The sequence below is a fragment of the Castor canadensis genome, chromosome 4 (assembly GCF_047511655.1).
Source record: "Castor canadensis chromosome 4, mCasCan1.hap1v2, whole genome shotgun sequence".
Lineage (NCBI taxonomy): Eukaryota > Metazoa > Chordata > Mammalia > Rodentia > Castoridae > Castor > Castor canadensis.
The window spans coordinates 181,342,171-181,630,528 of NC_133389.1; the positions used below are offsets into that span (position 1 = coordinate 181,342,171).

Consider the following 288,358-nt stretch of genomic DNA (forward strand, 5'->3'; position numbering starts at 1 on the left):
TCGCTTCCCCAAAGTCCATCACGGGCAGGGCCCTTACTGGCCATAACTCTCCTTGGCTGCATCCCACACGCCAGGAACCTTAAACACACTGTTTTAGGGGATTATGGAGGCACCAAGTGCAGCCACGCAGAAGAGTTGACTGATGGGACAGAACTGTCACTTAATCAGAGTCTCAAATTCCCCATTGGAAGAGTGTTCTTGGGTGTTGCAGCCAGGCAGTGGTAAAATTGACCCCACAGGCCAGGTCCATGAAGAGCACGGGTCTGGCCTTGCTCGTGTACTTGCATGACACCTGGAACTCTGCCGAGCAGCTCACTGGTGCACCTGCAGCTCCCAGCAGGGTGCCTGGCACTTAGAAGTTCATTTGGAACTAGAGGGCAAGGCCTGGAGAGGGACTCAAAGAACTGCTCACCGGCAGCTGTGGGCTCTAAGGAAATGGAATTGGTGGAGGACCGGCAGCAGCAAATGAATGATCCTGAGGGTGGAGATTTGGGGTACTGTGGGTTGCATATTTGGACCAGGGTCCCTTTGGTTTCCCAAATCTCACTACCAAGGTAGCTGCCAGCCTGGTTTCAAGCCCACAACCTTTCCTTGTTTCCTGTACTTTTGTTGGTGCCATCCCGGCCTCCCTGAAAATAAAATCTTGAGACTTTTCAGGGATGCTAGATATCACTTATTTCAGTGGTTTGAGTCCCAGAGTGTCATTAGTGGCTAAAAATAGCATCACTCTTTTGCAATAGCCTTGTGATGACCCTCCACAACACTTCCTCAATAACAAACTGGGACATGGGCAAGGCAGAGGCTGAGAGTGGATTCCTTAGCACCAGGGGTTTTTAAACTTGCTGCTTCTGAGCCCTGACAGTCTTGGATATTCTGTAAGGAACACTGCTGTCAGGCAATGGTTTGGGACCCTCGATTTCCTCATTCCTAAGTGCAGGCTGGCTGTGGAGCCACCCAAGAGCTCTAATTCCACTTTAATCAGATCCAGTCCATAGAACACTCCCTTACCGAGGGTTAATGACACTAATTACTGCGTCCTCTTCACTTAGAACATGCTCAAAGGAGCTAATTGCCACATAATGGTCCAGGATGAGCTCAGGTCCTAGTGGAACACCAGGGAAGAGAGTCCCCTTCTTCCCACCCATCCCTGTGCCCCGCACCCATGCGATCACCTTGTTCATTTTCTTACAGTGGAGCTTCCTGTCTTCTGGCTCCACATGACCTTGATGGAAAGCAGGAGTTTTAGCTGCATTCCCTTCCAGGGCATTTGGTTATAGATGGGGTCCCCTGACAGGTCCACCAAGTTTGGGTAACTGCTCTGTGGGTGACAATGGAACAGACACTTCCCACAGGATGTAGTGACAGGCCTCTCCTATGTACACCTTCTGAAAAATAAACCCACATGAAAAATGCACAGGTAACTTGGTCCAGAAATTTGTCTTCTAGGGGTCTATCCCATAGAATACTTTTGTACATCCGTATGAAGGATATACAAGGGTGTCACAGCATTGGTGGAATAGCAAAAGGATGAAAAATAATCTAAATGTCTGCACAAGAGTGGACTGCATAAATAAGTTACGTCATATTCATCGAGTGGGGGGCTGTGGAGGGAATAAAGAAGGAGTCCAATCTGCTATGAAACTATGCTTAAGATATATTAAGCAACAAGAACAGTGTACATAGTATGTTACTATTTGTGTAAATAATGCAGTGTGTGTGTGTGTGTGTGTGTGTGTGTGCGCATGTGTGTGTATGGCTATGGGCTGTCAGGCTCTTGCGGAGTTGCAGTGGGGATCAAGGGGTCCAGTTCAGTGGGCGACTCACAGCAGTACACACCTGCCAGCAGCAGTTTCATGGGAGGTGACAAAGTCATGGTCCTTGGTTGCAAGGACAATTCTCTCTAAGGTTTCAGCAAGACTTAGGGCTCACGTTGAACTAGAGCGCAAGCCCAGCGTTGGGAAGGCAGAAAGTCATTGTGGATAACAGTCAGAGTGAGTGTGGGTAAGAGTCAGAGTGGGAAACAGGGTATGCTGAGAGGAGACAAAGGCCGTCCTTACCAAGACTCAAGTCATACCAAAGCTTTTGTTGAGTCAAGATCAAGTTCAATGGTTTTTAAGTTATTTACTTCACCCTCACAGTCCTCATCTCTTATGGTGCGGATGAACATCAGATCCTAGAGGTTCAGAGTTCTCTTCTTGGGGCATAAGCAAGTGTCTGTTCCCGAGGATGTGGATCAGGAGGTGGGTGAGACCTTGTGTCTGAGGTTGGGGTTGGAGAGTCCACCTGTCTCTTGAGTCTGTGGTAGAGGGAGTTCAGGTCAAGAGTCTATAGAGACTGGGGTTCCCTTGGTGACAGAAGGCAGTCCAAGGAAGGCCCCACAAAGCAGCAGCTCATCAGGAGGACAGACTCAGGAGGAGTGCAGACCACCACCCCTTATCCCCAGGTTCTGCTTGCGTAGATCCAACCCACTGCACATCAAAAATATTTGGAAAAAAAAACTCATCAGAATTGAACACTTACAGACTCATCACTTTCTGTAGATTATGGTAAGGTCTATCAGTTATTCACAGAGCACTTTCATTGTATCAGATGTTTTAAGTAATGTGGAGGCGATTTAAAGCACATGGAGAATGTGTATAGGTTATATGCAAATGCGATTTTACATACGAGAGTTAAGCATCCTTGGATTTCAGTTTCCTTTGGGCTCCTGGAACCAATGCTCCAGGGATTTTGAGGGGCACTGTGCTTTCTGAGCACAGAGCATGTCCAAGGTGCACAGGCCACCCACCATCTCTGTCTGCTGATTGTGTCAGCCTTATGTACAAGCACGGGCTGGGAGATGTGCTGGCAGCCAGAGTACACCTGGAGACCGCTGGTCTTCTTGGGTCTGTGACCCAAGCTGCTGGATCCTGGCAAAACTTGGAGATCTGGCCTGGCCTGTGGGTGGGAAACTTTCTGACTATGGTGTACCCCAAACTGTCACATGGGGTATCCTTAGCATTCAAATTAACTCATCCATCTCTTACATCTCCTTCCTCTGTATTCGTCCCATAGTTTAGAAGCGGTTACTTGCACTTTTCTACCAAATAATCCTTCACGTTCTTACAAAGTTTAAATTTCACTTTGACCCCTTACTTTTTTATCCTTAGATGTTTTTCTTATTCACTATCTTATATTTCTTCTTTTGGGCTTTCTCTTCTCTGCATCTAACCCATTTTTACGTTATGTTTTTCATCCAGTCCTTAGCCTGCCAGTGTCTGAGGCCTTCCAGAGGGCACTAGACCAGCCAAACACCTCTGCCCGGTGCTCCAGACATCAGTGGTGGGACTCTGGACTTCCCGGGCCTCAGCTTCAAAATTAGGAAGTTGAGAGTTCATTGTTAAGACGTTGTTTAGCTCCAGCGACCAAATTACTGAGTCAGTTCAAGGACAAAGCTTTGTTCCAGTAAATAACATACATTAATAGAGCAAAGAATTAATTTCTTAAAATAGGTATATGATACTATGCAGTGTTATGACTTAAGAAACAGCGAGTGTACTGAAGATAAACATTTATGGCTTACTAGTTGTCAAATGAAAATATTCTTTATCATATTTTAAACTCGAAGCTAGCGTACTGATGAGTGTCCGACCTAAAAAGAATGCAGGGTGTGTGAAAAGTGAATTTCAGTTACAGATAAGCCTTAAAAAGACTAAGAAACAATGACAAGCAGTAGAAGCAATTGCTGGGGACACCAAACCAGGTGACCAGCCCAACAAAGTCTAACTGAGTGTTCGCAGTGTTTGGTGAGCATGTTTGTGGCACAGGGTTTTGGCTGCTCGATTACTAAGCTGCTTCTTGGTGCTTCTTCAGGTGGGTGGGGGGGAGGTCTCTTCCCTGGAAAGCTGGGTGTCACCATCCCAAAGAGGCTCCAGGGAAAGTCATTAATTCTTCTTCTTCTGCCTTTTCCCTTTCTTTTTCCCTTTAGCCTTGTCCTTTTCTTTGCCACCAATTGTTAAGGCCAAGGCTCGCCTTTTCCCCAGAGGAGTTTTGGCATACCAGTTCTGAAATAGAAGCAATGTTCAGGAAAAGATAAGGCGACCTGAACTCACGAAATTCTCTTAAAACTAAAGATAAGCCTGCTAAGAAGGAAGTGTCTGGCGGCCATCGTACTTTGGGCATTTAATGTATGGATACAAAGTCTGTATTCCTGCATGATTTGAAACTCTTACCTAAGGAGTTTGCAGATTCAGACAATCACAGAGTAAATTTAACCAACAAGCCCTCCCAATAAGTCATCTGTTTCCCTGGCACATTCCTGTGTCCTGAGGATGTATGTTTTTATGGAAATGTAAATGGCCCCTGGTTCAGGGGTGGCCGCTAGGAGCTCGACTTGTGGCCATGTGTGACCACGGGAGGCCATTCTCACACTCTGAGGGAGACTGTGCAAAATGTGGCAGAAGTAATGGAGTCAAGACATCAAAAAGCACTTAGTGATGGAAACTGGCCCTACTGATGGCACTGTGTTTGAGATCCTGAAAAACAGTTGTCTTATAAACTTTAGAGGTATAATAGTACATGAAGTGGTTATATCACACCTATGTATCAGCTCTCCTGTCAGTGGACTTGCAGGTCATTTCCAATGTTTAGTTCACAGTTTAGACACACCTCTTTGTGGGCACACGAGGGAACTTCTCTCAGGCACAGGCGGGAAAATAGAAATCCTAGGGTTACAAATACTGGTATGTTCAATTCAACTTAACATTGCCAAATTGCTCTCTGAAGTAATGTGAGTGGCGAAGTCTTAGTCACTTAACTGAAAGTGTCTGTTTCCTCCTATGTTTTGGATGCTAATTTAGGTGGAAATAAATATTAGGTAGCTGGTTCTTTTCCCTCAGTACTTTGCAGGTATAATCTCACCATCTTCTGGCATCTGTTTCTGTCAAACAGATATCTGATTGTCCAGCTGCTGTCTCTTTGTTGGTAATCTGTCTGTTAGCTTTTAAGCCCAGTGTGTTGGGTTCTTAAATTCCCAACAAGGGACCCGGGTATGGATTTATTTTTATTTGACTGACTGGCTTCTTAGAGTTTATTGTTAACCTGGTAGCTCATGTCTTTAATTCAGGAAGATTCTCAGCATATATTTCTTCCTGTAACTGTCCTTCTGATATTTCTTACATTCCCTTCTTCTAGAACTTCTGTTAGTTGAATGTCAAGGTCTTTCATGCATCTTAATTTTACCTTTATGGGTTTTATTTTATTTTATTTATTTTATTTTATTATTCATATGTGCATACAAGGCTTGGGTCATTTCTTCCCCCTGCCCCCACCCCCTCCCTTACCACCCACTCCGCCCCCCCCCCGCCCTCAATACCCAGCAGAAACTATTTTCCCCTTATTTCTAATTTTGTTGTAGAGACAGTATAAGCCATAATAGGAAGGAACAAGGGTATTTGCTGGTTGAGATAAGGATAGCTATACAGGGAGTTGACTCACATTAATTTCCTGTGCGTGTGTTACCTTCTAGGTTAATTCTTTTTGTTCTCACCTTTTCTCTAGTTCCTGGTCCCCTTTTCCTATTGGCCTCAGTTGCTTTAAAGTATCTGCTTTAGTTTCTCTGCGTTAAGGGCAACAAATGCTGGCTAATTTTTTAGGTGTCTTACCTATCCTCACCCCTCCCTTGTGTGCTAAAGCTTTTATCATGTGCTCAAAGTCCAGTCCCCTTGTTGTGTTTGCCCTTGATCTAATGTCCACATATGAGGGAGAACATACGATTTTTGGTCTTTTGGGCCAGGCTAACCTCACTCAGAATGTTGTTCTCCAATTCCATCCATTTACCAGCGAATGATAACATTTCGTTCTTCTTCATGGCTGCACAAAATTCCATTGTGTATAGATACCACATTTTCTTAATCCATTCGTCAGTGCTGGGGCATCTTGGCTGTTTCCATAACTTGGCTATTGTGAATACTGCCGCAATAAACAGGGGTGTGCAGGTGCCTCTGGAGTAACCTGTGTCACAGTCTTTTGGGTATATCCCCAAGAGTGGTATTGCTGGATCAAATGGTAGATCAATGTTTAGCTTTTTAAGTAGCCTCCAAATTTTTTTCCAGAGTGGTTGTACTAGTCTACATTCCCACCAACAGTGTAAGAGGGTTCCTTTTTCCCCGCATCCTCGCCAACACCTGTTGTTTGTGGTGTTGCTGATGATGGTTATTCTAACAGGTGAGGTGGAATCTTAGCGTGGTTTTAATTTGCATTTCCTTTATTGCTAGAGATGGTGAGCATTTTTTCATGTGCTTTTTGGCCATTTGAATTTCTTCTTTTGAGAAAGTTCTGTTTAGTTCACTTGCCCATTTCTTTATTGGTTCATTAGTTTTGGGAGAATTTAGTTTTTTAAGTTCCCTGTATATTCTGGTTATCAGTCCTTTGTCTGATGTGTAGCTGGCAAATATTTTCTCCCACTCTGTGGATGTTCTCTTCAGTTTAGAGACCATTTCTTTTGATGAACAGAAGCTTTTTAGTTTTATGAGGTCCCATTTATCTATGCTATCTCTTAGTTGCTGTGCTGCTGGGGTTTCGTTGAGAACGTTCTTACCTATACCTACTAACTCCAGAGTATTTCCTACTCTTTCCTGTATCAACTTTAGAGTTTGGGGTCTGATATTAAGATCCTTGATCCATTTTGAGTTAATATTGGTATAGGGTGATATACATGGATCTAGTTTCAGTTTTTTGCAGACTGCTAACCAGTTTTCCCAGCAGTTTTTGTTGAAGAGGCTGCTATTTCTCCATCGTATATTTTTAGTGCCTTTGTCAAAGACAAGTTGGTTATAGTTGTGTGGCTTCATATCTGGGTCCTTTATTCTGTTCCACTGGTCTTCATGTCTGTTTTTGTGCCAGTACCATGCTGTTTTTATCGTTATTGCTTTGTAATATAGTTTGAAGTCAGGTATTGTGACACCTCCTGCATTGTTCTTTTGACTGAGTATTGCCTTGGCTATTCGTGGCCTCTTGTGTTTCCATATAAATTTTAGGGTAGATTTTTCAATCTCTTTAATGAATGTCATTGGAATTTTGATGGGAATTGCATTAAACATGTAGATTACTTTTGGAAATATAGACATTTTTACTATGTTGATTCCACCAATCCATGAGCATGGGAGATCTCTACACTTTCTATAGTCTTCCTCAATCTCTTTCTTCAGAAGTTTATAGTTTTCCTTGTAGAGGTCTTTCACATCTTTTGTTAGGTTTACACCTAGGTATTTGATTGGTTTGGAGGCTATTGTAAATGGAATTGTTTTCATACATTCTTTTTCAGTTTGCTCATTGTTAGTGTATAGAAATGCTAATGATTTTTCTATGTTGATTTTATATCCTGCTACCTTGCTATAGCTATTGATGATGTCTAGAAGCTTCTGAGTAGAGTTTTTTGGGTCTTTAAGGTATAGGATCATGTCTTCTGCAAATAGGGATATTTTGACAGTTTCTTTACCTATTTGTATTCCTTTTATTCCTTCTTCTTGCCTAATTGCTCTGGCTAGGAATTCCAGTACTATGTTGAATAGGAGTGGAGATAGTGGGCATCCTTGTCTGGTTCCTGGTTTTAGAGGGAATGGTTTCAGTTTTTCTCTGTTAAGTATAATGCTGGCTGTAGGTTTGTCATATATAGCTTTTATAATGTTGAGGTACTTTCCTTCTATTCCTAGTTTTCTTAGAGCTTTTATCATGAAATGATGTTGGATCTTATCAAAGGCTTTTTCTGCATCTATTGAGATGATCAAGTGGTTTTTGTCTTTGCTTCTGTTAATGTGGTTTATTACGTTTATTGATTTTCGTATGTTGAACCACCCCTGCATCCCTGGGATGAAGCCTACTTGGTCGTGGTGAATAATCTTTTTGATGTGTTGTAGAATTCGGTTTGCTATTATTTTCTTGAGGATTTTTGCATCAGTGTTCATTAAGGAGATTGGCCTATAGTTCTCCTTTTTGGAGGTGTCTTTGCCTGGTTTTGGGATAAGTGTAATACTGGCTTCATAAAATGTGTTTGGCAGTTTTCCTTCCCTTTCTATTTCGTGGAACAGTTTAAGGAGGGTTGGTATCAGTTCTTCTTTAAAGGTCTGATAGAATTCAGCAGAGAATCCATCAGGTCCTGGACTTTTCTTCTTGGGGAGACTCTTGATTGCTGCTTCAATTTCATTTTGTGTTATAGATCTATTCAGGTGATTAATTTCCTCTTGGTTCAGTTTTGGATGATCATATTTATCTAGAAATCTGTCTATTTCTTCAATATTTTCAAATTTATTTGAATATAGGTTCTTGAAGTAGTCTCTGATGATTTCCTGGACTTCCATGGTGTTTGTTGTTATCTCCCCTTTTGCATTCCTAATTCTACTAATTTGGGTTTTTTCTCTCCTCATTTTAGTCAGGTTTGCCAGGGGTCTATTGATCTTGTTTATTTTTTCAAAGAACCAACTTTTTGTTTCATTAATTCTTTGTATGGTTTTTTTGGTTTCTATTTCGTTGATTTCAGCTCTTATTTTTATTATTTCTCTCCTTCTATTTGTTTTGGGATTTGCTTGTTCTTGTTTTTCTAGGAGTTTGAGATGTATCATTAGGTCATTGATTTGGGATCTTTCAATCTTTTTAATATATGCACTCATGGCTATAAAGTTTCCTTTCAGGACTGCCTTAGCTGTGTCCCATAGGTTCCTGTAGGTTGTGTTTTCATTTTCACTGACTTCCAGGAACTTTTTAATTTCCTGTTTTATTTCATCAATGATCCATTCTTCATTAAGTAATGAGTTATTTAGTTTCCAGCTGTTTGCATGTTTTTTGTCTTTACTTTTGTTGTTGAGTTCTACTTTTACTGCATTGTGATCAGAGAATATGCACAGTATAATTTCTATTTTCTTATATTTGCTGAGACTTGCTTTGTGCCCTAGGATATTATCTATTTTGGAGAAGGTTCCATGGGCTGCTGAGAAGAATGTACATTGTGTAGAAGTTGGATGAAATGTTCTGTAGACATCAACTAGGTCCATTTGATCTATTGCATATTTTAGATCTTGGATTTCTTTATTAAGTTTTTGTTTGGATGACCTATCTATTGATGATAATGGGGTGTTAAAGTCTCCCACAACCACCACTGTGTGGGCGTTTATATATGCTTTTAGGTCTTTCAGGGTATGCTTGATGAAATTGGGTGCGTTGGCATTGGGTGCATACGGGTTGATAATTATTATTTCCTTTTGGTCTATTTCCCCTTTTATTAGTATGGGATGTCCTTCTTTATCTTGTTTGATCAATGTAGGTTTGAAGTCTACTTTGTCAGAGATAAGTATTGCTACTCCTGCCTGTTTTCGGGGGCCATTGGCTTGGTAAATCTTCTTCCAGCCTTTCATCCTTAGCCTATGCTTATTTCTGTCGGTGAGATGGGTCTCCTGTAAGCAACAAGTTGTTGGATCTTCCTTTTTAATCCATTTCATCAAGTGAATTAAGTCTGTTAACATTAAGCATTAGTACTGATATGTATGTGGTGATTCCTGTCACTTAGTTGTCTTAGTTGTTGGAAGGTTTGATTGTGTGTACCTAAGTTGATGTTACTCTCTACTTTCTTGCTTTTTCTTTTCCTGTGGTTTGGTGCTGCCTGTCTTTTCATGGTTAAGTTGGGTTTCACTTTCTGTGTGCAGAATCCCTTGAAGAATCCTTTGTAGTGGTGGCTTTGTGGTCACATATTGTTTTAGTTTCTGCTTATCATGGAAGACTTATTGCTCCATCTATTTTGAATGATAGTTTTGCTGGGTAGAGTATCCTGGGGTTGAAGTTATTTTCATTCAGTGCCCGGAAGATCTCACCCCAAGCTCTTCTTGCTTTTAATGTTTCTGTTGAGAAGTCTGCTGTGATTTTTGATGGGTTTACCTTTGTATGTTACTTGATTTTTCTCTCTTACAGCCTTCAGTATTCTTTCCCTAGTTTCTGAACTTGTTGTTTTAATGATGATATGCCGTGGGGTAGTTCTATTTTGATCTGGTCTGTTTGGTGTTCTGGAGGCCTCTTGCATCTGTATGGGAATATCTTTCTCTAGATTTGGGAAATTTTCCATTATTATTTTGTTGAATATATTATGCATTCCCTTTGCTTGCAACTCTTCTCCTTGTTCAATGCCCATGATTCTCAAGTTTGGTCTTTTGAGGGAGTCGGTGAGTTCTTGCATTTTCTTTTCACAGGTCTTGAGTTGTTTAATTAATAGTTCTTCGGTTTTTCCTTTAATTACCATTTCATCTTCAGGTTCTGAGATTCTGTCTTCTGTTTGTTCTATTCTGCTGGATTGGCCTTCCATTTTGTTTTGCAGTTCTGTTTCGTTCTTTTTTCTGAGGTTTTCCATATCCTGGGTGGTTTCTTCTTAAATGTTGTCTATTTTTGTCCTGAGTTCATTTATCTGTTTATTCATCGTGTTCTCTCTTTCACTTTGGTGTTTATACAGTGCTTCTATGGTTTCCTTTATTTCTTCTTTTGCTTTTTCAAATTCTCTATTTTTGTTGTCTTGGAATTTCTTGAGTGTGTCCTGTACATTTTGGTTAACCCTATCCAGTATCATCTCTATAAAATTCTCATTGAGTACCTGTAGTATGTCTTCTTTTAAATTATTCTTGTGGGCTTCATTGGGTTCTTTGGCATAGTTTATCTTCATTTTTTTGGAGTCTGGATCTGAGTACCTATTTTCTTCATTCCCCTCTGGTTCCTGTACTACTTTTTGCTCTGGGGAAACTGGTTTCCCTGTTTTTTCTGTCTTCCCGTCATTGTCTTTGGTGTTGTTACTGTCCCTGTACTGTGTGCAGTTAAGTATTTTCTAGCTTGTAATAATAACAATGGTAATATTTAGAATGGAAGGGTGAGCTGAGATGGGAAAGCAAGAAGTTAAAGAAATGGGAAAAACAAATACACAGACTGGAAGGAGAAAACAGAACAAGGTATCAGACAAGAAGGTTTCAAAAGTATAAACAGGGAGCTTTAGTGTACTAATCGACAGTAAGCTGAACAGACATTAGAGGGACAGAGAGAGGATTGAAAATCAAAAATAAAAAAATAAAGATAAGAATAAAAATAAAAAATAAGTAAATGAAAGAAGAATCTATATATAAAAATGTATCAAAATAAAATGAAAAAATAGAAAATTTAAAAAAAACAAAAAACCAAAAAACCTCCAAGTTCAAATGCAATGAAGTTTCAGTCTTAATAATTTGGGTGTCTGTCTCAGTCTCCAATCCTGGAGATGGTGCCTCAGATGTTGTTCTGTAGTTGTCTCATCAAAGGAGACGCATAAAGTAGAACAAAACTACACACACACACACACACACACAAAAAAACCCACCAAGTGTCCCAAGTTCAAATGCAATGCAGTTTCAGTAAGTTTTTCAGCTTGCAGGTGTAATTCGGTTGTTCTCTCATCAAAGGTAGGGAGACAGAGAAAAAAAAAGAGTCTGGAGACAGTTCTGAGAATGGTATCTACAGCTGTGGCTTGCCTGCCTGCTGCTCTCAGCCTGCTGTTGCTGGAGGTGTTATTTATGCAGATCTCAGGGGTGAGCTTAGCACTCACCTGGCCCTGCAGGCTTTGTTTGCTCAGAGTTCTCCTGTGCACCAGCCTCTGCTACAAGCTTTCCCCTTTCTAAGCACTGGGGAAGGTGACACTGCACCTGTGTTCTCAGGCCTGCGTGTTTATTTACAGTTCATGTGGGAGGTGGGTCTTCCCCCCTCTCCTGTGCAGTTTTCCTCCCACTGCCACTTTCACAAGCTTTCCTGCTCCTGATTACTGGGCGATGCTGCTGCTCCTGCCAGCTGCCATGTTTGTTTACAGTTCACGTGGGAAGTGGGTCTTCCCTCCTCTTCTGTGGAGTTTTTCTCCCTCCACCACTCTCACAAGCTTCCCTGCTCCTGGTTGCTGGGTGCGCGCCCCCACTCCCGCCAGAGGCTCTCCGGCCTGCCCGGCTTGTTTATTTACAGTCCCGGGAAGGATTCCCTTCCCCTAATCTTCGGCGCTCAGTGTGCCCCACCCTCTTTTCCGCGTGTCTTTATTGCTCTTGTTGCTTATTACTCAGTTTCTCTTTTTTCCCTGGGTGGGGGTTGGTCTTTCCAGGGGCTATGCTGCCCGGGCTCAAGCTTGTCTGTGGGAGTACTGCGGTACTGCGAAGCTCACCTGGTCCGCGTCTTCCCAAGCCTTCTGGGTGCTGGTGACTGGTGGCCCGGGGACCCTCCTGGTTTCTCTGTTTAGCATGAAGTGGAGATTCTCTGCCCCGGCTGGAGGTGTGGAGGGGTCAAAGTTATGCCTCGTCTCAGTGATTATGCCTGCAAAGTGTGTCTCCAGTGTCTCTCCAAGATTTCACTATAGGAGGCTTGCTTTCTGCTTCCTCCCTCTAGCCGCCATCTTGGAATCCCTCTATCTTTATGGGTTTTAATAGTTTTGTTTTCCGTTACTGTTTTCTGTGGGGGAGTGCCCCAAGGCTACCTTCCAGTCCACTAATTTCTTCTTTGACCATGTCTAGTCTAGAGTTTGTATCTCTCTTATTTTTTGCCATTTAATGTTAACTACTATATTTTCATTTATAAGCTTTCTTTTTGCGGTTTTGAAATAATTATCTCTTCTTATTTAATGTCTGTGGTCTGTGTGTCTTTGTTTAAAAACTTCATGTATGATTGTAGTGGAAGTCATGCTTTCACTTATTTTCTTGAATACCTTAACGACTCCCTTTTAAACATTTTGTCAGATTGTATTTAACACTAAATTTCCTAGGATGTGTTAAAATTCTGATTTTCAAGTTTGCTTTTGAGTGGGAAGCTTTGTTTTGTCTGTCTCTCTCATTGTCTGCCCCCTAGCACTTCTGTGTTTGCTTCTGAAGGTCTTCTAATCCCAAACACAGAGCCAGGTCTTCCAGATGTTCTCAAGTTAATGCTCTTTGCTGATGTGGAGGAGACAGGCAGAGAGCCAGGCATTGGAGCGACAGCACAGTGATCTTCCTTTCCATGACTCTAAACCTCTTTGTTTTTGTTCTTTATTTTTCTCTGTGATGCATTCTAGACAATTTCCTTTGCTACCCTTTCCTGTTCTTTCATTTTCCCTTTAGTTGTGTCTAGAGCACGGACATCTCACTCATCAAGTTCTTAATTGTAATGACTATATGTATGTATTTTTTACTATCAGAAGTTTTTTTTTGCTTTTTCACCCCCATGACATTTGTGGTCTTCAGTAACTTAAACATGCTTGATACGCAGTCTCTCTCAGAATGTTCTTGATAGTGCTAACTGCCTTGTGTTAGGGGTGTCTCCACGGGGCAGGTCACTCCCTTGTGGGTTATAATTTATCTCATTATGAGTTTGTCTCTAGCAAGGGAAGCACTTCCTGTAGGATTGGATGTTCCTTGACTTGGATAAGTTCCCATATAGAGTGTTTTTACATTTGCTTTTGATGTGACTTCAGGGGTTTTAATGACACAATATTATTTTCTGGAGAATGTTAACATGGGATTCTGGCACCAGGGACATAATGCAGAATTGGAGCCTTAGCATGCAGGCGTGGGGCATGGGCTTTGCCTTCGCTCCCCTCTGGGGCCCTAAGAAGGTCATAAGTTCTGTGATGCTACCTCTCAAGTGTCTCAAGTTTATGCAGATTCTGCATTCTGTCTTCCCTGGGCCTAAGGTTTCCCTCAATGTTTGGATCTTATGCTCCCCTGGGCCATATTAGCTCATATGGCTGTTCCCATCCTAGAGATTACCTTTGTTTCTGGCACCTGGAGGCTCCCTCTTCCTCTCTTAGCCTTGGCTCTATTTTTAATGTAAGGCAAGGTGGCTAAAGTCTTAAAATGATAAGCTCTTAAATTAGAAAGACACAGCACAGAATCTAGCTAATAAAATTTGGCTTTGGAGCAAGCTATGAATTTTAGCTTTGCTACTTTTCAGTGTGTATATTTTTCCTTTTTATTGCTGTGGTGGCAAATGTCTCAAACTTAGTGGCCTAAAATCACTCATTTCTTATGTTAGAGTTCTGTAGGTCAGAGAGCTGAAATGGACCTCACTGCTGGGGTGTCTGCAGGACCATGTCTCTTCCTGATCCTAGGTGAGGATCTGTCCTCTTGTTTTTGTAGCTTCCAGAGACCACTTGCTTTTTTGGCCTACAGTTTCTTGTCCATCTACAGGCCAGCAGTGCCAGGCTACTTGGAGTACCAATGAGTCTTTTTCCAGTTGCACCCTCTCTTGTTCTTTCTTCTGATTCTCTCTTCAGGCTAGCTGTCTAGCAAACTTAGTCCACTTCTGCCATGTAAGGTAACATATTTATAGGTTCTAGGGATTGGGAAATGGACATCTTTTGGGAGGTGGGGGACATTATTCTGCCTATTACACTTCTCCATAGTTTAGGCTCCTTACTTGCAAAATAGGGGGTTGTGATGTCTAAATCATGATTGCATCATCATTATCATTGAGTATTTTCTCCCTCATATCAGTGGAATAGAGTAGAATGGGTTTGGGGAATCTGTAAAATCTTAGTGTGATACCTTGTCAGAAAAACAATTAAGTAAAATGTCTCAGGATAAATGGGCCCATTATAAGTAACTTCAGCAGTGGTGTCACATTATTCAGAGTGTGACTGTGTCATTCCATCTATCCACCTGCTAAATAAATGTGTCATTGACAAATGTATTGAACATCTACTTGGGGTTAGACTCTGTGCCTTGTACTATAACTGAAGCAGAAATAGGTTGGGGGAACAGAATTAATAGTGGGAAAACGATTAATTTTTTTTTTAAAAGTGATGAGTGATGAAATCCACCAAGAATGGATTCTAGAAGCATAGGTGTTCCCACCCCAGGTCATGAAATGGTAATATTTCCTTTTTTTTGAGCAGTATAGTCAGCCCCCAAACACCTGTCATGGAGCAAAAACTCCTAGAGATCCCTTCAGAAAATAAAAATACTCAACTTTAAGCTTTAACACCCTAAATTCGACTCCTCAAAATAAGGAGGAAAAGCAATATTCTAGAAAAGAGAAAAAAATGAGAATTTCAGATAAAATATATCCTCAAAGACAATAAATATTTTCAATTAATACAACAAAATTTAAACACTTAAATTCAGCAGAATACTAATTTAGACAGTGAAATAGCAGAATATTATTTCAAGTGCTTGGTAAACCTGGGGATGGAAGTGAATTTTTTTTTTTTCAGTTTTGCTACAGCTGGAGTCAGAATGGGCCAAACCTGGCCCGTTGTTTTATGGGAACCCAGCCACGCCCACTTTTGTACTTTTGTGCCATGAGGTTGAATAGCTGTTGAAAGCTAAAGCATTTACTATGTGAACCTTTACAGAAAAACTGGTTAAGCCTGGTGCTAGACCATTACTTCTGGGATTTCTCAACTTTCCCAGAAGCATGGGGCAAGCCGGGAAGGAAGCAGAGACTTTAGGCTTGGTGAAAGAGTGGTACACCATAGAGGGGAAATTTCCCAATGTAAAGCAGGCTAAGAGAGGTGAGTCTTGAATGAGAATTTCAATCCTCCTGTTGGTGACTGTGCAGCCAATACATCCTGGTGACCATCAATTGCATGGGAATAATTCTCCCTCGACTTCCTAGTTGGCCAAGGGAACTACCTCAGGCAGAGAAAGGGCACACTTTGTATTCATTCTGATCCAATGGAGAGCAAGTAGGGCTTGAGGAATGCCCACTGGCCAAGGCATCAGGGATGGGGTTTCACCTTTGATTGTGCCTTGGGTCAATTACATGAATGGACAAAGGTTATGACTCTCATCATCTTCTACAAAAGAGGGAGTTGGAAGAGAGATCTCCAAGTTTCATAGAGACCTACAACATTTTGGTCAGGATGTACCCCCAAATTGATAAACCAAATTCTGCCGAGCTCCCTTGTGGTCTCCTGTTGCAAGTACATTGAAAACTGAAACTAAAGTGCCCCATGGCAAAAAATGGGACAAAGCAGCATTAGTTTGAACTTACTATTAAGTGATAGTAATGCTACCTAATTCTGCAATTTGGTTGTTAATCTATAAGGTCCTGGGCCATGACCTTATAACATTTGTAAGACATATGTTTTATTACTGAGACTTAAAAGATTTTGCAATAAAAATTGCCTATTTTCCAAATTTCATTGTATGTGACAGTTCAGATTCGTGAAACCCAGGGAACTAGAGGGAGGAGGTCACATGCCAAGGGTTCGCTGCTAGGATTTGGCCATTAAGGTGTTCTGCTTACCTTAAAGCTCTCTTCTTCCTCTTTGTACACTGGATTCATGCTGGCTATTGCTGCAATAAACTCCACTGCAGTGAGAGGTTTATGAGCCTGCTGCCGGATTCTGCGGTCTGTAAGTACTTCTTTGACCACCTCAACTATATGTCCTTGGGTGAAACCATCAGTGACCTTTGCTAGGCAACTGATGTTCAGGGTGTCTGTCAAGATTCCTCCATTGTGCCGAATGATCTGTTTCCACAAAACTGTTGCATCCAAGATGGTGGAAAAGACAGAGAACAAGGGTTACTGCAGAGAAAACAGTGTTAGCCTAGCTCTCCATGCAATACAGCGTCTTATCAAGAAAGAAACAGATAAGAAGTTGCTCCAATTTATTTGTGAGTCAAATGACCTGGAGGCCAAAACACTGAATGCTTTCTCCTGGAGACTCTTCCACCATAAGACACATACATTGAGAGCCCTAGGTCTGTAGATCCTCATGTCCTGACAAAGAAAAATGAAACCAGTACAGTTTGAATGTGGTACTTCTAAAGATGTTTTAACAGTTTCAAAGCTGGAAATTCACATAGGGTGTGTGTGGGATCTCTGCATTTTTCCAACCAGTTTGGATAAATGAGAATTTAACTTATATCTTTTTTTAGTTATAAAGTTCATTTTCATATTATTTTTATGAATGGAATTAGAATTTGGATTCTAATTTCCATTAGTTAGTGCCAGGTTCTGCATAACACTAGATGTTGCCATAACAGAGCAAATAGCCCTTTCTCTCCCCTCTTCCCACCACTGTAAATGCACGTTGGCTGTTAGAAACCCATCAGATAGGTGCCTGGGTTAGTGGACACTAGAATACACAGGGATGTTGTAAAAATTAATTATGAAATAATCCTTTTCATTTTATTTCATTTTTGAGGCAGAGTTTCCTTTTGTAGTCTAGGCTGGCCTTCAACTGGTGATCCTCCTGACGCAGCCTCCTGAGTGCTGAGATGACCAGTGTGTGCCACCGTGTCTAGTGTAAAATGATTCTTAATGCTTAACTTTAGAGATAGAATGGACTCCTGCACAATATTTAAAAAATATTATGCCTGGAGAGCTTTGTCCCTCCTGTTCAGAGAGCTGTTGGGAAGATGGTGCCGTTTCCAAATGATGATGGCTGAAGGGTGCTTGCTGAGCTGTCAGTCTGAGCACTGAGGTCTGGCTCTGTGCTACGATGATCTGGCCAGACATTTCCGAAGCATTTAGACTGCCTTTAAGGATATTGAAACTAAAAAATACGACCATTACTATGTGATCTAAGCATTGTCAGGTCTGGTCAGGGGTCAGCTCTGGGTCTGTTGATGACTTCACCCCCAAATCCATGGATAAGATGAAAAGGTCCACTTACCACTGTGAAGTGGACCTGTGAACCATGACACAGAGTGATGCCATTGGACCACAAGCTATCCCAGCTTGGACCTCCACTGTCCTCTCCAAGGGCATGCTTGGACCTTGGGTGAGCTGAGTTGCTGTTCAAGGGCACTGATTACCAGGGGCTGGGCCTGTGTCTCCAAGCTATGGAGACCTGAAGTGAGACCAACTAGAGACTGCCACAATGGCCCAAAGTACCTTCTAACTCCCTGACCCTCCTCTGCTACTTCCTTGGTAAGTAAGTTTGAGCCCAAATTAGTCTTGTCTGTAAACAGGAGTAGAAAGATTTGCTTCCTGGTGCTATCGGGAGAAGTGAGCACAGCAGTGTGTAAAGCAGTTGGTAGATCACTGTGCCAGCACGTGATGGGTGGTTCTTCCCAGAAGCCCTGTTATTGCTGCTACTACAATGGTTCTATTAGGTATTGCATCTTGCAATGAAGTTCCTAGCCCTTATTAAAACTCCAATTAGGAAAGATACCACAAAATAAGCTACAGAATACCTCAAAGCATGTTTGTGTAAAGACAGCTTCTAGCAGGCAAGGAGAATCCTTATGTAAGAATAACTGCAACAGAGTTAGAAATCAGGAAGTAAACCCAGATAAAAATGTCAAAAATCAACAGCAACTGGACAGAACCATCGCTTGAGAACTGATATGGCTTCCATTCCAACTTGTAGCATCTACAGAAAGGACCCACAAGTCTCAGTGGTGACCTGGAAGCAGAGAAGGAAACATGTTTTGTGGGAGAGCCGTAGGGCGTCCCCAAAACTGGAGACTCCAAAGATACTTGAGATAGGGACTCAGAGTGGCTTCAGTCTTGGTGCCCATGGACGAATCCTGTCTGTGGTAGAGGACCAGGCAAGGTCCTCCTTTCCCCCAATAGGCTGCCATTGTCACAGCCCTGGAAGCTCTCTGGCCAGGAGCAGCCTCTGTGTACCTAAAGATGCGTTCATCAGTAATGGAGTACAGCCACTGATGAATGTGTCTGTGCAAACACATACCCACCATTTACAATGTATGATGCTTGGCATTTGTGTAGAGTTTGGGTCAAGATTCCTTAAAACACTTAAATCATTGGTTACTTTCCAAAGATCACCACTTCTTAGCTGAGGTGCCTAAGAGTAGTGAGAGGCAGTCAGAGCTGTGGGGGACTTGGCCACTTCCCATGGTCACCTTATGACCCAGAGAATGGGCAGTCTTTGTCATGGATGATGAAAATCTCTTATTAGTTTGAAGAGAATTGCACCTGTGACTTTCAGAAAACCACTCACGCATGGGCTCTTGACACTCGATTAACCGTGGGGTCTTCACTGTGGTCTAGTGTGGAGTGAGGCTCATAGTGGCAGGCTCAGTTGGCACAGGAGCCCCTCCGGGAGCCCTGTGACTAGCTGCTGGTGAGGCCTAGGAGCACAGGTACAGATGAACTCACAGGGACATACATGTACCACAGTCCTGTGGGCAAGGACACTGTTAGGACTCCAGAGTGCTCAGGACAGAGAAGGGCCCTGGGCGCAGGGCTGCAGTTCATTTCCTCTTTTGGATGTGATGGGCTTCCCACTTCTTCAGACCAGTCTACATTCTCTTTCCCTTCTTGAGACTGGAAAGAGTCTGGTCTTTGGTTTCACTGCTTTGTCACCCCCAGTTGGTTCGATCCTGGTGGGTGCTCCACAGGAACTGGTACCTTAACATTCATTTTATTTGGGATTTCACAAAAGCAGAGAAGGGAAATAACAAGAATTGTGTGAGCTCTGACCCTCCCTAGCTTGAATTCTAGACAAATGTGAAAACGAAAACTGGACTCATCCCATCAGACACCCGGACCGTTGGGGCCTGTGATGAATTGGGTAATTAACCAGACAGACTCCAGGGAAGAGAGGCCAGAGGAGGGAAGCATTAGGACTGTGGAGAGGAGGCTTCTGGGGACCAGACAAAGCATTAATCAACCTGGGGGGATTTTCTTTGCAGAGAGGCCTGATTTGAGGGATAGGACGGAGGGAGACACTGAGTTATGTTTGGTGTATCTTAGGTCTGCGTGTCCGCAGGCTGGGCCCCCTGGCCTCTCAGTGCCAACACCCCCCAGCCCAGCCTGGAGACATTTGACAAGTGGGATTGTGAATGTGTCCACACACCTCTGGAGCTCCTCTGCTGGTAGACAGATGGCTGAGCACCGGCCCAGCCATGGATCTACAGCCCCTGGCTGACAGTCTAGACGAGACCACTTCTGATCACAGCTACGGCAGGGGCAGTCTTTCTTTAAGACAGATGCCCAGCCACCGTGGCTATGAAAGCTTCAAGGTGACTGCTGGGGAGGCTGGATAGCATTTATGATGTCAGCAATAATGGCAGCCTGAACAGATTACCACCCGGAAAGAAAGATGTGAGAAGCAGGCGGCTTAGTGAATGGGGCCCTGGCCCATGAGAGGAGTTTTCTGCAGGTTCCTCATCTGCCTGCAGGGGAAGGGACACCTGCTCTTCCCTCTCCAGTGAGACGCAGGGAGGAGGCTCGGAAGGAATCTACAGTGTGGCCTGAGTCCTTAGAGATGCCAGGCATTTGACAAAAGAGCACAATTGCCCATGCTGGACATCAATTCTGGCTGTACAGATGCAGCGTCTGGGGACCAGACAAGCATTAATCAATGTGGGGGTTAAAGGGCTTATAGCTTGTCAAACAACAGAAACCGTTCAGTCCAGAGTCAAGAGCATCTCTAGCTGCTTAAACCTAAAGGTACCTACCTGGCAGTATGAGAATAACTTAGGGTACATGAAATTAAGGAAGGAAAAGAGAAAAAGGATGGAAGGAGAGAGCGAAAAAGAAAGAAGAGAGAGCCGGGAATGCAGCACCCTTAGTGCTGGCCACAGGGACCTGGCTGCTGCTCCCCATCCCTGCCCTCTCTCCTCACTGCTCCCCATCTCTGCCCTCTCTCCTCACTGCTCCCCATCCCTGCCCTCTCTCCTCACTGCTCCCCATCCCTGCCCTCTCTCCTCACTGCTCCCCATCCCTGCCCTCTCTCCTCACTGCTCCCCATCCCTGCCCTCTCTCCTCACTGCTCCCCATCTCTGCCCTCTCTCCTCACTGCTCCCCATCCCTGCCCTCTCTCCTCACTGCTCCCCATCCCTGCCCTCTCTCCTCACTGCTCTCCATCCCTGCCCTCTCTCCTCACTGCTCCCCATCCCTGCTCTCTCTCCCACTGCTCCCCATTCTTGCACTGTCTCCCCACTGCTCCCCATCCCTGCTCTCTCTCCCTGTTGCTCCCCATCCCTGCACTGGCTGGCACTCTGGCCTCCCTGAGTTGGGAGGGGCCATGGTACTCATTCTGGCCAAGGTGGTATGGGCAGAAGTGTTAACCCTCTTAGATCTTGTCCCTAAAGTCTCCTGTGACATCCCCCAAACTGCCTTCCCTCTGTTTGTCCTATGCTGCTGGCTTCAAGGACCCAGTGTGGGTTTGTGTAGCTCTATATGATGGAGAAGCCCTGGATGGATGGAGACACAATGGAGCCCAAAGTCCTCCTTTGCTTTGAATATGACATTGACTTATGAAGCCAGGAGCACAATTTATCAAGATAGAATAAGCACATGTTGCAAACAGAGTGGGTAATAAGCTAGCAGTTTATAATGCATCGAGAGTACAAGGTTGTTCTTTTAGCAAGTAGAATTGACCAGGAACTCAGGACAGCAACATAGGACAATCTACCCCTTGGTAGGCTGGTAGAACCTGGAGGAGGATTGGTAGAATCCATTTCTGACCTAGTCACGTGTACTGCCACCATTAATACTAACCACTACTACCAGGTCCCAGAAACCCTCCTTATCACTAACGCCACTGTGACTACCATTGTCTCTATTGTCACCATGCAACAGTCACCACCACCATTGCCACCAACCTTTCCATTGTCACCCCATACTGCCACCATCACTTCTCTCACCCTCCTGTGTGACTGTCATCATCTCCATTAGCAGCATGTTGTCACCACATCTTCACCACCATCTCCACACCCGGTCCCTCACCACTTCTACCAACACTGCGGTGGGTGAGCCTGTGGTGCTGACCATGGTCCTGCAGAAGCCAAACCTGTGGGATCCTTACTCTTGTGTCTTCAGCAGTCCTGGAGTTTGGCTGGTCTCATGTCTTCTTGACAGAGAGTGTGGTGACATAGACACTGTAATTTCTCAGGCTGGGTCATAAGAATCTTTTCAGCGATTGCTGAACCTCTTGAAATATGTGCTGTTAGACACTCCCTCTCAGATCACGGTATGTGCAACACTGCGTGGAGTGGTCAGGTATGGGTTATCTGGTCTGCAGCCTGGCTTGGCTCACCCTGATTGTCAGTATCACTGCAGACAAAGGCATGAACCACCATGGACACCCAGCCTTGTCCAGTCCTCAGGCAACTGGAGCCCCAGCTGACCTCTGCCTCTAGCCCCACGCAACACATCAAAGACCACACCCTGGCTAAACCACTCAACTCAGATCCACAAGAGAAAATGAGCATGGTTTTAAGCCAATGGGAAGTTTTGATGCAGCCAGGAATAGCAGAAACAATGACTTGAATTACCTGCAGCTCCCCTCAGCCATTGGCCACCCTCTTGTTACTTCTCCTCAGCCTCCACTACTGTCTCTTCTTCCTCCACCTCCACTACTGTCCAAACACCCAGGGCCTCCTGGGGAGTGGGAGTCCTGCTAACTATCTTCTATGAGTGCTACTCAGTTCTGTGAAGTGAGCAGTTCTCCTGCTCCACAGATGAGAACATGGAGGCTCACGGTGTCAACTTGCTGTAAAGAAGTAGTGCTCTATGGAAAGCTGCCAGCTGCCCCGTCCCTTGGTACAAGACAGTAATCCTCATCTACCTGACAAAAGAAAAATCAGGGCTGGTTGCAGAGGCTCACTCCTATAATCTCAGCTACAGAAGAGGTAGAGGTAGCAGGATTGAAGTTTTAAGCCAACCTGGGCAAAAATGTTAGTGAGACCCTATCTTAACAAAACAAGCTAGATGACACAGTTCCTGCCTATCTTCTCAGCTATGCAGGAAGCCATAGGTAGGCTGGTCTGAGGGTGGCTTGAGCCAAAATCGTGAGACCCTATCTGAAAATAACTAAAGCAAAAAAGGGCTGAGGTGTGGCTCAACCAGTAGAGTGCTTGTCTAGCAAGCACAAGATCCTGAGTTCAATTCCCAGTACTGCTAATATAATAAAACAAAACACACAAACTAACAAGTCCTCAGTACCCACAGGGCTTGTGTTACTGCCAGGGATAAAAATCAGAACCCTATCTGATTCTATGCCAATAGAACCATAATATACCCTTCGCTCTTAGGTTCCAACAGTCACCATTCAGGGACCAGTGTCTGCCTGGGTCCAGATGTACAACCTCTGCAACACCCAGGCTCCAGCCAGACCACCTGCTGCTCAGCGGGCTGCGTGGCCACTGCCCTTGTGCCTCACGCCTGCAAGCAGACCCCGTGGCCTGGCAGGATACTTGCCATATCTGGACGCGTAGTCTGGCCTGGGAACCAAAACGATCTTTTGGTAAGCTCTGCAAAAGGACTGCAGCTCAGCATCGAAGGGACGCTGGGTCGTCCCCACCACCAGAATCCTGTCCTCTGGCTTCAGGAGCTTCAGGAGTTTTGGGAGCTGTTTTTTCAAGCGTTTAGGTTCGTTCTGAGAAGAGGGAGGGGAAAAATTAGCTGCACATAGAAGGAAGAATGAAAACCCCAAGCAATCGCAGTCTTAGAAGTAGAGTGGCACACCGTGGCAGGCACTGGGAAGGTGATTTCAAGGCTCTGATAAACACAACTTCTCAACTTGTCCCAGGATGACCCTTGGAATGCATTTCCCAGCCCGGTGATTTTTAATTGCTGGCATTTCCTGTCCTTGGCCTGTGGTATTTAGGTTTGGAACCTGCGAAGGGAGGAAGGAAAGAAGGAAGGAAGCACCTGACCGAGCACTCAAGCACCTTGGACCTCAGAAAGGGAACCAGCATCCGACTTTCAAGTGGAAAGCTGTGATGCCCGATAACTCACCTTCCTGAAGCACCTTCCACCTGCACCCACACTCCACCTCCTGCCCTAGCGCCACCCCAATCTTTCTTCTTCCCAGAGTACCTCCCCATCAGGCCATTCTGTATAACAGCCTTTGGAACATGGTCTGGGGCTAACAGAGAATCATTTGCTGAAAGTGACAGGGCTGAAACCAAGTACACAGTTGTATCGCTGCCCAGGTCCACGCAGGGCCTTGGCCTGGGCTCCCTCTCTCTCCTCTCTTGGAAGTTAAGTATCCAGGCTTTGGAGCCAGCCTCTGCCATTTCTAGCTCTGTGGCTGGTGGCGAGGTGTTGCACCCACCTGGACCTCACTCGCCTCATCTGTAAAGTGGGGATGATGACAGTACTTTAGAGTTTCACATGAAACCTAGTCCCTAGAATGTGTTCATTCAGGGTCAGTCCTCCCTCTTGTCTCCTACAAAAGGCTCCCAGATCTGTTCATTTTAAACATAGATGGAGCTACAGTGATAAAGTATGGCACAAATCCTTATCCTCTTGGAACTGACACTGCATCGGGGAGGCAAAAAATAGGTCCATAGATGAATAGGTGATGATAGGCCAGGGGTAAGTGCTGTGAAGAGAGAAAGGAGGGAAAAGGGGAGAGAGCTGGGAGGGAGGGGCTGATGGAGCAAAAGGGACAGTGTGCTGAGGAGAAACAGGCAGGAGAGGGCGCCACGGGCTGGGAGAGAGAGTTCCAGGCAGAGAACAGTAAGTGCAAAGACCCTCAAGTTAGAAATGTACTGAGAAGGTTCTAGGAGCACCAGAAGGGCCCAAGACAGAGTGAGTAGCAGGAGATGAGGGCAGAGAGGTTTGCGAGGCCAGAGCACCAGGGGCCGGCCTCTGGGTTAGAGTGAGAAGTTTGCTTTTTCTGTGGAGTGAGGCAGGAGCCCACTACAGAAGTTTCTCTTGTTTTATTACAACAGGCATCTCTGGTGCTTCCTTTTGCTTCAGAGCTTCATGGAAGGAGTCAGCAACCTCACATTCAGGCTCCACTTCTAATTCTGCACACTGGATACTTTGCCAGAATCCCCTGTTGTTCAGACTGGCCCTACATTTTTTTCTAAGAGAGTTTTAGTTTCAGCTCTTACTTGTAGATCTTCAATGCATTACGAGTTTGACTTTTGTATACAGCATGAGGTAGGGGTCCGACTTCATTCTTTTGTAGGTGGTTATCCAGTTGTCCTGGCACCACTGGTTGAGAAGATGATTTCTGCACTGAATTGTTTTGGCACCTTTGTTAAAAATCAACTGCCTATAAATGTAAACACTTACTTCTGGACCCTTGGTTCTACCATTGGTTTGTGCCTCTCCTTCTGCCAGCACCACATTGTCTTGATGGTTGCAATGCTGTTGTAAGTTGGGAAATAAAATTGAGAAATGTTGGAGACCTCCTTCTAACTCATTAAGATCGTCTTGGCTGGTTCCCTTGAGTTTCCATATGAAGTCTGAGGGTCAGCCTATCAGTCTTGCAAATAGGCCAGCTGGAATATTTATGGAGATGGTGTTGAATCTGTGGATTGATTTGGGAATGACTGTCATTGTAGCAGTTTAAGTTTTGCAAGCCAAGAACACGAACTGCCTTTTCATTTATTTAGGTCTTTGAAATTTCTAACCAAAGTATTTTAAGTTTTCAGAGAAATCTTGCACTTTTATGACAAAGAACTAGATGAGAGAAGTTTGTGTGGCATGGTGAAGGTGTGGGTTGAAAAACTCCAGGGGGAAACAAACCTTGTGGGATGACTGGGATGGTGGGGAGCACTGAGGGTTGTCCAAAGGTTAGTGGCAGTAGGACAAGTCTGAGGGTCCTGGTGTGGCTGAGGACAGATTCCCAGGGTGTAGAGGCACCTGCAAGATCTGAGCCGATTTTCAGCAGCCCAGTTGTTATGGTAATAGTGACTCCAGCTGTCCTTTTTTAGGAAGGAGACAATATTGCTACTTGTGTGTCTTGAAATAGCAGGGACACCGAAATTAATTAGCTTATTTGGATGACAAATGTTGACCCTGGTTTGCATCCAGAGTGACATCCTCGCTTTGGGTGAGGTGCAGTCCCATTGGTAGTGGTGGAAAGAAAAAGTGTGTTCATTCAGCCACTAGTCTCCCTGCATTTGGGCCACCATGGCTCCCGTTCAGATCGGTCCCTTCTGCCGGAGACCTGCAGGCTCATTTATCACTCCAGGAAACGTCCCTTGATCACCTGGCAACCTCCACAACAGCCGCCCTCACCGCTGGGCCTGCCAGCCCCTCACAACTGTATTACTGTGGGCAGTTTCAAATTAGTGACTGGCATCCACACAGCAATTTCAATTTGCTTGGCTGCAGTTAGCGGTGGCAGCCCCAACAAAGCGAGCAATTCCCTGGTGATGTCAGGGAAGGCGCGGGCTAGATGAAGTAACAAAGGTAATGGTGTGGAAAATGCAAGAGTAGGCTGTCTTCCTCATTCTTTACTGCTTTGACTCAGACACAGCCACTGACCGGTCGCGTTCTAGTGGCACCTAGGAGGAGAGGATGGCTTCTTTCCTGGGGGGAGTGGGGAGGGGAGCGGCACTGTCCAGGCTTTTTACGGGGCAGGGCTGTGTTTGCAAGAGTCACAGGGGTGTGGCACTCAGGGTTGGACCACCCTGAAGTTCTAGAAGGGAAGATATGGAGGAACTGGAGGGGTCAGAAGAATGGGGGATTCCTCTAGGACAAAAGAGTCAAGAGAGGTTTAGAATGGACCCGTGTGTTGACAGGTGGGGACCCATCCCTCACAGGGTTGCCCTGTGGCAGAAGGGGAACCAGGGTGGGTACTCAGTGTCTGTCAACCTGTGAGTGTATCCACACGGGGCAAAAGGCATGGCCTCTGCAGCACACAGCCCCGTTCCTGAATCCTGCTCGACCCCCTTACCAGCTGGGCACCTTCTCTAAGCCTCCACCTCTTCTGTAAAACACAAAACTGTGCTTCCCTCCCAGGGCCACTGGAAGTCGCCCTGACTGGCGCATTGTGCCTCCTCTTCCTGCCCACAGCAGCCCTAGGGGTCAGGACTCCTGCTCTGTGCCTCTGGAGTGTTACTTCCTGATGTGGGCTCCACTTGGGAGCCTTCAGGCCATCGCCATCACCTCATTGCTTATACTGGAGTGAGTTTCACGCATGCATCTTACCATGGAGAGGCCTTAACCAAAGGTAGAGACATGGGACATGTGTCAGTCACTGTGGGTGAGATTCCTTTAGGGGTTTTTGCAGAATCCCTCATCTGCACACACTCTCTGTGTCGTGGCTTGGGGTGGGGGACGCCCTGCCTCCTGGTTTCTTTGCACATGGATATGCTTCTCTGTGTCTTCATACTTGAAGAATTGGGGGAGCCTTTGGGACAGTGGCTGGGGCGGGTGGGAGAAAGGAGTCCCAGGTGGCCAAGCGATGCAGTGAGGAGCTGGTGAGGATTCTGCCTGGGGTCCTGCTGATGTGGCTTCTGGTCTCTTCTTCAGAAATCAGGTGTCTCTGTGACTGCCCAAGGCCTGGAGGCTGAGGACCTTGGGAAGACTCAGAAGTCTCCAAGGCTGAGAGGCTGGGAAGGAGGGAGGAGTGGGCCCTGGAGTAACAGGAAGGCAGCAGGAACTCCGTGGCCCTGCTCTAGGGTGTGTCCAATGTTGCCATCTCCATGGTGTAGGCTGTGTTGAAGCTAAGCATGCCTGGTTCTTCCTGGCTCCACTGTGTCCTGCTGGGGCTGGCCCAGGCTTCTGGGAGGAAGTGTCTAAGCCCAGGATGGAACAGGCCCCTGGGCCTTGTGGGTGTTAGGGACCTCAGGAAACTTTCTGCTGTATTCCACAGACGGTTCTGGGGCTTGTCCTAGGGTGTGACCTGTGGTCTTCAGGGTAGCAAACTGCCCCGGTAGTCAATGGATCTTCTAATGCAGAAGTGAACAGAGCAATGTCCAATTTGTCCACAAGGCCTGGGCTCCAGGGACCTTCATCTCCTGCAGGAGTGGATCCTGCCTTGGGTGGTGTTTTGGGTAGGAAAGAGAAGAACTCTGTGTCTGCACAAGAAGGTCTATGCAGGGAAGGGTCTGGAGATGGGGTTCTGTCTTCACTGCCACTGGCTCCCATCCTCTACCATTCCCTCCTCTCACGCTGACTTCTTGCATGTGAGGTGTCTATAGACCCACATCTCAGTCCCTGCTGACAGCTGCCCCGCCCCTGCCCCGCCCATGTCCTCTGGCTCTTTTATTAATGAATGTTCCACGTTCCTCTGATTGGCCTGGGCTCAGGTATAGGTGAGCAGTGGGCTGTAACTGCTGACAGAGACATCTCAGGGAGCTGTCGGGCGAGGAAGTTAGAGATTCAGAGGCTGCTCTGGCTGGAAACGTTGAACATGGTGGCTAAAGGTGTGGGGGCTTGGGCTGGGGGTGTGGCTCAAGTGGTAGAGCACCTGCCTACGACACACGCACAAGGCCCTGAGTTCAAACCCCAGTACTGCTAAAGAAGTAGAGGCTCCAAGTGGTTAAAGTTACTTGCTCAAGGACACACTGCCAGCTAAAGTGAAAGGCAGAGCAGGCCTGGAATCCAAGTCCCCTGAGGTCCAGGACAGTGTCTGCCTACCACCTGCCTATCAGTGAACCACACTCCTGATGACTTCAGCTGTGTGACTCTTGGACTAAGAACATCCCCACACTGCTCTTCCACCATCGACTTTTCAAAGATGAGGACTTTTTTCTTCTTCTTCAGTGTAGCAGCATGGCCAGCAGAGGGAGCTAACCACCGGATTCCCGGATTAAATAATAAATGAGTCCTCCTAAGAGTTTCCGAAATGACAGGCCAATCAAGGCTCATTTGGAGAAGAAAAGACTGAGCCTCCATCCTTTATCCGAATCATCTCTACCTGCTAACAAATGATGTATAATACATAAGGCTCAAAAGTGATTAAAATCCTTATGAATTTCATCAGAAACTCACAGTTAACCACTATTTGCTTTGGTGCAAATTGATGTGGGATAGCAATCGTGTGTATCTGCAATTCTTTTTTTAACGTGTGGGAAATTTGCTGGTGATTTGCGGGGGGAAGTACGGGGGAGGGGGCCATTGAAAGGAGAGAAAAGAAGGAAGGAAGCAATTGGAACGGGGCTCTTGGCAATGCTGTGGACGGCCTTTGTTCGTGAATCTCAGGCCTTGTGCTATTTATTATTATGAACAATAGGAAGTCCTAATAATAAGTCCTATGTGTGCCATTGACTGTAACTGAGCGGGGTTCTCTAAATTGTTTCTTTCCTCTGAATCATATGTTTGGGTTAAAAAAATCTCCCTACCCGCCTTCCTCCCTATTTTCTTCCTTTTTTTTTTCTCTCTAAATTATGTCTCATAAAATCAAACCCCTGGATTCTTTCAAACACAGACAAGCACTTAGGGCAGAGAGAGACCACTGCAGGAGATTCGAAAGCCCCCACGGCGCCTTTTTCCTTGAAAAGGCAGATTTCCTTGAAAGGTGGAGGGGCTCCCTTGTGCGAGGCCCCGTGGAGGAAGGAAGAGGTCAGAGGATGAAATGAAGTGACGAGGAGAGGAGTCCTCACCAGCTTTTCCGCGTGGGGAACTCTTCTGTAGAAGGTTTTCTCTGTGTCTTCGATCCACACCACCGAGGGCTGAAGCTGCTGAGCCACCTGCACAGGACAAAGGGCTGCCATGGAGGTGAATGTATCTCCCCCACCTCTCCAGGGGGATATTGCTCTCTCTGCCAACAGCAGGACTCCGTGGCTTCCTGGGACATCCCCAAGGATGGTAGGGCCACAAGAGAGTACCTGCAGTCATGGACTGTACAGCTCAGAACCTGCTCAGGGTGGGACAGGGCGGCGGCCTCCCCTCTGCCCCTTGGGCCTGATGGACACACATTCCCTCTCTAGGTCCCTGAGTACTTTGTTCTGAAATAAACCAATAGTTTTCTGCTGAAAATGAATGGGAGTCTGGCCACAGTTTTAATCACAGCCTACTGGCTGTTCCCAGGTTTATTCACATTTGCTTACTAGGAGAAAACCCGGTTTTAGCACAGGGCTCCCATGATGCTATTTGTTCGTCTCTGTTCGGCTGGGCTTTTGTGGTCGAGGCTGTCCCTGGAAGGTGGCTCTCAGCCTCTCCAGGGTGAGCAGGGCTTCATGACAGAGTTGGGACAGGACTGAATGTGGCCAGTGAGTAATTGCTACACACCTAACAATCTCTTCAAAGCACCCCCGTGATAGCAAAGTTCAGGTATTTTTGCAACAATTTGTGCTTTGTGTGAAATTGTGACAGATAAAAGCTGTTTCAGCCACAGTGAACACAGTGTTATGTACTCCTATTTATGTATTTCTTAAAACATCGTTAAGGCAGAGGTCTGATTTTAAACCAAGACAGTCATTCGAGGGATGAGAAATCACCAGGGCCCCGGCGGCCATGTCTGCCTCTGGCATTATATTCCAAGTGGCAAGTCATGCAACTTCAAAGCAAAAGTGGACAGTGACTGAGCTTGATCCTGTGCAGCCAGCACCTGGGCTGGGTGAATCCACAGTGCCCATCACACTACGACATTCGGAGAGAAAACTCTGGTAGCCAAGCGCCACTGAGGAAGGGTTAGGTCTTTAGTTTAAGAATTCAGGTTCACAAAATTGAATACCAGATGCCTCCGTGTGTGGAGCGAGGAGTTAGCGATGGAGCACGTGTGCGCCGGTCATCGGAAGCATGTGTCCTACACACTGGAGCCGGCATGTGCCTGGCACTGCCTCCTCCCTGGGGGCTTCATGTAACTTGTCACCCTCAGCTCGAACCCACAGAATGTGTGTCACTAAGATCCTCCTGTTTACTGTTGGGGACGTCAAGCTCGAAGGTGTGAAGTGATGGGCTCAGTCACACAGCTGCAAACTCGGAAGCAGGATGAGAGGCCACATCAATGGTTCTCTTGTTTACTGTTTACCAAGGACAGTAACCCCAGAGAGGCTCAGGTGATCGATGAAGACCCATTCCCCTCTCTGCTGACCCCAGAAGCCTGGCTCTCCTTCATGGGACATTGCTTCTACTCACACAGAGCACTACCAGCCTGTCCACCCCAGGACCTGCTGAGTTTGGGGCACTCTGCATTTGTGAACGCTTTATTTTGGGGTGGCCACATGGACTTTATGGCTGGCACCAGAGTCCAAATAGATATTTTCTCTTTCCTGAAAAAGATGATCACAAATTCAATCAGACTGTGGCAGTAACGGATTAAAGCAGCTTGTGTTGTGCCTGCCCCTGCTCTGCAGTTCCAAGCATGTGTTGTTGCCAGTGCTACCTGGCACTGTCTCCTCTGACTGGGTGCTGTTTATTATGGTTTTCTAGTTGGAGGTGGAGCAGCAGGTTCAAAGTCTCAGATCAGCTAGCTGATGGCCGATCAACACCATGCTAGGCCACCTGCCCTGGGAGCTGGCATCGATAAGGTGGTGTTCGTTGCAACTCGTGCTTGGAACTTGGAGAAAAGAGACCACTGGATGTGTAGGACAGCAGCAGGCAAGTGAGGGGGTAGAGGACCGCTAGATAAAAATGTGGCTTCCTGCCTGGTGCCGGTGGCTGCACCTGTAATCCTAGCTACTCAGGAGGCAGAGATCACGAGGATTGTGGTTTGAATCCAGCCCAAGAAAATAGTTCCACGAGACCTTATCTCGAAAAATCCTTCACAAAAATAGGACTGGTGGAGTGGCTGAAGGTGAAGACCATGAGTTCAAGCCCCAGTACCAAAAAAAAAAAAATGAGATGTCCTTCTCTCCCTGAGAGCTCAGTGGTTCTTGTTAGTATCATGGGGGAAGGGGTGGTGGTGGTGGCAGTAGTTCTGGAACACAGTGTCCCTGTACCTTATCTCCATGGTGTAACTAGGGTGCTGTCCATCATCAACTTCTCAGCTCCCCCTGATGCTGAAGTGCTGCCCTGGCAAGATGCCCAGTCTCAACTGCAGCTTTCTGCTCTGCTTGCTCACACATGCCTAGCTTGGTCCCTATGGTCCTGGGTTCTCTGCATCTCCAATGCCACTCTTGAGGCTTCTATGTGCTGACATCGCTAAAACCACACCCAGAACTCCTGGCCACACCCTCCCCAGGGTTGCATCCCAACCTGTGCCTGCCTTCTAGAAGCTCCTGGATTCAACCCAGGCCAAAGCTGAATTCCCTTTCTCCATCCGGGAGTCCTGCCTCCTGCTGTTCCCTGTGGGACCCTCTACCCAAGCCACAGAGGTGGGTGTGCGCCCTTGCCTCACCCACCAATTGGGTCCATCCACCTTCCTTCTAATTCAGTCATGCTGCAGTCACTGGGAGCTGACAAAGTGCCACAGGATAGGCTCCAAACAGCCATCGCTGTTTTAAGTCAAAAGCCTCTTTACTTCTGGCCCCCAAAGTAAATAGGACCGTGGACTGCTATGTGTGAAAGGTACTAAGCTTTTTAGGAAAAAAGATAATTTATGATACCAAAGGCAAAGTCTTGTTCTTTTCACCCCTCTTGAAGTATTTTCACAAGGACCATCTCTTATCCCGGGCTACATTGTGCACTTGCTGAGCAGTGGGTCACATTTCACTTGGCAAGCAGGTTTTCCCGTGGTTTCTTTCTGCGTGTCTCTGTTCTCTCCATCCCAATTCTATTAACAGGAATTGGAGTGTCTGGTACTTTAATATTGCCTTTTTCATGAAGCAAGCTGCACTTGGACTTGAAAAACAAGAGGCTTAGGCACTTGGGATCATCCTGAGACCAGTAGTCTTATTTCCGCTCCTGATTTAGAGTTTCAAACACCTGGCTGCACCATTCTGTGGAGTGTGGAAGGAATGCTGTTCCTTTAACTTGCCTGCTTCTTCAGACCTTGTGGGGGAATTCCATACTTCCTGCATTTTTTAACCCACACTGTGAAGGAATTCCCTTCCTGGGCCACACACCTGTGTAGGGGGACTTTGGGGTGCTATGGATCGGAAGTGCTCAAGTTTTATAAAATGAAACAGAAACAGTTTTTGATGTTGACAGCAGTACAACTAAGGCTCATTGGCAGAGACCCTGAAGATCCATGACACTGCCTGTAGGCCTCACTGGCTATGTACCACAAGCCGTGCCAGGCACGAACCAGAGCCCCTCGCTCTAAACCAATGTGGTCACGGAGGCAGAGCCAATGGCGGGGTGAATCAGGTGCTGATCAGCACCAGAGACGTGTATGCCCGATCCCCCTGGTCCCAAACCTGTGTGGTTAAGCAATGCCACCCTGAAGCACTGGCATGGGACATAAGATGTCCCTTCTGAAGCACCCTGACCCTTTTTGTTGGTGGCACTGGGGTTTGAGCTCAGGGCCTCACACTTGCTAAGTGGGTGCTCTTATGGCTTGAGCCACTTCACCAGCCCTTTTTTCTTGTGATGGATTTTTTTTGAGATAGGGTCTTCAGAACAAATTACCTGGAGCTGGCTTCAAACCCTGATCCTCCTGATCTCTGTCTCCTGAGTAGCTAGGATTACAGGCATGAGCCACTGGTGCCTGTGTCCTCTACTGTGTTTTATCCCAGCAGGAAAACTATGAAAACCATCCCTGTCATCTCCTCCAGAGTGAGACCCTCTGAGTTTCCTGCCCTTCCTCTGGGGAAGCTGAGTGGTGGTGGTCACAAGACCGCAGGAGACCGTGCTCAGCTTTGGAAGTGAGAAGACAGGCATGGACAAGTGAGCAGTTGAGGAAGGACCAAGGAGCAAGGCTGCTTTCCTTGTAGAATGAAGACTCACAGGGGTGCTGGCTGTCTTCTAAGAGTTACTTGGCTCCTGAGGAAGGAATGGTCTTACCACATGTGGCCTGAAGCGTGGCATGGAGGTCACTTTCTTCCTTCAGAAACCATGGACAGAGGAGCTTTGAGCTATTGCCCCTGTGCTGCGTGCCAGGACAATAATGACCAACAACACAGGCCCCCACCTCAATGAGCTAGGACAGTACAGGAGGGCAAATGTGAGGCTGATAAGGTTTGCTTGTATCCTATAAGGTGTGGAGAGCCCAGGATGACTTTTGTAAGAATTTGAATCCTATCTACAGTACAGAAAGGTCCCTCTGGTGATCATGTGAGGCCCAGTGAGGTGAAATGCATGGGGAGTGGGCATTGAGAGGGGTGAGGCTGAAGGCCAAGGGTAGCTGGAGGCTTCTGGAGGGGAGGAGGTGACAGCCAGGGTAGCCAGGTGGCAGAGAGGACTGGGGATGGAATGGATGTGAGGGATGCTTAGAAGTGGCCAGAATCATGAGAACTGGATGTGGGCTGGGGGTGGGAGGTTCCTCCATGCTGGGAACCTGGAGCATAAGGGGATAGTGAGTTCAAAAACGGGACCAGCCAGATGAAGGAGGAAATGATGAGGTCAGTTAGGACCACCACTACCTTGAGGGCAGCTGGGCAGGCAGGGATGACTGACAAGTCTAGGAGAGAGGTGGGGAGGAAGGGTGCAGAAGCCTGGAGAGTACCTGGAAGGACTCCAGAGTCACAGGGGGACAGTGGGGTGAGGCCAGACGAAGGCTAGGGGAGCCTTGGGGACTCTGAAGGAAATCTGCTGGTGGAGGAGGAAGATGATTGGCTGGGAGGGGAGAGCAAAGGAGCATGGGAGAGAGAGGCATCTCAGAACCAAGAAAAGATGAAGGTGCAGGATGGGAGCAAGTGGTGGGCAGTGCCCACAGGGGGCTTGGTAACAAGGAGGTCACTGATGGCCTTGGCAGGGGTGGACTGAGGTGTCACTCTCTCAGAAAGACAGGCAGATATGAGCTAAGGGCAGGAGAGCTTCAGGGCTGCTCCAAACTCTGGGCTGAATGTGGGAGGAGGAGTTGGGTGGGAGAGGCTGGTCTTTGGGGCACAGGGACTGGGGGGGTGAGGGCATGAGGAAGGGCTGCTGCTGAGGGGCAGTGCCGTTGACACAAGAGAGGTACGCAGAAGAAGACAGTGTCCACAGGTAGAACTTTCCGTGCAGATTGGCTAACACCTTCTTTCCTCCTTCCACCTTGTGTCAGTCCTCAAAGGTCTCCTGTCTTTACAGATCCTGTTCACACAATAGTTAGAGAAACAGGAAACACGAAGCACCGTAGTTCATGACTCTAATCTGATTTTGAACGTTTTGATGGTTTCTGACTTTTTACTGGACCTAATAGTGCTTCAATGGTCCTCTGGGGTCCCAGGACGCCTGCTGGGGGTGGGGGGAGGCCCTTCCGGGCACAAGGGCCTGTGTGTTCTGCATGGCTTTATATACATCCTCCCTGTGGAGGCTCTGCCTGTCCACACCCTCTCCAGCAATAAGTGAGTGGGTCTGGTTTTCCCTACTCTATGAGTATGAACAACAAAAAATTCTGCCAATTTGGTAATGAAAAATGGCACCCTTTGCTCTTTTAATTTTCATTTAGCTATGAAGAGGCTTCATTTAAATTACTCACAGATAGTTGAAGGTCATGGACAATTAAATGCAATTCATTCATAATTGAACTTTGCAGAAGTTACGTTGGCCAGTTCAGGGCCATTACCAGCAGAGGGCTCTTCAGTCCCATCAAATATCACTATCAGTTTTAATTCAGTGTCAATTGTGGAATAAGGTGGACTTCCACTTAGGAGTGCTTTTTCACATCCTGGGAAGCTCAAAACAAAACAAAACCCAACAACAAAAACAACTAAGGCTCCGTGGATGTCATCTTACATGTCCTCCGAGGGGTACCGTGCAGCATTCACCATCAGCATAGATCAGGGCGAAGTGACAGGGCAGTTAGAACCTGCTTGTGTTTGGGCACATGAGTAACTGACATCACCCCTTGTACTTGTAAGGATTCTGTCTCATAGGGACCTACTTTGCTTGCCATAGAGAACTGTAAGAAAAAACTCAGCTACTGTTTTTTGAATGTTGTGCCTCAGTCTATCAAACTGGATAGGACCATTCACTCAATCGTCCACTTAGTTGTTCACTTACTCACTCACTTGTTCACTCAATCATTCACTCCCTCAACTCATTCATTTATTCTCTCACCCACTCATTCACTCTTTACTCTATCCATGTTGACAGAGCAGCTGCCCCTGTCTGTGGCAGGAGGCAAAGGACATGCAGGAGGTGGAGACTGGCCTCTGCCTGGAGGTGTGTAGCCTCCTGGGTGTGAACTGGTAGGGTGCTGTCATGCTGGGGAGGATTTGAAGGGTGTGGCTTATTAGGGGAGAGTCACAGTATTGTGCTCTAGTTGCTTGATGTCTATTTAAATAATTAATATGTCAAGATGTTTTGTTCTGCATTCTCACTGGTTTAAAAATTTTATCACAAATTTCTATTTCCTTGTAATACCTTTTATGTAGTCATGGAAGTTGTTTCAGGTTCTTGCTGGAGGTTAGCTTAATTAATTAATTTAAAAACCATAAATAACAATCAACAGAAGGACAGACGTGTACTAGAGCCAGGAGCCTGGCTGGATGGAAAGGAAGGTAAACTGAGGCAGAGTTGAGGAACAGAGGGGAACTGGGATACAGGGAATCATGGGAAAGACTCGGCAAAGTCATCTGACAGGCAACATGTTGGGGGCATGTCAGCTGCAGCAGAAGGAACACGCTGATGCTATTACTGACTACTCAGGCTGTACTGATGGGGTGGTGTTAGGATGGACAGGCGTCGGCTTACATGACTGCTGGAAGTCCCTTCTCCTTCCAGCCTGCTCCCTACCTCACCAGGGCTGAGGAATTCAGGCTACTTTGCACCTATGCCAGCAGGGCCAGCTTGGGGAAACCCGGGTACCACTTGGGTGCAAAGCTTTGCTCCCACTCCCCAGGGCACAGTGAGTCACGTTTAAGGCCCCCATCCTCCCTCCAAGGCTGCTAGGTTGGATAAAATTCCTCAATACCTGTGATATTCAGTCTGGCCAGGTGTCTTCTGGAACAAGACCTCAGTAACTTTAATTCTCTGTGCACAGTGATTTCCAGCCCAGACACAGTGTGTTCTCACACAACTAGTGACTGCGGCGTGGGCACCCACAGCCCAATGCCCTTCCTCCCTTGGGGCCTGGGGGTCCTCAGAGGGTAATTAGAGCTAGAACATGCATGGAAAAGCCTCCCCATTTCCTTCCTCCTAGAGACCTCTTCCCATAGTAGCTGGAGACGTAGCTGCAACCTGGCTATGTGGCCCTCTGAGTCAAGGGGCCTTTTTCTTTCTTTCATTTTCTCTCTTCTCTCTCCTCCTTCCCTCCCTTCCTCCCTCCTTTTTTCTTTCTTTCTAGGCAAATGTATACAGATTTTGAGAAGACTTCCCTATGTGACAATATCTGAATTCCTGAATCCTCCCAGACTCTCTCCCATTGCTCTCTGCTTTGACCCAGTCTTCCCGGGACTAAATGCCTGATCAGTGGAAGCTAAGCCAGGTCTTGTTGGTCACTCTGGGGCCTGCACCCCACAGCCTACAGGTCTGATGGAGAGTGGCCTCTTGTTCATACTGCTCCTGATTCATAGCACACTGACATGGTGGATGTTGATGGTAGTCAGGCTGAGTGTGTGTGAGAAGGATTATATGTGAACTGTATCCATCCTGCTTACTTTTTCCCTAAACCCAAAGCTACTCTAAAAAATAAAGCTCATGTTAAGAAAAAAGGTTTGGGTGCCTACCTGCACTGCTTCCCTCGATCTGAAACGGCCTTGGTCTTACAGTGGAAGGTGACCTTGGTCTTCTCACAGCAGACCCATCAGGACTTATGGTCACTGTCATGACCACCTCTGGTTCCCACCCAAGGCTGGACCAAAGCATTGACTCCTTCCCCCTGGTCCCCTCATCTCTGTTTTTGGGTTAGGTGAATGCTTTTGCATTATCACTCCTGAACGTCACCTTGCAAGGGTGGCACTCACATTACGTCTCTGTGTTGTTTTATGAAATCATACACAAGTAGCAGCAATGTGCTTGAGTTATCAACCAGGAGTACAGTCTCAATGAGCTGTAGGCCATAACTGCCCATGTTTCCCTCCTGACTGTGCAGGAACCGTGTACAAGAGCACACCTGGGTAGGGTCCCCTGTGTGCTGTGGACAGTCAGGCTGCAAAGCCAATAAGGAGTCTAGTACTGGTGGCACTGGACACCAGGAACATTGCCTAGACCTGACCCTGGCTAAGCAGCCACGTTAGCTCTTTTCTCTTAGGTCTTTGTGCCAATGCTATTCGGTGGTGGCCCGATCACTGTACAGAAGGAAGAAGAAAAGGGTCAAAGGCCACTAGGAAGAGAGAGTGTCTCTCCTAAGACCTAGGTGCAGGCTGATGAGCTCTCTGGTTCCTTCTTTTCTAAGAGGCAACTCTCTAAGGAGAGGCCTGGAGGGTCAGGGCCATTCTTGTGGGAAGAAGGAATGTTCGAGAAGGGGATTCAGGAAGGGGGCAGGGCAGAATCCTGCAGGAGCATCCACAGAGGACTCAACAGCTGAACTGTTACCAGCTGACACTCAGGAACCCCAAAACGTCAGAGCATAGAAGCCTCTCCCCAACCCCGCCCAGGGGCCAGCTGAGGCTTTGGAGTCAAACTTAGGCTTAAATCCAGATTTTGGCTCTCTAGTTCTCTAGTTTTGGTCAAATTCAGCATCCTAAGCCTCAGTATTCTTACCTGTAAAATGGGGATGTTAATTCCTACCCCACTAGGGTTTTGGCACAAGTAGTGGGGAAAGCGTGTGTAGTATTCCTTCACTCCTGGTAGAGGCCCACGAAAGCCTTGCCAGCTCCTCTGCTCCTCTACTTGCTACTGTGAAAACTCAAGGAGGCTGGGACTGGCTGAGTCATGGGATAACAGCCCACTTTGCAACTTCTTTTGTTGCAAAATAAAATATTAAATACTTGTCACATGTGAAATCTTTCTTTTTTTTGGGGGAACAGGGTGATTTAATGCTGAACTTGATTAAGGTGATTAAGGAAGGGACAGCACAGTGGGGAGCCCTCATGAGTGCAGGACCCACCACTTGTCCAGGGGACCAGGGTTAAGGAAATATCTGACTGCATAGCTCATCAGCCATGAGCTGCTTCTCAGCGACCACGTCTTCAAATTCATCTGCATTAGACTTGAAAAAGGCCTCCTTCTTTGAGATGGGATCTGCTGGTGGCCAGGGAACTTGAACCTAGCCCTGTATAGGGCCTCAGTTACATGTTCCTTATTCTGCAGCTTGGTGCAGATGGACATGATTACCTAGCCAATGGGAACCCTGGCCAGTGAGCCCTGGGGCTTCCCAAAGGCACCCCATATACCTGTCTGGAGCCTAGATGGGGACAGCATGATATCAAAGCCATGCATACACTGGAAACTTGTCCCTACAGTCCTTCAGGGCAACCCGCAAGAGCAACAGGCTGCATACACTCCAGAGGAGGCTGCTCCAAATAGTTCTTAACTGATTAGACAAGTATTTTTCTAATATTTCCAGGCTATATCTCTTCTCTTCTACATATAGCTTTAGTTGTACAGAGAATTTGAAATAACAGTTGATTTCTGTACACTAAACAGATTTCTTAAAGGAAACACTCCCCTTACTGTTATCCTACTGGAGTTATGTGTTATGTGTAAAATGCAGGAAGCCTCCATAAACTAATGATAACAAAATCGACTTGAATTTATGTTTGTGAAGCAAATTAGTGACTCATTTTCTCAGTGTGTTTTCCCAGGGTGCTGTGGGAAAAGCAAATGTCACCAGCCAGAGGTAAAACCATGAACTGTTTCCCAATGGCTGCATCTCCACTCTCTAGAGATAAATTCAGTGATAGGAATTCTTTATAAGAAGATGTGATGAGTAACCAGGTCCAGCAAATTCTACAGACCTGACTGTGCTGCATTTGAGTCATAGCCTGCACGCTACGGTGCACACATTCCGGATTCCTGTCCTTGACTCATGGCACAATACCCTGCTTTCCTTTGGTTAATTAAAAGCAAATACCTCTTTGCAAGCTCTGTCAGTCGCGCTGGGGGCACGGTGACCTCACTGCACATCATTTTTAATTGAATGACTCCCACTCTGGAGACCTCTGGGTCTTTCACTAATCAGCAATCTACACAGTAAAGGTGAAGTTTAATGAGGTACGTGTCATGTGCTCTGACATGAAGCAGCCCACGTGGGTAAATGTGTTGTTCCATATTTTAACACTGTGACATCCTCATTTTGTGGCTCACATCATGCAGGTTTGTGATAATTCTCGTAAGTGCAGCAATAGCTTCTCTGATATCAAGACAGAGGCTCTGAGTGGCAGGATCAGGGTCTCCTGGAGGGAGAACATAATGATAGTGTCCTTGGCACCACCCTAGATTCACACCAGGAACTGCCAAGTCATGTGGGGAATGGGAGAAGAGGAAATTAGTGTGGCCCTATTTCAGGCAGAGGTTGTGCAATGGAGTTATGAAAGCTGGGGGTTCTGGAGCTGTGGGGGCATCATACAGCAGCATTGCAACCCAGGAAAATGTCTTGAGCCTGGTTCTCTTATCAGTAAAGTGGGAATAGCCCAGTGCCTTCTTCATAAGGTCAGCATGGTTGAGCGAGTGCGTACATAGTGCCATATAACATTATCTGGGATATGTGGAGGCTTGCAAAATGCTCATGCTTTATATTTATGTGCTTCTGTCGGTTATTTGACAGAATTTGGTGTTCAGAATGAACAAATCTAGGTGTTCTTTTGGACACAAGGGTGGATTTATTTTACTTTTCCTCTGAAGACCTTAGTGCATAACTTGGTGTCTAAGCACAGAGAGGCCATGAGTCAGGCTACCTGGCTTCAAATTCCAGCTTACTCTCAAATCCAAGAAGCTACAGCTGGAAGAGGTATAGCTCAAAAACTTAGAGAACTGAACACATCCTCAGTGACTGCCAAGAGGAGCTTGGGAAGCAGGCTTTCTTCCTATGGCAGCCCTGAAGTAAAGACCATGTCCCAGGACTAAGGTACAATCAAAACAGACCCACATTAACCAAGTGGGAATTCAAGTTGACCAGCTAGTAACTTAACTTACTGGTGATCCAGTAGTGAAATTAGCAGATAAGGACCAGAAGGCAATATTAAGTTTAAGGGCTTAAAGGAAAAAATGTTCACAGTGAATGAACAAATGGAGAATGGCAGCAGAGGAATGAAAATCAATTAATAATAAGCAAATGCAAATTCTAGGAGTAAAAAAATTCACAAAATGGAGTCAATAGCAAATTGGAAATGGTAGAAGAAAGGGGAGGTAAACCTGAACAGAGATAAACAGAAATTATACAGTGTGAGAACTAGAGATACCATAACCTCAGTGACTTGTGGGACAGTGTTCAGCAGTCAGTTATGGACATATGCCTTGGAAGGGGAGGACAGAGAGAATGGGGTAAAACCAATATCTGAGGAAATAATGGCTCAAATCCCCCAAATTTGTTTAACACCTATTTATGGATTCAATGAGTCAATAAGCCACAAACAGAATACAACAGACAAACAAACAAGAATGCCCAGGCACATCATAGTCAAACTGATGGAAACCAAAAAGAGAGATAAACATATAACCATTCAGAGAATAATGACACATTACACATAAAGATAAATAATTCAAATGCTTGGTAACTTTTCATCAGAAACAATGAGGTCAGAAACAATAAAATAGTATCTTTAAAGTGTTAAAAGAAGGACATGTCTACCCAGAATTCTGTACCAGACAAACTGTCTTTTAAAAATAGAGACAACGTAAAGACATTTTAAGATAAATGGATGAAAGCTAAGAAAATGTGCTGTCAGTAAACCTGCACATAAAGAAATGCTGAAGGAGCCCTTTGTTTGAAAGGAAATGAAACCAGGTAGACATGCAGATTCACAGAAAGGAAGAGAAAGCACTGAAAAGGTTAACATGTGGATACACGTAAAAAAGCATTCTTCTCTCTTAATTTTTGAAAATGAATAAATGACTGATGTAAAAATACAAGGTTCTATTGTGGTGTTGACAGCGCTCCTAGGTAACATGTGTGACTATTAAAAGGAGAGGGGATAAGAAGTGAATTTTATTGTTGCAAGGTTCTCACATTTGGTGTAAAATGGTACTACACTGACTCTACATGAACTGTGACAAGAATGAACAATGTAACTCTTAGAAACTAAGAAAATCTAAGAAAGCAAACAAGAGGTGTTGCTGAAATGACAATGGGGGAATTTACACAATACTTAAAAAAACTAAATTAACTCGGAAGAAAGCATGAAAAGAGAAAGAGAATAAAAGAAATGAGACACCTGGAAATAAATAGCAGAATGGTATCATGATCATAAGGATGAGTGAGTGCCCCAGGTAAATGGTGTAGACTGCCAGACTGAAAGAGAATGAAAACCCAACGGCATGCTGTCCACAAGAAACACACTTTAACTACAAGACACACACTGAAGATGCACCATAGGCCGTAAGCATGAGAAAGCTTACGTGGCTATACTAATATAAATCCAGGTAGACTTCAAGGCAAAGGTCATTTCTAGGGACAAAAAGGGACATTCGGGAAGATGTGCCAATCCCAAATGTGGATAATGGGAATGTATCTCATAGTCATGCTTCAATGTGTAAGAGGCAGTGACATCAGTAAGAAAGTGAAAAGGCAAACCACAGGATGGGAGAAAACATGGCAACACAGATGTCTCACAAAGACTTGTATCCAGACCATGTAAAGAACTCTTTCAAATAAGAAACCCAACAATCCTATGGAAAGGAGGCAAATAATCTGAAAGACACTTCAAGAGGGGCTATACAAGGGTAAATGCTGATTCCATTCTGTAGGGTTCCTTATGACAAGCAGGGGAGGAAAGCAGAGTGGGACGTCCTTGGTTGTTGCAGTCACAGGGACAAAGGAGCTAAGGGGAGAAATTTCCGCTGCTGCACTTGCACGTTTTTGGTGTACAGCATTAGCATGCTAGCAGGAAGGAATCATTCCCATCAGCGTGCCATCCCTGCAAGCAGCTTCCTTCTCACCATCTCCCTGCTTTAGAGCCATTAGAGAGTAGACTCAACCCAATGTCCAGCTTCAAGTATAGGACAGTGTTTGCAATCACACTGGTTTTTGATAAAGTCAAAGCGGTGTTCTAGCAATGAAAAGTGAATTAGCCAGCCGAAGAATAACACTGAGGTCTTCAAATCAAATAAAAATGACATCTTACAAAGTATTCTTTTTTCTGTCTGTATTGGGGTTTGAACTCAGGACCTTACTCTTACAAGGCAGGTACTCTATCACTTGAGCCACACCCCTAGTCCTCTTTTGCTTTAGTTATTTTCAGGCAGGGTCTTGAGTTTTTTGCCCAGGGCTGGCCCCAGACTGTGATCTCCGCATAGCTGGGATCATAGGTGTGTACCATCACACCCTGCTTACTGATTGAGATGGAGATCTTACTAGCTTCATGTCTGGGCATGAGCCATCTTGCCCTGGCATTTAAAGTCTTAATGCTAAATACAAACTAGCCTGTGTCAAAGTTCTTTAAAACCCATTGATTTAGGCGATGATAAAACGGATACTAGGCAGGTTAAGAGCTTAGCTAAGATCACAGGGCTGGACAGTGGATCTGATCCTCCAGAACACTGTCTCTGACACTGACAGAGCCTTGTGTATTTACACTCCCATGTGTGTCTTAGCTTCCCACAGGCTCCTTCACACACCTGTGGGAATAGCTGATGCTCAGAGAGTACCCTACCTTGGCACCCCACGCTGTGTGAGGAAGGATAGCACAGATGCAAGCACTGATGCCAACTATGACAGCAGGTGTGCTGAAGAAAGAGACTATGAATTTGGTCTTCAATAAGATGTGCAAGAATGTCAGGAAGGACTATGGTGGCACAAGTCGGGAGGTCTGGGTGGCACAGTGAGGTGTTTATACAAGAAAAAGAAGAAGAAGAAGGAGAAGAAGGAGAAGAAGGAGAAGGAGAAGGAGAAGGAGGAGGAGGAGAAGAAGAAGAAGAAGGAAGAAGAAGAAGAAGAAGAAGAAGAAGAAGAAGAAGAAGAAGAAGAAGAAGAAGAAGAAGAAGAAGAAGAAGAAGAAGAAGAAGAAGTTGTTTTAATTGCAGGAGGCTCAGCCAGATGTGCTACTGAATTAATTTTCAGGAGGGTGCAGTGGGAAGTTCAAGAGAGATAAGCTTGTTGGCCTAAAAAAGCCACCTGCGGGATTTGAAGGCACACTTTGAAACAGGGAGGAGAATTGGAAAGTGAGCAAGGTGCAGAGTACCTTGAGGACTGCCTGCAGCATCATCTGGAGGCCCCTCTTGCCTGGGTACTTCCCAGCGATGTTTGCTGCTGACAGGTTGAAGAGGTTGGCTCCCGTTTCCGTGCAGATGGCATGCACCAGCATCTTCTTGCCCACCCCGGCCGGCCCAGCCAGCAGCAGCGATTTCACCTGCGGGGCATTCTTGTGCACCACCGCAGACCCTGGAAAAGGCAGAGGAGGAAGCTCTCAATCCTGCCAAGAAAGCCAGTGACTCTTACGCTAGGATCCCGCAGGCTGTGACTGTGCGGGGAGACCCCTGATGGGTGGGAAGCACCTCTGATTTGTATGTCAGGGCTCCTGGGGTCTCTGTGCTCCCCAATACCATCTTTCCTCCCACTCTCCCCTGTACTGCCCCAAATTTGTAATTCTGAAGAACACTCCTGTAATATTTTGCCTCTAGCTTTTGTTGCTGTGTTGTTTTTTGAGGGGTTTCTCTGCTAGTCAGCTGCACTAAGTTCTCTGAAAGCTGGGGAAGGAATGTGGAGACACAGCAATGAGGCTGGCTGAGAAGGGGTTATTTCTCTGGAATCTTCTTTCCTTGCATTTAGCTTGAGTCTTCTGAGATAAAGAGGTAAGACCAAGGTCCAGGGGGCAGAAAGCCTGGACTTCTTTCTCCAGAACCCTGGACTTCTTTCTCCAGAACCCTGGTTCCTGGTTGTCATGAGCAACCAAGAGTCTGGCACTTGGAATTAAGTGACCGAATTATTAGTCACTCAGAGGCCTGGCCTTGGGGCCTCAACCACCCAGTCCATCTCCTTAGCTGGGTATTGTCCACCACAGAGGACACAGGCAGAGTTCAAATTGGGCACTAAGTAATTACGTATAATTATAAAGTGAATGGAATTCAATCCTGGACGGTGTGGTGATTAAACATTTGCTATTTTGTTAGTTTGCTTTCAGCCCAACTTCTGGGCTCTTTTGGCTCAACTATTACTATGTCAATATAATTATTATCGTACTTTTCTTTTTTTAGTAAAATTGAAAAGGTACAGGAAATTATGTGACAGATGGAAACATAATTTTCACAGCTATTCACATAAAACAGGTTTGAGCAAGCTCTCTTCAGAGTGACATTCAATAAGGCTGCTTTGTTTGTGGTTAGTGAAGGGCAGAGCAATATAGTAAGATGAAGGAGGTACTGTTTCCAGTGGTAAGAGAAAGATGGCACCTGTTCCTTGTCCATTCAATACCTGGAGAAGCAAGGTTGCTCTGGGTGTGGCCCTGGCTGGGGGCTTTGTGTGCAAGTGGCATAGGCTGGGGTTCAAAGGTGGGAAAGTCTCAGGATTTGCTCTGCTCTTGCTTGGTCAAGGGTTCTTGGCCAGGAGTGGAGCTGAGCCCTGAGCAGATGTACCTACAATGGGAGGCAAGTGGCACTCGGATCCAGGAGACCCACAGAGGTCAGAGAAGCAGCTAGGCCCATCTGAGGCGATCTGGCTGGACTCAGGGAGAAGGGGACCTCTGTGCTGGCCCCTGGAGAATGGGAGTGAAGAGGTGTTTGAGAAGGTTCCAGTGTGGGCCACAATGACGCAGTGCGCTAGTCCTGGGGGAGCGCTGGGCAATTCTGATTGGTGAGGTGGCAGGGAACAGACAGAAAGGAGACAGGAGAGAGGGTAGTACCAGTTGTCACATTCCCTGAAAGGTGATGGGGAATTGCAAGCTTGCCAGGAGTGCAGGTAGAGGCCAGGGGCTGGAAGAAGGGCTGGGAAAGAACTGAAGGAGGAGAGAACGGGGTTGAGAATGGAACCTGGGGGCATGGCAGCAGGAGACCCAGGAGAAGGTGTGCCAGACACACAGGGATATCCCCTTCTGGAGGAGGAGTCACCCAGATGGCTCGGAGGTGGAGGGTGGTCCAAGGAAGGCCTCTGTACCTTGGGCCTAGTTAACCCAGGGAGGCTGAAGGCTACAGGAAGGCCTAGGAGTCAGCCAGACTCCCTGGCCTCGCTGTCTGCAGCTCTTCCTGCTTCTGTCGTAGGGGGAGTCAAAGGACACAGGACACTTCCAGCTTTTAGCATAAGCCCTTTCCAACTTTTAGAAGTCCTTAGTCTAGTTTCTCCTCTTCCTCCCTCTCAACATCTTGAAGATACTAATTCATCTGTGAGAGCTGCAAGGCTTTGCTGGGGAGGGGGACCACGGGCGTGAGTCTCCTTGTGACGATGATGCTGTTTCTCCTCCGGGCCTTTTCTCTCTCATCTTCTGGACCTGATCAGATGCATTCTGCGATTTTCTCTTACCTTCCGAGGTAAGACCTGGTTCTGAGAGCCCAGGATGGGACTGCATTTCCTGCCCAAGTGTGCAAAGAGGCCAATGTGGTCCTCTGCCAATGGTCGGGTTTGTTAATCTGGTCAGTGGCCACCACTGAGGACCCCTGAATAACCAGAGTAAAAAAAGTCACACCCCTTTTTGGAACAGAATATCATCTTACAGGTGTCATGATGATGAGAGCTGTCAGGTCCCCAGGCTGGTCTGGCTTGAGCTGGAGATAGCACATACGTGGAATTTAATTGGCACCCCTGAAGGCTAAGCTGTGTTCGAAGTTCACCTGCCCAACTTCTTTATGCATTCCAGACACATGACACAAACTTCTCATGAGAACAAGCACCCAGCTGGCTCTGTAGCCAGGAGGGCTCAGCAGCCATTGGGGACAGACACCAGAGTCCTCAATGACAGGGAGGGCCCAGGTGGAAGCTCTCAGAGCCAGCCAGAAACTTCCTTGGACCGGAAAGTTGAGAATGTGACAGACACCACTCCCTTGTGTATTAAGAGTTCCCTGTAAAACGCTAGCTCTGGGTACTTTCTGCCTTCCATTATGCCGTGATGAGGTGTGAGGTCTGATGTGTTTATTTTATTCGCAGGGATCCCGTGAATGTTCCATATTTATTTTGTTGTCCCTAAATGTGAGCTGCTTATTTAGATTACATGAAATATAATATGATTCTTAAACACTTATGTTGCCCCAAGTTCCATTGCTACTTCTGATGGCCAGTGGGTCTGTATTCTTAAGTCAAAGTGGAGCAGAGTTGTAAGTGCTCCGAGGACTCCCATCTCATTTCAGATCAACACACCAGTGATCTCTACCAGCTGTGCAGCGCTGGCTGGAGGGCTGCCCTGCCCTGGGGGCTCCAGTCATGGTCATGTGGGCTCTGATGCCTGGTCTGAGGTCTTTCCTTCTTTGTTCAGCAGAGAAGCCATGATTGAGCTTCATTTAGTGATGACAGTGGATTTCAGGGGACACTGGAAGAGCCTCAAAGTGAGCCTTGGGACCTATGAAAGATGCTTTTACCTGCTGTGGACAGGCCACCTCTGTTCAGAACCCACTTAGAGAAGCCAGTGTGTGAAAGGCATGGGGTGCCCTAGTTCTTACTCTCAGTTGATTAATTTTAGTTTGGGTGCTGGCTTTGGGCACTGTCTCTCCAGGTGATCTCCTGTAAGTCCTCCACCCATACCCAAGGAGGGCACAGAGTGCTCTCCCAGAGGTGCCTTCTATGCTGGGGATGCACTGTAGGAGTGAGACGAGGCTTGCTCAGGGTTCCTTGTAGGAAAAGTTAAATTGGAAAGCCCTTTGGGTGACAAACAGAAAGTGCTGTCAAAGCCAGCGGGTGGTGCCACCCTGCTTGTGGAAAAGGTACACCAGTCCTTACCCAAAGGCAGGATTCCGTACAGAGTGATGAGCTGTCTGACATCCAGGAGGGAAGGCATGGGTTCTATGGCTACCTGACGGAGGGTGGTCCCCAGGTAGCTGTACTCACCTGGGGAAGAATGAAACTGAGGATGAGTGAACAGGAAGCTGTGCCAGTGTGAGTGGCAAAATGGTCACAGAATATAAATTAACCATTTCAAAGCAACTATAATCGGATTTTGGAGAACGCATCTTTTCTCAAACATTTCAAGGAAACCACCTGGGCATGAGAGTGTGGTGTACTAGCTGTGGTAAATTACAAATTATGGGGACTATTATGCTAACCTAATATTAAAAAAAATAACATTTCACATATTTGGGTTATGTGAAATGAGATAGCTAAGTTTTGCAATGAGAGGCATAAAAAGACAGCTAAGTTATTGTGGGTTTGCTTTATTTATATCCTAAGAGATTACAGACATATATATCATTTGCACAAACTCCACAAATAAATTATTGAAGACTCATATGGAACTTGCATTACAGCATTATAAATCTGAATCTGAAGTGGAGTCAAGTGAAAGGAAAGGTATGAGTCTAATTTAGGATAAACAGAAACATCTCCTTTTGAGGGTAATATTCATTTACCTTTTCATCATTCGTAAAGGGTTACCACAGGAATAATGTAGAAATAAATCTCCACAGGTTTAATTAGAAGATATCAAAGGGCTTAATTGTAACTAGCCATAAATCCAAAGTGTTATTTTCTAACTAATTTAGATAAGGTCACCAAGAAAATTAGTTTGGCTGTCACCGTTTGTCATGAGGATGGACTTTTATACGCTTGTATGATTCTCATGATTTGTATCTGATTCTGGAGTAGAAACAGGCATTGAATGAATCACAGTCTTGCTTTTTTCCTGTAGCAAGTACTGATCTCACAGAGCTTCTTCATATTGTGCACGTGTGACAAACACGATATGCACATTCACGTGTATATGAAACACTGAGGTTACAAAAGCTTATAGCATTTTCAAATGCTAGGAAAATTAGAGTTAAAATTCAGAGAACAGTCCCTGTCTTCTTGTGGAGGGCAGCCTTCCAAATCTCCAGCATTAAAAAAAAAAAAGTCCTTGCAAGGACAATGACATTGGTTGGGGGCATGAGTGATAATGAAGGTTTGCATTACAGCTTCAGATACCCATGCTTTTTAATGAGTAGGTAATAAATACCAGCGTGGTTAATCTAGCCTCCACCAGAACAGAAAGAGACCCTGTAGCAATGGTTCACTCCAGCCCTTATTGCCAGTAATGTGACATTGGAGGAAATGTGAAAGTGACCTCAATTTTCCTGTTTATATAAATCCATATTGATATCCAGACAGACCATATTTTCTAGAACCTAACAGATTTTATTTAAACAAATCATATTAAATTGAATTAGTGGGTGTTGGTTCTGATATAAGGATCCAACTAGCCTGGGCTATTTGTCAAGTTACCAGGCTCAGTCTGAAAGCTCATCACTGTGGCCCAGTCTGGAGCCATAATCCCTCTCATCCAATCATTCATAGTTCAGAAAGTTCTGGATTTCCTGCACAGACAGACACCAGATCTTCCATAAGGGAGGGGAGAAGAAAACAGCAGGAAGAGTATTTGAGAGGGAGGCATGAAAAAGTGTTAAGGAACACACAGCAGTGGAAAGAAAAGGAACAGGAGTGTGTCCTGGGTTGAACTGTCTCCTTACGAGCTGTATGTTGAAATCTTTATCCCCAGTGTCTCAGCATGTGACTTTATTTGGAAATAGGATCATTGCAGATGTATTAAGATGAGATCACTGGTGTGGGTCCTCAATCCAATAGGATTTTCCTTCTTAAAAAAGGGACATTGCACACAGAGAAAGACATGCACAAGGCAGCGCACCATGTATGGAGGAAGGCAGAGAGGGGGTGAAGCTTCTGTCTACCCAGGAACACAGACTGCCAGCAACCACGAGGAGCAGGGGAGGGGCCTGGAGCAGCTTCTCCTCCCAGCCTCAGAAGAAACCCAACCATCCACACCTTGATCTTGGATTTCTGGCTTCCAGAACCTTGAGATAATCAATTTCTGTTGCCTAAGCTGCTGGGTTTTTTTGTTTGCTACAGCAGGCCTACCTCACTGATACAGAGTGAGCAATTGAGGAGAATCAGAACAGAAGGGAGGATTGAGAAGCAATGAGAAAGAAAAAGAATCTGTGAAATAAAAATGGAATCAGCTTGTTCTCTTTCCATTCTACCCAACACAGCATTAAGAGAAGAATGAAGAGAGGAGCAATCTATTAAAAACTGCTAGCTTCTTAAAGAACCTCTCCAAAGACTTGAGCAAGAGAGAGAGAACAGCCCACCCACTGCTCTGTGAAGGCAGATGGGCTCCCTGGTCAGGGGGCCTGCCATAGGTGCATCCAGGATGGTTGCCCCCCCCCATCTCCCACCATGCACAGTGAGGACTGCACATGGTGCTATCTTCTACTAACAAGATTGATGACCCAGGGCTACAGGGTTCAAGTCCAGATGGGTTGCACAAAGTTTCCTGGCACAGGCTCCCCAGCTTCCAGAGACAGCATAAGTGTCTCAGCAACTCAGTAGAGAGATTACTTTAGGTGAACTTTCTGTTGTGACAGCTCTGCCAAGATTGTGCATGTGCACAGGCTGGCACATTCCAAAGCTTCTGACATTTTTCTATGCGTACATACAACTGTGGTTTCTGGGATTGGAGTTTTGGGAGCTTAAAGCTTGGTAAGCACAAGTTGAAAGTGGCAGATACAAACTGGGCTTGGGTCCATTTTCGAACCATTACAGCAGGTACTGAGCCCTAGGTATGCAGGATCACTAATGGGGACACCGATTCATGCTTGTTCTCCTGGGCTTCCCTTCAAGCAGGTAGGCAGCCCACTCTGCTCTGTGCTGCTGTGATGTGGACAGGAGGGAGGCACACAGAGGTGCCCACAGCCCTTCTTCATGGCCTCACCTGAGCTCACGAAGTCTGGGTGACAATACCAGCAGGGTGACAGTAGGAGCTACAGCTGATGGCTGGGCCAAGGATGCTCTGAAGCAACTCATTCAGCATGCACAGCCCTTGAATGAGCCAGTTGCTCTCATTACCCTATCCTAGAGTAGTGGAAACTAAGGCACTGAAAGATTCGGAGAAAAACAGGCATCCTGGAGGGAGGGTGAAGTGGGGGAGGGGAGACTCTTCTAGCTTAATCAGTGTCCTGGGAACTGGAGACCTTGCTGATTTCGAGGGGTGATGAGGGGAATCCTAAGGAGGACTGTGTTTGAATAACTCTGGCACTTTTGGGGTCGCAAAGCCAATTTGATACAACTTATTTCTTGCATACCTGAGATTGGAACAGAAGTCTGTTATGGGGCACAGGACCAGGGCATGGAGCTGGGTGACTGTGGAGGAGTAGGGCAAGGAGCAGGGTGGGTGGGAGGGGAGGTGAGGGCTGGGACTGGGGTGGGATTTGACATCCTAAGCTCTGCACCATAGGCTTAGCATCTTCTGGCCCCATTTTCCTTCTCTTCAAGGCCACCTGCTCTGATGTGACACAGATGATGTTGAGTGGTGTTAAGAGGAGCAGGGGACTGCAAATCATAAGACTAGGGTCCTCTCCGTGCTGAGCCAGTGAGGCTGGATCTGCATGGTGTGTGTTTGGCCTGCTGGACCGTCCAGGGTGTGGAGCCCGCTCTGTGACTGAGGCCCCTGTTCTTTCTCATCTGGAGGGAGGTTGGGGGACAAAGGCCACACCACCTGCTCTCTTGTCTTCCCAGAGGGAAAATAGGGGTCTGAGTACACAGCCTTTGCAGGATGTGGTTGACTGAGGCTCACCCTGGCCACATCTCTGTGCAAAAGTATTAGGGAAACCAAGAAAATAAAATCAAAATCAGGGAAGGTGAGGGCCAGGCAGCCTGCTACGTCCTCCATGCTATGTCCTCCTGTCATCTTGGCTGAGTGTTGAGAAGGAGCCCTTCCCAGCGGGCGGAGTGTTTAAGACCCCCCAGCACCTTCTTGATCCCAGAACTATGCACTGTCTGGCAGGTGAAGGACAACTATAGGCCCAGTGTGGACTGTTCCAAAATCAGAAATGGGTCAGGGGAGTCAGTGATCAATAATCAAAGGACTGACTAGATTTCCACACCCCCTTCCAGCTGTCTGGATGGAAGACAAGGAAACAGGCAGGGCCTTGGAGAAGATTCTGGGGTCAAAAGCAAGCAAATCAAGACAAACTCCCCAAACAAATAACAGTTGGGCAAGGCTTGTCCTGTGAACATAGGCTTCCCTCTCCCATGGGGGATGGACTTGCAAATTGGCACCTGGGGCTGGAGATCCATGAGACTTGGGCTCAGCCCTGTTGGAAGACAGCAGGATGTGCCTTACTCATGGCGGGGACACACTTGGTGTCTAGTTTGAGGCCTTTTGTGACTTTTGCAAGCACTCAGCGGCATGGGCTGGATTAATGGAGCATTAACATGGTGACGTCCTGATTCTACTGGTTAACTGAAGTGACTTTAGAAAGAAGGACATCACTCATCTACAATTCGGTGACCTGGTGGTAAGGCTCATGCAGGACTTACAGGGCAAATGCTTGATTCTTTTTATTTACTAGTTTTTAAGATAATAAACTGATTTCCAGCTATCCTCTGAAGATGATCAATGAGTTTTATGTCATCGTGAACTTGTGAGGAAAGGCCTTTTAATGCATTCCAACTCATTACTTTTGTTATTCTTAATGTAGCTCAGAATCCCATCTTGGGCCAGAGACTCTGTTCAGTGTCTCTCCTGGTCATCTCTGACAGCTTCACTGTCAACTAACAAGAGAACGTGGTTCAGGATCTTCAAAATGTTTCCTCTCCCTGTCAGAAACTAACCATCTCTACAAGGACCACTGGTTTCTTGAGTGGGAATTGAGGCTTGAAGACCATAATCTGAAAGCCAAGGATTCTCATGGTAAATGGGGGTGTGTGTGTGTGTGTTCATTCTCTGTAGGAATCTTGCACACCCTAGTGACAGTCACCTCACAAAGTTCCTGAAAAATTAACCATCAGTTCTAGTGAGTTACTATCAGAGTACCCTCTGAGAAAATGCCTCACAAGTTGCAACTGGAATTTCCAGTTCAAACTTGGGATCCAAGTTCTTGCTTTCTCTGTGTTACCTGTCTGCTCCCTTTCTTCCCTACTGCAACTCTTCGTCTTCAAGGACTCAGGGGAGGAAAGCTCTTCATCATTCCTTACTTGCTTTCTCTCACGTTACACCAGCCTCTCGAAGACTAAACCAGTACCACTTGGGATAATTGCAAATGGCTAAGCTCTTTGTATCAGTTCTTCCTCCCACGTCTTCTCTGGATGCACTGTCAGAGCAGACCACCATTACGCACTCACTTAGCCTCAGGTTGCAGCTGAGCACACACCCAGTGGCTTGACTGGGTCAAGGGCTCTCCAGCCGTTTCTGCTATTGGTAGCTTATTTCTGGTAGTTTCTTTGGGATGGGCTCATGGGTTCTTCTTCATGTAAGAAGTCAATAGTTCGAGTTCTTGCTTGTTTGTACGTTGGTGTCCTGTATGTTTGAGAATAAATTTGTCTGGGTACAAAATCCTCAGATCTTACATAATTTCCTTGAGTATCTTAAACATGGTACTCTACTGACTTCTGGTATAAAATGTTGCTATTGAAAAGTGTGATGGTAATTTAATTTTATTTCTTTTGTAAGTCATATGGTCTTTTTGCATTAGTGAGCAGAATGGGAAAGATAAAAATAAAACAAAAAGAACAACAACAAAAAAGGTATTTTTTAGACTGCCTTGGGTGTTGGTACTCTGAGGGGCAGTGAGATCTTTCATGTGTGTGCCTTTAGTGTCTTTTTAAAGAAAGTCTCATGAATTATGGTTCTGAGTGCTTTTTCTCTTCTTTTGCTTTGGTTTTCTTCTTCAGGGACTCATACTGTCTGTATGTTGGATCCTCGTTGTCTGGCTTCAACATTTTATATTTTCCTTGGGTCCTTTTAATCTTTCTTCATTTCTAGCTGCCTTTTTACTTCTCTTGAAACACTATTTGTTGTTTTTATTCACGCTGTATTTCTTATAATTTAGCTTTTTCTAAGCTGTCTTTCCCTTTATTCATAATATTTCTTGAGTTTTGTCACTTCAATTTCATGTGGCCTTTGACTTTGAACTTTTCCATTGCTCAAGTTACATGAGTCAATGGTCTACACTTCTAGAAGAAGGTGTGGTTTAGGATTGCTTTCCTGATTCCACAGTTTCCTCTTCTGTTGTTTTCATGGTGGTTTGTTTCTGAGAGGTTCTGGCTCTGTTCCTCCTCCTCCCATTTTTTTGTAGTTGTTCTTTCTGTTTTATCTTTATCTTTTCCATTCTGCTTATTATGTAGCTCAGGCTGGCTTCAAATTCTTGATTCTTCTGCCCCACCTCTGGAGTAATCATCCTTTGATTGGAGGAAAATGGAGGCTTCTTACTCTAACAGGGCAAATTGGCCAATGTAAACAGTAGAAAGAATAACAAAGGGACAGATTCTAAGACATTGGATGAAAGTACAAATGGAATCCATGTGTCTACACTGATGCCACCACAACTTGAAATGGCTCCAAACTTCCTAGCAGAAGAATGCTATTTGTTCAGTGTGGAAAGAGTGTTGGGAAGAAGAAATCCCATTTTACCTCCACTATAGTGATAAGGGATGCAGGTGAAAACAACAAATGGACGCCAAATGCTTGCAAGACAGGCTGCGGGGAACCAAGTCTCCAGAGCCCCAAGTGTCATCCATAGATTATTTGACAGTTATAATGGGAAAGAAGGAGCTTTCAGTGGAGAAATCTGGGAACAGCACCTTTGCTACATGATTCAACTTAACATCACCAGATGGAACAAAATGGCCCATGTTCCCCAGTGGGCAGCAACAAGAGGAACACACTATTGCCTGTAGTTTTCCTATTAAAAATGTTTACCCTGAATCAGATAATGAGGAAACCATCAGAGAAATTCAGCTATGGGAAAGTCTGTAAAGCAGCTCATATTCTCCAAAAATGGCAATGGTGGGAAAGTTGAAAAAGGCTGGGAACCTATTTTAGACTCAAAGAATCAGAGGAGCATAAAGACACTCAGTCGTGCCTGTGCCTGATGGGATTTTGGGTTGAGAAAGATCTACAGTGATGAGTGACCTCTGGGGAAACTGAACATCAGATATATATTAGGTAGCAGTGTTTGTGTTAATGTTAGATTTTCTGAGTGTGATTGTCCCCTTGTGGTTATGTAGGACAATGTCCTTGTTCACTGGAGATATTTTCTTCCTGAGAAGCAGACAAAATACCTACAAGTAGGGTGGCAGAATTGTGAGGAATTTTTAGCTGTGTGGTTTTGGATCATAATATTGATTTTAAAGAAATCAACAGAAAAACATTGGTTGAAGACTCTGACCACAACTGTCACTCCTCCGTCCTCCCAAATACTCTGTCCCTACTGGAAAGGTCTCCTGGGAGGAATCCCTCCTGGAGGGGTTGTGTATTGTGGAGGGCTAGGGCCTGCCCCTTAGGGGCCCCTTTCCTATAGGAAGGTAGGACCACTTCATTTCCTAAGTCAGGTTTATGCCAGGAAGCATGGGCCAAGGAATCCTGCTAGCAGGGGAGAGAACTGGACCCATTTTCCTAAGGACCTATTAGTTCACAGCATCCTCTTAGACTATTCAAATCCTTTCAATTTGACACATTCATCAGCAGCCACCATTGGCCAGACTTTGGTTTGGACAAAGACCCAAGTGAAAACTATTTCCAGCTGTCAGACTTCAGAACCCATGGGGCACCACAGACACATGCACGCATTGCTCTCTGTGTACTTTACCAATGTAATCAGACAGGTTGACTTTCTGAGCCTGCACGATTAGGCCTTCTTCCACCAGCTCCTTGTACAGAGACTCGATGGTCCTGGGGACAAAGCAGAATGTCTGTGCCACCAGCACACATGTGGAAACAGCTGTATTTCTGCTAATCAGCACGTATGCAAGGATCTAAAGGCACATCTACTTCTGAGAATGTTTGCATATATGCAAATCATTGGATATTGAAATGTTTCTAGAACTTGGAGAAAAATTAGACTTCCTGAAAACAGTATGTTCACTCAACCATGTATATGTTGGATGTTTCCTGTTAATAAGAATTATATTTTTGGGTGTCTGAGACCAGCAATGACTCCATCAGTTTTCATGATGGCACAAATACGAATTAGAAATTATCCAATACTAGTAACGCAATGGACCTGTAATTACACATTCGGTTAGCATCTGCAAGCCATAGAGGATTAATCCTTTGTGAAATTTATGGTTCCCTTTAACTCAATAGTATAATGGCTTAAAAGAAATATGTTCAAGGAACAAAGGCTTATCCTGCAGATAATTCTTACATAGAAGACAAAACATCTAAAGCTCTGAGTGTATCATTTTTAAGGAGGGAGTAAATTTTTCTGCATTGTTTACACATATCAAAAATTTTCTCAAAGAGGGATTTGGGCATATAGCCAGCACACTGGTAATTTATATCAACTAAAGAAAAATGGAAAAAGTTTCTCACTCAGTGTATACAGTGCCCAGCGATAGTAACTGGCATTTGGCTTACAGGAGTTCCGATTGGTTGAGTTCAAATATTCTTCAGTACACTCCTTTGAGATGTTTTGTCTTTCTTTTTCTTTATTTTTCCATCTTACCTTGTCTTTCTGTAGGCTAGGGATTGGAAAGTAGGTGCAGTTAAATAGTTTTTCGACTGCTGAGCCATTTGAGTGAAGGTAATTAAAGACACCCAAGAATGTCAGTCAGACTCAAGTCGAATACCACAGGAATGGATGCTAACCCCATGCTCCCTCTTTGGTCACCTGCAATTCCATTCCATCAAGCACATTTAAAGCAATATGTCCCACTGAAAATTAAGATAAGTTTAACTGTAGTGGGATTTGGGAGGACAGTGTCTGACCTATGTGAAAGGCAGTACCAACTGTAGTGTTTTAATTTGAACACTTATTTAATGCAAAACATTTAACCTAGGCATAAGATATCAATAAAAATTGAAGATGATCCTCTAAAATAACCAAAATATGTTAGAAAGCACAAACCTGTATTTGGATTTTTTTCCCCTGTGAAATGAACTTTTGTTATGGAATAAAACATCCCCAGCTCTAAATCCACCTTAAAATTATTCTAGAAATGCTGGTGTTTGTGTTATGTTACTCTGATGAGGGAAGCAGAAGTTGTCTTACAGTTTTGTGGCAGAGCTAACTCGAGTCTAGACACACAGGGTCTTAATATCAGATTAAAAAACCTTTCAGGAGTGAGATGCGGCTATGTCTGCCTCTCTGGCCTCTGACCATTGCACTAGAGAACTGCTTCCTGCTCGCTTATGACAGCTCAACTGCGAGGAAGCATGTCAGGAGTTCATCCAGTGTCCAGCAGTCATGACCCAGGAGCCACACGTGTGTGCTCTGTACTGTCACCAGCATTTTATTCAGGAAAGTGATACTTTAAATGCAAGACATTTAAATTTAAAGTGATACTTTAAATTTAAGACAATGTGAATGAATGTATTTTCACTTAGTTGATTCCACTTAGCCTATTTTTTTTTTTTTGGCAGTACTGGGGTTTGAACTCAGGGCTTTGCTTGCTAGGTAGGGGTTTTTACCACCCCAGACCTTTTATGCTTTAGTTGTTTTTCTAATATGGTCTTTCTTTGGCTGGGACCCGGGACCCTGATATTCCTACATATGCCTTCCATGTAGCTGGGATGACAGATGTGTGCCACCACACCTGGCTTGTTAGTTGAGATGTGTGGGGTCTCAATAACTTTTTGCCCAGGACAGCCTTAAGCTACAATCCTCCCAAGTAGCTGGGATTATAGGCATGTGTCACCACGCCCTGCTCTCGATTTGCAATTACTTCACTGTTTGGGGACAAATGTAAAAACAAGGGAGGAAAGAGGCCTTTAAAAGCTACCTGTGACACTATGTGGGATGGGACTAGGATGTTCTCTGCAGCCAGGGGCTGCTCCCAGAGCGCATCAATGCTCATGCTTGTCTAGCATCTGTCTATAAGGGCACTGGAGTCTTGAGATGCAGCCCAGGTCCACCTTAGGCAGCAGGCAGCCATGGCGTCTGACCCTGACCTCTTGTCCAAACAATAGAATCTCAAACACAGGATCCCTGTGGCCCTCCTGCTCACCCTGACAGGTATCCTGTGTGATCCAAGGCTTTGCCCTTCTGCTATTCTTCCAGGGTTACCAGGCATGTGCCAGCTCCGGGGTGCTTTGGCCTCATTGGAGGTGCCACAGATGGGGCCTCTAGAGCTCTGCCTCCTCTCCCCACCAGAGGTCAAGGTGGGCGTCCTCTCCCAGGGATCTCTCTCAAGCAGAGTTTGGGAAGAGTAGCACTTGGGCCCAATGGAGGACTGGGAGCATCCCAAACAGAGAAGAAGTCACATGTGTTACTGGTGAGCAAACCCCACGGCAAGAAAGGGGTTATGCTCAAAATGGCATTTATTAGGGCTTTAAATTAAATTCTTTTATTGGGGGAGGGAGAATGATGGAGGGGGTGAATTCAACTGTGATATATTGTAAGAACTTTTGTAAATGTCACAGAGTACTCCCAGTACAACTATAATAAAAAAATTCCTTTCTAATGTCTGAAAACCCCTGTACTATTTATTTTCAACATTACAGCACTCAGGGCCATTTGAGCTAAAAAGAATGGGGTATTTAAAGCCACCTGCTAGGATTGAAGTTGGGCCAATGAACTCGAGGAATAGAAATGTCCCTTTAAAAACTCCAACTCACCCTCCACACACACTTCATCAACAGCAGGAGGGAGTGCAGAGAGCAGCCAGGGGCCTGAGGGAAGTGAGCCTCTGCTCTGCCTGGAAGGACCCTGGCCTTTGTCCTGAAGTTTCATTGGGATGTTATTTTCCAAACAATTATTTTCTGATGGCACTGGGGTTTGAACTCAGGGCCTCATGCTTGCTAGGTAGGCGCTCTTACTGCTTGAGCCACTCCACTAAGCCTGAATAATTTTTAATGAATACTTCCCTGAATGAATTTTAAAACAAAAAAGTTGTAGGGATGCAGATGTGAGGGCCCACATGTTGGGCTCTGGCCTGTCCTCTGGCCATAAACCCATGTAGGGTTTATTTGCACAGGGCTGCGGAGTGGCCAAGCACTGGTCCACGTGGGTGCCACCACTCTGTCAAGGATGGAGGGGTCCCAAGTGGTATAGCAGAGATGGGTGTCTTGCCTAAGCCCTGGCAAGGATTTGAGCTGCTGTTTGGGGTTTCCTGTTGTCCTCTGTCTTCTCTGCTCTCTGCCCACCATGCGCCTCACAACAGAGCAAGGCAGTTCCTTACCTGTCAGCTAACAGGTCTTTTTCCTTCTTCCCCATTTTTCCTCTTTTGCCTTGCTTTCTTTTCACTTGCTGAGAGAAATGGAAATAAGCAACAATTTAGTAAAAGCATGCGAGCGAATTAGCACTGAGAATTAGCATAGTGAAGTGTGTTTCAGGGAGTGAGCACTGAAAAGCTGCTTGTGCTGCATTGGACATGGCTGCAATGGTTTCATGAGCAGAAGGACTGGCCTGGAAATCCCAGCTGCTTCCGTGTGAGTGGTGGGGTCTCCACTGTGGGTCCTGGACAGGGCCACACTCCAGACAGGCCCTGGGCATCCTGGGTCTTTTTCTGGGCTCTAGCACAGGTGAAAGTACCAGGCACACAAGGAGAAAATCAACGTTGTGCTTGTCCTTGGTACCTGCCCTGGACTGGTGTTTGTGCCCTCTTCCCATATTCACACGTGGACGACTCACCCCTGAAGTGATGGTGTTAGGAGGTGAGGCCTTCGGAAGGATGGAGCCTCATGGATGGGATTAGTGCCTTATAAAGAGAATGAGGGGACTTCATCCTTTATACCATGTAAAAACGCAGAGGAGAGGGACCATCTCCAAAGCAGACAGCAGCCCTCACTAGACACTGAGTCTGCAGACACATTGATCTTGGACCTCTAAGCTTCCATCCAATGTAATAAATTTCTACTGGTTATAAATTTCCATCTAAGCACTTTGCTATAACACCACAAATGGAATAAGGCAGTCCCCACCACCTCTCCCTTATTCACTGCCCCTGCTTGTAAATGGACCCATACCACAGAACATTGGGTCTGGCTTCTTCCAAACAACCGTATAATTGCAAGATTCATTTATACCTTGCACACAGCTATGCGTCATTCATGATTTTCAGTTATTTAAAGACTATTTTTTTCTTTTGACATACTTGTAGATTCATGGACAGTTTAAAAAAATAATATATAGGGTTCCTGTGTACTTTGCAGGTTTCAATAGAAAATATTGCAAACAATAGAGCAGAACTGTCTTACAAGATCGCAGCTAGGACACTGATGTGGACGCTGTCAAATGCAGAATAACACATCAGTACAAGGTGCCTTCATGGTCCCTCATGGTGCCTTCACAGCCACCATCTTCTCTTCTAAGACCCCCATCCTTAGCCCTCAGAAATCACTCATCTGTTTTCCATCTCTCTAATTCTGTCCTTTCAAGATGGTGATCTAAATGATAAAAGAATGTGTGACCCTTTGGATTGTCTTTTCTCTGTCATTCAGTGTTCAGAAATTCACCCATGGGGTATAGCAATGGTTCTGTGCTGTTTCCAGTTTGAGTTATTTCAAATTATGTAGGTGGTTATAAACGTGTGTGTGTGTGTGAAGGGGAGAAGATAATGAGAGAGAGAGAGAGAGAGAGAGAGAGAGAGATATTTGGCCTTGAGGTATTGCCCTATCCCCCTCTCTGCTGGAGAGTGGCTCTAAATTACAGCCTTGGCCTGATGAAGCTGCAGGGGAGGTGGTCTTGGGTGTTTACATCATGTCTTTATGAGATTTTCTTTATTCTGGTGAACAGTCTGAGGCCTGACTGTTTAATCTTTCACCACATGTCTCTCTTAATGGGAACTTGTGTACACTGGCAGCTGACCTTGTGGCTCCTGTCTGATCTGGGTCCATTTTGTTCCTCCAACACCACTACCCTCTAGGAGAAGAGAGTTAGATTTGGGTGTGTTGGTCAGGGGTGTTGGTCAGGTAAGACACCAGGGAGACAGCTCAACAAAACACATGAAATAACAGGAGCAGGTCTATGACACAGATCCCAGACAGGAGGCAGCACCAGCCCTGGCAGCACCAATGGGAAGGGGGAGCTGTCTGGGACACATGTGTCAACCAGGAAGTAGAAGACGGAGGGCTTCACTATGGCAGGGTTTACCTTAGCAGTCCTCTGGGGGAGTTCTAGTTGGAAGGCTCAGTTTCATGGAGTCATGCAGTGGCTAAAAGTTTATCTCTGTGACATATTTGCACAGTCCATGTGGAGCGGAGAGGTCAGTGGGCTGAAACGGGAAAGTACCCAGCTGTCCCACAGGGAGGTGGTCATCAGGTGACTGTGTATGGCAGATACCTGCCCAGATCACTGTGAGGAGCTGAGAGGAGGTGGGGGTTGGCGACTGTGTCACAGTGACAGAGCCCTGCAGATGCTGAGGCAGAATGAGGTTCTAAGAACTCACTACCACCAACTAAGTCTTCATTTCAGAGGCGAGGGCACATGAGGGCAATGGCTGGGTTGTATGCAAGTTGCATACTCTGTCACTCAGAGTGGCTGTGCCATTTTACACCTATGTCAACATTGTGCAGGAGCTGTCACCATAGTCAGCTACCCTTGCACCCATCACCAATCACGGTGGCTCCAATGCCACAATGCCCTCATGGTCCTGATGCTTGTTAGAGTTGGATTTCTGAGCTGTGTTCTGGAAGCTGGCTCTTTGTCAGATAGGTGGTTCCTAGATATTTCCTCCCAGTCTAGTCCGGAGCTGGTCTTTTTTATCCTCTTAGCTGAGTCTTTCAGCAAAGTTTTTTAATTTTGATGAAGTCCAATATTTCGTTTTAAAAATTGTGCTCTGGTATTAATTCTAGGAACTCCTTGTATAGTCTTAGATCTCAAAATTTTCCCTAAAAGTTTTATAGTTTTACATTTAAGTCTGTAGAGTTGATTTTGTGTAATGTGTGAGATTCAGGTCAATGTTCTTGGTTTTTGTTTTTTTTGTTTTTTGGCTGATGTCCAATTGTTCCATCATCATTTATTCAAAAAGGTATGTTTCCTCTCTTGAGAGCTGCTTTTGCACTTTGTGTGGGCCTGCTTCTGGGTTTTTCTTCCTATACTATCTATCTATCTATCTATCTATCTATCTATCTATCTATCTATCATCTATCATCTATCTATCTATCATCTGTCTATCTATCTACTTACTGAGAGCACATAAGTCTTGATTACTGTAGCTATGCTGTGTTCAGGTAAATTCCTTCTAATTTTGTGGGTGTGTTTATCATGAAATAATGTTGAATTCTGTCAAATACTTTTTCTGAGTCTCTTGAAGTGATATAGAACACCAGCACAACCCATCATAGCAGGGAAGCTGTGGACTTTGCTTCTGTGCTAGTAGCATGGTTTATCACGTTGGTCAATTTCATGGGTTTGAACCATCCTTGCATTGCAGTAATCTTTCACGTGCTGTCAAATTCAGTTTGTTAATACTTCGTTGAGAATATTTACATATAGGGATATTGGCATATAGTTTTCTTTTATTGTGGTGTCTTTTTAATTTTAACTAAAAAAATTTTGGCAGTACAGTAAGCCTGTCTTATTCTCAGATTTATCACACATGATTTTGACTAACATGGTAAAAAAAAATTCCCATGTGCACATTGCAAAGCTCAATTGATGTGGAGAAGCTCTCAGCTAGACCCATGTTACTGTCAGCTGGGCTTTTTTTTATTCATTTATTCACATGTGCATACATTGTTTGGGTCATTTCTCCCCCTGCCCCCTGCTCCCCCCTCTCCTCCCCACCCCCCCTCTCTTCCAGGCAGAACCTGTTCTGCCCTTATCTCTAATTGTGTTGAAGAGAAGACATAAGCAATAATAAGAAAGACAAAGCGTTTTTGCTAGTTGAGTTAAGGGTAGTTGTACAGAGAGATTCCTAGCATTGCTTCCATGTACAAATTTGTAACATCCCAAGCTGATTCCTCTCTAACTGACCTTTTCACTAGTTCCTGATCCCCTTCTCATATTGACCTCTGTTGCTTTAAGGTTTCTGTATTAGTTTCTCTGCAGTGGGGATATCAAATACTTTCATGTTTTGTTTCTTACCTATCCCCATACCTCCCATATGTGCTCTCCCCTTGTCATGTGACCCAAGTCCAACCACATTGCTGCATTTGCCCTAGATCTAAATCCACATATGAGGGAGAACACATGATTTTTGATTTTCTGAGCCTGGCTAACCTTGCTCAGAATGATATTCTCTAGTTCCATCCATTTACTTGAGAATGACAAGATTTTATTCTTCTTCATGGCTGAGTAAAACTCCATTGTGTATAAGTACCACATTTTCTTAATCCATTTATCAGTAGTGGGGCATCTTGGCTGTTTCCATAACTTGGCTATTGTGAATAGTGCCGCAATAAACATGGGTGTGCAGGTGCCTCTGGAGTAACCTGTGTCACAGTCTTTTGGGTATATCCCCAGGAGTGGTATTGCTGGATCATATGGTAGATCTATGTTTAGATTTTTAAGAAGCCTCCAAATTTTTTTCCAGAGTGGTTGCACAAGCTTGCATTCCCACCAGCAGTGTACCAGAGTTCCTTTTTCCCCACATCCTTGCCAACACCTGTTGTTAGTGGTGTTTTTGATGATGGCTATTTTAACAGGGGTGAGGTGGAATCTTAGTGTGGTTTTGATTTGGATTTCCTTTATGGCCAGACATGGTGAGCATTTTTTCATGTGTTTTTTGACCATTTGAATTTCTTCTTTTGAGAAAGTTCTGTTTAGTTCAGTTGCCCATTTCTTTATTGGTTCATTGATTTGGGGAGAGTTTAGTTTTTTAAGTTCCCTGTATATTCAGGTTATCAGTTCTTTGTCTGATGTGTAGCTGGCAAATATTTTCTCCCACTCTGTGGGTGTTCTCTTCAGTTTAGAGACCATTCCTTTTGTTGTGCAGAAGCTTTTTAGTTTAATGAAGTCCCATTTGTCCATTCTTTCCCTTAGTTGCTGGACTGCTGGGGTTCTATTGAGGAAGTCCTTGCTTATACCTATTAGTTCCAGAGTGTTTCCTGTACTAACTTCAGAGTTTCGGGTTTGATATTAAGGTCCTTGACCCATTTTGAGTTGATACTAGTACAGGGTGATAGACATGGATCTAGTTTCAGTTTTTTGCAGACAGAAAACCACTTTTCCCAACAACATTTGTTGAAGAGGCTATCTTTTCTCCATTATATATTTTTAGTGCCTTTGTCAAAAATAAGGTGGGCATAGTTGTGTGGCTTCATATCTGGGTCCTCTGTTCTGGTCACTGGTCTTCATGTCTGTTTTTGTGCCAGTACCATGCTGTTTTTATTGTTATTGCTTTGTAATATAGTTTAAAGTCAGGTATTGTGATACCTCCTGCATTGTTCTTTTGACTGAGTATTGCCTTGGCTATTTGCAGTTTCTTGTGCTTCTAAATGAATATTAGGGTAGATTTTTCAATCTCTGTGATGAATGTCATTGGGATTTTGATGGGAATTGCATTAAACATGTAGATTGCTTTTGGTACTATAGCCATTTTTACTATGTTGATTCTACCAATCCATGAGCATGGGAGATCTCTCCACCTTGTGTAGTCTTCCTTGATCTCTTTCTTCAGGGGTTTGTAGTTCTCCTTGTAGAGGTCATTCATATCCTTTGTTAAGTTTACTCCTAGGTATTTGATTTTTTTGGAGGCTATTGTAAATGGAATTGTTTCCATATGTTCTTTCTCAGTTTGATCGTTATTGGTGTATGGAAAAGCTAACGATTTTTGTAAGTTGATTTTGTATCCTGCCACCTTGCCGTAGCTATTTATGGTGTCAAGGAGTTTTTGGGTAGAGTTTTTTGGGTCTTTAAGGTACAGAATTATATCATCTGCAAATAGGGATATTTTCACACTTTAATTACCTATTTGTATTCCTTTTATTTCTTCTTCTTGCCTAATTGCTCTGGGCAAGAATTCCAGTACTATGTTGAATAGGAGTGGGGATAGTGGGCACCCTTATCTCATTGCTGATTTTAGGGGAAATGGTTTCAGTTTTTCACTGTTAAGTATGATATTGGCTGCAGGTTTGTCATATATAGCCTTTACAATGTTGAGGTACTTTCCTTCTATTCCTAGTTTTCTTAGAGCTTTTATCATGAAATGGTGTTGGATCTTATCAAAGGCTTTTTCTGCATCTATTGAGATGATCAAGTGGTTTTTGTCTTTGCTTCTGTTAATGTGGTTTATTACATTTATTGATTTTTGTATGTTGAACCACCCCTGAATTCCTGGGATGAAGCCTACTTGGTCGTGGTGAATGATCTTTTTGATGTGTTGTTGAATTCGGTTTGCCATTATTTTATTGAGGATTTTTGCATCAATGTTCATTAAGGAGATTGGCCTATAGTTCTCCTTTTTGGAGGTGTCTTTGCCTGGTTTTGGGATAAGTGTAATACTGGCTTCATAAAATGAGTTAGACAGTTTTCCTTCCCTTTCTATTTCGTGAAACAGTTTAAGGAGGGTTGGTATCAGTTCTTCTTTAAAGGTCTGAAAGAATTCAGCAGAGAATCCATCAGGTCCTGGACTTTTCTTTTTGGGGAGACTCTGCTGCTTCAATTTCATTTTGTGTTATAGATCTATTCAGGTGATTAATGTTCTCTTGGTTCAATTTTGGATGTTCATAAGTATCTAGAAATCTGTCCATTTCTTCAAGGTTTTCAAATTTATTAGAATATAGGTTCTCAAAGTAGTTTCTGGTGATTTCCTGGATTTCCATGGTGTTTGTTGTTATCTCCCCTTTTGCATTTCTGATTTTACTGATTTGGGTTTTTTTCTCTCCTCATTTTAGTCAGGTTTGCCAGGGGTCTATCAATCTTATTTATGTTTTCAAAGAACCAACTTTTTGTTTCATTGATTCCTTGTATGTTTTTTTGTTTGTTTCTATTTCATTGATTTCAGCCCTTATTTTTATTTCTCTCTTTCTGCTTGTTTTGGGATTTGCTTGTTCTTGTTTTTCTAGGAGTTTGAGATGTAGCATGAAGTCATTGATTTGAGATCTTTCTGTCCTTTTAATATATGCACTCATGATTATAAACTTTCCTCTCAGGATTGCCTTTGTTGTGTACCATAAGTTCAAGTGGGTTGTGTTTTCATTTTCAGTAACTTCCAGGAACCTTTTAATTTCCTCTTTTATTTCATCAATGACCAATTGATCATTGAGCAATGTGTTGTTCAGCTTCCAACTGTTTGCATGTTTTTTACCATTGTTTTTGTTGTTGAATTCTAGTTTTAATGCATTGTGATCAAACAGAATGCCTGGGATTATTTCCATTTTCTTATATTTGCTGAGGCTTGCTTTGTGCCCTAAGATATGATCAATTTTGGAGAAGGTTTCATGGGCTGCTGAGAAGAATGTATATTGTGCAGCAGTTGGATGAAATATTCTGTAGACATTGTCTAGGTCCATTTGATCTATGGTGTGATTTAGATCTAGAATTTCTTTCTTGATTTTTTGTTTGGATGACCTATCTGTTGGTGACAGGGGGTTATTAAAGTCTTCTACTACCACTGTGTTGGAGTATATATATGTTTTTAGGTCCTTCAGAATACGTTTGATGAACTTGCGTGCATATGGGTTGATAATTGTTATTTCCTTTTGGTGTATTTGCCCTTTTATTAGTATGGAATGTCCTTCTTTATCTCCTTTGATCAATGGAGGTTTGAAGTCTACTTTGTGTGAGATAAGTATTGCTACTCCTGCCTGTTTTCAGGGGCCATTGGCTTGGTAAATCTTCCAGCCTTTCACTCTAAGCCAGTGCTTGTTTCTGTTGATGAGATGGGTTTTCTGTAAGCAACAGATTGTTGGATCTTTCTATTTAATCCAGTTTGCCAAACCGTGTCTTTTTATGGGGGAATTAAGTCCGTTAACATTCAGTGTTAGTACTGATAGGTATGTGGTGATTCCTGTCATTTAGTTGTCTTTGTGTTTAAGGGTTTGATTGTGTGCAGATGAATCAAAGTTACTCTCTACTTTCTTGCCTTTTCTTCTCCTGTAGTTTGGTACTGCCTGTCCTTTCATGGTTTTATTTGCTTTCATTTTCTGTGTGCAGGATTCCTTGCAGAATCTTTTGTAGTGGTGGCTTTGTGGTCACATATTGTTTTAGTTTCTGCTTGTCATGGAAGACTTTTATTGCTCCATCTATTTTGAATGATAGTTTTGCTGGGTAGAGTATCCTAGGGTTGAAGTTATTTTCATTCAGTGTCCGGAATACCTCACTTGCTTTTAAGGTTTCCATTGAGAAATCTGCTGTGATTTTGATGGGTTTACCTTTGTATGTTATTTGATTTTTCTCTCTTACAGCCTTCAATATTCTTTCTCTATTCTCTGTGCTTGTTGTTTAAATGATAATATGTCATGGGGTAGTTCTATTTTGGTCAAGTCTGTTTGGTGTCCTGGAGGCTTCCTGTACCTGAATGGGTATTGTTTTCTCTAGATTTGGGAAATTTTCTGTTATTATTTTGTTGAATATATTAAGAATTCCTTTTGCTCACTTCTTCTTCTTCAATACCCATGATTCTCAGGTTTGGTCTTTTGATGGAGTCAGTGAGCTCTTGCATATTCCTTTCACAGGTCTTGAGTTGCTTGAGTAATAGTTCTTCAGTTTTTCCTTTAATTTCCATTTCATCTTCAAGTATTGAGATTCTGTCTTCTGCTTGTTCTAGTCTGCTGGAGTGGCCTTCCATTGTGCTTTGTATTTCTGTTTCACTTTTTTTCTGAGGTTTTCCATATTGTGGGTCACTTCCTCTTTAATACTGTCAATTTTTGTCCTTAATTCATTTATCTCTCTATTTATGGAGTTCTCTGTTTCACTTTGGTATTTATTTAGGGCTCCTATGAATTCACTTATTTGTTTTTGTGTTTTCTCATATTCTTTATTTTTGTTGTCTTGGAATTTCTTGAGTGCCTCCTGTACATTTTGGTTGACCTTGTCTAGTAACATCTTCATGAAATTCTCAGCGATTTCTTGCAGGATTTCTTCTTTCAGGGTGTTCTTTTGAGCTTCTTTGGGTTCCTTGGGACAGTCTATCTTTGTTTTGTTGGGGTCTGGAACTGGGTATCTGCTTTCTTCATTTCCCTCTGAATCCTGTACTAATTTATTTTTGAGCGGGAATGGTTTCTGTCCCTTTTTCATCTTTCCATCATTCCACTTGGTGTTGTTTCTGTCCTGTTCTGTTGGTCTGTGTCTTCCAAGCAGGTTTGGAGCTGGCACCTGGCAGCACGGAAGACTTCCTGTTTTCTCAATGTAACGTGGTGTGGAGAAGCTTTGTATGGGCTGGGTGTTTGGGGTGTTGGAGTTTTGATTCTTCTTTGTGGTTTTTTTCTACCAAGCATGGCTCCAGCATCTCAGCAAGATTTTTGATTTATGGAGCTCACGCTGTCTGCTTCCTCCCTCTAGTTGCCATCTTGGATCCTGTCAGTTGGATTTAAACTCTATGCATCCTTAGTATTTGCATTTTTTCCTCATGGTGGTCTCCTTGAAACCATTTACTTGTGTTTGCAGTAATGGGGTTTGAACTGAGGGTATCACACTTGTTAGACAAGGGCATGTGCCCAGCCCTTTTTGCTTTTAGCTTGTTTTTAGATAGGGTCTTTCACTTTTGCCCTGAGCTGGCTTCAGACCATAATTCTCCCACCTATGCCTTCTGCGTAGCTAGATCACAGACATGCACCACCATGCCTGGTTTGTTTATTGAGGTACAGTCTCACTAACTTTTTTGCCTGGGTTGGTCTTGAATCCTGACACTCTTATCTCTGCCCCCTGAATATCTGGGATTGCAGGTATACCACCACATGTCACCTTACTGTGGTGTCTTCATCCAGCATTGGCTTCAAGGTGATGCTGGCCTCATAAAAATTTGAAAGTGTTCCCTATTCTATTTTTTGGAAGAGTTGGAGGATGGGTATCAATCCTTCTTTATATATTTGGTAGAATTCACCTAGAAACCATCTGGTCTGGAATTTTATTTTTTGGAAGGTTCTTGATTTGCACTTTAATCTCCCTATTTGTTATTGACTGTTTAGTCTTTCTATTTTTCCTGAGGCTGTACTGTGACATCCTGAGACACTTATTTACTTGACAAGTAACAATATGCAGAGAGTCTAGGTTTAGCAAATTAATTCCTTAGATAACATACATTGAGGACTTACTATGTGCCAGAAAGGGAGGAGCAAAGATGACCTGTTTTCAGCAGAAAGCAGCTGCTAATGCTAATGTGACTGCACCAGAAAATATGACACCTAGCTGCGATAAAGTACCTGGAAGATGTGGTGCACAGCATCACGTGCACACAGAGGAACAAAACACACTCTGGGCTTCCAAAAGACTTCCCTGAGGGAGGGGATTTGGGCTGACACCTGTGGAATGAGTGGGAGTTACCTGAGCTTGGACTTGGGGTAGGGGAGAATGGTGTGGGCAAAGGTCCTCCTGCCCTTGGGGTAGGAGGGATCAGCGTATCTGAGGGACAGTGAGGCAGGCTGTGTGGATAGGATGAGGGGCAAGGAAGGAACCTTGGAGAGAGGGCAGCAGTCAGATGCAGCTGGACCTTAGGCCTGGCTGAAGACAGTTATCTTTACTCCTGGGGATTGAAGAGTTTAAATAAGAGTGAGAAAATCAGATTTGCATTTGGGCAGGACCACTCTGGATACTGGGTAAGCCAGGACCAAGCCACCTTGTCTGGAAAATGCTGGACCAAAGGCTGTCCTCTGATTCCTTTGTGCCTTCTTTCCAAATCCCTGTAGCTAAGGGTCTTCCCACAAAAGGAACTCAAGGAAGTCAACTAAGTTTCAGCCTGTGGAATTAAATATTTTGCTTTTTACATCTTGCAAGTTTATCCTCATGTCCCTTGGACTGGAGTTAAGACTGCACAGAACTCTGTAGCTGCACAATTGCCAGCACTGTCTTGGGGCTTCCCAGCACCCATGGTGATACAGCATGAGCCACCACAATGCAGGAACGCGAGGGTGGCCGGGGAGGAGGTGAGGAAGGCTGCTGTGATATTGGGTGGGCTGACAATGAGTTTCTTGGTGAAGAGGAGCACACAGCAGCCCTCTGTTTCCCTTTCCCATTTTGTCCAGCATAATTTCATGTTCAGTCATGGAAGCATGTGGAGAGTGGATTATGAGAAGCCTATGAGAACTGGACACAGGCAAGGTGAGATGCAGCTCAGCTGCTTTTCCTAAGATGTTTCTCTGTAGGCCGAGATTGGCACAGCCCTGGCCACAGAGGAAAATGCAGCACAGCTGCTTCTCCTAAGTTATTCATGTTCAGAGAAGCAGGAACGCAGGTTCCTCCTGTTACAATGTCACGCTCCTCCCCAAGAAACATGCTCCCCTCCCTGTTTGCCACTTGATATAAAAGATTTCCTGAAGGAGGACACCAGGGTTTTTGCTTTTTTGGCTTTTGGCTTTTTGATGGGGAAGGCTTTTGGCTTTTGGTTTTTTGATGTGGGAGGCTTTGGAAGGGAAAAGAATTGCTGAAGGGAAAAGGATTGCTGAAGGGGGAAAATGAATTGCTGAAGGGAAAGTACTGGAGAGAGATTGCTGAAGGGAAAAGAGAATTGCTAAAGCTAAGCTAAAGAAAAGCTAAAGAGAACATGGGACAGTGCAAGTCTGGGGGCAAAGACTTTAAGAGAGATTATGATAAAGAAACACTAAGAGAAAACATGGGACAGAGCGAGTCTAAGGAAAGAGACTTTAAAGAATAGTGAAGCAAGGTTTTAAGAAAAGACTTTAGAAGCAAGGTTTTAAAGAAGTGTAAAGGAGTAAGGCCTTAAAGAATAAAGACAGAGAAAAGAAGCAACAAGGCTGCTGTGCATCTCCATCCGAGTGCCCAACACACCTGGCCCCAACTTTCTGCATGTCTGTCTGTCTGTCCTTTGTCCTTTCTGCATCTTCTGTCACCGCCCAGTTAGCCCCAGTTAGGTTCGGTAGTAACAAGAGGGAGAGAAAAAAGCTCGCTCCAGAAGCATCCCATTTTTCACAGATAAAGACGCTGTGCGTGGAAGAAGCTTACCAGGTCACAGAACAGGGCTATGGGCAAATCCAGGTGCCTTCAGAGTTAACGGTAAACTCAATGCAAAACAGACCAGGATCGTCAACCTAAGACCATGTGGTCCTTGATTGAGCTAGGAGACTAGATGCCAGTGTGGCTGGTTGTGTGACAGACCTAAGCAAGATGTAGCAGGAAGAATGCCAGCCTGGAAGCACAGGTTGCCTTTGGCAGCCCAGTGCCACCTGGAAGAGGAAGTCTTGGCCATGACCTTTGGGTATCCTGGTCTAGTGGCAGGGCTGTCACAGGGGTGAAGATGGAGGCAGGAAGCTGAGGAAATGAAGTCTGGATGCTTTCATCCAACCAGCTGCTCTAAGTCACCAAGAGATGGACCGGTAGCAATTCAAAGTCAATCCACCTGATCCCCCATTCACAAAAACCTGCTCATTAGCTCTGGCCTTCCCTATGGGTCTATCCACATGGGGACAGGGGACAGGGGAGGTTGGGGCATGTGTTCTGGCCTCTCTGATGGTCTCATCCTATCCATGGGCTCAGGTGATGGGGGCTGGGATGCTCACTCTCGGATACTTGGGCTTATCTCACTTGTGAGCCCACAACCCTGAGCACTAAATGGCAGTCAATGAATTCACCTTCCCTGTGAGGTGTCCTGGGCACAGCCCGCTAGTGTCGGTAGGTACCTCTCCTTGACGGGCTGCTGTCCATTACTGGATCTGCCACCTACCCCCACCCCACCCCACCATGTTTGTTTACGCACCTTCTTCCCTCTCTTTCCTCCTTTGACCGGAAGTTCCTTTTCTTTGTTCACAGCAAGTTTTAAGTTTTTTAGTTCCTGTCTCATCAGCTCATCAACCTAGGCACAAATACAAAACACATAATTTTTAGGTAACTTTGTGTGTCTTGTATCTTCTCTGTGAAATGTAAATATTGCTTAAATTCTGGGGTAGGGAGAAGGTGGGAGGATAAAGGAGGGGGTGAGTTCAAAGTACACTGTCTGCATCTGTGGAATTACCACAATGAAACCCCTTGTACTACCAATGTATGCTAGTTAAAAAAGTAAAATAAAAAAATTCTGGGCTAGGCCAACAATAGGACGTTGTAAGAATGCACTGTCACTGCAGTAAGTGGCTGATTCTAACTACAAGATAAATGGAGCCGTACCTGAACCCTTATCTCTGACTCTAGTTCTTTCCGTTTCTCCTGTTTGATCATTTCTGGATCATAGTCCTGAGGGAAATTCCAAGATTCATCTCTGTTCATCCACGTGTCTGTACTCCAGAGGGGTAAAGGAAAAGAAAATGAAAAAAGTTCACTACGCAGGTTAACGAAAACAGTTACTATAACATCAACACAAGGCCAATCTTCTATCTAGTTACAAAGAATAAACATTTGAAAAAAATAAGACTGGCGGAATTCATAGATGTGCTGGTATCTTATCTTTAAAAAAAGGCAGAAAACAGCTAAGGCGAAAATATCAAGTAAAAATGCCTGATGCAAATGTGACAATAGTCATGCCAAAGAAGAATGTTACTGGTGGGATTATGCAATTATAGGTCCTATTTTTGTGTATGTTTTATGTTGCTTTTATTATTCACTTGATTCACTAAAATGTCAGTGATTTTGTTGCCTGTCAGCCCCAGCAGTAATTTATCCTTATTACAAAGTAGGCCACCCTAAGCACACAGCATCTGTTACTTCCCCTCAGTCAACAGCTATGTTATAAAAGTACTTTTTAGATTTTGCCTTCTCCTGCTGGCTAGAAGTTTGGACTTAGACAAATGTCACCCTGGAGAAAACCAGGATAATTTTGTATCACTCGAATAAGTTGAAACAGGGCTCATTTCTCATGGGGGAACCCCAAATGTATGACGAGGTGCCAGACAAGTGGGTCACTGATAATGAGCTTGCTAGTTTGAGAAATGAGATCTCGACCTGGAATTTATGTTCAGATGTGAAGGAAACTTACTGGAGCTCCCACCAAATAGGGCTGTGATGACCTTCAACTTGGGAAGGCACCTAGGGCCATGGAGACACAGGCAGAGGTCCCCTACCTCTGTGGGACAATGACTACAACTTGGAAAGACAGAAGAGTCTGCAGGGTCTCCAGGGTCGCGGTGGTCTGGGTGATGAACGCCTCCCCCATGGCTGACGAACAGCGTCAGCTGACCAGGAAGGAAAAGGGAGGCCCTGAATCCCAATGTCCAGGCAGACACTACATCTCACAGCTACAGAGAGGCAGAGCTGTCAAATGTGAAGCTTCAGAGTAGAGGAAGAACCTGGAGACACGTGCAGGTAAACGGGACGAGGGAGGGGCTCTGGAAACATCACAGGGGAGCAGAAATCAGCAAAAGGGAAGCATTGAAGGGAGAAGGGAGAAGATGTGGCATGCTGCAGGATAGCCAGGTTCCCTACTGCCCCACAGGCACTGAGACTGAGACACAACTCAGAGGTGGCAAACTGGCTCCAGTGTCTTTACTAGGGCTTCAGCCACATGATGCTCACTCGTCCAGGCAAAGCAGCTTGGTACAAGGAGCTACAGGTGAAATGGTGTCATGGGTGCCTGGCTTGGGGCAGGTGGAACATTGTCCTAGCATTCAGCACCTGCTGACAGCCGATCCGCTCTCCTCCCCTTCCCTTCCCCTTTCCTTCTTCTCCCTTTCTGTTCCTGTCCCCTGTCCACTTTCCTTCCCCTCCTCCTCCTTCTCCTCCTTAGGTGGCACTGGAGACTGAACACTTGATGGCCACTTGAGCCATGTCCCTAGCCTTTTGGTGTTTTTGCCCCATTTCCTGTAGCGCTGGAGCGAGGGGAATGGAATAGTGAGGCAAGGTAACCAGGTCGGCCCCAAATAATTAATGCTGTTCCCCAGAGCAGAGCATCTCCATGGTGTTAGCTGGACTGACTGACTGTTTCCTGCTCCAGAGAGGACTACTGCAAGACAGATGCATCCTAGAAACAACTGTGGCCAAAGAGCAGAGTTGGCTCAGCAGAGGAAGCGCTGGCCCCCAGGGTCTGCCATGTACTGTCTTTCAGGACTCAGAGCCAATTGTCCTCAGGACAAGACAGCTGTAGGAAGATGGGACCCAGAAGTGCAGCTCAAGTTTTTAAAGTGTGGGTTGACGGTTGATTCTATGGGTCACAGGCACTGACCCAGTGGCTCCATGGAGATTTGTGGAGGTGGCAATGGTTGTCATCATGCACAGATGAGGCAGGTCCACCTTACTTCCTGGCTCAGTGGTTGGCCCCAGGCAAAATCATGAGATCCTATCTAAAAAATAGCTAACGTAAAAAAAGGGCCGGGAGCATGGATCAAGTGTTAGAGCTCCTGCATAGTAAGCATGAGGCTCTAAGTTCAAACCTCAGTACCACCAAAAAAAGTGTTTAGGTTTTCCCTTTGAAAATACTAGAAAAAAAGGCATGACATGCAGAGGAGGAGATGGAGAAATTATGTTGTTTTTAAGAAATATTAAAAGGGGCAGACTCAGACATTAGAACCAGAAAAATGAAAACCATCAACCCTTCCCTCCTTTTAGATGTTAAGTTGGGAGAGCCTGGAGACATAGATGGGCTACCTGTTAGGGAGCTGCAGATGGACTGGCGAGTGGTTCAAGTGGCAGAGCACCTGCCTAGCAAGTGGGAAACCCTGAGTTCAAACTTCAGTGCCACCAAAAAAAAAAAAAAAATATTGCAAGGCTCCTTGAATGGGTGGAGACTGAAAAAGAAAGGCATGTCTTGCAAAAGGAAGTCCTAAAACACCTGCTGTCCCTGTGGTTTGGGTGGGCCTAGATCACATCTCTGTGTTTTACAATAATAAGCAGCACCCATCTTGGGCACCCAGATCCACTGTCTGATGACTTTGGGTTGCTGGATGACAGGACCCCAGCTCAGAAAGTATAAAGACTTCAGAAAAGAACCACCATGTTGAGTCTTTTCTCAATGTGTCTCCCCTTTTTTTCTACTTCTCCCTACTTTATCCTGTTATACTAAAATAAATCCTTGCTAAAATTCCCAGTTTGTGAGACTCCTGTTGTGAGACACCTGGAAACACTTTTCACGTGTGGATCTCAAGTTCCTGTGATATTGAGGAAGTCCCCTTGAGGCAGGCTAAATTAGGGACTCAGAGAAAAAACCAGTCATCCTACACTAACGTGCTTTGGCTCAGGAACTGCCCTCACCTGGCCGGGAACTGCCCAAGGCCCTCCCCACTCATTGGTTATTGGGTGGGAATCTCCTTGTTCTCCCCACCCCCTCCCCCCAGGTTAGCATAGGTTTCAGAAGCACCTGAAGTGCACTTGGCTTCGGGCTTCCACCTGGGCCCACCATGCTTCCCTTTGCATTTCCATTCCCTGTTCCCTAACTTTTAACAAACTCCATTTACACCCATGTGTCCTGCCACTGATTCTTCCACATGGGACGAGAATTTGGAAATCTGATCAAAGACTGAACCAGTGCCATTAACACCCTTGTCACACATCTGGTGACAGAGAAACTTTCCATGTGCTATTTACTAATAACTACTCTTTCAAATAGATTTCCCCCTCCCTTGCAGGATTACTAAATCTTCCAGAAAGCAAAGCATACCTGTTACATCAGGACATTTGCAAGCCAAGTAGCTTTGTTCTTTATAGGGAGCTACTTTCCTTTTTCACTAGACAGATTGACTAGCAGGGAACAAAGTGCTCGGTGATAAAAGGGGTACAGAATGCTAACAGAAGAGAGTGTGCAGGCTGATTATTTATGTAAAAACAGTTGCAGTAAGACTTTCTCATGCTGGAGTCACAGCTACGTTTTTAAAAGAAGCATTCACGCCGGCGGCACCCTTTGCCCATTTCCCCTCTCGAAGGCTTCAATGGGCCAAGTTTTCCCTAGAGACTTCTCTTTCTCATGACACTTTTGCACAGGGCACCTTTCAATCCCTTCAGGAATTTCATGGGCATTTACAAATGCAGGAAGCTGTTCGCGACCCTCAGAGGGCCACAAGTGCCCCTCGCTCCCCTACAGCCAGAACAAGCTTTTATCCCAAGAATGTGAAAAGCAGGCCTGGGCCCTTTCACATGGCTGGGAGGAGGGTGACAGGAGGGAGGGGCTGGGGGGCTAATCTTGGCGATTAAAATGCTAATGTCTTACTTGTAAAGGAAAACCTTTGATTTTAAAGAAAAGAATCGTAAGATGAAGTGATTCAATTTCATTAAGTTACCAAAGACCTGGTAGATAACACATCCAATGCCAGGACATCCAACCAGGGCAATGTCACTTGAGGTTTTCTTCTGAGGGACACTGCTGGGTTTCTCAGCCTTCATGGAAGCAGATTTCCATGGGGACAGTTCCAAGAGCTTTCCTGCGGGCGGGGTGGGGTGGGGGTGCTTGTGGAAGTTCAGCAGGTTGTAAGACCTGGCCTCTCAAAATTCATCTTTGCTTCTTAGGCAAGATAATGCTTGCATGTTGTTTGTGACAAGTGCAGTGTGGTAAAAGGGCAGCCAAAAAGTGATCCCACCCTGTCTCCTTCATGTCATATTGCTGGATGGTATTCATGAGGAAATTCAGTCATGAAACTATGACTTTGCTGAGCCCAGCCTGGGTCAGGTGCTGCTCTCAGAGTAAGTTAATAATGGAAGTCCTGCTCTCAGGAACTCCCACGTGGGACCCCACTGTGGGAAATGGCTGGGAGCAGGTCCTGGCGTGTCAGGCCTATGGTGATGGACACAGCTAGGCAGTGGGAGGCTGTCACTCCATGTGGGCTCCCAGAAGGCCTTACTGGCACTGAGTCTGAGGGGAGAGCATTGTGAGTGAGGGGAATAGGAAGTAATGGCCTAGGCCTGATGGAAGGGCTTTGCTGGGCATGGAGTGCAGTGGACTTGGCCTGGGGACTTCTCAGCCAGTCTCCTCTCATGTCTGTGAGCTGTGCTCCTGTGCTCCTTTTCTGTGTGTGTTTCAGACACCAGCTCCTCACATCTCAGTAGATGCAGGGGGCTTTTGCTCCCCTTCTCCTCTTCTGTTTGCCCTCCTTTTCTCTGCACAGTTGAATCAGAGGTGGAAGGGAGCCGGGCCTTCTGAATCCTGAGTGTGAGTGGACAGGGCACCTGCACCACCCTGGGTTGTCCCAGCTCCAGACATCCTGGAGGACAGGTGTGACCAAAGTGAGACAGTGTGACAGTGACTGGAAGTCACTGAGGCCAGGGCAAGCCTGGGAGGACACTGCAAGGGCAGGGGGCTCACAGAAGCTACTAGACACATTACAGAGCAGAGGAATGGTTTGGAAGGCTGATGGCAGATGCTTTCCATGCAACACGAAGCAAGTGAACTGTTCTAAAGGCCAAAAGAGTGATGGACAAAGCAGTGCCTTAACAAGCGGTGATTTTGTTCCCACACACCTGGGTGCCAGTGGAACGCAGCCAGGTCCTGACCTTGCAGCGCGGGCCACTGCAGTCCTATCTAGACACCCTGGATGGCCACACTGTCATCCTGATTTATGTAACCACTCAGCTTCTGCCACCAAAATACCCAGCATGTCACCTGCCTTGGGCACACATCACCTTTGGGTCAGATCAGCACCGTTCCCGACACGATGGAGACGATCAGTGTTTGCTGAGTGGACAAACAAGTGAGTATGAGCAAGTGCTCTGCACCACTGTGTGTTACAGAGCTGATGAATCCCCATATTGGATGGTGGCATCTCTCATTGTCCCTTCAAGGGAAGGGGGAGGCTGCTTCCTTTCTTGTGAAGACTGAATGAGAGGCACAGAAACCCCCAGCTTTGCAGTCTTGGCACTTAGTGAATGTCAGTCCATCCCTTTGACCTCCCTCTTCCCAATGAAAGTGGGCCAAACCCTGCCAATGTCAGGGTGCCTTGGGCTCCGTTTCAGCTCAGCATCCTAGGTAGCATGCAGGCATTTTTATCTTATGTGTTTCACACCTAAACTGTACTGATATTATTGTTCAGGATGAGCTCAATTCATTGGGGTGAATAACTTGAGTCAATTACAAATATTCTCTCTCCTCTCTCAGTCATCGGTATCAAAACCAGGGCTGTCAAGAAAAGATTCCAATTGAAGGAGGCACATGACTGATGTTTGGAAATTTCCTCCTGCGTGTCATTACTGTATTTTCCAAAAATTTCCACAACAGCAGTAAGGACCAGGGTCATGCTGGCAGATCATTTGGGGTTGGGATTTATCCCAAGGGTGGAGTGGAACTAAAGGAACTGGAGAAGAGTTGTAGCAAATTATAATGGAACTACCTGAAGGGTCGGTTCATACACTCGCAGATCCGGCTCTGCTAATGACATCGAACAACTGCCAAATGAACTGTGTGTCAGAACTCAGACACATGGCTTAGCCTAACAGGATTAAGATGTTTTACTGTGCAGATGGCATGGATTTTCTTAATGTAAACAGTGTAGGAAATGCCTTTCTTCCTGCCACTAAGCAAGAGAAGGGCTGAAGTCTTAGGCTCCAGCAACAGGATGGAAGTTTCTAATATGTTCTTGTCCTGTGCATGTCTTGTTCTTTTACCAGTGGTATGCCTTGAAGCCACCAGCCAACCTAGAGGGACAGAGGTCATAGTTTTCAACCTCTTGTGATTGAGCACTCAGGTCTTCCTGACACACTTTGGGGCTCGGGCCAGGGGGTCATGCTCAGTGGACAGAGTGACGCCTTGGCTATCATGAATGTTCTCCTGGACTGACCTTTGTATAAGTTATTTCCTTCCTCCATTGATCGAAGGAAAACACTTGGTGACATTTTCCACTCCTCATTTTCTTCCTGCTCAGAACAGAATAATATTTTTGTTAATCACAGGCATAGTTTATCTGTCAACACCAGACAGCAAAAGGTGCATATTTTGTAGTTGTCAGGACTGTGGTTTATTTATGTAATATTTTTGGCAAGCTCTCGACCACTTGAGCTACACATCAGCCCAACTGTTTTAGTTTGTTTTTCAGACAGGGTCTCTCACTTTTGCTTGGGCTGACCTGGGACCACTATCCTCTTACCCCTGCCTCCTGAGTAGCTGGAATTACAGGCATGTACCACCATCCCTGCCTGTCAAGGCAGCTCCCCTGCTGGAGGTCTGAGCAGGAAGTGCCATAGCCGCCAACCAGGCACCGATGGCCAGGCTCACCAAGGTGTCTGCAGTACACGGCCCCTGGTTTGATGCCCTCTTCTAGTGATTGGCTCCTTCCTTGTCTGAAGGCTGAATTCCCAGCCTGAGTCCTGTCTGCATTCCTTCACCACTTTATAGACCTGCTCCGCCTCCTTGCTCTGCTGCCTCCCTTGCCAGTTCCAGGCTTTCGAAAGCACCTACATTTTTCCTTCCTTCCTCTTCTCATCTGTCCTTTTCCTGAACTTGGAAGCCATCCTAAGGCCACAGACTGGTGTTGGGGACCTGGCATTTTCCCTGGAATAGGTTGGGCCCCCAGTGCAGAGAGCCCAATCATGTCATCCTTGGCTCCTGCTGCTGACTTTGGGCACAGAGATGGGAGTCTGCAGTATACCCACTGATATCTCTGCTCTGAGCTCCAACAAAACATTGTCAGCCCCTAAGCCACCTGGTCCTTCTGCTCCCAATCATGACAAGTTTTGCAGCCCCTTGCCTGATGTTTCCATGCAAGGACATTTATTGTAGCAATAAGTTTCTGATGACCAATGTCATTGTTACTGTTACCCTCAAAAAGGACAAAAGGAAGGAAGCTGGTTTTCAGTATGTCCACGAGGATTCTTCAAAGCCCTCCACACACTCTACATGCCTAGAGGAGGAGAGGACAGTTAGAGGACAGGAGCCAGCTCTCCCCTGTCCTGCTTCTGAGTCCCTGGGATGTTGGGCACCTGACAGCATTTCCTCTTCTGGGCATGTGTGGGGCTCAGAAGTATAGCAGCTGAGCCCTGTGGGCTACATTGTATGGTGTGGGATTTGCTCAGCTTCTGAGCCTCAGATCCCTGCTTGTCTCCCTTCTCCCTCACTCCGCATGGCTAAGGAGGCACCAAAAGGCACCTGTTTTACCTCTATGCTTGCTGGGATCTTTTCCCAGCCTCCCATCCCAGCCCCTCTGCTCAGGCCCTTGCTCTTGGACTGTCCAATTCAGGGTCACCCTCTCTGTCCTGTCCAAAGGGTCTTGCGACAGATTTGATCTTAAGACTTGTCTTGGAGCTCCTTGGAGGGTCCATCTGAACAGCATGAAGTCCAAGCCTTTTTGCAGGCTGAAGGTGGCACTCCCAAGCATGGCCCCCCCAGGGAGGTCCCCTTGCCTCTGCTGCCTCTGCACATGTCACTTCTTGTCACAGCTATACCAAGAAGGCCACCGGTGGTGCTCATGCCAGCACAGTCTTTCTTGCTTTCTGCTCCTTTCTCCTGTCCCCACTGCCCCTCCCACCCCTGGGCCTAGAAGGCTGGCTTCTAAGGCTTTCTGATGATTTTGGACTCAGACAGGCCCCTCTCTTCCAGAAGCCTCTCCAATGCTTCCTGGCTCCAGCAGCCAGCTTTCCACCCTTGAGCTCTGTCTGGGCCTCACCCACACCTCCCATGAGACTTCCTTCCTGTGGTCATCTTCCACGTCCCACCACACACAGGTGCATGGGAAGCGTGGACACTGTTTTCCTGGAGTCCGGCACCTCTGCCTGTGTGTAAGAGGCACCCAGGCACCCAGGGTGAACAAAAATATAAAATTTACATGTTTGATCTGCAGATAAATGGATAAATAGCACCCGTAGTACAATCCACACAGGAGACGCTATTTACCATGAAAAGGAATGAAGCACCGCTACACACTCTAACAAGGGAGAACCAGGAAACTGCTGTGCTGAGCGAGAGAAATCAGGCATACGACCACACATCACATGGTCCCATTTACATCCACTGCTCAGAATGGGCAGGTCCATGGAGCCAGGAAGCAGACAGGGGCAACCAGAGGCTGGGGGAGGGGGCGACGGGGACTGGCTGCTTAATCACTACAGGGTTTCCATTGGAAGTAGTAAGGCAAGTATTTCGAGGGTTTCTGTTGGAAGTGATGCAAACACTTTGAAAGTGGACGGAGGTGAAGACCCTAGTGTTAGTCACTTTAAGTGACTAATTTTAAGTTATATGAAATTTACCTCAGTAAAAAATTACTGAGAAATGCCTACTCTCAGCTCAATTCTTTGCTTTAGTATCTGAGAGCCAATCTTTGGTCAATGGTTAACAACCTAGTACAGGGGTCATTCATTTCTACCCAGTCTCCACCATGTCACATCACTTCCCAGCATCCCTCACCACTCATGCTCACATTCTGCTCTTAGGAAAAGGGACTCTGGTGGCTTTAGTGAAGCCTAGGTGGATGCACTGGGCAGTTTCCTCACGTGTTAGAATAAGACACAACTCTTGGGACAGAAGAAGAACCTTCTAGTTCATTCCCAGTGCTGTATAGTACTTAACTTTGGGCTGGTAGAATCTGAATTGTCCACAACACAGACTAGCATTTGGACAGGTGACACAATGGTCAGCCTTGTGTCTGGGAAGGCCCTGGCTTCCTGGAATGGGTCCCAGTCCAGGGCTGGCAGCACCTGCCCTCACGGGGAGCCGATTCCCACCTAAGCAAATTCATGCTTCTTTCTGCAGTTATTTGTGAAGCCTAGCTCCGGTTATGTGACAGGCCAGATCAGGCATCTCCGATGCCTCCCCATGGCATGATCAGTGACCAGTTTGTCTTCATGGCTGCACCTCCCTGTCCTCCCTGTCCTCCCTGATGCTCATTTGTGCTCGGTTGCCCTGAACTCTGGTCAATTTCTGACTCAATGTGAGTCCTTCTGCTCTGCTTGCCTGCAGGGGTCAGCTCCTACAACAGGAGGTGGCAGGTTCTCAGAGGTCCCTGAAGTCCTGCAGCTTTCAGATACCAGGGGAGATGAGTGAAGAGGCCAAGGGTTTGGGGGGGGGGCGGAGGGCAGGGGCACCTGGAGGTCACAGAAGGTCTGCCTGGAGCCACAGCTTGTAGTTCTAGCTGCTCTACAGAACCCAGAGACAACTGGGACCCAGAACTAGCAGGGCTCAGAGCCTATGAAGCAACTGACCCACCTTCTGGTTCACATTAAAGCAAAGCTGTCTGGTTAAGGAGCCCCCCTAGAACTCAGGTGAGCTCAGGTGTAGCTATTGTCCCAATCCTGGCTACCAAATCACCCAGTCAAGGGAAGCAAGAGACCAGTGTTGATTGGGTAAGTCCCAGAGGAAACAGATCAGGGCCAGAAGAAAACTCAAAATAACTCCCATCAGTCTCTGTCAGATACTATTTATCCATCCAGAGGAACTTTTTATCCCTCCCCACCCTCCTCTATCCTTTTTATCCTATGTCTCACTAAGGACTCAGATCTTTGTTACTTTTTAGTCAATGTGTTGCTATTCATTGTTGTCATTTTTGCTTTGTCCTCGGTTTGTCCTGTATTAGCCCGTGGGAGGCCCTATAAGTGGAGAGGGAGACGGCCTATAAGGAGAGGGCCCTATAAACGAGGGAGACGGGATTGAGGAAGGGCCTTGGAAGGACCTGGAACTGTATTTTCAGAGAGATTGGACTTGGCCTACGAGCAGGGTAGCTGTGGCAGGATTGGCTTATGGGACATTGCTGTGGCGGGAACGGGGGTCAGGCTGCAGCGGAGGCACAGTATCCACCTTCTCTCTGACCAGAATCCCCTTCTTCTGGGCACCTATTTCTCTGTACTTGCTACTGGCCATGAGTGCTCGTCTTGGCTGCAGTCTGGGCTATGAGACCCCCTTTATGGTGAGGACTCCATCTTACAGGTGATTCCAGCTCCATACGGAATCAGCGCAGCGCCTTCTATATAATTGGTGCTTAAGGCATGCACATAAGAGTAAAAATGGAGGTCTATATGTTTGGCTTCATTTCTATAATAAATATCAAATTCCCAAGAGGGGAAAACATTGTCAGGCCAGTTTGGGACACATCTAATCCTGATCATTTTTAACAGTGAATGCTAATATTCCCATGACATACTAGGGCACAGCTTTCCAGTGCTTTGACTGTGCAGTGGAGGTTTCTGCTTTTCCTCTAAAATCTAACGAGTCAAAGTTTTTTGGATGGATCCCATTTTTTGGCTGCTGTTTTAAGCATTTTATATAGTGCCCATTTTGGCAATTACTGGGGGAGGAAGATTTCATGAGGACATTTGAATCAACTGTCTCTATTCCAAAGTCATTTTATCCCCCCGAATCTTTTCCTGTGACGGCGTCATATAAGAACACTGGGCAATTTGTCACTGCATTGCCCCTTCTGATGAAAACTTCTTGGCCATCACTCCACCATTCCCAACTCAGCCGAGCATCAGAAGACTGAACCAAAGAGAGGGAGGCCCAGGCCAAGGAGCCGTACCTGGTCCTCCATGGCCTGAACCGACTGTGAAGGCGACCTGCAGGTACTCTGTCTTCTAGACATTGCTATCACACCAGGAGTCCAAGACTTGCAAAGCCCAATTGCCTTTTCCTTCGGCACCATGTAAACTCTTTTTTCTGCCTGGAAATTGTGCTACTGGTTTTGTGTGTTTATCCCTAATGTCAAGACATAATGTCTGGCTGCTGTAACAGAATACCACAGGCTTAGCAGCAACAGAGCTTTGGAAGACCCAAGATAAAGGCCAGAGCAGACGCTGGGTCTGGAGGGAGCCAAATGGTGCGTTCTGCCTGCGTCCTCACGTGGAGGAGAGGCAAAGCAGCTTCCTGGTGCGTTTTATAAGAGTACTAACTCTAATCGTGAGTGCTCCTGCTTCATGACCTTGTTACACCAGAGGCCCCACCTCCTAACACTTCACATTGGAGAGTAATGTCTCAACACGTGAACTTTTGGGGGGACGCAAACATTCAGACCACAGCAACCAGTGCATGGCATTTTCCCATGCTGTCCTTGGTTGATTTTCCACTCCTGCAGGGTGGTGGTCATTCATGTCTCAATCACTTCTCTGAATTGCTTTTCAGGATTGCTCACAGACCGGGTGATGAATAAATGAAACAGGTCATGACCCCACCTCAGGGGTCAGGTCCCTGTCTCACCTGTCCTTCTCCACATCACCAGCTATGATCTGGGGTTTGCCAAATCTGCCTTTCTTCTCTCTCTCTCTCTCTCTCTTTTTTTGCAAATAGAGCCGTTTCCATGGCTCCTGTCTTCAGGGATGTCTTTGGGACACCTCCAACAACCAGTTAGCAGCAGGGAGATAGGGCCTACTGGCTCTCTTGGTACAGCTGAGGCTCTTGGCCACAGATTCCTTTAGGATGGCCAGAGGCTCTCTGATTGTCTCGGGCTTTCTTTCTGTGGCCTGTTTAGTTGTAAAGTGCCCAGGACAAAGCAGCTGATTTGTTCAAATAAACTGCTGGAGGCCACTTGATTTGATTTCCAGATTATAATGATCAAGTGGGTCTGTTGAAAGTGGTCATTTTTAGTGAGGTTGTCTGAAAATGGTTCTTCTACAGTACAGGTACGAGATGCGTGCTGGGTGTTTTTAGACTTTCCTCCTCAGAGTAATGAGACACAGTGAGCTATCCAGAGACAGAATACACAGTCAGTTTCATAAGAGGCTCCTCTCACATGTGTGATCCTATGATCTGTCTTAGAGAAATCAGTGTGCCTGCCCTGTCCTTCCCTCAATGCTGTCCCCTCCAGGAATTTCCTGCACGGTGTGAGGAGTGGCTCAGATGAACAGAGGCTCTGGCATCTGAAGTGACTGTTGGCATTTCCTATTGGTCAGTGTGTGGCAAAATTCAAATAGAGCTGCATCAGTTACTCTTAACCCAGGGAAGGTGTGCATTTGCCAGCACAGGAGTTCAAATGTCACTATATTTTAAGATAAAAACACACCAAAATAACGTGATGGCTTATGCAATTTAACTTGAAAAGAATTAAGCACCTCCTCACTATTGGGTTTTTCACTGAGAACGTCTCTTTGCTCTTTTGCTCACACATTTCCACCCATGCTAGCGATTCATGTTTTTGCACCTGTCAGGGTTTCAGGACACTCTTCTTTTCCTGGTGTGAGGAAATGACAGATCTGAGAGAATCTATAACGTGAAGTCTAAAAATATGCTGCTATGTCCTAAATACATCATCTCAGTTTTCTTTGATGACAGTGTGTTTGATTTTTGTTGGAAGGACCCTCCTGGTTATTATTAATAAACTCCATTTCTCACATTGGCCACTGAAACTGCCAGCTGGTCTCCTCCAAACCTACACCCCACAACCCACAGCCCATCTCAGGAATGCTCAACCTTCTACCAGAGCCCCAGAGGGCAACTGAACCCTCCTCCTCACGGGTCCTCATTTCCCCTGACTCCTGCATTCCACTGCAGGATATCACAACTAATGACCAGTAGGCATCACGAATTATAAGAAAACACTTCATATACATTCATGCATAAAGAAATTTCTGGGAAGATACCACCAACCTGTTAATGATGGTTAATTCTGAGTGATGGGTTCCAAGTGAGTTTTTCTTTGCCAATCAAAAACTGTGATAGTTCATTGCATTCGTCAATTTGATTGGAACATGAACTGCCCAGATAACTGGTCAAACATTGTTTCTGAGTGTGTCTATGAGCGTGTTTCTGAATAGGTTAGAATTTGGACCAGTGGACAAGGAAACTGGATGGCCCTTCCCAGTGCAGGTGGGCATTGTCCCATCCCTTGAGGCCTGAAAGGAGCCAAAAGGTCGAGAAAGGTAGAACTCAAGCTCTGCCTGGCTGCCTGAGCTGGGAGGTTGTCTTCCCTGCCCAGGAAGCTCCCATGCTCAGGCCCTCAGTCTTGGACTGGAAGCTGTACCATCGACAGGGCTCTCAGACCTTCAGACTACACCACTGGCCTTCCTAGGTCTCTAGTTTACAGATGAGCAGACAACAGGTCAGCCTCCAAATCTCACGAGCCAATGGCTTATAATAAAGCAATCTCTCTCTCTCTGGTTCTGTTTTCTTGACAACCATGACTAATACAATCACCTGTTTCCCTCCCCATGGAACATGCACTGCTTGAGTGGTAAATGTCACACATTGCTTGATAAGGAGAGGAGAGTTCAGGGAGGAACCTGGGAAAATGAAGCCTTGGGCCAGCCCAGGAAAGTAGGGTCCTTCTGTCCTTGCTTCTCAGTCCTCAGGGAAGGGGATCTCTATTGTCTTCCAGACATTTTCAAGCTGGGAAATCAGGTCCAGTGAGAAGGGTCTCTCTGCCCAAGTCTGACTCTGAGTCTGGTGGCTCCCACTTATGCACAGGGGGCTGAGTTCTGAGTGGTCCCCTGCCCCTGTGTCCTCCACCCACTATCAGTCTTTCCTTCTACCTGGCCCAGTGCCTGGCCCATATCCATCTGAGCAGGGCCAACTATTTTACAATGTTCTTCTCCTCATTTTCTCTCCCCAGCTTTGCTTCCCATTTCTTTCATTTGCTGGGAAAACGGAGGCCGTTGGGGTAAGACGGGTTTCCCCCTCCCTTCACCCCGTCCTCATCCCTTGGAATTCCTCTGGTTCTCCTCCACTGCTCTTTACCACGGGTGACCTCATCATTCTCTGTTTGGCATCATGTCCCTCTGCCTTACCCCCGCACCCCCACCTCCCTCCATCCCTGGCCACTGCGGTTTCTCATGCCATTGACACCTGTCCCTTGCCTCTCCCCATCTTAACGCCTCCATGACGTTCCTAATCACTTTGGGACTTCTTGAAAGATACAGCTCCGTTAGCTGGTCCTCTCTGAGTCCCCTCTCTCTGAGTCCCCTCCTCTCTCAGTCTGTGCTCCTGCCTGCTTCCTCTGCCTCTGCAACTCCAGACTTCTCCCTACCACTTTAAATGTAAATTCAGAAAACACTAGCATCCACCCCAAGCTGCAGTAGTGCCCAGAGGACCAGTGTCGTGCTCCATAACCATACCCTCCCCACACATCCCATTGACTTTTCTGCAGCATTCAACACCAGTGGGTCTCTCTCTTTACAGACCCTCTACTTTGTCTCCATTACATTCTTTGTTCTCCTTTCTCATGGCAGATGGGCAGAGGGAGAACCTGCTTTTTTTCTCCCTGGAGATTCACACCCTTGGGAAATTGAGCTGATCTCATCGTGCTGAAGTTCATCCTGTGTCCCTGGCTGTGCTCAACCCAGTGCTGGTCTCACTTTTTCCTCATATTCTGATACATGGGCACAATCCAGATTCTTCACTTATACCCCTTAGTTCCCCACAGCTCATCCAGCCCTGCCCCTTGGCAAGTGTGTCCTGCACACAGATCCATCCAGTGTCTACACCACCAGTCTTCATTTTGACTGTGTTTGCCCTCAATTTCCAGCTGAATTGCAAGCAATGGCTTGAGCGAGTAGCTCCAAAGCCACTTTGTGTGGCTCATTCCTCTGCTTTGCACTCTAGACACTCAGAGTCCACCTCAATGCATGGGATCCTCCAGCTCCTCCAGCTCCTCCAGTCCCCAGTCAGCCAGGTGGGTCCTTCTCAATGCCCACTACTCCCAGGGCAGGTCTTCATCTTACTTGCTCTCCTGAAGTATTCAGTGCACAACTCTGTGTGCCAAGTACTTTGGGAGGGCAGATCATATTTTAGGTTCCCTCTGGTTGCTGCTGGGGACAAACTGTAGGGTGGCAGGAGAGGAGTGGGGCTTTGAGTAGGAGGCTGTGACAGTTGTCTGCTGAGAGGCAATGGTGCCTTGTGGTTGAGAGGTGGCCATGAAGATGAGGGAAGACTTGGGTCTCTTAACTGGTGTGTCATGTCCTCCATGAAGTTTCAAGATCACTTCTTGTCACTGTAGTACTTTCAGATCATCTCTCTCTGCTATCCATCTGCAGTGCTTCCTGTGGTCCTTCTCCCATGGGGCCAAATACCTCCTTTCTCTAGGCAGTGAGTTTTGAGCTTTTTAGGGAGAAGAGCCCATTAAAAACACAGAGAAGGTTCAAATACCTTTTCTCTGGAGAATGCACTTCCATATGCAAGTTTATGTACAATTTCAGGGGGCCCATTCCCTGGGTAGGACCCCAGTTTTCTCTGTAGCCCAGAAGCCAAACCTCTCCTTTCTTCACACCATCCTCACTTACTGTGTCCATGGGCATAATATGATCAATATGTTCCTTTCCAAGATGGCAGCTTCTTCCCTGCCAACATCTTTTGGAAAAGAAATACCCAACACTCCCTTTTTCATCTTAATGAAGGGATGCAAAATTTGCTTCATCATGTTCTAAAATAAGATGAGGCTGTGGTTGGCCAAGTGGTTCAATATGGGGTACCTTCTTGGTACCAAGAGGCTGGAGAGAAGACTCTGTGACCAGCCACAGGTGCATGGCACCTCAGACACAGGAGAGCTCATTGTGTGTGCTGTGTATGGGCTCAAGGATCTTCCCAAAAGAATTTAGTGCTGACCAAGTCATTTTATGGCTAGAGTGAGTTTAGAGAAGATTCTAGCATTTATGTGATTATGTGCTTTGTGTTCCAGTCAAAATCATTTGAAATAATTCCTAATGATTTTATAACCATTGGAAAATAATGGGAAAACTGTTGTAAGGATGGGCTGCAGGACTGGAGGTGTAGCTCCAGTGGTAGAACAACTACTTTGCAACCACCAAGCACTGAGCTCAAACCCTACTCCAAAGAAAAAGAATGAGTTGCATAGGGCTCTTTTCCTGTTATATTTTTTCTAAAGCCAATCTGAGGTCCACACAACTGATGGGAGATAAATGAAATCACTTTGCTACTGAAAGCACATTTGCAGATACTGTTTCAGGTTACAGAAAACATCCTTCTGGCACTAGCATTCTCCCTCAGTGTAGTACTCTGACCAGGGGCTTCTTCTGGGTAATCGCCAATAATTTTGATTTAAAGTCAAGGATCCAATGAAAGCAATTTTATTTTTACTGGGAAATTGTACGTATTAGACCTTTGTAGATAAATGGTTTGCAAATATTTTCTCCCAGTCTTATCTTTTTATTCTCACTCTTTGGTCATTTACAGAGTGAAAAATTTTAAACTTGATGAAGGTCAGTTTGTTATTTTTTCCTTTCATGGATTGTGTTTTTGATGTCAAGTGTAAAAGCTCTTTGTCTAGCCCTCGGTCCCTGAATAAGCATTTATCTCAAATTTTCATAGTTTGATGTTCAAGTCCACGGTCCATTTTGCAGAAGGTGTGAAGTTTAGGGAGAGATTTCTTTTCTTGACAATGGATGAAAAACTGATTTTGGAAGCTCATCTGTGAATTGTGCTTTTATGTTTTCTATTAGCCCTACTCTGCAGATGAAAATGGACTGATTTGTTCCCCTTTATCCTTCAGCCCTCAGTATGGAGAGTCCAGATGGATACAGATGAAGAACTGAAAACTTTAATATTTCAAACACCAAATTGCCTTGCTAAGTTTCCTGATGAAATGATCAAATGAACATAAGAGTCCCAATCCTAGGTATTTTGTTTTAAAACATTCTTGTGTACAGTTGCAGAGATCTGAAAAGGACAGCTCTACCCTTTCCTCACTCCACTAGCCCCACAATAAATTGGAAATTCAGAGGTGTGATTCATTGCAAAACTCAATCAAATCACCCAGCAGTTCTCATGAGTTTTTTGTACCTGTAATCTGCTTTTTTCATATTTATGCTTATTTGAAATTGGCTTGTGTTCCTGTGGCGCTTTCAGCAGCTGTCTACCTGTGTGATATTTTGAAAAGAGTCTGTTTTCTATGCAAAGAAGAGAGTTGAAGAGATAACCCAGCTTTTCAATAGGAGCTTTTTCCAAGCTTTCTGAGTGGCAACTGATGATTACCCATAGGACAGCCACATAGCTTGGCCACTGTGCTAGGCTTAGGGGAGGCAAGCTGGTGACCATGCTGGCTTAACAAAACTCCTTTCTTTCCCCATCCGGCCCTGCCTTCTAACCAGGAGAATAACAAACATCTTTTCCCACAGGCCAAAATATAAGTCCTCACACGAGGGTTTGAATAGCTGATCTCAGGAGTGATTCTAGACACCTAGGACTGATTTTAGAATAAGATTTCAAAGAGTGTATTGAAACGATCATCTGATTTCCAAAATGTTTATAATGTAATTTAAACATACCATATTTATTAGAGATTACCATTTCTTCTTTTAATAATCACATGGTCACTTTGTAGCTCGGTACTTTTAATGAATAAATTAATTTTTAAGTAATTCTGAAGATATCCCCCTTTTTTGCAAGTACTTCATAAATTTCATAAATGCTGATCTCAAACTGCTTTTTTATAAAACTGTTCATTCAGTGAGTCATTAATAGTTAATAAAATATCTTTGCCCAATGACCAGATTGCATAGCTGAGAATTTCAGATTTATATGAAATAAGCTTCACCAACAGTGAATTTTTAATTTTCAAGTGTAAAACTCCTTCATGCATATTTAGGGGACGAGATGCTTACAATAAAATTGAATTTTTTCCAATTCTCTTTTATTCATAGGTGCTTTGCAATTATTTCACAGAGAGGATTTTAAAATTGAACTCCATGGATTGAGCTGTCTTTTTTCCTTGGTGCAGGTAGGACCATAGGGCACTCAGTAGGTGGTCTCATGGGTGAGTTCCCTGAAAACACTCCAGTGGAGACCCAGGCAGGTAGTCTAAGCATGTCACCAAGGAAGGGAGGGAGAAGCAGCCCTGGGTGAAGGGACAATTATCTGCAAATCCTGCAGGGAGCCTGGGAGCTAGGAGAGCCCTTTAGAATTGTCCAGGTGGCAGACGAGGAGGATGGTCTTTGATACTGTCACACATCTGTCCTGGAATGCAGGCTGCCCCAAGAGGGGTGTGACCTCACTTGGAGGGGCTCCCTAAGATGGAAGCATTTTTGGGGAGGAACTCAGCTGTGAGTTGCCAGCGTGGACATTCTGGATAGCTGGGAGGTAGAAGGTCTTGATTACAAAGGGGGCATCTGCCACCACTGGCTTGGGTTGTGCCCCAAATGCACAGTGAGAGGTCTCTCTTTTTTTGGTCACACAGTGAACAATGGGTCATGGTCAAAGACAGGAATGAAGACAAATGGGGTAAGATGAAAGATGTGATGCTTATAACCATGCTGGGACGAGACATGCAAGAAGAACCCTCACCTCCATCTGTCCAGCCCCAATCATGCCATAGAGTTTTCAACAAAATGTTGGCCCTTGTCACCATCACATACCCTTGCATTCATGTAGACTTTAGGTAGTGTCAACTGATGCTTATCCTCACTCTCCCTTGCTCACCATGTCTGATCCCTGATCACAAGCTTGGCTCCTTTCTTTCTCACTGCAACATGGCAGAGTTCCCAGGCACATTCACCTGGCCCCCTTCAGTTGCCTCCCTGACAGAGAAATCCTCAGGTTTCCTTGTTGGTTGGAACCATGTCTTGGAAGAACATGCTTGAGGAGCATGGCTGTTGCTCCTTGAGTTAGATCTGGGTCTCTGCCTCTAAGCGGGGTCACAGGGGACCATAACCTCTGAAGAGCCACTCTCGAGAACTGATTCATATTAAAGTACTACTCTTGGAGGTGATTCAGACAGTGTCACAGGGAAGCCATAACCTTAGGGACTCACTCCAGGAGTTGACTCAGATCACACTTTTGGTCTTCTGGGTGATGCAGGAGATTCTACTTAACATCATCACACTTTCAGATGGGCCACTGTCACACCCAAGCTCTCTTTCCCACAGGGAGTTGATGCTGGGAGCACCCAGCAGCTCTGGGAGTATCCCTCTCCCACATTCTTGCAGATGAAGACCGCCAACGGCTGCACCAAGTACCAGCACCTGGCAGGTCGTCCACCTCCACTTCCAACACCACTTTACAAGGGAAGGCCTGCTTCCACATTACACTGCATGAACTCCGACTTCCCTTGGTAGTAAGAAAGAAACGCTTCTGTTAAAGTATACCCGGAATGTCAATATTAATGATAAATTGGAGTGAAGATACTCGGGTTACATAAGACATGATTACTTTGACTTCCCAGTGGGTCCTTGGTTTGTCAAGCATTTTTTTTCTCTCTACCCTTGGGGACAGATAAGTGGGTTGATTCATTTTCAAGAACGAAAATTCAAGCCTATGTAAAATACAGGAGTTGTTGAAACTACAACTTACCCTACCAGATACTTAAAGTCATAGGAACGAGGGCAACTGGATGTGTCACCCAACATAAAACAAAGAAAAACCTTTGGCAGCTGGAATTGTTCAACAGATTTGAGATTATCCCACTCACTGACAGTCAAAAAAGGGCACTAAAAAGAAAATAAGATCAAATTTCTAAAAATTTACCTAAATACTTTACCTTAGATTTTTCCTTTACTCTTTTCTGTCCCTTCTTTTTTTCGGCTTTCTTTTCTGTTTTGTTTGTTTTCTTTCGGCTCTTTTCCTCCTCTTCTTGGTTGGCAAGGATGTTCTCAATAACCTGGAAGGAAACCAAAATAACCACATCACTTAATAGACCCTAAACCAAGAGGACAACTGGATTTCTGGGCTGGAAGAAAGTGCTTCTGCTGGTTTGTGTCCTTTTTCTGCTCTCCCCTGGACCCCAGAATCTGATCCTCCTGTGGGCATCACGGGGCTCCTTGCAGTTGTCTACCTGAGTTGGATTTGTCAGAAGGAAGCAGCTGTCAGGTCTCAGAGGGCAGAGGGACAGAGCTTTCTGGTTCAGTTCCCCTCTCATTCAGAGCAACTCCAGCTTTTGGGGACTGCACAAATGCTAGAAGAAGCCATGGCTTCCTCATTATCTCAACCAAACCTGGGTGTGTCAACCCTGCCACCTCACTTCAAAATTCAAGTTCAGGAAGCCCCCGTTGCCTGCCTGGGCTTCAATGGTGACAGCTGTTCGCATAGCTTCCCTTTACTACGAATAATCAAACATCTCATCTGGTATATTATTTATTTATTAATGTGTTTATTTATTTATTATTTTTATTATCATATTATTTTTGTACTGGGGGTACACTGTGACATTTACAAAAGTGCTTACTTAAATTCACCCCCTCTGTCATTCTTCTTCATTCCCCTCCCCCCATTCTTAGAATAGTTTCAACAGGTCTTATTTTTCCATTTTTATACATGAGTACACAGTATTTACACCATATTCACCCTCCTACACCCTTTTCTTATATCCTCATTCCTCTCATTGGTTATCAACCCTCAGACAGAACCTGTTTTACCTTCCTGCCCTCCATTTTTGAAAAAGAGACATTTTTGTTTAAGATAGCTACACAGAGAGTTTCATTATGACATTTCCATGTATATGTATTATATCCTGAATTGATTCATCCCTTCCATTTTTCTCCTTTCTACCTTAGTGCCCTTCTTATGGTGAAACCAACAGGTTTAAAAATTCTATATTCATTCCTATGTGGGAAGCACATCAATCATATTCACCTTACATCAGTGTAGGAACAAGACATAAGGAAACACGCTGAAAACTGTTAAACGATGCAGGATGGGGAAAGGGCGAGGAAGTGCAGTGGAGGGGGTTACATTAACTTAAATACAGTGCATAATAATAATATATGCATAATTTTTGTAAAGCCAAGGTAAATGCCAAGGTCAAAATCCCACTGAACAATGGACAGACCTAAACAACAAAGGACAAGAATGAAAAACAGGTCATGCTAAGGGAAGGGCACTAATGGGGGGGGGTAAAAGAAGGAAGTAAAGAGGTGAATATGGTTAATGTACTCTCTCCTGGGAGATTTAATTTGCATTTCCTACAGTGACAAAGACCACTTATTCTTCCTATATTTTACGATTCTTCTTAACAAGTACCTTGTTTGCATAGGACTGGTGTTACTGGAGCGTTGGCGAGGGCTAGGAAACACCTACTTCAGTTTAGTGTGATGTGTTTCCTAAGCAAACACTCCCTCCACTAAGAGCAGTGAATTCTGGGAGACAGCAGGATGACAGTGATAGGCACACTTCCTGTTTGGCCCACAGGGCTCTGCTCATCACTGGTCCTGTGACTGAGACAAGCCTCATAACTTCTCTGAGGCTCAGCTTCCTCAGCTCTCAAATGAAGTCAACACTTCCATACACAGCTCTTAGGATAGGCCAGGCACTGGTATAAGGGCATCACAAAACTACATTCATTTACTGCTGGAGAGAGTCCCCTGGGGGACTGGGTGGGTGGGACACAAAAAGCTGGGGAAATGTACCCAGGGACACACAGCTAGTGGGTAGCTGAGATGGGATGGGGAGAACAGGTGCTACCTGGGGTGAGGTTCGTAGTGAAGAGAGAAAAGAGGCAGGGTGCGCAAGAACATTGTCAATTCATTCTGTGGGACGAAACACACATAGCAAACTCATACCCTGCACGCAGAGCCCGCACAGTGGACACTCAGTCTTGAGTCTGAGCTTGGTATGTCATTTTGAAAAAACTAAAAATAAAAAGTTGAAACTTAAAGATTGGGGAGGCAAGACCATGGTTAATGCCAGTTCACCTCTAGCATATGGTGCCAGCCATTTTCCTGGGGAAACTCCACTTGACCTTGCCTTCGCAGTGATTTCCCAAAGTTCTGGTTTATTTTCCAGGATGGTGATGTGATGGTGGTGGTGATTTTGTGGACAGGGGATTGAACTGGGGCCTCAGGTTTATTAGAAAGCACTTTACCACTTGAGCTATGCCCTCAGCCTTTTTGTTTTATTTATTTATTTTCTGAGGTAGGGTCTTGCTAACTTTTCTCTGACTGGGTTGAACTCCTTCTGATCCTGCTGTCTCCACCTCCTGACTATCTGGGATTACAGGCTAGGATTATAGTTTTGATATTCTATCTACAGGGTTCTTTAAAGTTTAGTTTTTCATGCAGAAAATAACTTTATCATTGTGTCAACCATCTTTCCATTACTGTAGCGATACCTGAGCTAATCAACTTCAACAGAGGAAAGGTTTATTTTGGCTCACAGAGTAGTCAGTTGGCCCTGTTGCTCCAGGGACTGACGTTGGCAGTACGTGATGGTGGGAGCCCATAGCAGAGGAAGCTGTTCACCTCATGGCAGCCAGGAAGCAGAAAGAAACAGAGAGACAGGGAGGGGCCAGTGCTCCCAATCTCCTTCAAGGTCATGTCCCAAGTGGCCTAACTTTTTCCCAGCAGGCCTCACCATCTAAAGGTTCTACCACCTCCCAATAGTGCCACAGGCTGGCAACCAAAGCCCTTAGCACATGGGTCTTAGGGGAACATGTATCCAAACCATAGCAATTGTGAGCAAAGCAGGAAATCATGCTATCATCTGGAGTTAAAACAAAACCAAACCAAACCTCCAAACTACAGTGATATGGTAGTATTATGTTTAATATTTTGAGGAGTCTCCATAATTTTTTCCAAAATGGCTGAACTAATTTGCACCCCATCAACAATGTGCAAGGACTCCCTTTACTCCACATTCTCTCCAGCACTTGTTATCTTGCATCTTTTTGATAATAGCATCCTAACAGGTGCGAGGTGACCTCTTGGTGTTATTAATTTGCATTTACTGTGGTTGGTGTTGAACGTCTGTTCATGTATCTGTCAGCTATCTCTATGCTTTCTTTTTCTTTTTCTCTTATGCTTTCTTTTGGGTCCCTTGCCCATTTAGGGCTGGGTTGTTTTATTGCCATTGGGTTGTTTGAGTTCCTCGTCTATTTTGGATATTAACTTCTTTTTTTTTATTGTTCATATGTACATACAATGCTTGGGTCATTTCTCCCCCCTCCCCCCAACCCCTCCCTTACCACCCACCCCACCCCCTCCCTCTCCTCCTCACCCCCTCAATACCCGGCAGAAACTATTTTGCCCTTATCTCTGATTTTGTTGAAGAGAGAGTATAAGCAGTAATAGGAAGGAACAAGGGGTTTTGCTGGTTGAGATAAGGATAGCTATACAGGGCATTGACTCACATTAATTTCCTGTGCGTGTGTGTTACCTTCTAGGTTAATTCTTTTTGATCTAACCTTTTCTCTAGTTCCTGGTCCCCTTCTCTTATTGGCTTCAGTTGCTTTTAAGGTATCTGCTTTAGTTTCTCTACATTGAGGGCAACAAATGCTAGCTAATTTTTTAGGTGTCTTACCTATCCTCACCCCTCACTTTTGTGCTAAAGCTTTTATCATGTGCTCAAAGTCCAATCCCCTTGTTGTGTTTGCCCTTGATCTAATGTCCACATATGAGGGAGAACTTACGATTTTTGGTCTTTTGGGCCAGGCTAACCTCACTCAGAATGATGTTCTCCAATTCCATCCATTTACCAGCGAATGATAACATTTTGTTCTTCTTTATGGCTGCATAGAATTCCATTGTGTATAGATACCACATTTTCTCGATCCATTCATCAGTAGTGGGGAATCTTGGCTGTTTCCATAACTTGGCTATTGTGAATAGTGCTGCAATAAACATGGGTGTACAGGTGCCTCTGGAGTAACCTGTGTCACAGTCTTTTGGGTTTATCCCCAAGAGTGGTATTGCTGGATCATGTGGTAGATGGATGTCTAGCTTTTTAAGAAGCCTCCAAATTTTTTTCCAGAGTGGTTGTACTAGTTTACATTCCCACCAACAGTGTAAGAGGGTTCCTTTTTCCCGCATCCTCGCCAACACCTGTTGTTGGTGGTGTTGGTGATGATGGCTATTCTAACAGGGGTGAGGTGGAATCTTAGTGTGGTTTTAATTTGCATTTCCTTTATTGCTAGAGATGGTGAGCATTTTTTCATGTGTTTTTTGGCCATTTGAATTTCTTCTTTTGAGAAAGTTCTGTTTAGTTCACTTGCCCATTTCTTTATTGGTTCATTAGTTTTGGGAGAATTTAGTTTTTTAAGTTCCCTATATATTCTGGTTATCAGTCCTTTGTCTGATGTGTAGCTGGCAAATATTTTCTCCCACTCTGTGGGTGTTCTCTTCAGTTTAGAGACCATTTCTTTTGATGAACAGAAGCTTTTTAGTTTTATGAGGTCCCATTTATCTATGCTATCTCTTAGTTGCTGTGCTGCTGGGGTTTCGTTGAGAAAGTTCTTACCTATACCTACTAACTCCAGAGTATTTCCTACTCTTTCCTGTATCAACTTTAGAGTTTGGGGTCTGATATTAAGATCCTTGATCCATTTTGAGTTAATCTTGCTATAGGGTGATATACATGGATCTAGTTTCAGTTTTTTGCAGACTGCTAACCAGTTTTCCCAGCAGTTTTTGTTGAAGAGGCTGCTATTTCTCCATCGTATATTTTTAGTGCCTTTGTTAAAGACAAGTTGGTTATAGTTGTGTGGCTTCATATCTGGGTCCTCTATTCTGTTCCACTGGTCTTCATGTCTGTTTTTGTGCCAGTACCATGCTGTTTTTATTGTTATTGCTTTGTAATATAGTTTGAAGTCAGGTATTGTGATACCTCCAGCATTGTTCTTTTGACTGAGTATTGCCTTGGCTATTCGTGGCCTCTTGTCTTTCCATATAAATTTCACAGTAGATTTTTCAATCTCTTTAATGAATGTCATTGGAATTTTGATGGGAATTGCATTAAACATGTAGATTACTTTTGGGAGTATTGACATTTTTACTATGTTGATTCTACCAATCCATGAGCATGGGAGATCTCTCCACTTTCTATAGTCTTCCTCAGTCTCTTTCTTCAGAAGTTTATAGTTTTCCTTGTAGAGGTCTTTCACATCTTTTTTTAGGTTTACACGTAGATATTTGATTTTTTTTGAGGCTGTTGTAAATGGAATTGTTTTTATATATTCTTTTTCAGTTTGCTCATTGTTAGTGTATAGAAATGCTAATGATTTTTCTATGTTGATTTTATATCCTGCTACCTTGCTATAGCTATTGATGATGTCTAGAAGCTTCTGAGTAGAGTTTTTTGGGTCTTTAAGGTAAAGGATCATGTCATCTGCAAATAGGGATATTTTGACAGTTTCTTTACCTATTTATATTCCTTTTATTCCTTCTTCTTGCCTAATTGCTCTGGCTAGGAATTCCAGTACTATGTTGAATAGGAGTGGAGATAGTGGGCATCCTTGTCTGGTTCCTGATTTTAGAGGGAATGGTTTCAGTTTTTCTCCGTTAAGTATAATGTTGGCTGTAAGTTTGTCATATATAGCTTTTATAATGTTGAGGTACTTTCCTTCTATTCCTGGTTTTCTTAGAGCTTTTATCATGAAATGGTGTAGGATCTTATCAAAGGCTTTTTCTGCATCTATTGAGATGATCAAGTGTTTTTTGTCTTTGCTTCTGTTAATGTGGTTTATTACGTTTATTGATTTTTGTATGTTGAACCACCCCTGCATCCCTGGGATGAAGCCTACTTGGTCGTGGTGAATAATCTTTTTGATGTGTTGTTGAATTTGGTTTGCTGTTATTTTGTTGAGGATTTTTGCATCAATGTTCATTAAGGAGATTGGCCTATAGTTCTCTTTTCTGGAGGTGTCTTTGCCTGGTTTTGGGATAAATGTAATACTGGCTTCATAAAAGGTGTTTGGCAGTTTTCATTCCCTTTCTATTTCATGGAACAGTTTAAGGAGGGTTGGTATCAGCTCTTCTTTAAAGGTCTGATAGAATTCAGCAGAGAATCCATCAGGTCATGGACTTTTCTTTTTGGGGAGACTCTTGATTGCTGCTTCAATTTCATTTTGTGTTATAGATCTATTCAGGTGATTAATTTCCTCTTGGTTCAGTTTTGGATGATCATATATATCTAGAAATCTGTCCATTTCTTTAAGATTTTCAATTTATTTGAATATAGGTTCTCAAAGTAGTCTCTGATGATTTCCTGGACTTTGATGGTGTATATTTTAGATCTTGGATTTCTTTATTGATTTTTTGTTTGGATGACCTATCTATTGATGATAATTGGGTGTTAAAGTCTCCCATAACCACTGTGTTGGAGTTAATATATGCTTTTAGGTCTTTCAGGGTATGTTTGATGAAATTGGGTGCATTGACATTGGGTGCATACAGGTTGATAATTATTATTTCCTTTTGGTCTATTTTCCCTTTTATTAGTATGGAATGTCCTTCTTTATCTCGTTTGATCAATGTAGGTTTGAAGTCTACGTTGTCAGAGGTAAGTATTGCTACTCCTTCCTGTTTTCAGGGGCCATTGGCTTGGTAAATCTTCTTCCAGCCTTTCATCCTAAGCTTATGCTTATTTCTGTCAGTGAGATGGGTCTCCTGTAAGCAGCAAATTGTTGGATCTTCCTTTTTAATCCATTTTGTCAAATGGTGCCTTTTGATGGGTGAATTAAGTCTGTTAACATTAAGTGTTAGTACTGGTAGGTATGTGGTGATTCCTGTCATTTAGTTGTCTTAGTTGTTTGAAGGTTTGATTGTGTGTACCTAAGTTGAGGTCACTCTCTACTGTGTTGCTTTTTCTTTTCCTGTGGTTTGGTGCTGTCTGTCCTTTCATGGTTATGTTGGGTTTCACTTTCTGTGTGCAGAATCCCTTGAAGAATCCTTTGTAGTGGTGGCTTTGTGGTCACATATTGTTTTAGTTTCTGCTTATCATGGAAGACTTTTATTGCTCCATCTATTTTGAGTGATAGTTTTGCTGGGTAGAGTATCCTGGGGTTGAAGGTATTTTCATTCAGTGCCCAGAAGATCTCACCCCACGCTCTTCTTGCTTTTAATGTTTTTGTTGAGAAGTCTGCTGTGATTTTGATGGGTTTACCTTTGTATGTTACTTGTTTTTTCTCTCTTACAGCCTTCAATATTCTTTCCCTAGTTTCTGAACTTGTTGTTTTAATGATGATATGTCGTGGGGTAGTTCTCTTTTGATCTGGTCTGTTTGGTGTTCTGGAGGCCTCTTGCATCTGTATGGGAATATCTTTCTCTAGATTTGGGAAATTTTCTGTTATTATATTGTTGAATATATTACGCATTCCCTTTGCTTGCACCTCTTCTCCTTCTTCAGTGCCCATGATTCTCAGGTTTGGTCTTTTGATGGAGTCGGTGAGTTCTTGCATTTTCTTTTCACAGGTCTTGAGTTGTTTAACTAATAGTTCTTTGGTTTTTCCTTTAATTACCATTTCATCTTCTAGTTCTGAGATTCTGTTTGTTCTATTCTGCTGGATTGGCGTTCTGTTATGTTTTGCAGTTCTGTTTCGTTCTTTTTTCTGAGTTTTTCCATATCCTGGGTCATTTCCTCTTTAATGTTGTCTATTTTTGTCCTGAGTTCATTTATCTCTTTATTAATTGTGTTCTTTGTTTCACTTTGGTGTTTATACAGTGCTTCTATGGTTTCCTTTATTTCTTCTTTTGCTTTTTCAAATTCTCTATTTTTGTTGTCTTGGAATTTCTTGAGTGTCTCCTGTACATTTTGGTTGACCCTATCCAGTATCATCTCTATAAAATTCTCATTGAGTACTTGTAGTATGTTTTCTTTTAAATTATTCTTGTGGGCTTCATTGGGTTTTTTGGCATAGTTTATCTTCATTATTTGGAGTCTGGATCTGAGTACCTGTTTTCTTCATTTCCCTCTGGTTCCTGTACTAATTTTTTGCTGTGGGGAAACTGGTTTCCCTGTTTTTTCTGTCTTCCCATCATTGCCCTTGGTGTTGTTATTGTCCCTGTACTGTGTGCAATTAAGTATTTTCTAGCTTGTAATAATAGCACTGGTGATTTTTAGAATGGAAGGGTGAGAGGAGATGGAAAGCAAAGAAGTTAAAGGAAAAGGGAAAAACAAACAAGTAGAAAAAACAAAACAATGAAACAAACAAAAAAGTTTCAAAGATTTTAACAGGGAGAGACAGTGTACTAATTAATCATAAGCTGAAAAGGTATTAGAGAGAGAGGGAGAGTGAAAAGTTATTAGAGAGAGAGGGAGAGGATTGAAAATTAAATATATATAAAGAAATCTCCAAGTTCAAATGCAATAAAGTTTCAGTCTTAATAATTTTGGTGTTCGTCCCTCAGCCTCCAATCCTGGAGATGGTGCCTTAGAAGTAGTTCTGTGGTTGTCTCATCAAAGGGGAAAAGACTGGAAAAACCAAAATAGAACAAAACCACACAAAACAAAAAAAACCCCACAAAGTGTCCCAAGTTCAAATGCAATACAGTTTCAGTAAGTTTTTCAGCATGCAGGTGTAGTTTGGTTGTTGTCTCATCAAAGGAAGAGAGGAAAAAAAGTCTGGAGACAGTTCTGTGAATGGCTATCTGAGGCTGTGGCTTGCCTGCCTGCTGCTGTCAGCCTGCTGTTGCTGGAGACGTTATTTATGCAGATCTCTGTGGTGAGCTTAGCACTCACCTGGCCCCGAAGGCTTTGTTTACCCAGAGTTCTCCTGTGTGTGAGCCTCTGCTACAAGCTTTCCTCTTTCCAAGCACACTGGGGGAGGTGACACTGCACCCCCTTTCTCAGGCCTGCGTGTTTATTTACAGCTCATGTGGGAGGTGGGTCTTCCCTCCTTCTTGTGGAGTTTCCCTCCCACCACCGCTTTTACAAGCTTTCCCGCTCCTGATTGCTGGGCATGTGCTGCCACTCCTGCCTTCTCCAACTTAGCTTGTTTATTTACAGTTCTGGGAAGGATTCCCCTCCCTGCCCTTTTTGGCACTCAGTGCGCCCCACTCTCTTTGCATCGTGTCTTTATTGCTCTTATTGCTTATTACTCAGTTTCTCTTTTTTCCCTGGGTGGGGGTCAGTCTGTCCAGGGGGCTATGCTGAGCTGGCCCAGGGTTGTCCGTGGGAGTACCGTGTACTGCTTAGTTCACCTTGTGGTCCGCGTCTTCCCAAGATGTCTGGGCGCTGGCATCTGGTGGTGGTGCTGGGGCCCTCCTGGTGTCTCCATTTAATGTGAAGTGGAGATGCTATGCACAGGCTGGAGGTGTGGAGGAGTCAAAGTTTTGCCTCTTCTCAGTGGTTTTTCCTGTAGCATGCTCTCTGCTTCCTCCCTCTAGCCGCCATCTTGGAATCCTCTGGATATTAACTTCTTATTAGATGCATAGCATGTGGACATTTCCTCCTGACCCATTGGCGGTTTCTTCATGTTGTTAATTTTTCCTGAGGCTATGTAGAAGCCTTTCATTTCATGCAATCCTGTTTGTCTATTTTTACCCTGAGGTCATATTCAGAATTCCATTGCTCACATGCATCATGAAGATTTCCCCCTGTTTTCTCCTAGTAGTTTTACAGTTTCAGTTCTTATGTCCAAATCATTAATCCATTTTGAGTCAATTTTTGTATATACTGGAATATTGAAATACATTCCATATATATTGAAATAAGGGTCCAATTTTATTCTCTGCACTTGAATACCCAGCTTTCCCAATGTCACATAAGTTCTTGGTACCTTTGTTAAAAATCAATCGGCCATACCATGTGGGTTTATTTCTGGGTTCTGGGTTCTGCTCCACTGGTCCATGTGTTTGTTTTCATGCTAGTACTGAGCTGTTTTGAGCTTCATAGTTTTGTGATGTATTTTCACATCACATGGGTTTGATGTTTTTTGCTTTGTCTATTTCTGTAAGAAATATTATTAGAATTTTGGTAGGTACTTGGGTATGGATAGTTAACAATATATTTGTTCTTCCAGTCCATGAGCGCTGTCTATTTCTCTTCAGGTTCTTTCATCAATGTTTTATAGCTTCCATATGCATCTCTTTTTACCTTGTTGGTTAAATTTATTCTTAAATGTTGCTGTAATTAGGATTGTTTTCTTGATTTTTTTTTTGAGGAAAGTTCACTGTTAGTGTATAGAAATGCTACTGATTTTTATGTCCTGTTACTTTACTGAATTTGTTAGTTTTAACAGTTTTGGTGGCTCCACACAGTTTTCTATATGTAAGATCATGTCATCAGTAGACAGAAGTTCCCTTTTTTTGTTGATGGGACTTTTTTTGAACTCAGGGCTTCTTATTTGCACAGCAGGCATTCTACTGCTTGAGCCACACCTTCAGTCCGTTTTGCTGTGGTTATTTTGGAGATGGGTCAAGTGAACTATTTGCTCAGGCTGGCCTTTAGCAATCCTCCCAATCTCACCCTTGCAAGTAGCTAGGATTACAGGTGTAAACCAATGGCACCTAGCAAGGATTTCAATTTTTTCTATCATATTTGGATAGCTTTTACTTTTTTTTCTTGGCAAATTGCTCTGGCTAGGATGTCTAGTGCTATTTTGAATAGAAGTGCCAAGGACGGGCGTCCTTGTCTTGTTGCTGATCATAGAGGAAATGCTTCTAGTTTTTCACCATCAATAACGATGTTTGCCATGGGTTTTTCATACATGGGCATTATTGTATTGAGATAAGTTTCCTTCAAATCTAATTTGTGGAGAGTTTTTAACATGAAAGAATGCCAAATTTCATTAAATGCTTTTTCTGCACCTATTAAGATAATTATACACTTAAAATTTTTCTTTAATATGATGTATCACACTGATTGATTTGCACATGTTCAACCATCCTTGCATCCCAGGGATAAATCCTAATTGATTGATAATGTTTTTAATGTGCTTTTGAATTTGGTGTCTAGTATTTTGTTAAGGGGTTTCTGCATCTACATTCATCAGGGATATTAGCCCGTAATCTCTTCTGCAGGGTCTTCCTTTGGTATCAAGGTGATGCCATTTTCATCAGTGAATGTAGAAATAGTACATCTTCAAGTTTTTAGAATTTGAGGACCAGTATTATTGCTTTAAATGTTCATTAGAGTTCCCCCCAAAAGCCTCCTGGTCCTGGTTTTTTCTTTGTTGGAAGCTTTTTGATTACTGATTCAGTCTCTTTGTTGTTTGTATTTCAGGCTTTTTGTTTTGTTGTGATTCAGTCTGTAGAATGTATGCCTCTAGGAATTTATCCATTTCTTCTAGACTGCTGAATTTGTTGGCGTGTAATTGTTCATGGTGGTATCTTAGGAACTGTAATGTCCTCCTACTTCATTTCTGATTTTGAGACTTCTTTTTTTGTCTCAGTCTAGCTAAAAGTTTGTTGATTTTATTTCACTGATCTTTTATTTTTCTAGTCTCTCATTCATCTCCACTCAGATCTTTATTCTACTAACTTAGGGCTTACTGTTTTCCCCTCTTTTCCTAGTTCCTTGAGACACAGTGTTAGGTTGTGTATTTGTGGTGCTTCCTCTTTTTCAATGTAGGCCTTTCTTGCTATGAGCTTTCCTCTTGTGCCATTTCTCATCAATTTCAGTGTTTTGTGTTTCCATTCTCATTTGCTTCAAGATCATTTCCCCATTTCCCTTTCTTTGACTTATTAGTTGTTTAGGAGCACACTGTTTAATTTCTACACATTTATAAACTTTCCGAGATTCTCCTTTTATTAATTTCCAGTTTTGTGCTATTGTGGTCTGAGAAGATACTTGGTATTATTTTGATCTTCTTAAGTGTGCTTAGTCTTGATTGGTGGCCTCATATCTGACTTATCCTAGAGATTAAGGCTGTGTATACATGTGCAAAGAACTTGTGCTCTGGTGCCATTGGATCTGTGTGTCTGTTACTTCTGTTTGGTCTGAGGGGTAGTTCAAGTCCAACGTTTCCTTATTGATTTTTCTGCTTGAATTGTCTGTCCGTTTTTTTTTATTGTTTTTTAAAATTCATATGTGCACACAATGTTTGGGTCATTTCTCTCCCCTTCCCCCACCCCCTCCCTTACCTCTGCCCCCTCCCTATCCCCCCCTACACCCTTGCTACCAGGCAGAAACTATTTTGCCCTTATCTCTAATTTTGTTGAAGAGAGAGTATAAGCAATAATAGGAAGGACCAAGGGTTTTTGCTGGTTGAGATAAGGATAGCTATACAGGGAGTTGACTCACATTAATTTCCTGTGCATGTGTGTTACCTTCTAGGTTAATTCTTTCTGATCTCGCCTTTTCTCTAGTTCCTGGTCCCCTTCTCCTATTGGCCTCAGTTGCTTTAAAATATCTGCTTTAGTTTCTCTGCATTGAGGGCAACAAATGCTATCTAGTTTTTTAGGTGTCTTACCTGTCCATTGTTGAAAGTGGGGTTAATGAAGTCCTCCATTATGACTGTATTGCAGCCTATCTACCCTTTCATGTTTAGGTGTTCTGATGTTGGGTGCATGTATGTTTATATTTGTTATATCCTTTATCATTGCACTGTGAGCTTATTTATCTCATTTTATAGCTTTTTACCTAAGTCTATTTTGTCTGATATAATTAGAGTGACTCTGCTTTCTTGTGGTTTCAATTTACATGAAATATCTTTCTCTATCATCTTACTTTCTATGTATATCCTTAAAGGTGAAACCAGTGGTCTTGTAGGCAGCATATAGTTGGGTGTTTTTAAAAATCCACTCAACCACTGTATGTCTTTTGATGGGCAAAGTTAATCCATTTACATTCAAAGTTGTTATTGATCAGTAAGGACTTACTACTGCTATTTTGTTCATTGTTTTCTGATTGTTTTGTGGGTTCTTTTTTCTTTTGCTTCTATCTACCTTTGTGACTTGATAATTTTCTACAGTGGTATGCTTTGACTTCTTTCACTTTTGTATATCTACTAAGGGGTTTTTATATTGTGACTACCGTGAGGCTTAATAAAATATCTCATACAGTAATTCCTCCTTATCTGCAGAGGATGCATTCCAAGACCCCAAGGAATGTCTTAAACAGTAGAAATACTGAACCCTATATGTATTAAGTTTTTCCCCTATACATATGGGTCTACTAAGAGGTGTAGCTTATAAATGAGGCACAATAAGAGATTAAGAGCAATAACTAATAATAAGAGAACAATTGCAATGGTATACTTCAATAAAGTTATATGAATGTGGTCTCTCTCAAAATATCTTGTTGTACATTAACAACCTTAGTATATGGCATTTTTTCCTTAGTAAGTGGAGATTTTTGTCGTTCAGCTTGCACTCTACAGCTTCTCTTTGGCATATCTGAACTGCCAGCTACTCTTGAGCACTGGGGCCACTGTTAGGTAAAATAGGGCTACTTAGCACAAGCACTACAAGGCTATGACAGTTGAGGTGATAACCAAGATGGTTGTTAGGTGACTCACAGGTGGGTAGCACACACAGTGTGATGGAGTGTGGCCTTCTGAGATGTCATCATGCAATTCAGGGGGAGGCACAATTTAAAATTTAGGAATTGATTATTTCTCAAATTTACATTTTTTCCTCAAAGCATTTTATTAGTGTGTTTTATTCATTGTGCAGGGGATTCACTGTGACATTTTGAATATGTTTACACTGTACATTGGTTAGGATCACTCCCACCATTTCTCTCCCTCAAATTTTCCATGTGACTTTTTGGGAATGTGGTTGATCATGGGTAATAAAGGAAAACCATGGGTAAGTGGGGGAGATCTGTAGCCATAACAGGCCAGTAGTTTATTGGTTCTGCACTTTTCCACCTCCTGTACATATTATGTTTTTATGGCATAGTTTATGTTTTTTATCTTGTGTCTTTATTAGTGTAGCTATAGTTATTTGTAATAGGTTTGTCTTTTTACAATTTATACTTGTGATTTATCACCATTATAATGCTAGTATTCTCAACTTGACTGTATATTTAACTTTGCCAGTGAGTGTTATACATTTATATGCTTCTATATCACTAATTAGGGTTTTGGTTTAAACTTGAGCTCCCCTGTCACATTTCCTGTAAGGCAGGAATAGTGCTAATGAGCTCTTATTTATCTCTCATTTCTGAGGATTACTTTGCTAGGTCAAGTGGTTCTGGCTGGCATTTATTTTATTTTGTTTTTCAGCATTTTGAATATGTCATATACCACTCTCCACTGGTCTGCAAGTTTTCTGCTGAGAAGTCTGCTAAGAACAGTATTGAAGTTCTCTTCATGTGAGGTATTTCTTTTCTGTTGCTATTTTCAGAATTCTTTCATCATCTTTGATTTTTCATAGTTTGATTATAACATGTCTTGGTGAACTCTTCTTTGGGTGGCATTTGATTAGAGACCTTGGAAGTTCCTGTACCAAGATGCCTTTATCTTTCTTCAATTTTGGTCTGTTTTCAGTCATTATTTCTTTAAATAAACATGCTGTCACTTTCTTCTTTTTTTTTTTTTTTGTCAGACTGGGGTTTGAACTCAGAGCTTGTGCTTGCAAAGCAGGTGCTTACAAAGCAGGCACTCTACCACTTGAGCCACACCTCCCATTTTTTCCTTCTTAACTCTTATGATGTATGTCAGCTCTTTTGATGACATGTCATAGACCCCTTAGCCTTTCTTCATTTCCTTTCCAGTTTTCTTTCTGTCTCTGACTACATGATTTCAAATGCTCTGTCTTGGGTTTGCTTCTTTCTTCCCTTTGATCAAGTCTGCTGCTAAAGCTCACTATTGCATTTTTTACTTCAGTTATTGTACTCTTCTGCACCAAAATTTCTGTGGATTCATTTTAATGTTTCCTATCTCTTTGTTTGGCTTTTCATTTTGTCCTTGTGTAGTTTTTCTGATTTTATTATATGGTATATTTGTGTCCCCTGTAGTTTGCTGAGCTGATTTGGAATAATTCTTTTAAATTTTTTGTCATTTTTTTCCTGTGGATCTCCAGTTTATTATGTTCCTCTGTAAACTCTTCATGATCCTTATAGTCTTGCAAAGGTGTCCACACATTGAAAGAAGCAATTACCTTTTCCAGATTCTATGGACTGGCTTTGGTAAGGACAGACCTTCACTTGAGGAGTGTGTGTGTGTGTGTGTGTGTGTGTGGGGAGTGGAAGTGGCTGGGTGTGCTGTGGCATGGGTCCACAGGTGCAAGGCATTAGCTATGAAAGCACATGGAAGCTCCATGTTGAGGGGCTGCTCTTCTAATTGGCTCATGCAGCTGGAGTCTGTGCTGCTGGCACCTAATGGTCCTTGGTGGAAAGAGGTTTGGGAGGTCATCAGTGGCAGTAAAGAACTGTTGGGGTCCTCCACTGTGTCTCTAGGTTCTATGACTTGGAACTAGGGATCAAGCAGTGGAGTTCAGAGCCAGTGGTGGGTACACACTCCACTGTGGAAGCCAACTGAAAGCATACAGGTTGCATCAGAGGCTAGCTGCATGTCTGAGCACAGTGGTGAGGACTGGAGTCAGGGACTGTGATCAGCTATGGGTACACATGGGGCAGTGGGGAACAACAACTGGTCTGTACATGATTTAGGGGCCAGCTGCAGGACAGTTGACAGTCATCAGGCCATTTGTATGTGGAGCAGCTGTGGGCTAAGCTGGAGATGTGTATGCCTGTGCAACTATAGGGGCTAACTGAAGAAAAGTATGATGCTGGGGGCAGGAAATGTGGGGCAGGGTCAGTTGCTTATGTGCACTCAGCCATTGGGCCAGGATAGCAGCATAAAGTAGCCTGGCTACAGGGGTCAGCCTCCAGTGTGTGCCATGGTGGGGTTGGAGACTGTGTGTGTGTGTGAGCTCAGGGCCATTTGCAGGAAAGCACACAGTAGGTGCTCTGGTTTCTGGACCAGAGCACCCAGGGACACTTCCTCTAGCAATGTAGGAGAGGGCTATTTCTCCATGTGATCCTTGTCATAGTGTGTTGTGCTTGTCAATCACATGGGTGGTTCTGGGGAGTAGGGGTTGTGGCTCAGGCACCTGGACATTGTGAAGGCCACTAGGGGTGAGTTTCAGGACTGGGAAGCAGTCATGTGGTTCTGGGAGGCTCCAGGGAGGGGAAGGCAACTCAAGTACCTGGAGACTATGAAGGTGAAAAAGAAATGCAAGGTCATCAGTGATGAAGGTTGATTATTTCCAGTCTTTTGCCACTGTTCTTATTGGCGCCATGAATAAATACATTTGAATATCATTTTAAGGTGCAAGTGTATAGTATGACAAATTCCTAAAGGTGAAATACTGGATTAGGAGTAGGCACATATAGCACTGTTCTTGGTTGGGCTAGTGTATGGCTTACACTGCCACCAGCAGTGCAGCACAGAACTGTCTGGTGTGTGCTTGCTGTCACAGTGTGTGTGCTTGTCAACCACATAGGTGAAAGTGATATGCCTCTGTCGCCACAGAGTGTGAGAAGTCAATATTGAATTAATTTTGCTCACACTCTTTAACTATAGCAAAATCTTCCCAAATTAGACATGAACTTCATTGCCTGTTAGGTCAGCCATCATTTTTTTTTTGGGGGGCTGGAATCTGGCCTGCTGCCTGTTTTCTTTTCTTAAATGTAATTTTATCAAGGCATATTTTACATATCATACAGTCACCCCTTCCAAGTATACAATTCAATACATTTTCATCAAGTTTATCAAGTTGTGCAATCATTACCATACATCAGCTTGAGGACATTGTCAGTAAGTTTCTCATGTCTGTTAATTGTTGGTCCCTTTTCTCTCTCCTCCCCTCCTTTCCAGGAAAGCATGAGCCTATTTTCTGTCTCTACAGGCTCCCTTCTTCTGGATATTTCATACAAATGGAATCCTATACTGTGCAGTCTATTGTGCCTGGCTTCTTCCACTAGGCTTAATGTTTTTAAGGTTCATCCATGTAGGATCCATCAGTTGTTTGAGCCTTTTAACTAGCAGATAATATTCCACTGAATGAATGTACCACTTCTCACCTGTCTGTTCATCCACTGAGGGGTATTTAAGCTGCTTCTCATCTGTGGCCATGTAAGTAATACTGCTATGAATATTCACGCACAATTTCTATGTGGTCATGGTTTTCATTGCTCTTGGATAAAATCCTAAAAGTGGAGTTGTTGGGTTTTTGTTAAATTGATGTTTAACTCTTAAGAAACTGCCAAAGTGTTTTTCAAGATGGCTGCACTGTTTTATGTTCCCATCAGCAATGTGTGAGGGTTCCCTTCCATCCAATAGTGTTGTCTTTTTGACTGTATCTGTCCTAGTGGAGTGTGATAGTGTGGCACGTGGCTTTAATTTTCACTCCAATGACTAATAATGTTGAGCAGCTGTTCATATTGTTATAGCTGCTCATATATCTTCCTTTGCCCAGTTTTGATTGGACCCTGTTTGATTACTGAGGTGGAACAGTACTTTGTATATTCTGGATACAAGTCCTTTAGCAGGTTGTAAATACCTCCTCCCAGTCAGTTGCTTATGCTTTTTGTTTTCTTAATAGGGTTTTTCAAAATGCAAAAGTTTGAATTTGGATATGTCCATTTGCTAATTTTGTCTTTCAGGGTGATTTTAATGGGCAATTCTCTTACATGTGTGAGGGTGGTCATCTTGTCTTATGTCAAACTGCTGTTAATTATGCTGCAAATCCATTCGGATTTTCCTTTCTGAGAACGGTCCCATCATAACCTTTGCTATTTTTGGGTTATTGATCTTTCTCTTGCAGAGCTGTAAGAGTCCTTTAGGTATTAGAAAAATAATCTCTTTGGGATACAACACACATATATATATATATACATGGAAATGTCATAACGAAACTCTGTATAGAAATCTTAAACAAACAAAAATGTCCTTTTTTCCTCAAAAACAGAGGACAGGAATGTAAAACAGGTCCTGTCTGGGGTTTGGTAGTAGTGGTAGGGGGAAGATATAAGGAAAGGGTGTAGGAGGGTGAATATCGTGGAAATATTATATACTCATGAATAAAAATGGAAAAATGACACCTGTTGAAACTATTCTAAGAATGGGGGTTGGGAGGACAAAGGAGAAGGATGGAGGGGTGAACTCAACTATGATATAATGTAAGCACTTTTGTAAGTTCACAATGTACCCCCAGTACAACAATAATATGATAATCAAAAAATTTTTAATGAAGAAAAAGAATATTAGTGTCTTGTCTGTGATACTTACTGTAAGCAACTCTCCCAGTAAGTCACCTGTCTCTTGCCTTACTCAGTGGCATTTTTTCCAGGCAGGTTTAAAATTTTTTTGTGTAGTCAAATTTTTATCAAGTTTTTCTTTATGTCTTCTGTATTACTAGAAAGCTCTTTCCCCCTTCAAGGTCATGATATATTCCTTTTTGGGCATTTTCTAGTTCTTTTGTGTTTTTGTTTTGTACTACATTTAAATCTTTGGTTCACTTGGAATCATTCTGGAGTAAGGTACAAAGAGAGAGGGGTTTAAATTTCTTTTTCAGATGATGATCTGGCTACCGTAATATCATTTATTTTCTTTTTCCTCATACATTGGAGATTTCAACTTTCCATATATGGTCATGCACATTTCTGGGTTTTCTATTCTTTCACGCCATTTGACTGAGTCATCGGCTCTTAGTAAATATTGTGTTCTAATAGATGGCAGGGCCAATTCCTCCCCCACATACTTCCTTTTCACTGGTTATCCTTGCTTATTGGCTTTCTACCCAAAGTTTAGGGTGGTAACCCTCCCTCTCTCCTGAAAGCCCCAATGTATGGTGGTGTTTTAGTCTGGATCCTATTACGCTTATCAATGGTGTTTGGGAAGCTAGAGGGATTAAAACCTATGTTGTGTATTCCTTCCTAAGAACAGGTGTGCTCCTTCCTTTCTTTGCAACCCTCAGAGCGTTTTAAGCCTTTCTTCATGTAGAACACACATTAAGTTTTTCCAGGGTGCTGTGTCTTTGTGGTGGTAAATGGATTCCTATTATGTTTTCCATTCACCTGAGGTTTGTGTAGACAAATCCATTGCTTCCTGCATACTGTCTGTCCCTTTCCCATCTGCCAGCTTACTTCTCACATTACTTAGTTTATTCTCATTTGCCTCTCCGTTCCATTTTCTGCATCTCTGTGTTCTTTTTCTTGTCTCATAGTGCACAGTTGTTTGTAATGGGACAGTGTTTAATAACAGTGGTGACAATGGCCATTCTTCTGTTTTCCTGCCATTAGTGGAAATGTTTCTAATGGATTTAATTAAGCATGATATTAGGTTGGAACTAAGAAATATTTTGTCATGTTAAAGAAGTATCCTTGTATTCCAATTTTTGTTGGGGTTTTATTTTTTAAAATCAGGAATGGATGCTGAGTTTGGAAATGTCCTTTTGGCATTCACAGTGATGAGCACAGGGATTTCCCTTTTAGACCACTTCCTGAGGCAATGCCTTGATACCCACCCCAAACTCAAATGGTTCTTGCATTCTGAAATAATCACCATGTGATTGTGACGTGTTACTTATCTAATATTCTGCTGGGTTTAGTGTGCTGATATTTGGTTTAAACTTTTGCATTAAAACTCATGGGAAGATTGCTCTATGGTTTTACTTGTATTCTGTATTGGGGGCATTGTGTCAACGTTAGGCTTATTTCACAAATGGCATTTTCTGGTGTCTTAGAAACATATTTCACTATTTGTGCATGCTGTCATAGAGATTTTGCTTGTTCTTCTAACCTTCATGTTATTATAACTGCTATCGCAGCCAGGCCCCACTACTCCTGACTTTACAACAACTGCTAAGACTTTCTGGAAGCTCTCAATGGGCAGGCTGTGCTTTCAGCACGTCACATGAATGCTCTCATTAATCACAGCCTCACCAGCAGGGTGGCATTGCTGGGGTCTCATTCACCATGAGCAGACTCAGGTGGTGGGTGCAGTCCCTGCTGGAGGCTGGGTGTATAGAGTGTGGCTTGTAATCCCTCTCACTTTCAGTCATCTGCCTTTCAAAATCAAACTGCTCTGTGGTCTCCTCTCCTTACGGTAATGTATTATGAAATGTACTTTTTATTGTAACGTGGTAAGCAGACAACCCCTGCTGTTCTTGGTTTGACTAGGAGTGCGCTCCTTCTTAATGCCTCTGGTGGACAACTGAGACACCCCCCAACATCCTTAATCCTATAACTGCTACCTTTCAAAACTATCACCAAGCATGTTTGGCTGCTTGCCAAAGGCTGACTTTCAAGACACAACTTGTGCCTGATGATTTAGCTGCAGGGGCAAGGCCTAAACATGCAAAAAAGTGAAATAACAGCAAATTACTATGACAGTCCCTCAGGGCAGGGCTTGCTCAACTGCTGAACAACAGGGCTGGCATTTAGTGCTCAGGGAGTTCAGGGAGAAGCAGGTGTGGTCCAGAGGGTCCTGGGAAGGTTCTGAGATGATGGGAACAACACTCCTGGCTGAAGAGGAGCCCCGTGCCTGACCCCAAGGGCTCTGAGGCACCCAAAAGGGGAGGCCAGCTGCAGGGTCCACAGTGAGGTCTAGAGTCCTGACCTGTGGCTTGGGCTTTCTGCAGCTCAGAGCTGCATGTACTTGGTGACCTATCATGGCACACAAGATGGGGTCTTCCTGGTCAATGCAATAAACACAGGGACAATAACTGCTTTGACAACCATCCACGGCAAATGACACTGCACGGGCCAGCTGTGACCTACCACCCATTTCTGAAATGACATTTGGAGCACAGCCCCGCTCACCAGTCCTCTCTGTATCCTCTCCGGATACTTTCAGGCTGTAATGGCAGAGCCAGGAGCTCTGGCCAAGAATGTATGCTCTGCAGCTAGAATATTTACTGTTTGTCCCTGTATGGAAAGACTTGTTGACTTCTGACCTATGGCAATTTGTCTTATTATCTTCTCTAGCATGAATTCCTCAAATAGTGTTTATAAGTCAAAGGGTATCCACTTTAAAGTTTTTGATGCCAACTTGGTCCAGGTCCCTTAAATAACGTCATGCTGGCTGGAGGCATGGCTCGTGTGACAGAGCATTTTCCTAGCAGGTGCAAAGCCCAGAGTTCAAACCCCAGTGCCACCACCAAAAATAAAAGTGGTGCTAATTTATGCATCCAGCACCAATATATTCAAGTGACTTTTTGCTGTGTGCACACCAATTTGTTTTTTGTCCTGATTACAAAAATTTTACCAAGTATGTAGGTAAAGTGATACAGCAAAATTATTTTATATTGAAATATCTTTGCTAGTGAATTAAAAAAAATGTTTGAAGTACATTATATGCCTGAAGGAGAAAATCACAATGATATCCCTTTGTGCAGTTACTACACGTTAAGAAAAAAATTTAAAATCCTTTTCATATTCTTTGACTTCCTTTCTACTGGGATGTTCCACCTTCTTACAGCTCTTTAAATATGAATGCTGTCCACCATCACATACGTTGAAAATGTTTTCCATAGCTTACTATATGATTTAACTTCATTTGTGGTATTTTTTTTGACATTTCAATTTTATGTAGTCAAATATTTCAGTCTGTTTTCTTTATGACTCCTGCCTATAGTGACACGCTTCTAAAATTATCTACCCTGATCATTAAATATCCCAGCAATTTCTTCTGTTAATTTGTAATCTAATATTTTCACATGTTAATATTTAATGCAACTGAAAGCCAAACAGTGAGTAAGTGATCCCGGTACTACTTATTGAATTGTCCATCTTCCTCTACTTTTCTTTTTCTTTTCCTCCTTCCCTCCCTCCTTCCCTTTAGTGGTACTGGGGATTGAACCAAGAGCTCCCTGCTTTCTGGGCAAGAGCTCTACCACTTGAGCCATTCCCCAAGCCCTTTTGTTTTTATTAGGGTTTGAGACAGGTCTCACTAACTTTCCCCAGGACCAGCCTCCAACTTGCAGTCCTCTAGCTCCTACCTCCCCAGTAGCTGAGATTACAGATGTTCACCACCATACTTGGCTTTACCCTTTCCCATTTTCATGAAACGACATTGGACTTGTATAAGTCAGTTTCTAAGCACATTATTGTAAAGTCAGTCTACTTCAGCTTGAATTTGAGCTTCACAGCTTACTGTGAATTTGCCCAATTTGCCTTATTTTTGTAGGGTTATATCAGTTAATTTATATAAAGTGTTTTACGTAGTACCTGGCATGGTGGATTTGCTCTGTAAATATTACCGGTCATTTTATTGTTGCTGTTACCTAATATTTTTTTTTTACCAGTACTGTGGTACTTTAATTACTTTAAAATAATTAGATTTATATCTATAACACAAATTCCCTATTGTTGAAGTTCTTAAAAAAATCCTGTTTGGATATTTCCCTACATTTTTCCAGATAAACTTGAAAATAAGCTTGCTAATGTAGAATGTATTTTGATTTTGATTGAAACTGCATTACCGTAGGGAAGAAGGGGAAGGTAATGTGTTCTGAACTTTGTTCAAGTCTGCCAGGAGAGCTCACCCACCAATTGGCTTCCTGGAGGCTTTTGTTTCTCCAGTGGAGATTTGTCCCTGTAACTCTGTACAACTGTTGAACTGTCAATATAAAATTTTCTTAAGTTTGTTATGCATACTCTGTAATGAGAAAATTATCACTTTGAAATATCTATAATTCCTTTTCTGTTTTTTATCTTGTTGCATGTGTTAGAATTTTCAAGGAATTAACAACTGGTGATTGTGATGGAAGACACCCTAGGTGGCAAGGGGACCATGCCATGCACAGAGGTGCTGAAGGTGGGCGGCCTAAGATGTGGGGGTCAGGTGAGTGGATGGCTGGAGCAATGGCCTGACGCTGGGAAGGAAGGAAGGGAGAAGAGGTAGGCAGGGGCCAGAGCAGAAGAGGCTCCTGCACCCAGGCTGCTCAGTTTACCAAGACGAGCTCCTGAGTCATCACATCTCTTTCAAAGACCAGGTAGGGAAAAGTATGAATTTCTTCTGAGATAAACTTGAAAGAATATACACCAAGATACCCCTAGAACATTTGCAGGCTAATAACCAAGACCTAGCAATATATGAACCCATTAGCTGTGAAGTCTACAGAAATGCGATATGGCGGATTTACATTTTCTCTCTGGAGCGAACTTGTACCTGCTCTGGGGTCTTGTCAGAAAAAATAATAGCTGAGCCTCCTTCTTGTACATCAGGGTAGTCAGGAAATGTGCCGGTCAAGTTCCTGCAGAGGAAAAGCAGGCAAATTAAGACAGAAACCAGGTGGGTCCACTCTGCTAGAAAACACCCCACAGGCCAGTTTCCTTGTGTTCCTGTGAGTGAGTCACAGTGTGGAGTGTCCTGTGGATGGAAGGTGGGACACCACGTCGCTGAGATGACATTGACAATGACAGTGACATTCAGTAGCACACCCTGTTCCTCTAGGGACTGGTTCCTCTGAGACAAATCTCTCTCTTGAAGACAGATTGTACTTTTCTTCCTCTCCCTTCCTTGGATTATTTATTTATTTTTTCTGTTTAATATCAAGATGTTCTGTGCTTGAGTTACAAATGAAGACAGAAACACAAAGCATTTCTTCCTGTTGAAAATTTAGGATGAACACAGGATTTTGAAACTAAACAGAGGGGTGGAGCTGTGCAAATGACACATTTAGTAAGTGTCTGAAATTCACATGCATGCTTTAGTTTTTAGGAAGTCTGAGACTCTGTACTTGATAGGTTTCAAGTGTTATTTTCTTTTCCTGCCACCAGGTAATTTCTATACTTGGAAGGCAGGCGTGAAGTTTAATGTTGAGAATTTCAGAGGGGCACACGGGTAATATCGCTAAGACAGACTGACTTTGACACGAGTGTTATATTTACTCTACAAATAGGAAAAATAGACAACCCGCCACGTTTGTTCAGTGGATTCCCACATGTGCAGTATCTAAGGCTTGGAGGAGACACCCATGATGCTACCAGAGTGGTTCTCAAACTTTTGGCCTTAAGGAACCCTCATCATTTTTGGAATCCCCAAGATTTTTTGTTGCTGTGAGTTTGTAGCTCTCGATATTTACTGTAGTAGACATTGAAACTTAGAAATTTCTAAAATATGTACTTCTAATTCATTTAAAAATAATAAACCCATCATGGTAGCATACGTATCATTTTTATGAATAAGAAATACATTTTCCAAAGCGAAAATAAATTCATGAGAAGAGGGTTACTGTTTGGCTTCTTTTCAAGGGTGCTTAGTGTCTGGTGGTGGACGTTAGCTGGGTGCTCCTCCCGGCTCTGGATTCCTATCTGCTGTGGTCTGTTGTGGCTGCACGCAGATGTGAGTGGGAAGGGAGGAATATTGAATAGCCTTTGAGACATCGGTGAGCAGTGTCTTTCAGTTCTACACCACCACGGGACCTGCAGCTGCTTGTGATGTGTGTGGAATTGGAAACCAGTTCCAGTGGACTTCTGTCCTCTGTCACGTAAATCCACTGGTAAGTTTTGTGTCTTGAATAGACCTTTCACCCACGGGTGATTTGGTAACCTTAGGCCTTGCTCATTTGGGAAGCAGTGGTGCACTGAGTCACACGGGTCTTCCCCATGTCGGTGTATTTTGTCATATTGGAAACCACAGCCATCAATGCTGATGTCACCACTCATCTCCACGGGAAAGTCAGCAGTGGGGAGCTGTCATGCTCTCAGTGTGGTGTCCCGGGCGGGTGGGCTTTTGCCCACCAGACTCAGTTCTTGAACCCTGTTGCCCGGTTTGGCCAGCTCCTGTCTCGGATCTGTGCATTGTCCAGCTTAGACAGGTGTTGGGCAAAGAGCATGAACCTAGCTGGGTGCCAGTGGCTCACACCTGTCAGTTCAGCTACTTAGAGGCTGATATGGAAAGGATCATGATTTGAGGCTAGTCCAGGCCAATGGTCATGAGACCCTAGCTCAACAGAAAAAAGCAGGGTGTGGTGGTGAGTGGCTTTCATCCCAGCTATGGTGGGAAGAGTCAACAGGAGGATTGTGCTCCAGGTTGGCCTGGGCAAAAAGCAAGATACTATTTCCAAAATAACCAGAGAAAAAAAGGTTGGGGGCATGGCTCAAGGGGTCGAGCTCCTGCCTCACAAGCATGAAGCTCTGAGTTTAGGCCCAGTACCACCAAAAACAAAACAAAACAAAACAAAAGCATGACCACATTTTACCTCAACGTTACATCACTTTCTCCCCATGCTTCATATGACTGCACACGACTGCAACTCCACTACATAACTGTTTTCATATTTTAAAGCGTGAGTGTTTTGAGGATTCAAACTTAGGGACTTACTTAAAAAAATCCAAAATTTATGTATGCCATTTTGAACGTGGGATTCTTAATTATAAGGCAATCAATTTTCACTAAGATTTAATGATATATTTTCACAATACCTTTTGCAAAATAACATCAAATATATTTAGTTTTAATAGATTTGTTGTTGGGTACACATTTAAAAATAGAAACTTCTGTCTAGAAAATGGTGTACCCTGCCAGCTTTATCACACACACACACACACACACACACACACACACGCACACTGCATGTGGCTACACAGACATTGCACTATTGCTTTCTCATACGTACTCAGCCCCATCTGTCCCCCTTTCCAGGGGTGCCTACAGTGGTGGATAGTCCCAGGGTACCCTTGGGTCCTGATGGGACTCTTTCCTAAGTCCCCTCCCCGTGATGTGGCCACTACATCACACCAAGAGAAGACAGGTCTGGGCTCTGTTTTGTGTTTCTGTGATTCCTTCCCTTGACAGTCGGGTTTTTTCAGCTGGGCATGGTGGCGGCCTGGGCCCTGTCCTCACCACCCAGCCAGCCTCCTTGGAATCAGACTCTGGCCCTATTGCACAGCAGTGGCATGGCACTGCACATTTTACACTCAGGGCTCACCTCCCTGTAGGAGGGATCAGAGCTGAGGGAGGAGGAGGCTGACAACCAGGGATCAGGGAAGAGAAAATGTTATTTGAGTTCCCTCCAGCACAGACAGCTGGGAAAGCCAGCCGTGACTGCAGGTGATGCCCACCTGGGGCTTCTCAGGAGGAGCTGAGGGCCCCAAATTGCATGGTGTCAGGAAGATGGCACTTTTGATTACAAGTTTGTGGAATCTGATCCCTCTGAGCCTTCTTTCCTCTCAATGGGCGCTCATTCCTGTCTTTGGCCTCCGTCCCAATAGCCCCAGGATCTCCCGGATAGGGGATGGTGGAAGCTGACACTTGGACCCATATGGTCACCACCCAAGGAGCCCGGAACCCGCAGGCAGGCCAAGTGTCTGAACAACTCTCTCTGCTGGGCACAGGACTGACACACTGAACAACAGTGTTATTCAAACACCTGCACTTGTAAAATGACAGGCTGTCAGCCCTCGGAGACCCCAACAGTCACATACCAGGCTCAGCCACTGTCACCTGTGGGGCTGTCACCATCACCTTCCTGAGACCAGTCCTCCTTCACATTGGTCTCTGTACCCTGACTAAGGGCCTGGCTTCACATCTCACTCTTATGGTCCTTTTATTCCTCCAGCACCTCCTCCCACCCTGCCATACCCAGCTGCTTCCCTGTGGATCTGGAAGCTGCTCAGTTCTCCCTCCTCATTCTGTCCTGTCCTTACCTTTCACCCCCCCCATTCCCCTCCCCTCCACCCAAGCTGCTGGCTTATCTCTCTGCCTGTTTGGTGTGACTGAGGAGAGCTGTCCACACCCACTGCCCCATTAAGACAGTTCTCACAGATGCTGTGTGTTAAATGGCACTCCCCTCCACCCCTAGTGGCTCCCCCAACTCCCAAGATTCATATGTTAAAGTTCTGAACCTCGGTATCTTTGGATGTGACCTGCTTTGGAAAGAAGGTTCTTAGATGTTCTTAGTTAAGATGAGGTCACACTGGAGCAGGGTGGACCCTAAACCAACATGACTGACATCCTATAAGGAGGAGAAATTTGGACAGAGACAGATAGCTACAGAAGGAAAATGCATGAAGAGATACAGGGAAGGAATGGCTGTCTACATGTGAGGCCAGGAGTGGGTTTTGCCACACGACCTCAGAAGGAACCCCTTGGGCTTCTAGCTTCTAGGTCGGAGACAGTCCTTTCCTGTTCAGTCACCCAGCTGTGTTACAGTGGCCATAGCACTCTACCATATAGTTTTGCACTGAGGTTGGTGTCGCTGTCTTCACCACAAGGAAAGATTCTCTTTCCTTGATTTCCATGGCCCGCACCCCTGTGGCTTCTTCCTGGCCACTCTCTCTCTGTCTTCCTCAGGTAACCCCTTCTCTGCCTTCCATGGACAAAGCTCACAAAGGGGGACCTGCAGGCAGTACCTGGGCTCCCCAGGTGACTTCCCTCCCACCTTTGCTCTCCCACACTGATCCCTCCTAACCAGGCTTTCCTGCTGGGTCCTCCTTGTCCCTCCGCCTGTAACACTGGGGGGCAGGGCTTGATCTTGGGTTTCTCTCCTCTTTGTCCTCATCTACTCTCACCCTTAGGGTCTCATCTACTTTCCTGGGCTTCAGCTCTTTAGGGCATCTCCTTCCCTCACCTGTCCCTGACTATAGACTCAGATTCAACTGCCCACTGACATCGGGAAGCACAGTAGAAGTGTCTCAAACCTAAAACTCCACTCTTGTTCTCACCATGTAACTTCCACACCTCCTTCCACTCCTCCCATGGTAGAAAATAGAGACTCTGGCCTGTCACTCTAAAGACCAGAACTTGGGGCCAGCCTTGGCCCAGCTCCTTCCATCACACCTGGGTTCAGTACATCTGCACTGAACCCCGCCTTGGGTTTCATCCTCTTAGTCCATCTCAATGTGACCATTCTACATCACTGTCCCAGGCCTGGGATACTGTTATGTGCCTGTCTTACACGACGAGGTGGTCTTTTGGCTGCTCCCCAGGATCTACCCTCCAGGTAGCAACCATGGTCATTTAAAAACGTAAGTCATACTGTGACATTTCTTTGCTCAAAATTTCACAATTCTCTCACTTAATATGAAACCTTTGCCCATATAAGTAGGTTAACCTACGTCTCCGTACCCATGGGACAGGACCAGCTTATTTGAATAGTATCAGTCCCTTTCATTCGTAAAATTGTCCTGGTTTGAACTTTAAATTACATGGCTCCTTCACTTACAACAGTCAATGTGATGCTCCCTGTCACTTCCTGGCCCTGTCTCCATCACCTTCTTCCTTGTGGGTCTAGTTTCAGCTGCTCTGACCTCTTTCCACTCCCAGTTCCCCCTCAGACCCCCTCCCAGGCTTTGCCTGTGGTGAGGAAAAGGCACCAAGTGGCCCATACCTGCACTTGCTTTAGGGTTTTGTCAAATGTATCTGAAGTCTTTTTTTTTTGACAGAGTAAAATATTTTCCCTCTTATCTCACGACCAAAGATCTTGCTGAGGTGGGAACCTTTGGGGTAGGAAGAATGGGGACTGTGAAGTTGTTTTTGGATGATAGCCTTGGTTTCTCTTTGCAGTGTGGGAAGTAATTTAACAGATCTGGGATCTTTTCTGTTTCAAACAAATTTTAACACAAAATCCTCTGCACAATTATTAAGTGTCAATATGCTGTTTTTCTGCACGACAATTATTAAAATTTTAACCATTATTCAAATTCCAAGCTACTTGATTATCTTCACACTTGCCTCATTTTGCTGATTTTCAGAGTGTGCCAGAACCTTCACCCCAGAATTCCACCCCATGGCCATCTCGTCACCCCTCTTCCATTTGCCCTCAAACTGTTGCAATGGACAAGGTCTAGGCAGGCCTTGGAACCACCAAATGGGACAAGAGATGCAGAAAATGGACCTTAGGACATGGCTGCATGGAAAATAACTTGAACCCTCTGTACGAGGGCTCTCTCAGTTCACCCAAGTCTACAGAAGGAGGAAGGTGAAACTGCCCAGGAATGCCAAGTGTGGGAAGATGATGCTGCCTGGTAAGGCTGAGGATTTGTCACTGTGAGCTGTGCATCAACATCTAGTCACCTGCAAGCAAATGCTGGCACTTTTCATGGGGATGACATTTTTTTTAAAAGCAAGCACCAGCTTTTTGGAACAATAGTTAGTTTGTATTAAACCAAGCATTAATTTCCAAAGACAGAATAGAAACAATTCCTTAACTCCAGTTCCTAAAAAGTATTGAGAAAATTTTGTTTTATCTATCACACTTTAGAGATTAATAGTTTTCAAAACAAATGACATCTCCTTATCACTAAGTCCACATCACCTCTAGAATATTACAAGAAAGAAAGAAAAAGAGAGGGGGAGAGAAGGGGAGAGAGAGAGAGAAGGAGGGAGGGAGGGAGAGAGAGAAAGAGAAGGAAAGAAAGAAAGAAAAGAAAAGAAAAGAAAGAAAGAAAGGCAAGGAGCCTCGTTGGCATCCTCACCTTGCTAAAGCCCAGAGCTCTGGTTTTCTAAGCGAGGGTGCATTCCAGCTCTTCAAGGGTTGGACAGCACCGTGCATACTATCTGAGCACAATGCAGGAAAAGTAGAACTCAACAACAAAAGTAAAGACAAAAAACATGCAAACAGCTGGAAACTAAATAACTCATTACTTAATGAAGAATGGATCATTGATGAAATAAAAGAGGAAATTAAAAAGTTCCTGGAAGTCAATGAAAATGAAAACACAACCTACAGGAACCTATGGGACACAGCTAAGGCAGTCCTGAGAGGAACGTTTATAGCCATGAGTGCATATATTAAAAAGACTGAAAGATCCCAAATCAATGACCTAATGATACATCTCAAACTCCTAGAAAAACAAGAACAAGCAAATCCCAAAACAAATAGGAGAGAAATAATAAAAATAAGAGCTGAAATCAATGAAATAGAAACCAAAAAAACCATACAAAGAATTAATGAAACAAAAAGTTGGTTCTTTGAAAAAATAAACAAGATCGATAGACCCCTGGCAAACCTGACTAAAATGAGGAGAGAAAAAACCCAAATTAGTAGAATTAGGAATGCAAACAAACACCATGGAAGTCCAGGAAATCATCAGAGACTACTTTGAGAACCTATATTCAAATAAATTTGAAAATCTTAAAGAAATGGACAGATTTCTAGATACATATGATCATCCAAAACTGAACCAAGAGGAAATTAATCACCTGAATAGATCTATAACACAAAATGAAATTGAAGCAGCAATCAAGAGTCTCCCCAAAAAGAAAAGTCCAGGACCTGATGGATTCTCTGCTGAATTCTATCAGACCTTTAAAGAAGAACTGATACCAACCCTCCTTAAACTGTTCCACGAAATAGAAAGGGAAGGAAAACTGAAAAACACATTTTATGAAGCCAGTATTACACTTATCCTAAAACCAGGCAAAGACACCTCCAAAAAGGAGAACTATAGGCCAATCTCCTTAATGAACACTGATGCAAAAATCCTCAAGAAAATAATGGCAAACCGAATGCAACAACACATCAAAAAGATTATTCACCACGACCAAGTAGGCTTCATCCCAGGGAAGCAGGGGTGGTTCAACATACAAAAATCAATAAACGTAATAAACCACATTAACAGAAGCAAAGACGAAAACCACTTGATCATCTCAATAGATGCAGAAAAAGCCTTTGATAAGATCCAACACCATTTCATGATAAAAGCTCTAAGAAAACCAGGAATAGAAGGAAAGTACCTCAACATTATAAAAGCTATATATGACAAACCTACAGCCAGCATTATACCTAACAGAGAAAAACTGAAACCATTCCCTCTAAAATCAGGAACCAGACAAGGATGCCCACTATCTCCACTCCTATTCAACTACTGGAATTCCTAGCCAGAACAATTAGGCAAGAAGAAGGAATAAAAGGAATACAAATAGGTAAAGAAACTGTCAAAATATCCCTATTTGCAGACGACATGATCCTATACCTTAAAGACCCAAAAAACTCCACTCAGAAGCTTCTAGACATCATCAATAGCTACAGCAAGGAAGCAGGATATAAAATCAACATAGAAAAATCATTAGCATTTCTATACACTAACAATGAGCAAACTGAAAAAGAATGTATGAAAACAATTCCATTTACAATAGCCTCAAAAAAAATCAAATACCTAGGTGTAAACCTAACAAAAGATGTGAAAGACCTCTACAAGGAAAACTATACACTTCTGAAGAAAGAGATTGAGGAAGACTATAGAAAGTGGAGAGATCTCCCATGCTCATGGATTGGTAGAATCAACATAGTAAAAATGTCGATACTCCCAAAAGTAATCTACATGTTTAATGCAATTCCCATCAAAATTCCAATGACATTCATTAAAGAGATTGAAAAATCTACTGTGAAATTTATATGGAAACACAAGAGGCCACGAATAGCCAAGGCAATACTCAGTCAAAAGAACAATGCAGGAGGTATCACAATACCTGACTTCAAACTATATTACAAAGCAATAACAATAAAAACAGCATGGTACTGGCACAAAAACAGACATGAAGACCAGTGGAACAGAATAGAGGACCCAGATATGAAGCCACACAACTATAACCAACTTGTCTTTGACAAAGGAGCTAAAAATATACGATGGAGAAATAGCAGCCTCTTCAACAAAAACTGCTGGGAAAACTGGTTTGCAGTCTGCAAAAAACGGAAACTAGATCCATGTATATCACCCTATACCAATATTAACTCAAAATGGATCAAGGATCTTAATATCAGACCCCAAACTCTAAAGTTGATACAGGAAAGAGTAGGAAATACTCTGGAAGTAATAGGTATAGGTAAGAACTTTCTCAATGGTGTCCCAGCAGCACAGCAACTAAGAGATAGCCTAGATAAATGGGACCTCATAAAACTAAAAAGCTTCTGTTCATCAAAAGAAATGGTCTCTAAACTGAAGAGAACACCCACAGAGTGGGAGAAAATATTTGCCAGCTACACATCAGACAAAGGACTGATAACCAGAATATATAGGGAACTTTAAAAACTAAATTCTCCCAAAACTAATGAACCAATAAAGAAATGGGCAAGTGAACTAAACAGAATTTTCTCAAAAGAAGAAATTCCAATGGCCAAAAAACACATGAAAAAATGCTCACCATCTCTAGCAATAAAGGAAATGCAAAATAAAACCACACTAAGATTCCACCTCACCCCTGTTAGAATAGCCATCATTAGCAACACCACAAACAACAGGTGTTGGCGAGGATGCGGGGAAAAAGGAACCCTCTTACACTGCTGGTGGGAATGTAGACTAGTACAACCACTCTGGAAAAAAATTTGGAGGCTCCTGAAAAAGCTAGACATTGATCTACCATTTGATCCAGCAATACCACTCTTGGGGATATACCCAAAAGACTGGGACACAGGTTACTCCAGAGGCACCTGCACACCCATGTTTATTGCGGCACTATTCACAATAGCCAAGTTATGGAAACAGCCAAGATGCCCCAGCACTGACGAATGGATTAAGAAAATGTGGTATCTATACACAATGGAATTTTATGCAGCCATGAAGAAGAACGAAATGTTATCATTCGCTGGTAAATGGATGGAATTGGAGAACATCATTCTGAGTGAGGTTAGCCTGGCCCAAAAGACCAAAAATCGCATGTTCTCCCTCATATGCGGACATCAGATCAAGGGCAAACACAACAAGGGGATTGGACTTTGAGCACATGATAAAAGCTTTAGCACACAAGGGAGGGGTGAGGATAGGTAAGACACCTAAAAAATTAGCCAGCATTTGTTGCCCTTAGCACAAAGAAACTAAAGCAGATACCTTGAAAGCAACTCAGGCCAATAGGAAAAGCGGACCAGGAACTAGAGAAAAGGTGAGATCAAAAAGAATTAACCTAGAGGGTAACACCCACGCACAGGAAATCAATGTGAGTCAATGCCCTGTATAGCTATCCTTATCTCAACCAGCAAAAACCCTTGTTCCTTCCTATTATTGCTTATACTCTCTCTTCAACAAAATTAGAGATAAGGGCAAAATAGTTTCTGCTGGGCATTGAGGGGGTGGGTGGGAGAGGGAAGGGGTGGAGTGGGTGGTAAGGGAGGGGGTGGGGGCAGGGGGGAGAAATGACCCAAGCCTTGTATGCACATATAAATAATAAAAGAAAAAAAAGGGTTGGACAGTTCTTGAAGGGAATGTAGACGTTCCCTTTCCTTCTACCAACCCCAGTCTTGATTCAGAATGAATCACCTGCAAATCGCACTGTCTAGGATGATGGCTTTTATCCCTTGGCTGTTAAGCTGGACCCCTCCCTGCTTCTCTCTAGCGAGCTACCATACTTACTTTGCATCCTTGCCCAGCCCCCATCTACGTCTGCAGCCTCAGAACTCAGCATTCAAAAATCCCTGACTTGGGCCTTACAGATGTGGCATCAGTCCTGAGCCTGCCTCAGCCTCAGACGAGCCCCTGCCAGGCACCGCAGAACCCAGTCCTACTCCAACACCAGCCAGGGCCAGCAGACCTGCCTAGGCCATGCCTCATCTTCACTAGGGGATTTGATTCTGTGCCAGCGGTGCTTGCCTGGCATGTGGCTGACTCCGGCAATGCTCTTGCCATTTTGCTTTCTGTCTAAAAACTTTGCACCCCAGTTCCGGTGCAGAGCCAGAGGCTGGGACTCCTGGGGACAGAGAAAACCCCTCTGCACTCCCGCAGGTAGGCAGCAGCCGGCTTGGCCAAGCCTGTCTAGACCTGCCACACACTACCACTCAATCCACTTTCAGCCACTAGAGTTCGTACCTTGCAGGCATCTGTGCTGACGGCAGCAGTCTGTTGGTGAAAATCTGTTGCTCTGCACAAGAAATGCTTTCCAGGTGGTTTTTTCCTCATTGTTTTGAATGAGAAGAGCTAAGATGTGTTATACGTCACTTACACCCCCTCCCAACCACTTTCTTGTACGAGATGGAAGTGCACTGGAAAACCCCAATCAGTTCCCAAACTGCAGTAGACTTCGGCATACTGGTTCCAAGAAGACTGCCACTGAGGAAAACCCACGCACACGCAGGATGCAGAGCTCAGTGCTGTACTCGGTATGCTGGATTCATTTTCCTATAACGTCACCCAACTTCCACTAAAGACATGTCACCTTTCAACAAATCTAAACCTTTCACTTTGACTAAACACATCGTGTCCCTTTTTAGCTTGGAAGGAGTAGCATAACTTTTATCTTGCTTTTGGGGAGCCACTGGCTTTGTGGGAGGCAGGGAAGCACTCAGCAGATCACACACAGATTTCAAAACAACTGACAGTAGCGTGGGACTGACTGAGAGCTTCTCCCCACATCTGCTGAGCTGTGGAATGCATGCAGGGGAATTAAAATTTTTTGGTTTTGACATTTCTCTCTCTCTTTTTTTTTTACTTATTTTTTTTTTAATGTCCTTCGTCAAAACCACATGTAATAAAGAAGGCAGGCTTACGGTGCTGCTAGAATGTCTACCGGGATGGACCAAGCTGTGGAAAGACAGGGTTATGATTCCTCATTTGTTTTGGAGAAGAGGGATCAGCCGGAGAAAGTCCTGAGCACCTGACTGCAGGTGCTCCGGGCAGGTGAGAAAACTCCCACCTGGGTTAGGTTGGGACACAGATTGATAAATCCCCTTTTATCCATTTCAGTGTTACAAACATAATGTTTGCAATTAAATAAATCATAAAGTAAAATAACATAATAATGATAAACTACATATTTGTCTGTTTTTCTCATACCTTAGCGTTTAGAGAGTGATTATTAAACAGACCTTGTGATTTTTGTAGTGGAGGTAGTCCAATTTTACTTTAAAGTATTTTTGCTTCTAGAGTTAGAAAACTGTGCCCACTCTTTGGGGGAACTAAACTCTTTATTCTGCGTTCTGCTATATTTGGCTTTAACCACATTTTTGTATTCCTTTTGTGGGGGCTGAAACTCAGGGATGTGCAAGGCAGACACTCTATGCTTGAGCCACATCTCTGGTTCATTTTGCTCTGATTATGATGGAGATGGGGTCTCTGGAACTATTTGCCTGGGCTGCGCTTGTTCCGTGATCCACCTGATCTCTGCCTCCCAAGTAGCTAGGATTACAGGCGTGAGCTACGGGCGCCCCACTATGTTTTAAAATTGTTCCTTTTCTTTGCACTTCATTATCAGCCAGTGCTTACTCCCATCTACTTTAGTCTGTTCTGCATTTTCTATTTTGTTTCATTGATCCACATTTATACTTTCGTATTCACAAATGCATTTACCTTATTTTTCTTCATAATATACTTTAGAATACAGCACCATTTGTCCTTCCTTATTGTTCTTATTTTAATCCTAATGACTTTAATAATTATATTTTCAAGTTCAATAAATAATCCTGTTGGGATTTTAATTGAAATTGTGTTATCTCGATAAATCACTTAGAGCAGATGTATCATCTTCCCATTTAACCAGGGGTGTAGCTATCCAATTATTTGTCTCCCCCTTTTAACTTTCATGGACTTCTTACGTTTTCATATAGATCCTATATCTCCTTTTCATATTTAGACCATCATTGATTTTAAAGATACATTTCCTATGGTCCTTAACGTATTTATTCCTGTCAGTTCCTTTTCCACATCACTATATTATATTATATTAACATGAATCCATATTATGACTTCAATTATTATTAGGGATAGAGGTTGTCCACATTGTCCTTTCCTGACAAGTGTCTCCACATTAAGGGCATTGATTTCTCATTTCAAAGAATTCCTGATGTTTCATTCGTTCACCGCAGCCTGGTACCGAGCGTGTGGCCAGACAGAGAAAAAGCAGCAAACAAAAAACATAAAGATCCCTCTCTACTGAGCTTACTTTTTATCATGCCACAATCACATTTTATTACATTCTAGTCCCTTTTCTTCTTAATTTTTACATTTTAGAATAAGAGGGTATTTCATTTGATCGAGTGCCTTTCCTGCACAAACTGGAGTGAACACAGTGCTTTGAGTGACACAACGTTCCATTTTCTTACCATTTACCTGTTTCTGCGTTTGGAGATAAACACATGCAGTCTAGTTTTGAACTACATGAAGAAAAGGATGAGAGCACAAGCAAGCTGGACATGAATCAGTGAAGCAAAAATGACATAGAATTAAAAAAAAATTGCGAGGTTATTGGGGAGTGAACCCATGGCATTGCAAGCATTCTACTTCTTGAGCCACGCCCCAGCCCTTTTTGCTTGTAGTTTGTTTTTCAGATAGGGTCTCACACTTTTGTCTGGGCTGGGCTCCTATCCCCACTTCCTGAGTAGCTGGTATTGCAGGCATGTGTCACCGTTCCTGATGACATATCAACAAAGCACTAGGGGAGAGTTCTAGGAGCTGGAAACCACCGAGGCATCTCTCCCACAACTTCTCTGACAAGGGGGTGTCCCTGAGGCCTGGTCATGCCAGGGCTCATCGGTGGTCATAGGAGCATAAACTCCCTCCCTGCTCTCCTCTGCCTGCTTTTCTGAGGCAAGCTGTCATCCTGCAAATGGCTGGGATGACCTCCAGCTGACAACCAGCACAGAACTGAGGCTCTCAGTCTGTCAGCCCACAGGAACTCAGCACTGCCAACAACCACCAAACTCACATCAGAGGAGAACTGGGCCCTGGTCACACCTGGGTGACTGCTTGGGGCCCTAAGTGGAGGACCCGGACTCCTGGTGCACCTACACAGGTGTTGCTTAAAGCAGCTAAGTTCACAGTTATGCTGTTATGCAGCAGAGGGCAGTTAACACATTGTTCACCAAAACCAGGTCTTAGGGAGCTGGAGAGGGCCATGGAGCTCTGTTAGCGGGCCGCTGTCCTAACAGTGGTCAGAGCTAGGTGGCAGCAAAGATTGGTGGGGATGGGGGAGTGGCAATGGATGTTGCCAATGGATGTTGGGCTGGGAGGAGAGGAGTCAGGGATGACTCCAGGGAGTTTGCTCAAGAAACTGGAAAAATGGGCTTGCTACCAGCTGGGCCAGGAAACGCAGTGGTAGGGCAGGGTGCGTGTGTCATCATAGATCAGCTTTGGATGTGTCGAGAGCCACCACACGTCTAAGCTGATTTTACGCCTGGAGTTTCAGAGAGTGAGCGCTCTGGAGTGGAGATTCACATTTGAGGGTCAACAAAATATAGATAGAATTTAAAGCCTGGGTGAGCCTACCACCAGAGGAGAGGGAAGGAAGGGGACCATAGGGACAGAGGCCTGGCCCTGGGGTCCCCTGGCGTGAAGAGGAGGAGCTGGCAATGGATCAGTGGAGTGCCTACCATATAGCAATTTGTGCCTGAAGGATCATTCTCTCATCTTTTCAAGGTGACTCACACGCTTTAATGAAAGTCCGCCTCAGTGATGGGAGATTTGTCATCAAGGTTGGTGATGTCATGAAAGTCCCAGAGACAACTTTAAATCACATGTTCTTCCATCCAGAAAGGACCACGCCCTTTTGAGAGCCTGTTGAGACTCTCCTGTGTAAATGGAACGGTGCATACCTGGACAATCTAGGGTCCTTGGAAAGACAACTTTATTTTTGGATAGCTTGGTTTAGTAGACTTGCTTGAATGATTTACAAAAAATCCTCTCCATGGTAACATATTCATCTACTATTATGAACTTGACAATATCATATCATCAAATACTCCCTACAGCCCGTGATCTAGGCACTGTTATTGTCACTTGAGACTTTTCAAATGGGGAAATGGCTTGGCAGGTCTGGCCTGGGCAGTCCAGCCGTGAACCAGGAGGAGCAGCTCTAGGCCTGCTGGCCTTGCCTCCTCCACTGACTCTTTCCACAGGGCTCACGGTGGAGCTGAGCTAACAACCAAGGGAAGCATGCCATATGTGTAGGCACCAATAAATAAGTTCTTAAAATAAGGCTTCGTACCCGATAAAGGAGCAGCTGGGGGAGTGTTTTATGGAAAACCAAGAAACCCGGGGCAGCTGCCTCGAATCAGCTCTGTGATGGGAGCAGAGCATAGAGTCACTGTGGGGACCAGGGTGGTTTCCTTTTCTGCAAAATGTTTAGATTTATCTTCTGAGTTATTGGAAAGCAAGCATGTTATGCCTGCTAGACAAATTTTCACTTCCTTTGAGTTCTAGAAACTCTGAGTTATATGTGATAAATGCTAGGAGCAGGGTGCAATGTTAATTTCTTACTAAAAACATTTTCAACACAGTGAGCTGCTTCCCTGCTCTTTTATTTGAGGAAAACAGAGGGAGAAAACAGCATGCCTTATATTTTTGAGTTAACAAATGGAAGTGTTCAGAGCATTTGGTAAAGTTAGGGCCTATTAAAAATTTACGTATGGTGTCAAAAATTCTTGCACAAATGTGAAAATGGCCAGCTCTTGAGTTTGCCATGATTTAGAAAGCACAACTACTCAAATGATAAATTTCCCCCTGAGGTCTGACACCGAGCCTCCACGGGTCTCACCATTTCAGACGCTCAGGGCAGAGATTTATCTGTGTTTCATCAAGTATGAAAAATATATGGACGGAGGGGTTTCCGGCTGATCCCTCCCAGTCATCCAGACACCTCCATTAATGTCAGCAGGTCCATAAATTTTTCCTGTGTTCTAAAGTAAGCAGCTTATACCACTGCACAGAAGCCTCCGAAGGTGTCACTTGCTGCCTATAAATTCGCTGACACTCAATAAAGGGAACTGACTGCACATGGACTTAATTACATGGGCCTCCTTGGGAAACTGAGGGGGACACCTGATCTCAAAGGAGAGGAGAAGGACGTGGGGTGCATATTACAGAATCTCACTTATTCTGTGATGTTTCTACTTATTAGTGGTTGTTATTAGCAGTCACCACTCAAGAACAAAGCTTCCATCTCCTCCTGAAAGTGCTATCTGGAGTTCTTCTTAGGCTTGAATTATTCAGGAGCCTCCCCAGCCAACCTAGCCTCCCTTTTAAAATTGTATTAGAGGAGAAAAGATATGGGGATCACACGATTGCCTATTTTGGTTACTCTTTTGTTGAGAAAATGATATGTGTGCTTCTATCTCAAATTCCATACTCTTATTTGTATGGGAAAATTAATCCCCAAACAAGAGGAACTCTAGGAAGGAGCAGAAGGCCTTGTCACCCTTTGCCTTCTCGAACCTGTGGCTCAGAACCTAGCCAGCCGTCCTCTGGATCCCTTCCTCATTGAGAGAAGCTTGTCTGTCATTTGCTTTTCCAGATCCCAGATCCAGAAATCTTAGGAAAGCTGGGGAGGAGAAGGGCAAGGTCATTTATGTTTTAAGTTCACTTTGTACACACTGCTTTTGAAAGTGGTGATGCTTTCATAAGCAGCAGCAAGGGAGAGTTACAGAAAAGGACAGGTTTAAGGTCCCGAGGTGATCTTTCAAGATCTCTGCCATTATCAGATTAAATACATGACCATCTAGTCACGTTTTCATGAATCAGGAAGGCATGGGCGTTTCTCTCCAAAGCTATACTTCTCTGCATGTTCGGAACCTAAAGACTCCATGTGCAAAGATCAGCCCTGAGCTCTGCTGCGGTCTTGTTCCATGCTGCTGGGGAGCTGACCCCACAGTCATCTCACTTCCCACTACGGCTGTAGCTGGCATGTGTGCCTCTGAAACCCTCCACATTCCTGGCATAAGAACGGCCATGTTTTTGGCAGTGTCCAGCCTCTCTTTGTAGTCATTCCCTAGGATGGATGCACACAGAAGGCAGTGACTGTTGCAGCCTGCAGCTACCAAGGTCCTGCAGCACCATCGCCCAGGAGCTTGTCTGGCACCTGCAGTCTGTGGGACAGAGGGAGAGGCGCGATCATGGGTGTGCAGGACACAAGGCTTCTGCCTGGAGCGGTTATGGCCGTGAAAGGGAATCCGCTCACTGCATTTGCCCACGGGCCCCCATGTCTGTCTTTCATCAAGGCCTGGCGCCGGGATCTACCCCGAGAGCCTCTAGCTGCTGGGTGTTCTTAATTTGATTTACTGTGACGACCGGCATCAAAATGTACGATTTCACGCGGGCTGTGCACCTGCCCCCAAGGTCTGGATGAATGATGCTGGGACCTTGAGCTCCCATCCACCTCCTCTGATGTCTCCGCTCAGTCTCATGTTTTCCAGCAAAGCAACGGCAGGAAAGGGAAGAAGTTATTTGCCTTCTCACATGAGTGACCTGCACGTGTGTTCTCGGCTCCTCTGCTGACCACAGCTGCTTTGGAGAAGTGACGGGAGAGTAATTTAATTACACAAGGGACGCAGGACAACGAGCCCCTGACTCATCTCTCGGTGTGTGTGACCATCCCCCAGTCTTTCTAAAACTTCTTTTTCACCCTGAAGGCAGTTTGTGCTCCCTGCAGAAACCCTGGACTACGAAGTAAAGAACAAACCAAGACCCCATCATGATACTTTCAACAGAAGCTCACTGCTGCAGTCCGTGGCAGGTCTCAAGTCAAGACAGAGACCAGTGCAGCAGGGGTGTTCTGAAAACACGCCCCACAGTTGTGCTGTCTAATCTGGTAGCTACTGAGGCACTGGCTGCCTAAACCTGTGTTTAAATTAGTTAAAATTAAATATATAGGTAGTTCTCAGTTTGTGATGGGGTTATGTCCTGATAAGCACATTGTAAATGGAACTCTGGGTAAGTGGAAAATGTGAATACCCCCACCCTACCGAACATCCCAGCTTAGCCACACAGCACCCTATAGAGTCCCCGGTGCTTCTGCCATGATCGTGGGGCCAGCTGGGCGGGCTGCTCTTTCTGCTGCTGCTGCCCAGTGTAGAGAGAGAGGGGACTGGAGTGCACAGCTCCAATACCCGCAAAGAAGTCAACATTCAAAACCTGAAGCGTGGTTTCTCATGAATGAGTATTGCTTTTGTACCATCATAGAGCTGAAAAAAAGTGATTGAACTCAGAAATTGGGAACTATCTGTAATTAAAAATTCCCAGGCACCCTGGCTGTTTTTCCTATGCTCAATAGCCATGTGCAGCAGGGGCTACGGGACTGCACAGGGGACCACTGAGCAGTTCCATCACTGAGGCCTACTGGCCAGCACTGCCCCAGAGTAACCTGAAGTCTGGTCGTTCTGTCTTTCATCACCAGTGCTATCTGTGAATGATAGAGGTGCAGCGTGCATCCCTTAGGACCTTTGGGGGTTTCAGTAGGCTGAATAATGGTCCCCCCAAATATGAGTCCTAATCCACGGAGCCTGTAAGTGGTACCTTTAATGGAAAAAGAGTCTTTGCAGATGGCATTAAATTAAGGATCCAGAGATTGTCCTGGATTATTTGGGTGTGCCTTCAATTCTGTCTGAAGTGTCCAAAAGAGGCAGAAGGAGGTTAGACACACTCAGAGAAGAGGGTGATGTGACCACAGAGGCACACACATAAGCCAAGGAATGGTGGCAGCCACCAGAGACTGGAGGAGGCAGCAAAGTCTGCTAACACTTCGATCCTTAGTTCAGTATTCTGACTTCCAGAGCAATGAGAAAGCAAATCTCTGTTGTTTTAAGCCACCAAGTTCCCGGCAGTTTGTTGCAGGGGCAGTAGCTAACACACACGTTATTGTGAAAAGCATTCTCGGTATAGAGTAGGTGTTCAGCAGAGGCTAGTCCTAGTCATTATTGATTTCACTGAGTACATGCCTGAGATGCCTGACCACCAAAGCAGTTCTCATTACAAAGGGTGTCGGGAGTTTCAGGGAGAAGCCCCATGTTTCAGTTATGCCTGGGGGAGCGGCCAAGGTGAAGTGGAGGAAGAAGTCAGGGTTTGCTTAAGGAACAATTGAAGCATCACCAGCTGAAAATAAGTTTGCAAAATTTGCAATCTTTGACTAAAGTCACTGCTTCAAATAGTCCATGCTGTTCTGAGGGCAGTAAACACAACTGCCATGTTCTCCAGGGGATTCCAGGCTGCTGGTGTCTTTGTGAAACTGGGGAGACACACCAGAGATGAATGAAAGGCACCTGACTGATGCCCCATGCTTCCCTTGGCTCCACTGGGCAGGAAGGAGGCTGGAGTGAGACCGTCAGGAGGGGGTAAAAGTATCCACGTTCATATCATAGGACCAGACAACTCAAGAAAACCCTGCACTCCACTGGAAAACTAGTAGGACTGATGCAAGAGCTCATTAGGTGATGGCACCAGTTGAACAGAGCATGCAGCTACAATAAGCAGCTAGAAAATAGTATTCGGAGAAAATATCATTCAAAATAGGAAAAATAAAGGCTGGGAGGTAGGGCTCAAGTGGTAGAACACCTGCCTAGCAAGCACAAGGCCCTGAGTTCAAACTCCAGTGCTGCTGGGGGTGGGAGGGAGGAAAGATAAGCTGGGTGTGGTGGTGCATACCTGTAATCCCAGCACTCAGGAGGCTGAGGCAGGAGGATCATGAGTTTGAGGACAGCCTGAACCACATAGTGGCATCCTGTTTCAAAAAACAAAAAGTGCGTAGGAAACCCATAACTTCAAGAACAAATGTGTGGGATCCAGGGGTTGAGTTGGCGTCGTGTCATGTAATCTCACTGACCCTTTGGGTGGGAAGTATGACAGCCAGTCTCTCACAATGACAGGGGTGGGGCTCATGTCGTGATGTCCCTGGACAGCCAGCATCTGCACAGCTGGGGCAGAAACTGGGTGACAGGCAGGCTCCTGAAGACTAGCCTTTCTTCTTTCTTTTCTTTTCCTTCCTTCTTTCCTTTTTCTTCCTCCCTTCCTCCTACCCTCCCTCCTTTCTTTTCCTCCCTCCCCACTCTCCCTCCCATTCTTCCTTCTTCCCTTCCTTCCCTCCTCCCTCTCTTTCTCTTCTCCTTCCTCCTTCCTTTCTTTTTCTCTTCCCTCCTTCCCTCCCTCTCTCTCTCATCACTTTTTTTCTGTCTTCCTGTTTAGCTTTCTATAGTCCAGATAAAATAATAAAAGACAAATGACAACCTGAGAAGCCATTTTTGCTACTGTGGTAGCTGTAACTACATTTCAGAGGTCACTTAAAGAAAAGAGAAACCAGTACCACAAAGGAAAGCAGATACATCACCAACCAGTTCCTAGAAGAAGTGCTATTGACAAAAACCCAAATGATTCCTCACTCCCACTAATAAAACTAATAAAAAGTAAAAGATTGCATGAGATAGCATTTTTTTTATTAACTTGCAAAATAGTAAAAAGATTATAACCAATTCGTTAACTAGAGTGTCCAAGCAATCGAATGCTAAGCCATTGTTAAAAACATCTTCGGAAAACATTTTAAGGAGGAAAGGCCCATGTTAAAGTTTAAAGAATTAAAGAAAGGAGTAATAAAACTGCAATTAAAATACACATGTAAGAGAAAAAAACTGAAATGAAACTTGCCCAAAATTTTCTCAGTAGCTATCTCGATGTGCTGAAATTATAGATGATTTAAAGTTCTTTTTAAACACTATCTCAAATTTTCCTCAAATGAGCATACATCACTTAACACTGGGAAAAATATTTCATTCAGAATAACTTAAACTTTGACTTAAAAAAAAAACCAGACAACCCTTTTTGGCAGCTGTGCATATTGACAAAATGAGCTAAGTACCCTGAGTTGTGGGGTATTTATCATCGCAACTTCTCAGAATTTGTCGAGTTGTCCTTGTATCTGATTGGAATTTATCCTGAGGACTGATCATGTACCATGTTTTAAAAGACAATATTTTCTTTTCAATGCCTTTGATTTGAAAAAGCAAGGAGAAGGAACTTTATCAAAGTCAATCAGATAAATGTAATCTAATTACAAAAATAAATTCGTCCTCGACTTTATCTTTTTTTAAGCAGAGGAATTTTTATAGCCTTGTGAGTTCTGCACAGTGTCCCCAGTAAGGACACTGAGGACGCCTCTGACTGGCTTCCGGACCGCAAGGTCAGCAAAACCAGAGCAAGCGTCCTCGCGAGGCTGGCCAGCTGCACGTTAAAGGAAGCCCGTAAGTCCTGGAACAACTGGGTGCTCTCAGGATGACAGTAGGGGCAGCCGGGTCCTCTGTGGCCCTCTGGGGTTTCAGGTGAGGAAAATGTTCACACGCACTTCTGGCCATGTGCCCTCCAACTCCTGTGTTGAAGGACAAGGTCCAAAAGTGTTTGGAAAGTGTCCCATTAATCTACTTCTCCAAAACCAGGGAGTTTTACAAATTTTGGTCTGGTTTTGCAAACCAAATTGAATGCCTTTCTTTGTTCTCTCATATGTTTTTAACTGTTTTTTTTAATTACAAAAATAATTCCTATTGAAACAATAGACTTTTCGCAGTACCGAAGAATATAAAATAAAACACAGCCCGGCCACTCTACTCCCTAGAGGCAGCCAGGCTCACAGCATATAGTGGACCCTTGCAGGTTTTCATGCATGTGCAAACTCATGTTTAAGAAGTTTAATGTGTTGTGAATACGGTAGCCCCCCTTAGCTGCTGTTCTGCTTTCTGTGGTTTTGATTTCAGTTACTTGCTGTCAACTGTGGTCTGAAAATATTAAGTGCAAAATTCCAGAAATAAACAGTCCATACAGTTTAAATTGGATGCCATTCTGAGTAGCATGATGAAGTTTTATGCTGTGCAATCTCATTCTGCATCCCACCTGGGCTGTGAATCATCCCTTTGTTCAGTGTATCCACACTGTATATACTACCTGCCTGTTACTCTGTAGCCATCTTGATTATCAGATCAACATTTGCAGTGTATATATAGAGCTTTTGTTTAAGCAACACTTATTTTGCTTAATAATGGCCCCAGAGTGCAAGAATAGCGATGCTGGTAATTTTATTGCACTATACTATTACACTCATTCTCTCTTACTGTTGGTTATGCTGTTAATCTTTTTCTACACCTGTTTTATCAATCGAGCTTTGTTAAATAAGTATACATGTATCCAAGTTGTGGGTCCTCCATAGCTAAGAGAGACAGCTGCATGCATATGCACATGTCAACTACTTGATATTGTAATTGTACACGGTGCTTTCAACCTGGTTTTGTGACTTAACAATTACATTGGATTTTAAAATGTGCATAAAAAATAAAGAATTATTTCATTTATAGAAAACACATTTTTGAAAAGCTATTTTCTGATACACGGGAAAAGAAGGGAAGTTCCTGGTGACAGAAGTTCATGAACATAGGACATAACCCCCATTAACTTTGAAAATGAGGGTTTTAATTAGAAGTCAAAGTGATTTATTTAATCAGAAGACTTGGTTCTCCTGAAAAGAAAAAAGTCTTTTTAACTAAATTTCTGTGATTGCAGTTATACAAAATTGTCCCAATTATATTTTCTGCAGACACAGTTTTGTAATTAGTGGGGGGAAAGGGAGATAAAGGAGAAGGTGGAAGGGGTGAATTCAAGTGTGACATATTTGGTACATTGTAAGAATTTTATAAATGCCACGTACCCCCACCCAGCACAACAACAAAAGAAGAAAGAATGACAAGTTACAATGGCACTGGCTTGCAGCATACACTACCTACTTGTGACACTGATAGAGCCCAAGTTCCAGGCACAGGTGTAACTGGCTGCAGCCAGTGGCAGGAGCGCACCTGAGGAAGCAGAAGGTGACAATAAGGCAGAAGGGGAAATGGTGACACAAGGTGACCAGAGCACTCTCCGTCCATGATCGCCTCATGAAACAGGATGATTCCTGTCCTCAGATCACAGATGTGGAAACGGACCCACAGAGAAGTTAAACGCCTGCCTTGCCTGAGGTTGCACAGCTATTTTACGGGAAGCAAGGACTCCAGCTGTGTTTTTAATCATTATGCAAAACTGCCTGGAGGAGGAAAGTGAGGCGGCCTCTGCAGCCTTGGGGAGGAGGCTAGGAGGAATTCAGGAGGAAACTGTGTGTGTGGGGGGCTAAACAACATCTAAACAACAAGGCAGGGGAGGGGAAAGGTGGTGGGGGGAAGGAAGAAAGGGGGCGAATGATCAGGGATGGCCACTGTTGAAAGGTTTGAGTCAAAGGGGGGGAGGCATGTAGAGACCCCAACAGAAACCCCAGAGTGGGAAGAGAACCATAAACTTCTCGAGTTGTGTTGAGGAGAGCTCGTAAGACAGAGTGGTCCCAAGCGACGAACCTGTACCCCAGCAGGGTGGGTTCTGACACAGAGGCTGGAATTGGGACTGTCCAGTGACAGGGTATGCATGACAGAAACCATGGGTTGCAGGAGGAAGCCCCAGGGATCAGGCGGGCTGGAGCAGACAGCCATGTCACAGGCCTGCAGAAACCTGCCAGGGCACAGAAGCCACACAGGCAAGACTTTCTGGTCAGAATGGACTGCATCTGAGGACGATCGCATCTGAGGCAGATTATAAGATCATGCTGTCTAGTGAGGTTGTGGCCATGCCCAAGGCATAGTGTGACACATTCCTCCCGTGTTTGGGTGAGGCTGGTGTACACGCGCCCACTCACTGCAGTCACATATAGGCACAGCACGTAGTGCCATTTGCGGTGCACAGGACTTGAAAAAGGTAGTGCGTGATCACAGCACTGCTTTATGGATTTGCTGGGCTGCAGTTTTTACCATTATTTCAGAGTGTGCACCTTTGACTGAAAAACTGTAAGTCAGTCTGCTGTGTTCCTCTGGCTTCGAGTGCACCACGTCTGGTCTTGCTTTAATCTCACATTGTTTTGTCCCAGGGGCAACAGGCCACACCACACGTGTGATTGTGTACATTCATGCCACGCAGCCTCCGTGTGCAGAGGCTACACCGCCCAGGCATGCGTAAGTCCTCTGTGATGCCCCACATTTCTTAGCACAGGTCCCTGTGAACCGACACATGTCTGTGCACACCTGGCACCAGGTGAGCTGCTGCATTCGGATTTACAACTCCTCCCTCTGGGCAGAAGCCATAGGAAAAATAACTGGGTCAAGATTCTTGAGAAGGGCACATTTGAATTGACTCCCAGGGGACAGTTGACTGGAGGAGACTAGATTACAGCAGAAGAGACAGAGCTAGTTAGACTAACTAACCGTCAGACTTCCTTGTGCTGTGAGAAGGAGTGGGATGGAGACAAAGGCTGGCCAAGGGAACCCTGGGCTCCAGTGTTCCAGGGCTTCAGAAAAACATACTATTTTAAGAGCTAAAGCCCTGGCATTTTGCTGACACACCATCATTCCCGTGACATATTTCTAACAGGTTGACTGAGGCATAATTGACATGCAGTGAACTGCTCGTATTTCACGGGCACAATTTGGAAAGTTTTAACAAGTACATGTATTACTGGCATCGAGTCCTCATTCACACATCCATCTCCTTCAAGATACTTCCCATTTTGCTATGAAGCATCCCTAAGATAACATAAGAAGAAAGCTTGCAAATTTTAATCAATCAAATTTGAGAATATCAAATATTTCAAAGTGGTATTTGTAAGAGAGGACAGCACATGACGGTCGTGTCAACCATTCATAAAGAAACTTTGATCTAAAGTTTAACTATTACTGAGGAAAGAGAGTATTTGAGTCCCACACAAGGTCAACATGGAAAGTCTGTTATCGTTCAGATCTTTCTGAACTGCGCGAAGTTATTGATAAACGAAAAGAGGCTGAGTGTCCCCTCCTGGACTCATGTTGGAGGGACAGTGTGGAGAAGTGGGACCTTTCAGCAGTGATTAGGTCATGAATAGATTAATGTCACTAGCAAGGGAGGAGTTCAGTCATTGTGGGAGTGGGTTAGTTATTGTGGGAGTGGGTTAGTCATTGTGGGAGTGGGTTAGTTATTGTGGGGTTGGCTATTAAAAAGCATGAGTTTGACTGCTTACACTCCTCTCACCAGGTGATGTCTTCTGCCACATGAGGAGAACAAGAAGGTTCCCATGAGATGTGGCCCCACTATCTCGGACTTTCCAGGTTCCAGAACTATGAACCAAGTAAGCTTCTGTTGTTATAATTCACTTGCTCTGTGGTATTCGGATACAGCAGCAGAAGACTGACTAAGACATTACCAGATTGGTTGTTTAACGTTTCCTGGGTCACAGTTTCTGTGGGAGGGAACTGGGAGAGACTCACTGGGTGTCTGTCACATGGCTACCACTAAAGTGTCACCTGGGGAGGGATCCATTTCCAAGTGCACGCAGGTGTGTGTATGTGTGGGCAGGGTTTGGTATTCAGGCTGCTGGGAAGAGAGCCTCAGTTTTGTGGTAGCCCCCCTCAGCCCCAGGCCTTGGGGTCTCTTGATGGGGCCCTCTCAATGTGGCAGCTGCCTTCTCCAAGCCAGCAGGAGAGGAAGTGAGAGGAAGAGATGAGCTAGATGGAGGCAAGTGCCCATGACCTCTGCCGTGTTTTTTCCTTTAGAAATGAGTCGCCAAGGGGAGGATCACAGAACCTGGCTCAGAGCCTGCCCGCCACAGATGTCAAATCTTTAATATCATTTTGCAAGAGAAGTTCGATTTTTTTATTGCCAACAGTGACATTCTGTGGGCCCAATGAGGTAACTAACCAGATTGGTGTCTGAGCACCTCTGGACCTGATATGACACTACATGACACAATGCCTACTCAAGAAAAGACTTGCCCAAGTCTCCTTGCTTGGCACCTGAGACTGACCAGGGCAATCTGCCTTTTGTCCTTCCCTCCTGAATTAAAGCAGACTGTAAAACAGTCTATAATTGGGTGCCATGGCTCATGCCTGTAATCCCAGCTACTGAGGAGGCAGAGATCAGGAAATTGAGGTTTGAAGCCAGCCCAGGCAAACAGTTCACGAGACCCTGTCTCAAAAAAAACATCACCAGAAAGGACTGGTGGAGTGACTAAAGGTGAAGACCCTGAGTTCAAGCCCCAGTACCACAAAAAATAAACAAACAAAAAACACACACCAAAAAAAACCCCCAAAAAACAAAAACGGTCCATATAGTTACCTACAAAGTGTGTGGAACTTCTTGAACACAGAAGACCTTCCAAAACCTGAATCTTACAAACAAGTCTTAAATCATCCAGCATTTCATTTAAGACCAGTGAGAAGATGCACGAGCAGGCCTCAGGCCTTGTCCCCAGAACTCCTACCATCCCTCTGTCTCAGGAAGACCTGGTGTCAAGTCCTGGGGCCAGCAGCCACCTGGCAGGATTGACAGACAAGTGCAGGACTGACGGCTTTGAGCCTCTCACAGTCAGCGGGCCTGTGGGGTCCCAGAGGGAAGGGCAACGGCACCTGATTGTGGCCGGATTCCCCAGCTTTGGGACACACCTGCCTGTGAAGTCCTATTTCGTGAGACTATGTCATCCACCCATCCCTTTCCACTTCATGTGGTCACAGAAGCACTATGGGACCATATTTCCATATTGAAAAGAAAAAAAAAAAACGGACAAGAAGTAATTTCATATAAAAAGGAATTAATTTCTGAATTCTTGGCCTTAGAATTTAAGAAACTGCACACTCCTATACCAGTGTACTGTCGTGCTCGAGAACCTACAAGAAGCTGAACCCTAAAGAGCTCACTGGGTGGCTGTGCCCTGCTGAGCCATGCTCGGTCACCTGCACTCGATGAACCACTGCCGGATCTGGTCCTGAAGGCTGTCCTTGAAGTCCTGTCCTTCTACCAACGCCAGGTCTTTCTTGATGGTCACCAAGGCTTCCTTGTAGCGCTCCTCGTGCTTCAGCTGCACCTCGCTCCGCAGCTGGTTCACCTTCTCCGCCCGGATGAACGTGGCACTGACTTCATCGAAGAGAGGCGGGGGGTTCTGCCAAGAGAAGCCAGAGTGTTACAGATCGCCGGCGTCACAGAGCTGTGAAAGCGCTGGAAATGAGTCCGGTAGATCCACAGCTTCTGTGGAGCCTCGCCAAAGGTACGTGAGAAAGACACCCAGAACACAAGGTCAGCCCAGGCATGAACAGGTGAAGGACTGGCTCCCCCATGGGGACGGAAGACGGGGCTCACACTACACCATTTCCCAAGCTTGGGGAGGGTAATGTCACAAATGCAGACTCCATGTCTCAGCTAGAGTTTCAGTGTCCCTGTAAGGCTTGGTCCCCAGGGTGGTACCACTGGGAGGTCAGTCTAGTGGGAGGTCTTTAGGTTGCTGGAGCTTTGCTTCAAGGAGATAATGGGACCCCAGTCTTTTCCTCCTCCTTTTTTCCTTCCTGGCTATGCAGTGAGTGACTTTGCTCCACCACGCATTCCTGCCATGAGGTGCTGTCTCACCCCAGGCCCAAGTATTGGGGCCAATTGATTATGACTGGCACTTCTCAACTCTTAGCCAAAATAAACCTTTTATCTTTTTAAGTTGACCATCTCAGGTGTTTTGTTATAGTAACAGAAAACTGACTAACACATTCAATAAACCTTAAAAAATTCCTTCACACTATAGAAAGCACAGCTTTTCCAAATCAGACAGTACATAGAAGAAGGAAGTATTCAAAGCAAGAACTGGTGAAAAGAGTTGGGGTGCCCTGATTTTGACAATGAACTACACCAAAATGTCTTTGAAAGCATCAGTTGTATTGCTACAGACCTCCAAAGAGGGAATTCTGCAGCTGGCTTGAGACATCAGTCTGATACTGCACTTGGTACCAGAGTGCTTTCCTTTAGAACCTGCAGATCAGTGAGTCAGCGGGTGAGTGGCTGTGCAGTCACAGCTCAGCCTCTGCAGAGGGAGTGTAAGAGAGACACTCTGTCACTTGAAGACAAAAATCTAAAGAAATGAAATTGGTGGGGCAAGATTCACATATGCCACAATGGAGAACGACCTCAAATAATTGACCAAAGCGCCGTGTTGAGGGTGTGGATGGAAAGAGGTAAAAGAGGACTTGGAGAAGGAAGACATATCCGGAGCTTGTGGTACCCAGGTCATAGCTGCAGAGCTGTAGGACTGTTCTTTACTGATGGAGACACCAAGCGGCAGTTTAGAGACTCAGACAGACTGTCCAGCAAGACAACGGCAAGTCCACTGCCGTGCTGGAGCCAGCCCGTCAAGGCAACTGACATCCAGCTGACAATTTTTTAGGAATTTTGCATACTGGATGTTAAACACAATTTTTAAATGCAAAATGATATAAATTTAATTAAACAAATTATATTGGAAGCAAAGGGTTGTCACTACTCAAACCTCATCACTTCCGAACTGTTTTCCTGGACTTTCCTGCCGCCTCTGCCCTTGCAGTTATGACATCTGCTGCATCTCTGTGGTGTGGTGCCACTGAGCCACTGTGACCCCAGTGGTGCTTAGGTTAGCAGCTTACAGTCAGTCACCATGGGAATGCTTACACCATGAAACTGGCAAAACCCACAAATCATAAATCAGGGCCTGGTTTTATTGTTTTGATTTGTTTGGACTTCAGCAAGTGATAGAGGAAATATAAATAATGAGAAAGAACACAAAGTGTGGTAGGTACTAGCCATATCGTGAACTGTACACACACACACACACACACAAACCCACAGAAGCTTTCCTTCTAGTATTGAGAACCCATGATCTAATTCAGCAAAGAAGTGCTCAGTTCTAGAACGTGAATGAGAGAAGCTCTGACATGCAATGTTGTTCCACTTTCATCTTGCTCAGTAACACAAATGCAAATGTCAATCAACAGTCATATCAGAACTATATTTGTCAATTGCAACCACAGGCTGACACCAGAGGCATGAGTCCAGTCACTATCACAGGAAGTACCCTATGAGAGTCAATGGCTGTAAGGAATTTGCAACACAGAGGTCATAGTTTATTATTTGTAGATTGCATGCACACATCTTTATGTCAGTAACAGTATGGCAAACTTACACTTGAGTACATATGCATACATTTTATTTTTTTGTCCCAGAAAGCCATGTTTAAGCATTCCCAGCATGCACTGGGTTGGTGCAAGAGCAGATCAGTTGTGCTGGGTCCTACCCTCCCCTGCTGGTCATCACAGTCTGCCCACCATCCTTCTCCATTGTCTTCCTTCCCAAAGGAGCTGTCGGGTATGCCATGGTCAAAGAGTCCAGGGCAAACCTCAGAAGATTTTTTGCAGAACCAGAAATGAAGTGAATGTCATTTTCCCGGGAAGGGGAGCAATGAAAGGCCAGGTGTGGAAGTGTGAAGGAGACTGTGTGTTTTAGCTCACAACGAGGTGAGGTGGGCTAGCAACCCAGGCAACCCTGCTACAGGCAGTAATCCTCACCACAGAGGCATCGAACTGATGACGCCTGTGGCTTTCTCTCCAAAGAGTGTGTTTTAAGTTCATATAATAAAATAAAACACATATGTTTGTGAAGAAACCAGTTACCTGGGCACACAGGTCTAGTTTGTGACAACTGGACTAGGGTCACTGGTTAATGAGAGGAGAACTGCAGGAGCTAAGTGACATTTGTGTCACTTCACATGAAGGGTGCTCACTACCATGGTTTATGGCTACCGATGGAGGGGAACCTCGATCACCAATCACCAGGCAGAGGCAGCACTGTCACATCACCCACTGGGAAGTTCCTCCCCTCACACCACCTCCACACCTCTGTGTGCAGCCCACACTTAGCAGAAGGACTGTGCTCTCCTCCTCGAGGGTGGCGTGTCCGTGCACAGTGGGTGGCAGGTACGACTTGTCTCTGCTTCCCTGGCCATTCAATTACCCATTTATATATAGATGAGTGTGGGCCCATGGATATTTTGTTTTTTGGGTTATAAGCCAATACTGCTGCATTTATTTGGTTGCTCAACTTGACTCAGTTGTGGACATTGGGAGCTCTCCATTGCAGCTGTCTGTGTCACTTCAACATACCGCCACCATCGTGTGTGTGGTGTGTGTATGTTCGTTTTACCTGTGCACAATTTCATGGCTTCACATTACTAGCTCCCCAGTTCCCTTTCATGCCATCTTCTCCCACCCTGCCAGGTCGGTCTTGTCCCTCAGAGGCACACTGGGCCATGAGGACTGAATTGAACACAGAAAGCCCTGTTATAGAGCCCGCATGGCGGGAGCACAGTGGGTGTTTGCCATAGTGGCTATTGTGAGGGCTGTCGTGCCAGGGTGCCCCAACAACCATGCAGGTGGAACCCAGGAAGGCCAGGGAGCTACTTTGGGGCTAAAAGAACAAAATTAAAGTTCCTTTCAAATGCTGTGAAGCAAGAATACCACAACATTCATGACCTCTCTACATAAGGCATTAGCAAAACTATAAATTTAAATTGACTACTATAAAAGATTATCTTAAAGATTCTATTTGTGCCAGGTACTGAAATAAATTCAAAGCAGCAGATTAAATGCTAAAGGTAATAAGCATGTACGTGCCAACGCACACACTGGACAGGGCAGGTGGTGACAATGCTCACCATGGAGATGTTATTGAAGACAGTCCACTTAAGGCCATAGTCAAGTGAAAAAAGAAGAAAATCACTTATGTGATGCTTTCTAAATATTTATACCAGACAACTCAAGAAAATGAGGCAATTTTCTAAGTTTAGTACAATGAGCACTCACAACTTTTACAAGAGGGAGAAACCCCTAAAACACACGAATAGTAAAGACAGTGAGAATTATAACATGACCTTTAAGAACAATGATAAAACAAACAATTGACATCCATCCCTTCATGACATGGGCTCGATGCCTGACTTCCCCTTATGTTATGTAGTTAGTGTTGGAATTAAGAGAGGCATTTCCCACATTTAGTCATTATAAGAGGTAATTCTTTTACCTTCTAGGTAATATTTGTCATGCCTAGTGTTTATGTTTTAAAGGTATGAAATACAAGGAGGGAGAAGACCCAAATTAATAAAATCAGAGTTGAAAAGGGGACATAACCACAAATACCAACAAAATCCAGAGAGCTATTAGAGAGTACTTTGAAAAATTATATTCAAGTAAACTGGAAAATCTACATGAAATGGACAAATTCCTAGATGCATATAACCAACCAAAATTGAACCAAGAAGATATTAACCACATAAATATAATGAAATTGAAACAGTAATAAAGAGCCTCCCTACAAAGAAGAGCCCAGGACCTGATAGATTCATGGTCTAACTTTACCAAACCTTTAAAGAGGAACTAACACCAATACTCCTCAAACTTGTCCAGAAAATAGAAAGGGAAGTAAAACTACCACACTCATTCTATGAAGCCAGCAGTACACTCATTCCAAAACCAAAGACATAACCAGAAAAGAGAATTATAGACCAATATATTTAACAGATACAGATGCAAAGATTCTCAACAAAATACTGGCAAACAGAATTCAACATTACATCAAAAAGATCATACACTATGAACAAGACGGTTTCATTCCAGGGATGCAAGGATGGTTCACCATACAGAAATCCATACAGCATATAAACAGAAGCAAGGACAAAACCCACAGGATCCTCTCAATAGACCCTGAAAAAGCTTTTGACAAAACCCAAAAACCCAGAAACTAGGAATAGAAGGAATATTCCTCAACACAATAAAGTCTATATATGACAAAGCTCGAGTCAACATCATACTAAGTGGAGAACAACTGAAACTGTTCCCCTTAAAATCAGGAACGAGAGAGCTGTCTGCTTTCTCCACTCCTACTCAATATAGTTTTGGAATTCCTAGCCAGAACAATAAGACAAGAGCAAGAAATAAAAGGGATCCAATAGGAAAGGAAGAAATCAAACTATCCATGTTTGCAAATGATATGATTGTATACCTAAGAGACCCTCAAATCTCCACCAAAAACCTACTAGAAATCATAAACTCTTTCAGCAAAGTATCAGGATACAAAATTAACATACAGAAATCAGTAATTTTTCTTTATACCAACAATGCACAAACTAGGAAAGAAATCAGGGAAACAATCTCATTTATGATAGCCTCTAAACAATAAAGTACCTTGGAATAAATTTAATGAAAGAAACCAAAGACCTTTTTAGTGAAAATTATAAACCACTGAAGAGAGAAATCAAAGAAGGCATCAGAAGATGGAAAGACCTTCCTTGCTTGTGGATTGGTAGAATCAACATTGTGAAAATGTTACCAAAACATTTTCCATGCTACCAAAAGCAATCTACATGTTCATCACAATCCCTATCAAAATTCCAATGACATTTGCACAGAAATAGAAAAAGCAATCATGAAATACATATGGAAACACAAAAGACCTCGAACAGCCAAAGCAATTCTGAGTAAAAAGTTCAATGCTGGAGGCATCACAGTACCTGACTTCAAACCATACTACAGAACCACAACAATAAAAACAGCACGGTATTGGCACAAAAAACAGACCAGAAGACCAACGGATCAGAATAAAGATCCATACATAAGCCCGCACATCTATACCTAACTGATCATTGGCAAAAGAGCTCAAAATGCATGACAGAGAAAAGATAGCCTCTTCAACAAATGCTGCTGGGAAAACTGGAGATTCACATGTAGAAGACTGAAGCTAGATCCCTGTCTTTCACCCTGTACCAAAATCAACTCAAAATGGATCAAAGACCTTAAAAGGCCTGAAACACTGAAACAACTCCAAGAAGTGACAGGAAATACACTGGAACAGATAGGTATAAGGAATGACTTCCTAAACAGAGCTCAAAAGACTCAACATCTAAGAGAAAGAATGAACCAACAGGGCTGCATCAAATTAAAGAGCTTCTGCACAGCAAAGGAAACAGTCACCAAACTGAATTCCTACAGAATGGGAGAAAATCTTTGCCAGCTACATCTTATCAGCTACATCTGATAAGGGACTAATATCCAGAACCTATAGGGCACTCAAAAAACTCAGCCCCCAAAGAATCAAAACCCCAAAGAGGAAATGGGAAGATGAATTAAACAGGGAATTCTCAAAGGAAGAGGTACAAATGGCCAGTAAACACATGAAGAAGTGGTCAACTTCCCTGGTTACAAAAGAGATAAAAATCAAAATAACACTTAGATTTCATCTCACCCCAGTTAAAATGGCCATAGTCAAGGGTAATAACAACAACAAATGCTGCGAGGATGTGGCAAAATGGGAACCCTTATTCACTGCTGGTGGGAGTGCAAATTAGTGCAACCACTATGGAAAGCAGTATGGAGATTCCTCAAAAAGCTAGAGACAGAACTGCCACATGATCCAGTGATATCACTCCTGGGCATCTACCCAAAGGAACGTAAGTCAGGGTACAGTACAGACACCTGCACACGATGTTCTCACAGCACTGTTCACAATAGCCAAGCTCTGGACACAACCCAGGTACCCTACAACTGATGAATGGGTCATGAAATTGTGGTACATGTACACAATGGAGTGTTACTCAGCCATAAGGAATAATGACATGTGGTTTGAAGGTAAATGGAGGCAATTGGAGGACATCATGTTAACTGAAGTTAGCCAAGTTCAGAAACACAAAAGACACATGTTTTCTCTCATACATAGAAGATAGATCCAAAGATAAACATATACACAAAAACAAGCAGGACCATATACAAACTCATATGTAGAACATGTCTGTAACAGTGGAACTACTCTATAGAACTCAGGGAAAGAGGGAAAGGAAAAGAGAGTGACAGAGCATCAGTAATGTTGAATACCACAAGACGTGCAGGTAGAGGAAATAAGGATGAGTACTGAAAACCACTGAAAAACAGGGGGGTGGGAGGTAAAGGGGTAAGGGAGAGTATTCGAAAGGATTGAACAGACTGAAGTAAAGCACACCTATAGTGAGTGTACATTGAGACACCCCTTTGACATCAGCTTAAATATTAATAATGAAAATCAGGACTGAAAAATAGGCAGAGTGTGTATGGGGGAGGATGAAGGAAGGAGATTAAGACAATGGGATATGATTGATGGACTTCGAATACCTATGTGAAACAGAACTAAAAAACCTCTTGCAATTGCTTTAAGTGGGGTGGGGAGGATACTAAGGGGGAGAGACAATGGGGACAATGTAAATAATGCACAATATAAGTGACAATAAGAATTGTCACTACAAATCCCCCCATAATGAATATATCCTAATAAAATATTTATAATAATAATAATAAAAATAAAGATATGAAATAAACGTTCATCATTTGTGGTATTTCTACCTAATCTGGCCAACTGCTCCTTTAAAGTTGACGTCTTCACGCTGGCGTGCAGATGGACTGGTGCCACAAGTGAGCAGGATCACTTTGCCTCTGACAAGTGGGGACTGTCGAGGTCTTGCATTGATGCTCAGACTGTCTGTGGCATTGATGAAGTCTGTGACACTGCTTTCCTGGGGGCGCATTGCTCCTGTGTCACTTGTGGATCTCCTTCACCGGTGTATACAACTGTGTGTGAGTTGGGTCTTTCCTCATTTCATTCCTAAAAACCAGTGGATGAGTAGGTGACTGATTTGTGTCTGGTCAGTTGGACAACAGGAAGTGTTAGGGAAACAACACTGCCTGCATGATCTCAGAATGGAACAGTGTGTGCCCAGTGCTGGCTGGAGTTTCCCACCTACCCCATTGACAAGGCCATGGTGTCGCTACCTGTCCTGCATGGTCCTGTACTCGTCTCTTCAGTGATGTCATCCCTGTGTTTGGAGGCAGATCTGATTGCGTGGGGATCCCACTGAACAGATGCAGAAATGGAGTCTTGGATGCCTCCCAAGGGGGCTCCACACTAGAGAAGAAGCCAGCAGTACGGGTCCCCTTTTGGTGCTGCCCTACTCAAGCCTCCATGCTGTGTTGTTAATACACGTGCATCGACGCGTGTGTCTTGATGGAGACTTTCTCTGACAAAAACACATTTGGGTCGTTTGTACCTCCCCACTCTAGTTGCTTCTGAATTTAAAGGTTATAATATATTTAGGTTCTATGTTAATGAGGAAATTTTCCTTTGGGCAAAAACATTTTTTTTTCTCTTTAGCAACGTTGGTCATATAGAATTCAAATTTGTTAACTTGCCACGTAAACAGCAGCTCATTTAAAAATAAATTACCAGAGAACACGATATATACTATATATGGAAAAGCCTCAGCTGGAGCACAATGCATCTAATGAAGGCTTCCCGTGTGAATAAACCATTATGTTTACAAGTCTCCACAGTTAATGACCTGGAACAGGACAACGAAACCTGCATTTGTAGCAAGGTCCTCTGTCAGCAAAAATATACATATTAATAATTGATGTCGCTGTAGAAACAGGACGTCATGTGATCCTTCCTGGGTGTGTGGGGGAAATAGGACTGCATGGTCCATTAACTTAAAATGCTTATCTAATGTTTGATGGCCTTTGTCCTTAAAATTCCTTGTTCCAATTAGTAAGAGAAAATGGACATTTGTCCAAATGAAAATCTGCTCAATCCATCAGTCCCAAATATACTTGCAAATAAGTGGTTTGATGCTGGAGACTTTGTTAGGAGCTTCTTGCCTGGGGTGGTGGAGGTGGCGTTTGTCACCCAAGGTGAAGCTGGAGCAGTGGGGAAGGGACCGGTGAAAGCCAGTGGCCATCTTGTAGCACCATGGGGACACTGAGCAGCCACTCGTATGTAGGCCCCCCAGTTCCACTTTGCATAGCGAAGACCTCGCGCTGTACCAAGTCCCACTGATCATGGCTCCATTTCAAGATTGTGCAGGGTAGGGGGTCCTTTGTATTACAATCAGCCATTTTGTGTGGTCATCTCCCTTTGGGGAACACGTGTGCATTTATGCACACCCCCACTCACACATACAAGCCGTGGGAGAAGCCGAAAAGACAACCACAGAGCCAGAGTGCTCTGAACCTTCCTTTGCCCTCTGGCTCAGAGGAAGTCAGGGCGACTCTTTATACTAGAATGCACAATTTTAGCAAGTATCAAACTATTAAAGAATAAAAGAAAATTTCTAGCCTGCAAAGGTCAATTGCTTAAATTTTTTTTTTTAAATTTAAAAAATGTGCTCCTTTTGGAAGTGGGACCGAGCAGGGTCTGGTGGGGTCTCGCCAAGGGTGAATCTGCTGCTTTTGGTTCTTGTGTCTTTAAAAACATTTCTAAGTAAACACTTTGAAAGCACTTAATGCTTTTAAGTGGTTTGCAAATATCAGGTCATTTATTTATTCCTCGCCATAGCTTCATTCTATATATGAGGAAGCAGAGGCACAGAGCGGTCAAAGAACTTGTGTTCTCACAAGATCACACAGCCAGGAAGCAGCAGACTGGGGCAATCTTTGGATGGAGGTATGTATTCCAGAGGCTCTGTTCTTCCTCGCGGTGCTTTGCTGCCAGTCTTTGTTTAGTTTTCCTTGAGCTTAAAACATTTCGTCTGAAAATGATTTCTTGTGGGTACTACCAACCATACTTTGAAAAGATGTGTATTTGTAATTTTAATAGTTATTTCTGAACTGCCTTGCAAAGTGGTTGCACAATTTACTCTCCAACCAAGTGTGTGACAGTGCTGGGTATCTATACCTTACCAACATGGTGACATTATCCTTTTTGATGTTTTCTAACTCAAATGGGTAAGAAAAACTCACAATTTAATAAGCACGTTTGCATTATGAGTGAAACCCAGGATTATAAACTATTTGAGAGAAAAAAAAAGACACACTAACACTTACGTAGTGCTTCTGTGGACATGCTCAGTGCTGTTTTGCATGAACCGTGTAGAATCGGCTGCACAGAGAGGTCACGGTACCACTCATGTTCACAAGGCTGGTAAACAGAATGACCCTGGGCAGGCCAGCTCTGGAGTCCATGGCCTTAAGGAACTGGTGTGAGCTGAAGGGAGGGAGATGTCCAAACCAGCCCTGGAATGCAGATAAAGAACTCCTGGGGCCCAGGGACAAGAGGGTGGGCAGGAAAGAGAATCATTTTTGTCATTTAGTCTCGGATGACCTAGAAACCCATGGCAAGAATTAAGCAAAATAATAGTGGGAACTAGAAATAAGAGCAGTATAAAAACCCCTTGAAATCAAACTAAAGTTCCCAGGGAACTCGATGGTAAAATCCTATTTAATAGAAAATAGTGGCTTTTCCTTTTTTTTTTTGTTTTTAAGCCTCGTGAAGTGGACTTTTTGAAATGGTGAAGACTTCAGGGTGACCTCCCTGCTGGCGTGTGACAGCCCTGAATGGCAGCTGTGCCTGGAGAGCCCTTCCCCTGGAGACGCGCTGTGTGGGGTCCCACCTGTTGCCCTCGGTGGTGCCCTTAGCAGGGAGGGGCCCCCGTGGCTAGTCAAGGGATTAGCAGGCCAGATTAACCCCCTGGGCTCGTCCAGGTCAAACTTCAGCTGGCTGATTTCCAGGTCATCGATTCATTGGTGTGTGACAACAAAAGTCAGGACAGTTTCTGTTTTGAGATTGGTTGCACACATGTTTTATGAAAGGACTTCTTTGGAAGGATTTTGCTCCATGGGGAAAGTTACCACATTTCCTGATAGCTTCCTTTTGTACAGATCATTCAGTCATTCACTTGTATAATTTTCCAAGACGACAACAGCCACCATTCCTTGGAGGGGTGTCCATTCCTCGTTCCAGGCCTTCACCTAGTCTGTCATAAAGTCCTGCCTGACTTTACAGAAGAGGAAACTGAGGCACACAGGGAGGATGAGCTTGTCATTCAGGCTCCGTCTGCTGGCGTGGTGCACAGCTGGGCTTTGACCCACTGTCTTTCTGTCTCTTCAGGCTTGTTCCCATCTGGCCACCTCAGAGGCCAGCTTGTCTGCAGCATCCAGCGAGGGGCACCCCCTTCAAAGCTGGGGGACACAGATCAGGGAACACTCCCTTGGGACACTTAGGGAGCAGCTCTTCCGCATTTAAAAACAAAGAAAAACAAAACTCCACAAAGCAAGGTGATACCTTCCTTTGTTTTGCGGTACTTGGGTTTGAACTCAGGCATCGGTGCTGCAGGACAGGCGTTCTACCGCTTGAGTACACCTCCAGTCCTTTCACTTTTAGTTTGATTTTCAGATAGAGTCTTGAGCTTCTCCTGTAGCTGGGATTACAGGTGTGTAGCTCCTAGCTCGGCTGACTTGTTTTTGTGTGTGTGGTTTTGGGATCAAACCCAGGTCTGCTGGACAAGCAGTCTACCTCTGAGTTATACCTCAGCCCAGAAAATTTGCTTTTTGAGAATCAACTCACATTTTTTTTTTTAAATAGAAATAGTCAAACACACATGGCCAAGCAGCACTCCGTAGCTCTGTGTGATTAGGAAAGAGCACTGTGCTTTGTCTGCTCACTGAGCTCTCCCCGGTGGGCCTGGGGACAGAGTTACACTCATGAGGTGCCTCAGCTCATTCTGGGATTTATTTGTCAATAAGAAAAACAACTAATTTATTAGCCCCCAAAGCAATCTAGAATATAGTTTGTTTCGTGGTAGGATTTGAGAGTGAGCAGGGTTTTATGGTGCTTTTAGGATTCAGATGATGTGTGTGGAAGTGACAAGCCTTCCTCTTTCCTAAGTGTCCTCAGTGTTCCTCATCATAACGCAAACGTTGACAGCCTCAGGGTGACATAAAACACATCGTGGCCATGACCGCAGGACGAGTCACTTCAAAGGGATCCACAGAAAGAAACGCATTGCACTCATTAGTTTCCCTCCATGCGATCCACTCCATTGGCTCTGCCAATTAGAATAACCGCACAGGAACCTTTGCGGTGCTATTTATTTCCCTTTGTAGATTTTAAAATATAAATATTTAAAATAGTAATTTCCAAAAAACAAAAATCATTTATGACAATGGTAAAAGGCACTTTTGGCCAGAAATTGAAGGCAAGATGAGTCTCCTGTTCTGACTCTGGTTTCTGTCACTAGAGAAGTCACACTGCTGAAAACATGTGGGCATCTCGTGAGGACACAGACACAGTTTTGGTAGATAAGTCAGTGGTTTATGTTGTCATAGCGGAACAAGAGGGAATAACAGAGAGCTGGAACTGAAAATCAACAGGGAGTAAGGTCATCCGTGACACGTAGACAGCATAGTTGATTGAAAACATGTCCTGGACTTGGGTATCAGACACGTGTGACTGGGGACTGAACGGGGCTTCGTGCTTGTTTTACCACTTGAGCCGAGCCCCAAGTGGGTTAATGGGGGTAGAAAACTTTCTTCTAAAAATTGCCCCCAGATATGATTCAATGGTGTAAAACGTTGGCAGAACACACCAGGGCCAGAGGGCACACACTTGGGAGCGGGGAGGAGCGTCAAATGCAATACCTCAGGGACAAGGGCCTCTCTCCATCCTTCATGCCACCCATGCTGCTCTGCTGAGGGACAGTTGCAAACAACACACATTCCAGCTGGGAACGCGTGAGCTACAAGGTAAAACTGAGAAGTTTAAGTTAAAAACATGTGCTGTCAGCTGGGCACCGGAGGCTCAGGCTTCTAATTCTAGTTACTTGAGAGGCTAAGATTGGGAGGATTGAGGTTTGAAGCCAGTCCTGGCTAAAAGTTAGCAAGACCCCATCCCAACCCACAGCTGGGTGTGGTGTCGTGCACCTGCCATTCCAGTGACCTCGGGCAGTCTAAAATGGTAGGATTGCAGTCCAGGTTGGCCTAAGCAAAAAGGGGACCCCATGTCCAAAATAACCAGACCAAAAAGTGCTGGAGGTGTGGCTCAAGTGATAGAGTGCCTACCTGGCAAGTGTGAAACCCCAAAACTGATAAAAAGGAAGGAGGGAAGAGAGGGAGGGAGGGAGGGAGGGAAAGAAAGAAAGAATGAAAGAAAGAAAGAAAGAAAGAAAGAAAGAATATTTAAAAATGCATGTGATTTTATCTTTACATGGCGTCAGTGGGAGCCAAGACTTTAGAAAAAGAACACGTCAGCCCTGCCTGCCTTTCTGTCGTGTGGCTCACAGCAGCTGATCAGTAACTGAGCTCAATTACATGGAAACTTACTTAAATAGAAGTTGTTGAGTCAGAACTTCTGCTAACACAGATTTCATATTAAGCTTTGAGTGCCTTTGATTGAATCGAAGGCTGCTAATTTAATTTTTAAAGTAGAAATCTGAACATAACTTCTCTGTATCCTATATCCATGTGCCTTGAAAGGGTGTTGACTGAGAAATGCTGCATTATTATCTGTCTACCTGTCCACATGTGCCAAAAAAATGAGAGATTTTAGGAGAAAACAATGGATAATATTTTTCTGCCATTATCTTTTACTTTAAAATGTGTTTTTTCTGATTAACAAAGTGAAATTTGATCATTACAGGAAATATCAACAAAAAATCTTCCAGAGTTCACCCATTAAAACATAGGCTCTGGGCTGGGCACTACTCAGGAGGCAGAGATTAGGAGGATTACTGTTTGAGGCCAGTCTGGGCAGAAGGTTAGCAAGACTTCACCTCAACAAGCAAGCTGGGTGTGTGGTGGCACATGCCTGCAATCCTAGCTATGTTGGAGGTATATCTGAAAAAATAATGAAAGCAAAAGGGGCTGGGGTCGTAGTTCAAGTATTAGAGTGCTTGCTTAGCAAGAGCAAGGTCCTGAGTTCGAATTCTAGGACTGCAAAAAAAAAAAAAACCCAAAACTATGAGCTTTATTCACAGTTGGCACTGCCCCTTTCTTTCTGTTCTGTATGCATGGATGTGTGCATACATTTACATGGAGTTATGTTGTATGTATAATTCTGAATCCTGAATTTTCACCTGGAGCATTATCATGTCACCAAAAATGAGTCATAAATGTCCTCCTTCATGGTACATCGTTGCATTTTGCAAGGCCACCATAAATGATTGAACTACACACCCACTCCAGAGTAGCAGAATGGGGTATTCCCAATTTTTCACTATAAAGGAGAACTCTGCAGGGAATTCTGCCTCTGATGACACATCAGGGTAGGCACGAAGTGCGGGTGACGGAGCTGAGTGTTTTAAGGCCTGGCTGAATCTTGTTGGGCTTTCGGAAAGGCAGAGTCAATTTAACTCATCATGGGCGAGAGAAAGCATCTCCTCACACTCTGCCTGCATTGCTATTTCAAAACCTTTCCGTTTTTGCTAATGACACAGACACAGCCTTCCCTTCTCTGCCAGATTTAAGATGCACACCTGGAACAGTGGGATGCAGCTGCAGTCGGGGCTGGGGGTGCAGCTGCAACGGCCAAGGGTGGTCTGGTTTATTTGCCAGCATCTCTGTGTCAGTCATTTTCTCTGTTGCTGTGACAGATCGGAGGAAAACAACCTAAAGGGAGGATTCCTTGATTTTGGCTCAGGGGATCAGAAGTTTTGGTCCCTTGTGGTGGGGAGGATGAGGAAGAACTCACCTCATGGCTGCCAGGAAGCAGAGAGACAGACGGAGATGGACAGAGAGGCAGAGACACACACAGAGAGATTTTCTCCACTTTCCCTCTTCTATTCTCTCCAGGCCCCAGTCTATGGGATGATTCCACTCACATTCAGGGAAGGTCTTTCCCCCTTAGGCAATCCTCTCTGGAAACGCCTCACAGCTTCGCCCAGAGGTGGACTGTACCAATGTAGGTGTGTCTCAACCCCACGGGGTTGACATCAAAAGAATCATCACAATCTTTTTTCTAATGGACCCTAAAAATAATAATGCATCTTATAATTGATGATGCCTTAGATCCAATGACCTGGGAGTATGCCTAAAACACAAAGCAAAAGATGGGGAGGTGTCCCCAGGGGTTCCCAGTTTCCAAAAATAAACATTGACTTGTTTTTGAATTACATAGATTAATGGGGAATGGAGACATTTCCTGAATCACACTCACTATTCTGAGGTCAGTTCCTGTGCTTGTTGAGGCAGTGACTCTTGGACATCACAGTCCAAGTCTCTGCAGACCCAGGTGACACCATGCCCTTCTCCAGGAGAGCAGGTTCTTCCAGATGCTGGGACAGGGAGTGGAGCCCCTTTCTCCTCCAAAATAACCCTGTGCTGACCACAGAGGTCAGCCGCCGGTGGAGCTGCCCAGGACCTGGGCTGCAGTGGGATGCGAACGATTGGACAGCTCATGGGCTTACCAGGTCATTTGGCATATTTCAAATGTTCTGCCATAAAATTGATGAAAATTTTATTGACATGCCTTGAAGGTGGGACCAAATTAGGTTTTGTCTATACTTAATGCTGCTGGCAAGATCTTTTAGGTTATTCAAATCTTAATAGTCCAGAAAATTGAGTATTTATACAAGAAGATCTAACTAGAATATGGCTGAGATGGTTATGTTTATGTTTGAACCAAGAACAAAGGGATCTGATGTGGGATCTCACAAGTAGCACTTCATTTACTTTCTCTAAAGGTGAGGAGAAGTGATGCGGTGTTAGCAAGTGACACCTAAACATGAAAGGAATAATGTCAAGACCACTCCATCCTGCATTGGTTAAAAATTATAAATTACAATGAGCTTTTCATTTCAATCTGTGAGCCTTTCTACTATTACAAATCGAAGATAAGGAAAAAGAAGTCTCAAGTTTTGATTACTGAGATATAAATACACATGCAGACACATACTGATAAGTTTATAGATGGGAAATGTGTTGCAAATTAACTATTCTTTAGCCAAGTTTCACTTCTAACACCGACAAATGAGCTAAGCTATGATTCATATCTCTTTCCCCTGTGATGCAATTTTGAATATCTATCTGACTTGCAATTTTAATGACAATGGGTGCATGTTTATTGTAGAAAGATGCAAGGATATGGAAAAGAATAAGAATTGGATCGTCGTGGTCATATTTTACATTTTATGACACACAGAGGAAGTCCAGAGTGTCACTTCTACAAGGTCTGAGGGATTTTAGCTCCATGAGCCGTTTCTAGATGTCGTCTCTTACCACGACAGCATTCCGCTGATGAGACTATCTCTGGATTGTACACTTGGTTCACATTCTTATTCTATTTTTGGCAAAGAAATTCCAGGGATTGGCATCACTGAGCCAAAAGGTATGCTTTTTAATGCTTGTAGCAAAATAGACTAGACTCAGAAAGGTGGGCACTTAACCCCTCCTCAGCTGTCCCTGGGGCTGAGGGTGTCTCTGGGCTCAATCCAGCTGTCAGCATTACTGGTTCACTTTTTCTTTTTGAACTGTGTATACTTTTAAAAGCACCTGTGATTTCTTGATTGGAACCATGCTGCTCTCTGAAGGTAGGGTTCCTTCAAGCTGCAGACCTGCCTCGTGGTCCCAGGGCTGCCCCTTACCCCTTCCTTGTCCTACGCAGATATTCTCTAGCAACTCTCCCCTGTGCCCCATTCCATAGTGACAGCTGGGCCTCAGGGACCAGACCAACCCATGCTTGGTTTACTGAAGTTTCTTACTGCTTTGGTGAAGTTTTTGAGATCCTGGGGCTTGAACTCAGGGCTTTGCACTTGTTAGGCAAGTGCTCTACAATGTAAGCCATGCCTTCAGGTCTTTTTGCTCTGGCTATTTTTGGAGATAGGGTCTCCCTTTTTGCCAGGAAGCCATAACCACCATCTTCCTGATCTCAGCCTCCCACTTAGCCTGGGATGACAGGTGTGAGACACCAGCACAGTTCTGCCTCAGTGAGTCTTGATATTTATCCTTCCCTAGACATAAGTTTCTAACTTATGACCACAGCTGTTTGTGACATCACCCATTAGCTTTTTTTTCAACTTGTTGGTATTTGCGGTAATTTATGGTAGATTTGTGTCTTTTCTTGTTGACCCCGCTAGAGCTCTATATTAGTGTTTTCAAAGACTCAATTCTTGTACTTATCAACACAACAGTTTAAACATTTTTATCTGGGGGCATCAGGCAGTGTAGCTCAGGGCAACACAGCCGAAGTCAATGCTTCCTTTCCTTCTTCTAGTTACAATGCCCTTTAGTGGAACTGAGCCAGTCAACAGACAAGGCCACACCAGGGTCTGGCATGACCTCTGGTGATACCTGGCTCTGTGAGGAGCTGGCTCACAGGACTTCAACAGCTGTCTCCACATACTGACGGGGTTATTATGTGAAAAAGAACTAAGACACATTCTCAATTCCCGTCAAGATTCCAATGTCATTCTTCACAGAAATAGAAAAAATAATCCTAAAATTCACTTGGAAATATAAAAGACCCTGACTAGCAAGAGTAATCCTGAGCAAAAAGAGCAAGGCTGGGGTTATCACAATATGCTGGTGAGGACAGGGAAGGGAAAGGGAGCCCTCACACACTGTTGGTGGGAACATAAACTAGTGCAACCACCCATGGAACTCAGTATGGCGGTTCCTCAGACAACAAAAGTAGACCTACCTGTGACCCTGCTATGCCATTCTGGGGCATACATCCAAAGACGTGTAAGTCAATGTACAAGAGAGACACCTGCACACCCGTGATTATTGCAGCTCTGTTCACAATAGCCAAGCTATGGAATCAGCCTAGGTGACCGATAACAGACGAAAGGATAAGAAAGTGTGGTACATATACACCACAGAGTATTATTCAGTCAAAAACAAGGTAGAAAAGGGGCATTCAGATTAGTACTGGAGGTGGACTGCTCAGTGACCACCTGTCCTCCTGATCTGGTGCTGCCTGGCATTTGCAGGAAAATGGATGGAACTAGAGATTGTCATGTTGGGTGAGGTAAGCCAAGCTCAAAGGGCCAAATATCGCATGTTCTCATGCATATGTGGCATCTAGACCAAAAACGATGGTGATGACAACAATAACGATAATAATAATCACGGATTTGAGTGTCAAAGGGGACTGGGTCGGGGAGAGGAGGAGGAGAGGGCACGCACTAGGGGGCGATCGTGGTTGAAGTACATTACATACATGCACACATACATTTATGGGGACAGTATAATGAAACCCACAAAATACTGTTTGAAAAAGGGGGAGGAGAGAGGGAGGTTCAGGTATAACAGAAGGGGTAAATTTGATCAAAGTACATTGTAGACATCTATGGTAATATCACAATGAAACCTCTTTGTATAATTAATGTATGCAAAAGAGAAGAAGTAATTTGCATTCTGAGCTTCCACAGGGGACCTAGCCTGGGTAGGTCAGCTGGGTCTGTGGGAGGTGGATTCCAGTTAAAGGAGCAGGAGCTTTGAAAATGACGCAGGATGGGCTGCCCTGGAAGGCAGGGGCTCTGTGCTCAGGGTGAGCAGGCCTCCTTAGGGCCTCACACTTGACCATGTGGACTGTGCAGAAGAACCTAAGAACTCTAGGGTGGTCTCCTGTGCCCTGCCTCCTGGTCCTCACCCCTGGTGTAATCTCCCCCTGAGTGTGGGCAGCCCTATAACCTCCTTCTAACCAATAAGACAGGGCAAAGGTGCCTCTTCTGTGATGATTTGCACAAGACTGTGGGTGTCCTTTGTCCTTTGCTGGCTTTGACAAAGCAGGTGGCCCACATGGCCAGGAGATGGGGCTACCTCCATCTGACAGCTGGCAATGAACTCAGGCCCCCAATCTGACTGCCCACAAGGAACAGAACCTTGCCAATGGTCACTCAAGCTTGGTGGCGGATCTTCTCCAGGTGGGCCTCAGCTGGGACCCCAGCCTGGCTGACACTCTGACTGCAGCTGTGTGAGACCCTGAGCAGAGAGCACAGCTAAGCTGGGCTCAATCCTGGCCCACAGAAACTGTGATGTACAAGTGGGTGTCGATCTAAGCTCCTAAATTTGTGATAATATTGCTGTTTGGCAACAGATAAGTAGCGCAGCCTTTCAACTCTGTGATTTAAGTAATCATCATGGAGATCCCCTCCCCCCGCCAGCTGTATCAAAGCAAACCCGTTTTCTTGGCCATAAATACCAAGAAAGCCGCTGTTGACAGCAGACAGGAATAGCATATGGCGATCCCGTGAGCCTGTGAGCACGGTGCATCTCACCCAGAGACACGTAAAGGGGTCAACCCTGACCTCTCCCGAACCCCTAGATGCTTCTGCACAGTACTGGCACCTCCATTCTCCTGAGTCATCTGCTTTGCCTTCCTTTCTTCCCTCAAAAACCCTGTAGAGAAGACACTCATCTTACAGAGTGATTGTCTTTAAGAAACAGGGTTGTGGGTGTAAGGTAACTTACCATACCCAGGAAAATCATCTCTGCTTCTCTTTCTCTTTCAGTTTTCTTGAATTGAGAGTAAGTTCGCCAAATCTGAAATCAAATTCATATTTACTGTTTAATGCATAAGCCAAACTAAAGCAAATGCTGGCCTGGAGTTTCTCCCAGGTGCATTTGCACATCCCAGATGTCGTAGAGGTTGTGCACGTGTGCGCTGAGGGAATAGCTTTTCATGCTGTGAGCACAGGCAACATTGTTAAGAAAGGGTGACCCACAGAAGTGACCATAGCTCTCAATTGTGAAGCTCCAGAAACCTCTAGATGGCAGAAGTGCCAGGCTAAGATCTCAGGGTGGCAACTTTCTGGTTTTACAAGAAAAATTTCCAAAGTAACAGCGGGGAAATAGTACACAGAAGTGTCTAAGAATTGTACAATTCAACCTTTTAACTCAGATGCTGAAACTTTATTCTAACCCCACAGAAACTAGAAAGAAAAGAATCTTGTCCATCCCTCCCACCTTCCTCTCCCACACCCAGTCAAGAATAATTAGAGACGGAGTCTGCTCTTCTGGCTCCATATTAAGTCTGGATACTTATTTTCTCTTAAACCTAATTCTGTGTTACCATCCTGTCATTTTCCTCCATGTAGCCCTAGGCACCATTAGAAAACAGATGGGGTACCCGTCAGTGCTGTTCCTCTGACAAGGAGTGGCCCAAGAACGCCAGTGCTCTGGTTCTTAGTGATGGCCACTGGACTTTTTTAAATGGATTACTTTTCTGCAAGTTACCAGGTATTAATTCTCCCACATCTCTTTTGAAATTTTGTCTGTGTCATTAAAGATTCATACCCTCACTGAATTTTAGCAACATTCTTTCTAGCATTGAATAAAAGGCCCGTTGTTTGATGTCCATTTAGGGTGAAACATTGGAAATGTGACCAAGTTTAGTTAATGGTTTCTCCAGGGTAAGTTAAACCTTTTTGGAATTTATTATCTAAGTCCAGCTCTACCAAACGTTTTGAGTTTCAGCTCTCAGCCCCGAAGCAGGAACACACCTCTGGCCAGGTAAGACGCCCTGGCCCTGTCCCTGGAGCCCCTTCCCACCTTTTGAATCTGGAGTGCGGCAGTGCTGTCGGCCTTCTCCCCACGCATCTTGGACTGCTTTGCTCTGAATTCCTGAAGGTAGATTTGCTTCATGAACAGCGCTCTCAGACGGCCTTGCCGGGCCCGCTCAGCAATCTGGATGACTTTAATAGCCTCATCCAGGGACATGCTCTTTAAGTATTTCTGCAGAGAACGGGGACATCAGTGTTTAGACATGTTAACTACATCCTCCGGTCTCAGAAATATCGCTGGCCCACTTCTGACACACGGTGTTGGGAGCCCCTGGCGGGGTGCGGTGTGCGGCCTCCTGGTGCGTTTGCGTCTCAGTGAATTACGCACATTTTGATGCTATGCCCTGCTGGAGCTGCAATTCCAAGTTTAAGGACCGCTCTCCTTCCAAACAAAATACCGATTAACGCCCAGATATCTTAGTCTGCAGCAAGTTATATTAGAAATATCAACAAAATGCAATCAATAAAACTTGAAATTGCCATTGCATCCTTTGTTACTTCATGGTAGAAACAGAAATTAAAACACAGCTCTAATATAAGAAGTTAAAATGTGTTTCAATTACAAGTTTAAAAGCAGTTCAGACTGACCTTCCTGAGTATGACTGATGTTAAAATCATTCTAGGAGCATTTAATTGTATATGTGGACTATCTTCCAGTACCGACACATTTGCATTTCACAGCGGTGAAACAGACGATGTGGATCTCACTCAGGTCAGGTGTGTGGGGACAGTCGGGTTAGGGGCTAGACTTTTAGGGGAAACTGAGAAAAAAAGTAAGGTCTCTGGGAGCCCCAGAGGCCTGTGTGAGTGGACTCAGGGGTGAGGACTCACTGCTGTCCTAAGAGCAAGGAAGGAGCTGTGTGTGTGACCTGGCTGGTGGGGGGGGGGTGCTAGCGGGTGTGGTGTCCATGGCAGGTGAGGCCCTTGGAATCAGAATAGCAGCTAGCACAGGCTGAGGCCTGTTCCAGGCCTCAAGGGCAGTGTAGGCCGCCATGTCAGGATGAGATGCAAGGTACGGGGGCCTTAAGGGTGGGCGCTGCACTCATCACTGGGTCCCTGCCTCTCAGGGCAATCTTCTCTGTGTTACAAGGTGGGGAGGGGCACAGGAAGATGAGAGAAGGACAGGAAGATGAGAGAAGGACAGGGAAGGGAAGGTTTGCTGAGAACCTACATGCCAGATGCCCCTCATGTGTGTGCTCATTAAATTCACAAAAGCAACCTCCGAGGCAGGTCCTGTCATGACCACTGAAGTGATGGGGGATTCAAAGAGATAAAGTGACTTACACATGTCCCCATGGTTAGCAATTGCCAGGACACTGGGAACAGAGACTGACAGTCCCTCAGTTAAACTTCCCCCAGCAGCCCCCTCAACAGGCCATGTTGAGGAAAGTGGCTTGCCAGAGTTCGGGGGAGGGGTTCTTGAAAGGTTTCTGGAAGGGTGCTGTATCAAGTTGGTTCCATTTTGACAGGAAGGTAGGTAAGACAGAAGCACACGCCTGTCTTCATCAGAAGGCTCTGGTATGTAAAAGGAAAGATAATGCCAGGCTAGCTGAGACAGGTGTGCTTCACCTGTGCCCTGTGGCAAGCAGACAGGGCACTTTTGCCCCTGCCGTTCCCTGCGTGCACCTGGAATCTTCCTTGATACCATCACCCAGGCTGGCAACACCCAGTGGGGCCTGTTTGTAGGAAGAGTGGATGTGTGGAGTGCTCCTTGTTCCCCGGGCAGTGAGGACCAGGGGAGTGAGGTACTGATTTCATAGGCCCTGACAGTCACTGAAATGCATAGGTTGACAGGGAGGCTGCGTGGGAGACTTCTGCCAGAATTCAGGGAGTGATGGGAGTGTAAGACAGCCGTGAGAGCAGGAGAAGGTGGAGTTGCACAAACACAGGGGATAGGAGGGCCGGGCTGGAGAGCAGGCGGGATCCTGCACCTTGCTCTCTAGGACAGGGTTGTTTTCCTTCATGTGATCCAAATGACTCATCTGGAAGTGCTGGAAGGCCAATGGGTGCTTGAGAAAATGTGCTGATTTTCAAGTTCATAGGAAGTTATGTTGGCACTTAATTTTTTTTATATGAACAATATTTGGCTTGGCTTTAGCTAGGTGAATTTGTGAGGAAAAACTAAGTCGAGCTGATAATCAACTCAGTCTTAGACATTCCCATTTAACCCACAAAGCAAGATGTTTTCATGTCTAGTTCTCAGCTCTTGAAAGGTGCTGAAGAAGCATCACCAAAACCACATTGCAAGAGTTACTCCACTTTCTATACACTGCAGTAGCAAGGGAGAGGGTGATCTTCCCTCAAATTGAAACAATCTAATCGCATCTCACACAATCAGGAGCAGCAAAGAAAGGAAGTTCTGTAAGTTATGAAAAACTGGTTGTTAGAAGGATACAAACCACATCATGTACATTCAATCCACTGTCGGCCCGTATCTGAGCGAGGAGTTTCTCTCTTTCTTTTATTACTTCCAACCTCTCCTTCAAGAAGTACTTGGGTATGGGAATATCTAATTGTTGCTAGAGAAGAGAAAGAACAGGCAAAAGAACATTTTGCTCATGGTTCCGGACTCAAATCCAGGTAAAATACATAGGAAGGACAAACACATTGGAGACTAAATAAATTTACCTTCATTCACATTTAAGAGGTGGTGAGGCCAATAGAGTGCAGGGAATCCTCAAAATGAAAACCGCAGCTCTGTCTTTTGTTTTGAGCATTACAGTAAAACCTTAGGAATTTATGGCCACTAGACCTCAATTAACTATTAACTCATGATTACTTCGTGAATTTAAGGAAATATAATAGGGTCTCAGCCTACCTAAAATAATCACACAAGACAAAGTTTTTGGCTACTGAGGTCTTTGAAATAAATCTAATAATTAATCATGAGCACCATCAACTATTTGTATATAAATGGGAATAATTTTTTGTAATAATTCAGTTTTATTTTTACCAAAATGATTCCATTACAAAAATTATCTGTGAAGTTAATTGGCTTTATTAGGTAACTTGTTTTTATATAATAACTATAAACATCTGTTCTTCACTCATGTGTATTAGCAAGTTTTTCAGATTAGTGGAGGGTAAATGAATATTTGTTAGTCTAAGTTAAACAATCAGGAGTACAGAAGTGCTTTTCAAGGGTCCTATTGAGAAACCTTATCCCAGACACTCTCAGACATGCCAGCTGCTTCCTGGTAGACCAGTTATCTCAGGAAGCAAGGGTTTTGCCTTCAGAGTCAGCTTCCCTTTCCAATTCAGGGTGTGACTCTCTCCATCTTCCCCTGATACCTAGGGAATTTTGGATAGGAATTCTCCTAAGGAAGTGTTAAAGCATAAAGGGGCATCATTTTTAGGACTTGGAGGGACAGTATCCCAGGACCTCTGGGAGGTGTCTGTAGCTCTGAGACATCAAACTTTCTTTAGACTAATGGGCTTGGCGTGACCTGAGGGGAAGCTGCCAGGGTCCAGTGGACAAGTGTGCCCTGTGGATAGAGGGCAGCCAGAGAGGAGTCATGCTATTAATAACACGTCCAAGAATTGTACTTTTCCAGTTTTTAAGATAACACTTTACTGACATGGCTCCCTTCGGGTCCATTTAGGACCTTGAAACTATAGTTAGGATTTTACAGTTAGGAGGGTGAGGAAACAGAGCAGTTGAGAACTGAAGCCAGGGGAAGAGCTGCCACATATCCATCATAATACCTGGATACTTGCGGGCTTCCCATTCTCTATGGAGTGGGACTGGGGAGCCTTCTGGTAAAGGAAAAACCTCTCTCCCCTATGTGTGTCTCTGCATTAGGAGAGCCTGTCAGGACAGGCCACAGAAACAGTCCTCTGGCTAGTTGAGTCCAAAGAGGGTACTTATGGAAGGACTTTGGGGACCCTGTGGAACCAAGGGACAGGGATAAATATGTCTTTAAGGCTCTGCCATTTACTTTTGCTTCTCTCATTGTTTTGTCTTTTCTTCCTGGCTTGCCCTCCCTCTTTGTCTCTGAAGAATGGCTTCTTCCATTCTTCAGAGCTTCTGGTTCAACTTTGCAGTTTGGGAGACTACAGTTCAGAACCCAAGACAGGGGCTGGTCTTGCTTCCTTTGGCTTGATTTCAGTTTCTCTCATGGAGGGACTGACTGGTGCAGCCTCATGGGTGCCCCTCTCTGGATCAATCACTATGGTCAGGACACAGGATCCTACCTATAAATAGCCAACTAATCAGCGGGGAGCTGTGGGCCTCATGTGTGACAGCCATAGAGGCTGAGTCACAGATGATGCCGGTAGGTTTGCCCCCCACCCCCACCCCAATGGATAGAAGTTCCCAGGATTGGCTCACAAGTGTCTCTCTGGCCATGCTGGATGCATCCCCTGGCCACGCGAACTTCACTAACATCGCACGGCTCCATCACTGTTTCCAGTCAGGACTGGTAGAAAACATGGCTGATGGGTCCCTATAGCATCCCCTCCAGTGAAGGCAGTGAAGGCTTCCTGGCTGATGTTTGTTCACTTGTCACCTCCCCAGTTCTCCATGACTCTGTCAAGATGGCCACAGCCCCTGGCCTTCAGTAAGACAAGTAGCCGAAACAGAGAGTCAGCCAGGCAGTGTGAACAGCAAGAAAAATGGAAGGAGACCACCACATAGATCCCATAAACTTACTAGTCCTTATATTGAGGGATTATCTAATATCCTTGAAATTACATTTATAATTATAATATCACCTTTTTAATTAAATTTAGGAGAATAAGTTAATAAATATTTGTATCCCATTTATCCTTGGTTGTTCTTCATATTTTCACATGGGTGACTAAAGTACACCTGACTAAAGAATGTAGTGACTTAATTCACTTCTGACAAATGAATGCAGCAAGCATACGAGCTTTGGAATGATATCCAGGGTTTTCATCCATTTCAGTTCCTCTCTTTTCGTACATCCCGATAAAACCAAGGAACAGTACTAGGAGAGTCCATCCCAGAAAGAAACAGAACTTTTATAAAAGCCAACACATTTTCAAAGTGAAGGAACATGAAACAGCATGTAAAAAATTAAACATGTTCTTTTAATTTGATTTTAGGGAAACATACCTTTCAAAATGAAAGGTGTGTTCATAGGACCAGTAGCCACTAAGAAGTGAGGTGTCTAATGCCCCTGGCAGGACTAACCACACAGAGAATCAGAAGAAAGTTCCAGCAGGTGTCTGGCAGCAAGGTGAGAAGGGCAGTGGCTGGCTGAAGGCCCTCAGAAGGGTGCTGTGGTCACTAGGTGCTAAGGGGGAGGGACCAAGGGAGGAGATAGAGGGCATACCCTTCTTTGGTATCTAGAACACAAGGCCCATAGCCACAAATCCATGGAGTCACCAATGACCCAAAGAAAGGAGGAGGTGTATCCATCTGAGAATAAAGACTTGGCACCAACAGGTAACCATCCAGGGGTGATGACAGGGAAAACAGACCCAGAGAACAAGGTGCCGCTCTGGGAAGCTGGAGGCCTGAGATGCAGGATATTTAGGAGTCCTGGCAGGCATCATGGCACCTGGTAAGACCACACCCCAGTGTCTTGGCCCAAGGACTGGTAATAGATTCCTGTGCATCAGAAAGGCGCCTCTTCCATGATAGCATGGTGTGATTTAAAGGCAATGTTTAGACTTGTAATACACCAAACAACTTGTAAGTAAACATGTGTGGGAAGTGTGTTGGGCACAGGCCCATGTATCTTATTTACAACAAAAGGGAACTTGCAACAGAATACTTACGGGAGCCAGCTTTAGATCCTGTAAAACATCATCAAAATAATGAAACTCAGATAATTCCAATTCAACCATTTCATTCTTCAGCTCCAGAATGCGACCCATCACAGCATCCAGGATCTTCCGGATGAGTATCCGCTTTTGTGGATGGACCATCTGGTCATAGATATTCTCCATGTTCCTGAAGATCTGCACGTATTTAATGTAGAAGGTGGCCAGCATTTGGAAGATGAAAACTTGGTTTCTCTGTGCTTCCACCATTTCCTGAGACTCATTATTAAGCAAAGAATTAAGGGCTTCTTGGGTCTGGTGCCACATTTTGTTATACATTCTGAGGGGAGACACAGAATTCAGACAATCTAGCAAACCAATTCATCTTGTTAGGCACACATATTGGCCACCCATCATCACAAAATATAACGCACAGTCAAGTGTGAGCCCAGGACACTGGAAGTGGCCACAATGTTCTTAAGATAATTTATGTTCTGTTTTAATGTATATGTGGTTTTTGAAATGACCACTGGTACTATTATCAAATAGTTTAAAAAGTATTTTCCTAAATGATGTAGTTTTCCTCACCATACCTGTGAAGTCAGTATTATACTAATTGAAGCAGTGAAGTAATTGATACACAGAATAATCGACTTATTTGTGCATACACATAGCTGGTAGAGTGTAAATTGGAACCACAATTTTGGAAGTACTTTGAAATTGTCTTGTGAAGTTCAGTGTGTACGAATAAATGATTACGTTCCAGAGAAACACTTTCAAGTGTACCAAGGATGATTATGGCTGTATCTTTTTATAATGGCAAAAATGTAGAATTGTCCCAAATGTGCCTTAGCAAGAGGACAGAAAAATAATTGTATATTCATCAACTGCAGTATACTTCACACACTAGTGAGACACGTGTGAATGGACTTCAGCTAAAGTCACCAACTGTCATCCCCAGAAACAATGCCGAGAATGGCTTCAGGCTGACCCCCTCCACCTGCCCCTGCAACCCCCGGGCCTCGTTCCAGTGGGTTGAGACAGGAGAACAACAGACAGGGAGCTGGAGAGTGGGGAACTGGGTGAGGTGTGTCCTGTCCCACTGCTGCCTGGAAGGCCAGCAGAAGCCTGGGGAACCCTTCCACCAAAGGCAAACCTAGGACGTGCTGCCATCCCTGCTGGCTTCCCTGCACTCCAGTGACCTTTGTCACTGGGCTCTTTAATAGGCCCTCTGTGTGTGCCTGCATGTCTTGCTGGGACCTGACCAATGCAATCATGGCAGACAGTCCCTGCTGTCCTAGGGCTGAAAGGAGAATTGGAAGTCCAGCACAACTGGGCAGGGGTTTCTGCACAGGGCTGGGTGCTGGGTAGTGACCACTGTTTCCCACTCTTTCTAAGATCTTTCCCTGTGCTGAGGGAGAGGACAGTCCATCCCCTGACTGAGAAGACTGTGGGCTGAGGGGCCCAGGACTCAGTCCCCCTGGGCTGCCTGCCTGGTAGCTTACCCCAAGCTTCCTGTGCCTGGCCCCCACTGTCTGCACGACAAGTAAGAGTAGCAGTCACTCCCCTCACCCCCAATGTGGATTACAACCAGTCTTCTGTTTGTGGACTTGTCGGAAGGACCTGGCTTCACCTCTGCCAGGCAGACCCACACTCCCTGCTTGCTTCCTCTCCTCTTGCCTGGTCTCTTCCCTTCTGTCATGTTTTCGTTTTCATCATAGCTCTTGTTTTTTTTCAGTACTGGGGTTTGAGCTCAGGGCCTACACCTTGAGCCACTCCACCAGCCCTTTTTTGTGGTGAACTTTTTTTTGAGATAGGGTCTCTCGAATTATTTGCCCAGGATGACTTCGAACCTTGATTCTCCTAATCTCTGTCTCCTGAGTAGATAGGATTACAGGTGTGACCACCGGTGCCTGGATCATGATAGCGCCTGTCATGTGCTCAGGTGTCTTCTTCGCCCTCACGAGCTCAGCCTTTTATACCTTTATTGACATTTGAGAGGTCGCTCAGGAGAAGTGGAGGTAAATACACAGGTTCATTGCCTCGCTTTGACCTTCATCCTGACACCATCACTAAGCATTCCCCTCCAGGTGTGCCCCGCCTAGGGTCCCCACCTGGCCCTCAAACATGCTTGGGACATCCTGGTGACTGATAAAATCTCAATGATCCCTTATTGAGGCCATGAAGCACCACTCCATTTGCTGTTTTCATCTCTCTGGCCAAACATTAAATGTGCATCTTGACGGGAGCAGGTTTTTAGGTTCAGATGACTATGACAGTGTGAGCCATGGTCCTGAGTGCTTTATGTGCCCTGGCACACACAATCCTCACGCTACCTCTATAAGGTGAGTGCCACTGACAGATGAGGAGACCGAGGCACTGAAGTTATTGCCCAAAGTCCTAAGATTGACACAGGACCTGCACCACCTCGGCAGTCCTGCTCCAGACCTCAGGCTCTGACCACTAAACTTCACCATTTCCTGTCCAGTAAACAAGGGACGACAAGTCTCAGGGCACAGATGCGATGGCCACCACAAGAAACAAAGACTGCGTGATTCCAAACCCAAAACTCTCCCTCCCCTCATCCCATATTGACTTAAGATGCTGAATTGGGCCCGGGTGCTCCATCCCCAGGGTGTTCAAGCACTAGAGTTTTTCAAACTCAGCAATATTTAGATGACACAGCCAGCACTCTGCTAGATTACCTTATCGTAAAGGAGAACGGGCTAGTTCATTCCTGGCATAATTAGTGGCAAATAGTGTGACTAAGCAGGAATGCAAATGACTACCTCACAAAGCAACAAGAACAACATTTTGTTAACTATTGAAAGGAATATTCTGGCACTCTGCAAACCATGCCTCACAAAAATAAGCAAACAGGAGTGAGCAGGAGGAAGCAGAGACGATGAAGTCAGAGGTGAGGTGCAGGCTTTGTACAACAAAACACCACGAAGAGGACAAGGCCAGCAGGGTGTTAGTTTACTGAAGAGGCCCAGGCTTCCAGAATCTGAGACGGGACCGCAAGCCAGGGTAGTTGCTGTCCTGAGAGGGCAGAGGCTGATGGGTACCCACAAGGCTCCACAGTGATGAACAGAGACACAAACAGTGCTCAGTTGGTTTTACACATTTAAGAAGGGCTTTGCCCCAAACCTGTCAGGACAACACAGAAGAAAAAAAGTCCAGGCTAATTTTGTTTAGCACGCTGGCCTGAAATTCCACTTATAAACAAGACTCAGAGCCAGATCTAAAGTGTGGTTCCCTCTAACCATAGAATGGGGAGCCCAGGAATGCCCAAGGCTCAACACCTGGGAACCCCTGACCTCGCAGAGCAACTGAACAGTAAAACCACAGCTAATTACCATAGACACCAGGAGGTGCTCAGGGAACTTTAACTAACAACCCACACTTGAGTCAAAAAGCCTGTGTGCATATCAAGGAACAGACAAGGATGACTTCCACAAATGCTAAAGCCGAGACAAATTCATCTTCACCAGGGTTACTTCAAATGTGCCCTCAAAAATAGGAATAAAGCCAGGCATGGTGGCCATGCCTGTAATCCCAGCTACATGGAAGGACACCTGAGCATATGACATGTGACTAGGAGAATCACTGTCCAGGCTGGCCTGGACAAAAACCTGAGACCTTACCTAAAAAACCAGTTAATTCCACGGAGACCAAACCCATCAAGAGTGAGGAAGGGCTCGGGGGCTGAGGAGGCGCTTGCTTCCACGGGGGTCCCAGAGGAAGAAGGCTTCGAGCAGGCTGGGCACTGTGACGGGGAGAGCTGGCCAGGGCAGCCTGGCACAGGATGAACAAACTCATGAGTCAGCTCCAGCCAGGGTCAGAGCAGCAGGAAGTCGCCAAGACCACGGACAAGACAACGTCTTTGTGCCGTGCAAGACGCTGTCATGAAAACCCTGCCGAAGTTTTGGTGTGGACGTGTTTTGACTTTCTGGTTACGGCAAGATTTTTTTTTCTTTTTTACAGGTGGACGTGCCGAAGGTGTTAGGCAAACCTCCTTCTGAAAACGCTCAGCTCAGACGGGTCCCGGGCCTCCTGGGCCCGCACCTCCTCCCATGGCAAGCCCGGATGACACCTGCTCTGGACACCTCAGAAAGCTACTGTAGGGCAGGGTAACAGAGCAGATGTGGAGGTGCTCCTGGGATCTCGCATGCACCTTGTAAAGGGAGGCCTTATTTCACCCACGATACTGCTTAACCTTTAAAAAAGATTTGAATAATTTCACACTTGGGCATGTGACCTGGAAAAGTGACAGACTCACACAGGGAGGCGGTGTGGTGGCTGAGGAGGGAGTGAGACAGGTGAAACAAACCAGATTATTTCTACAGCTAGGCTGGGGAGGGAGGGACTGTGTGCTTCCATGGGAAATCTAGATGTGGTAAGATAGGAATTTTCCTGTCACTTCACACATGATGAACCTTCCAGCTCCTCCCTGTCACCTACGTTGTCACTCCTGTCAAATGCTCCCTCCACTGTCCTGCTGCAGGGAGGCGCTCTTCTTGTCCCCTCCACCCCAAGTCCTCCTGCCCCAGATCTTCTGCCCATGGCTCTGTGCCTCACTCGTCAGACCACTCTTCCCAAGTCCCCCTCACTTTGAGTCCCATGTCATCAGGTGTGGTCATTACTGCCTTCAATGTCACTGTCCTCTTCCACCCACCAACATCTTCCTGGCCCCCCGCTCATCTCCCCACTGAACACCATTTTTACTTTGCCTTCCTGTGGGTAAACACCAAGCTCCTGCACCTAATGCTGGTACTGGAGCTACCCACGTCCTCAAATCCTCCTGAGGGTGGCACAGACCTCCTCTCCTCTGCTGACATGTTCTGATGTCCTTAACTGCTGGTTTGTTCACTTCAGTGAATGAACAGGCTGTTGTTTTCCTGTCTTAAAAAGAGCTCGTCTCCCATGTCCCCTGCCACCAGCCACCCACGTCCTTTCCTTTGCAGGGAAACTTCTTTAGCTGCTCACTGATCTTCCATGTCCCTCTCTCTCCTCCCGCTCTGTCTGAATAACTATCCCCCCACCCCATCACTCCACTGAATCAGTCCTGTCAAGGTCACTGGGTCTGCTTAGGTAAATCAGAAATATTCTGTTCTTCTCCAACTCATCCCAGCAACAGCTGACAGAATTGGTCTGCCCTCCTTCTAGAAGCACCGTTTCTCACCTGGCTTCCAGGGCACTGCACCCCCAAATTTGCTTTGATTCCTTTGCTGGTATCTGCTCTTCTCCCTGCCTCTTACTTTGGGTGACCCAAGGCTTATCCTTGTCACTTCTCTTATCTACACTCATTCCTTGTCACATAAAGACCACCCTCTGCCCACACTGCCAAGTTATTATTTCATGCACAGACCTCTGTACAGACCCAAGAGCTCAGCATTCAACAGCACCTGATCTCCATTGATGTCACTTCATACGCAATGTCCCCAACTTAACTCATCTCCGCCCACCAGCCTGGAGAGCCCAGAGCCTCTCTGAGCTGGGTCCCTCCAGACAGGGTAGGAGTGGAGCTGCAGTGTCTGTTTCCCCATCTTTGTGACAGCTTCCCCTCTTGGTACCTCAGCTTCTTCTTCCTCAGCTTCCTCTTGGGTAAAATGGAAATAATGTCACCCAAAGGCTGTGAAGACGTCAAGGAACAGAGCCCTAGAGCCAGCAGCTCAGCGCGGGCTTGAAGGGCTTGTTTTAAGACCAGAGGAGGTAACTGTATGGCGCCGTGCATGCGGTGTGATGGTGGGGACCCTGTGGAGAACCACCGGACTGGGGGCGATGAACAGGAAAGCCTCCCACCCATCCTCAGCACGGGGCGGTGGGCATAAGTGAGGGCCTGGCGGAGCGCAACTTCTGGGGGTAGAGGGGAGATCTAAGCGTCTCATGTTCACAAGAAGTGGACACTCCATCCTGAAGCACATCGAATTTGCTAAAAGGTGAAGAGGAGGAGGGGAGGTGGAGGGAGAGGAGGACAGGAGAGGAGAAGAGAGGAGGAAAGAAGCAGACACTTTTGGGCATGGAGAAGCCCACCCCGTGGCTCTGGATGATAGCCCATCACTTACGCATTCGACATGGTTGACTACTTTCCCTCTTTCCTTCGCCCACAGGGAAACTCTTCCTTTGCCCTCCGAAGGCTGGCGGACTACAGGGATCGGGACACCGGCACGGGTGTCCACAGTTTGGAAGTTCTTCTGGAGGAGGACAGGGACCGTGGATGATAGCCTCTCACTTGGGCAGGGAAAGGCTCGGGGGCGGGGGGGGGGGTGAGTGTGTCGCTGCACTGGCCGGGAGCGCGCAGGCACGGGGACCCCAGGCTAGGGGACTTAACTTGGCTCTGCGGCCTTAGCAACGGGGACGCGACGCCTGCGCAGTGCCGCTCTCCGCGCCCGTCCAGTGCGCTGCACGCCTGCGCCGCCCCCTCCTGTTTCCGTGGCAACCGCGCGCTACACGCTGCGGGCCTGGAGGGGGCGGGGCGGGAGAGTGGTGAGCAGCGCCCACCCCGCCCGCCCGGGTCCCTCCAGATCTCCGGGTTTTCATCCCCTCGGCTTGTCCTACTTGGCAAGGTCCTTCCTGGCGTCAGTCTCTGGTCTTCCAATCTGCAGAGTGGGCGCAACAGTCTTTCATTCATTCAACGCTCTTCTGGGCATCTGTGCTGGGGCTACAGGTCAGGGCAGCCGCTGCCCTCCTGGGGCTGCGTGAGTAGGATCCGAACCCAGGCCCGGTGCACGATGCTCCCTGCGGGTGCGGGTCAGCTGCGGTGTGGGCGCTGGGGGTGTTTGCTTTCGTTGCTTTTCTTTCTTCACCATTAGTGATTGCTGAGATTTGTTTGCAAACTTTAGAAAGAATCTGCAGCTCCCATGGGCGCATGTCTAGGACTAGGAAGGTGGGAAGAGCGTGGACAGGACATTCGCTAAACACGACAGATGGACTGTGGACAGACCGCAGACACGCTCCCCACATAATGGAGAAAGCACGTGCCACAAATCTCAAACCTGTACCCGGTGAACAGCAGCCTCCAAAAGCCCTGCCAGGAAAGGCACCAAGAATTCTCATCGGTACTGCTCCCTGAAAACAAGGCAGGAATCTAAAAAGAAGTGAGATGAACGGGCGAGTGGGGTCAGCGCACCACAATCCAGGGGGAAAGCTACCTCCAGCCTAATCCCATCCTGGACCTACACCTGTAGGACGGGTGGGAAAAGCCCCAAGCTTGTCGTCTTCTAGGATGTGCACGAAGGAGGCAGAGATTCACAGTGGGTCCCTGAGCACTGGGTCACAGGAGTGGGGACTCACTCTTAGCAAGGTTGCATGGTGGTAAGTTTTCTGGAATCTCAGAAGAGAGGGCTGAGTCCAGACACCAGTGGAATGAGGTCCTCAGGCTTTGGAGAAGCAGACAGCACTGTAAGTCTGGGTCACATACAGCAAAAGGTGTCAGAGAGAAACAGGCCACATCAGAGTCCCAAAACAAAAGACATGCCAAGGGCAGCCCATGTCACCCATGAATATGACAGAAATAAACAGCATTGTCCAAATCTCTAATGGAAACAGAAGAGGAAAAAAGAATTCTAGCATGAGACAGATTCTGGCACGATGAAGACATCATCTGGAAGAAACAACCAAATGAAAGAAGAAAATTCTTTACCCTGGCTCCATGATACACAAGAACTAAGAGCATCAGTTTAACAAAAGAAGAGGTGGGAGAGAATGTAAAACAACAGAAGAGAAGGGAAAAAAGGTGACATAGCCAGGAAATCAAATGAAGTTCAGAGACGGTTCAAACAGAAAGCCCAGAAACAGACCGGACGCAACTCAGCAGGATTACTGACTTAGAGGTGAGGCTTGAATCGGCTTCAGTGGCTGTAGAGGGGAAGGATGGAGACATTTAAGTAGTGAAAAAGGGTTAGTTACCATTACTGTAAAAGAGAGCTTCAACATTAGGGGTTTTTCCTCTGGAAATACACAGAAACATTTCTGAACTAAAAGTCTGCAGATAAAAATTCTCACTATGTTCCAGGAAAAACTGATACGGAGCAGCCAACGCCAGGTGTTAGCTTGGACGCATGGTTGGACCTCAAGAAAAGATGGGGGGACCTGGCTGGCAGTAGCTGTCCTTATGGTGACTTTACACTGTACAGTGGAAAGGAAACAGTATTTGCAGAATTCCTGGGGGAGACATGTGACACAAGAATATTTCTACTTAACTTAATATTCCCACCTAGGAAAGCCCCCAGGAATTAGAGTGTTCATGCATAAATTAGCATATTAACAAATGCAAATAGGAAAGGAAGTATCCAACAGCTTAACCAGTAAGACTATAACCTCCTTAGAGTCCAAGAATAGACTGCAGTGGCTGCAGGGCTGATGGTCTCAGTGTCTCCCTGGCATGGTCAAGCACCAGTCTGCGATGGTCCTTCTGTCTCCTGGAGCTATGTCTGTCCCAGGAAGTTGAATGCTCTCTTCATTGTGTCTTCCCTCCAGAGAGAAGAAAGGCCTGCTGGGAAATGTGACCACCATTACTGACTCCAAGTACGCAGGGTTCACCTGTTCCTAGGTAGGGACGCAGATGAGAGAACCCAGTCAGGACTCAGCCAGCACAGAGGCCAGGGAGCTCAGAGGCCAGGGAGCACAGAGGCCAGGGAGCTCAGAAGGGGACACTGACCGTGTCCTGCCTGCTCTGCTGCTGGTCACTTTGGCTGCTTGTTCCATGAGACAGTTCAGGACCCGGTGTATATTCATCCACTCAGTCTTCTCATTGGCTTCGTGAGGTGGGAGTATTTTTGTCCTTGCTTTATACAATGTGGAAACAAACCCAGAGAGGGTAAGTGACTCCATGTCCAAGGCCAGACTCAAACTGACCATGGAGTTGGTGCAAGCCACCTGGTGGTCTAGCTTTGGGGACTCCATGCCCAACAATTGTCTTTCTGTTGGTAGGAGCACGCACCCTAATAAATAAACACATATTGGTGGTACTGGGGTTTGAACTCAGGGCCTTGTGCTTGCCAAGCAGGCACTCTCCCACTTGAGCCACACTTGCAGCCATTTTTCACTTTAGTTTATTTTTCAGATAGGGTCTCATGCTTTTGCCTGGAGTTGGCCTTGGACCTCAATCCTCTTACCTCTACCTGTGCATTAGCTGGGATTATAGGCATGTACTACCAAGCCTGGCTTGCTGTTTTGATGCAGGATCTTGATAACTTTTTGCCCTTGAATCTCAATCCTCCAAATCTCTGCCTCTCTCATACTGGGATTACCAGCATGAGCCACCGCATCCAGCCTGTATTTGTTTAAAAATATTATTTTTGTGGGTTTCTGAGACAAATGTTACCATAAAGAGGGGTTCTCAAACCACTTAGCCTTTAGGAAAAGGTAATGGTACCTGGATGAGTGGACACTGCAGGAAAGGTTACTTTATCCTTAGTATTCAGAAACTTGTAAGCTTTATAATTGGGCTGCCAGTTCTCTGGAGAAGTGAGTCATCCAGTCTTCTTGACATGGTAGACGTTATTTGGGCAAGTGTGTGTTGGCGTCCACCCTGTGAAGAGCACACTGTACAACACAGCAAGTTCACTCTGATGGGAGTGAATTCTGCCTTCGTGGAGTGGAGGGAGAAGCTGGTCATCCTAGGGACATGGTTGTATCCACAAAAGGGTGTTTCCTTAGCATTCACAGGCCTAGGAGGACCCTAGGCCTCCTAGGAAGTTGTTTGATACACTCCTGTAACAGATGCTTCAAGCTCCAGGATGTCCTCCCTCCTGAGCACCCTCTGTCCCACAGGCTGGCGTGGGAGAGACGCCTGCCCTCTCAGGGTGTTTTGTGTGGAGGCTCAGCTGGCAGCAGCGCAGGGCCTCTTGGACAGGAGCGGTCTCTCCAGCATGTAGACTCATCTACACACACACACACACCAGTCTTGCTGGTTGCAGGTTCTTCTGTAGCACAGATTTTGGGTTTCTTGGCCATGTTCGCTCTGAAGCACAGTGGACAGCATCTTTCACACAGACAAGAGCCAAGAACCATCTCCACCCCAGTCGGGAGTCATGTCACTTCACTGGGTAGCAAAGGGGGCTCTTCCTGAGGTCTGTGCACCTCACATCTGTTCCCAGGTGGCCACATTGCCACTGGGGCAACATGGTGTACAGTTGGCCAGACTCTCAATCTGCCTGCGGTTTCTCCTCTGTCACTCGTTGTCACATCATTCTTTCTAGTTCCATGTCGTTCCTCAAATCTAACCTGTCCTGTTGAAAATGCTCTCTCTGACACAGCCAGGGAGCCCCCAGCACAGCTCGGATGTACACACGGCCAAGTCGGCATCAGCCACACGTTATAAACCTGCCCAGACATGCTGTCAACAGGCTGTAGGCCTCCTTGTCCTCCAAGATAAGGACTGTGTCCAATTCAAGGCCACATAGCATCTAATGACATCGTCCTTGTCAGCAGACATTGGCAACCCTCTGGTCTGGCACATTGTGGAGAACCCAAGATGACAGCTTCCTTTTCTAAAAGCCCGGAAGTCATTTTAATGATCTGAGGTCAGAGGATGTTCACAGGCCTCACCTTTTTCAGTGAGACAAGAGTGGCTCAGAGCCACACAGTTCTCGACAGTAATTGTCTTACTATGCCACGACAATCTGGCCATAACAGGACATGACTACCCACGCATGCCTGAGTGTCCAGAAGTCCTGAACTGGAGCTCAAGCAACCTGAGATCATCTGTCTGTATGGGCCTGAGACCACTCAGGCTGCAGGGCAAATGGGGCCTCTTCCTGACACTAGGTGGCGCCCATGCCCCTACCCAATCAAAAGGGGCCCCGGGCAGTGTGCCCACTGCTCCTCTCCCTCAAGGGCCCAGCTACTCCCTCTTCTCCTTCCCCAAAGCTCCCCACCCATTTTTCCCAGCAACAACAAGAATCAATCATACCAAAGCAGGAAGACATTCCACCAGAAGCCCAAGCTATAAACACCACACGCCACTGGACAAAGGCCCTGCCCAGGAAAAACTCTGGGGCAGCTTGTGGGGCAGCCCTGGAGAGGGGACGGACAGTAACTGTGACCCAAGGAGGGGTTAGTTCACCAAAGGATGCAGAGCCAATCCTGGTCCTCCTGACCCCCATCTAGTGTCCATCCTGCAGGCTGCAGGGGTATGAATACAGCGCCTTCCCTTCCTGTGTGGAAACAGGAAGTTCATTTTGTCTAGTAACCATGGTCTATGCTTCCCTACGATCTGAGGCCCAAGTCGTGTTCTGACTCACCTGTCCAGCAATTTCCTCCCAGTTGATCAGTATCTCTTCTACAGTTATGACATTTTGTCCTAAATGACTCATGTTTTATCTCATGTAAAATGCAGATGTCTTTCTGTCCAGCCTCATCATCAGACTGCCAGGGCTCTGGAAAATTCCTTTCCAGTCCTCTTGACCATATGAAGTCAACTGGGAAATATTTATGGGTTCTTCTCTATATGAAGCCAGCACTCCGTACAGCCATAGAAAAAGGAACTCAGCCTTGAAGAAGGGTAAAGAGACGAGTAACGTCACAGTGCAAAGTCCTCTGGGAGCTTGGTAGAGAGGGGGTCATTTTGTTGTACCACAGGTGGGATGGGAGCTGGTTGTGTGGGTGGGGACCTGGGGAGGTAGAAGGAGACATTCCAGGTGGAGGAGACAATGCCTGTACAAAGATGTAGTTGCAGGAGCAGCCCAGGATCTGTTCATCTCATGACCAACATTTCTGTGTGGCCTGGGAATGGGTTTGTCCCATGGTACATGTGCTCAATGATGGGCAGAGACTTTTGGACTGAATTGTTTGGTTATTCATAAGTGACCAAAGTGTTGAGGCTTATGTGAACAGAATTGTTCTTTGATGGCGAGTCAAAGGACCAATTAAAACATAAGAATGAAAGACAAGTGGATATACCATATAGCCTTGAAGAGGAATGAAACAGACACAGGCTACAACAGGAATGGTGGGGAAATGCCATGCCGAGTGACATATGTCAGACATTCAAGAACAGCTATTGTATGATTCCACTTACTATGAAATATCTAGAATAGGGAATTCACAGAGAAGAAAGTCAAGTAGAGGTTACCAGGGGCTGGGAAGGGGGAAATGGGGAGTACTGTTATGTGGGGGCACCAACTTTCTTTTTGGGGTCATGAAATGATTTGGAAATAGAGTGAGGACGGTTGTACAGCATTGTGGATGTAATCAACGCCTTGGACTTGTACACTTCTAATGGTCAAAATGGCCATGTGTGTATTTCATCTCTTAAGAGAGAAATAGAGGCAGAAGAGGAGGAGGGAAGGTATAAGGAGGAAGAGAAGAGGAGGAGGGAAGGAATAAAGACTGGACTTGTTGGAACAAGACAGGATGGAGGAGAAGGCACTGGATATTGAGACCATAGAATCTGTAGGATGTGTGCTGTGGCTTAGAGAGTGGCAGAGTCACACATGGTGCTGGGTTCAAGTGCTGGGTGCCAGGAAGGAGGGAGGCAGTGATGCTGACAGCTGGAGGCAACGCTGGGGGCTGGGGCAAGGGGCCGAAGATGCTCAGCGAAGCTTGGTGAAGATGAGAGGAGAGAGAGAGACAGCTGGGAAGGGTCACTGGCAATGGCAGGTGTTCTCAGTCAGGGAGGCCTGAGCTCACTTCTGGGATAAATGGAAAGGAAGAATCAGAAGGTGTGTGGAGTCCTTAGCTCGATGCACTGATTTCAAACCATGGTCTGGAAGCACTCTATGCTCACTGCCCTTCTCTTTTTTCCAGAAATCCCGACACTCTACCCGGCGATATGATTTGACATTTGAGGAAGCAGCCAGTGGTAAGTCCCAGCAGGTTTTCCACGGTATCCCAGATGTGTGCCCCAGGAAGGCAGCACATGGTGTCTCCCTCCTGATGGCAGGGAAGTGCCCTGGCTCCCCTTGTGTCTTTCTTCCCTTTGTCCAATTATAGGTCTCTCCCACTCTCCCGGCCGTGGGGACTTGATTTATTAATTTGCAGAGCATGGGATGCTGCTGTTCCCCTATAATACTTAATTGCTCCCTTGATATTTGAAAACAGACTACCTAGTAATCAGGCAGATTATATGCTAAATTCACTTGAAAATAACAACTGGACGTTTAATTACTGTGAGTAAAACTGTGGTTGGTTTGAACAACCAATCCTTAGTCCTCCTTGCTCTTGACCTGGCTCCAGCAGCATCTCTGACTCTCTCCACACAAGTGAGAAGATCTCTGAGTCACTCAAAACATATGATGTGTGCTGGGATGGGTTTTAAATTGCCACATGTGTACTCCTTTTGGGAGAACTGTGTGACACATGGGTCATGTGTGGGAGCCATCACAGCAGATGGCAGTCCTTAGCTGAAAGTGAAGTGCTGTGGGTCTGTATGGCAAGTGTCCCCATCTCCCTCACAGAACGCAGGGGGAAGGAGTAGAGTCTATCACGATGAGTTTACTTAGCCTGTCGCGAGTCTGGAGTGTGCAGTTGGAGAACAGTGACTGCCACCATTTGATGGGCACTTCAAGGCACAGTGCAAAGGAAGCGGGAGCTTCCGGTCGCCTTTGATTCAGTCCGGCCCGCTGCTCTGCTGGGCCCCCAGAAAGAGAAGTGAACCAGGCTAGATGAAAGTAGAGAGGAAAGTTCAGACTGAACTGGAAGACTTCTCCTCTAAACTTAGATGTAAGAAACATTTTCTATGCTTGCAAGTATGACATGTCATTCCATGCAGAGGAGGATTTCAAAATGCCAGCTGTTGAGTCATCTCCTGTAACACGCCACTTTTTATGTGATGTTATGTCCGTGCAGAAGAAAATTGATGAGAGGCTAAGCTTGTTATATTTGCATACAAAGCCAGAAGCCTGGAAAGTGGGAATTTCATTCATTTGTAATCATCACGATAAACATGAGTGGGACTTTGACCAAGATCCCAAACCTAGCATTCATGGTTTTAACTCCTCATGAAGAACCCCAAACCTCCAGTTTGGATTAGGGGCTTTGTGCTTGTTTCACACTGCCATTAAAAGCGTTGAGTGACTAATGTATGGAAAGCTCTGGCACAAATTCAACCTGACCTGCTGCTGTCCTCCCATGGGGGAGTCTAGGGGCCTCCTCAAAATCCTTATAATTATCACAAGCATTCCTAATTTGGGGGTTGTCAGAAATTTGGAGGCGTATCCCTGGTGCCAAAGAGCGGCTCCACACAGGCCATTTGGCAAGGGCTCGTGTTCAAGGTCAGCTGGCAGCCGCCATGGATTTGGCTGTCAACCTTGGCCTCACTCCGGTTGTCACCACAAAATCTCAAAGCTAGTTTGGACTGGAGATGAGTGTGATTTGATGGATTTGGTGGAAAAGATGCCGGTCAATGGATTTAAAGGGATGTGAGCAATCAGAACATTGCATTCTGGATGGCGCTCCCAAAAGAATGGGTCACACAAACACCTAAGCCACTTTACGTCAAATAAACACCATTTCCACTGGGAAATGAGTGTGAATGCGTGTGTTTCTTACAAGCTGTCTCCATTAACTATAAATAAAACTGCCCAGTGTGAGAAAAAAAAGAACAGGAACTCACTAGTGACAGGATGTTGGTTTTTGTTATTATCCTGTTTTTTTTTTTTTTCTCAAACATTGGAACAGCCTTGTAACCCAGATGCAGAGGAGGTCATTTCTCATTGTTTTAACACCTGCTGTCTTTTCACAGGAACACAACTTCCACAAGCCATTGATAAATTCATCTCACACCTACCTCCTGATGACGGGCTCCCAGATTTTTATAATACTTCTGTGTAAATAACACGTGCCTGTCCAATTTCTTTTTGTTTTGTTTTGGTTTTTCATTTGTCTCTCATATCCCCTGTCTGGCTGTTTCATTTTCACAATGCTTATAATAAAACAATAGCTTTTGGTACCAAGGGCAGAAAGCTGTTTGCAAATAGCAGCTGCACTGTTCACAAAACAAAAGCGATGCCTTTAGTCATTAAGGAGTCATATTTAGAGAGTTGAATTGCCAATGACCCCACGACATCAGTGAGATGCAGTTGGAGAGCAGAGAAAACACCTAGTTCGTTTACTAAGTCATCATAGAACACTGCCACACTTAGCAGAAACATAACCTCAGCTTTAAAAAACAATCAGACAGGGGGCTGGTAAGAATTTGCATTTGCTCTCTTCTTCTTCCATCTGTTTGCAGGCTTCTGTCATCCTGCTGTCCTTCTCTGCTCAGTCTTGCTATTTAACAAGGGTAGCACTTCCCAGCTTGGCCTTGATCTGTACCCCACAAGGATAGCAATGGCGGGCACAGTGCTCACAGTGGTGACCAGCCCATCTGTTGGAGTTCCCTGAGGTGTCACATCAGCTCAAGGTTCAGGTAACCCACGCCCTGTGTCCAGGCTGTGGAAGATTTAAGTATGAAAGCCTCATGGACATGTTTCTGCTTCAATAATTCCTGGAAGCAGTTTGCTTGTGATTTTCCCATTAGGACTGTCATTTCATACTTTTCAGTTGTCCTAACACCTGAAATGCAGGTAAAAATAATCATAGCTCCCACTTTTAAAATACACAACTCACCAAAACTGACTAAGAAGAAATGGCTCTCTGACTTGTGTTTGGCGGGTTGTCTGTGTAAAGCTGTATTCAGTAAGACAATGAGGGTTTTGACATTGATGTTCACAAAGGATAATTAATACATAATTTTCTTTTAAACATCTGTGTCAGCGTTTGTTAGAAGGGGGATGGTGGCTTCATAAAACAAGTTGGGAAAAGTTCCTTTTTTCTAGTTTCTAAGAACTTGTGTAAGATTGATGTTAGGTCTTCTTTAAATCTTTGATAAAAGCCATCTAGGGCTGACACATTCTTTCAATGAAGAAAAATCAATGGATGCTATTTGGATTTCCCATGTCTTCCCAGTCGGTTTTGGTGGGTTGTGTATTTCACCAGGTAATTTGAAATTTCGTGTAAGTTTTGAAATTTCTTCTTTTAAGTTTCTCACAGTTTTCTACATTATCTTTTTAATACCTGTGAGATCTGTGCTGACATCCCTAGGATGTGCAGTCTGTGTCCTCTTTTCTCTTCAGTTACTCTTTCTAAAGGTTTGTCATCTGTATTTGTATTTTTGAAGAGGCAGCCCTTTGTATGATTAATTTTCTTTATTGTCTACTAAATTAGGTATTCACTGCAGCAAAACAAATTGTCCCACAATTTAGTGGCTTAAATAACACACACACCTATTATCCCTGAGTTCTGTGATCAGGACCCTGCATGCAGCTCAGTGGGGTGCCATCACCCCAAGATCCCTCATAGGCTACAGGCAAGAAGTGCATGGGGTGGCTGGCACCATGGTACCATCTGAGGGCTCAACTGAGGAGCTGCTACTCTGAACTGACTTGTGTGGTTGTCAGCAGGATTTTGCTCTTGGGAGTTGGGGAGCTCCCTGTTTGCTGGTCTTGGCTCAAGGCTTCCCTTTGTTCTTTCCCGTGGGAGCTGCTCCACAGGGCAGCTCACAGTATGGCACCTGGACTCCATTAGAGTGAGCAAGCAAGAGAGAGTAAGTAGGAGCAGGAGGAAAGCCAGAGACTCTGGTACCTAATCCCACAAGCCATATCACATCACATCTGCTTTTCCTTTCAGATTCTGCACTTCCTATTATCTGAAAATAACTGAAAAAATGGGTGATTTGCAAATTTCTTCCAGTTATATAATTGTTTATGTTAGGAGGGCTGGTCTAATACCAGTTAATCCATCAGGGTTGGGCAGAATTATCGTCATTTTAATAAGTGATTGCCTTTAGCATTTAGGTCAGATATCATTGATCGATTACTTCTTTGCTCAAAGTTCTTTCTTTATGCTTTCTGCCTCAGAACTATTTTCTTTTAACATTTGTCTTTTTGCTTGTGTACTGGGGAATTGAACTCAAGGTCTCACATATTCTAGGCTAGTGCTTAGCACTTGAGCAGCACCCCAGCCCCCAGAACTATTTTCTTAACATCTGTCCCGTCCATTCTATGCCTTAGCTCCAGCTGGATGTAAAGGCACGGGCAAGGTTAGAGCAACGCAGGTCCTCGCTCAGCTCCTCCATCATAGCTCAACGATGTTCTCCTGAACTAACTTACAAGTCACTCCACAAAATCAGTGCATCAAGAGATGCTGTGCTGTGGAGTCAGAATTTATTGATATGCACTCAAAACTATAATCCGTCTAAGTTTTAAGTGTTTCATCCATCTATTGCTGTTACTTCTCATGAATACTCCTTCCAGCTGTCTGATGTAGTTCCAGCACTTACCCAAACCATTCCTTGTGTGCAAGACTTGGCACTAGATGTCCAGACTCCTACCTGTGCTCCATGCAGAGATGGCTTCCTCCTGGGAAGGCCCTCAAGGGCCTATGTTCCTTAAAAATGATTGCAGGATGAACAAAAGAACATGAAGGAGGCCCAAGGCCTGAGGAAAAGTCCAGGAGGTCAGGCTTGCAGGCAAACAGGGTGGGGTTGTCCATGGGTGCATCTGACATCATCTCCATGTTCACCCCATTAGTGGCTGGTCGTTCTGCACCTCCAGACTCCTGAAGAGGCTCTGGCGTCCTCACAGTCAGACCTCAGCACACTGTGTTCGCACATGCTAGCCTTTATGGCAGCCTGGGACAATCTCTTACAAACCAAACCTGTAAGTTCACTTGTTGAAAAATGCAGGGACCTGTGGCAAGGATAAAATTGTTTTCCCCAGATGCAGAGGTCAGACTGAGACAAGGCATGGGTGAGTAAGAAGCCTTTGTTGGGTGAGCCTTTCCTTTGTTGAGATTTGGAGGCTCAGTTACTACCAATCAATGCACAAGACACAGAATTCAGGCAAATGCAGGTGAAGACAAGGACTGGCCAGAGGTGAGGAATAAGCAGAGAGAAGGATGTCTGGGTGGAAGTCATGGGAGCCCTGCTGTGTGTTGACTGTCTGTTGCTGTGCAGTGGAGTCCCACAAACTCAGTGACTTAAGGTAGTGCCACATGACTGCTCACAGCTTCAGTGGTCAGAAGTCAAGGCTTCACTGGGTTCCCTTCTCCAGGTCTTGTGGGCTGAACTTGAGCCCTGACAGGGCTGCGTTTCTCCCTGGAACCCTGGGTCCTCCGATGAGCTTGTTCTGGTTGTTAAGACAATTCATTTCCCTGCGGTGTAGGCTCCTGGTCGCTGCCCTCAAATTCTGTTCATGTGACTCTCTCCGACACATGGCAGCTCCTCCAAAGCTGCTGGAACTTCTCTCCAGTCAGCCAGTCGAGTCTCCTCCAGGGGTTACTGTCCCGTCCCTCAACACCTGCTCATGCTCTAGGGCAGTAGGTCACCCAGGACCCACCTTGGGGTAGGAGTCTTGGGGGCCATCTAGAATTCTGCCTGCCACATGATATAAAATCAAGTCATTTAAGATGAACACTTTGGGTAATAAAAAAAAATTAAAGCCATCCTTTGGGAGACATCTTTTAAAGGCCCCATGGAGATCCTACTTGATATTTGCTTCTACAAGGAACTGTGGCCGGGCTGTTAGGGTCATGTGTGTGAAAGGCCTCTGCAAAGTGGGCACTGCTCTTCCAGTGCACAGAAGTGGAATATGTGTGAGTGTACGAGCCTACGTATGTGAGTGTGTGTGTGTGGATGTGTGTGTGTGTGTGTGTGTGTGTGTATGCATGCAGCAGGACATCCTGCATCAGACGCCTCCCCTTCCCAGGTGAGCCCACCGCCCTTCCTCTCCCACAGGCCACTATTGCTTTGAGATGCTTGCTCAGCACTCCCCGTGCACTCTGATGTTTTGTACTTTTTCCTGCTTCCTTATCAGTTCACCATGTTTCCAGCAGTAGTCTGGACCCTAATCATTTAAGGTGCCTTCATTTTAGTGCTGTGAATACATCAGGGGAAATGAATCCACTTCAAATACACCATGACTGTGGTCACAGTGCAGTGGCATGGGGCCTGCCGCTGTCCTGCGGTGTCCCCAGGCAGATTTCACCTGCTTCCTTTGTCAAGTACTTAGAGTGCCTGCAGTCACTCAAGGAAAATACCATCTAAGAGGGTCTGCTCTCTGGGTCCCCTGCCTTTTTAGTTATTTTGTTCATTTTTGCAGTACTGGGGATCAAACTCAGGACCTTGTGCTTGCTAGGCATGAGCCCAGCCACAAGAGCCACAACCAGCCCTTCTGTTTTTAGTCTGTTTTTCAGATAGGGTCTTGGGCTAACTTTGCCCAGACCAGCCTCAGACGGCAATCCTCCTATCTCTGCCTTCTGAGTAGCTAGGATTACAGATATACACTACCATGCCAAGTCTCCCTTGTTAGAGATGCCTCTGTATTAAAATGAAAAGAAAAATCTCTCTAAATGGCAGTTATTCAAAATACTACTTTGAACCATTTCCCTTTATTTTAAAAGAGAAAAAAAAAAACAGAGACAACACACACAGACTTAAAGCCCATAGCATTGGCAGTGGCCTTGGAACACCTGTACCAGCCCAAGCCAGGGGCTTGCCAGGTGGAGGCAAGCCCAGCTGGGCGCGTGGCCGTGACGACGGGCTCAAGTGGGTAGGACCACTTGCATACCTGCGGGGGGCTCTGCTCATGGCATGAACCCGCCCTGAGCCTTTGGGTGAAGGAATCGGTGCTGGCACATTGACCTGGCATGACCTCGGGACGAGTTAAGAGGCGTTATTGATAGCCCTTCTCCTTCTCCTTCTCCCTCTCCAGGCGCAGGGAGGGATGAGGTTGGCTGAACTGTAAGCACACCAGGCCTGTTTTTAATAACCACGTCAACCATGCCCTGGCTTAGATGGAAAACTTCTCCTGGTTGGTTTTTTTTGATGCTATTCTTAAGACCAAACTGGCACCACGAATTCAAATACGGTGGAGCGCTTGGATCTCCAGCCATTTTCAGGCCAGGACTGGCTCTTATCTTCTCTGTGAAAGATTAACCGAAACAAACATGCGCCCGAGTCCATGCGTGTTCTGTCCTGACATTGAAGCCTTCTTCCTAGAGAACAACATTTCAGTTTCCTTTTTCCCTTGCCAAGCTGAGACCTTTGCATATGACACATTCCCCGTGAGGGTCACAGCCAGCGGGCTCTGCTTTGCAGCTGAGAACAGGCCCCGGTCTCCTCCTGCCCTGCTCTGTCTCCAGTCCTTCGTGGCCTGCAAAGACCAGAGCAGCCCACACTTGCCCAACCTCTCCTGCCAGTCCCACCCACAGCCAGTTCTCCCCCATCTAAACTGCACTGTTGTTTGTTTTTTCAGACAGGAAAAAAAAAAAAAACCCGACAACTCCAATTGGCTCAGCACAAAGAGCTGTTTACTGGCGTGCAGCCTGAAAAGCCAGGGCAGGCCTAATCCTGCCTCTGTACCCCCCCAGGAGCCAGGCTCAGTTTTCTTCCTGGATACCTCTGGAATCTCACAGTCCCTATGTGGTGACCCAGTAGTCCTTTCTCTAGCTTCTCTCCACTCAGCCATCTTCTGCCCACCTCAAGGGATTTAAGGAGTTACAGAAAGTGTAACTCTTTAACTTGGATCACTTTCTTAATTAGCCAATGAATTCATTACTTTTGTGTGGTGTGAATGAACAACGCTTGCCTCACCAGTCATGAGACCTGAGTTCTGGGGGATCTCTGGTTTATCAGGGCTGTGGGGAAGCATGAAAGCAATTTATGTTATCAATGACTGAAAGTAAAAGGAATTGATGGACAACCAGAACTTTTTCTTTTACTATTTGTGGCACATGAAAGTCCTTCATCTAATGCCATAGCCACATTTCTCTGAGGAATCCCTGAGCTCCTTGGGTGACTTACAGACTGAGTGTACCTTTCTCCCTTTACCCAGAGCATCCTGGCCCTTGTCGCCGGCTCTCGTGTGCACTCACCTGAGCTTCACTGGGAAGCTTGTACAGCAGCGCCCTGGAAAAGCATGGGACGTGCCACAGCCACCCCTGGGATCGAGTTGTAAAGTCATAAATGCCAGATTCATTGTCAGTCTACACTGTGTGATGTTTTCCTGCATTTGGTCCTTTGTCTGTGCTGAGGTTGACTGCCTGACTTTTTCTAGTTTGGTAGGGGACATCATTCATTCTGTTGAATTGTTAAAGAAATATTTAACTTGATGTAATGAGAAAGGCATTTACCAATTAGTATTTTTCCACGCAACCAGAAAAGTAGAACTAACTGCCACGACTCAAACAAAAACATTCTCTTTACTAAACTGGAAAACACAGCCTTAACCTTATCAAATAAACTTCCAGTGGCGAAGTGAAGTCATCCAGGCTCAGAAAGCCAAAGACTGTGTGTTTTCTTTTGTGTGTGGAAAATAGGCCCAATACAAATATAGCAGTATTATGGAAAACAGGTCACACTAAGAGGAGGTCACTAACAGGTGAGGGAGGGTAAAAAAAGGAAGTTAAGAAGGTGAATATGTTTGATATTCTTTCTATACAAGAATGAATATAGAATTTTTAAACCTGTTGAAATCACCATATGAAGGTAGAAAGGAGAAAAATAGAGGGGAAGAACCAATTTGGGTAATAATACCTGTATACATGGAAATGTCACAGTGAAACTCCATGTATAGCTAGCTGTCTTAAACAAAAATGTCTTTTTTCAAAAAAAGAGAGCAGGAAGATAAAACAGGACCTGTCTGGGGATTGGTACCAGTGGGTGTAGGGACAGGGTGTAGGAGGATGAATATGGTGGGAATATTATGTGCTCATGTATGAAAATGAAAAAATGAGACCTGTTGAAACTATTCCAGGAATGGAGGGAGGGGGATAAAGGAGAAAGAGGGGGAGTAAATTCAACTATGATATATTGTAAGAACTTTTGTAAATGTCACAATGTACCCCCAGAACAATGATAATTAAAAAGAAGATAAAAATATATATATAAACTTTGAGTTGCAAAAGGCATAGCAGCTGGAGTTCTGTGTTTTCTTTGAGTCCTAGAAGTCAGAAGACGTATCAGGCTGTCAGTGTCCCCCATCTTAAGATGCGGCTCCTGCACAAGTGCCTGTAGATTGGAGCCTGTTGCTCTGAACTCAGAGTTCTCCACAAGAGGAGGGAAAAGGGAGCAAACAGAAGGCAGAGCAAACAGAAAACAAAGAGCAAGATGGCAGACCCGGCCCCCACATATGGACAATTGCACCAAATGCAAATGGTCCAAGTGTGGTGGCACAGCAGGGCCAGGTGCCTGGGGTGCATGGGTCTCCACCTGGCTGGTGGGGACTCGGGCTATGCCTGAAGCCTCTTTAAGTTGTGTTTTCTCTGTAAAGAAGAGCCTGTCCATACCCAGTGTCCATACCCACTGTCCACACTGCCCTTCTAGGCCCACCAGTGTGGATCTGTAGGAATAGCCTGGACCTGGGCCTGGAGGAGTCCTGACTCTGCTACCCAGCCTTGGGCCAGTGCTGGGTTCCTTTCCAGGACACGGCTCTGAGGGCATTTTCCTAACAAAACACTCAGGATTGTTTGAGGAAGGAAGTAGTATTGAAGGACTGTAGGCAGCATTGTATCACATATGGAGTGCTTTTTGTAGGTGTCTCGTTTGGTCCTTATACCAGTGAGGATATCATTACCATTATGGTTATATGAATATGTAAAAAGAAGGTCATATAACTTTCTGAGGGTCACACAGCTAGCGTGGACAAAGCCAGGACTTAACCTCAAGAGTTTCATAGTCCAGAACCTCTCATGACAAGAGAGGTTCTGAGAACTTAGAAAAGCTCGTTACCACTTTGGTAAGAGGAGAGGAAACCCACACAAACTGACTTTAAAAAGTGGATTTGTTAAGAAAACTATTCATTTGGGTATAAAACGGCCCCCGAAGGCTCACGTGTTGAAGCACAGCCCCAGCTAGTGGCACTACTGAGAGGTGATCAGATCACAGGGTGCTCACATAGTCAATGGGTTCGTCCTCTGGTGAGGTCACAGGGAATGGTCTATTGGGAGGACTGGGCTGTGCCTTTGAAAGGCAGATCCTTCTCTGCACCCTTCCTGTCTTTGTTCCCAGTTACCAGGAGGGGAGCAGCTCCACTCGTCCCAGGTACCCCACCATGCTGCTCTGCCTAGGAACAACAGAGCCAAGTGACCAGGGACTGAAACCTCTGAAACAGTGAGCCACAATAAATCCTTCCTCCTTCAGAGGAGGATTGTTTACATCACGTATTTTGTTACACTCAAAGACACAGCCATAATCCAAAGTCAGCTGGACCTTATAAGTTACCAAGGTTCCAGAAAAACCAGAGACAAAGACAGGTGCCCTCCCCTCCACCTCACCCTCTGGAGCTTTCCTCTCGCTCTGTCCTGTGTCACACTGCAAATCTCACACCCTGGGGCTCTTCACCCATTGCTTTTTATAAGTAGTAAATATCCTAGCATTTTATTTTAGATAAAATACAGTATGTGCTCTACAAGGCTGTATGGAAGGGAATTATGTAAGGTTTAAAATGATGATTCGTTTTTAAACAAGGCACAATTACTATTTTTGGTGGGACTGAGGTTTGATCTCAGTGTTTGCAATTGCAAAACACTCTACTGCTTGAGCCACATCTCAAGCCAGTTTTGCTCTGGATTTTTTGGAGAGGGGGGGTCTCTTGAATGATTTGCCTGGACTGGCCTTGAACCTTGATCCTCCTGAGCTCAGCCTCCCAAGTAGCTAGGATTACAGGTGTGAGCCACCAGCAGTTGTCTACAAAATTATTTTTTATACACCTCTTCATACCAAATTTCATGCACATGTTGCTGTTTATTATTACTCGAATGTTTTCAACTTACTATTCATTTTCCTCATAGAATCTTCTCTATAGGATTTCGGTTATTTATAATAATTACCAGTCCTCAACATTGAATATTAGACCCACAAATCCAAAATGGGTAGGTCATGTTTTGATTCCACAGGAGGGACTCAGTGGGTGGATAAAACAGTAACAATGACATTTGTATACAAAGTTCCAGACATTCTTCATTCGAGAAACGAGTCAGATTTGCTTCGGATTCAATAATATGCTTGTGTGCAGTGCATGCCATGGAGGAGGCACCATCAATGGAGCCCCACATGCAAAGTGCAGCAGGCCTGGCTCTCTTAATAACACTGGGAAAGACCTCATAAGAAAGCAGGGTAACTGTCCCTGTTATGGCAGCACCCACACAAACTGATAAGAAACACACAGTCTATAACCGGGCAGGAGTCTCAGTGAACGTTTTCACGAGAAGAAATTCCGTTAGGAAAGAATATGGGAACGTGTTCACTTCCCTGAGTAATCGGGGACGTGATCAGAATATCATAGTCACTTTACTTCCCCCTGGGAATTTCTCCTAAGGGGGTAAATCTTAGAAGAGGACATTCACAGAAGAGTTTCAAGTGACTGTATAAAAAGCAACCAGAAGCTCAGAGGCTGACAGGTTTTTGGGTGAGGGAATAACCCCAAGCCTTCCTCACGTGGAAGTGAGAGCTCGGCTTGTCAGATGGCTTTGTCTCGCTCTAGTTCTCCGTGTGGGCTCTGGGGCGACATGGACTTGGGCACTCCTGGCAAGAGTTGATTAGAGGAGACAGCAGCCATCAGGAAATCCGCGGAGGGCAGCGAGGGGTGTGACTGACCTGATGTTTGTGTCCCTCACCTGCACTATCTTCCACCACGCACACGTTTCTAGCAGCACAGAAGCAGGAAGGAAGTCCGCCTTGTGTAATTTAAACATTTTAAATTGATTTTTAATTTTGAATTTGTACATCTTTACGGGGTATGTTGTGGTAATTCAATACATGTGTACAGTACAACATGTGATGACCAAATCAGGGTAATAAATATTTCCATCTCTTCATCAATTAATCGTTAATTTTTGACGGTATCAGGCATTGAACTCAGGGTCTTATGCTTGCTAGACAGGTGCTCTACCACTTGAGCCACTCTACCAGTCCTTTTGTGTTGGTTATTTTTTTAAGGTAGGATCTTGCTTTTATGCCCAGGACAGCCTCGATCTCCATCCTCTATTTGTGCTTGCCCTTGCAGCTGAGATGACAGGCATACACCACCATGCCCAGCCACTGGTCAAGATGGGGTCTCTTGAATTTTTTATCCAGACTGGCCTCAAACTATGATCCTCTCAATCTCTGCCTCCCAAGTAGCTCAGATGAGAGGTGTGAGCCACCACATCTTAATCTTAATCTTGTGTATGTGTGTGTATGTGGTTCTGGGATTTGAACTCAGGGCTTCGTGCTTACTAGGCAGGCTCTCTACTGCTTGAGCCACGCCTCAGCCCTTTTTGTCTGGTAATTTTGGAGATGGGGGTCTCTCTTTTTGCCCAGGCTAGCCTGGACCTTGATCCTTCTATTTTATATTTCCTACCATAGCCAGGATGACAGGCATACATCTCCACACCCAGCTTCTTTTCACTAAGGGACTTTAGTTTATGCTTGCCCAACTGGCCTCCTGATCTCAGCCTCTTGCAGAACTTTGGATGACAAGTGCGCCCCACTGCACCCAGAGGCTGAGATGGGGTCACATGAACTTTTTACCTAGGCTGGCCTCCAGAGCAGCTAGGGTTATAGGCGTGAGCCAGTGGCCCCTGGCTTAGTCACTCTCATGAGTTGAGAATGTCAATCTATTCTAGACATTTTGAAATACATCATAGGGGTTTTGCCCTGTGGCACTAAAGAATAACCAGGAGTAATTCTTACACTGTCACTGGGTTGCGTGCCTCTGTCCCCTTTTCCTTCCCCTCCCCAGTCTCTAGTGACCACCTTCCTGTTCCATGTGTCTACAAGGCCAACTTGCTATTTTCTGCACATGAATGAGAATGTGGTATTTGTGTGTACGGTTTGTTTCACTTAACAAAACAATCTCTAACTCCATCCTCGTTGCGAATGACAAGGCTTCATGCTTTTTATGGCTGAATAGTCTTCCATGGTGTAAATACACCACACTTTCATGATTCATTAATTCACTGAAGGGCATCAGGGTTGATTCTGTATTTTGGTCATTGCTCCTTGCACAAGTTGACACAGCCCTCTCTTGTGTGCGGGGCAGGCACCTGCATCCCAGCTCTGGCGGTGTAATTGAGGGCTAACAATAAACAGGGCTGCTGTCCAGGACGAGATCGTGATGTCATCTGTTAGCACTCTTGAATAACAGGTGGCTTCTGACCTTGCTACCTCACCATCACTGTCCCCTTCTCTGAAGAGAGAGGGAGAGCTCTTCTTCTCTCTTCCCTGTCTGTTCATGAGCCCTCCAGAGCCTCGTCCATCTGGGGGCAGGTGCTGTCTCCTTGTTCTCTTAAGCACTAACTGTGCAGGATGGGGAATCTAGGTCAGCACAAACTGATCACTTGGACACGGGTTTCCTGAGTGTCTGTTGGTGATGTTCTCACTCATAGTCACCCACTCAACACTTTCACAGGCCAAGTGCCCAGAGACATTGTGTCTAAGTTAGGCAGATGTGTGTGCTGGGCCATTGCACACTGCCACAAAGATAGATTCCACAAGGAGGCAGTCCCTAGTAGCAGGGTTGCATACCAGGTGGTGAACACCCATATAACTGGCCCACAAGCCAACCACTGGTCTCTCCCATGGCCAGCTTCTAGTGGCACTGGGACCGGCAGCCCTCGTTTTTCACTTCTCCCTTTGTCACAGCATAAGCAAGGGATCAAAGGTCAAGAGTTCCCACTGCTGTGCTCTGTTCTGATTGCATTCCTGAGCAAGGAACTGAGTCCCAGTAAATCATATGGGGGTGATGCCAACGGCACTGGTAAGGGAGTGGGAAAGAGAGACAGGGAGGAGAAAGACACCAGCAAAAGTGTATATTCTGACAGGTGTCCTTTGTGGCAACAGGACACCTTTGTGACTCATTCTTCTTAAGGATACTGGGGCCTATAGAATTATCCTACCTATGGAATGAGGAAGCCTTTTCCTTGTGCTGGACCATTCTTTGCTGGAGCTGCACTGGTGGATCCCTTCCTGCATAGTTCTTATGACCTGCCCCTTTTGAGGGAAGGTTCTCAGGTGGAGGGAGAGTGGCAGGTGCTTGCCATAGGCCACACCTGGGTGACCAGGAGATGTCCCCACCTTTGCGTGGCTGCTGAGTTCTAAGGCCAGGCTCAGGGGAAAGAATGTGCAGAGCACATCTGAGGAATGGGCAAGAGACATAGATGGGCAAATCATAAAAGAATGCAAGCTAAAATGACTTGTAATGTTTTAGATAGCATTTTCAACCACAGAGTGCCAAAGGTTGGAAAGAATGATAATGCCTGGAGTTGGTGAGGAGTCTGAGAACTGCCCAGTTATGTACTGCTGGCAGGGTAATAAACTCCTATAAAATTCAAAGGGAATTTTGGTAATATACACTTATAAGTTATTTTCATCAGTCTAGACTGTCTGATACAAAAGAGAGAATGCATTTAGGCCTGGCTTGCTGTGTAATAGAGTCGTTAAAAACTCAGAGACTGACAAATATCCCATGCCTTATAGATCTTCCCCTATCAATCGTTCCTAACTCATCTTCCTTAGAATAATTATTATCACCTCAAATTATGTCATCTATATTTTTTGACCTGTTTACTGTCTGCTTCCTTAAGACATTGTAAGTTCCATGATGTGACTTGCCTGGTTTATGATTACCTGGACTTGTGCCAGCTTGAATATGTGGATGGACGGATGGGTAGATGGGTAGGTGGGTGGATGGATAGATGGATGATATGCATGCATGGATGGAAAAATGGGTAGGTGAGTGGATGGATGGATGGACGCATGCATGGACGGGTGGATGGATGGATAGATGGATGGAAGGTGAATAGATGGATCTTCACACCATTGCAGGATGTTCTCTACAGGGGAGGAGGAGACTGGGGCAGGCTGGGATTTGGCCTGTTGAGTCCTCGATTGGTTCAGGGTATTGACAGCACATACTCTGTTAGTTCTAGCCTGCCTAGCAAATCTCCCACACACGCTTCCCTGTTAACAACTTGCCTAAGAGCCAGCCTGTTGCCTTACACATTTATCCTCCAATCAGACAGCCTGTCCTGAGACACCAAAACACTCATCCACAAAAAAATCCCATTTTCTCTTGGAGCAGCGTTCTTTCCTTAGCAAACTGCTTTTGCAGAGAACCTGCCCTTCCAGAAAGTCTGGGGGGAGGAAGAAGCTTGAAGGCTCTCCCAGCTTGTGCATTTGCAGGTGGCGCTGAGTCTCCTCCCACCCATGAAAGAGCAGAGATAAGGCAAGTGGAACTAAGGCCAGTGTGACTGAGCACTGGCCTTAGGATGGAGTGACCCTGAAGGATACAATGCCTCTCTCGGCCTGCTGCGTTGCATGGCACCATGTTTTTCTGATGACCAGATATCTCCGAGCACACTGCCTGAGAGGGGCCTGACTTCCAAGAAAAGCATTCCCTGTGTTCAGTTCCTCTAAAAGCATGACTTCCCTGGTCAGGTGTGGCTACCTTTACTAACTTTCCTCTATGTACTGCATTCACTAAGCACTGTATAAAAATAACCCCGGCTATGAAAGCAACCCAATATATTTTAATGTTTACATTTCTTGAGTGAAGGACACAGGCTTTCAATTTGCATCAATGTCCAGGCCTGGCCCTTTTCCACAGGCTTCAGGTGGCAAACAGCTGGAGTTCCCATGCACTGAGTGCGAGGGCAGGTGGTGCTCAGGGTCACCCCTGGCCACGAGGATGTTCCCACCTGTCCTGTCCTCTTTTCTTCCACCCTGGTTGCGCAGGCTGGGATGCCTACAGATAGATATCCTGCTGGCAACTGCTGACTCTGCTCTGCTCTCTGACGTTTAGGGCCTGTGCATTCAGATCCTTCAGCCCTGTGTGCCCTGTATGTTTGGTTTTAATCTGCTCAGCCTCCCTGTTTATAGGACTCAGCCTTGGGATCTCACTTAGACACCCTTTGAGTCCCTTTCTCTGCCTCCTTGTAGGCGGGCTGCTTAACCCGTGTCTCCAGCACTGAGGTGCCAGAACAGTTGAGTCTTAGTGAAAGGTTGGTGGGTGGAATTACTGTAAGGGCTGGAATTTGGGGGTGGGGGAGAGTGGTCCCAGGTCTCTCTCCATGTGGATGATTTGTGGTGTTTCCCCAAAGACACCTCGCCTTGAAAGTCCTTTCTGAGGACTCAGCAGGTTGAAGCTTATCTTGGAACCGTTTTTAACTGGAGTTCTGTATTCTGCTTCCTCTGGCTTCTTTTCAACTGGTTAGGATGGGGGTCAGACAGGGGAGGAGGACAAGACACTTGTTTTTGAACTTGAGCCTCAATTCTACCTCTACTGGGGCTTGAGGGGTTAGAGAAAATGGCTGACAAAGATGTGAGGATTTGCTGAGGCTGGGGAAGTCTTCCCTGTTGTTCTGCTTTTATGGCCATGCTGGGGTTATAATTTTCATCCTTCCAGGTCTGGCTTAGGATTCTCCTATGCCGGGGCTATGCTTAGAATTTAGGGGTCCCTCAGCATGGGTAACCTCTTGGGATGTAGCTGGGGCCCTAACTAAAGGGAGGACGGCTGAGTTCTAACAGGACGAAGGTAAGCTGAGGACTTTCACCCACATGGCTCTTTCCTTGGAGACCCCCTAAGGTTTGTGGGGACATAGCAAGGAGTTGCTTGTTGTTGGTGTTCAGGAAATTTCATTCACTCAGGAAGAAGAATTGTCCATTTCTGGTTATTCAGAATTCCCTAAAATTCTGAGCACTTCTGGATCTAGAGAGGAATCTTTCTAGTAATTCGAGCGCTTGTTCCAAGGCCTGTGGTTCCATATCGACATATGTTCTTGTTCATTGAAGGTGTCAAGAAGAGAGTCGACCTCAGCAGAAAGGCGGGTTGGGGTTTAAAATGGCGGGGGGGGGGGTGGATTTGAAGTGATGAAATATTTTTGGAGCTGTGCCAGGTGCATCACAATTGTTATTCATTGTATTGCTAGGAGTTTTTTAGACAAAACTTGGCAGTGTGCTTGAAATAAACAGGGCGGCTCGGGTCTGGCTTTCCAACAGTTGGCCTAGATGAGGAGGGCCTTGATGGAGACTGTGTGTGGAACCAGCTAAGAGCCGGGGCTTCCTACGATTTTCCACAAGGATTCAGCTGTCTCTGGCCTGATTCCAGCCAAGAGTTGGAGCTGGGTGGTCCCGGCTGGTGTGTCAGGGCACCTTGTGAATGGTCAGGTGTGGAAGGAGGGGATCCAGGAGAAGCTGGTAAGGGTGGCATTTTCTCTGATGTTCCTGGATGGACAGACTGAGGGACCTGGGATCCAGGTTTAAAAGTACTGCTTCTGTCCCCAGAGAGTTGTATTGGCCATGAATGAGGAAAGCCAGGTCTCAGGCTGGGTCTTCTGGGGGAGGGTGGAGGAGCGGGAGGTGTTGGTTTTATGGAGCACAAGGTAGCGAGCCTGAATGCATAGAGTGGGGTAAGTGTCTGAACCTCGTAAGGGCCATCAGTTTACCCTCTCTCCCTGTCTGTGCTCTTCTTTAGGAGGCAAGTCCGTAATCTTCATTAATGTCTTAATGACAATGCATGGCACAGAGGTGTTCCCACGTCTCCACCTGGACCGTCCCAACACAGCGCAGCAGGCACAGCCAGGAGCGCATCTCCAGATGCAGGGAGACCTTCTGATGACTTCCATTAGAGATTTCGCTTATTATGTGACCTGCGTTTTTATTGTTTTGCTACTATTACTTATGAATCAAGATTGGAATTTCTCTGCAAAGAACCCGAGGGAGGGAGGATGCATAATAACTCATGATCGAAGTGCTCAGTGCCTTCCTTATTTACTGTACAATCCCCTTATCAGAATTAATTTTCTTCCTTTGCCTATGCATACTCCCACTCTCTCTATCAACTGAATGTGATTTTGGGCAAATGGCTCTTGCAAATTACCTTTTTTACTTGCCAGGATAGAAAAAAACTAACTGATTAAGAAACCGATTATGTTGAAAAAACTATTCTAAGAATTGTGAGCTTAAAAATAATTCCCAAAACAACTCTTAGCAGGTTTGATTCACAGGGATCTCTTTTGGTTTCTCTTCCTTGTGAAAAGTGACATAACCACAACCAGACTTTCTCCTCATGCAGGGCACTAATGACAAGGGAGCCATCACACCTGATCTTACTTCTTGGAAACTGCGAAGTGTCTTGTTTGACTGCAATCCCTCACTCACTCAGTGGATTGAGCGTGTTCTGCAAAGTGTCATGGACTGCGCGTATCTCTGGAAAAGACAAGAAAAGACACAAGTTACCAAAGTGCAAAGCAACATAGAGATGGCATATTTTCACAATTTGAAATACCAAAAATGTAATTGAAAGGATCCATCCACAGCAAAGGTTGGGCTCTTTCTCTGGCCCCAGGGGAAGCCAGGTGCCCTCCCTGGGAGTGGACCCACCACCCCACTCTCATAAGGATAGCACTGTATAGTTTAATCCTTTACATTTAGGTCTGTGATCTATTTTTGAATGAATTTTAGTGTGTGGTGTAAACTAAGGGTTGAAGTTTGTCTTAGTTGCTGTTGCTATAACAAATTACCTGAAGCTGGTGCTTTACACAATAAAGAGGTCTATTAAGCTCCTAATTTTGCTGCTTAAAGTCTTTAAACAGCATGACATTGACATCCCAGTGACAGTTCCCTGACTGTGTCACAACATGGTGGAGAAACAGAAAGGGAACCCACTGTGTGCAGAAGGGGAGAACACATGGTGAGACAGGAAGTAAACAAGCTTCAGAGGCCAGACTCCCTCTTAACTGGGGTCCCTTGAGAACTTCCTTAATCCCTTCTGACAATGGCAATCCAGTGACCTAACAACCTCCCATTAGGCCCCAGCTCTTAAAGGCCCCACCACCTCAATATTGCACTTAGAGGACCAACCCTGCAGCACACGAGCCTTTGGGAAGCACACTGGAACCACAGCCACACCTTCTGTTTCGATGTGATTATCCAGAGTTTCCTGCAGAATCACTCTGGTGTCTTTGAGGACATTAAATTGATCATGCACGCTTGCTTGTGTCTGGTGCCTGCTCTGTTCTGGGAGGTGTGTCTGCCTTGCAGTAAGGAGCACCGCACCGTCTGAACTGTTGTGGCTTTATGACAGGTGACTGGGTCACTTGTGCCCAATAGCTTCCCACAGCCAACTCTATCTTCTGGGGAAATCTAAGCTAAGTCACTGGGGGACAGTTCTTTGTTGACATCTCTCTCAAGAGTCTCATCTGTATCTGGACTGATCGGTTCTCCATGTTTCTTGCTGTGTCTTTATTAATATGGATTTTTTTTCTTGAACCTTTCTTTGGGTTGACATGCAAAAGACGTTAGCATTGACTGTCCCTGTGTGGTGTCACTATAGAAAGAAGAAAAGAGTGTATTTCTCCTTTTCTTCTCTGCGATGATTTTTTTTTTCTCTGTACAGGACATAAAAACTGTTGAAAGCTCTTAAAAGTAAATTTAAAGGCTGGACGTGGTGTCACACACCTATAGTTCCAGCCACTCAGGATTGAAGTTTGAGGCCAGCCTGGGTAGAAAAGAAGTTATCAAAGAATAAGCCAGGCATGGAGGTACAACTGTAATCCCAGCTACTCAGGGAGGCAGAGGTAGGAAGATTGTGGTCCAAGGCTAGCCCCTGGCAAAAGAGTGAAACCCATTTGAAAAATAAACTAAGTGCAAACGAGGACTGGGAGGTGTGGTTCAAGTGGTAGAGCACCTGCCCAGCAAGTGCAAGGCCCTAAGTTCAAATCCCACTACCACCAAGAAAAAATAGAAACATTTCTTCTGCGTTTTTAACTTCTTAGCTTTCCATCTTTTTCTACTTTTGCTGCAAAAGTGTCACTCCAACAAAGGCCAGTGTTAAGTGTCAATCCCAGCAGTTTCCAGCCTTTTTTCCCCTCCCCCAAAGCAGGTGGTGAGTGAGACACTGCCACTGGATGCATTCTCACTCCCCCCATTCAGGCTTCTGAAAATCCCTTGCAACAGCTTGGTACTGCCCCTTCCCTTCTGAGCAGAACGGCACATCTGAATCAAAGCAATCTAGTCCTCTAATTAAGAAGGATCTTGGCTAACTTCTGCATGGTTGGAACTTCTGTGCCTGGTACTCCATTGTAGCAAGACTGAGGTTTTGTGTGTCTCACACAGTACCACGTCCATGGGGGATAATTCTTGTGCAGCAGATCTACAAACGATCAGTAGGATAATGCCTGAGTAGCTGGAATCACAGGTGTATAACGCCATGTACAGCTTGTTTGTTAAGACATGGCCTCACTAACATTTTTCCCAGGCTGACCTCAAAGTACAGTTCTCCTATCTCTGCCTCCTGAATGGCTGGGATTACAAGGCATGCACCAACAGGCCTGGTTATCCAAAACGACAACCTCCTAGTAAAGAAAATTTAGGGCCCAACAAGCAGTGTACCAGTTTTCAACAGCTTGCAAGAGTCGGTGATGCCCACCTCTTTCCAGTTTCATGGTTGGCAATGTTGGTAGTTGTGTCAGGCATGACAGGAATATTTACACCACAGAAATTGTTAAGAACTGAAAATTACGGTGTGTTCCCCTCCAAGGTTAAATACTTGCCAGGGTGTGTGAAACACACACTGGGCACAGCCTTCTGCTGGTGGGGAGGTGGAGCTTTCATCAGGGGCTTTGGCTGTGTGGAAGGACAAGTGGCCATGTGACATGGTCATCCCTGGGAGGGACAGCTGTGGATAGCCTTGCCTGAGCACATTGTACTCTCCCAATACAGAGTCGAGCTGGAGAATGACTTTGCAGCCTGTCTCTGGAGAGGACCCCTCTGGGGACAGTGTGCATGGGCAGTGGTGGCCACCTGGAGCCATGCTGCCCTGCCTACGGCTGCCTTCCTGTGGCTGGCATCCTCCGGCAGGTGCAGGTGAGAGGATGGCCTGTTCTGATGTTCTGATGTTGCCGACCTCCATGCAGAGACACACCGCCTGAAGACCCGGAAACTTCCCAGCCAGCTTTAGCTCAAGGACTATCACAGAGCACTGGGACCGTCTCTTGGGTCCTTGTGTGCCATCAGACCAACTGGCAGCAAGAACCTTACGATCTGGTTTCCACGTGTTTTGGGTTAGGAAGGTAGTTGTCAGAGAAGTTGCCTTTCAGTTCAAATTAAGTTTACACGGGACTGGAGACGTGCATGACATTCCTTACAAACCTCACGGTGCAAACTCCGAGTGCAAACCTCGAAGGAGAGCAACGTGAAGCGGGGGAAGTACAAGAATCCAACAGGGAATCCCTCCTGCATTTTGAGGGTGTCTGTAGCCTCACACGCAGAGCCCCATTGCTCTCTCTCTTTGGGGCCACTCAGCTCGGCATTAGTCACTATTTGTCCAGAACCTGCTGTGCGCAGGCCCTAGGGTAAGCATCGCCAGGACAAGAATGCAGTTCTTTTTTCTTTTTCTTTTCGTTTTTTGAGACAAGCTCTTTTCAGGCTGACCTTGAACTCAAGATTCTCCTGCCTCAGTCTCCCAAGTGCTGGGATGACAGGCATGAGCCACCGTGTCCACCCAAGAATACAGTTCTTAGCCTCCCAGAACACAAATCTGTGGTGGGAGACAGAGGTATGAAATACTTACGATACAGTGCAATAAACGCTTTTCTGAACCTAAAAAGAAACAGGAGGCGTTTGTGGATGAGGCGCTACCTGGAGCGCAAGCGCTGAGTGAGAGCCACTCTTGCCACTGCGGGCAGAGGGAAGGGGCCAGCACCAGGGCTTAGCACCTGAGACAGCCAGGGCTCGGTGGCTGTCTGGCCCAGTGGCAGGCGCCCGTCTGGAAGGATGGGATTCATGTTTTGTGGACCGTCAGAAATGGTGTGGAAGTGGATGTTAAAGTGGAAACCCACTCCATCCACGGTGTGCATGGATCTGGGGGAGGCAAGAGAGAGGAAGCCTTGCCCCCCCCCCCCAGACGCCTAGCCAATGGGAGGCTCTGGCTGGCAAGGGGCGGAGCTCCAAGTGAGCTTGCCCCCTTTGATTAAGTTACTGCACTGGATCTTTTAAAATTAAGTGATAAACGTTGTCCATACATATGGGTCCATGTGATGCTCAGATAGCGTTTATACACTGTGTGGTATTCAAATTCAGGGTAAGACATCCATTCCTTCCATCACTTGTCATTCTTTGTGGTGAAAACCTTGGATATTTTAACTCTGTAGTTTAAGTTAAGTTTAGCTGAGTACTTTTATTAGCTGAAAGTAAGCAGAGATGGTTGTGACAGGGTCTCAGTTTCATGCAGGGGCAGAGGAAGATTCTGCTCCCAGTGTGGTTCTGAAGGGAAGGCAGAACCCAAACAGGACTGCCTCAGTATTCCATGTGCGAATGGAGTCCATTCAGTGAAGTACTTAAGATATAGCCACCCCTGGGAGAAGGGCTGAACTTCCATAGACACGAAGGGCCTGGGATCCAGAGAGCTTCTGCCCGCTGCGGACAGGGGAGGCCCGCGGCTGGGGAGGTGTTACAGATGAAGGATTCAGAAGGGTGATATTTCCAGGGTTCTGGGTGAGCAGCAAAATGGATCCTGGCTTTGTGACTGACCTTAACATAGGAGAAGGAGCAGAGTTCAGGGAAAGACAACTGACTGAGGCCAGGGATTGGAGACACACCGAGGAAGGAGTCAAATAGGGTTGATTCTTGGGCGAGTCTAGTCTCCATTCAGGAGAAACTAGGACATGGCCGAAGGCAATTCTTTTAAGAAACTGAAATATAGAATATGGCACAACATGGAATTTTTAAAATTGAAGACACTTGTACATATTTATAGGTGACATGGGTCCCTGGTGTTTACCCTAAAGAGGAAAAATCTGGCCTGCAGATGGTGGCAGGAGCCAGAGTGGAGCAGAGGTGAGGGAGAAGTCCGGCACCTCTGGGGCTGATGGTCCCTGCCTTCACTTCCTTTGGCATCTGTGGGACACTTGGTGTTCTTTCTGTACGTTCTTTAGTTTCAGAAGCTTACCTGGGGTTGACAGAGCTTCTGTTTCTACAACTGAAGGTGTGATACAAGGACCCTGAGTTCCAGTGTCCCTGTCACCTGACGTATCTGAGGATCATGTCCAATGGGTGCCATCCACAGTCCACGAGGACCACTCTGCTGGAGATCCGCAGCCCCCCCCTTTGCTATCTCCTAAGAATGTACCCCTAAACTCCCCTTGGATCCATAGCCTCAACATCAAAGCAGCACTCCAGGCTCCTACCTGATGTTCCTCCAGATCTAGGCAGGTGTCTGTAGGTCCTTGGTCCCCTCCATCAGTGTCATTAAAGAGGGGAGACGTATTTAATACATTTTACACTGACAGCCATGGAACCAAATTGCCACCGACATGTAATAAACACTTAGCTGATGTTGTTTAAGGATAGAACACACAAGATATTAGGGAGGAATCACTGGAGGGAGATGTCAGCAAAATTCTGGAAAGCAACCTGATGAATCCATCTGTTTTTTAAGTGTCGCTCAACCCTAAGAAGGGCAGGAAGTCAGCTGGGCTGATACCATATCTGCCCCTGCATGCCTTTGTGTCTAGCAGCTGCAGGGGAGGGGCGATTCCCAGCTCCCTACAACTTTCTAGTGCTGCATTTTATAGTGTAGTAAGAAAGCACGAAGATTTCATGGTACCTAAGATGGTATCTCTTGTCTCTGGGGAAGTAAAATAAAACCCCTGGGAATATGCTTTACAGTTGTTCCTTGGAAAATTCATTGTGTTTTGCAAGTCAAGGATTTTTCTATTACTAGAAAGAGAATCCATGTTTATTTATTAAGTTATTTGCATGGCTTAGTCCATTGGTGTTGAATTTCACAAGTCTATGACATAGGGCATGAGGAAAACCGAAAAGCCCCAAGTTCATGGTATGTGAGAAAGGAAATGAAGCTGTGTGCCAGTTGTCCCCTGGGTTATTTTTCAGCCTGATCCAAAGGAGGACCATGTTCTGACCACAAGGGGTTTTGCTTCCTTTTCAGAGATTCATGACATGTATAGTTGGAAAAAATATAAGACCAACCTTTGTGAATCATGAGGTAATATTGTATCATTATACCAGATTTTTCCTTGTGGCTATTCTTGGTCTCATGAGAAACTAGGTAACTGGCTAAGTTTGTTGATTAATTTGTGATATGAAGATTGTGTTTTCACTCAATTGTAGGCAAAGTGGTACCTTTGATGACTGGTGTGCCCACGAGGGAACTCAGCTTCTTTTAGGGTTCCTTCTGGAAGAATGACTTCACAGGTGAAGGCCTCCTGCCTGCCTTGCTGTCTTTCTCAGCCTGTCTCTCTGTGTAAGGGTGAAATTACTTTATCACAGAGACAGTTTCCCACTCCGGATTTAATGAGTGGGGGTTGCCAGTTCTTGGGGTTTAGAGTGAGAAGTGAGATTTAAGGCTGTCAGTGTGTCCTCTGAGATTTACATTACAACACCACCTTGGAGAGGTGGGCCTGACTCCTCCTGACTGAGGAGGAGTCACCTACTAAAGAAGAGGGGCCAGGCAGCCTGGGCAGCAGACAGCATGCAAAACTTCAAGGTGGGGGCTGGCAATGCCACCCAGAGCCTGCTCAGAGACATGGCACCCAAGCCAGGACACTGGTGACATGGTTCAGTGACCAGAAGGACAAGCAGCTGTGCTGGCACATTTATTCTCATTCAGTCCTACTTTCCTTGCAGTGAAGTCACCCAGGGAGGCTTGGCTTCTCTTCAAGAGTTCCTGCAGGGGAAAATGGGGCTACCCCTGGAGGCTGTGGCTCCCACAGAAAGCTGATGCAGCCTTGATCCTCTGGCCTCTTCCATGGCAGTCCAGTTTCAATGGGGGCTCCATTCTTGGTGGTGCTTCAGAGGCACGGGCTCTGGGGTCAGAGAGTTGGAGGTTGGGGAAGATAGTCTGCCTTTCTTAGATGGCGTTCCTCATCCCTGGCCACAGAGACCCTTTGTCATGATGACAGGTGGGTGAATGTCAGCCCTCAGCAAAAAGGATTCTAGAAAATGCAAAACACAAAAGTATAAAGAAAGACGTACAAAGTGCCCAGAGCTTCTCCACAGAGAGCGATCGACTGTGTAAAATTATTATTCTTTTTGACAGGATTATGTTTCTTTTCCTCCGTTTCTTCAGCATTTTCTGTTAAAAGTTGTTACTTACAGTCACAGAAATACTAACTATGAATTACTGTTACCGTTTAAATAATTGTGTGGAGTAGGCTCGGAAACAATTGTTGTTGGCTAGTTGAACTTTACATAAAACTAAGCTACCCTCTTGCTGAAGGAAGCCGTGAGTTCCTGACAGTAAGACCCTCACTCAGAGGAGGAGTCCTTAGCCAGGAGATGGACCTCATTCTCCAAAATCACCACCAAGTGGGGGACAGTAATTGGGGGCCACACTCGTGAGGCCCCAGAGCACTGGACGAAAGGCTGGGTGGTCGGCATGCTTCTGGGTTAGTTTGCTTAGTCATTCTTAGCTTTGCTAACTTAAAAAAAATGTTTTTTAGTGTCTATTAATTGTACAAAGGGCTTTCACGGTGGTATTTTAATATTTGCATATATTATGCTTCGATCAAATTAACCCCCTCTGTTACTCTTTCTTTTCTCTCTCCTCCCTTTCCCCCACGTGAAACAGTTTTAGAGGGTTTCATTGTGCCATTTGCACCCACACATCATATTCTTCACTATTATTCTCTCCCATCATCCCTCCTTTCCCCCAGTCCCCCCAAATAGTTCCATGTCTATATTCATGCTATATTTTTCCTTTTAAACATAGTTTAAGAATTTCTGAAATATTTTAACATATTTCAAATCATAGAGTAGAAAAGTCTAAGTGCAATTTTACTGCCGTTCAGATCCTTCTCTTGGGAGAAGCCAAGTTTATGTCTAGGTTACCTGAAAAAGAACATCTTCCTTTGGGGAAACAAGGAGGCTCCACAAACATGTGACCATGTGGGTTTTACCCACAATGGGTTATTTTCTTTGCTCACCTTTCCCTCTTTCATATCAGACTTTTTTTTTTTTCTTCTGGAATCTTCATCAGTTCCAGAAGTAGACTCTTTCAAGAAGTCCTTTAAGAAAGATTTAGTGGTAGAAAACTTAGATTTTGAAAGGCTGCAATGGCTTTATTTTTCACCCTGTTTGTTCTTTGGAGGCAAGGTCTCTATGCAGCCCAGGCTGGCTTCAAACTCTCTATACAGCCCAGGCTGGCCTTGAACTCGTGAACATCCCGTCTCATTTCCTGGAATGCTAGGATTATAGATGTGCACCTCCTTGCCCAGCTTGCAGTCCTCCATGGCTAATTACCTGTCTTGCATTTTCAGGGGATAACCCTGATCCTGCAGCAGGCAAAAATCCCACTGCTCTGACCTCAGATCTCCTGATGCTGCTCCAGTCTCCTTGCTGCTCAGCCTCTGCCTTCCCTCAAGGGCAGCTTCCCAGCGCCTCTCTTCACTACACCTCTGGGTATTGAGCTCTTTGTATGAATTCTGCCTGAGGTTGGTTGTGCCTCTTGAGTCTGAGAATTTGTGCCTTTCATCGGTTCTGGAAAATTCTGACAGAAGAGCATGTGAGCCCCATTCTCTTAAGCCTTTCTTTCTGGAATTGCATTTGGACATGTGTTAGACATTCCTAGTGGCCGTTCCTGCTGTTCACTCTCTTTTCCACTTTCCGTGCCTGTGTTTCTACGCACTAGTTTTACAGCCTGTGTCCAATAGCTGCAGTATCTGTGTTTTTGCAGCTTGGGTTCTGCTGTTTGTTGTTTCTGTGAATGCTGTCTATGGGCCTTGTTTCTTCAAGTGTTGTGTGAGTGTTCAGAGTTTTTCCTTGGGAGTTCATGGTCATTCACTGGTATCCAGGATGCAAATCGAGGTGCGGCCAAGTGTGCCTGCCTCCACAGAGCACTGGATTTGGTGCTGGCTGGCACCTGCATGAAGCTCTACTTTAAACCAAATTCTCAGATAAGATTGTTAGGGGCCTGAAAAGTGGTTTGAAATCAGGCCCAAACCCACATGAGGTCTGGCCTGTTTTTTGGACTTCTCACGGAATTTCTTCTCTCCCTCCAGCCAGAAGTGCGATGGAGATGGAAAGACTGTCTAATCCCCACAATGAGTCTTCTGATGGAGAATGTGTGACACTGTGTGTGGTGGACTCTGCTCGACTCTGCTTCCTGTCCCTGCATGAGCAAACCAAGCCAGGAAGAGCACAGCAGAGAGAGGATGCAGACCTCACGGGCAAGAGTTACTGTTCAGCCTGGGAGAAGAGAGTTCTGTGTGATTGCCCACAGCACAGACTACATGGGGTTGCTTGAGGACAGTGGCACAGGTTGGCTTTTTCTCACACAGCGGCCAGTAAAACTCACATGACCACAGTTCACTATTTAACTGTGGCTGATACAGGAGGAATTTCTGACCATCTTGTTAAAAGCTCATTCACTTGCATGTAAAGAGATGACCTTACCATTTGAAATATAATTCCTAGAAGCAAATGTGAAGGACATACATATTTTTAAAACTTTAACCTTCATCCCACTGTTGTGCAAATGTGGAGGAAAGTTTGTCCCCCATCCTCCACCCATGGGGCACGGTGGGAACAAAACTGGAAGAGCCAAGAGGAACCCAGTGTGTGTGAAAGACTGGAATGAGAAAATAGGGGCCAAGCTTGTGAGATGTTCCTATGTCCATGAAATTCAAATCATAATCTGAGCAAGAAACAACCAATCAACAAGGCCCACGAGAAAGCAACAACCAATCAGTGAAATCCAAACGACCTCTCTAAAAGCCGGTTCCCAACCCCATATCCAGTGTAGCAGCAGCATCTATGCTCCTTTGCCCAGCTGCTTGCCATTTTCTTTCCCTCTCCAGGTGTCCTAAACTTTGCTTTCTCCTACTCTCCCATCTTGGTAAATTCTATTACCAACCCATGGCCCTGAAATTCCACGACACTTGCTGTTCACAAACGTGAAAAGAATTTCAGGGTGTCTCACACACAAAAAGGAGAGTTTGACACGGTGTAAGTTCTAGTAAGAATTTATTTTAGTATAAACAGGATAAAAGTAGAAATTTTTAAAAATAAGTAAAAGTACCTACTTCTAGAAGTGCAGGACTGGGAGACAAATTGAAATATGAAGGCTTTTTTTGAGTTCTATATGCTCTGAGCTGGGGAAATACACATTGCCAAGTCCAAGTCTAGACAGTGGTTCTGGGTGGCTCAGATGGGTGCTAAAACATGGAGATATGATCTAGGCCCATGCACAACACAGGGACAATAGTTTTTTTTTTAGGACTTCCTAAAAATGACAGACATCCCTGTCATTTTTCTGTATCTCCAGTGTTTAAGGAGCCTTGAGGCTTCCTACCACCTCAAAGCAGAATGCACTCACAGTCCCTCTGTGTCTCCCTGTTCTTGTAATTAAGATCTGAAAGGAGGTGGTGGGAGGGAGTTAACTGCCCTAGTTTTTTAGTTTTCACTTCCTGGTTCTAATGTGAGTCTGACCCTTTTAATGTTTATTTAAAATAATGCAATTTCCTTGTCTCCTTGTCCATCTTTTCTGCCTGGCTAGGGCAAGCAGTCTCTGCCCCTGTCCTCTCCCTGTTGGGTGGAGGTGTGGCAGTCCCTGCACCTCCTGAGCCCACAGCCCACATGTGTCACCCTCTCCTTCAGCTCCAGGCACCATTCTCACACCTACTCTTCCATCATGGGGTGGGGAGTGCAGGAAGGGAACGGCTCCACTGTGGCTAGTTGAAAGGTACTTCCCAGACCCATGGGCTTTATAAGCCTACCCATAATCTTTGTGTGGGACCCCCTCAGTCACCCCTTCTGGGCCAATCTCTATTGCCTGCCCAGCCAGCAAGTGAACCCCGGTGTGTGCAGGCTGAGCTCCTCCGGGTCCTTGCACAGGGCGTGGCTGGTGCGTCCATTCCTCTGTGAGACGTCCTGACCAACAGGTTGGTCTGGGTCAATTTCAGGTAAGTGGCCAGCAGGTTTTCAAATGATTTAAAGTTTTACTGGATGACAGTGGAATAGAGATAACCCTCATGATAGCACCTTCTGCCCCCTGCTGCACTTGTGAGGGTGAGAGAGGGGCAGGGACACAGCTGGCCCTGTCTGCTTCACAAGCCACCCAACCCACACTGCAGCTGGAAGGGGACTGTCCACCCTGCTGTGTCCTCCATCCCTGCAGGAGATACAAACTCTGGCAGTGCCCGTCCTGTCCCCCAGCAGTGAATTCTGAATGTGCACATGACCAAATTTGCAGCTGCAAATGGTGTCTCAATCCACTTACTTCTAGGGGACCCATGAGTGAGCAGTGTTTTTGCAAACTAGCAATTTCTCTATGTGGTGGAGAAAGTTCTCACCTCCCCAGTGTTCCTGAGGTCACCATGTACGTGGCATGACTGCTGGTGAAGGCTGGCTACAGGCAGGATACTTCCTGCCTGGTTGCCCACTGGTCTTTTTGACAAGAGCCCTTAAACGCACGTTAAGGCAGGCTCCAGCTCTGTGGCCAGCTGCCAAACCACTGCAGTGGCTTCATGCTCAAGGCCCAGTCCTTTTCTGTCTCCATGGTCACCTGAGAGGCTGGCTGTTCTGGCCAGAGTACACAGTGAACTTGAAGGCCCTCGCTTAGGCCTCAGTGACCCCAGTGGAGACTCTGATAGGGAATAGCTGCCCCAAGGCCAGCCTGTGGCTGCAGGAGGAATGCATGCTCCTGTGGTCCCTGAGATCATTCAGAAAGTACCTCCTGGGACACTGTGAGGCACGCAGAGCCAGAGCAGTGCACAGGGCTGCAAGCCCAGCCTCCAGTGTGCTGGTTTCTGGGAAAGGGGTGCAAGAGGCCACATGTGCGTCAGGCACATGCTGTTTGTACCCTGTGCAAACAGGTTGTACCCTGACCCTTTGCTTGGCCCCCTTCTGATCCAGCAGAATGGAGCTTCTGAAGGGCTGAGAGGGCCCTGGGCTGCAGAGCATCCGGTCCTGAATTCTGCGGTGTCAGCCACCACAGATTTATATCTCAGTCCAGATCTCCAAGACCTCCATCTGCTTGGCTCGCTGGTCCCTGGGTTCTCTGATCTTGTAGCTGTGACCCCCCTACAAATGGGGATTAGAGGGTTTGGCCCCACTGATCCAGGGAGATCAAGGAGGCAGGGCTTCTGCTCAGGGGCTCAGCCTCCTGTTTGGCTGCTGGTCCCCACACTGCCTGGTGACACAGGTGCCTTTATCAATGCTCAGGGTTCTTTTGTTTTAGTAACCAAAATGTGGACTCTTTCCCTGCAACTTTCTGCATGGGTTTCCTGTCTAAAACTCTGATTCAGAGTTTGGACATTTGTGTAAGGAAGACCCAGGGCACTTGCCAGGACAGAGTGGGGATGATCTTTTTGGATGTAAATGTGCACTGTGAGATCCTGAAAGGAAATGTGAAAATGGAGGGGACCTCCTGGAGGTCATGGCCCTGGACCTGCCAATTGTCCTTGAGATCCCTGGTGAGGGTGGCAGGAGGGGACAGATGGTAGGGACAGGGAAAGATCTGTCATCTATCTAAAGCTCATTTAATTAGTTTCTATTATGCATAGGGGAAATTTGAGAAAATTAATAAGAGGTAAGGAAAACTGTGAGTGTTGTCCCCAAAAGAAAAACACATTTAAGATGTGGACCTGTTTCTTCCTCTCTTTTCCTCTCAGTTTTATTTTTTGTGTAGTGGTGGTCACCGTAAGTGGCAGTAATCCAAAACAATTTCCCCCTTTTTTAGGGGGGTGATAATTTTATTTGGAAAAATAGTGAAAGCTCCCTATTGTTAGTACTTGAAAAACATGGATGCAATATGATAGCACATTGGAATGGGTGATCTGAGAAGCATTTGCTTACAAGGGTGTGTTTGCAGAAATATGTGTAGGAAATTGGGTGGAGTAACACGGAGGAGGAGCTGCTAGTACCAAGAAGCAGGGGTCACAGTAAAGTTCGGGAGACTCTCACCCTGGCCACATCCAAAGGAAACCACAGTGACATTGTTAATGGCACAGATGCAGTCTGATCAGAAGACTTCCAAATTCTTTGTCCCTTGTGGAAGAACCCATGGCAGGGCATGTGGGTGTAAAGGGAGTTTAAGTGTTAAGGAAGAGAAAACAAAGGTGAGTATGGTGGGGGCAGGTGGAATCTGGAGGCCAAGAGAGCCTGCTTTCCTTCCCCAGGTACTTTCAAAACCTCCACTAACCTGTGGATTCCATCCCATAATCAATGAGTGGGGAGAGGCATGGGCAGTTCTTGGCCAGGTGTGGGTGGTCTGGTCCATCCCTGGGCAACCTACGTGAGTCCCGAACGTTCCTTACTTCTTGCCTGCCTCAACATTTGGCATTTTTATGCTTATAACCCTGTAAGTGAAACTTTTACATTTTGCTTGAGACAGAAAAGACCAAGAAGAGGCAGAAAGAGAACAGGTCCAGCTCACTCAGGGAACCCACAGTGACCCTGACAATGACCTGGTGGCAGCTGGAACAGAATCACAAAGTCAGTACATTAAGGCGCAGATAGAGATGCACCTAGTTAAGGTCTGAGACTCAGGGAAGGTTTTCTTCCTGAGGACAGGGTTAGGAGCACTTCCTTGACCAGCCCTCCACACCAGAGCCTGCTTTGTGCTGTGTGGGGAGGGGGAGCTGGCAGCTGCGGGCTTGTGGGTTGAAGCACCCAAGGCTGGAAAGGAGCGGGGAGATAAAGGCTGCAGAAAGACAGTGCTCTCTTTGGTGACGATCCACCACTGCCTGTTCCAGTCACGTTGGGAAGTTTATCTTGCGTTGTTATTTGCCAGTCTTGTGAGGGGGGCTCTGTTCACACCTGTGCTCTGTACATAGTCAGACATGTCTAGAACAGCAGGTCACAAGGGCGCAGAGCCATGGGGAGCCAGGCAGCCTTGGCTGTGCTTGCTCTTTGTGGAACTTGACCTTCCTTTATTCTGAGAAAGCAAAAGTAAGAGGCAGTCCCTTACTTTGAGGGCTATTAATCCTTTGCACGTACTCCATGAGAAACTGTAACAGGAAGCCTGGCTGAGGCCTGTGCTGATGCATCTGAATCTGACCTTTCTGGACCTCTGAGGGTGATGACCTCTGAATGGGAGGGGCAGGGAATCCAGGAGCAAAGTGGTGTTTAGACTAAAGGTGAGCCTGTCAGTCTCCAGAGAGAAACCACCTGGTGTGTTTGCTTAAAAGAATTTGGGTGTGGTTCAGCAGCACAGGGCTTGCCTGGCATTCTTGAGGCCCTGGGTTCAATCCCCAGCACTGCAAACTATCAAGTAAGCAAACAAACAAAAACAACAACGCCTTGAACCTCTAATAGAGGATGGCGTGAGGAGGGAGTGGTGGGTAAGAGGTAAGGAGGGCTTCAGAGGAGATAGGATTCCACAGGACTTACAGACACAGAGCCACCAGGGTTCCCTCTGCCAGGACATGAAGGGCTGAGACCCAGGTTCACTGCAGAGGCCATAGCCGCAGCTCCTGCAATGCCAGGGTCATTTCTATGGGTGGAGGAGCACCTCAATCCACCAGAGATGCCAAGGAAGTTGTACTGCCAGGTGTGGGAAACTGGTTACTGGAGGCTCTGTGGGTGGGGCAGGACCCGAGGGACCAGGATGCTCAAACTCTAGGCAAGACCTTCCTCCTGCCACCGTCTCCTGAACAGCCTAACACCACGCCAATGGGCATGATGAAAGTATTTAAGTGCTCACACCCTTTTCTGAAGGTCAGGCAAATGGTGCCTGTAGAGCTGAGTGGCAGTGGATTTATCAACCTCTGGGTAGGTGTTCACTGAAGGTCAAGTTTGGCAAGAACTTTAAAGGCCCTGTATTTGGTATGTGTGGTCCCCCTGCCCCACAAGGTTTGAATCTCAAATCCTCACATCCCAAACAGTTGCCAAGCTTATGCTGAGGTGACCCAGGCCACAGGCAGCTTCCTTCCCGATGGTCAGTGTCTTGTACGGAGCCAGCTTCCAGCACCAGTGCTGGTCCTGCAGGGAAGGATCTGTGCCTCCCACTGCACAGTTCTTCCCATGTCTTAATTAGCATGTATGCTCTGTTACTTCCCTGCCCCTCTTGCCTTATGAAAACTGCCATCCTTCCTGCTTCTAAGACAGTTCAGAATCTTTTCACTCTGCCAGGCACAGATTTGAGCAGACTGCTAAAGGCTAGCTCTCTCCAAGGGTGAAGAGAGGTCCTTTCAAAACTCCACTCCAGGGCTAGCATAGCGGTTCATGCCTGTAATCCCATCTACTCTGGAGGCATAGGTCGGGGGATTGTGGTCTGATGCCAGCCCTAGGCAAATGCACAAAACTTTCTCCAAAATACAACTAAAGCAAAAAAGGACTGGGGCATGGCTTAAGTAGTAGAGCATCTGCCCTGCCAGCACAAGGCCCTGAGTTCAAACTCCAGTATCACCAATATATAAATAAAAGTAACCCTGTTTCAGGTGTGATCTGAGCAAGCAGAGGTGGCAGGACCAGGTCATCATCTGCCATTTTATTCATACTTGACCCCACCTCATTGGCCCCAGGGTTTATGTAATGGTCTAGTCCTTATCTGCCAGAAATGGGACAGTGTAGGCTGGGCTGGGAGAGAGAGGTCTCTTTCCACACATGGTGATGAGTTTAAGAAGGCATGAACCCTTTCAGCTGCCTCCATCCCTGAAGGAGGCAGCCAGGACGAGAGAGCAGTAAGCTGGGCAGTCTGATAAAAACAGCACAAAGTTTCAGCCCACCATGGTGGGGAGGGCGTGGCAGAGCAGCTCCCATCAAGGAGAGGGTGGGGGATGGGGGAGGAGTGTCCACTGCTTGCACCACCCCCTTTTCATTCGTCAGGGTCCTGGCCTGGCCTATGGGGTGATACTGCCCATCTGCCCATTTTCAGGGCCAGTCTTCCTCTCTCAGTAAATTTTCTCTGGCATCACCCTCGAGGACAAACCCAGACGTATGCTTTACTAATCTCCTAGGGACTTCTCAATCCAGCCAAGTTGACAGTCAAGATCAACCATCAGAAGCAAAGAGGAGAAACAGAAAAAGGCACCTTGATGGTTTGGGGGCCCTTGGTCCCGTTGTCCTGAGGCCAGGCTCCACCCTCTCTTTGCCTTGGTGTGGTTATATGAGTCAATCGATGCCTCTCTTTTGCTTAAGCTCGTTCAGGTTGGGTTCCTGGCAACTACCAACAAATACTACCAACACATGCAGCCTTCCTAACTTACAAAAGAAGAAAAGAAGCAAGGTGCCATTGGCTCACTACTGTGACTTGTGACAGAACCTGGGAGTCCGTTGTTAACGATTGTTAAGGGAAGCCCACGTAGACAGTAAGGTCTTGCTCCTTCCCACTACTCTCCAAACAATTGGGTCCTGAAGCAATTGGGGATGGTCCCCAGTGGGAAGCCAGGTGGCTCCAGTGGGGCAAGAGGGTGACCATGGGAGAGGGGCGAGTAGCCAGAGTCCAGGCAGGACAAGGAGGACATTCTCACAGAAAGACATCTCTCTGCCTCAGAAATGAGGGTCAGAACCTGGGAAGTAGAAAGTGGCTGTTGTACATAGACAGTGGGCCCCCTGCAAAGGCAGGGGTGGGTTACTAAGAAAGTTGAATAGGCCCCAAGAACCTGTTAATGTCACCTTGTACGGTAAAAGGACTTGGCACATGTGATTAAGAGTCTTGAGATGAGGAGGTGATCTTGAGCCATCAGGGGAGCCATTGTGGTGATGAGGACCCTTCTGAAAGGGAGGCAGGAGATGTGTAGTGGGAGAGCTGAGGATGGGGGTTGGGTTGGGTGATGCAAGGTGTGAAATGCAGGCAGGTGCCTTAGCAGCAGGAAAAGGCCAGGAGAAGGGTGTTCCCTGAAGCCTGGAAGAGAGGCAGCCAGGCTGGCACATCAATTTTAGACTTACAATATCCATGATTGCAAGAAAATAAATTTGGGTTGTTTTAAAGCCACTAGCTTCATGATAATTTGTTGCAAAGTAAACGACTAAAGTTGCAGTCAAGAGACTGATCAAATAGACGGCTGGAATAAGGACAGTGGGGGCCAGGGCTCTCACTAGGGAGAACCGGGCTATAAATATGAAAAGACAGAGAAAATCTGAACGAACCCTGTCTACACGATCGGAACTACAAGTATCAGTGTGAGCCAGTTGTTCAGCACAGATGCGTGTATGTACGTTTTAATGGATGAACTCGTGTGTGTGTGTGAATAGACGTGTATGTGTATGTGTCTTGACTCTCACCACCAAGGGCCTGGGAATGGGACGTCCTCGGTAGCAATGGATACGCTTTGCACCCAGATCTTAACTCCCACTAGGTTTCTTGGAGAGGAGGTTGCAGACAGGTTAGAGAAAGTAGTAATGAACCAGGACCAACTTCTTGTGCCAGAAAGCAAGGAAAGACCCAAAGAATGACGGGGATGTGTTAGAAAGATACAAAGGCAGGTCCTGCAGGCCAAACCAGGCACAATCTGAACTGCAAGATAAATATTGAGAAGCATGTACTGAATAAAACAGTACATCACAAGCTCCCACAAAATACAAGTGAACAACTGAATAAATGAAGGCTTGAGAAGAAAGAGATGGCTATGTAGGTTCTCATTCTTCCTTTAAGATACTTCCCTAAAGAGAAAATGAATTCCTTCATCAAGGGATCAGTTGAACATTGTCACAACCGAAATCGTTGACACTGCTCACACTCGGTGGGGTATGGGGCGAACATGCTGTCACTTCCGTGATGTGTGTGTGCCAGAAATGTCTAAGGAGCCACCACACACCCCAGTTGAAGGACAGTCTACAAAATAACCAAGGCGTTAGTTATGTTCCAGTTCGTCAGAGTTGTGAAAGTCTGAGAAAGACAGAAACGGAGTCCAACAGAGGGGAGCCTCCACCCGAGAGAACTTCCTCATAAAGACGCTCTTGGGATAATCCTCAAACTCCCTGGGCTGGGCTCTGGGAACTTGAAGGCAGGAAGGTATTGATGACAATGTCCTGAGTTTGGTGGCTGCTTCAGGACAAAGAGAATATCCTTGTCTGTGAGAAACAGGGTGGGGGGGGCCTTGGGTTGCAAAAGGTTCAGGAAAAAAAGCCTTCCCTAGAAATCCTCCTGTAAGTCTATGATTATTGCAAAATAAAAAGAGAGGGAGGGGTGAAGAGAAGGAAGGGAGGCAAGGTCTCCTCATTAATTCGCCGCACATATTTTAGGCTCTGTAAAGATCTTTCAAACGTAAGTGAAAATGAAAACACTTAACTCACCGGCATAATAGGATTTGAAATCTCAAATCCTGTGTCAGCTGGAATAGTTTATTAGACATACACAGGTGCTGCTTCTTTGATTCCCTTAAGGTTTAGATATTTTTGAGCTGAATCTTTTTTTTTTTCCTGCTTCTGAAGCTAAAATCTGTGTATTGAAGTTTGAAGGGTGTGGAATGGCAGAACTTGAGAACATGGCCAAAGTTTTGGGAAAATGAGGCTGAGGTCTGGCCTCAGGAGCTTGGTATCTCATTAAGTCCTCAGTGCTTTGATATGTTTTTGTGGCATGAGATCCCTTACCTCTCTGAGATCTGAAAGCATTCTTTCTGTGTCAGGTTCACAGTGAAGCGAAACACAGAAAGCAGTGCTTCACTCAGAACTCTCAAGAATTCCCCTCTTTCCTTAAAAATACTGAAATCTAAGAACGAAAAATTCTGAAAGCAAGCGAGATCAAGTACGCCCATGTGGTCAACAATAAGGTCTATCAAGTGCTAACACTTTGGTTACAGAAATAAAAGCATTATAGGGTCTAGGTGAACACACCTGTGCATCTCACTCCATCTGTCCTGCCGGTCACTGCCCCCGCAGAGGAGCAGCCACTGTCCACTGTCGTCAGGCAGGTGTCACATGTCTTTCCTCGGCTGGTGTAGATTCTAAATTAATGTGCACTCTGCTTGGAGGACTTCGGTATTATTCAGAAACGCCACCACTTTGTACGAGCCTTCTGCCTCTTGCTTTTTAATTGAGGCCAAGTGTCATGGAAAGCCCAGATTACAGTTTTTGATGATGGTGGATGTGTACACCATGCAACCACTGCCCAAGGGAGACAGGGAATTTTCAGCACTCCAGAACATTCTAGTCCTCCCTATAGATGATTATTTGGTTTCTTTTTCTTTTTAATTAAAACATTTTTAAACTCATGGGTAAAACATACATTTACGCCTCTCAGTAGGGTAGCAATGATGTTTGTGCATTGTGTAATGTTTTTATCAGGGGAAAGCATCTAGTGCCTCAAGCATTTACCATTTCTTTGTGGTGAAAACATTCAAAATACTTTCTTCTATTTTCTTGAAATATAAAGTACATAATTGTCACCTATAGTCACCCTACTGTACAATGGTACATCAGAATATCCCTTTTTTGATGGTTTTATGGCTTTTTAGATAGGGTCTCAGTCAGTATATAGCCTCGGACTTGTGATCCTCCTTCCTCTACTTCCCAAGTGTTGGGATTACAGGTGAGTGCCACCACGCCCAGGACACCAAACTTCTTGCTCCTAACTGTAACCCACTGATCAACCTTTCCTCATCCCCCCTTCTCTCTCCCCAGTTCCTGGTGACCACCCTTCTACTTTCAACTTCTGAGAGATAAACACTTTTGGAGTCCACATTTGAGTGAGGTACTTGTCAATACCATAATGATCTCCAGTTCTACCATGTTGCTGCAAATGACAGGATGATGTTCTTTTTTATGGTGGAATAGTATTCTGTTGTGTAGACGTACCACAATCTCTTTATCCATTCATCAGTTCATGGACACAAGGTTGCTTCCATTTCTTGGCTGCAATAAGCATGGGGTGCAGAGGACTGATTTCCTTTCCTTTGCAGTGCTGAATGCTGGGCTTGCTGGATCTTGTGGAAGGTCTATTTTTAATTTTTTGAGGAACCTCCATACTGTTTTCTACAATTTTCCCACCAACAGTGTGAGAAGGTCCCTCTTCTCCGTGTCCTCGCCAGCTCATGTCGTCTTTAGTATGTGATGACAGCACTCTCACCCAGGTGAAGAGGTAGCTCCCTGTGGTTGCCAGCTGCATTTTCCTGGTAATTAGTGATGTTGAACATTTTTCATGACCTTTGGCTATTCATATGTCCTTTATAGAGAAAGGTCTGTTTAGGTCTGTGGCACATTTTTAAATCGGGTTCTTTATTTATATGTAATTATATTTGATGCTTGAATGAGCATACGTTAACCATGCGAGGTGATTTCATTGTGCTAATTCCATACATGGTGCAGTGTACTTGAACAAGTTCACTCCTCCTTATGTTCCCATTCCCCCCGCCTCTTTCTCCTCCTTTCAAACAGTGTTTGGTGGGTGTCATTATGCTGCTATCATGTGATATGTGTATGTAGTTCCATCCTCTTCACCCCTCAGTATCCCTTCCTTTCCCCATCCCCCTCCTGCTGCTCCCCCAGACAACCCCCATATACATCCATGCCCCATTATTATTATTATTATTGTCACCATCATCATCTTAGGCCTAGGTTCCACAAATGAGCAAGAACATACAATATCTGACCCTTTGAGCTTGGCTTGTCTCACTCAGCGTGATGATCTCCAGTTCCATCCATTGTCCTGCAAGTCACATCATTTCACTTTTCTTCATGGCTGAGTATCAGCCCATGGTGTGTATGTGTGTGTGTGATATATATATATATATATATTTTTTTTTTTTTTTCTTCATCCATTCATCTGTTGTTGGGCACCTCAGCTGTCTGGCTATTGTGAACAGAGGTGCAATAAACGTGGGCGTGCCGGTGTCTCTCTTCCATATTGGTTCACACGCCTTCGGAGACATGCCCAAGAGAGGTATGGCAGGCTCACAGGTTTCGGTTTTCTGATGACCTCCATACTGATTTCCACGGGTGGTTGCACTGGTTTACGTTCCCACCAACACTGCACGAGGCTCTTTTCCTGCATCCTCACCGGCATTTTTTGTTGACTGTTCTCTTGATGACAGCCATGCTGGCTGGGGTGAAGTGGAGTCCTGGTGGTGTTGGATTTGCATTTCCTTTACAGATAAGGACGTTGAGCATTTCTTCATGTATTTATTAGGTATGGCTTTTTATTCTGAGAACTATCTGTTCAATTCCTTTGCCTGTTTACTAATTGGATTATTAATCTTTTGCTGTTTAATGTTTTGAACTCTTTGTGTATACTGAGTGTTAATCCTTTATCTGCTGAGTAGCTGGTGAAGATTTTCTCCCATTCTGGAGCTGTCTCTTGATTTTGACAATTGTTTCTTTGATGTACAGAAACTTTTCCCCTCTTCTTTAGTTGATGAAACAAAAACAAAGTAAGCAGCATAGGAACAATTGTAAAGTCCAAGGAGACCCCATCTGCAGTAGCTCACCCCGCATCTCTGCTACCTCCTCCAGCCTTCTCTGTGGACCACAGTGACACATTCAGAAACCTGTTAGAAACACAGGAGTTAAAACACTTTTCCATTGGTTCTTCGCCTGCTCATTGCCTGGCATGCCTGCAGCCTGCAATATTAACATGTAAGGTTTAAAAGTAAAAGGCAAAGGAGGGAGGGGTTAAAAATAAAAATAACACAGAGCCACTTTGCCTAAAGGTTTTTGGTAAATGCCCCTTCCATATACTGAAATGTGGGGTCCACACTGCCACAACAATGCCCTTCCATTCACAATGGAACGGAAAGCAGCTGGCACCCCAGGTTCTCCAGACTTGCAGCACGGCTTCTGCAGCCAGCAGAGCTACATACTCCTATAAGTTTGCCCTGGACAAATAATAAGAATTAAGAGGTTTAACTTAGTCATTCTAACATCAGAAAACAACACAGAGCATTCTAATGTGCTGCTGTCCCATTTGTCAATTCTTACTCTTGTTTCCTGGGCAACTGGAGTCTTATTCAGAAAATAATTACCTGTGCCTGTATCGTCCAGAGTTTTTCTGTTTCCCTGGAGTAGTTTCCAAAGGCCAGGTCTTAACATTGAGATTTTTGATCCATTTTGTATTGATTCTTGTACAGGGTGAGACTTTGGGGTCTACTTCAGTATGTGGGTGTCTAATTTTCCAAAACCATTTGTTGAAGAGGCTCTTTTTTTCCAGTGTATGTTTTTGGGTTCCTTGTCTAAGATCAAATGGCTGTGGTTTCATTTCTGGGTCTTCTGTTCCATCAGTCTTCCCACCTGTTTTTGTGCTGGTACCATGCTGTTATTTTCCTCTATGGCACTGGTATAATTTGAAATCTCTCATTGTGTTGTCTCCAGCATTGCTCTTTTTGCTCAGGATTGCTTTGGCTATTGAGGGTCTTTTATGCTGCCATATGAATTTTAGGTTTGCCTTTTCTGTTTCTATGAAAAACGACACTAGGATTTTGATGGGGATTACACTGAATTTTTGTGCATTGCTTTCAGTAGTAACCATTTTCATATTCATTCTGCCAATCCATGGACGTGGGAGGTCTTCCATCCTCTGGTGTCGTCTTCAATTTCTTTCTACAAGGTTTTATAGTCTTCATTACAGAGGTCTTCCACTCTCCTTGGTTAGGTTTATATCTAGGTGTTTAACTGTTGTTGAGGCTACTGTGAGGGGAATTGTTTTCCCGAGTTCTTTCTTAGTCTATGTGCTGTTGGTTTATAGAAATGTTGCTGATTTTTGTATGTGGATTCGTGCTATGTTGCCAAAAGAGTTTATTAGATCTAGGGCTTTTTTTTTTTTTGGTGGGATCTTTGGGGGTCTTTTAAGTATAGAATTTATCATCTGTAATAGGGATAATTTGACTTTTTCCTTCCTTATTTGAATCCCTTTTATCTCTTTCTCTTGCCTTATTGCTGTAAGTTGGATGGTTTATTTATTATACTATTGAGCTTTTAGAGTTCCTTATTTATTCTGAGTTTTGTAAGTGTAGTTTATGAGTATTTCCCCCTATTCCTGTAGGTTCACTCTTCACTCTTTTGCTCTGTAAACACTTTTTAGTTTACTGCAATCGCATTTGTATATTTTTGCTTTTGAAATAAAATAAAATAGGCTAAAGATGGAAAAATCACATCTCTGTGACAATGCTGGCTCTCCCAGGCCACAGGCACCACGTGCTCCTCAATGATTTTGGCTCGCTCCAATTTCTTTCCTGGTTGTTAGGCTGCTTTCAGTGTAGAGGTCTCACTTATTTCATGCTAAATTTATTCCTATGCATTTTGTATGTTTTGCTGCTAACGTGAAGGAATTTCAAAATGTTTGTCATTGATATATAGAAATACAAATGGCTTTTTGCATACTGACTTTGTGTCCTGTGACCTTTGGAAATTCACTTATTAGTTCTTAAAGCAGTTCTGTAGGTTCCTCAGCATTTTCTGTATAAATAACCTGTGAACTGCTAATAAAACCAGTTCTCCACCTTTCTTTCCACTTTATTCTTTATTATGCTACCTGGGACCTGCAGGTGAGTGCTGTTGAAAGGAAGTGGTGAAAGTGAATACCTTTGCTTTGTTCCTAATTTTAAAAGTGATCAATTTTTCACTATGTAAGCATGCTAGTTCTAGGTAATCTTATATGGCTTATATCAAATTTACATTGCTATATTAAATTAAGGAATTAAATCGAAATGATTTTATTCTTAGTGTACTAAAGTTATCATGAATTAATTTCAAAATTCCATTTGTCAAGTGCTTTATTTGATTAATTTTAGTAACACTGATTTTTCAAATGATAACCCCACTTAGCCATCTTGTATACATTACTGCAGTGGTTTGCATTTTATAAAGGATTTTCACATCTCTGTTCATAAAGGATATTGCCTATAATATTATTTTCTGGTAACCTGGGACTCTTTTCAGATTGGGACTCTTACAGATAGTCCTGCTATAAATCAATACTCCTGCACATTTCTTCTGTGCCATCAGTACCCCTTTAAGATGGGTGGGTGCCCAGCGGTGAAATTGCTGGCCAAGGGTGTGCGAAGGTTCCCGTCAGTAAATTCCACCAAGTGGTCTTGCTGATTCATGCCCCACCCTCAGGCACAGCAGGGCCACTCAAAGTGTGGACTGCCAGTTATCTGTGACTCATCTACAATAAGGGAGGACCAGAAAGGCAGTGTGAGTACCACCGAACAATTTGACCTCGCTGAGCTGCACCGATATGTGGTCAATAGGGCCTCTTGTCTGCCATTGTGCAGACTGGTTCAGACATTGTCACTCTTGCAGAAGGAGACACATAAGCTACGACCTTCATGCTGGGCCTGCTCAGTGGAACCATGCTTTGGACTGCAATGAATAGGAAATTTAAAAAGAAAAAGAGAAAGCTGGCTCTCACCACATTTTGCTGGAGGGTATCAGTGTATGAGATTTCTAAAGAAATGTATTTAAATCTGCATCAGAATAACAAGAAGCCATTTAGCAATTGCTGGAAGAAAGAATGTCAGGTACAAAGGCCCTGAGGTAGAAACAAGTTGTTGCGCTCGGCTATTTTGGTCAAAACTCATACACTAGATGCCATACAAGCCCAGGGCAGTGGACACTGGTGGTCCAGGTGCCCATGACCCCTTAGTTTCTGTGCACCTCCAGCTTTAGTGTGTAGGCTTGTGCCCCAGACAGGGATTGGCACTCATGGCTGAGTCTGGCCTAGGGTTATTGGAGATGTCTCCCCACATGGGAGGAAACGGAAGTGTTGGGGACTGGCATGCCACTCTTGCCAGCAGCTCTGAAGGGTGGCTGAAGGGTAGGACTAGCCAACTCGACTCCCTCACCTGGGCTCCAGAGGGCCACACAGAGGAGGCTGTGAGGGACTTGGCCAAGCTGAGTTGGTGTCTCTCCCTCTCCTTCCTGCCAGCTTCTTCTGGGGCATTTCCCTAATAAATAAGCTATTCCTGAATTCTTAGTTTACTGCTTTTAGGACACCAGCTTTAGAAGCTGATACCTTTCTTTCCTCCTCCATCCCTTCCTCCCTTCCTCCCTTCCTTCTTTTTCTTTCTTTCTTGGGCTGGGCGGTTTTGCTGTTGTTGTTTCTCCTGTATTTGGGCTGGGGATGGAGTGAACCCATGCTAAACCACTGAGCTACCCCCCCCCCCCACACACACATTCACTATTGTTTTCTCTTTTGGGGCTTTGTTTCTCTGTGGTACCCCAGGGAAGCACATGCTAGAGTCAGGCGGGCTTGGGTTTGGATGCCCCACCCCTTACAGTTACCCCTGGCAGGTTACTTATTCTCTGGACCTCAGTGTCCTCCTTACAAAAGTGGGATGAAAGCAGTGCCACCTTTTATGGCTGCTGTGAAGATTAAATGTAGGGATACAGGCCACACACATAATATAGAGATGGCAGACATTGAGCGCTCACCCTTGCTATGACCACAAGGCCTTTCTGAAGATTACAGGAGAGTTCATAAAGTGTGGTAGGCTTAGGATAATATCCTGCCATATTCAAAAGAGTGAGTAGCACCAAGTGCGGTGGCTCGTACTGTAATCCCAGCTACTTTGGAGGCTGAGATCGAGAGGATCGTGGTTTGAGGCCAGCCCAGGTTTAATTTGCAAGAACCCAACTCCAAAAAAAAAAAAAAACCAGAGCAAAATGGACTGCAGGCATGGCTTAAGTGGTAGAGTGCCTGCTTTGCAAGCACTATGTCCTGAGTTCAAACCCCAGTCCCACCAGGGAAAAAAAGGAGTCCTTATTTGGAGTTTGGCTAGTGACAGAGGAAGGAAGAGGAGGAGCCTTCTGGAACCTTCTGGAACCTTCAAGGGACTCTCATTTAATACTGGCAAGCACCCAGCAAGAATGCAAGGCCCTATGGCAATTATTAGAACAGGAAGGTAGCACTCAAAGGGACTCAGTTTGGGAGGAGCCAGATCTGTGGGAACAGCTGCCAGGCTGGGGAGCCCTGTCTCCTAACCTTACCCCACCTTACCCCTAGGCCCTTATTATTCAGGGGAATGTCCCCTCTATCAGAAAGTGGAGAGGCTCCTGCCTGCCTGGTCACTGGATGATGAAGGCCTTTCCTCCGTGGGAACTCGAGGGCTGGCTGCCATCTGGCTGCCAGCCCAGTGCATCTCTGGGGCCACACCCAGTCACCAGTACCTGTCACCTGAATTCTGTGCTTGCTGGGAGCGGGTCCTGCCCTGGCCCTGCAGAGCACAGGGTTTTAAGTGAGTGGGTTTCAGGCAGGAGGGGATAGGCCACAACGCCAGGCAAACTGATGTCCTAGATGGCACAAGGGCCATGCAGGTCTCAAATGTCAGGTGCCGGAAATAGGGAGGCACGGAGCTTGGCTGAGATGAGACCCCTCCTGGCGCCTTCCCCCTGCCCCTCCAAACTCGGGTCCAGTAGCTTCCAGGTACACCATGCTCTGAGTCAGCTGGGGATAGCGACCTGCTCCTGCCTTCTCAGTTTCCTGTTGTGGGTGACCAGGCACAGTCCTACCCAGAGGAGGCGTTAGGAAGGGCTTGCACTTTGTCTGAGCCAAACGCGTGGGCTCTGATAAAGCGGGATTTTACCAAGGGGATCCTGGCGGAGGCCCTGGGGCAGTGGGGCCTTATTTTCTCATTTCCCTCAGGACTTGTTTCTGGGAAGGCGGAGGCCTGAGAGCCCAGCTCCTTCCGCGGCAGGGGTCGCATCCCCGCGGGCGCCACTGTCTCTGCGAGACCCATCGCCCCCGCGGTAGTGGGGAGGTGGGGGCCGCTGGAGGGCGCGGACCCGTGGAACCGAATCCTCTGGAGTGAGGGTCGGTGAGTGGACCCACGAGCTGGTTGAGGGCTGTGTGTGGGCGGGGCTGCGTGTTGGGTGCTGGGTGCTGGGTACTGGGTGCTGGGTACTGGGCGCTGGCGCGGTGTGGATGCCATCAGGGGACTGGGTGCTACTGGATACTGGGCACAGGGCTGGGTACCGTGTGCGGGGCTGGGTGCTGGGTGCAGGGCTGGGCACTGGATGTGTCCACGGAGATTCAGCTGTGGGCTGAAGTGAATGCTTAAAAAAGAAAGAAAGAAAGAGAACAAAACAAAAACCAGTTTGTGTTTGCTTTCTTCCATGGTAGCAAGTGTAGGTTTGTGTGACCAAGGCAAGAGACACTTGGTTCAGAGGGATTCACATCCCTGGCTGGTTTAGCCTCGTCCCTGAGCTGTTTGAAGGACAGCCAGTCGCTGTACCTCCACCAGCCTGGGGTACAGTCCCCAGGACAAGCCGGGGTGGGGGTGGGGGGGCTGGAAACCTTTGGTTGAGGGTCCAGTTCTCGCCTACGCCCTGGGTGTGAGCAGCTTTCCCCTGGCACAGAGAGTGATGGTGCCTGTTCTCTCACACCCCGAGCTGGACGCCCGGGGACAGGGTGGCTGTCTCCACAGACCCCTCCCATGGCCTTGGGAAAGCAGGTGTGTGCCTTGCTCTCCCACTGAGTGGATTCTGCCTGGTCAGGAGAAAAGTGCAAAGCTTTTATGTAAACAATTTCTTTTGTTAAATGTTGCTTTCTCCACACTCACACTTTCTAGCAAAGAGGCTCTGACCTCCTGTGCTCCAGATGCAGCATTTAGCTGTCTGTTGCTATTTCCAGCAGATGAATAAAAGAACCTCAGACAGTTGCAGCTCAGGAGAAAGGGCACACACATCGTGCACTTCAGCTGAACTTAAAGAACTGAAGGAGAGGCAGAAAGCAAAAATAAAGCTGGCCTTGTACCTGGCAGGGCTGTGTGTGTGTGTGGGGGGGGGGGTGGTGAGGAGTTATAGTAGCTTGGTTTTAAAGTAAATTTGGGGCATGTCTTAGGGTTGATTTTACTAAATGAAGCTTAGAAGTGAACATTGCATAGCTAATTTTTTTTTTGTCTAAATTTCCCAGTGGACCTGACTTTAGCAGTAGGCTTCTAGATAAGAATGTAGATTTTAATTATAATAAAATAGTGATAACAATTACAGTGTTTGCTAAATTCGCCTGAGAGAGGACCTTATCAAGGACACTGATTAACCCTAGTGTACGTCTGGCACTGGGCAGGCTCTGTAGGACACCATCTAGATGGATTCCCAAGGATCAGTGAAAATCTATTCTAAAGGTGCTTTCCCCACGTCTGGGTATATAGCGCAGGACTGATTAATTGCTCATACCAAAACTGTGACTTCTGTTTCGGAAGAATTAACAATGAAACAGCAGGCTTAATAAATCAACACCAAAGTTCGTAAGTTCAGGGTAATTTGTCTTGGGACAAAGTCTTTCCTAGAGCTAGAGTCATTCAAAAGGACTCCTGGTGCTAATGAGATTATTAAAGATATACCTGGCACCAGATAAATATTTGATGATTTTGCAAAGCACCAGGACTAGGTTTTCTTCTGCTGACATTTCCTCTCATGGGGTCTAGACCTTGCGGTTTCATTAGACTTTGCAAACCAAGGGAGGCTGGGGTTTCCCAAGTGTGCCTGAGCAGGAAACAGAGTAGCAAGGTTTGCAGGAGTGTGTGTGTGTGTGTGTGTGTGTGTGTGTGTGTGTGTGTGTGTGTGTGTGTGTGTGTGTGTGTGTGAAGGTTTGCAGGAGTGTGTGTGTGTGTGTGTGTGTGTGTGTGTGTGTGTGTCTGCATGCTTGGTGGGGAGGGCAGAGGAGGAGAGATGAGGGTTGCAAAGCTGCCACCTAGAGGCGTCTTCCTGCAGCGTATATAACGCAGGTCTGCAGCCCCAGAGCTCACAGTTGCTACAAACCTCTCAGCACCAAGGCAGCTAGAGCGAGCTCACAGCCAGGAAGGCAAAGCCCAGCCCAGCCCAGCCAGCCCGGAGGTAAGAAGCGGAGCTGGGGCAGCAGCGGAGAGGAGGGCAAGCAGGAGGGCTCCTGCTTTGGGGCTAAGCGAGCCTTTTCAGAGTGTTCTTTCTGATCGCTGACACAGATCTGGCTCTGAGAGCCCAGGGTGCACATTGTATGCCTGCGATGCCCAGTGCCAATGCCAGGCTCTGGCTGCAGAAGTCAAAGGGAATTTTTCTTGGTACTTGTGGGAGGAAATTTCTGTGTGTGTGTGTGTGTGTGTTTGTCGGATTTGGGGACCTGGTGTTTGCTGCTGTGGGTACTTGGGCAACTTCGCAAAGAACATGGGCTGACCTGCTGGCCCAGAGTTGGCATAGGGATTAGTGTGGCATCACTGCGTAACCTGTTTTGCTTCTGGTATAACAATTGAGAGACAGAACTGGCTGTAAATACACAATTCCAGAAAGATGTATTTATTAAGAGACTTCCTTCAGTGAGTTAGAAAACTGGGCTGAGAGGCTTTTGTGAAAACAGAATATATTAAACGCAGTGCTGGGAGTGGGGGATTATTGATCCTGTAGTCAGGAAGCTATAAATGTGAATGCTAAATAAACCCTGGCTTCTTGTCTCTTCATCTTGTCCTTGCTACTTCAGTACTGATTGTTCTGTTAGAAAGGGTTAAGTCCAAATTCAAATGGGAAAAAAAAAGCATGCACAAAAAAGTCTAGTATTTTATAATGTGACGACACTCTTCAGGTAAAATGTGAATTTTGTTGGATTTCATCAGCATGCATGAAGATTCGTGGGTGGCAGAGAGTGACGACTGGAGCGAGGTCAGGGATGGATGTCTAGCTGTGACTCCTAACTTCTAGGGAGAGCGAGAAGTTGTAAAAGTCAGACTGGCTGTCTCTCTTCCTCTTTCTTTTCTTCCTCTTCTCTCCTCTCCTCTTCTCTCTCTCCTTCCATTCATTTGCTTACAACAGGATTAATGAGTTTTTCGAAGTGGGAGCCTCCTTAAATGCTTTGCAGCCCCTTTAAAGTGTCTGGGCGGTGACATCCCTGGAACCTCACTCAGGCTGCAAAGCCCCAGTGTGGTAACTTTCTTCTTTTCTTTTAACACACAGATGCCGCCTTTGTGTGCCTTTATTTAAGTCCAGGAAAACGTGAAGCTCAGATAGGCAGGACTAGAAAGGAGAGTGGGGCTCTGATTTCTGGGCTGGACTTGCATAAATGCATAAACTGCTGCTTCTTCCCTGGTTGGAAGTGGAGCTTGCTCCAGATGCAAAGTCTTTCTTGCAGAGTTGCACATGGAGCTCCAGCTTGGAAACAATTTGCTCTTTTTCCCAGTCTGTGCCATAAACACTTGAATGTGCTCACACTGCTAGCTTCAGCACCAGCCTCCTGGGGACAGGCGGGGGAGGGAGAGGTTTGGGAGTGAGGGCAGTACAGATCTGAGACTTGACTGCATTTTGCTGGCTGGCAGGTTTTTATTATTTATTATTATTATTGTTGTTTTAATTTAAAAAATTTAAAGGGTATCCATTGCAGTCATATTTAAAAAAAAAAAAGTTTCCAAAAGTTCCAAGGTAGCACACAGTGCTTAAGTGGGAGTGGGAGGTGACTTTCTTCCAAGTTCACAGCCAGTCCTTAGAGGGTTCAGAATGTATTAATGATTTCTCATCAGCCCCAGAATGGGCCAGTATAAGCTTTCTGGATGAAAAAGGTGGGGGGGAAAAAAGAAAGAAAAGAAAAGAAAACACAAAAACCCTTCTTAGTCAGAACAGTGGCTTTTTGTGTGATGGCTGGGGCCGAGAGCTCCTGATTTCCAGGCTACGCAGGGCAGTTGGGTAAAGTTACTGAAACCTGAGGCTGAACGGCAGACACTATAAGCCATCAGAGTGACCACGGAGGAAAAAAAGGACCTCAATGCTTCAGATCTTGAGATTTTTGTCAGAGATTTTGCAGAACATGAATGGAATTTGGACCCGAAGGCATTTGTACTTTTAAACTGGGCGGCCAAGGGACTTGGTTTTTCTTTTAGGAATGGGCACAGAGACTGCATATGTGTAGGTAAAATTTATAAAGAAACTGAGGACTGTGTCTTGACAAGTGTTCTTAAAGTGCACAAAAAGAAAGGTGTAGCTCCAGGACACATATTTTCTCTTACAATGAGAGAAAGCAACCAAGAGAAAGAGAGAAAGAGAGACAGGTCAGGTCAGGGCAGGGCGGCATGGAGGGGCTCCCCTGATTTTGAATACTTGATGGTTTTCTGCAGGGAATAGTGAATGCTTTTGTAACCTAGACTCTATGAATTTAGAACTGTAAAAAGAACAAGACAAACAAAAGTACCTCCTCCTCAAACTTTTGCTCCTCCTTTATACGAGTGACTAGGGGATTGCACAAGTTTATGGGAACAGTTTTGCAGAGCTAACTGGAAGGGGACTGTGTTTTGTTCCTGTGCTCAGAGGGTGGAGGGGCTGAGATTATTTTAGATGGCCTTGAACCACTGCTGGCCTGGGGACAGATAAAGGAGCCCTGGGCAGTGTGGGAGACTGCATTTCAAAGGTGGGGTCATCCAGCTAGCTGGTATCTGTACTTCTCATATTGTCACACATTCCTCTGAGGATGTCTTCTCTCAGTTTTCTAGGAAGACCCTAAGATAGCAGAGCCTTGTTGTGGAACCCTGTTGTGTCTCATGAAAGCTCTCCTAGCTAGGCTGACTGCTCACTGCCTTGCCCTACTCCTGGTCCCCAGCTGGACAGGGGAAGGAAGGCTCTGATTCTATTCTGCCAACCCAGACAGCTGCCTTTGTGACGTGGTATCTCTGTGTCTGCTCTGCTGGGCCCAGCCTTGCTTCCATGGGCAGCCAAGCACAATAGATCAGATCAGGTTTCTGGTTGTGGCTTTCCTTCTACCCATCCAGGTGCCCTGGATGAACTGTTCATGTGTTAGTGTGAGTATGCCTAAGCACGCCACAGGAATAGGTGGCCTGTGTCAGAATTGGGGTGTGGATTTTCCTCTGTGTGTTTATTATTTTTTGAGTTCTCATACAATTCAAGGCAATTTCTTACTTGCATACAGTAAAGATCACACAGGGTCACAATGAATGTGTAAAGACTGTACTGTTTCCCATTTGCTGGGCACTGGGAGGACTGTATTCTACTCTGCTCTCAGGCCTAGCAGATAGCCACAGAGAGCTGCCTGAGCTGGATGCTTCCCTGGGGTCCTCACCAGGGAATGCAACGACAAATCACAACATCCTTCTTGATGTGCAAGGGCCTTAGAGTTCTTTATAGGTGGCCAAGTGGAAGAGGTGGCCCTGTGACCAGGGCTGGGCTACTGTGCATGGTTCTTACCAGCTGAAGGGTGGACAGACCTCATTCTTAGTCACCCAGGGTCTTCACCTGCCCTGGCCTGTTCCAGGTGCTCAGACAGGTGGTCAGCTCTTGAGTTGGGACGACACTGAATTTCTCTAGGAAGTTTCATTGTGGGACAGAGGTCACCAGAGACAGAAAGCTGGCAAAGGAGGTGACGTGGAGGCACAGGTCCTGACAGGCCCGAGCCCAGAGGGCCCCTTGTTTCAGAGATGGCAGTGGTCGGGGGGGGGGCCCAGGGCCTGCTCCAAGTTATCTTATCTGGCTACTGGGGAGCAGTGAGTCCTCCCTCTGAGGGATCTGTCACACTGCTCTGCACCCAGCCACCAGGGCACACCCTACCAAAGGTTGTGTGTTACCTCCATCTTCAAAAGCCTCTTGTCGCTAGGTCACTCCTTGCTCAAAACATTTGTGGGCCCTGTGCACACAAACCAGACCTGACGTGGCCCAAATGTTAAGGCCTAACCTTTACTTCTGCTCCCTTATAGAGGTCTTTTACTTAGCCAGGCTGGTGACTCTGGCCATGACCTCTTTGTGTCTCTAGATCACTCCCTTGTTCTGAAGGTCCCTCCATGTCCCTGGCACGGTACTCCCTCCTTTCCTGCTGAAGGCCCCTATCACCTCGCCCAGGCCTCCTGACCCCTATTAATGGCAGGTTCTTAGGGACGAGATCCTGGTTCTTACCCTCACCTGCCTCAGAGCAGTGCTGTGTGCAAGAGACTCCATGAACGCCAGATGAGCGAAGTTTGCAGCGAGTCTCTGACGCCCAGTGTGAGTGCTGGTCAGGCCACTGGCCTCACTGGAGCTTGAGTGACTGTTGCTTCATTGAATGCCTACTATGTGCTGGTCACTCTGCTCCTTTGCTGCACACAGTGGGGTGTGCAGGCTTGAGTAGGACCAAGGTGGAACTCTGTGGTGCAGAGTGGGGCTGCACAGAGCAGAGGAGAGAAGGCAGGAGAAACAGAAGGACCAGGGGTCTTCTGTCTGCTATGAGACAAGGCAGACATGTTGAGACAGCCTTGGTGAGAGTTAACCAGACACTTGAGCACACTTGGCAATCTCTCGAAAAAACTAACTGGGATAAGGACAAGGAACTGCAGGCCAAACCACCACCCCTCAGAGACTCTAAACTTGGAGACTTCTAACTCTGGTGCTGCCCCCAGCGCACTGGATGAGCTCGGGAGAGGCGTTTGGATGCAGCTGAATACTGTGGGCTGCCTGTTGCCACTGGATGTCGTCAGGGATACTTGGGAGATGAATAAGAAACCCAGAAGCAAGAGGCGCATCTCTCAGAAAAGTCCTCCACTGGACAAAGTGGCCCTGGCACCATCACGAGTCATACGTAAGCCTCTTCACAGACCATGGGCCTGGGCTTTTGGCTCTGCAGTCCAAAAACATAAAGCAGGAACCTTTGTTGTTTTGTGGATTGTTTCTCCCCCTAGTAAAATTTGCATCATTCCTGACGTCAAATTGCAAATAAAACAGATGTTTCTGGAGTTAAAAACTACAGTGCTCACTTTGTAGTCCCGTTCTGCTCTCCCTGGCCAAATTTGCACAGTTACTGCCATTGAGCTGTTCTGTGCAGATATTTGCCTATAAAAATACCAACTTCGGCCTTTTCTCCTTTGAGACGGGATCATGCTGGGCCTCTCAGTTGCTCTCAGTTGCCTCTGTGCCGTAACTTTCCTTGTTCCTTCTCTTTTTATTGCTGTATTATATTCCGGACAGTAGCTGTACCATTCTTTGTTTATGGAAGCAGTCCTGTGCTGCTAGGCACTTCTATTGCCTGCAGTTTTTGCTAGTAAAGAAATACTGCTTCGGTAAACGTCTTGTGTGTACATTTTGGGGCATGCAGTTACGTCCAGGAGAGACGTGTGAATTTATAAAATCATAGGGCTGGATAAAGCTGTTATCCTGAGCCCTTTTTCCTCCCACCTGGGATCCTTTACGCGGCTTCACTATAGCCTAAGTGTCTGCAGTGGGCCTCATCCCCCTGCCTGCTCTATGGTGGGCACATGGGCACTGACTGAGCCCACAGAGAGGAGACAGTGCACAGGTTTGCAACCACAGTTTCTCTTTAACTCTGGCTTCAAGCCGACAGGAATAGAACTGTGGTGAATTCCAGCAGCAGGGGACTGGTCTGAGTGGGATGGGGAAGGGAAAGGCTCCTTCATGTCTCCTTGATTATCAGCCTCACCCCCTGCCAGCATAAACAGACCTGTCATGCTAGCCAAGTGTGTATTCAAGGAACAGGGACCGGCCCCTTCCAGCTTTGAGTGGAATGCAGTCTGCTCTTTATGTACTGGACAGGTAATCCCCTGTGTGTGCTGGAGGGAATGGGGGTCCCTGCACAGGGCACTCTGGGAGTTCAGCAGAGTCCCCTCCTCTCTTCCTCCCTGCCTCCACTCTCAGATTTTGGGGGGGACTTTGTCCCAGGCTAGTGGGATCCAGGGACCCTTGGTTTGCCCCAGTATGCTTTTATTTCTGTCAGGGACTCCTAGCGTCGCTTGCTGGCCCACGCAGGTAATTGAGGAAGGTTCTTTGCTTCAGAGGTGGACAGATAAGATCAGGGAATGGCCTTAGGGATGGTCTGCACACTGTGGGCTGTGGGTGCAGACCACACTTTATGTGACACATAGTAACTAGTTACTTTGAATGAGGGGATTTACTGCGCTGTAATATTCTCTCTTCTGGAAACAGTCCTGTTTGTCTCTAAATCCTACTGCGTGGAAAATACCAGGATGGCCAAAGGCTAGGCGACTGTACTGACTGTGTGGTGTTTGCCTTGCTGCTTTTGTTTTCTTCAGTGACTGCTTAACTTTTAGAGTATCTGCTTGTGGCCCTGCCTCTCTCCCTTCTCTTCAGCTTCCCCTCCATGTCCTTGTGCCACACTGGAGCCTCTTGTGGCAGGAAGGAGTCATTCACTCGGGTCCCAGGGGAAAGTTGGGGTGCTGGTCTCTGGCTACATCTGTCCTCCCAAGTGCGTGTGACCAGCTGCCTGGACCAAGCTTTGGGCAGGGACTAGCGATGAGCTATCAGTGATTGATGATCAGAGGGCCACTGACCTTAGCTCTTTCCTTCAGCCTGGGGCAATAACAGCTGAGCCTGGTGTTCCTCAGGGTGCCACCTCCCCTCCCCAAAGAGGATGTAACTGGGGTCTCATGTGCCTATCCCAGAAATAATGCATGGGACTCTGGGCCCGGCAATCAGGAAATCAATGGTTTTTGCCCAGAAACAGAGTCAGAATCCAAAGGACTGTGTGGGTTCCCTTCCTGTTGCCCACCACCACTCTGGGATCTAAGGACAATGGAGGCTGAAAGCCCACAGGGGGTGAGTGTTAGCTGATTTTTGTGGGGACAGTGGACAGAAGCAGAAGGACCCTCTTGAGCTGTGAGAGGCAGGCATGTTCTCACTCTGTGCTCCGCCCCTGCATGGGTCTGTCCTCACTGAATGGTCAGTACAGAATGAGGCCAAGATGAGGCCAGGATGAGGCTATGCACTGGAGGGAGGGAGGCTCAAGCCAGATAAGTATCTCCCTAGTATGGAGAGCACAATGGGTGGGTTCAAGATCCATGTTCAGACTGTCAGAGGCTCTGGGCTGTTTCCTCAGGCCCCAAGCTCTCTGGCTGTGCCGAGGCCCTCCCCTCCCTGGCTGTGGGGCTGTGGCTTGTCCTCCACCTCTGCTTTTCTGCTTTTCAGGGATTCAGAAGCCAGATGAGATTGTGGAGAGAAAGTGCTGTATAAACTAATCCATACTGCACACGTGTTTCATTTTAAGGAAACAGGAAAAAAAGAAGGGTCCCTGCATTGGAGTCACACAAAAGGGTGGCACAGATCCCTGCTTTGCTCCTCTGGACTCATGGATGCAGAGTGGAACGTCAAAGCCAGGACATGGAGTGACTGGCGGGGCAGGGGGTGTAGTAGCAGCTTCCAGGCATTTTGGGACTGGCGTCTGCCTGTAGACTGGTCTGGCAGGTTGAGGAGGCCAGTCTTCTGGAAGGTGCTGTGGCAGCCTTCATGGGCCCCTGTGCTCTCAGAGTCATTTGAGCTGAGCGGTAGGGCCAGTGCCTCCCTAATCTGAGTTCATTGTGAGCTCTATCTTGAGAATTTGTGGGTGCCCTCCTGTGCTCCTATGTCAGGTCTCCCAAGCCGGTGGTCTCAGGTCTTTGGGGTTGTCCTGCTGGGATGGCGCTGAGGACAGCCAACCTTCCTGACTGCATGGTCAGCTGTCCCCACCACAGAGGGCTTTGAGAGTGTACAAAGGAAGTAGCACCACAGGAGGCCAGACCTTCAGCAGTAGAGGACACTGAGGCTGGTGAGGGCACCAGCAGGGAAACAGTCAGCCTTTCTGTCCCTCAGAGGGGAACCGCCCAGAGCCCGCAGCCAGTCTTAATTGGGATTCTGGAGAGGGCCACCTGCTGTGAGTTTTGAGTCTCTGGGGATTCCTTGTCCTTTCTCAGGCATTCTCCTCATGTCCTGAAGGAGAAACTGAACCAAGTACTTGGGCCTGTGAGCTCCTGATTCCCCTCCCCCTCGATGGGATGTTTACTACTCAGCCAGTCAGGGGAGAAACCTATCGCTTCTGGCTGGAGACTTCCCCAGCACTCTTTCTTGGATGGGGGTGTGAAGTTTCACCGAGCACCTGCTGTGTATCAGATTCTAGCCAGGGCTCTTTGTTCCTCAGGCAACTCTGAGATAAGTGCTGCTGTCCTGGGGTGGCAGACACAGATAGGGAACTGACTAGTCTCAAGCTAAACACTGTGAGCGGAAGAGCCAGAATTTCAACCTCAGTATGTCTGATCTCGGAACCAGGGCTGCCAGGCTATGGTTACCAGACTCTTCGGCATGACACCTGGGCACCGACCACTGATCAGTGTCCTCGACAACCCCTCTCCCGCAAGTAGTTCTCATGTGTAACCTGGAGTCTACTCTGAGTGAACTTGGCAAGTAAACTTAACTGCTGGTCAGTTGTCGCCTGTGACAGGTGAGACACACAAACACTTGACCGTGTTAGGCGACATTCATAGGTGATGTTTCCCATAGTCATGTAATGCAGTTTGGGTGGGGGTGACAATCAACGCAGGACGGTAGCCCCAGCGGACAGACCGATGGACAGCAGAAAACAGCTCCTGGCAACTCCTGCAGTGCCTGTGGAGAAATCACTCCCAGACACAGTGCTCCCTGGGGCTCAGTTCTCGCTGGTGTGAAATGGTGACACTGGAGTCGTGTTGGCCTCATGTCAGGTCAGCAGGGAAATCAGTTGACAGGCTCATCAGCCTTCCAGAAAGGCAGCAGGTGGCGATTTCCGGGCTTTGGGTCTTGGCATAGGTCACTCTTGAAGCAGTTGAACAAATAAAAGAACGGAAACCGAGGCGAAGGCCCAGGGCCTGAAATAGGTGGTTGGTTGCCCTCACTTGAAAAATCACACAGCAAACCCTGAGTCTGAAGATTTGGGGCACAGTCAGTTGGCTGGTCCTTCCACTCATGCTGCCTGGTTTTCAAGTATCGTTCATGACTGCCAGCTGAGGGCGGCCAAAGACCCAGGTTTATATGAGAGAGAACTTTGTGGAAAGGTAGAAAGCACTGAGTCATGTTTTAAATGCAAATTTGGAGGAGGATTTGAAATGCTGTCCATTAAGATGCCAAAGAAGGACAGTTGTAACACAACATGCCAGGAGCAGATTGACCCTGCCGTTCTTGGGGGACGCCATAAAGTGACTCCACGGTTCCCTGCCGAGAACAAGCAGGCCATCAGCACTGCTGTGGCCGGGCTGCGCTGCCTGACGTTTCTTTGGCCCCTGTACCATGTTGATTTCACACTCTGGGCACAGCCAGGCTGATGATGTCTCCAGATCACAGCCGTGAAAAGCTTTAGAAAACAGACATTGCTTCTCTCCCAGAGAACCATGAGAGCTGAATGGGGTGTGTTTTATTTTGCTGTGCACAGTTCTATTGCAGTTGTTCTCTTTCCTCCTTTCTTTGGGGAGACACCACAGAGCTAAACGAGACAGCTGAGCATTGTCAGGGCCCTGGAAAAGCATTTTGACTGAAACTTGAGTTTTGCCTAATGAAGCGATCTCTCTCCTTCATCTTTTCTGTCTGGTTGGTTTTGCTGCAGGTCTTTTGATCACTGCCCTCTGGACCATGGATTTCCATCTCTTCGATTATGCAGAGCCGGGGAACTACTCCCACCTCAACTGGCCATGCAACAGCAGCGACTGTATTCCCATCGACATGGTGCAGTGCCCTGCCATGCCCAACAAAAGTGTCCTGCTCTACACGCTGTCCTTCGTCTACATTTTCATCTTCGTGATTGGCATGATTGCCAACTCTGTGGTGGTCTGGGTGAACATCCAGGCCAAGACCACAGGCTACGACACGCACTGCTACATCTTGAACCTGGCCATCGCGGACCTGTGGGTCGTCATCACCATCCCGGTCTGGGTGGTCAGCATTGTGCAGCATGACCAGTGGCCCATGGGGGAGCTCACGTGCAAGATCACACACCTCATCTTCTCCATCAACCTCTTCGGCAGCATCTTCTTCCTCACCTGCATGAGCGTGGACCGCTACCTCTCCATCACTTACTTCAGCAGCACCTCAAGCTGCAGGAAGAAAATGGTGCGACGTATTGTCTGCGTCCTGGTGTGGCTGCTGGCATTCTGCATGTCCCTGCCTGACACCTACTACCTGAAGACCATCACGTATGCTTCTAACGAGACCTACTGCCGGCCCTTCTACCCCGAGCACAGCATCAAGGAGTGGCTGATCGGCATGGAGCTGGTCTCTGTCATCCTGGGCTTTGTCGTTCCTTTCTCTATCATTGCTGTCTTCTACTTCCTGCTCGCCAGAGCCATCTCAGCGTCGGGAGACCAGGAGAAGCACAGTAGCCGGAAGATGGTCTTCTCGTACGTGGTGGTCTTCCTGGTATGCTGGCTCCCATACCATGTGGTGTTGCTGCTGGACATAGCCTCCGTGCTGCACTATGTCCCTTTTAGCTGCCAGCTGGAAGATGCACTCTTCACGGCCCTGCATGTCACGCAGTGCCTGTCCCTGGTGCACTGCTGTGTCAACCCCGTGCTCTACAGTTTCATCAACCGCAACTATAGGTACGAGCTGATGAAGGCCTTCATCTTCAAGTACTCAGCCAAAACGGGCCTCACCAAGCTCATTGACGCCTCCAGGGTGTCCGAGACTGAGTACTCGGCACTGGAGCAGAATACTAAGTGACACGCTCTGCAGAGGCTTGGGGACAAGTGTGCTTGTCGGCACAGAGCATGGGGCTGCACCGTCTCTGGAAGAAATCTTAATGCTTGAGTGACAGGAAGAGGACAAGGTGTGTCATCCTGCATCCATTCTCTCTCCTGCCAACCCGGCTGTCACCTGGCTGCGCCTTCTGACAGCTTTACAGCAGCCAGTGCTGTGTGTTGAAGCCGAATTCAGGACAGACTTGCCTGGACATCTGTACAGTAAAAAGTTCTGTGTTTCCTGAATTTTTTTTTTATATGATGATTTGTATTTAAGTTTTAAGACTTTATTTTCTCACTATTGGTATACCTTATAAATGTATTTGAAAGTTAAATATATTTTAAATATTGTACAGGAGGTGTAATGCTGACATACTCAGATCCTTGTAGTTTTAAGATTAGTTTGACTTCAGTTTTGACTAAGGATGACATTAATGTTAGCTGATTTGAAATTATATATATATATATATATATATAAATATATATATAAATAAATATATGCCAGTTTGGGCTGAAATGTTTTATTTACAATAGTTTTATGTCTGTGTGGTGGTTTGTACCAGTATAGGATATGGAACAAAACTGCTCTGTAATGCAATTTGTGTCATTGGTTATTTGTAAAGTGACATTTAAAACGAAGCAAAACTGTTCCAGGCTGCAAATCTGTGCACAAAAAGAGTTCTCTGGATTTGTAAGTTATTTTTTCTAATAAAGACCTTTGTTTCCTAAAACTGCACCTGAGCCTCAGTTTTAAAAGCTTGCTTGCGTTTCAGTGGCGTGTGTCATACTAACGCAGGGACTTGTGTGGCCTATGTAGGCAAGCTGAAGACATGTGTCTGAAGAAAGAGCCACCAGGCTAAAGCCAGGAGGCCTAAGGAGAGACCCTGGAGCACGTGGAGGATGTTCTGTTGTTTCTTAGAAAGTCTCCAGCTGATGATGCGTTTGGGGGAGAAGATGGCAGATGGAGCTTGATGGCAGCTGATGCACTGTGCACCAGGATGGTGTCAGGGCCCGTGTCAGGGCCTCATTTCAGTATCTGCGTACTTCCAGGCCATATGTCACAGTCCCTAAGCCATCTCTACCAAGGGTCTTTCTATAGGACACCCCAGAGGGCAACAGAAGCTTCTCATTTAAAATAGTCTAGCTAAACACAGTGTCCTCGTCCCCCTTATCCAGGAAGACTCCAGCAGATACCTAAAACCTGAAATAATATTTACTATGATTTTTCTCTATATGTATCCCTATGATAAATATTAGATACAGTAAAGAATAACAACTAATAATAAGAATAATAATCCATATATTTAAAACTTATTGTTTATATCTGGAATTTCCTTTCAATATTTTCATTCTGTGGGTAACTGAAACCGGATGCCCTTGAGGCTGTCAGTGAGCGAGGTCCAGCTGATTCCTGCCCTTACCCATTAACATGGATCTGTGAGAACCATGGAGATAGGCAGGTCTTCCCCACGCTGCCCCTACCACCTCCAGCTTGGATGAGCAGATGTGCAAGAGAGCTGCTGGCCAACCCAAAGGTGGACCCAAGCCAGAAGTGTGGTCTCACCCGAGAGCTGCAGCTGCTACCCTGAAGGGAAACCCCCGTGTACATGGGCTCACCCCACTCACAGCTGGCAGTCCCAGTGGTCTCCAGGGACACACAGACCACATCGGCTGTGAAGGGTGCTCACTTCCTACAAAAGGCTTCGTGGCCCAGAATTTTGACACTAAGGCTATAACATCTTTAATGTCTGCTTGATGCACCTGTAGGTCCTCAGGTGCTTGACTGAAATACCATTCTGATTGGATAATCATGATACAGACAGTGGGATAATATAACAATAGGTGAAATAATAGGTGCAATGCCAGAATGAAGGAAGAACAAGAGGAAAACAGCAATGCAACGTTGGGAAAATTACCACTGGATATGTGTCTGTGACAATGTAAATCAATTCCGTGGTTTCTCTTAAACTCGAGGTGATGGGGATGGGTATATGGGTATAAATCTCTCAGCTGTGCAAAACACTAAAAAGTAATTCAACTTAATTCCTGCCTTGAGGCACCATCCAAGTTGGTGTAGAAATCCCCTACTTACTTAGAATTTCAGGTAAGTCATAGGCGGTTACACTGCTGGCCATCTGTCCTCACTGACACCTGAGATGTCCACTGCCTGCTTGTTCTTCTTGCAGGTCTCCCGTGTCACTCCTATTCAAGAGGCTGCTTCTGCTGTTCCTTGTCACATGGGACTCTGGGCAACCTGGGGTTTTCCCAGCCTTTTCTGCTTTCTCACCATTCCTCACACCCTGCTGCCCAGGGCGGTCACTGAGCTCCTTCCTCCCACGCTAAGGTATGGAGGGGCAGAGAAGGTAAATGAAGCATGGAACCTAGGTTCACCAGCCCACATCTTTTGCTTTTGAGAAGAGGGGGAGTTTCCATCTCCCCACGGGACCAGGGCACAGAGGTTCCACTGCCCCAGACCCCTGAGACATCTCTGGGGTCTGCTCTCTCCAGGCAGCAGGCTCCACCTCAGGGGTACCACAGTGATTAAGCGCTCTCTGTTCCTTCTAGAAATCTCTTTCTTTGTTCTTCCTAGGCCTCCAAGGTGTGTCAGTCAACCTCTAGTTACTTGCACTACACAGCCTTTGCTTTGATTTGGGCTGCAACATACTTTTCTGGGGTGATTCCGGAGAATCACAGGCACAGGTCAAGAGTTGCAGAATGTACCACAGGGAGAGGGTCACCCGTTAATATGGAAAAATAGATTCTATCCCATATCTGATGGATATGGACATGGAAGAGATGAAAGAGTTCCTCACCAGGTGTGGACATGATGGGCTTGAGGAGAAAGGGGAACTGCAGAGGTCCTCTGGCCCTCCACAAATCCAGCAACTACAGGGCCTGAAATGCTGCCACTCCAGGGTCATTCTTTTGGTGCCCTTTTTCAACAGCTGATCTTGAAATCCACCCCCAGCCTCCCCAGGTGGTAAAATTGCCTTTAGCACCTTAGCAACCAATTGTGTTGGACCCCAGGAGGGATCCCATAGAGTGAGAACTCAAAGCTGGGTGAAAAGTGGGCTTTACTTCCTGGATGCACTTCCTGGTGTAGTCGCCCCACCCTAGAGAAGAGAACCTTTCCCTTCAGTGCCCGGCATGCCCTCACTCTTGGGTGAGATGTCATAGAAGTGGAGGCCAGTGCTCGCCAGTGCACCCACTGTCAAGGGGCCAACATTTTACACCTTCTGTCTGGCTCTGTGTGTAGGCAACTTACTTTGATTGTGACCTGGGAGTCTTGTAAGTAAAGAAGAAAGTAGTGGTGTGAGAATACCATGTGTGAAACACTTTGCACCAAGGAACAGACTCTATGGGCTGCTCAATGGCCTTGGTTCTTTGAGGAGTCTAACAGGGATGGGATGAGTCCCATCCATGTCATGTTCGTATCTGTCAGAGCATCAAGAACTTCCAGGTCACTGTTTCTGGGGCTTCTTGGGGTCTCTGCTGAGGCAGCAGCTCAGGGGCCTTGTCTATTTTAGTAGGACTAAGAGACCCTGCTGTATTGGCTTCTTGCCCAAGGACACAGTCTGTAGTTGATGGTCTGGGAGACTTCCCTCCACACTAGGCATGGGGTCCCAGAGCTCAGGGGGACGTGAGGCATTGAGAACCTACACTGGATGGAGTGGCCTGAGAAGACAGCAAGGAGGCTTCCAACATCCCTTCTGGAGGGACAAGTGTGGATTTTAGTTCAAGAACAAATGCTTTAGAAGATATGCCTTATATAATAAATACTTCCTTCCCTTAGGCCTGGATCTCTCAAGCAAAGCTTCTGTGTACCCCTGTGGGACTTTCTGCAGGGCACACAGGATGCCACAGTTTGGGTACCAGAGACATCTGATGTAGGAGGGGACACTCTTGAATAAGGTCTGACAGGGAACCAACTTGCTTGCACACAGCTGGGGTCCATAGGACTGATTTGCATTTGGGGTGGCAGAGGAGGGTGGGTCCTCTGTCACCCTTTCTCGGAGCATTTGCTTCTCTCACACCGGTTCTCAAGCACACACACACATGCCTGGACTTCCTACAGCCCATGAAACTAACACACATGCATAGACATGGTTTCTACAGTCATGCTTGGACAGTCCTAGTGAAAGCCACAGGTTCAGGTCCACTTTCAAGCCTCTGCCACAGTGGGGGCAGCCCAGAGTTAAGCCCAAAGAGCTGCTGCTGTTCAGCATCCAGGGGCCTGGGAGATGTTTTAGGTTTGCTAAGCCTCAGTTTCCCCATCTGTAACATGAGATGATGATAATACTTGCTTCATGGCATTATTGCAAGGACCAGCTCATGCAGTGCTTTCAGAGGGCTCTGACAGTGCCTGGGACACACATATGGTCAGCTCAGAGGACAGCAGTGGCTGGATCACATTCTGTATTTTTCATCAAAACAATGCATTCCAGAGAAACAGGGTAAGGGACCACATGTGTGTGGACAGTGACTGAAAGATGGGGTCACCTGCCTCAGAGAGTGGTTCTTGCCCATGTGACTTTGTCTCCAGGGGACACTTGGCAATATGTGGAGATATTTCTGGTTGATACAACTTAGGGTGAAGGCAAGGGGCACTTGCTATGCTGCTGAGCACCCTGTGGTGCAGAGGTCGGCCCAACCATAAAGAAGTGCTGGGCCCTAGACATCAAGATTTGAGACCTGAGGATGCCACTAATTGCCTGAGCAGGACTTGTGGTAATCCCAGGGTTAAGGACATCAGCTTCTCTTCTCTCATCCCTCAACCCTGTAGGACTCACTGCAGATAAGAGGCAAGGGCAGCACTTAGAATGTTCTCGAATTCCAGACTCACGCCGGGATTTTCATTGTGCCTGAGTATATTTCAATATATGAAATTAGTGCCTTAGAAGCTTATGTAACAGATGTACTTATGGAAAAGACACACACAAATTAAACATTAGTTGACCCTTCAAGTGCATTTGGGAGGTTTTAAATTTCATTTTAACGTTTAAAACATTTAGTTTCAAAGGCCCAAGAAAGCATGGTTGGTGGACAGAGTGGCAGACAATGCAGCATCAGCCCAGGGTGATGGATCTAATTTGCCTCTGATTGGTTCAGTGACACCGGCAATATTTCTTCCTTGAATCTCAGCTTCCTCACCCTTAAAATTACTTCTCTATCTTTAATTAAAGGGTTATTGCAGACATCAAAAAGGCAGCATGCATGGAAATAAATGGAGCTGAGTGAAAAGATGAAAGAGTGACTTGCTCTGAAACCTGCACAGAGCCACACAAATGCTCCTAAATCTTTGTGGGGCCTTTTTTTTTTTCATGACACATTCCGCTACCGTCCAAGGCGTAACTAATACCCTGTTAGGCTCTGTTGTCAGAGGAAATGAAGGCACCTCCGCATGCCTTATGCCTTACAGGTTTGTCTGAAGGCCTGGAGTGGAGGTCAGCACACCTGGCTATTGCTGTAGAGCACTGTCCCGGGACCCTGGCCTCGGTTTCCCAGGGCCATGCCTCTCTGGGTCTGAGATTAAGGTTTGCAGGGTAGGCCCTGCTTAAAGGAAGGTGTGGTTGTCGGTAGGATTTGTGAGAAGCAAAGCACCATTTTGTGGGCTTTTTAGATGCAACGCCCCCACACTCTTCTGTGTGGGATTCGGAATGGCTGCCGGTCACAGCATCCTCCATGGGCTGCAGGGGTCCGCATGGGGGGAGCCAAGACCCGGTCAGCTATTGTTGCAATGTGAGGTCCAGCAGTAGAATGAGGGCCTCTGAATTTCCACAGTTGTTTCCGGAATGAAATTGATCGGAATCATTTCCTAGGTAGGTCAGAGTCTCCTCTTTAACCACTGTCACAAGGAAAGGCTGAGAGAAAGTCACTGTAGTGATGGCATTAAATCTGCTTGGGTGACTCAGAATGTATGTTGGCCTGGCAACGCACCATGTGGCAGGCAGCAGATGTGTCTCATTGGTGGCGGTGGCGTGGCTGAAGGGACCTGGCTTCAGCAATTCATGCAGAATTGGCTTCCTCTTCGCCTTTCATATGCAAGCGTTTGAGCTGGTTTTTTCATTCCTTTCTCCAGGGTGTTGCTCGCTGAAGGTCCCCCACCACAGCAGTCCTCAGGGTTGTTCTCAAAGTGCGGGTTGTGTTCTGTGCCCTACTGTAATGAGAACTGGAATTTCGGGTGGAGCATGAAGTGGAAATGAAAAATTGCCAGTTGCCCAGCTGTGCAGCCAATGGACGTCTTTCCCAGCAATGTATTCTGCACTTGATCCTGTTAATTTATTCATCCGTCCCTACATTCACTTGTTCAGTCACAAGCTTTATGAAGCACCTACTGTGCACCATGTACCGTGTTTGACTTTGAAATGACAGAGATGGCCTCTTACTGTTTCCTTCTGAGATGCTACCGGCCAGTAATCACAGTCCAGAGAAAGAGTGGTTCTTTGGATCAGAGTAACTCGGGAGCCTGGCTATCCTGGCTTGAGGAGGGCCAGAGAGACAAAAACACAGTAGGCCCAGGAGACAAAACAGAGGACCACAGACCTGAGCTCTTGGGCTGCTGTCACTTTGAAATAGATGCTTTGGGGGAAAGTGAAGGAGCCAGAAAGGCATCCAGAATTAATGAATACCAATGCTAGTCTAGTGTGGCAAGAGCTTATCCTTAGGTGGGACTCAGAGATCACAATGACCACCCCCTCTCTGAGGACAGACAATGAGCCCCAGGACAGAGAGGCCTTGAAGCTTTCCAGGTGGATGGCTGCAGCCTGGACAAAGTCCTTCTGCTCCTTACAATGAAGGAAGCTGCCCAAAGCTCAAAACTCCCTGGGAACTTCTGCTCACCAGGAGGGAGCATCTGTCAGGTTGGTTTTCCTTTTGCCCTCGAGGTTTGAGAAAACTTGCACGGTCCTTTGAGGACCATTCAACACCAGCCAGACCTTTGGGCCAGCCCCTGCCACAGTGTCCAGGAGCCCAAGCTTGGGCTGGAACCATGGACAAACACTCAGGGCAGTGAGCAGTTTCCTCTCCAGCACCAAAGGCAAGGGCACCTGTGCGACATTCCAGCATTAGTGTGGGTAAGACCTACAGGAAAGGAGAACTTGGAATGCTTATTGGCACCCAGCTCTCGCTGGACATTAAATGTGCTAGTGGGTGTGTGCTTTCAAAAGGAATTGGCATCTCTCTAGGTGAACTTCAGTCCTGCACATGCTGCATGCTGACCTGGCCTGGGAGATCTCATTTTTCCACAGAGGTGAGCACTACATTGTCAACGCTGTGCTCTCATGGTCTTACCTGGCTGGGAGAGACCCAGCACCTCCATTGTCATGCTGTCCTCTCACTCCCCCTGCTTTGTAAAGGAATTATCCAAAACCCCTTCATCTACTTCATGCAAACACAATCCAGGCCTTGCCAGAGGAACCTGGTGCCCTGATTCTCTGTCATCTGCCTCCTTCTTCCCGTTCGCCCACCTGGTCTGCACACCTAGCTACTGAAGATTTTGCCCACACCCCTGAAGCTGTTGCCTGAGTTCTGGGCTCCTTGCCGGTGAAGAGGCTGGACATGTCCAGGAGTCCCTGGAGTCAGAGACCCTTGCGGGGTGGCTGTGGAGGGCCTGACTACTGTGCTTCCGTGCAGGGCCCGCTCAAAGGGGTCAGTTATGCTCTCAGTCTCTTGTTGGATCTTACCCTCCACCGGCTTCACCCTTCTCCTCTTCTGTCTCCCACACTCCTTTGATTGGGTGCTTGCTCCCTAATCCTTGGGAGAACTGACCTGAGCCAGCCTCCAACCTGCTCCTGCTGCAGACCTAAATACCACAGAGTGCCTTGAACACCAGAAATCTATTCTCATAGTTCCAGAGGCTAAGAGTCCAAGGTCAAGTTCTGCCAAGGTAGGTTTCATCCCAAAGCCTCCTGTCTTTTCTTACAGATGTGTGCTCACACGGTCTCTTTACATGGCAATAAATAGAGCAAGCTGTCTGAGTCTTTTTTTACAAGGGTATTAATCCTATTGAGTCAGGGCCCCACTGTCATTACTTCATTTGACCTTAATTACTTTCTTAGAGGTCTCACCTCCTAACGTTATCACTCTGGGGGTCTCAATATATGAATTTGGGGGATACAAACATAGCAGAAGGGAGTAATGAATGGAGCAGGAACACTACTGAGCACCTCTGGTATACCTGGCTCCTCCCATACATTGGTGACATTCAAGCAGTGATACAAAGACGTCTTCTTTGTTGACTCCTCACAGGATAAGGTTCATGTCTTTGGTCAGGTAGGTTAGGGCACTCTGACTGTGTAAGTGAGGTGGGTATGGGGGTCTCCTTGCATCTTACCAGGATTTTCATGATCATAATGGTGTGTTGGTAAGTGGTTAACAACTGGCTTTATGGAGGAAAAAGCAAACCGTGGTTTTTAGCATTTGTTGATTCTTATGGTGTAAATATTCTCAGCAGGGCTGAAGTCAAGGTTCCATTGAGGTGTTACTGAATTCAGAGTTGGGAAGAGAGGCCCAGTGGCTTGTCACAGTGTCTCTACCACTCAGACACAGCTGGTGTGAATTAGCTCAAGACCATAGGCAACGGCAACACAGACTAAAATAAGTAAGAAGGGCTGAGGTCTGAGTACTTAACTGTCTTTTGATGTAGCTTATTTAACTGTAAGTTCATACGATTTAAGTTTTGATAGTGGCTGACTCACAAAAGTCCTGAAGATGTGACAGGTGGCTGTGTTATGAGCTGGCCTTAGCATGCCACACCAGTGGACCACATCTTGTGGGTACCTGCTAACGCAAATTTCTAAGGCTCTTTGGGGTTAGGTCCGTTTCTTGCTGGTTTCTCCCTTCCACGGCCTTCTGATTTCATTACCGCGTGGGAAGGTGGAAAGCAAAAAGTAGGTGGGAAGGGTGAATACATGCACCCACTTGTGTACGTGCATTTCTGTTGATTTGTTTTTATATTCAATACTGCCATGGTTGGGGGATATTGGGAAGTTGAGCTGTTTATATTACATTCCTTGTCCTGTGTGGGCCCTGCTTGACCCAGCAGGGGTGCAGATGAGTCAGGTAGTCCTTTTTGTGACTAAAGCGAGATCCTAGCAAGTGTCTTAGGGATTCATCTCCCTTGTAGCCCAAGGTCATTTCTCTTGTCTACTGCTGGGACCTCCCCTTCTCCCAATGCCTTTCTATGCTTTCTTTGTCTCCTAGCTTGTGTCTGTCCATCCATCTCATCTTCCACATAGATGTTGGGATGGTTCTCAAAGGTGAAATCTCCTCCCCCATTAGGTCAGTCGTGAGCATACATGGTTAAGTAAATCCACGGAGGAGTCCCAGGTATCACCTAGAGTGTGACCTGCAGTGTTGGTGATGATGTCTTTAAATATGGAGACCACTTCCAACCCACAATAGAGGTAAGAGAAGAGGAATAAAGAGTGGATCCTTCAGTAACTTGGTCATGGCAATGACAACGGTTAATGCCCATCTTGAGAGAGAACAGTTTGACGTCTTGGGTTGTTTTGCCTGTGTATGTGTGTGCATGTGTGGTCTGTGTCTCACAAGTGTGGTGTGTATGGTGTATGCAGTGTGTGTATGTAATGAGCACTGTATGTCTTGTATGTGTAGTGTTAGGTGTATGTATGGTACATGATGTGTGTGTGTGATGTGTGTGTTGTGTATTGCATATTGTGCATTTTGTATAGGATGTATATTGCTATGGTTGTGCTATGGTGTGTGTTTTGGGGGGATATATATTGGGGGTATGTTGTGTGTGATGGATCTGTGTGTATCGCATGTTGATGTATGTTATATATGATGTGTTGTATGGGGATCTGTGTTTGTTGTGTGTGATGTGTGTGTGTAGAATGTGTGCTTGCATGTGCATGGGTCTGGTGTATGTGTAGTGAATGATGTGTGCATGGTGTGTGTTGTGTATGGAAATTTTGTATGTGTGCTGTGTGGTATGTGGTGTGTGTGTAGTGTGCATATGGTGTGTGTGGTGCGTGGTCTGTGTTGTGTGGGGGTACGCATGTGTGGTGTATGTGGTGTGTGCTGTGAATGAAGATTATGTAGTGTGTGCTGTATGGTGTGTGAGGTATGTGGTATGTGTGTGTGTAGTGTGTATATGGTATGTATGTTAAGTGTCATAGGGGGGAGCATTGTGTGGTGTATATGGTGTGTGTTGCATATGTCTGGTGGGTGCTGCTTTGCCCCAGATGTCATGTCTCTGAGTCAGAAAGCCAGTGCACATCTGAGAAGGTGTGGCACCGTGTTCCTCCCTGGCTCCTCCTCTCTAAGGGACACTCGCTTTGTCTAATCTGCTCATGTCCTTCCCTCATCAGTGCCATGGCCTTAACACCTCCTCACAGGGACGGCACGGTGCCCACTTCCTTTCCTGTGCTCTTTCTCCCTTCCGCGCCCTGTGTGAACAGAATGGACAGACATGTCCTTCCTCAGAACATGCTTACAAACTTTGTTCCTCACAGGCTTCAGGAAAATGGTGACAGTCTGGACATGATCCTGTGACCGTGGGTCCCACTCATGATCCACCTGAGCACCAGACTGGAAGGGGAAGAGCCCCCCACCTTCTCATCTTTGAGATGAGTTTTATCTCCAGGGTTTTCCAGAAAGTGAAGACCTCGTGTAATTTCCAGCCATTAATGATTCAGAACAGTGACTCTCAGGTGGCTGTGTGTGATTCTGTCCCCTAGGGAATACTCGGTGATGTCTGGAGACAGTTTTGGGAGTCACAGCTGGACATTCTTGACAAGACCCACTGCAAACATCTGAATGTCCAGATGCACGGAGATGTCCTGTGATGTTCAGGACGGCCCCTTTGGGAGGGAATTGTCTGGTCCAAAATGTTGCTAGTGCTGAGGTTTGAAACTCTGACTTATGCCTATGTCTTGAAGCGTTTCCCTTATGTTTTAGTCTAATAGTTTTGAGTCCCAGGGCTTCCATTAAGATCATTTGTCCACTTTGAGTTGATTTTCATGAAGAGGGAGAGACAGGGATCTAGTCTTTTGTCTTCTACATGTGGATATCCAGTTTTCCTAGTGTCAGTTTTCTTCAACATAAAACAAAGGAAAAGGAAGTAATGCAACCCATACAAGGGCAATGGAATTGAACACTTTTCAAATGAAGAGGTAAGAATGGCCAATAAATACACGAGAACATGTTCAACGTCCTTCGCCACCAGGGAAATGGAAATCAAAACCCACTGAGAGTCCACTGTCCTCCAGTCAGAACGGTGACCATCAACAGCACAAACAGCAATGATGCTGATGAGGATGAGGGAAATAAACTCCTATTCACTGCTGGTGGAAATGTAAATTAGTTCAAGCACTATGGAAATCAGTATGAAGGCCCCTCAAGAAAATAAATATAGAACTTCCATAGGATCCAGCTATACTACTGCTGTATGTACGGATGAATGTATGTGTGTGTGTGTGTGTGTGTGTATATATATATACATGTATATCTCCAGAAGAATCAAAGTCAGCTTACTGTAGAGACACCTGCATACTCATGTTCACCGCGGCACTGCTCACAACAGTTAAATTGTGAACTAACGAGTGCCTGGATAAAGACAATGTGGTGTATACACACATGGAGTCTTACACAGCTACAAAGAAGAATGAAGAGAACTACATTCTACAAAGAATGAAGAGAACTAGCCATCATCAGGTTACGTGAGATCAGCCAGCCCAGCGAGGACAAGTTTCATGCATTTTCTCTCATTTGGAGATCCAGGGCCTAAAAAAAAAAAAAAGAAAGAAACTAAGGTCATCAAAGTAACATTGGGATACCAGGGAGGTGGAAGGGAAGGGAAAAGGGATAAGAAAGAGTAATAATAGGGGTGACCATGATCCAAGTAGACTGTGTGCATGTGTACAAATGTCACAATGAAACCCTTTACTTTGTACAATTACCATATGCTGAAAAAGAAGAACTCTGTAGCTCCTGTGTGCACTTTCTGTGAGAGGCATCTGAGGAGGCTCGCTGCGGACCTGGCAGGGCACCTACCTGAGCTCTGTGTGGTGTGGTTTCCTGTTGCTCTCAGGTTCTTTCCCACCCTTCTCTTGTCCTGCCTAGCATGGAAGTGGTGACTTCTGTCATCTGCACTTCTCTTGTCACCTCCTTCTGCCTACCAGGGTATGCCTTCCTCCTGGTCTGCTGAGGTCAGGGTCTCCTGCAGGGGCCACCTCCTCTCTGGGTCCCTATTTCAATAGCAGTGCCTGACCATCTCTTCTTTTGCCCACTCAGCCCAGCTCAAGGTTGGGTTAACTCATCCCAGTTGAGTCCCACCAGCCATGGAGGTGGCTGTCCTTACCCTGGAGCTGAGCTCTGAGTTGCGTCCTGGTTCTCAATGGCTCTCCAGTACACTGGGCATCCCTAGTGAGGTCCCCACACTACATTCTCTTAGTTTGGTGACTGGTGGGGACTCTGCTCCTGCATAGTCCTGGAGTTAATAAATGAGCTCCTTCACTGAATTATTCTAATCACCTGGCCCTGGGCAGGGTGGGCATGAGGCGCTTTTGACTTCTACCTGTTTCTCCCACTCTCTGACATTTGAGCTTTTTCTTTCTTTCATAAATGTCAACACTTATCACAAGTGTAAAAGTGCTGCCCATGTATGTCTTTAGCACTCAGGACTGGCATTCTCCTTGATGGTGCCCTGAGCCTGTCTAGACTGTTGCCTAAGGGGATGGAGGAGGAAACACCTCAGGAGCCTGGTGAAAGGAGGGCGAGCGAGTCACACATGTGGAATTTGCGGTCAGACCCTGAGCGGTCAATGAGTGATTAGGTGTGGTTACTGGTGGCCTGCCCCAAGGCCAGCTTAATCAGCTCGTCATTTCTGCCTAGGTCAGGCTCAGCTTACTGTGTGGACCCTGCACATTTATCTTCCTGGTTAGAGTCTGTGTGGGGCAAAACAAAGCATGAACAGGACCAGCTGATTCATCACCTGCCTTTACAACCAAACCTGAAAGCCCAGACTCCTTGCGCTAAGGGTGTTGTTATAGCAGTGGCTCACTTCCCAAATGTCAGACTGCAGGGCAGAGACAGACACAACAAGGTGGGGTGACTTGGTTGACATCAGCCAGCAAGAGTGTTGGTGTGGTTCTTTGGATAAAGGATTTCAGCTGAATTTGGCTTTGAAAATCCCTCTCTGGAAAAGCATGATCTGTTGTCAACTGTTTAGGAAATGTTGCATTGCATTGTGGGAATTTCCCAATGCATCGTGAGCAAGGACCCTTCCCATGTATACTATAGGTTACTGGACCACAGTCTGCTGTACTAACACCCAAAGTACTGGGTTTCTAGCAGGGAGACTCAACCTGGAAGGTTTTGAAACAAATGATTTTTGGGGCTGCATCTCTGAGTATTTAGGGGGTTCTAGGATGAAGCCCTGAATTCACACCTCTAAAAACTTTTTAAGGTGACTCTGATTATCACTCAGGTTAGAATGTGGACTCAGCTACCACAGAGCTGAAGAACTGAGCTTTTTCTTCATTCTGTTTTAAGTCGGAGCTTCCCACAGTCAAACAGAATAGAGAGGTCAGTGGTGGGGTGGATCCACCCAGTGGGTGATCATCTTGGGAGAGACCTCAAGAGAATAATAGTGCCACTTAAAGGTTGGGAAAGATGTCTTCAGGGAAAGAGAACTCAAAAGTGGCTTGCACAAGTATTGTGAGCATGAAGGAAAACATTTGATCCAGCGGTGTCTTACCTGAACTGCTAAATAAGCAGTCCATCCTTGGGGAGGAAGGGAAGAAATGTTTTCCTTAGGAATGTTTATCCCCAGCCAGGACAGTATCCAGCAAATGCTTTTAGTGCATTTCCACCCATCCAGAGAAATGTGGAAAAGTCAAGTCATCCCTATCTGAGAAGTGTGTACATCCATTTACAACCACTTCAGGAAGAGCCCGAGGTCATGGATTACCAGTCAGCCACAGGTTGCCTCTTAGTAGCAGGAGGCAATTAGGCCTGTGCACACGGCATGCTGAGGGTGCACCGTGCTGGGAACTTGGGCTTGGCTGCCTGCATTCTCTTGCAGTGAAGCCACCGTATAGGGCAGAGTGACCTGCAAAACCCAGGGATGTCCAACCTTTTTGGAATCTGGGCACAAAGAGTGATCATTGTTGGCAGTGTCCAGTGTCCTGTGGACGTGTTGTACAGTACTTGCTGTGTAGCTGTTGGATGACTGACTAAATGAACAGAGACAGACTTTCTCCTCTCATCCCTGTCCTCCACACTGCATTCTGCTGCCCTTAGAGTGAACAAGGTGATGACAAACACCGTGAAGGTGTTTGATTTAAACTGATGAAACAGTTGTTTCATGGCCAAAAGATAGGCTGAGAAGTCATCACCAACGCTGTCTTATCAGGGCACATCCCAGGAGTCCATCTTCCTACCATGTCAAATGGTTTCCTGCGCAGAGCCTGAAAACCGAGACACTGAACAGCAGCGTGTGGATTTCCTTCTCTCTGTGTGAAGGAAAGAGAAGCAGATCTCTGGATTTGACTAGAAGGTGGAATCAGGCCCATGAAGTAGAAGGAAGAAACAAAAAGCTACTGTGCTCGTGGTATATGAACGCCAAAGATCCTGGCACTGGGCTCGGGCTTTGGGTGTTTTGGCAGGTCTACCAAAGCCAGGAGAGTGGCCATGGAAAAGGCTGATTGGGAGTCCTCAACTTGAATCCAAGCCTGGCTGGTTCTAAGGCTGCATCTCTAGGCGGCCTCCAGGAGAAAAAGGTGGCCTTTGCAGATGCCACATCAGGAAACCAAAGTCCTTTTTAGACAGCCCAGCTGCCCAGAGTAAACTTACTGCTGTCAGAAACCCAAGTTCAACTTCCAGAGGATTTTTTTTCTCTTCTCTCTTCTCCAAGTTTCGAGTTTAGGCACATGTCCTTGAGCTGTTGGTTCAAGAGTGTGCACACCTGATGAAATAAAGATTTATTTTTCAGCATTCTCTAAGCCAGAAGTCATCCAAAGGCAGAATCAGATCACATGCAGGAGTGTTATCTGAGATAGAAAAGTAGATCCTTTGGCATTCCACTCCACATGGAGGGAAGACGAGAAGTTAGGCTTAAAATTGAGCAAAACATACCAACTTGGAAGTGTGAGGTTCATTTTCCCCTCCTTTCTTTCTAATCATTACATTTAATCTCAAAAGATTGCCTCGAGTTTGTTAAAGTGACGATTCATTGCTTTTCAAGACAAGGTATAAAACTAAAACAAGGTCCTCTTATGGCTGGAAAGCCTGTTTTTAGAGGCTGGATCTTGGGCTAAAGACCCACAGGGCTATGAAGGCAGAAAAAACCTAAATAAGGTGGCTGGGTTTTTGGTGGTAAATTGCAAACTATCTGAAGCTGGCTGTTTTCAGGGACAGGCAAACAGGCTGCACTTCTCCTGCGGGGAGGAGGCCAAGCTGTTTGCTGTTTCTAGTCCCAAAGGACTATGCTGCTTCATTCTCTGTGTCCAGTGGCTACCTCAGGTTACTTGATCTGGACAATGCCCATAGATCTGAATACTCAGCAAGCAGTATTTTGTTTCTGTTTAGTCTGTGATTCAATCAACCATATTCCAAGAAGGGCTCCTTGGGAGGCGTCTGGGGCCCCTGGGGTCCAGCACAGTGCCTGGCGATACAGCAGGCCTAGCAGAGGCTCATTAACTTAATAAGCAAGCGAAGGAATGCAGAGACAACTGCTCTCTTTGGCAACACTTCCCTCAATTAGCAAACAGGCAGACGGAGTGGGCCCGTTTGGATTTTAATTCAGCTCCAAGAAATTGTCCAGGCCTGAGAAGATGAGCATCGCGGGGTCGGGTCTGGCTTTGGGCTCTGGACGAAGCCACGCTTCCCTCCGCCTTGGGAGCTGTTTATCTGGATGGCTCTGGTTGCAGGGTGGACCAGTTACCATCAACTGAGCAGTCCGTGCTGGATCCTGACAGCTCAGTCCTGTGGGGCCAGGACTGGGTGGGCCTAAGACCTCCCTGGGATGGAGTGGAGTTCACAACCTGGCTCTGGAAACGGCCTCAGAAAGCTGGCTTCCTCTGCCTGCCTGCTCTAGGTTGTTTCCTCCAGCACACTCCTGTGCAAAGCAGGGACACAGCTTGGATATCAGACTTTTCTAGATTAAATTGTAGCTCTAGACAATGAGCCTTGGCTCTCTCTAGAACACAAACTGTTTATGCCCCTCCCAAAGGGCACAAGGAGAGTTCATGGTGGACCGTTCACAGCAGGGCTTCTCCCCTGTCCAACTTCTTTCTCCAGCCATGCTTGATGTGACATTATGGTAAAAGGACATTTTGATTCCTACTCAGAAGAGTGCCTAACCCTAACCCTAAGCCCTGCCCATGGGATGGGCTTAGAGAATGGTTACAAAAGAATCCATTTCATCATCTCAAACTTGGCTGGCCCTCTATTCTGATTCAGCATGGTCCTCTTGGGCGTCTTAAATAATTCTTTCTGTATGATCACTTTGTTCATATAGAGTTGTGAGAGGCTTTGCTCTTACATCTCAGAGGTGAAGCTCCATTGTATTTTAATAGCCCTCTGCAATGAGTCTAAGCCTCACCCTGCAGTTAGAAGCATACTATTTTTAAGGAATTCATGTATTTATAAACACTGGTAACAGTGGTGAAAAGAAATAAGTTTCTGGCCCCACCCACAGTGACTCAACACCAGTAACCTTCTGCTTTGCCAAGACAAAGTGAACAATAGGCAGTGTTGCCTAAAGTCACTTAACTCAGCTTTGTTGGAACAGCACAGTGGCAAAGGGATGGGTGCTTTACTGGCCCTCAAGGGCTGCTGGAGGAGACAGAATTCCTCTAGGTTCAGAATCAGAATCTACTCCATATGCTCTATCCAGGTGGCCTTCCGAACTTGCTCTCCCTGAGCCCCACGCCTTCTGGATGCTCCTGCTTGTTTGCCAATCCTAGAATAGGCTGACAAGGGAAGGGAAGATTAGACACCAACTGTGAGTTCCCTGACACAGAAGAGAATTGGGTCTGGGCTCTGCCTCACTCCTGTGTTCTCCAGCACCTACTATACAGACGTCCCTAACTTCAGATTGAGTCAATGATTCTTCAGTTTACCAAAGATGTGAAAGGTCATCTGTATTGAGTAAAGCTTAACTTTGAATGGTGAATGCTGATCTTTTCCTCGGCTGATGCCCTGTGACCCCCTCTTCTCTCTGATGCATCTGGCCCATTTACTAGTCAGCCCCATGATCACGAGGGAACAGTGGACTCTACAGTGTGCTGGGCTGCAGAGTTGGGACACTTGGCAGGTTGGGTGTGATAAATGCATTTTCAACTTACAATGACTTTATTGGGATGTGCAACCCCAATGTAGGTCAGGGAGTGCCTGTACTTTTGACCTGAAAGACAGCGGGCCAATGAGGACAAGACTATGTTTTCATAATCTTGTGTGTTCCCCTGGGGCCTCATGCGGGGCCCCAGAGCACAGGAGGACCAATACACCTTGGCCTAGTTAAGGAAGGAATGGATGAGCCCAGTGGTCTTTGTGGAACAGAGACTGCACTTATTCAGGCTCAGCTGATCAATTTCTGTGCTTTCGTGCAACTCCCTAAACGTGGCCAAGCCTTACCACATCTGTCCTTAGGGCAGGCTGGGTTTTTGAAAGAACTATCTGCGGGTTCCTTTAATGAAAACCAAACAACATAAATCGTGCCAAGACACACAGGCGACAGCCCCGGGGAAGCAAGTCTCCCCTCTAATTACCTGCAGCGAGCAGGGGCTGGTCATGGGGTCTGAGTGTAGATAGATATGTAAATAGTATCAGTCATCTCAACAAAACCCATGTTGTCACAGCCTGCCTTCCCGTGTCCTGGGAGCCACAGAAGACAATGTGAAGCTTCCACGCCAACTCAGCTTGGGTCTCCCCACCCCCACCTAATACCTAGGACCTGGCATAGAACTTTCAGAAGAACAGATAAACACAAACTATTACTTTTAATGATCGTTTTTCCCCCCACTGGGGACAAAACTCAAGCCCAGATTACTTTTGTTTGTATAACTATTTCCCAAATACTCTGTATAGAATGACTCCATTAATCCTTAAAGCCCTCTTTGTGCTGGCATTGTAATTTTGGCTTTTACCAGCAGGAGCCAAGAGCAGGCACTGGATGGCTGGATGTTGCTTTAGTAAGCGGAACCTCGTGTGTGTTTGGCTAAAGAGAACTATGACTGTTTGGGTCACCTGGGCATGAGTTGGCCAGTCTCTTCCCTCTGAAGTCCTCAGCTGGGAATACTCACTTTACTGAGATAACTCTTAGACTTCAAGAGGTCAAGCCAACTTCATAGATTCAAACAAAAAAAAGTTATATGTTCCCAAAAGGCATCAAAACTACCACATCAAAACGAAAACTCTGCTGAAATGGTATTTAACAAGATTTCTCTGCATGGCATTTTTGTTAACTAGGTTTTAATAAATGGAGAAAAATAAAACCTAAGGGATTGTGTATGAAAATCCCATGGACAGCAAAGATGGCTTCCCTCAGGCCACAACTGGCCTAGCTGGAATGGAACCACACAGCCCCTGCCACAGGCCACCCGAGCTGGCACTGGAAGATACCACCGCCAGACTAAACAGAAAGTTAATATGTGTTTTTTGCCAACCCAGGAAAAATATTGCACAAGGTAATTTTCATTAATCCCTTTAATGTTATTATTCAGAAACATGTTGGCAGGCCACCTGGCCTCCTTGCAATTGGAGATTTATCATGTGTGGTGCCCTGTGTTTGCGGAGCACAACAACTCTCTGTCCCCTGAGGTGAGCCACAGTTCCCAAGCCCCAGGCTCCAGGGCCAGAGCTTCCATTACTGTCTTAAAGGGACCACGTGCCAGTCATTTTCTAAGTTCCTGTGTGTGGATCTTTGCGGTGGTGTCACCACGAGTGCAGAGGGGCCACTGTGGATTATCCTCTGTACTTAGAATTTAATTGTGTGCATTTAGGAGACAATTTTATGTTCCCCTCATGGGATGTGAGTGTGTACCTCTGGTGGAGATTTCACAGAGATTTGAAAAGAGGGGCTAGTTTAAAATATTTCTGTTTTATTCTGGGCCAAAGCTGTCTGAGGGATGACGTTAGACAGTGAATAGGGAACTGACTGAGAGTTAGGGTGCTGGGTTGGACCCCACTGCCTGGACCTGGGTGTGTGACCACAGGCCAAGCTGCAATTCTTGAACAAGCATGGAAACATGGCCTCCCCACAAGTGAGCAGACTAGATGTTAGGGAAAGTTTGGGACTTTTAAAAACCTTACAGCCTGACTTAGAGCACTTTGCTCTTCCCTCCCTGACTACCCTCCAGGAGCCCACAGAGCTCCATTCCAATGGCAAATCCTTCTTAGGTTAAATTACAGTGGAAATTTCCTCCCGCATGGACTTAGGGTACCTGAGAATTAGCACAGGAGTATGCATGCGTCTGTCCAAATCCTCTCCCTGGCATGAAGGCCATTAGAGGTTGGAGTGATGCAGATTTTCTCCCCACCTCCAAGTTAAGGATGACATAAAAATGACTTAAAGATAAAAATTCTTCCCTTTTTTTCCTGCACGTGACATCTCTATTCCACCTGGCAGAGACCCCACCTGTAATCCCCTTCCCCCTTTCCTATAATAAAACTCTGTTATTGCTCTGACTACATCCATGTATTCTGCTTGGATTCTTCCTCGTCAGAATGCAAGGACCAAAATCTTCTGGTTAGACTCATCAGCGACTTCAACACAAGGAACCCATGGGCTTGGGGAAAAAACTACTAAGTTTCCCAAAATGTATTTGTCATGGAGAAAAAAAATGAGAAATGACACACGTTTGAGTGGATACCTCTCTCCTACTTGTGGCGCCATGAGGGGCTCCTCTGTGGGTATGTGTAGTTCTATAAGCCCCAGGAGAGGACAAATGGCTTGTTACTGGGTTTAATTACTCATAAGCATCTTATCCCCCCAGAGGGATTTCTGTAAAACCTTGGAAGGAAGATCAATGATAAATGAAATACCATGCCTGCAACGTCTCCTGGACAGATCTCTGCGGCACATCTGGGAAGCTTTTTAAAATGTCAGAAAGATGCTCACTCTTCATAGGAGAATGGGACATTTGGAAGACATAGTGACCTCTGTCAACGAGACACGAATCATTGTGCTAAAAACCAACCACATGTTGCAAAATTCATCCCTTCATACAACTTGCACACCTAAAATAGCCCAAAGTATTACTATTGACTTTTAGGCCTGTGGCCAATTTCCCTTTGGGTTGTTAGTGTAGTAAAGGGGGAATGATTTCAGATAGGTCTTCTTCCCAGATACAACTCGGATTTCTTGGATCCTAGCTACCCGAGTGTCACACAGGCTCCAAACTAGCCTTACTTTCCCTCCTCGTCCTTATTGTGTGTCGTGTACAAAATGCTAGCCAAGAACCACCTGCAGTTACTTAATTTAAAAGTTCAGTTCCTCCATGTCACAGGTCTTCACATGGCCCTTGTCTTATAAGGACAGCAACCATATTGGATTAGCTTCCTACTCCAGTGTAACCTCATCTTAACTGACTGAATTTGCAAATGAAGTCACATTTTGAGGTAGTGGGAGAGGTGACATAGTTCAGCCTGTACTATCCCAAAGCCACGATCCGTTCTGTGAATAACCTTAGGTTCAACCCCTTCACTGTGTTCTCTGGCCTTTGGCACTTGATTGGTTTTGGCTCTGGGAGCTTCCAGGGGAGCTCAGAGGCACGAGAACACAAGCACCTAGACATTTCTCTCTGTTTCCTATACAATGCTGCAGTGTAGGCAACCCTATGTCTGTTGGACCCCTTGGATTCTATGATTTTACCTCCTGACAGACCTGGATGTCACCATTTCTCTTTCTCGTCCCCTTGGATCTGGATGTTAGTGACTTTGCCCTTGGATATCGGGCATGTTTTTGGTTCCCTTAACATTGCTTGTGATTCCTTCCATAGTTCCCTTAGCTATGGGAACTTTCCCCACCATCTTGGCTGAACTTGTCTTACTGGATACTTCATATTCCAGCTGGATGCTGCATCTTCTCTTCTGCAAAGGCAGGTGTGGGATTCTGGAATAATGCATGTGCTTTTCACCAAAGTTGAAAGAACCCCAGAAAATTTAAGAATCTTTGTTGGGCCCCTTGTCCTCCTCAGATGAATGCCCCTACTAGTTTCTGCTGTTCACACCAAGCCTTGTGAAGAATCCCTCACTCTTGCTGTGTCCACGTCTGACCTCCTATTCACTCTTCCAGCCATTCAGCCTGGCTTTGCCACTGTCACTCCATGGAAATAGCCTTTGCTTTCTGCTCTTGAATGACCAGCCCTTACCCTCTTTCCTGCAGTGTCTCCCTGTTGTGGGGCTTCATGGATGACACTCTGCTCCCCTGGCTCTCCACCATCCAGCCATCTGCGTGGCCTCGACTTGTACATCCTGTCCTCTCCCCTCATGTCCTGCTTCATGAAGAGTTCCTTGGGTGATGGTCAAGTTTCTAGGACTCCTGCAGCAAAGAATCACAGACTGAAGGCTTAGATGAGAGCAATGTATTTCCCAGCTCTGCAGGCTGCAAGTCCAAGATCAAGATTCCTTCTGAGGCTTCTCTCCTTGGCTTGCAGATGGCAGCCCCTCATTTAACCTTAATGACTTATTTTATCTTGATTCTTGGGGCTTCAACACATGAATTTTGGGGGACACAATTCAGCGTATCATGGGTGATCTTATCATATGTGACCTTCAGCTCCTTAGCTAGGAGCTCCAGATTTCTCACTTGAGATGTAGCTGTATGTTCCCAGCTCTCTAGACAGCCTTATGGTGGCTTCTCAGGTTCTACTGCACTGAATTTCCTGTAATTCCCACCATGCCTGTAAGCCTGTACCCTCTGGTGTCTCCAGTAGGCCCCACAGTCCTCCCATGTGGCCTGTTCTCAACAGCTGCTTCATGAACCCAGGGCCTACTGCTCTCTGACAGACAGGAGGTCTTCACCTTGGGTCTCTGGGGCTGAGGCCTCATTGCTGATGTCATGGACATCAGATTATTTCCACCTGCCCCTGCCCATGTTGTTAAGAGTCACCTCTTGGGCTTCCTTCCTGCACTGGCTGGAAGATGAGGCATGGCATCTCTGGTGCCAAGGACACCTTTTCTGGGACTGGCAGGGTGTCAGCTCAGTTTGTGAGTCTGTGTCCCTTCTGAGATTGTGCCAGGCCTTCTCTTAGCACCAGATCCCTGTGTAACTCCCAGGTCTCCAGCATTGCCCTTCCTTAGGAAGGAAGGGGGCCCATTGCCTTTGACCTTGACTGGGCCTCCTTAAACAGATGCCTGAGCCCCTAAGTGGACTCAGACCCATATCTGCTGTGTGTGTGTTCAGTCTTTGATCATTCATTTCAACAGGCATCTGCAGAGTGGAGAGCCAAACAGATCCATTCCTGTCTTGGGGCACTCAGCCTGGATTTCCTCTTTGTTCTTTTTCTAAGAGAAAGGCCCCATTGCTGGTTTCCTGGACCATTTCTTAAGGAAGACCTTCCTGTTGGTCATTTGAGATATTCAACTCTCCATCCCAAGGTTTTTGGGTGCAAAACCCCCATCACAGTCAGATAGCATATGTAACAAACTGGTTTTCTCACAGCATGGAGGGTGGAAGTCCATGATCAAGGGACCAGTAAGGCTGGTTTCTATTGGGGTCCCTCTTCTGGCTTGTAGATGGCCATTTTCTGGCTGTGTCCACATGTGGCTTTTCTTCTGTGCACATGGGAGGGAAAAGATATCCTTGGGGTCTCATCCCTTTCTTGTAAGGCCTGTCCCTTCTTTTAATTCACGTCCCTTCCTTTAATCTTCGTTACCTTACAAAGGCCTGCCTCTAAACACTATCATGCTGGGGGTCAGGACAGCAGCATGTGATTTTGGGGAGTGGGGAGGACATAACTCAGTCCATCGTGGAGGCATTTGGGTGTTCAGGAATCATGGAGAGGCATTAAAGGCAGTGTGCTGCTTCAGGAGCCTGAGGAATGACCTGCTCTGCCTCTTCTCAGTTGTGTGACCAAGTTCATGGACTTTGCCTGACCTGCTGACCTCTCATGCTGGGTAATGGGAAGGGAAATTGTTTAGTGAGCAGCAATGTGTCTACTCATTTGAAGAATTGTGACATATATTGCATCATTTTTGAATGTGAACTCTGATGACAACAATGCGGAAATGGGATGAAATCACCAGAAAAACAGATTTATTGCTGCAAACACATTTCTTTCAAGAAAACCTTGTCCCTGGAGGTGGGGCCTGTTACTGACATTCGAATACCTTCACATGTCCAACGACTACAGCTCTTCTTCTCTATGTGACTGGAAGCTTAAGAACGCTACTCTCTAATGAGCACCAGATGAGAGCTATGGATACCAGGCCTGTGGGCTCGTTCCAGACTTTCCTTAGCTTGCTATTCTCATGTGGGACCTGGGCTGACGTCTCTGCAAGCTTAATGGGAGACAGAAACCCAGAATTTAACCATTCTGTTAAAAAATCCTAACCTCTGCTAACAGATATCACTGTCATTCTCAGTCACTGACATTATTTACCAAGTCTTCTAGCAGAGAAGATAAGCCCCCTGAAGACTGAATAGCTACGCTTTCTTGTCTTACATTTTGATTTCTGGAATGACCACAAAAGATGCAATATCTCCATTTTTCATTCACTTCTGTGATTAAAAAAAAATCAAGGCTGCAATGCATAATTCTGCCATGTTAGGATATGATTTTATAAAAATCTAGTCATTTGAAAGTATGGCTGAGATCACGCATAGTGATGTAATAGAAATTATACAACTGCAAGGACTCTCAAATTCGTGGGGTCTACATAATGCTTTACAAGGGATCCCAGGCAAAGGTACAGGGTTTGCATCTCAGGCCTGGCTCAGAGCTTTACACAGTCTCCATGGAGGAAAGTCTCAGTTTCCTCATCTGTAAACAAAGTAGATTGTATGAGCTCAGTAGTGCTGCAACTTTTTTTTTTTTTTTTTTTGGTTCTATAACCAAAAAATTTCACTCAAAGAAAAGGTATAGGGTTTGCATCTCAGGCCTGGCTCAGAATTGAATCTGCCCTGGTTAAGGTGGAGTTAAGGGTGTGAGGGCTCCCAGTGGGCCCCCATTCTATAAGCACTGCATTGAACAAGCTTCTCTGCAAGATCCAGTCATCAACATCATTGATCAAGAGATCACTCCGCATTAATTTTCTTTTGATATGTGAATGAATAATAAAAGATTGCCTCTCCATGCCACTTATGTAAGTCATCAATTTATTGAAATAATGCAGGCAATGATAAAACAATCAATAGTGCTGTGGCAGACTGCATTTTCCCAAAGACACCTGTAGCAACATCTTCTGGCCACATGCTCTCCTAGCAAGCCCTTGCCAACCCTCCAATGTAAGTAGAATCCATGTCCCATTTAGCGACCTTTCTTCTTCCCATGGTAGTCCTTGTTATTTATTATCTATAGTGACACCAACAATGCTTTCCAACTTAGCTATAGAATTTCCTTCCTATCTTTGACAGATAATTCAGTGGAGGGTAGAGGGTAGAAATGGGGTGAAGACCATGGGCTCACAACTGTCCCTTTACATCCAATACTCAGCCAAGTGGTAACAAATCCCCACTGCTCTCTCAGCTCACATGACTTAGTTGCTTTCTTACTTTTGCTTGGTTCTTTTTTTTTTTTATCAAGTTACTGTACATATATGTAATAACCACTGGATATGTTGTAGCTGAGAAAAGGGAAATTAAATAATGGACGACTCAATCAAAATTGTCCTGCAATTGTTTGTGTAGGACTCTATTTTCCAAATAAAGCAAGGGTCTGAAGTGATAGGTCCTTAATAAGCTATCAGTGAGTGAGAGGCCAGCCTCGTAGGGAAGTGACTAGGAAAGGCCCATGTTATGGGGGGAGATAGAGACATTGAGGGGATATGGAAGCTGCATCCTGGCCATGGGGCCATACAGAGCAAGGACTCCATTGGAGACAGCCCTAAATTATAGGTTCCTAGTATGTGGTGAGGGCTTTTCACTTGTCATAGCTGTAGCCACCTGGCAAGACAGTGTCCTCTAACGGCAGCAGGCTGAGGGCAACACTTTGGCACTGGAATCCAGACCTGCTTCACTCCAAGGCCTTCTTTTCTTGATAGTTTAGTAAGACACGTTTTCTTTTCTGGTGTGATCTGGGATGAATTAGAAAGGGATGATGGCTTGCGACTGGCTGAGGAAGGTAAAGGCTGACAGCTCTTTTTTGTAGGTAAGCCTTCCTCTCAATGTCCCTTATCCTACCATATACAATGTCGCAAAAGAACGGGAAACCACAATGGACCCCAAGCATCCATGTGGCTTAAGGTTGGACTTGGTGGTTAGCTGTACACCACATATACTTAAAAAAAAATCAGTATCCAGGGGTAGGTCGATGCTCTTGTTAACAGACGATGGCCAAAGCAGAATCCACTGACCATCATGGGTGGCAGGTGTGGGGCAGTTTTAGGAAGGCGAGGTCATGGAGCTTCCCCAGGTCCCCAGCAGCTGCAGTAGCACATGGAAAGCAAAGCTCCATGAGATCAAAGACATGAGGGGCAAAGCCATGCCTGGGGCACAGAGCAACAGGGACAGCTGCAGTCAGAGTGCCTCGCTGAGGGTGGGGCAGGAGAAACCAGCCATCACCAAATGTACCACCCAGGAGCAGGGATTTGGGGTGCTGGAGCAGACACTGGGGTTTTTCAGGACAGAAATTTTCATGTGCATTGGTTCCATAAATGCCTTATGAAAACATTGTTGAGTTGATAGCAGACGCGGGCACTGGACTTAGTTCAAACAGAAGAGGAACCACGTGATGTTTAGTCATACCTACCAGCCTTTGGAAAGCAATCCTTGCTAGTGCTTCAGGCTTGTGATGTAAGCTCAGTGGAATCACCGTTCTGCTGCTCAGAATTATACAACTAATTATAGTCAGCTTCACCAACAATTATTAATCAGTCCAAACCCAGCCCGCTCCTTGGTGGTAGATGGTTTGAATAAACTAATCAGGTCCAAATTTATTTTGCTAACAATCTCGTATGGTCTGTTCTCCTGAGCCAGGCTTCATGTAGAGTGTTCAGAAAGTCTCAAGGGACAGAGGATGCACTGGCAAGTTGTGGAGGTCAATGTGATATTGAGTTGGAAGAACCCTTGTATGGAATGAAGCCAGGTGACCAGACGCATAGATGGGTCTGGAATGAAAGTGGGTGGCATTATTAACATCTTTGGTGGCCACAGCAGATGTGACTTATTGTGGTTCTCTTCCTCATTGAGTCTGGCAGATTCTACCCAAAGTCCTTCACACACAGTGCCCACAGAACCATGGTCAATCACCTGGTGATGGTCCGGAAAGGGAAATTCATGGCCCATTTAGTTCTAGAGGACCAGCACTTAGGAAGCCTGCAACTGTGGGGTCTCTCATTGTGTCACATGTGGTATAGGGGTGGGGATCAGGCTATTTAGCTATTGCCTGCTTGGCGTGTTGGAGTCTGGTCTTAGAAGGATGTGAAGTAGAAGCCCATTGGTAGTAACAATGATCTGATCTGGCCCTCTTGTATTAGACGGCCAGTTCTCCAAGGCAGCAGTTATACTTCAGTTACCTCTCCATCGACCATAACGCCTTGCATATGGTGCAGGGCTCTCAGGAAGTGCTTGTTGTGTGATTGATCTGGACTGGGGTGCCCAGAGAGGCCAGGCAAATGGTTTTCTCAATGGAGAGTACAAATGCTTGACCTTTATTTACTAAAGGTCAGATTCCCTCTTAGATCCTGGTGAGCTGGGGATAAAGATTAGCTTCTGCTAGAAACAGCCCTCCTGCACAGAGCTAAGGGATGGCCCAGCCTCACATTTCCTAGTGCCCTCCTTGTACAGGGCACTGGGGAAAAGAGTACAGTGGAGCTCTGGGTGGACACTGGAGATAGCCAGGTTTCCTGAAGCCTTTCCAGGGGACTTTAGTCTCTTGGGTCAGTTAAGCAGATGGAAAGGAACCCTCTAGTTGCTACCTGTTCCAGTCTTCACTTCCCTGATGGCTAAGTGGAGGGGTAGTACTGATTGCACACTATGGCCCTCACAGGGAGTCCAGGGACTGAGGCCTTTCCCTGGGATTTCCTCCTTGACCTTCCCTCAGGGCTCATTAGCTTGCTCTCTCCTTTCTCTACCTTCTCTGGCCAGCACCTAGCTCAGAGGATCAGAGCCTCTCTACCCACAGCTGCTCCATCCCAACTTTCAAGCTTTGGGAACCAATTTCCCTCCAGATCTTCCCCCACCCTTCCACCACCTCTGTGTGTGCCTGGCAGGAAGCAGAGATCAGCTTTGGCTGTCTGCCAGGGAGGCTTTCCCCAGCATCTTCTGGGTTTTGCTGGCCCCCAGCTGCATGTCCACATTGGTTGAGTCCCATGCAAGCTCAACTGGCTTGGGAGCAGATCCAGCCAGCTGTTGCTTGGTAGTGTTCCTCCCAGCTTCCTCCCTGTCTTCTTTGCTGGGACCCAGGGAACAGAGGGATTCAAGGCAAAGCAGGAAGGCCCATGGCTGATTCATGGCTTTCCACTACACTAGGTCTTCCCCTGAGCTGAGCTGAGAGCATCAAGACCCATAGGCAGCTGCTCCTCCCTCTGCTGCAGCAGTCAGGAGACCCTGGGCTGTGGGAGTTCCCTTGAATGGCTTTCTGTTACCTGGCGCTTTCCCCCAGGTACCCAAACACTAGCTGTGTGGGCATTCCAGAGAATGTCCATGGAAGGGTTAGCTGGGCTGGGGGAGGAGGGCAGTGGTGTCTTGGAGGGTCTGTTTCCATTCTGCACTGGATATTTACTCATTGGCAGCTTCCCTATTCACCCTGATTACAGAAGTGGGGCTAAGCAAAGCCCAGGCTGCAGGACTGGTACAGGGTGCCCAAGTGGGAGGCCAGCTTGGAGGTCAGGCTATGGGCACTGCCATCCCTACCTCTGGGCCTCCCCTTGCCCTCTCCAAGCTCTTTCAGCCAGCACAGAGGCCACTCTTGGTTGGATGGGTCTCTGGCCCCTGGTCACTCTGTTCTTTCTACTCCTGGGTGCTGGGCTCCAAGTCTCAGTGCACACCCCACCATCTGTTGCACTTGGTTTTTCTCTCGAAGTCTCTCCAAGTTTTGCATTTGCCAAAGCCACCAAATGCATGTCTCCCTGCCAGGGGACATTTTACATGGCAACAAGGCAATTCCATTAGACACAGCCACTTCTCCAAGTGGGAACAAAAATACCACCTTTAACAAAAGAGAGTATTATTATTGACTTCGTTAATCTTTGGTTTGACTTCTCATGGAATTGTAGGTATGGACATTTGACACTGTGCTAAATGTCAGTGATGGCTCCGTTGTGTGTCCTTCTGAGTGCCCTCAGCTCACAGGGCAGGGAGGGGTGCAAGCATTGAGTCTGGGTGCTTGCTCCCTGAGCTGTTTTGGCCTCTCCCTCTGCTCCACTGTCATCTTTACAACATACCTAAGCAGCATAGATGTGGAGTATCTGCCTCTCCCCTAAGTTCTCAAAGTGGTCAGGCTGTTCTGCGTCCACCAGACAAAATATAAGGCACACATTCTTCCCGCAGCTTTGCCTTATGAAGCACAGTCCCTCACCCCACACCTGGTGGAGCGTGTGCTTGGAGCCCAGGGTCTCTGCTACCTCTTGCAGTTGCCTCTTCTCCCACTCCTGATCATAGCCATGGACACCCTTTTCCCCCATGGGCAGGGTAAGAGATGTACTATCTTGAGTCAAGGGGAGGGACCCCAGCACCCTTAAAGGTCAGTAATCGCTCTGCAAATATCCCTGTGCCCAAGGGCGAGTGACATTAATAGTAAGTAAAATCCATCATGATGCTTCAAGAGAAAGGCTGTGTAAGATAAGCAAAAACTTTTGGAGGAAAAGCCCTCCGTTTTATTTTGCACTGGGCTTTGCCAGTTACGCAGTTGATCCTGGACCTGATTGTCTTTCTGAGCCTGTGTATGCATCAGTCTTGCAAGAGGAGGATTTTGTGTAGCCAGGTTCCCTGACTCCACTTCCTACCTGCCTAGAGGGAGGAAGGACAGGGTGAGTTGCAGCTGACTGGACTTGGGAAATGCAGGTGGACAGCCCCCAGGAGTGTCAACAGCAACCAGCTGGATGCTGCCTGTGGGTGAATGACTCACACTTGCCAAGTATTATTGAATTGCTTGCTGTATTCCAGGCACTGTGCTAGGTGCTGGATGCAAAATAATTCTGGCAAAGTGAGAAGTGTTCTCACAACAAGAAGAACAGGCACGTTCTGGGAGCCTCTGGAGTCTTTAGTAGCATCAGCTCCATCAGGTGGATGGAGCCTGGAGCCAAGTGGGAAGAAGAAGAGGCACATCTGGGAGATGGCTAGTAGGCCGCATAATGCATCTCCCTGAGAGGCCACCAAGAGTCACTTCAAGGAAACGTGAACCTCAGCTTGCTCAAGGGATGGCCCATGGGCTAATGATAGGTAAATCATGGAGAGGATCTGGGGAACCAACATTTACAGAGGGGGCCGGTTAAGGTCGACTTCATGGAGGCACCCTTAGCGATAGAAAACGGTGGAAAACAACCAAAACATTCAGCAAGAAGAAGAGGATTGGCAAACCAGGTGCCCACTCCATAAAATACTTGGCTGCCATGAAAAAGAACAAAGTAAGTTGATATGTACAGATGAGAAAGGAAATCCAATCTGTATTGTTGACTGGAAAAAGCAAATTATAGAACAGGACAAAATGTGTGAGACATATGCATGCAGAAAAGAAACATCAATACGTTTTTCAAAGGTACCCACATGTAGGTGTTTCCAAAAATAGCTTTATGAGCTTTTAATAGCTTTTTAGGGAAAGATCTAGAAGGATAAAACACAAATTGTTATTAGTGGTTATTTCTGGGTGGCAGGAGGATTATAGCAGGATGAATCGGGAGCTTTACCTAGTGTTGCATAAAGTCTGAGGGCACCTCTATCCTTTCAACTGTAATGAGAGTGAGAGAGTACGGTGTGAGCCCCTGGAGGGGGCAAGGTGGGGACATGCTCCTCTAGGGGCGTTTCTGGAGGAGGGTTTGTGAACATGAGCCCCCACTGGATCATCACCCCCAATTATGTATTAATTGTTCTCTTCCAGCCCTCCCACGCTTGTCTTTCTAGTTATGCTGTTCTTTGTCTCTAGTGAATGATGTGACTCTAATTACTGATATCTGTTTTCTGCTGGAAGGATTAGAGTGTGCTCTGGGCAGCCAGCCGTAGTTCCCAGGACCAATGGGGAAAGCCTCACCAATCTCTGTCAGCGCCAGCATCCCAATAAACGTGCCCTTTGCTCCCAGCATCTCGGTGGAATCCCTCTGGGAGGGTTTTGCCTGGTACTCTAACGCCAGTGGAATGCATATGGTGAGGGCCTGTCAGGGTCTTCAGATGGATGAGAGCAAGGGAGCTTCCTACAGCTGGTGGAATGTACGCACCAAGGCCCTGTCGGTCTCCTGGTGCTTGAGGGAGAGAGCGAGAGTGAGGGGTGTCATAATGTCAGTGAAATGTTCACACTGGAGGTCTGTCAGGGTTTTCAGATAGATGAGGCTGAGGAGCACCTTGACCTCTTCTTTCTTGGCAAGAAACTGGCACTGTCCGTTCCCTGTGTCTGTGTGAGCAAGCAACCTTCCCAACATAGAGGCGAACTCCACAGGCTGGTCTGGTTATTTCCCTCTATTCCCGGCAGCACCTGTGGGACTGAGATGTGCTCTGTGACACCTACAGATCAGTGAATTGGTGAATATTACAAATTTGGGGAAGTACCAAATGATTAAAACATTCCTTCCAGGCCTAGGTGCTGTATGTACCAAAATCCCCACGTGAAGGCAGAGACGTATATGAGGCACCCATGGCTGCTGTAGCACACTACCAGCTCAGCAGGTTAGAGCAACACACTTGTCTTAATGTCACTGTCACTAGGCTAAAGTCAGGGTGTTGGCAGGGCTGGTTCCTTCTGGGGCTTTTGGGGAGGATCTATTGCCTAACCTCTTTCAGGCTGTCTGTGATCCCTTCCCTCATCTGTGAGGGACGTCGCTCCAGTCTCTGCTGTCCTCAATGCTCTCTCCTGTTCTGTGGTCATCTCTCTCTCTGCTTCTTTCCTGTGAGGACACGGTAATCACACTTAGTGCAAATCCAGACAACTAGGGACAATCTCTCCATCTTGATGTCCTGACTTGCCTTCCATCTGCAAAGGCCCTTGTGCCGGGGAAGGAAGCAGTCCTAGATTCTGGAGATTAGGACCTGAGTACCTTTTTCTTTTTCTCTTCCTCAAAGCTCCAAGTGAGCTATTGGATGCTCCATGCTGGGGGAGAGGGAGTTAATGTGTCTGTGCAGGAAAAGACAGCACACCACAGAATTCAGAGGATCCATGATTGCAGGTGACCAACAACCCAGGCAAGACAGTCAGCTAAAGAGAGTGGCCAAGGTGGAGAGAGGTCAGGGTTGAGCCTGTCCGTGGTACCTAAGACTGTGCCTGGCATGCACTTCCTAAGTAAGTAGATGGGTGCACACACACAAGAGGGTGCTGCTGTTTGCTGCAGCCTGTGTCCGTGATACTTGGTCAGTGCCCTTCCAGTGTGGCCCCTTTAATCCCCTGTGGGGAACCAAGGCACCGACTGGGCAAGGCTATGCTAGAAAGAACTGGACCTAGACAGGGCTGTCAGGCTCCTCCACCTGGTCCATCTTGGAGGCGTGGGTACCACCTTCAGAGTGTGAGCTCAGCTCGGTGTGGTTGCACTGAACCAAGAGAAAGGCAAGGTGCCTGGAGTGGTCTTTGGCATACAGAGGAGTGAACCCTGCCTTGCAGGTTCAAGGCTTTTAGGTTTGTCCCACTTTCCAGAGGAGACACTGTGAAGCTAAGACAACACAGAGACCCATTTCTATGAGCCGAGAAAACAGACTGCACTCCAACAAGCAAGTCTTTATGATGCAAGAACTGCTCCCTCTTCCACTATTTAGCTTTGGAGGCAGACCCAAGCCTGCCTGCTCTCCAGCTGTAACTCAATCCTTGCAGCTGATTAAAGGGTAGACATGGAATCTCACATGCTGAGCTATTTTCTGAGCTGTCTTCCCTGCTCGCTCCAGCCAGCAGACAGCGGATGGCTGTCTCTGGCCGGGTGTGCACCATGGCTGCTGGAGCCCTTCGCATTTAATTACGTTTGCTTGCAAAACAAATGTGCAGTGAGGCGCATGGCATTCCCCGAAGCTGGTGCTCTGGCAGGCAGGGTAACGGATGGTGCTGTCTTCCTGCAGAAGGTTCTGGGCTTTAATTCTTCCACAGACCGATGGGTGGTACTAAGTCCAGATCTCCTAAAATTCCTCTGCATGCTGGGCCTCTCATTAAGAGCTTTGATATCGGATTTCTTAGAATTCAGAGAAAGGTATTTATTTTTCAGTTTGCAAGTACAAAGTGAACTGCCTGTAAGGCTCTATATTTACTCTTAGCAGTGGAGAGCCCAGGCTGTAGGTTGGCTCAATCAATGACTCATTCATTTATATAATGCCAGGGGTGTCTACTGGGAGCCCAGGCACTGCGAATTCTAAGATGGAAAGGGCTTGTGTATCTGGTGGCTTTTGGGAATGGTCAGCCTGACAAGCTAGTGGGTGACAAGCATGCAAGCAGCCTCCTATGGCCCTTGGGCTCCATGCAGGAGATGCGATCTATATAAGACACAGGGGACAGAACAGTTGGAGAGCTGGGAGGGAAGCATGGGGCATTGGGCCCAGTGAGAGGGACCAAGCAGCACCTACCTCCTGCCTGAGCAGGTCCGTCCTGCAGGGGACCTGATTTCAGGACAGTGGGGCAGATGGTGAAGAGTCTTTAAGTCTTCTCTTCCTCCAAGTAACAGAATGACGGTGAAGATATTTAAATAAAGAGCAGCGTGGTCAGCCAGGGGCAGCTGTAGGTGCCTTACAGAGACAAGAGTCTGGAGGCAGGATGAAGTCCAAGTGACTGGGCAAGATGGCGTGAGGCCATGGCTCTGCTTTGGCTCAGGAGGGGACAGAGGCGAGGACAGCCTGGTGAGAGGCTTGCTGGAAGGAGACAGGAGTGGAAAGGCGTGACTGGCTGGAGACTGTGATTTCGTTCAGACAGGTGACAGGCCCTGCCATTGTCTCAGGGACACTGGAGGCACAGCAGAATGAGGGGATGGTTCAGGGAGTTGGCATAAGGTCTGAGAAATGGACCATGAGGAAAAATCCCATGGGTTGGGAGAGGAAGCAGAGAAAAGGCCACTGTGGAGGGGAAACACATGGAAGAAGAAACCAATGAGAGGTATAGCGTGAGCTGTGGGGTCCAGCTGCCCCCAGGACAGACAAAAGCCTACACCTTGCCAGGGAGGTGGGGATACAGGGGATAGGCCACGCCAGGAATAGAAGGGAGACCACAGGTGAGATGGTGGGGACATTCTCCCTTTTCAAAAGAAGATAGGGAGAACCAGAGCTTTGAAGGAGGCAGGTTAAGGAAGAGTTGCTCTAGGACATGTGGCTTGGCTTGCTTAAAGATGGAGCCTCTGCCAACCACTGGTAGAGAAATGAAGACCTTGGGCTCTGTGGCCATCCCACTCCTGCCTCTACACCTGACGCCTCTTCTGGTGCCTCTGGTCCTTCTTCCTCTCACATGCGAGTCCATGTTGAGTCCATGTCTCTCTCAAACCCTTTCTGTTCCATTGCAACTCAGTCCTGTTTTTATTTGTACAGTGCTGTTGGCCTTTATGCAGCAGTGTTGATCATGTGACCATGTGACTTCCCCCGCATTAGAGTTAGGACAACTTCTGGGGGAGGGGGAGCTAGCACATCTCATGTCTTCTGCTACCACTGCAAACACTGGGCTTGGAAGAGAGCCAGAGAGAATGGACTCGCATCCAGGAGGGAGGAATCCATGAAACTCACCTTCCCAGCGATCTGCCTGATGCTTGTGTGTGCTCTCCTCATGGCTTTGGCAATCACCAGGGCGCAATAGGGAGTGCTACCCATTCCCCTCCAGAGGCACTGTGTTGTCCCAGACTAACAGTGATAGCAGGATAGCAGGATTCACTATACACAGTGATTGTGAGCAGGGCATTCCACCACGCCATCCCACAAACTGTGTAAGCATTGTTCAGAGAAGGCTGGCAGGCGGTCCAAGCACACCGGGAGGAAATAGGAGCTGTAACGGTGCCCGGATCTCAAGCTCAAGCTCTTCCCATCATGCCACGCAGCTGGTGCTGAGACTCCAGTAGGTGCTCAAAATACCTGGATGAGATTAAGAGATGCAGCAGGTGACAGGCTACCTTGACCCGATGAGCTGCCGGCAACAAATGGTGAGGGCTTTAAGGTAGACTGATGGATCAGCAAGTCTAGAGGCCAAGACCTGGTTTGGACTCAGCACCTTCCAGAGGCCAGGGGCAAAGAGTTTAAAACAATAAAATTTTCAACAATTCAAGATGATCTGAAAGCCATGCTTGGCTCCTAGAGACCTTGTGTACTTCCAGCAACACTGTAGGTAGTGAGGACACAAAGCGACTCAGGCTGTATGCTCAACCACGATTCTGTCCTGTGGTTACTGTTCTGCGATACTCCTTGCCCCAGGTGGCTCACCTCCATCCCAGATGCTTTATCCTTGAATGCAGAGATGCTGGTCCATCTGAGACGCTTTGAGTTGCAGTTACAGTTTGAATGATGGCGTTCCCCTCCAAAATCATGTTGAAAGTTAAGCCCCAATGTGATAGTATTAAGAGGTTAGATCTTCAGGAGTTGATTAGGCTCTGGGCATTAGTGCCTTATAAGAGGGCTGGAGGAAATGAGCAAGGCCCCCTTTCTGTGATTTGGTTCCTTCTGGGGGAACCAGGGTTCAAGGCAGCATCTTGGAAGCAGAGACCAAGCCCTCACTAGACACTGAACCTGCTGGTAACTTGAATTGGACTTCCAGCTTCCAGAGCTGTGAGCAATAAACATACGCAGCTTGTAAATTACCCAGTCTGTGTTTTTTCGCTATAGCAGCAGGAACGGGCAAAAACAGGTGTCATGGCAACAGCATCCTATGAGTCTCTGGGAGGACTGCACGGGGTGGGGCTGTCTGGCCCTGCTCAGTACTGTTACCAGTGCTGTTGATGAAAACTTAGATAATCTGTAGATTAAATTTTCGAATGACACAGAGATGTGGATGACATTTGGTTTTCTGGAAGAACTCGATGTGTGGAAAAGGGCAATGTGGTCAGGAACACACAGCAAACCTATTGCATTGAAATGGGTTCACTATGGAGTCACCTTTGTGCTCCAGGGTGCATGCCAGGCAGCCTTTCCGTCACACACCTCATGAAATTGCCTATTATGTTACCAATGGCGGTTGCATAAGAAAATATGTGAACAGAGGTCTTTACTAATTCTTGCCAGGAAAAAGCTGGCCTTAGTCAGGCATGGTGGTTCCTGTCTGTAATCCCAGCACTTGGGAGGTGGAGGCAGGAGGATCTAGAGTTTTAGGCCAGTCTGGGCTACATAGTGAGATCCTGTCTCAAAAAAAAAACAATGGCTGGGGTATAGCTCTGTGGTTAAAGTGCTTTCCTAGCATGCACTAGGCCCTGGGTTTGACCTCTAGCACAAAAAAAGAAAAGAAAAAGAGAAAGAGAGAGGGAGAGAGAGAGAGAAGGAAAGAAAGGAAGAAAGAAAAGAGAAAAGAAAGGAAGAAAGTGGAAGCAAACACTGTCTCCATGTCTTTTCATCTGTTAGTAGAAACCTGTTCTGCTTCCCCTTGGCACAGTACTCCAGGAAGCTCACGGGAAAGCTTGATCAAGCTAATAGTCATTTTATTCTGAGAAACTTAAGGAATTAGTCCCCTCTTTGTTGTCTGCTGTCTCATATGCATTATAAGACACTCAAATACTTTTATAAACAGACTGTGGAGGATTTTAATGCCTGGCACTTGGGGACAGAAAGTCCAATGGGGGAAGCACAGCCAGGTGACAGAGCTGCTTAGCAGCAGGATATCTGAAAGTGACTGGGGGAGTTGGGCAACTGTGAGCATAGAAGATGAGGATGTGGTCACTCATGCATCCCTGGGATCTGAGACAGCAGCAGCCACTCACATCGGGCTGAGGAAGGTGTTACGGCCCCCACTTAGGCTACCAGAGCCCCATGGTGTATGACCTGGTGACCCACGCTGAACCTTAAGAGGGTGGAGATGGGCCGGGTGTGCTCAAGTTGGCGGGCAGCATGGGTCAGGAATGAAAAGGACTGAAGAGGAGTGGTACATTTCTGAAGGGGTAGATGTGGCTTAGACTCATTCTACTTGCTTCCTTGATGCAGGAGGCTGGCTTAGCATGAAGTCTCCCAGGAGATCCTCAGGTACTATGGGTTAGTGGCCGTGGGTACCAGTCGATGGGTGCATTCAACAGAGACATTTGTCCACTTTGTCCCATGTTGTAGAGGGATTTTGTGCACAAAGTGCAGTTGAATTTCCAACTCTAAGAGCTGGTCAGGGTGGACACTCAGAGATCCCCCAGGGCATGGGCAGGGCCCCAGTCCCAGCACATCCTCCTTATCTCTGCTCTTTCAGGAATCCGCACAGTGCCCTACAGCTTGCTGTTTATCTGCTCCAAGGAGGCTGAGAGATTGGGGACTTTGCAACCTTTGGAATGTTTGGGGGATGGAGGGTTGGGGGGAGGGGCCCCATTGGCGCCTGGTTTCTGAAGTTGAGCTCTTCTTGATTGTGGTGGTCACACCTGCTGGACACACGAACCTGAAGTGGTATTTCCACCTTCACTGCTCTTACTCCTAACGCTCGTCTGGAAGGTTTGGTCTCAGAGTGGTTCCCATTTTCATCACATTTGGAGCCATTTTGGTGACTTTCCTTCTTCAGTGCTTACTTAGGGCTTAAGATGCTCCTTAGAGCGTTTTTGTGGCAATCAACAATTCAACTTCAACACATTGATTGAGCTCCCAAGATGCAAAGTGAAGGAAGTCACAGGCCTTGACTTCAGGGAGCTCTGAAATCCTCTGGAGGCAGCCTCTAGGAGGAAAGCCATGACCAAATGCATGGGAGGAGGTGGAGGGCCATAACAGAAAAGCAGGCCGAGGATGTGAGGTCAAAGACAATCCCTCCCAAGCTCCCATCCATTCGGTTGCAAAGGTGACCCAGATTCAAGTACTGTGCCTGAGGAGGTGAGGTGGAGGCTTAGGGCACTGTGGGAGGTGAACCCCCACCCCCAGTAAGTATGGGACAGGGTGAGCAGCATAGGGACACCCCACAAGGAACCATGAGCTGTGCTGCACAGATGTCCTCTTCATTTGCAATGAAGAACCAGGGCACACCAAGAGGGGCTGAGAACATGTGTGGGGTGAGCTGTGAAAAAGAGGTAACACCCTTCTCCATCAGGAGGGCCTGAGAAGGAAGGAGTTCAGGCCTCCCGGACACTGGCGTCCACTTGCTGGCAGCAAGCATGACTCCATTTCTTTTGCTTCTTTGCCTCCCTGACTCAGTCCTGTCAACAGAACCCTGGCCATTTGCTAATGACTGAGAAATTGGTTACAATGAGGCCAGGCATCAGCAGTGCTGATTTCCCTTTAATACTTCCCAGCTTTTAAATCCAATCCATCCGTCACTCTGGAGAAAGTTGCTGGCAGTAATCACAACAGTCAGAGGGAGGGGTGAGCACAAGGCGGCGGGAAGGAGTCATTCCAGGACTGAGATGTTCAGACAACCAAGTGGACCATGGCGGGTAGAGAGGAAAGGGTGAACTCTTGGGGCTTCTGACCCAAACTCTCCTCACAGCTGCACCCTCATTTCTTATTCCATTCCATGGCTTCAAATCTTTCTAGAAGCAAAGCCTTCTCTCAAGTCCTGAGTGAACCAACCCTCCACAGTGCAGAAACCAAGCTCGCCTACCTTTCTGCCCTTGGCTGGGCATTGTGTCCACTGCAGAATGAGCCTGGATGTGTGAAGAGCGGTGTGGGGACGTAAAGCCCCTTTCTCAGGACCCTGCTAATGTGACATGGCCTGGGTGCTCACCAGTGTGGGTATCTGAGCTGCTTAGACAGGGGGTCATTTGTCATTGTCAATGATTCCCAGGAAAGTACGCTTGAGGTGGCTCCCTGCATGCATATGGAAGTCAAGTTCTGTGTCTCCCACTGTGGAGTGGCCTTGAGGGGGGTAGAAGGCCAGCCCTCATAGTGTCACTTGGGGAACCTGGCCGGTTCCCAAAGACATGTCCCACCCTGTGGCAGGTTTCCAGCACTGCCAGCCTCTAGCTCAGCCTGGCCAGGCTTTGGGAGGGGAGCGCTGAGAAGCAGAGCTGAGCAGAACAAAAGTGCTGACCAGAGGGGGTTCACAATGTCTTTGGGACCAGAGTCTCTGCAAATGAACTAAGTTCCCTCTGGGGCCCACAGACCTGGATATTCCACAGATGGGCCTGAAGGGTGGGGTACAGTGGGCAGTGGTGGGGCCTTCCCTGTTCCTTCTCAGCCAGAGGGTCCCCTTGTTCAGATTTCCATATTGCAATTCAGTGTAAGACTGGGGGTAGGGATGGGAAGGTTTTCCCTAGCTTAGGAATCATTTGACACCATTCACATAGCATGTTTAAGGTTGCATTAGCCTCGTTGTCCCTGTCTGGTGACTACGTCACCACGTGATGTTCCATGCCTGCCCTTCCCCAGGTGTGGGCCTGTGAGGGCCACACTTCTGTTGATTTTACTCATCATGCACCCCACACCCTTAGTAAATATTTGTTCACTGAGTACGAGAAAACCGAGGTTGGGAGTTTGGAGGCCCCTTGTGTGATTTTGATAAAATTATTTAGTGTCTTTGAGTATGGATTTTGTTTTTGCAAAAAGGTCAAAATAGTAGAGTCAACCCTCTCCATTCATAGAGAGCATGCCCCCAGTGCTCCAGGGGTTCCCTAACAGCACTGATGTGAGTTTCTCCCTGAAGTTTATGTCATGGCATAGAAAAGGGATGGTTTAATGAATTAATCATCATGGGAGAAACACCACAAATGACACCAGCAATTTCTTCTCATCCCTGTGGTGCCCAGGAGCAGCTCAGTGGTCAGGCTGTCCCTGCTTGGGTCACTCCCAGGTGAATAAGACCCAGGCCATGTGAGGTCCATTGGCCATAGCTCCCACTGCCCAAGTCAGATGGGCTCTTCAGCAAGATGACAGGTCCCTTCTGGTGGATTAGTTGAAACACTAATAAGGACACAAGGCAGAGGACATAGGGTCCAGCCAAAGGCAGTGAGTAAAACATTCACAAGTTCCAGCTTTTTAATTCAATTCATCAGCCATTCTGGAGTGATGGTTTAATGAAGTCCAAGAGAGTTGCTGGCTGTAATAATAAAAATCAGAGGGAAGGAAAAGGACAAGGTGACAGAAAGGAGCCATCCAAGAACTGAATGTTCAGACAACCAAGTGGATCACTGGTGGCAGGTGGGAAGCAAAGGGTGAAATCTCAGAACTCTTGGTTCAGTCTCCCCTTGCAACTGCACCCTCATTTCCAATTTCATACCATGACTTCAAACCTTTCTAGAATAAGGATGTGAACTATCTTTTTGGGACTACCATGCAGCCCACAAAACTCAGCCTAAGTTCTGATGGTTTCAGCTGCGAGCTGTGACCAGCTCTGCTGAGCAGTGCCCACATTAGTGATGGTTCTGCCTGCCCTTTCTGGGTGTAGCTTCTGAGATCCTGTTGTCATCTTTAGCCTGTGCAGCTGTGCAGTGTCTGGTGGCCCAGGTATCATACAGGAAGGTCATCACACATGACACAGAGCAGGCTATCTGGAGACTGTTACCAATGTTCCTTGCCACTTCTCTAAACTGGCATCCCTGGGCAAGTGTAGTAATTTTTTGAGTGTCTGGGCCTGATCGCTTTGAGTTCAGAGGGTAAGCAGCGTGGTGTCTCCAAGAGACACTGCACTACATAGCTAGGGTTAACTTTGAACTCCCATCCTTATGCACAGGCTGAAGGGATAGCACCCAAGGGCCTCAGTGTTTCTCCTAGGTTCCTTGGTCATTTATCTGACATTGCGTTTGGACCACAGCTCTGCTTTGGCTGTCACATGGGCCGTCAGAGTAGTGAGCTAGCTGTCCTTAGTAGCTTTAAGTGGATAAGAGCCTGTTCACACGTAGCCAATGGTGATGTTTGACAGCGAAGAGGGAACGACTAGATGTCCCTTTGTTGCTGTGCACAAGGCCCCTCTTGCTTCTCAGCAATCACCAAGAACCTCACCTCACCCTAGCACAAAACCCATGACACGTCACTGTGGCAGGTCCACGTTCTTACCACTTTCAAGCACCCTGTTTCAGGGCGGAGAGCTAGGCAGTTCCACTTTTATTCCAGAGCATGGTGGTGCCAGGTCCAGGTCCCTATTCAGACTTCTGTCTCAGCCACCCATGGTTTTGGAGGTGTCTGTCTTTCTTTTCCTTGATGTGTTTTGTTTTTCTGGACAGACATTTGTTTTTGCTACAATGAATTTTGTTTTCTTGCCATTTGATTCCTTGTTTTGGTAAGTGCTGTATGCATCACTAAGAAAATATTTTTGATATTGTTTGCCTTTGTATTTTTTTTAAATTTGACCCCAGTAAGTGAGGGCTGAGATTCAGTGTCTCATTTTCTCCCTTTTTTTTTTCCTGCTCAGATGTATCTCCTGACCCTTCCTCTAACTACTGGACTCTTACACAAACACACAGCACTCGCCGTCCCTCACCCAGAACGGAGTTTAAAATTTCACCTTTAATTCCTATCAGCAGAGAAACGAATGGTCTCTTTGAAATGCTTGGTCATAATCCTTTTGGAACTCAGCATATGTGGCAAGGTGGCGGTTCACGTTTTGTGATGGGCTGTGCTTGTGTGACTTATGGGCCGGAAAACACATGAGGCCCCTCCGTGCACATGGAAGAGCGATAGCCGCGGCGTTGGTTTTGGAAAGGATTGAAACGACATACACTGTCAGCCTAATCATATCTGCAAAAACTTAGGGGATAACGAGCATCGGCTCCGTGCCAGACGCCGCGGTTGGATCCCCAAATACGTTATCTTATTTAATCCCTGCAAACTTCTCCTGCAGTTTTAATGTGAGGCAGGCTCTGCAGCAGATCCACAATCTGAAAGTCACACTCCAGACCCCATCTGTCTGGCAGAAGCCCACGCAGTCAGTCTTTCTGTAAAGCTTTGACTATGGTTGGTACCATCCCTTCCTTTCCCCATTCAGCAAGTGTTAAGGATGCCTGTGTGTACCACATGGTTCTGAGCACACCGAGGTACACAAAGCACGCAGGATTTCTGCTCAGTGCAGTGGGGGAGGCAGGCAGCAAGCAAGAAACCACAAAGGAGGAAGATGAGGACTGCATAGTACCAAGGTTCTGTGTGGTGACAGAGAATCTGAAAGGGTGGCTTCCCAGGTAGGCAGGGCAGCCAGCTCTGAGAAGCACAGTGAAGGGGAGGCTTGAAGGATGGGAATGGGCAGTGTATGGTGGGGGGGTGAGGTTCCTACAGCATGGCTGGTCCATGTGACAGGAGTGGAGGAAGGGAAGCTGGAGATTGAGTCAGAGCTTGGTCAAGCAGGGCAAAGACTCTGGCTTTCACTGTAAGGCAAGGACAGGAGAAGTGCTGGGCACTCTTTTAGGTTGGGCAAGACTTGTTGACTCTGTTAAAATAACCTAGTATCCCCCAAGGCAGCCAGATAGATAGTGACTGCAGCAGTGTCTCTGGAGGAACCGGCCACCATCTCCACATCTATGACACGTGAGAGCAGCTTCCTAGCAGCACATCACCCTGACAGGGCAAAAGCCACTCTTGGTTGCGGGCTCAGGGCTGGGCTTGATGAAAAAGTCCTTCCAGGCCTCTACTTTAGCACATTGCGTGATCTCCGGGAGTCCCACTGGGCTTTTCTAGGTGCATCCCTGTTTGTGCGTGTTCTTTGTTCTTTCAGTAGACTGCAGCTGTGGGGCTTTGGAAGGAGCCCACAGAGGTGAGGTGGCTTCCTCACTGCTGTCAACGAAACTCATTGTGGGGCTGAGGGCTTTGGGCCCCACATCTGTGCTGAGGGTCACCAGGTGCCAAGTAGAGTAGGGTCCTCTGGGACTTTGGAAAAGAATGTGACAGTCCTCCCAGGAGCCTGGTCATATGAAGGATGCATAGACAAATGCTCAGAGCACAGTGGAGCCTGCCCTGGGAGGTGCCACCAGCCTGAGGAGGAGGGTAAGGGGCAAGAGTTACCCAGGATGGAAATTGCTGACCTTGTAGGGCTGGGGGCATTCAAAGCAGAGGCTTACGTGAGGTTTCAAAGGATAGATAGAAGCTGGCCAGGCAGGTAGTGAGGTCAGTGTAGACAGAGGGTAGACAGGTGGGCAGGAGTAGGGAACATGACGACTTTGACTCTTAGATGTGGTGTGGATGAGGCAAAGAGGGCTACAGCTGTGGAACAAGGCCCTGTGGGCAGGCCAGGGGGATTCTTTCTGTAGGCTCAGAGGCTCGGTGGGAGCATGGTGGTTTGCACACTCTGTGGACGTGGACCTGATGGGGAAGTGGGTGGCGAGAGAGCAGACAGGGGAGTAGACAGGGGCTCATGGAAAAGCCCCCATAGGGGAGGCAGAAGAGGGCCTGCAGACAGTGGAAGCAACTGGGAGAGAAGGAGTGAGTGAGTGAAATTAGGTAGGGGGAGACTGACAGGGTTTGGGGCTCATGTGGAGGCTGGGGGCAAGCCTGGGACCTGAGGAAGGTGACATCCTCTTTGTGCTGGATGAATGGTGGGAGTCATACTTTGCTGGGAGTACAGCTGGGAGAGCAGGACTCCAGGCAGGAGCAGGGCAGTGGGGGTAGCACCACGTGGGCAGCTGAGGGAGCTGGGTGTGTATAGAGCCTGTGGGTCATCAATGTGCACATGACAAGGGGGGGGGGGCAGTGCTAGTGAGGAATCTGGAAAGTTTCCCAGGCTATGAGCATCGGAGATAGTCACAGTCAGAATCCCAGGAAGCATCAATGGTGCAAATATGAACCCACATCAACGATACTCAGGTATACTGAGTAAACTTTGTTATCGTGTCTTTAAAATCTGGACCATTTGCTTAACAATAACCAAGCACCTGTGCTTGTGTCCAAATCAGTGCGTTCAGTGGCTGATCTCGGTTTTGAAAAAAAGCAAAGTCCTCAGCCAGCGTGGACTGAGTCAGAAGGAAACTTGGCTGCTCTCCTGAAGAGGAGCCCTTTGCTGGCATAATGGGCAGTGGGAGTCACAGCACTGACCGCTAACAGCAGCCCGGAAGGGTGAAACTGCCACTCCCAGCAAGCATTTCCCTCTTCAAAATCAGAGCTGGAGGGAGGCTTGCGAGCGCTCTCAGTGTTGTCAGGAATTCGTCTCCTTCTTTGTTTCTCTGTCATTGTCTTCCTAGCTCTGAAATACAGGTGAAGGATTAAAAATTTGGCAGGTTAATTAACTTTCCACATTTTCTTTCCCCTTCCACTTCCCTCTCTCTCTCTAAGTAGATGACATGAACACTATGATTTATCTGCCCTGCCACTGTCACCGTTTCGATTGTAATTCCCTCGGTCTTGAGCCAGTGAGCCGAGAGCTCCATGTCTCTTCCTACATTTCTGTAATTTTTCCAGAGGTTGGTTCTCTCCGAGCCTCCAGCTCAACTTACCAGAGGCATCGAAGTGAAGCTGCTGGGCGCTTGTGACAGCTGACATATTCCACAGGCGCTGCGGAGTGATTTGCATTAAATAAGGATTTATGATCAGTCCTCATAAATTAGGGCCGCCTCCTAAGCCCAGGTGAGCCCCATACTGGGGAGTCTGCCTTAATTAGCATAAGAAGCATTGCCTTTTAGTCAAGGGAAGTCAGTCAGGGTATGTGGTGAGACTGTTTCTTTGTATTTCTTGGTGAGCATCCTGGTGGCCATGTTGGGTGGTTAGGTGGCCTGCATTCCACAGATAGAATCTACTCAAGCACCCTGGTTCTAGCAAAGTCAGAACCAAGACATGTCTGGGTGCAAAATCTTGCTTTGCTATGAGGTTGTGTCAGAAATCTAGGTTCTCTCTCTCTCTCTCTCTCCATCTCCATCCCTCCCTTCCTCTCTCCCTATCTCACTTGCACACATACACACACTAAACTTGCCCATCATGGCTCTGTGCTCAGCTCCTCACCAGCTCTGCATTTCCATCAGGAATCATTCTTTTCTTCCCAGGTCTTCATTTATGAAACAGGGATAATATAATAACACTTCCTGGCATGGGTTAAATAGCATCCCCCGTCACACATGTCTATATCGCAATCCATGGTAAGTGAATGTGACCTTGAATGTGACCTTGTGTGGAAATTGGGTCTTGGCAGATGCGGTTAATTCCGCCTCTTGAGATGAGAATCGCCCTGGATTAGGGTGAGCCCCAAATCCCATGACTGGTGTCCTCCTAAGAAGAGAGGACACGGAGAGCTGTACAGAGAAGACTATGGGAAGATTGGAGCTGTAAGGCTGTGAGTTGATTCCACAGTTGTTGGGAGTCACCAAAACCAGGGAGGATTCTAGCCTCTGCCTTGGGGGATGCAGCCCTGCCAGCTTGATTCAGATTTCTGGCTTCCTGGACTGTGAGAGAGCAGCCACTGGTTTTTCAGTCCTCTGGGTTTATGGTGCCTCGTCTCAGCAACCCCAAGACACTAATCCCACTCTACCCTGGCACATCAGGATGGGTGAGGATAGGGTCAGGTACCACATCCAGCTGGTGCCTGGTGTGTGCAGCTCTGTACATGCTGGCCCTCCTGGTGATAGCTACTGCTTATCTATCTGTCTCCTCTCCAAATAAATGCTCTACCCTCTTCCTGGGGGCTTATTGGGAGTTGTTACAGGGAGCCTGGCTGGGCCCCTTGCTGGCATCTTGGGGACCTTGCTTACATAGACTCTGTGACAAGACTACAGAGGCAGCAAAACCTCCAAACCAGGGAGGAGAACGTTATTTTCAATTCCTGATTATTTCACCATTTTGTTGTATAAAAACTTGGAAGATGTGGTAAGCTGCATCAATCATATTGTGGAATGAACTGGGGTGTGCATAAATTTGTAGGGTCATTCACCCTGCCCAGTATCAGAGGTCATATAAAAGCACATGCCATACCGCCTGTTGACATCAGCCTCTTTGTGGAGATGCCATGGGGTGTGGTGGTGGTGAGTTTTGAGGAAGGCTAGAGGTCATGTGGAATCAGAACAATTTTTCCTGGCTCCTCTGTTACAGTAGAGCCTAGGGGACCCATCTCTGGCTGGATAATCATGGTTTTTTTTAACTGTGGCTTTCCAGGTCCTCTTAGACGTACTGAATCAGAAACTTCTGGAAGCACATTTTCAACATTTTCTGGGGGTTTTCAAGAGTTCCTGGGGAAACTGAAGAAAAGCTGACTTTGAGATCAAGTAGCAGGAACTTTCCAGAGCTGCGTGTCAATGCAAAGACTCCACATGGAGAGTGAGGTCCTGGGTTCTGCTCCATGGGGATCCTTGTTAAATTGGCACCACTTAGCAAGTGGGGCTGCCTCCCAGCTAGCAGGGCAGCCACTGTGCTGGTTGGACATCAGGACGGAGAGAAAGTAGCTGCGGGGTAACTTGATCACTCCAGAGTCCACTGGGCAGGCAGGACACCTCCATTCTGAAGTCTTTGGTAATTTGAAGTTTATAGAAACCCACAGATAAAGAATGAATTTAAGGCTGGGGGTGTGTCTCAGTCACAGAGTGCTCGTTTAACATGCATGAGGCCCTGGGTTTGATGCCCAGTGTGGAAAGGAAAAGCAAAATGAATTTAAATGAGTATCTGAACAGTTTCACTTCAAAGGCTAACCAGGTTTTTCAAATGGTAATAAGCTCTTTCACACAGAATGACTGATTTTATTCCATTTGGCATGGGATCAAGAGAGTTCAGAAGTATAAGAATGTAGACCAGAGAAGAGGCTAATAGCTAGATGGTTTGACATGTGTGCATGTGTATGTATGTATTATGTGTGTGTGTATACATGTGTCGTGGCTAAATCATGGCTATCGTGTGGCCACAGAACAGTTTTCAGGCTCACCTGCCTGCCCTGGCCTTTCTCACACTCTGACCCCAGTGTATCATGTTGGTAGCCTCTTGGTGAACGCCACTGGAGCAGGGCCTCAAGCCAGTGAAGGTAGTGACACCTGCTCCAGCTGCTCTTGGAGCCCCATGGCACATCCTTTCTCTCTGTCTTCATCTGAGTTGTCTCCTCTCAGTCTGAGACCAGGCAAAGAGAGAGAAGTCACGGCCAGGGTTAGAGTCCGGGGTATGTTAATTGGAAGGGGAGGAGTGAGAGAACCGTTGCTTTCCTTGTTAGCTGAAAAAAAAATGGAGTTCACATACCATAATTACCGTTCTGAAGTGTACAGTTCAGTTGTTTCGTGCACTCACAAAGTTGTACGACTCTTATCACTCTAATCCAAACACATTCTCATTGTCTTAAAAAGACACCCATTTGCTGTCACTTCTCACTAATCCTCTCTCACCCTATCAACTTCTAAGTACAGCACGGCTGACATCGTATTTAACAAATATTTTACTTCTTGTACATTTGGACTCACATAAAGAAGTCTAGTATCACAGACCTCCTGCTTGTGTGGGTGCGCTTCTGCATACAGTAGTGTCTAGCATCGCCCCAAGGTTATTTGTGGTGTTTAGGCCTGGCACATAGGAAGCGCTGTGAATGTGTTTTGTAATGAACTCAGAAGCAGCTTTAGAGGGAGTGGCGGGATTTCAGTTCTCTAGAAGGACTCATGTGGCCAAGCATGAGATTTGAAATACAAGGATGTCCTTAAGAAGGGAACGAATCCTTATTTAATACTGGAAAATGTTCCTAGCTTCCCTCCAGAGAGAAACCGTGGTCAGAGACCAATTTCATGAAGAATGCAGTCCAGCGAAAATGGAATCACAACGCTTTGCTACGATAATTTAAAATAAGCGGATTCTTTCCATTCGTTCTTGTGTTCCCACCGGGCCCTTCAGTATCAATGACGTGTGTCGGCATGTCATTCACCGGGAGGGGTTCTTATCTGGTTTGTGGAGTTATCGTCTTGAAGGCAAACTTGGAGCATTCTGTAAGAAGAGCTCACGTGGCAGCCTTTGCCTTCGTTGAGGACATTCGGTGGGGCGGTGCGGGGCACATCTGCAGGTGCTGTTGGAAGCAGCAGATGCAGTTGGACGCTGTGAATTACGCCATCTGAAAGAAACCAGTGTCTCATCCAGAGGACAGGGTGGTCTGGTGGAGTCAGTTGGGGAGGGAGCAGGTCGGACTGCAGGGCTCTGGCCCCAGTGAGAATCAGAGCAGGTGGGTGGATAAGCCAGCAGGTGGGAGCAAGGTCCAGGCAAGAGCCTTGGGCAGAGGGAAGTGGACGTGAAAGAGCCTGGTTTTCAGGGACTCAGAAGGAGGTCACGTGATTTGCAGAGGCAAGTGCAGGGCTGTGGTTGCTGCTGGAGCCACAGCTGGCCAGTCAGGTCGTGAAGCAGTGCTGCCCGTGGCCAGGTGGGCTGAGGAGTGAGCAGCCCTCCCTGTGATGAAGTGGCAGGCAGGATGGAGCTGCAGGGCAGCATGGGTTTCAGTGGTGGGAAAGCAGCCTGGGAAAGAGGTGGTTGTGAGTTTGGCACCCACAGTCACTCCCCGCTGGCTGTTCCCATGTGGCCTGCAATAATGACGTCCAGGACTGAACTGGAGGTGCTGCTTCAGCAGTGGCCGCCTGATGCATGTGGCCTTTGGAGTGAGGCTCACATGGGTTTGGTTCTAGCTTCCCCACGACTGGACACCATGGCCCTGGAGTTTATATTGTTTCCTTTTGGAAGAGCTGATGACAAGCATTTGTTGTAAGGATGCATGAGCTCACGCAGGCACAGAGGAGCATTTGGGGACCTGCAGGAGATGCAGAGTGACACCACAGGAGCTGGAGAGAATGATGAATGGCAACTAGTCACCTACACGGTGTTCTTCCCCACAAATGCTGATAAAAACACACAGGCAAACCCAGAATGTCACTGTGCTACAAGAAAATCAGCCTCACTCTGTTCAATGTTATGAAAAACCAACCAAAACAAACCGAAGGGGGGATGGACACCTGATCTGTTATAAAATAAAGCAAATCACAAATAACTAAGTGCAGCAAAGTCAAATTAGCATTTGACTTCCCTGGGCCTCTGTGTCCTTGATGGTTACCCAAGGTCAGGGAACTCAGTGGTAAGTGGCGACCATCTGAGTCACCTGTGGAACATGGAAACAGAATGACAATTTCAAACACCCAACACATGCCCGGAAGCCCTTACTCAGTGGGTTAGGGTGGGCCTGGATACGAGACCTTTAAAATGTCCACAGATGGTGTGTCCACATGTCTGCTGGCTGTGGTTATGGCACAAAATAATGTCCCACAGGCCTCTTTCCAGAGGAGTGGCAGTAAGTGACTTCCAAACATCTTGGAGATTCAGGAAAACACCCCGAGGAGGCTGACTCAAGCCTGGGGTCACCCACATGCTCCCTGAGTCATGGCAGTGCTCTGTGCCCACCCACCTGCCCTTCCCAGATGTGGAGCGCCCCACTCTGACCCAGGGAGGGGGATATTTTCATGTTCACTGGTTGGCCCTGTGCCTTGCCAAAGGTCACTTGGACCTGACTCATGCAGTGAGGGGAAAGTAGCCAAAAGGATGAAGAATGGGTGGATTTCAGACACACCAGCTTGCGGCCCTGCCCTGGACCACTCGGGTTTCATAACCCTCTGAATTTCTCAAATTGTACCTTTTCCAGGAAGCAGCCTCAGCTAACCCAGTGACTTTGCTAAACATGAAGTTGATTCTGTTCAAAAAATGAGAGATAACAGCCTTGAGTGTCCCAGGCTGGCTTCCTAAGAGTTCGCTGGGTTTTATGTTCTGTTTCTCCCATGGTCCACATCTTATTAGACTGTAGCCCAAACAGGTAACTGCTCCCGGGTACAAATGTTAAGCACCAATTGTCCCAGCACCTCAGAAAGACATCTCAAATCTTCTTTCTCTCTGGACTCTTATTTTGGAGGAGCCTGGCAGAGGGACCTCTGATGGCTCAGGTGGGTGGGACTGGATATTTGACTGGGGTCCTGTGTGAGACACAAATTACATTTGCTACCAAGGCACCCTGGAATCACTGCTCAGGCCCCTGGAGGAACATATTTCTGGTCTCGTGGTTCTGACTGATGCCAGTGGACACCTATCTGGCCCTTCTGGCACTACCTTCCCTCACTCACTCTTCCAGAAGCCAGGTGAGTCAGGAAGTGACTCAGGACCGTACTTCCTCCTCTCACACTTCCTGACCCACCTGGCCGCCGGAGCACCGTCCTTCCCCTCACCCACACTTCTCCATTTGCCCTCCCCGCCCCGAATAACGTGCACTGCACCTGTGTTCACCAATGTGAGCATTTCGGCAACACGCTAGCAAAGTGTGTGCCCTGGGTTGCGTGGTTATCCCTCAAAAGGTACATCTGCATTCCCATCCCTGCAACCTATGGGTGTTGCCTTATTTGGACAAAGGGTCTTTGCAGGTATGAATAGTGGCAAATATCCTCATAGGACACCAAGGACAAGGCCATGTGTGATAGGGCCACAGTCCAAGAACAAGGGCTGAGAGGCTGGAAGGACTCTCCCTGAGTGCCATGCAGAGGCCTTGTTTGCTGACTCTGGCCAAAAATCCCCAGTCATTTTTAACTACCCAGTTTGTGCTACCAACACACACACACACACACACACACACACATGGCCTGGACTGGTGGAGGAAGGCTGGGCGGCTGGGAAGAACGGACACTGCTGGCCACAACAGACCTCACCATCCACTGCCTCCTTCCTTCTTTACACCACTTCTTCCCAGCTCCAGAGCTCTGCCTGGCAGCCATCCATCATCCAACCCCAGCCCTGAGGTCACTGTCTTGGATGCTCCTCTTCTCAGGTCTATACCCCATGGACACATATTTCAGGAGGATTGTAAGCCAATTTTCACACTCCAATCATCCCCTGGTTCTGTCCCCAGGCATCTGCACTTGTCCTCGTCATATCCTCATATACACAGGGATCCACACGGGACCTCCGTGTTGCCCCTCAACGCTCAGATAGCCCAAGAGCACCTCTGCTTTCCACACCAGCTCTGTGGTCTGCGCTGTGTGCCCCTTCCCCTGTGATCACAGGCCCCCCTGAACTGTCCAACCCTCCCCGCCCCACTCCTGGTTGCAGGCCATCAACTGCATCCCCCTACCACCACATGCAGAGACTGATTTCATACCTCTCCTGAAACCCATTCTGGAAACCTTGTCTTTAGCACCAGGGTGGTAAGGACTATTTGAGTCACGTGGTCTTTCGTGAGGCTTCTTTCTCATGTGTGGACTGAACTTTGAGATGGATATTGAGGGACCGCTGGATGTCAATGCATCCTTCCTCACAGAAAAGCTTTCAGCACATTACCATTCAAATAAAATGCTATTAATATTGCTCTGAGAGTAAACACTAAATTTATCCTTTGTACATTTTCACGGTGTCTATGGGCATGTTTAACAATTCTAAATTCTAAATTTTGTTACTACTTTATCCCGGAAATGGTATTTTCTTTTGATTTAGCTTTTGATAAGCTAGCTTGTCCCCTATG

General features: G+C 46.0%; 2 protein-coding genes across 2 annotated transcripts; one reads left to right on the forward strand and one right to left on the reverse strand.

The window, feature by feature from the left end:
* Window positions 1–3,595: 3,595 nt before the first annotated feature.
* On the reverse strand, window positions 3,596–173,744 carry Drc11 (dynein regulatory complex subunit 11). The gene is made up of 19 exons (XM_074069567.1): window positions 173,555–173,744; window positions 167,502–167,826; window positions 164,159–164,275; window positions 161,746–161,928; window positions 160,666–160,737; window positions 141,358–141,563; window positions 115,140–115,224; window positions 91,908–92,027; window positions 78,351–78,426; window positions 71,830–71,936; window positions 71,426–71,521; window positions 58,853–58,920; window positions 55,321–55,403; window positions 47,465–47,572; window positions 43,788–43,987; window positions 29,205–29,291; window positions 23,110–23,287; window positions 16,234–16,472; window positions 3,596–4,043 (listed from the first exon to the last, which is right to left on the reverse strand). Exons 1-19 carry the CDS (start codon window positions 173,563–173,565, stop codon window positions 3,924–3,926), a joined length of 2,481 nt encoding a protein of 826 aa, XP_073925668.1. The 5' UTR covers window positions 173,566–173,744; the 3' UTR covers window positions 3,596–3,923.
* Window positions 173,745–226,983: 53,239 nt separating this feature from the next.
* Ackr3 (atypical chemokine receptor 3) lies at window positions 226,984–238,432 on the forward strand. Its single transcript, XM_020185406.2, has 2 exons — window positions 226,984–227,118; window positions 236,573–238,432. Exon 2 carries the CDS (start codon window positions 236,599–236,601, stop codon window positions 237,682–237,684), a length of 1,086 nt encoding a protein of 361 aa, XP_020040995.1. The 5' UTR covers window positions 226,984–227,118; window positions 236,573–236,598; the 3' UTR covers window positions 237,685–238,432.
* Window positions 238,433–288,358: the final 49,926 nt, after the last annotated feature.

Coding starts and splice junctions, on each gene's coding strand:
- Drc11 (XM_074069567.1), bottom strand. Junction 164,276..167,501: donor AGGATCTAAAGCTGGCTCCC/GTAAGTATTCTG, acceptor TCTCTTCTCTAG/CAACAATTAGATATTCCCAT. Junction 71,522..71,829: donor AGTCAGAGATAAGGGTTCAG/GTACGGCTCCAT, acceptor ATTTGTGCCTAG/GTTGATGAGCTGATGAGACA.
- Ackr3 (XM_020185406.2), top strand. CDS start 236,599: ATGGATTTCCATCTCTTCGATTATGCAGAGCCGGGGAACTACTCCCAC.